Source organism: Homo sapiens, chromosome 7 (assembly GCF_000001405.40).
Source record: "Homo sapiens chromosome 7, GRCh38.p14 Primary Assembly".
NCBI lineage: Eukaryota > Metazoa > Chordata > Mammalia > Primates > Hominidae > Homo > Homo sapiens.
Window position 1 is genome coordinate 93,185,194 of NC_000007.14, and position 239,087 is coordinate 93,424,280.

General features: G+C 35.9%; 2 protein-coding genes across 13 annotated transcripts, besides 8 other annotated features; one reads left to right on the forward strand and one right to left on the reverse strand.

The window, feature by feature from the left end:
• On the reverse strand, window positions 3,341-47,092 carry HEPACAM2 (HEPACAM family member 2). Of its 6 annotated transcripts, NM_001288804.3 has the most exons (11): window positions 41,175-41,276; window positions 40,690-40,758; window positions 33,908-34,258; window positions 30,208-30,492; window positions 23,387-23,683; window positions 12,292-12,417; window positions 12,180-12,204; window positions 12,048-12,085; window positions 10,635-10,708; window positions 7,061-7,170; window positions 3,341-4,077 (listed from the first exon to the last, which is right to left on the reverse strand). In NM_001288804.3, the coding sequence occupies exons 1-11, from the start codon at window positions 41,251-41,253 to the stop codon at window positions 4,074-4,076; spliced, it is 1,458 nt and encodes a 485-aa protein (NP_001275733.1). In that variant the 5' UTR covers window positions 41,254-41,276; the 3' UTR covers window positions 3,341-4,073. The 6 variants fall into 6 exon arrangements, with proteins under 6 accessions (NP_001275733.1, XP_011514303.1, NP_001333571.1 ...); XM_011516001.3 differs by lacking the exons at window positions 40,690-40,758; window positions 41,175-41,276 and adding an exon at window positions 47,020-47,092; NM_001346642.2 differs by lacking the exons at window positions 40,690-40,758; window positions 41,175-41,276 and adding an exon at window positions 46,917-47,005.
• Window positions 46,874-46,943: an enhancer, noted in NCBI's record as "active region_26281". NCBI's record gives its function as "activates an Ori minimal core promoter by ATAC-STARR-seq in GM12878 lymphoblastoid cells {active_cell/tissue: GM12878}" and the evidence as "EXISTENCE:reporter gene assay evidence [ECO:0000049][PMID:35858748]".
• Window positions 47,084-47,253: an enhancer, noted in NCBI's record as "active region_26282". NCBI's record gives its function as "activates an Ori minimal core promoter by ATAC-STARR-seq in GM12878 lymphoblastoid cells {active_cell/tissue: GM12878}" and the evidence as "EXISTENCE:reporter gene assay evidence [ECO:0000049][PMID:35858748]".
• On the forward strand, window positions 47,173-175,930 carry VPS50 (VPS50 subunit of EARP/GARPII complex). 7 transcript variants are annotated; one of them, NM_001257998.2, is made up of 29 exons: window positions 47,173-47,307; window positions 54,673-54,741; window positions 60,909-60,936; window positions 67,460-67,582; window positions 68,667-68,738; window positions 71,316-71,369; window positions 72,201-72,271; window positions 72,966-73,083; window positions 73,164-73,199; window positions 74,357-74,439; window positions 86,027-86,069; window positions 87,442-87,540; window positions 90,972-91,112; window positions 106,510-106,642; window positions 109,352-109,443; window positions 111,549-111,643; window positions 111,952-112,050; window positions 118,267-118,357; window positions 120,635-120,811; window positions 123,631-123,749; window positions 125,973-126,079; window positions 138,418-138,539; window positions 148,924-149,004; window positions 156,234-156,382; window positions 163,518-163,614; window positions 164,682-164,840; window positions 168,447-168,568; window positions 170,698-170,887; window positions 173,124-175,930. In NM_001257998.2, the coding sequence occupies exons 3-29, from the start codon at window positions 60,925-60,927 to the stop codon at window positions 173,241-173,243; spliced, it is 2,805 nt and encodes a 934-aa protein (NP_001244927.1). In that variant the 5' UTR covers window positions 47,173-47,307; window positions 54,673-54,741; window positions 60,909-60,924; the 3' UTR covers window positions 173,244-175,930. The 7 variants fall into 7 exon arrangements, with proteins under 7 accessions (NP_001244927.1, NP_060137.2, XP_011514698.1 ...); NM_017667.4 differs by lacking the exon at window positions 60,909-60,936; XM_011516395.3 differs by lacking the exons at window positions 47,173-47,307; window positions 60,909-60,936 and having other exon boundaries at window positions 54,699-54,757.
• Window positions 47,344-47,393: an enhancer, noted in NCBI's record as "active region_26283". NCBI's record gives its function as "activates an Ori minimal core promoter by ATAC-STARR-seq in GM12878 lymphoblastoid cells {active_cell/tissue: GM12878}" and the evidence as "EXISTENCE:reporter gene assay evidence [ECO:0000049][PMID:35858748]".
• Window positions 47,634-47,693: an enhancer, noted in NCBI's record as "active region_26284". NCBI's record gives its function as "activates an Ori minimal core promoter by ATAC-STARR-seq in GM12878 lymphoblastoid cells {active_cell/tissue: GM12878}" and the evidence as "EXISTENCE:reporter gene assay evidence [ECO:0000049][PMID:35858748]".
• Window positions 75,836-76,337: an enhancer, noted in NCBI's record as "H3K4me1 hESC enhancer chr7:92890341-92890842 (GRCh37/hg19 assembly coordinates)". NCBI's record gives its function as "activates a minimal SCP1, AML or CMV promoter by ChIP-STARR-seq in naive H9 embryonic stem cells {active_cell/tissue: H9 hESC(naive)}" and the evidence as "EXISTENCE:reporter gene assay evidence [ECO:0000049][PMID:30033119]".
• Window positions 75,836-76,384: a biological region, named in NCBI's record as "H3K4me1 hESC enhancer GRCh37_chr7:92890341-92890842".
• Window positions 76,182-76,384: a silencer, noted in NCBI's record as "fragment chr7:92890687-92890889 (GRCh37/hg19 assembly coordinates)". NCBI's record gives its function as "represses an EF-1alpha promoter that drives an FKBP-Casp9 reporter gene in an ReSE screen in K562 erythroleukemia cells {active_cell/tissue: K562}" and the evidence as "EXISTENCE:reporter gene assay evidence [ECO:0000049][PMID:32094911]".
• Window positions 211,116-211,629: an enhancer, noted in NCBI's record as "H3K27ac-H3K4me1 hESC enhancer chr7:93025621-93026134 (GRCh37/hg19 assembly coordinates)". NCBI's record gives its function as "activates a minimal SCP1, AML or CMV promoter by ChIP-STARR-seq in naive H9 embryonic stem cells {active_cell/tissue: H9 hESC(naive)}" and the evidence as "EXISTENCE:reporter gene assay evidence [ECO:0000049][PMID:30033119]".

Genomic DNA, 239,087 nt, shown 5'->3' on the forward strand with positions numbered 1-239,087 from the left:
TATGCTGTAAGAAATCTATTGGATGCTGCCAAAAGGAATTAATCACTCCTTCTTCTGTGGCGTCTCTGCATTTTTACACACTTCTACTATTGCATTTAGAACACAGTATTATAATTAGCTCTTTACATGCTTGGTCCACAGTATAATTATAGTAGCATGATAAGGATTTCGATACAGGTGTAATGAGAGCATTGCAGAGGACCTGACCTGCCTGGAGAATGTCACTTTTGAGAAAATCAAAGCAGGGTGAAGGTTGCCTAGTTCAGCCTCTTCATGTTTTGATGAGGCAACTGAGGGCCTGAAAGTCTGAGTCAGTTTCCTCCTCTGTAAAATGTCTAGTTATCTGTGAACTGTGAGTCAGAAAATATGAATTATTTTACACATAATGAGAATCAAATTTTATGTAACCCCACCCTGTGACTCTCTAGTTTCTGAAGGACAAAGCATTTTGGTAGAGTTTCAGTGAAATGCAAGGAAAAATAGCTCCCAAAGTTATTTAAGTGCCTCTGGGAGATAAAAGAAACTTGGTTATTGAAAATACAGTAATTTATTTGCCTCCTATAGATGGTGTCTTTATTAAATATAAAGAGGGCAGGCAATTCAGCTCAGTACAATTCAAAAACCATGTATTGCCTGTGTTCTAAAGTGTGTGTGCTGGGATGAATGTGATGAGGCTCATTGATCCCCAAAGACTCAGAGGCTCAGAGAGCCTCTGTCATAAACCTAAGGTGGGATTCTGCTGGAGATTTTCCCAAGTGTGAAAACATTCTCCCATTTTATGCCCCATTGATGGCAAGCAGTTGAGCTGTCATCTTCCCCAAGAGCATATTCAAATGAGAAAATTCTTGGCCAAGAAACAACAAACAAGTAAATAAACTCTGCTGGGAGCTCAATAATACTTGAAACTAATGAAGTTCCCAAGGTAAGGCTGACAAGACACAGTTGTGTTTGCTCCTTTCCAGGATGCCATGCCCAGAGAAATTATTGGTGCATTGGAATAGACCTTGGACTTGGAGCCAGAGATGTAGTTCAAGAATCAGCTCTGCCATTCATTGGTTTGGTGACTTTAGGAAAGTCGTTCAACTCCCAGAGTTTTGGTTTCTCCATCTGTAAAGTGGGTATACTGGTTCTAGCTCACAGGGTTCTTGTGAAGATCAAAAGAAGTCATGGATGTGAAAGTTGAATAAACTTCAAGCTTAATATGGTAATCACGATAAACAGTGTATCTAGGAGATGAGAAGGAAGGGGAGTAACACTGTTAAATCCAAATGCTGTGTCTGATTTCTGTGTCGATGAGGAAGATAGTTTTGCTTTCCTACTGCTTTGTGAAACTAAAAGATCTATATTAATGTATATTTGAACACAAACTTTAGAGGACTATGTAAGAATGATATAGGAATATACATGCTTATATATAGCAATGTAGAAGCAGAAAATAAGAACTTTTAAAAAATAAGTTTAAGTAAAATATAGGGAAATAGCCACCTATATGCTAAGTAATGTGTTGTCACTCAATTTTTATTATTTTGAGAACACCTTTTCATGTACATGCTCTAGTGCAATTGAAGGATCATGGGGACCTTGATGTCTGAGACTATATTGCAGTTTAACTGAAATTGTCTTATTAACATGGAAGTACACATCAGAAAACCAAGGAAAACTATATTTTAATAGGTATTTTAATTTTTTGCATAAAAGTCTATCAGTAGAATATACTCTTTAAAAATAATAAGTGTCAAGAATTTGATTCTATTCCAAGTTAGAAGTGGTAATATAAAGTTAAAAACTAACACTAGCTACGATTCTGTTTAGTAATGAGAAAAGAACTTTAGGCTGGCTTTTAAAGATTAATTTGTTAATTAGGTGAACATCTGGGTTTTGGTTCATCACTTCCCTTGGAAACCTTGATTAATTTATGAAACTTTCATCCTCATTTACTAAAAAAGCATTGAGTCATCCGGTGTTACACACCAATGACAGCAAAAGTTAATTGGATTCTAGATCCTTTCACATTTCTGCTTTCAGCAATTCCTTGCCACTTTGAGTGGAACCATGCGCTAAGGGAGTCCATGTATTTTTGTGTGTGCGAGAGAGATAGAGAAATGAGAGGAATTACAAGTAATTGAAAAATGAGTTTGAGAAAATAAGAATATATATTTGTATTTTCTTTGGTTTATGGTGAGAAACTCTGGAGGTATACACAAAATAGCCAAACCAAACCCCAAAACTAACAAACACAGTTACCTCAGTGCGTGTTTTTTTAAAATAGAGTTTTGATTTGTGAACCATGTGAGTGTATTATTATCTTTTCAGAAAGGGCTGTTGAAGATTGTCTGTGGATTAAAGTGTTTCAGAGTTGGGTTTAGGAAGGGGAAGACAGAGATGTAGCTGCAGTTCATTGTAGTTAGTGTCTGGCCTCCAAATAAGAGATGCATTAGCAAAGAGAACACCCCCAAGGAAGGAGGGGGGCACAAGACTGAGAAAGAAAGGGAGAGGTGGATGGAGCTGGGGTGGATGGCTTACTTACTGACTTACTTTCTTCTGGCCCTGCAATTGGATTGCAACCTTTTTTTTGGCGCTGCTACTTACAAATTGCATTCAGCTTAGAAACCACTCTTAGGTATATACCTGTATATGGCATATGATCTTGGCCGTGTGAAACAATACTCACAGATGAAGGGGACTTCATCACACTGGTTCTTAATTTCTTTCTGCTTTTGCTTTGCCTCTCATTGTTCTTTCATCCTGTTTTCCTTATCAACTTTACTTTTTGGGCATATTTTATCTTGTGATATTATGCATTTATATGAGCTACCATGAATCTTTTCTGGAATTGGAAGGAGTATGAATAAATATGTACATAACTAATCTGGGGAAATGCTAACAGAGGAGTAAGATTACAAGTGATTTTAATTGTTTTATGGTGAGTCTTCTGCATTTCCAAGTACACATATATTTTTACAAGGGGCATGAATTTCTTTTCTAATCAGATACAGTAGTTTTTTTGCTAAATGTAGAAGAAAATACTTGTGGTAGAACTGATGGACTTTTCCAACAGAACAATATATAAGGGTAGTAGAGAGAGAGGACCAGAAAGGAGTCATGGGACTAAAGTCTTAATTTTCTTTTCACCATGTGCTTCTGTGAAAATGCAGGAAGGGCAATGTACCTACATTGGCTTGCTTGAAACTTTTAGAAAAGAAATTCTATTTTTAAGATTTCTTTTCTTCTATTTAAAATAATAGGCCATGAGAGAGCAAGATCTTTATTTTTATAATTCCCTATAATCTAGACTTGATTGCACATTGGGAAATAAGGATTAAAAAACCAACGTCTACAATCTGATTTTTATGTAATATTTTTACTCTACAAGACAAAGAATTAAGACCACATAAAAGCAAAAACAGAATAATTTATTTGAATCCATCTTTCCTTGAAAAAAATAAAAATAAGACTTTAATAGTCATTTCCTTAAGTGTTCACAAGTCTTCTCAAAAATACTACTGGTGATTGAAAAAAAAGAGAAGGCATAGTTTTGTTTTTGTGACAACCATCCTTATTACTTTGTTGTACAAATAACAAGATAGAAATTTGGAAATAAAATTGAAACATAAATTTAGCATTCTTAACACTAATAAAAATTTAATAAAACAAAGTCTGCTGAAAAATCGAACAATGTAAAGTTTCCACATTTGTAGGTGAGACAGGATAGTCTCAGTGTTGATGATAGTGAAAGTGTAGAGTAGAACTAATTGAGGTTTGTAGAGATATTTCATACAAAACTTATGAGGAAACCCCTGTCACTTTCGTTCTCCCCGTCAGCATGAGAACGACTCTCCACTGAGGAATATTTCCCCAACATGTTTTTCTGTTGCACAAGACATTGTGTATATGCTGAAAAACCTGCAGTTCAATTTGCATAAATGCCTCTATTCTGCATGTAAAGGAATAATGAGTAAGAGGTGTTGGTCTTGGTTTCTTCACTGATTCCAGATTAATATACTTTTCCACTGTTTTTCCTTAAAATGTTTCTTCAGAATTTCACTCGAATGTACTGTTTAGCCCATGAAAGTTCACCTAGTGAAGAGATATACAAAATATGTAAACAGTTCTATAGATTTTTCAGGTCTGCAGGTAAAAGAACTTTAAATTCTTTTATTGCTTTCCAGGGCTACAGATTAGAAGAATGTTTGGAGCTAGCTCAAGAAAATTACATTTATCAACAAATAAATATAAGAGTCAGCAATTATTAAATTTTGTAGATAATTTACTTTCGAAACTAAAGGTTTACTTAACTTGAAAGTCCTGTTTTCAATATACTAACGTCAGTCTTGGGTTCAATATAAACCCTACCAAGAGCATTTAATGAGGTCAATAGACAACATTGAAATACATCCAGCCATAAGTTCACTAAATAAATAATTGGGCTGAGTACTAGAATATGAACACAAACCAATTTACCAGTTTGTTAAACAGCAGTCCAATTAGGTAATAGACACATGAAGTAAAGAAAATAACACTGTTATTTTACAACAGTCTAAGAGCCAAAGAATAAAATTGTTTGGCTGTCTTTCCTACTCAGAAGTGACTGCCAAATAAAAGAAAGCAGAGAAGTTAGGATTCTTTCCCCAGAGCTGGCACATTCAAGTTGGGAATAGATGGGAGAGAGTCACCAACCACCTATAATAATGCATTACTCATGAAGTTGATCTTTGAATTTAATTGGACCTAGAGGAGAATAAAACCACAGATAATCAGGAAAGAAAAATGCTCTCTGCATCTATAGGTGGCATTTATTCTACTGAGAAATATTTATTTTACTAAGAATCACTAATCTTTAGTTAAAATAAGTAAACAGCAGCCCACTATACTAGGAAATCTTTAAAAGATCGAGTCTTATTTAACGTCTTGCTCTAGCGCATAGTAAATGTCCTGGAAATGTTTGTGAAGTGATTATAAGTAAAATAAGTGCAAAATAGTTTCTGATAAAGAAAAAGGAAGCATTTCACTTATTTATTAAAAAAATTTAGAATTAGTAACATAAATCTGAATTCAAATAAAATAACACTTTAGAAAATATTGGCTCCCCGTTTAGATAATGCTGGAAGACAGACAGAGGAGGAAAATTTTAAGAAGGATATTACGGATAAGGGAGACAGTTATGGAGAAGGAGAGGAAAAGAGAAGGGTAGACTCAGAAAATGAGGGATTCAAAGGATGAAGGTAAAAGAAGAGAGAGCCACTGGAAGACAAAGATCTACATAGATGAACTGACAAACACAAAAAAGATTGAGAAGACAGAAGAAGAAGGTGAGAAGAGAGAGGCTGTGGGAGGTGGAGATGTCACTCAGTTTGGGCTGGTAGCATGAGCTGGGGTTTTGAAGATGACTGCCTTTTGGAGGACCATGTCCCAATAGCGGTTTTGAATACTTTTTAAATAGCAGTTTTGAATGCCTGAAAAAGAACATTTCTGCTTTGTTTTCAATTCTCAAATCTTATTTATGAAATAAACTTTTATATTCTTAAGAAAGTCAAAAGATGTTGCTAGTGTCTAAAAGTCATCTAGTTTCAAAGGGTGTTTTTTTTTTAAGAATCAGTTTTTTGACACGCAAAACAACCCAATCAGTTTATTTTGTGTTCTTAAATTGTAGCTGCCATATTCACAATTTTGACTTAAAATTTATTTCGTTCTTAATAACCTTAAAAGATAAACCCCAAGTTGTCATTTGGTTTGTTTACATTCTAATGTGAAAAATTGATAGTTAGAAGAAAGGATACATAGAAAAACAAATGAACTTAAATAGGATAGAAATTTTAATTAGATTAAATCTTAGAAAGGAGACATAATCTCAAAATTCTTTCAATGCCTTATATTTAACAGCAAACAAACTTCCCCTAGTTTTCTATTATAGACAGTAAAGAGAATTAGGTATCATTTTAGAGTTTTTATTCTTAAAATATCATGTAATAATATCCTACTCTTGTGTTCTACTAGATTGATAATGCAATGCTTTACAACATTTTTTTTTCAAACTAGAAGTTCCTAACTCCAACAGTCTGTTCCTTATTTATGTGACTCTAGGTAAATTTTCTCTGATGAGGTTCTCTGAAGTATCTTGCCACTTATTTAGTCCTTAAATGACGCACAGTCCCCCCAGCACTAGGTTTCCTCACCATAAGATGATTTTTCCTGGATTTGTTCATTCCTAGCTGTTATTTTTGGTATTTACCCAGAAGTGTGCATGAATTACTTTGCTGAAACTGTTTATTTTGCCAGAGGGCAAGTTTCTGTATGTGGTTATTGATGTTCTTTTCAAAGTCAATAAGTGACAAAGAAATGATGGAAGATGATCTGTGGCAGTTATGACTGCAGGCAGCTATAGCCCACAAAAAAGAGAAGTTCATTTTATTATTTCAAAAGATTGTAGGCTTTATTTCTCCACGGCATGGAGGAAAGGGAGACTTCTTAGTGACAGCCTTGAGCTTAACTGGATAAATAGGTTCCCAGCTTTGTCCTCAGTACAGGTTTTGTCCTCTATGGGTGAGAGGCCAGTCCTCAATGGGGTTCCACTCAATTGGGAATAGGCTACTTTGAATAAGAGGATTGGCATTGGTGCTGACTGTGCTGTGGACCCTCTGTAGGCTTTTATTTTACTGGTCCTATTTTTAGTGACAAATCATCCATAAAACTTCCATAGCCACTGGAAAATCACTAAGTAATCATTAAGATGGCTACAGAATTAGCCTGAACATTCCTTTCATACCCAGATGTGGATTCCTTGGGGAAATATTGTGAGAAACTAATGTACACAAGAGAAAGTTGATTCTAGAGTTTTGTATCTAGTCCACTGGCCCAAGTGCATGGCCCTCGAAGATATTTGTGTGTTTGCCTGTTTTGTTTCTCAAAATTATGCTCAGGTGGGGAAGTGTGTTCAAATGTACAGAAGCTATAATTTCTTGTTTTGGTATTTTTCTTCTGTGCCTTTTAATCAGTTCTGGGGAAAGCAAAAGCTAAATGCTTAGCCTCTCCATAGCACCATCAAATGCAGATTCGTACTTACTCTGGATGGTCTTGCTGCTGGGCAGGGATGTGCTGAATAACTTCATACACTGTACTGTGCAAATCTTGCCCCGATACACAATCAGAGGCTGGAACAGACCTGCTTGGGATCTAGAAAATGTGATACATTAAAAATAAATTATCTCAAGACTAGTAAATAGTTTTTCCACTATGTTGCATAGTTGAAAACAACTGGCAGTAGTGATGATTAGAGAATTAGAACTATTTATCTTCCCTAGAAAGTTGACTTCCTCCTTGCTACACTTTTCTGCACTTACCCTATGGCAGTTTGTGCAGCAGCATAGCTATAAGGTCAGAAGAAGGATAGCTTGACAAAGCTATGGATTTTTTCTTCATTTAAGAAGAAAGCTGGCAGTACTGTAAAGGAAATATTATAGAAAGAAAAAATAGCAAAAGAGAAGATATCAGGATATCTTAGAATCAGATAGCATATATCATTATCTTTTCTATACCTCAGTTACCCTTTTGACACTATTTGCCAATTATGTGCGCAAGGGTGGCTTAAAAGAAAAGAACAATATACAGCCCAAATCCCTCATCATATTGCAAATAAGTAAAGACAGTACCAAGGAATGTGGAACACTCAAAGGAAAATGTTTTGGTTTAAATGTAGTAATGGACTGTAAAAACTAAATGCTTAGGTGAATGTGGAAAGGATAGTGTATTTATGGCTGGTAAAAACCAACAGGTATTTTTATTGAAAGTGGTATTTGTGTTTTATTAATTCCCATTCCTTATATTTCATAACTTCCTTCTTCCTATAAACACTCCCTCCCAATTATTTAGCCGAAGTCTAGTTTTCCTCCCCATCCCAAATGCTTCCTATTTTAATCCTACTTCTGTCCACTTTCAGTCCTTCATATTTATACACCTTCACCTCGAGGGCTCTTTGCTCTTGATAACTCTGAAGAGTTCACTATCTCATGTTAATTTGACCTGCTAGGTTTTAGTGGAACATCTTAGCTTTTTGTTTTTCTAGAAACCACTAATTTCCATTCCACTTGCTATAGCTCTCACATGAAGCCTTAGTATATGTGATTTCTTCTGTCATTTTTGTGTCAAGGAAATTTTGGTTTACGATCTATCCTTGAGATCAGCTCTTGATATTTGTTGTATGAAGGTATTCAGGAGCTACGGTAAAAGCAATCTATTGATGATCACTAACTTACCTAACCTAATATTAGAGCTGTTAAATAATAAACTTGCTCACTTAATGCAATTGTTTTCTGTCTAACTCCTGAAAGAGGTGCTAAATGGACAATGAAATGTGCAATTGGTAGAGACAGAAGTAATCCATTTGTGTACATACCACACAATATGCCAAGAGATTATTTTGATTATCTTTTTTTGAGTCAGGGTCTCGCTATGTTACTCAGGTTGGTCTTGAACTCCTGGGTTCAAGTGATCCTCCTAACTCAGCTTCCTGAACAGCTGGGACTACAGGTGCACACCGTGGCACCTAGCTTATTTTGATTTTTAAAAACTCAGAAAGTTAATAATTTAATTTATTTCCCTTCTCAAGTTCAGTTTTGAGATCTTGGTTTTATTATCACCTTTCCTTCTTTTCTAAAGGCCATTGCATTTGGCTGCTAATCTTCCATTACATAGCTACGTATACATAGCTGCCATTCTGGCTTCTCATGCAGATCCTCCTCCTCATGTCCCTGTCCTCATCCTCCTCCTTTGGTTGTTGGTCTTGATTTCTCACTTCTTCCCCAAAGCACCTGCAATGGCCAATTAAGAACCTCAGCAGATTCCTCAGGAGCTTGCAGCTTTGAAGATGGACATGGCTCCAAATCAAGTTATTCTGTTTCTGATAGAAATAAGCAGGGCTTCTACTATGTAATTAAAGCCCCTATTTCTCTGCTTAAGTTCTTCAGGGCTATAATATTTTGAGCCAATTGAGGTCCTCCCAGTAAAACTCCAAAATTGAGTAGTGATTAATCACATGGTAAGATTTAAAATTTCTTACATAAATCTCACTCCTTTCCAGTGAATTCCTAGGAATAAATGTTTGCATTATTTTAAATAAAAAAACTGAAACTCCTTATTCAAAAATTCAATTATAAGTCTTAGCTCTTCAGTTTCCTGCTCTCCAATTTGAAGCCACACCTCAGAGTGGTGCTTTCTACCATCGTGAGAAGCTGTTTGAAATAACTGATCCATCAAATATTTGTTTTTGTCTTTTGGTTGTGGAAGTGAAGGTGAGCCAATCCTGCCTGAGATTGAATAGGGTATTGCAAAGCCTTTGCACAGTAGTTCTTTGCTTCATCTGTGACTGTTACTGACTCACCCTTAGGGAGGATGAAATCCAATCAGTCCCTCTCCATTACTCACATGACATTTCTCAAATAAACTCTGTGGCGAGGAAGCTTACTAGATGAACCTTATACACTGATAGAATCCTCTGAACAAGAGAAGTCACGATTCCCTAATGGCAAATAGTCTTTTTAACAAATGGAAATGAGAATGCCTGGAAGCAAGTAATCTGTTTTTATGGTGCCCTTCCTCAAATGGACTCTCATAGCAGAATAAGGAAGCAGAGGAAAACTTGGTTCTATACAAATCTATAAAAATGTTAATAATCTGATTTGCTCACAGAAACATTCTGCATGTCTGTTAAGAAAAACTGATTACTTTAAAAGATCTTTTTTTTTTTTTTTTTTCCGGACTGAAATGACTTCAACTATATGAAAGCTCCTTTGCCATCTCATGCACCTTTAGGGCAATAATAAAGATGTATACTTGCATACTTTGGGCCTATATGGTAACTTCCTTCTGAAGCATGAGGTATCTTCAAGGGTGTGATCAATTGTCTTTGCAATGTTGTCAAAAGATATGAGGGGGCAATAAAGGGAAAACTGAGGAACAGAGAGAGTTTAGTAAAGTGATGGGTTGCAGTCACCCAAGTGATGCAGAATGACTTAAATTAGGGTCTCCTGATCCGCTGTTTATTCAGTATTTATTTATTTGAGACAGGGTCTTACTCTGCTGCCCAGGCTGGAGTGCGGTAGTGTGATCACGGCTCACTGTAGCCTTGAACTCCTGGGCTCAATGATCCTCCTGCCTCGGTCTCCCAAGAAGCTGGGACCAGAGGCATGCATAACCATGCTTGGCTAATTTTTAAATATTTGTTGGGATGGGGTCTTTGCCCAGGCTGATCTCAAACTCCTGGGCTCAAGTGATCTTTCCATCTCAGCCTCCCAAAGCCCTAGGAATACAGATGTGAGCCACCACGCCCAGCTTGTTTATTCAGTTCTCTTGACTTTCAACCTAGTTAGTTCTCTCTTCACTGAGATTACCAGGTAAAGACTATTTATGAATTAGCATAACTTCCTTATTTGTGTTAGCTTTACTTATAAAGGCGAAGTAAGATGCTTTAGCTTCCCAAATCTGGCAATGCCATTCATTACGGAGTAAGTCAACACTGCTTAATGCAGTAATGGGTAATGCAGCCATTTGACCACACTGCCCAGTGCTTAAACAAATGCTTTTTACACCTCTGGTGAAGCAGAATTCTACTTCTCGGTTAATCAGCCACTAGGAAAACCAACCCTGGAAACACCAGAAACATCTGGAAAAGCAACAAATTCATATATTCCGAAGTCATCCAGAGCATCTTCATGGCCTGAAATGTAAAACAAATACTGCTTACAAACCGAATGCCTTGATTTGCTGTTGTTTTTTAAACCTTTGTAAAACTTATCTTTATTGTCTGTTTTAAATGGTATAGGTACAAAATGAATTTAACATTTCCTAATTCCTATAGTCGTATTGCCATTAAGCAGTGTTGGAAATCACTCTTTCTGAAGCTGAGAATCGAAACTGAATTGGAACAATTATTCTTAAAGCCAGACGTGAGAATAGCCTGTTACATCTTTAAATACACACAGGTGGGCAACCTTGGCCTTTGTAACTTGCAGTTACCAGAGACTCATGGTCACCAGGGTTTAAGCCTGAAGGTCACACCAGTTCTTGATCCACCCGTAATATCTACTGCACCCTGTTAGATCTAACAGATCTAACAGATGTAACAGATCATCAGAACAAAAAGAGTAAATAGCTAACTGAAGCTTCCCATACATAAAAAGTAAAATACATTACACTATCAATCCACATAAACTATCATCTATAGAATGATGGCGGGGGAGGTGGTTAGGAGGAACCAGATAGCCTCTGGGGCCCTTGCCAGCTCTGACATTCTGTCACTTATAAGTCAGGAAGGGCTAGAAAAGAGGAAGAAGGCCCACATTTATTACACATCCAGGCATCATATCAGGCACTCCACCTATATCATTTTATTTAATTCTCATAGCAACCTTAAGGGGGAAGTTTTTATCCCTATTATATAGAAGAGGAAGTTGCGGTTAAGAAAAATAATTTTCCTAAGGTGACATGAGGGGAAATAAAACTGAAACTTGGCTCCCTGTGATTTTGTGGCCTGAGCCAAAACTTTGTTAACTTATAATAAGTCAGTACAGTCAATATTGATGATAATGAGGGTTACAGTGGGGACAAAGAAGCAATCCTGGCCCCTGCCAAATCTTCTTTTCCTCTTCTCTTTGGGATGGAGCTGCCAGCATGAAACCTACCTTAGGAATGAACAAAGTGATAGAACCCTTTGGCATTTTCAAAATAATAATAGGATCAATGAGTTAGCAGAACTAATTTCTTTGATCCTACTGACTGTGGACAAGTGACTTAATCTCCTTGATTATTAGTTCTCTTGACTGTAAAATGGAGTTAAGAGTGCTTCCAGGCCTGATATTACAGACTTGTGTGACTTATATAAAACCAATACAGAAGACAGCACTTTGTAAAGTGAAGGCACTAACTCAAAGGTAAGAGACTGTTATATTAATTTTAGCTCATATTAATTATATTACATTAATAATATATAATAATATTAACACAACTAATTAACATACATTAAAACTGATAATAGCCCTTTTCAGCTTGGCCATTACCTGAAAATGTTTGAGCTTTCCTGTATTCTGTTTCTGGCCTGAAAAGACAAAATAGGTATTTTTGTCAGGGATAATAATTGAGGAATAAGCATCTAAGGAAAACAACTATTTTCATAGAAACAGATGCATTACCTGCCTTCTAGTTTCTGTTTTATAACTAAAATCAAGAGAGAAGAAAAATGGTAAGGTTTTTTTTAGTACACATATATACAGCTTCAATTTTTTTTTTGTAATTTTAACCTACCTTTGTAGGGTTGATATTTTTTCCATAGGAAGAGAAGACACATGGATATAATCAAAAATAGTGATATTCCAGTTATACTTGCTAAAGGTGACAATGATTTTCCTTTCTGTGCAAGCTTCTCCAGTCCTAAATAAAAAGATAAACATATTTTTAGCAATAAATTGCTACAGTATATAACTTGACTTTTTAAATGCCGTATTTTAAATGAGACGCTATTGAAAAAAATATATAAACACGTATATTAGAGACACACAGAGAGAGAGAGAGACCAAATGGAAGGAATGCACTTATTTTAGAACACACACTAAACTCCCTAGGGATACCTGTGATTGGAAACGTGGTGCACTGCCCAAGTTAAAACTGACTGTGTTGTACTAGGTGTAGCCAATATCTCATGTCGTACTTCTCAGTGATGTTTGCCACCTTAGATCTGTTTCATCTCATTGTCTCTACATTCCTAAATGCTAAGTTGTTCTCTCATTTTCCTTCCATTTTGCTTTTTTAGCATAATTCAAGTATGTGAATTTTCTAGGGAGATGGTATGTGATTAAAGGTGCAAGAGGGGAGGTGTTCATTTCAAACACACTTTAGTAATTTTTGGCCAATAAAGAAATGTCTCTTACCATAAATGATGAAAAAAATTAAAAAGAAAAAAGAAATGTCAATTCTTAAAATAGGATGTATGTGTGATTTTTCAAAAAAATATTTAAAGTCCCACCTTTTGACTAGAATTCACTTTGTTTTATCAGTCATTCCCTTTATTAATATCACTATATAAAATACGGTGCTAATAACATCTGCTCTGTTCTAAGGGTGCATGATACATATTAACTCACTGAATCTTTACAACAATCCTACCAGGGAGAGATTATTTTATCATCCCTTCCAATAGATGAGGAAGCTGAGTCTTGCCCAAGGTCACTTGGGTTATAAGTGGTAGAATCCAGATGTTACCCCAGACTCTTAACACTTAATGATGCCTCCCTTTAATATAATTTTAACACAACTTATTAACTGTGGCTATGTTAACACCAGCTTCAGGTTATAATATGTTTAGTTATATAGTCAATCTATATAATAGGAAGTAGTTTTAACCTCCAACAAATGAAAGTAACAGATGTCTTCCATATTACCATGTGAATCAGATATGGGTGTGGAAATAAATCATGGCAGTTGCTTGTCTCTGTCCAGATTAATGTGTGAGTGAAAGTCATGTGATGCCATTTCCATTCAGCAATGGTGAACAGCCTGGAAAATCTGGGTGTGGTAAAGACCATGGTGGCTACACAGCTCTGCAATAAATATCCAGCCTGCACTGTGTCATCTTTCATCATAAAATCTCTGCTGAGATCTCCAACAGCCAAAATAAGGGAGGAAGCCTTAATCTTTTCTTTCTCTCAGTATGAACCTACATTAACTCTCTTGGCTTTTCCACTCAGAATACTTCCATTTCTTAATCTTACAGGAATCTTTTAATAAGGTAGTGTAGATCATATGTGCAAAAATCGAGTAAACACATCATGGAAATCGGTTATCTCTTCTAATTTCCCAATACAGCACCATTCACATATTTCCCTTAAGTCCTAAAGAGTTCGACAAGGTTGTTTTTCATTATCAAAAATCTTCACCATTTCTGATGGGGAGTTTATAAATTTCTGACATGCGTTCAGAGAACTGCATTCTTAAAATGTTATTCTATGGGATTATAATATCTGTGTCCTGCTTATTGCCTTTAAACAGATTTTAAATTAAACTCTTTCAAACCTTGGCTAGAAGAAATAAATGCAAGGCAGCTTCAAATGAACTAGAATGGCAATTTATTGATCCTAGATATAGACTAGAACATCATGAAGCTTTTTAGATTATTTTTGCCTCATAAAAAGTTGTAGAATAATTTATATTCTCCCACTGTTAGAAGGCTGACCTTTTAGTTTGGAACCACTTTGCACTTGGGTAGTCTCTTTGTGAGATCTTAGCCTTTTCTCAGATATTATTCTCTTGTGGGATTGTTCTCTCTAAAGAGCTGTGTAACTTTGGGTGAGCCCCTTGACTCTCAGGGTTTTGATTTTCACATTAGTATAATGAGGAGGCAAGAGTGAAAGAGTGACTGGCATTTAAGTTCTCTTCTTGCTCTGATACTCTATGACTTGGGGGAGCCAGAGAAGTTTACATGAAGTTATGTAAATAGGACCCTATATCTGTGGCATGCTAGTAACAAAGTCTTCAAAAAATTGCACATATATATGTTAACACACCTTATAAACACACACAATACACTTTTAAGTTTAATTTCCACTATTTTTTTCCCTCATTTCCTCAAGTGTAGGCAATGTAATTATAGAGCAACATTTTTCTGAGTTTTAAAACATAGTAATTTCATTATCATTAAGTCCAAAATGTTTTCTAATTTTCACTGCAATTTCTTATTTGACCTATGGGTTTAGAAGTCTGTTGCTTAATTTTCTTAAGTTTGGGAGTTTTCTAGTGGTGTTTCTATTATTGATTTTTGGTTTAATTTCATTCTTGTTAGAGGGCAATCCTTTGAAGTTTGTTGATTTTTTTTAATGACTATACAAATAGTCATATGAAAAGGGTGTATTCTGCTGTTGTTGTATGTAGTATTTATATTATTTCAACTAGGTGAGGCAGGTTTTCTCTATTCCTACTGAGTTTTTGTCTGTTTTATTAGTTACTGAAATAAATATGTTAAAATCTCCCACTTTGTGATTTTTTTCGGTCAATTTTTGCTATTTATTAGGTGCACTTCCTAATGCTTCTTGTCTTGAAGAATTTATCTAATTCATCTAATTTTTATGTACATTATCTTATACCAGTACGGTAAGTCCTCACTTAACATCAGCTGATTCTTGGAAACTGTGACTGAGCAAAACAACAAATAATGAAATCAATTTAACCATTGGCTAATTGATATAAACAAGAGCTAAGTCTCTACAACATATTTCTGGTCAGAAAAATATCAGAGTTCTACATAAAGATCCCAAACACTTCTAATATCAAACACTGAAATAAATTGAATGAATACATACATTGAATAAAGATTAATAAAACAAGTAAGATCGTTATTTACTCAATTTTTGGTGAATCTGTGAATGATGGCAGTGGTAGTGGTAATGGGTTAAATCAAGGAATAAATGTTTACAAAGTGAAAGTTGTAAAAAGCACCTCCTAGCATCATGCAGTTCAAAAACTAACATCACAAATCTGGTAGTCTTGCGGAGCACTTTCATATCACATCATTTATTGTCATGCATTTATATGATTATCCTAGTCTTTATAAATTTTTATTTGACAATCATTCGTATTCATTCATTCATTCTCCAACCTGCTTATTCTAGTTCAGGCTTGCAGGTGGCTAGAATCCTATCCTGGAAGCCCAGGACACAAGGCCGGAACTAGCCCTGGACAGGGTACCATCCCATTTCAGGGCACACTCACACACATACCCACACTAACTCAGACAGTGACTATGCAGATATGACAGTTCACTGAATGTGCACATCTTTGGGATGTGGGAGGAAGCTGGAATACCTGGAGAAAACCCATGTAGGTAGGGGGAGAAAGTGCAAACTGCACACACACAGTGGCCCCAGTGGGAATTGATATTTTTTCTCATCAATATTATAATGAAATGATGTTGAAATGAAATAACATTATTAGAAGACCTGCTATATAGCTATGCTAGCTTTCTTTTTTGTATGGTTTATCTGTTCATCTATTTAATTAAAACCTTTCAGTATCTTCATACATAAGGTGTGTATCCAGTTTGACATTTGTTTTTTACTTGGAATATTTAGCGCACTAAGACCTAGTATGATTAGTAATATATTTCAGTTTAGATCTGCAATCTTATTATTTTTTCTATATTTCCTACCTTTTTATTCCTTTGCTCTCTCCTTTCTTGTCCTAATTTAGATTAATCAGAATTTTATTTATCTTTTCTTCTCTATTTCCTTGTTAGTTATACATTTTTATTTGTCTTTTAGACTTTAGGGATTAAAAATTCTAATCAATAGTTATACCACTTACTGCTTCTATGATACAATAATTAGTTTCATATTACAGTTGGGAAATCTAAGACTCCAGGACTCAAATTTGAATTTAGCAATGTCTAACAACAATTCCATGCTCTTTCCACCACTCTTACCTAATCATTATAGAAGAAACAAAGTCCTTCTCCCAAATGAAGCCCAAATCTACTCAGTTCTACCAATTGAAGCAATGACAAATAAATCAAATCCTCTCTGTATATGATGTCATCTTAATTGTTTGGTGAAACTCACATCTCCCCCTGAGAATCCTCTTCTTCAGATTCAGCATCCCAAGATCATTTTGTTGTTCTTTACATAACTGGATTCCAGATTCTCTACCATCCTAGAGGTGCACTTTTGGAAGCCCAACAAAATTTAATTTCATTTCTAAGACATAAATTTAGAAGGACCCATACTTCACTGCGGTTGTCAATAAGATAAAGGCAAATAGAATGCTCTCTGAGACAGTGACAGTGATAAAAAAGCAAAAAAAAAAACCAAAAAAAAAAAAAAAAACCACAAAAACCAGAAAAACTGGTAAGAAATAAATAATAAAAAAGAAAGAATTGAAAAAAAATACCAAATAATAGAGTGGCAAGATTTAACATATATCGTATGATTTGGGCACCACTTTTAGCAAGTGAATTCTCTATTTCGTCATTTTAGATCTGACAATAAAATAAAAACTAGCTAAGGGAATTTTCAGATAATGCACAATTAAATATATATTAAATATTATATATACATAAAATCAAATGTACAATTTGTTTTCCATTTACAAAAGAAAATTCATACCATTTACAGTTACAGATAAAGAAAGAGTCTCAGAGAAACTAAAATATTTGCCATAGTCAGTAAGTCCTAGAATTGAGAGTAGACAGGTTTTTTTCTGACTGCAAGTTCAACTTTTTTTCTGTTAATCTGTGGTCAAAGATTGGTTTTTCCAATTAGTAGGTAGGCTCTTACATATCAGTTTTTCCTCTAACTTTTTCTGACATACGACTTCATGTGCTTCAAATCTTTCACTTCTTAATAGCCAGACTGCCATCACCAAAATTCTATAACCCCTGAAGACTCCTCAAAAAAGAATTCAATGCTAATTTATTCTATTCAAGTTTTTGCAATGTGCTTTACCATCAGCAAAACTGCTGAAAAACACTTGAGTAGTCTCGGCTGTTTTTTCCCTCTTAAACTTGAACATATGCTAATAATTACTATTTCCAAGCAGTTCCCGTTCTAATAGTGAAGCTTCACTCTGGCCGGCATCAGCTCTCTGCCAGACACTTCTGTGATTCTCCAGTCAGGCAGTAGGCTTAATATACAATGACTGGATGTCTTAGACTAGATAAGATACATATGTTCCCTTCTCCTTCATTTTTAACTTTTTGTCCCTTTTGATATGTATTTACTAAAATGACCTAATTTGCACACATTCTCTCCTACAGAGGATCCCACTGTTTCCTTCCTCCATTACTTCCTTATTTCTTTAGGCTCCTTCCTTATTGCCCTCTTGCCTCTTCCCTTGGCCTGTGTTTGCCCTACATCAGAGAGCTTTCCTGTAGTGACCAGTGCCTGTCAGCCCAAAACCACGGCTGTGGCAAAGGCCAAGAGTCTTCCCAATGGAGAATGAGGAATAGGGACAATCCTTTTCTCGGAAGAAATGATCTTTCCTGTTAGTCCTCTTCTCTAGAGCATTCTGGCTCTCTGCTCTCAACACTGCTCCTCTATCCCAGAACACACAAGATTTACTAGGTCCAGCATTTGAAATTTGTTCCTTTCACACACACAAAAAGTGCCAAATATGTAAAGGATCAAATCAAGGGGCACAGTTGTTGTGGTCTCAGCTGCAGGCAAGTGTTTTTGCAAAGATGAACTTCCAGAACCTGAACTTGAAAATAAGACAGCAGGAAATTCTGACCCTATTGCCATAGAGAATGTATAGGGATCACTTCTGCAGTTCTGGACACCTGCAGGAGCTTCCTTCTTTCTCCTTTCAGAGAGTTTATACTATTCTTTAGCACATAGCATGCCATTCTCCCCATTATTTAAACATGATGGACTCATGTGCCAAAGCCATAGTGCAAATGCTATTTGCCTCCTCCTTAGGCAAACAAATAAAATGGAATAACATGTTAAGTGCAAATATGGTCAAGAGGTGTGGTATCCATGGTATCGCAACCCTGCTGTTTGAGACTGCACTCAGTGGCAGGACAGCCATATGCTACCAGTCTGTGTATCCATTTCTACATCAAAATGAAGTCTTGAGATCTCTCTCATCCAATCTGTTCACTGATTATGGCAGCTGACTCATGTCCCTCCGGAGATGAAGGTGCCACGTTGAGGAGTGTGCCATTTCCACACTCCATCATAGGCCCACTGACAGACACAGTTGTTCAGTGCTGGATGCTCATGGAGACATCACCTTAGGTCTCAGGGTCTGAATGTCAGATTTGTAGTTCTATCTTAATTGTCATTTCCAAAGACCCAAAGTGAAATACATTTCCTAGACATCTTGACTTGAGAAATTTCCAGATAGAAAAAATTAGTAAATTCATTTTCCTGCCTTGAGTCTTTTTCCTGTTCTCTTCTTTAAGAAAAGTTGGGAAATATAAATAAATGTAAAAAATGGTAGCTTTCTCAGGATCACGTACAAATTGAAAACATTTCTATTATGGATAAATCTCAAACTATGCCCACATGGCCTTAGGGAATTCTATTTATACAATTGAATGCCTTCATTAAATGTGAACATTTGAATACTGATCAGATGATTACATTTCCATAAACATTCTCTATCTATCTATCTATCTATCTATCTATCTATCTATCTATCTATCTATCATCTCTCTGTCTGTCTGTCTATACATTGCATGTCACAATAGCAATTTTGGCTCAGTTAAAACTTTAAAGTAGGGACATCTGCATTCAAGGAAGTCCGTAATTAAGGTAATAAAATCTTGTTTTGCAAAACACAAAGCTAATTTATTATTTTAATAGCTATTCTTTTCTTGAAATGTTATCATAGACATTATTTTCAGTTACAAGTATTTCCTAACTTTGCATTAATATGAAATTATACACATTGTAGACAAACCAGAGTATCTCTACGTACATAGCATTAAATTAGATAGGTGATGAGAAAGTACACGTACATAGCATTAAATTGGATAGGTGATGAGAAAGTGACCCTATACCTACCTTTTAGAAAGACCATATGGTTTCACCAACATTCTCAGTTATATCAAAGGAGACAGTTTGTATAGTGGTTAAAAACAAGGGCTTTGGGTCAGGTGTGGTGGCTCACGCCTGTAATCCCTGCACTTTGGGAGGCCGAGGTGGGCAGATCAACTGAGATCAGGAGTTTGAGACAAGCCTGGCCAACATGGTGAAACCTCATCTCTACTAAAAATACAAAAATTAGCCAGGCATGGTGGCACGTGCCTTTAATCCCAGCTACTTGGGGGACTGAGGCAAGAGGATCACTTGAACCCAGGAGGCAGAGTTTGCAGTGAGCCGAGATTGTGCCACTGCACTTTGGCCTGAGCAACAAGAGTGAAACTTCATCTCAAAAAAAAAAAAAAAGGCTTTGAATTCAGATATTATTTATCACTTACTAGCTGTGTGAACTTGCCTGTTGTCTCTGTTTTCTTTAGGATATTTCCATGGAGATACAAAAAGGTCAATTAATATCTCAAATTAGATGTGAATCATAGTCCAAAGAGGGGAAAGTCACCATTTGCTGTAGTCTTAGAAAGAGAAAAACACAGAACTAATTGTTCTCTCCAGCCTTCCTCTCCCCACTGAAAATCCCCAATAAAACTTGATTATTTCCTGACCTTGTCATTTTCTTTCCATATCTGTGAACTTGGAGTCATCTCTGGCTCTGTTTTCCTTTGGCTTCCACGTTTTATTGCTAAAACTTTTTGGTCAGCCAAATGTTTTGCCTTATTAAGAAGTAAGAGGTTAATCTCTTACTTACAGCTTCACTGGCGACACCAAACACCAATTTGGTTCTGGAAACATCTCAAAAGCAGGTATTTTAACCTTTTAAATGATTTCAAATTCTCCACAGATCTCAAGAGTTTACTCCTCAGAGTGGATGGAGAGTAGGCTCAACTGATACTTGCAAGTGATGGTCATTTATAACTGTAGGTTGATGTATACTTAATCTGTCCTGCTGAGGTTCATTAACTTTGAAACTTAGAAAAAACAAATATTTAACAAAACACATCAATACTATTCATTTTCTTTGCCATCTTGTTGCTGTTTGAGTTAAAGCTCTGTGGACATTTGGGGGTTAGAAAATAGCTCTAAAAGCCACAAAGAGGTCACTAATATTGACAGCTCTGAATCCCTCTGAAAAATAAGCACCTGCTCTTCTTATTTACTATAATAACAAATGCTTGGTCTTTGTACAGGTCAAACAGGTTTTTTAGATTTTGCAAAAGGCAATTATCTGACGTTAAGACTGTAGCTGTCTTTAGACCTTGGTAATAAGATCTTAATCAAATATTGGGGGCTTCTGATATTATGAGAATATCTTAGCTAAATATTAATGCAGAAAGTTTAGGCAGTGGGAAAGCCTTACTGTAGTATACTTCTACCCATTACAGCCATGTTTTCACTTGCAGTGAGCATGAGAAACAAGCTGAAGATGATACCAGGATTGCTACTATTTTATGTGCTTAATTATGGCTTGCTGTACAATTATGTCTTGGTTTGCTACTGGGGTGAAAATCTGGTTAAGCCTATAAAAATTAATAAAATGGAAAGCAAAGGATGTACCTCAGCTGTTTATGTGTTTGCCACTCATGTTAGATTGTGAGCAGGAATTCTTATTAGGAGGAATTACCTTTCTCATATGTTATTCTTAGTGCGTACTCCAATATTTGGCCCATAGTGAGTGCTAAAAAATGAATGAATGGGTGCTTAATTTATAACACCCTAAAACACATATGCTTTTTGGGTCTACAAGAAATATATATTATTATCTACTGCCCAAATGAAGCAACTCAGGTAAAAATTCTAGAGCTGCATTGTCTGACATGGTAACCACTAAACATGTGGCTATTTACATTCAAATTAAAATTAATAAAGATGAAATAAAATTAAAAATTCAGTTTCTCAGTTGTGTTAAGCACATTGTGTTAAGTGCTCAATGTGTTAAGTGCTCAAAAGCCAAATGAGGTTAGTGGCTATCATAATGAACAGTGCATTTTCTTCATATGAAAAAACCCCCACCATGACAATATATACATCCCAAAATACCGAGGTGATTTTTCCTCCTGGTACCAAGGAGTACCTACGAGAAACCCATTCACTATACATTTATCAACCTGTAGGTTTGCGATAGTCTTATAATTCTTCATGGCTCTTTAGGAACTTTTTAGTAAATTCAAAACACTCTGGAGATAAAATATACTAAACAAGTGGTTGTCACACTTGTATGTGCTGAATATTCAGATTCTCCAGTGCTACCTGAAAGATCCTGATCCAATAGGTCTGAGGTGTCTTAATGAAGCTACATTTTTAGCGACCTCCCTAGGTGATCTTGATGCAGATGGCCCAAGGGCAACATACTGAAAAACTGAGCCTAAGGATTACAAGAAATTATATTGTTGCATCACTTATTCAACAAAACATATTGAGTTTCTCTGTATTATGGGTCTTTTTCTAGGTACCAGTGCTATAAAGGTGAAGAAAGAGAAGGCATCAATAGAAAAGATATTAATGAGTAGTAGCTTTTATAAACTTGTTCTTCCACCAGTCATAGGTACCTTAACCACCATGTCCTGTCCAAACCTGCTCCCAGATTTTGCCCAAGTGGCATTTGACTTGTGTGCAAAGGAGAGTCTGAGAAGGACTTAGCAGTAGTAGAAGTAGTCATAGAAGAGGAAGAAGAAAAAGGAAAAGGAGAAAGAGGAGTAGGGAGGGAAAGGGAAGGGGAGAGGGAGAAGGAGAAGAGAATACAAAGAAATAAGTAAAGAAAGGCAAAAGAAGGAGGAAGGAGAGAAGAAAATGTATCTGAGAAATAGGAAGGAAGGAAATGGACACAACTCGGTGACTGAATGTGGGACCAGGGAATAGGCAAGAGGAATGAGTCTGAGATGACATTTAGCTTTCTGTCTTAGGTTGGTAGTTAGTAGGGCCATTCACTTAAATAGGCAATACAGACAGAATAGCAATTTTGGGGGAAAGAAGATGGTTTAGTTTTGATATATCAGACCTGTATGGTGCTTCTGGCACTTCCAAGCAGAGACATCCAGAGGCAGCTGGGTGTACGGTTTTAGAGCTTTAAAGATATAGATTTGGGATGTACCAGTGTTACATGAAGACATGGAAATGAATGAAATCATACAGAAAATCATACAGGAGAATAAAACCATTCTGTAGAGAGAGAAGAGAAGGTGTAGAAGGATGAGAATTTGGTGGACATCAATATTTTAGGCCGTAATTCTTAATCTTTGCGGGTTGATGACATTTCTGAAAATCAGATGATTTCTAGAGAAAGCCAAATTTCACAGACTTACAGAATTTTGTAATTTCCAAGGTGTTGAGACTCCCCTTGTGAACTTCCATAGATTTCAGCTGTTTAAATGGTGGAAGAGGAAGGGGAGCCCATGAAAGACAGTGAGAAGGGGAATCAAATAGAAGTAGGAAAACCAGATTCCCAACTCATGGAGACTTATTCATCTGACCTAATGCAGTGGTAGATATAAACCCTCTAAATGAACAGCCTGTTTCTCTTATATTTTTGTTCATAAAACTAGGAAAGTAAGAGTGCACATTTAGAAGTAATTTGTGGAATTCCCTTTTTCTTCATAGCCCTTCACAATTGAATTGAATTTCTCCCCTATTTCATTTTGAATTTTTTTTCTTTGAGTCATAGAAACCATGGCTTAGTTAACTTTGGAAAGAGAGATTTTTAGAATATATGAATAATCCCACAATGATTTTCTTTTCTACCTAGGTATAAGATAGGGGAAGTGCAAGGCCAGCATGCATTCATGTTTTATTAGGATCCCTTCCTTGTATGTCACACATACCTACGGAAGTGATGATAACTGTGAAATGAGTTTCATCTTGCCTGCCGGTTATGTTGTTGTAAGCACAGCACACATAGTCCATTGTCTTCTGGGCTACTTTCTCAGATGCAACTTCTAAGCGAGGCCCATGCTTAATGATATATGTAGTATTGTCAGTCCTCCTAATCCAGGAGTAGGTGTTGGGGGGATGAGAATCAGCAGAACAATCAAATAGGATGGCCTCTCCAAGGTCAACAGTAAACACTTCCCCTACTTTTAGCCCTTTATCAGAATTCACTTGAAGTCCATAAGGTCCATCTGCATCAATATAAAAAAAAATAGATAAGTAACACAAGTAATCACAACATAGGTTTTGAGTTTGGGAGAGCTTAGTAGCATTTTACTGTTTTTGAAAATTTTCATCTTAGAATTGGACGAGCAGGTCCTTGCTTAGACTCCCAATAAATGATGAGGACCTAAATATGTTTTATTCTGATATCGATGAAAGTGAAAATTATTTGAGATTTGATTTGAAATAGTGATTTGAACTAATCTGAAATAGTAAAAGCCTGAAACTTCATATACAATTTTACAAATACTGTCATCATAATTGTGATGCTAAGGTTTTGAGTAATGTATTGATAAATCTGCCATCTTGTAGACAAATTCAATCTTGCTGTTTTTGTGTGACTAGCTTATTTTTATATGCTGATTTATTTTATTATTATTTTTAATTGAGACATGATAATCGTACGTATTTATGAGGTACAGTGTGATGTTTTGATCACATGTTTTGATACATGTATACAGTGTGTAATGATTAAATCAGTCTAATTAGTATCTCCATCACCTCAAACATTTATTATTTCCTTTTGTTGGGTACATTCAAAGTCTACCATTGTTGCTGTTTGAAAATACACCATAAATTGCCGTTAATTATAGTCACCCTCTAGTGCTATAGAACACAAGAACTTATTCCTCATATCTAGCTGTCCATTAACTATTTTTGTGTCTATTAACCAACTTTTGGCTACCCCCCACCACCCCACTCTTCCCCATCTCTAGTAACTACTATTCTACTCTCTATGTCTATTAGATCAACTTTTTAGCTTCTACACATTAATATTTCTGAAATAGTCATTGTACTTGAAAATATTTTTACAAGAGATTATGGCCACTATTTTCTCTTTAACAACCATACTTTCAGTATTATCTATTTTTCTTCTCAGTGCTAGGGTAGGCCATGTAAATATTTATAAAAGACATTGTTTCACATGGGACACTGTGCAAATAGACATAGGGGTGTTTGGTATTTTTACAACATTTTAACAGTTAAAGAATTTTTAAAATCCTCCCACCCACACCCCAGCTAAGATTAGGATTCCATTTGAAAAAAAAAGTTACATCTTCTTTATCATTAACTACTTAGCCCCTGGTGTTTTTTTCCACATTGCAGTACTCCTGTAGCATTGTACCATTTCTATGGTGTTAGGTTGCCAGTAGGTGAAGACACTTTTCCCATTGCTTTCTTCAGAGAATAAGGAAAATTTTAAAAAATTCTTCTCCTAGATAGGTTTTCTCATTCAGTCTAAATCCTGGCTTATAGTCTAAAAATCTTTGAGTTTTAGTGCTTATGTTCACCTTTCAGCTGATCATTACCAATATTTATTGGATATCTGCCATGAGAAGGCACTTTAAGTGCTTATGCAGATAACAACATTTAATATTTAGAGCAACCACCATGAGGTAGATGTTATTATTCTAATTTTAAGATGAGGAAAGAGATATTTAAACAATTTATTTGCCCATGGTCATATAGCTATTAAATAGCAGAGCTGGGTTTCTAAAATATATGCACTTAATCGTTCACATTACTTCTCTAAAAAGAAATAAAGTATAAGTGGTATAACTTTCTATATCATAATAGTTTGTTGTTGTCTAACTGTAGTACTAGTTCTACAATCAATTACTAATTATATATTAATATTAATTCTGTAATCATCCAATCAAGTAATAAATATTTATTTGAGAGATGATGCTAAGTATGAGATAATATATTTAGTATACGGGAGATAGAGGTATGAGACATTCATATTCTTAGGGAATTTACAAACTGGATATGGGTATGGATGGTTTGCTCAGTAATGGCCTAATCTTAAAGGTCCTGATTTTTTTAAAAGTATAAGCTATTTATCTCTCAACATATAGAAAAATAGAATGTAGTAACTAAACATTAGGGTAACTAATTTTTTCAATCACTAGCTAGGCATTCTTTAGAAGTCATTTGAATTTTTTGGGTCTCATTTTCCTCACCTTTTAATATAAAAAGACAGGTTAGAGGACTGATTGCCAAGATTCTTTCTAACCCCTTTGAAACACCAGGATTCTTGCCATGCCATTAAAAGTAAAGGCAAAAACAGTGATTACTTTTGCACCAACCTAGTAAAACCATTTTGGATATTGGCAAACCAATCCCAAGTTTGCAGATTCCCAGAGTGGTTCTCTATCATGTCAGCATTTTCTGACCAATCTGCCACAGAGGAGACAAATTTTCTAAGCTATAACAGAAAACGAATATACAAAACAATAGATTATCTTCAGCTAGAAAACAGACTAATCTATGTTTTCTTTCTAGAGAAAAAGACATATGGAGAAATGTGAAGGAACCATATGGGTTTTTATTAATAAACCTGCATGAGATAAGCCTGCTTTCAGAAAGCAAACAGAAGTTAGTACTTTCAATTTAAAGTAATCAGGAACTGAAGGTACAGGATTAAAATAAGGAGAAATTTCTGCCCCTTTCCTGTTACTGTATAAGAAGCCTGTTCTCTCATTTCAGGCTGTGACACAGTCTCAGGTGAAACCACTGTGATAAAAGGTTTAGAACAGTGTGCTGTCAAATGGAACTCTTTTGTTCTGAATTCCACTAAACAGTAAGTAGTGTAATGGGAACAAAAATTTGTTTTTGCTCACTCAACCGAAATCAATATTGAGATTACTTTGCACATGGTATGAGTCTAGGCATAGTGAAGACATCTGAGACGTTGACCACATACTATGTATGGCTATTATCTCAGGCCCTGTGGTTCAGAAGGGACCCTTCATGTTGTCAGCATTGATAGAACATTAGGGAAGGAAAGATCACCAAGCAGCGGGCAGTTATGGTGCACACCGAAGGAAACCAGCAGGAGGAATTTACCGTAGTTTGGGAGAGCAAGAGACCTGAGTCTATGTACAAAATCTAAAGTCTGAGGGTCTTTCTGAGAGTAGAGCAAGGCAGACTTGATAAAGAAGAAAAATGTGGTCACGAAAATACAGCCACTCAATTTAGGTCTTCGTCTTCCCCCTGGTTTTCAGGGTATAGAGAATGGGGCTATAAAAACAAACTGTCTAGTAATTTAATACACATAAAAATGAGTGTTACTCCTTTTCAAGCATGCTGACATTGCTCAAAACTTTTTGGGGAACTCCTCATTTGGAGTTGCCTTAGGACCCTGCAGCATAATGGAGTATTCTCACAAGCAGTAATTCTTCAATTTCAATTTCAGAGGGTAGGTTTAATTTGTAGAGGAAGCCCATAGTCATTTAGAGCCAAGGCTAGTAAATAAGGTCAATTACCTAATTTAATAAGTTCATTCTGGTTTAAAATAAAAATACCTTTAAAGAAAGTAATCTGATTATCTTATCTTCCTTAATCATGTGTATTTTGATTTCGTTACTTCCCCATTTATTGGGTTTCATGATTGGCATAATTTTTTCTCTTCTGTCTGTTTTATTTATATGCTATATTTGGCTCTTCAGAAGCAGCCTCACATCCCTCAAACTTCCTTGCCCCCACCTCAACACCTCTTCCGACTCTTGGAACCTAACACTTTGAAGCATTTCAGTTCCTTGCTTCTGATATGTTTCTTAAAAAGTAACATAGTTTATCTGTTTATATAAGAAATGCACGGTTTTTTTTTTGCAGAAAATCCTAAAATTCAGAGAAGCACAAAGATGAAAAGAAAGTCATTTGTAATTTTATTGCTCAGAGAACCAATATCCACATTTCAGTGGATAATTTTCAAGTCTTACTTTAATGCATCTTTTTCTCTCTCTCTTTATCACACATGCACACAAATTTAACTACATCTCACACTCTACATGTTGCTTACAATATACTTTCTTCTGACTCTACTATGATGTTATTTCCTTTATCATTAGAACTCCAGGCTGACCATCCCTCTACTTGGAGGGGCAGCCTAGTACATTATTCGAGTGAATGGGCAATCCAATTGGAGATATTTGGAGTGATTCAACTAGAGTGACCTCTGATACTGAAGATGAAAGCAGAAGGATAATTCCATTTTGACTTTGGATTATGGTTTACTTTCTTGCCTTTGGCAGAGAGCTCCCAATAGAAATGAACCCTTTGCCTTGGGGATGGCTGTTTACTAAATGACTTGTAAAATCACATATCATCTGTTCTCTTTAACAATTTATGGCTGTGTGGGAACAGTGCCTAAATTTACATCATGATGCTGTTTGCCGCCCTGCTTGGGAGCAGATGGTAAGTATTTACTGTGAATGACCTTTTTTCCCCTTTAATTTTTATCACTTAGAGCTCTCCACTGCAGCATTGCCATATGTTGCACACAAAATGCAGTGGTTACTGGGTTATTATTTACAACTGGAGCTTGAAGGCATATCATGAACTGCAAGTAGATACTTGTCTGAGTTATTGGCTTGACATTGTATTCCACCAAGGCCAATACCAGATTATGACATCACAACCTCATAAGTATATAGTCAATCTTAATAGATTTTATTATACTTTTTCTGCCAAAATAAAAAATAGTTCCTACTTTCATGAAAAAACCCTTCACAGAAACAGTGCCTTTAGAAAACAGAATACTTGATTTTGCTAAAGGTCAGGAAAAAAAAGTGCCAAAGCACTATAATGAAGAAGCTGTCACCTTATAATGAGAATTTAGCCTTTTTACAGCATCGTCAAGTAACACTGGAATCTAAAAGGGATATGAAGAAAGATAATCTGTTCCATTTTAGTTAAGTTCAAGAAACTTTATTGATTTCTTAATCTCTGTCAGCTATTGCCCTATGGATACAAAGATGAAGAATGCAGAACTCTGGTTTGGGTTTGGGGTGTTCACAAGAGTCAAGGAAAATATAAAGCAGTGAGGACCCGGAATGAGAGTGCCTAGGATGCTGAAGGAGCACAATGAACCTGTTAGTGACACTGAGGAGGTGAGATAAGTGGAGGCAGGTAAACCTTTCTGGAAAGGATGATGATGTCATGAGGCAAGAAGAAGGCAACCAGATGAAGAAAGAGAAGTGTGAATAACACCAACCAAGGCACATATTCCCAGCTTGCAGGGAATGATAAAGATTGTAAACATTTGGATGCCACATCCACAGATAGGATATACAACCAATCTTCAGATTACAGTATATATTTTATTTAATTTTTGTTACTCAAAAGCAACAAAACCAACCAACCAGAACAAAAACAGGGCTAAAATAGTGATAGCAAGAAAAATTATTAAATTAATGGGTCTGGGTTGTGTTTGTACATGTTATATGGTAGGTAGTAATTGTTTAGCACAAACAAGACCCTGATGTTTCATTTTTTAAAATCAAATAATCTATAAATGAATGAGTGCATAAATGAATAAGTAAGTGAATGAATGAATATCAATAAGATGAGATGTTGACCAAGTGAAGAATTCTGCATTTGAAAGTAAAAATAGTGAAGACAAAAATTAGTAATGCAATGTTCACAATTACCAATTAATGAGTCAAAATCTTTCTTAAGCCATGTAGATAATTCATCTTTACAATGTGTAAATGGAAGCCACATTTGTAAATTGTCTAAATGTTCTTCTTTCTATTATCTGTCGTTAGTCTTTGCATGTGATAGGTGTTTCTCTATGAGATTTTCATAGGTAATGTTTAAAATAATGTAAAGAAGAAAGTTCAGTCTGTCAGCAAAAGATAGATTCTGTAAAGTGTGAACTTACTCAAATTGGGGTATTCTCATTCTTTCAAATAACATCGTGAAGGAAAGAAGGCTTAGGAGCCTAAAGCATAATATTTAACATTTGCAGGTTTGATTATGGTTTTCTCTCCCATTTTTATATTTTCCACACTGTGTATCACAGCATATTCTGTGATAATAATGAGATTGGTGCATAGACTTGCACATGTTGAAAGAAAGATGTTATTTTCATTTTGCCAGATTAATATGAACTGTATAGCAAAACAAAAGTATATGTCAAAAATGATATTTGCATTTGCCTATAATTGCTTAAGTAAATTTCCCCAGGACTTTTTCATTTAAACCTATGGCTAGAGTTTAAAGACAGGCAGGTAGGGATGGGAAGACATACAGATAAAGAGCTAGAAGAAAGAATTGATGTAAAGAAAATATTTTACAAGAGAAGAATAAAGTATGTTAAATTCAGGAATGGTAATATTTGGAGAGGAAAAAAGTTCTCAAGATATTCTTTCAGTTTTTTTCATTGCAGCCTCTGCATTGTTCTGGGTTCTTGAAATTGAGAATCTTGCTTTCCGCTGGAAATGAGGTCGCACAATAGACTGAATCACGAAATACAACCTGAGTGGCCCCTGGCCAGTATTTCAACTTGATCTTTAAGAAATAGGATTGTGCTAGCAGACATATTTCATACAAGACAGTGCCTAGGAGGTGTGATTAGAACTATTGAACTACAATAATGGTAAAAAGCCAAATGACATCTGGTACTTATATTCTCTGTGACTATCCTGGGAGATATTCTCAGAAAACAACAAAAAACAACTCATGAGTTAAAAAAAAATAAACTTACAATATATGATGGGCATAATGATATCACTTTCCATTTCACTGACAGGGTTCCTCACCAGGCAGCTGTAATTCCCAATGTCTTCCTTGGTTACTGGAGCAATATGAAGGGTATTGTTTTGGGGAGAAAAGGAGTAGGTGGAGCTGGTGTGGACAGGTCTCCCATTTTTTAGCCATTGGTAAGCTAGCCGAGTGCCCCCTTCCACATGGCATGTCAGGGTCATGTTCCCCACATACTCCACAGCCCCAGAGGGAGGATGAATCTGCACCACTGGCTTTGTGACAGGATCTGCAATATTAAGAGAGATATGAATGATTTTTTCTTTTCATGGAAATATAATAAAACCCTATGAGGTCTTTCAAATATGAACTCCTGGAGAAATTATTCCAGCATTTTACACTGTAAATGTAGACAGCTCAGGTAATAACTAAAGAAGAGAAGAGAATAAAAAGCCAGGGAAAATGCAAAATGACAAAATATGAGAATATCATTTATAGTCAGAGATAATCAAATTCCAGAACTTACTTTTCAAGGATGGTCTAATGAAGCCCTTTACTTTATAGGTGGCTGAGAATGTCAGCTTCCTTATTTCCTGTTCATTGTGCTTTCACCAACACCATAAAGGTACACTTTCACAGGCAAAATTTTTATGGTTATTCCCCTCTATTGATTTGTCCTAATGTCCCAATAGCAGCTGGTTGGGATGGATGTGGTGAACTCAAATTTCTATCATCTGCAAAATATACAGCTAACATATATACTATACTTTTGGGAAACTGAGGGATAATTTTAGTGAATCACATATGTAAAACTATTCTTTCTATGTATGTCATGAAGCAATTATAAACTTTAATTGCTTTGCATTTGTGTTGTAACATTATGTTAGGCACTTTAACAAACCAAAACCTACATTTATTTCAACACTGACTCAGTCTGAAAATAGGATAAAATATATTCTTGGGCTTTTATCAAATTAGAGAAAAAAATACAAATCCGATAGAAATTCCTGTTGGAAAGTCAAGTCATAGGAAAATAGTCTTATTTCATCATCTGCCACACAGTAGGCTCTTAATAATATTTGTCAAAGCAAATTTCCAAAAATGAGTAAATATTTGCTCTCTGAATTTTAACTGTAAAGTTGATGGATTATATAAGCATGGTAGAATTATATAAGAATCCGCAACCATTTCTGGCAATTTTCTTTAATCATTGAAGTTCTTGACTTAATCGATAAAAACAGTGGCTTGCCCAGAGTTACACAGCAGTCAGTAGCAAAATGAAGAGGGCTTCACATCTGGCAATGTTTCTCTTCTGCATTTTGGAGAGAGGTGTATTTAATAATCTCCTTCTATGTATGACTACATGACACAGAGAGAATAGGATGATACATAAGTGAGAGATGATTGTGTCCAATGTTTAGACTTCAATTTCCTTTCAAGCTTTTAATTAGGGTCAATGCATCTTCCTCAGGTAGATTTATTTTGACTTGTGCTCATATTTTTCTACACTGGAAAATGTGCATTAGGGCACAAACTGACCAAATTCTCCATCCCAGAGAAGATAGAAGAAAGTGAAAGATAAGAGAAAGGAAGTCGAAAGGTAACTTATGGGGGAGTCGAGTAATTCTGAAGCTTATAGCACTTTTCAAGAAGGGTGTAATCAACTGGCTCATCTATTTAATTTAATCCTTCATCTTCCCTGGCAAGAACAAAAGACTGGGAAAGGCTTTATGTTTATGATATTATGATTTTAAAAGAAAAATAAATTGTGTACATTTAATATGCAGAAAAAGCTTATATTTCAAATGTACCTGTGTGTGGAACTGTAAGTGGTATGAGATAAATAGGTAACACATCAACAGTTTTGTATGAGAAGAACCAATCATTAGAATAGTCACTGGTATTGTGATCATACATTTGCTTAAAACAGTATAACTCAGATGAAGAAGTTTTTCTTCTGAGAAGAATTTTGGCATGGGGCCTAAAACCCTATTCAGGCTTTACTAAGTTTTTGGTTGCATTTTCCTAAGCAGATGCAACTTTACTACTGATTCACAAGAAAGGATTCTATTAGGAGGGAGACAGGACACCATATAGGAAATCTTCATGGAAATTCCCTTTAGATCTCTCTTTTCTTTTTCCCCACAGTTGCTCTCTAGGCATTTGCTTCTACCTTCTGCATCTTTACTCCTCTGAAGCCTCCCCAGTCTCCTCTGTGGCCACTCATTTATTCCACAGATAGTTGCTGAATCTACTAGTGGTCAGCAAAGGTTTTAAGCACTGAGGACAAAGCAGCAAATAATACAAAGTCCCTGCTCCTAGGGACCTCATATTCTAGGTAGGGAAGAGAAAGAATAAACAAATAAAAATCTATAATATGCCCAGGTAGTAATAAAAGCTATGAAAAAGAGAGAAGCAGAATTGGAGATAGAGAGTGACTCTCTCTCTCTCTCTTTCTATTTTCTCTGAGCATGTGTGTCTGTGTGTGTGTGTGTGTGTGTGTGTGTGTGTGTGTGTGTTGGAGAAGTGAGATTACATTTTATATAGGGTGGTCAGTAAAGGCTTCACAGATAAAGTGACATTTGAGCCAAGACCTAAAGGAAACGAGGGGAGCATGCTAGTATCTTGGAGAAAAGCTGTCTAGGTAGAGCAAACAGCAAGTACAAAGGCCCTGAGGAGGAGTGTGTTTTGGCCCGTTCCAGGAAAAGCATGAAGGCCAGCATGGCCAGAACCGAGTGAGTGAGGGGGATGCAGATAGGAAAATGGGGTCAGATAGGCGCTGGGTATGTGGGGCATTGCAGATTGTTAATAATTTGACTTTTACTCTGAGTGAGATAGAAGCAATGGGAGGATTTTAAGCTGAAGGAGGCAGGAATAGAAGCAGGGAGAGTAGGTGGCAAAGCTATTAGGACAGTTCAGGCCGCGGCTGATTGTGGTATTGAGTGGGGCAGTACTGGGGGTGGTAAGTGGTTGGATTTTGTCTATATTTTCAAGGTAAAGCCAATAGGCTTTCCCGTGGACTGGATGTGGGATGTGAGAAAAAGAGGAGGTCAACGGTGACTACAAGGTTTTGGCTAGAGCAATTGATAGAATGGAATTTGTATTTATTAAAATGGGGAATACTGTCAAATAAACAGGTGTAGAGATCAAAAATCAGAAGTTGGGCTTGGACATAGTATATTTTACATATGTCACTTATTTCAATAAGGAAAATAAGTGTCTGAAAGTTAGCTGACCCCACTCCTCCTCAGAGGACATTTCCAGGCATGTCCATTGTCCTTAAGTACCATTCTTGCACAAGTCTCATCCTCTTCCAAACAGTGTACTGAAACAAAAATCTTCATGACAAAAATAGGACTCTTCCCAGGGTACAGTCTATTGTTGAGAAAATAAGATTTTCTCCATCTCATCAAATTAGCAACATTATACTTGATAGTTCCCAGGCAAACAAACAATAAGTTATACTTAGTGCTTGATTACCTATTGCACTAGGTATATCTCTTATGTGCATGTCTTATTTAATCTTCAGAAAGCCTTGTGAGGTAGATAATGTCATTAGTGCCATGAGATATTGAGGCTTTGAGGATTAATTGATTTGTGCAAAGTTGTGAAGCCAAGATCTAAAGCCGAAGTAGTTTAGTCTCCTGAGCCTTTGCTAACTACCATGCTAGACTGCTGCCCTCGTACACTCACAGGGGACTCACCATCAACCGTGACTTGTATCTTCTGACTGGCAGATAGAGTTCCATTTCCCTGAATGTTGACCTTCACGATGTAATTGCCTTCATCAGGGAACTGCAGTGGGTTGATAAGCAGAGATGCATTGGGTGGCATCATGGTGAACTTGTGTTGGTATTCCAAGTCAGGAACCACAGACTTATTCACAGAGCCCAGTAAGTATTTGGGCATTGTGTGGGGTCTCTCAAATAGCCATATGATCTGGATGTCTGATGCTGGAGTGTGGAAGCCATAGTGGACGGGTAGGTAGAGGGCCTGACCTCTGACGCCATGGACAGTGTGTGATGGCACTGTCACCTTCAGCCCCGAGCAAGCACCTGTTGCAAAGGAAAGGAAAGTTGTGAAGACCTTGAGCCACATTTCACAATCTAAAGGGGCAAATGCAGAGAGAACCTGATCAGGTGATAATCCTTTTCAAAGAAGAGTGGCTTCTAGGTACTGACTATTCTAGTACTGGTTACATATAGAGGTAAATATTTGTCCCTGAAACCTTCTGCACTTAAAAAACTCCACCCAAAGACCGTGCTGGTTGCACAAGATAAAAAGGAAAAGCAGAAGTTATTTTCTACGATTGCTACGGAATAATGGGAAAAGGAGAACTAAGAAAGTTTACTACTTCTAAAGTCCAATGAAACCATTAAAACATTTGGAATTATGACTATATTAATGTCTGTCATATCATATCATAATCTAACTATGTGATTTGAGAAATACTAGAGGTTATTTCCTCCCAACAGTTTCCCTTAAAGCTGTCTGAAATGACTGAATATTCCATTATTGGAAGTTCTTCCTTTTAGCCAAATGCTTGCCAAATGCAAATATCCCAAGGAGAGTGGTATTAAACCATTATCAGTCATGACCAGTTATTTCCACCCAGAACAGGCATCTGGTTGGTGTATTTGAGAAACAGCAAGAGGCAGGTACAGATGGAGCACAGTGGAGGAGGAGGAGCATGATAAGATATGAGGTCAGTGAGGTGGCTGTGACAGACTGGCAGGACCTTAGGATCACGGGAAAAACTCTGGCAATTTTACTCTAAGATGGGGATGCAATAGGAGTTTCATGAACAGAAAAGGGCTATTTTTTTAAATGTTTTATTAGACCTAGTCTAGCTGCTGTGAGAATACACAGGAATAGGGCTAGAGCAGGAACAGGGAGAACACTTAGTTAGGAGGTGACTGCAATGTAATAGGCCAGAGACAACTGTGCTGGAAACTAGGGTGTTAGTAAAAGACGTTTTGGAAAAAGGCTGATTGTGACAAAAGGATTTGGTGACACTTTGAGGGTGTCAGAAACAAAGAGGATGCCAAGCTTCTTGACTCGGACCAACTGGAAGAAAGGAATTGCAGTAAATAAATTAATCATGGGGAAGACTGTGGGGAGAATAGTTTTTGTGGGGAAGACGAGGATTCAGTTTTGGGAGCGTTCATTTTGAGATGCCCATTAGACATCTAAGAGGCAATGTTGTGAAATCCTGATTAATGTGAATTTAAGAGAGAATGAGGGGCCTGAGAGGGCCTTGGGGCATGGAGCTCTGCCCAGTGGATAGCCCTGGGCAGTGCTGGGGATTTGTGGACCCATGCATTCACTGCTGTATCTTCATGTTTCTTCCCAGTTTCTGGCAACTGGAGATTTCCCCGTCTTACCTTAAGCCATGATATATTATTTTATTTTATTTAGCATTTCTATGTATTTGCAGGGGGAAGAGAGTCTTCCTTAGCTCAGGTTACCATGTTGCTGGAAGCTCTTTGCTTCAAAATCCTCATATTAAAAGGGGCAATATGATACCTACATCATAGGAACATTTGACGTAATAGAGGAGAGAGTGAGAGAAATTTAAATGTGGAATATTTTGAATGATGAGAGAAAAAATAGACAATGAAAAGAAACTGTAGACAATGAGTATAGACAACACTTTAGGGAAGTTTTGCTGTGAAGAGGACCAGAGAGATGGGACAGAAGCTGGAGAAGGATCAAAAATGTGAAATAAAGAGAGTTTTTTGCTATTGGGAATGTTTCACTGGAAAGGGAAATGTTGATGAGGCAGAATAGAGATGGGTGAAAGTGGAATAAAATCCTTAAGCAGGTGAGAAGAGATGGAAATTAGATATAAATAGAAGCATTTTACAATTTTAAATTTCTCAAGTACAAAATGTTCATCCTCTTTGATCGCTTCCACTTTTTCATTTTTTTCTACATTTTTTTGATTTCATTCTACTAGAAAGGGAGTCCTCAAGCTTCATCCAAGTCATGTCATGAAAGGCCATCAATTTTAAAAAGGGAAAGGTAGAAAGATCTGTTTGCCTTTTGTGATTATTTCCTTGGAAAAACTCAAAGATGTAGGCCTGTTCCTATGAGGAATCCAGTTCTACCAACAGTAAATTTATCTCCTTCCTTCCCAGAGTGGAGGTAGAAGCAAAGATTCCCACAGTTTGGGCCTTTGGCTAGCTATTAGTAGAGAGTGAGACTCTGGGGTTGGCAGAGAAGTTAGAGGAAAGAATCCAAGAGGAGAAAACACCAAAGAGGAAGATAGTTAGTTAGAGGGAGAAGAGACTCCTAGACTTGCAACTGAAACTTACCATATGGACTGAAAAGCAGATGACTGTAAAAGAAACATAAAGACATGTCTTATTGTCTCATTGGCCTCTGTGTGTTTTTGTGATTAACTTCTAAGAATTTTTTTTTCTTCTGATAATGGACCTACTTGCACACTTTGGTGATTGGTCCATAACAAAGCAGTTACAAAGATGAGAATTCCCTTCTGTATTCTTTTCTGCCAAGTGTAAGACTATTAAATCTGGAATTTTTCCTAATTTGAGTGATTAGAAAAAGAGAAAACTGGGTGCTGGGAATTCTAAAGAGGAGATAAAGTGGACTGCAGAAAAGAAGTAGTGGTTTTCGCAAGGAAATAGTAGGAGAGAGAAAGAAAGATGGGAGAGAGAAATCTATGTCTCAAAATTAGTGATGTCTAAGATATGTGAAGCAGAGGCTGACAGTCGGGGTGAAACTCTTAAAGTCATAGGTTTAGTAAGACATTGGGCCTTTGGATGGGAGATCAGCACAGGAAAAGATTCCTCTTTGTCTATCTGTTTTCTGTACAAAACAAAATGCATTTATATGTCTTTCATTGAAGTTGAAGATAGGCAGTTCCTGACAAGTTCCTGGTAAGCGACAACAAAAAAAAATAGGCTTAGTACCTGTTATTACTAACTTAAGATATGTAAATTGGACCTTTCACTGTATTAAGTGTATTGCTCCCTCCTTTTTTTTTACTTGTGTAAATATGAAAATATTTACAAGTGTTTCATGGCTCACTCCTGATCTTGGACTCCCATGTTCTATGTCCGCCATTGAGTCTTAAATTTATCACTTGCAAATAGCTCTAAAATAATGATTTTCAAGCACCTATTCTCTTAACTTGAAGATTACTGTGCTTGTTACTTTAATAAAGTTAAAGATCTACTGAAATATGAAGTCCTAGTAAAGGACACATACTTGGGGTAAAATGGTGATTGGTCAGTTATGTGACCTTAAATAAGTCATTTTAATTTTCAGACTCAGTTTTCTCATGTGTGAATAGGAGGTAATATCAGATAAGGTGTAAGGCCTTTCTCGACTCTCTTAATTTTATGTTATTGACAACCTGAGGTGCTTTTCTAAGGGTAGCAGCTACCTATATTTGAAGGTGAAGGGCCCAGAGAGTTTTGAGAGGACCCAAATTGAGAGAGGGCCTAAATAATTTTGAAGAATTGAGTCCCAGTTTTTGGTTCATATATTAAGTTGTCAATCCTTGGATATCCTTTAATAAAACAGCAATTCTGTGTTTTTTACAAAGAAATCAAGGGGAATGATGGAAGTCTGTATAATTGCCTTGGGAATGCACTGGAAAAAGCTGCATGGCTGCTAATAGGGAGCAGCTTTGTCATGGATGTGTTGGTTCACTTAGGACATTTCACAACTCAGCCTAGAAACCACCATTAGGCTGAGAAGGTCTGAATGGATTCTGACCCATTTTGTGCTTGTCATTTGGGAAAGCCATTGCAAAAGTCCTTCTCTGCTTTTTTTGTAATTGACTTCCTTTGTAGTTATATTTGAAAAGATTGAGATTTATTTAATATTCTGGAAATGGTTGGGAGGCACTATATTACTATGGGGTGACAATATTGCTGGAATAGAAATGTTGATGACTTTTGGATCTTGACCCAGAATGTTGAATCTTAAATATGAAAAGACTGGTTAGAGAGTCCATGACTAAAATTATAGGAGGAAAATTTTATTTAATGAAATATTAAATACAATACAAATATTGAAGCTCTGAGAAAAAATAACACTACATTAGTAGAAAAAGATATTTAATATAGCGTTTGTGATCATTATTTAGGGGAAAATTAGTTTTGGGGTCTATTTTAGACTGCATCATGTAATAATACCTTAAATAATATATTGCCATCAATATCTCTGAATAGGTTCAGTGCTTTCTTATTAAATGAAAAGTTTTTTTCAAATATGTATGCTTTTTCAAATGTTTGTGTGACAGTGAGAAATAGCACAGCTGTTACAGTAACTATTTGCTTAGAGATTGCCTATACAATTTTTTATCAGATAAATTATAGGTAGCAAGTTATAAGAATGTCAGCAGGGAATGAAATTTTCTTTATACAGTATCTTATCTCAGCCACGTAAAATCTCTTCATTGGACATGAACCTATCAATATGATACAATCTTTGCTTGTAGTGAAATTTGGGAATAAACAGATAATTGAATGCTTCCTCCACATTCTAGGAACACATACTCTCTTATCATTGATGTGTCACCCACTACAGATGTGATGAATTCATGCTGTCAAACACAGTAGTTTACTAATGTGAGAAAACTTAGCTTCATTTTGAGAAATTTTCAAGTGCTCTTTTCTAGTTGTATGAGAAAACCCAAAGGACTAAACCTATTGATTTTAGAAAATCATCCTCTGCATGAACAGATAAACTTCAAGAAAATAAATAATATAAAAAGGTTGGTTGTGGTGGCTAATGCCTGTAATCCCAGGCACTTTAGGGGACTGAGGTGGCAGATTGCTTGAGCCCAGGAGTTTAAGACCAGCTTGGGCAACACAGCGAGACCTCTGTCTCTATTTGAAAAAATACAAAAACAAAAATAATAAATAATATAAAAATTGATGAAATTTAAATTTATTTTTAGTAGTCCAAATATTTGGACTTAAACGGAAATTTAAATTCGATTTTATTATTATATTCACTATTACTTTCTGAGTATAACAAACAAAAACTCTTATAAATTATAGTTCTGTTAAAAAAATCTTGACTTTTTGCATATAAGGCATTACACAAATCTGGAGAAACATTTATAATACTAATCATAATCTGACATACAAAATTGCAGCAATGATCCCTCCTTTACAGACCCTCTTACATTGTATGACAATAGCACTATAAAAAAGTATCCAGTGTTAAGGTACACTTGAAGTCCTACTGTAGAATTTATCTATATTCCAGCAACAAAGGACTCCCTAGACCGGTTTCATTGTATTGAATATAAACATCAGATTTCACAAAGTGACCTCTGCTGTAGCTCAAAATAGCTGGCATTTACTTCCCTGTTATCATGTGTGGTATTAACAAGCATAACACAAGTATTGTTGACTGAAAATAAAATCTTGCATCTTTAGAGAAAATAGAAATTATGATGTGTTTTGAATAAACTGTACAAACTGTACATTTTAGGCTTCAAATTTTTAAAAATTTTTTAAAAAGAAGAAGCAAACAAAACTTCAATATTCCTAAAAGCAAAGATTGCCAAGTCATCTGTGGTCTTTACAACACACTGCCTATGGAGAAAAGCAAATTTGCAGAAGAGAGAAGGTCTTAAGGTATAAAAACTGCTTTAGCTATTTATGAACATGCTATTTTCCTAATGTACATTTGTTTTATTTTAGTTGAATTCCTTAACTAAATTGTCTCTAAGTTCTTCTTAACGCCAGTTTCAAAAACAACACTTATAAAATGATAGTAGTCCTACTGTTTTAAATATAAAAATAAGTGGGATGATGACCCAGGATACTTTCAAAAGGAAGACAAATGCACAAAGGTAGTGACAGTTATAATAATTATTTACTTTTTCAAAAAATTTTAGAAAACAAAAATCTATTATAGGCTTAAATTTGATAACATAAATACTGTGATAACTGGAACAATCACAACTCTGGGAAACTCAAAGACTTAAAAAAATTTACAAACTGTACATTTCAAATGTGTGAGATAGGTACAACAGTAGGTATGAATTTGAATAATAACATTTACAATGCAAACTTTAACAAAATATAGGAGTGAAAGTAAAGCTCTAAATAGCTGAAGAAGCCTAAAAGTTAAATTGCTTATTTTGCTAAGCTGTTCTTAATTTTTAAAAAATGTAGCCTTAATTGAACTCCTATCTGTTGAATATAAACAAAACAAGAAATTGATTTGACTTTTAAAACTGATAAATAGGAAGAATGGAAATGAGAACATCTGGTGAAAATAATGTTGACAGACAGCAGTTGGAATGCTGGAAAGAGACTCCTTTAAACTCAAAAGATAAAGAGGAGAATGAGGGAAAATATTAAGGTAGAAAAAAATTCTTAATAGGACTAGCCATTGGGCAAAGAGAAAAGCTAAAGGCATTTTGGAGTAACAATCTTTTCAAATACGTTCTCCCTTTTGTGTAGGAAATTTTTTTGTTAGTTTGGAATCTTACCTTTCTTCCATATTTCATAAGATGAGACAGATAACTTAAAACGAAGCAGTAAACAGTTTGCAACAATATCTTTAATTAAAAAGAAAACAATTTTCGTAAATTATTTGTAGTTTCACTCTAAGTGGTCACAATTTCATGGCCTATTAGAATATTTGCTGAAATAAATGCATTAAAGACTATTGAACCTATATGTAAACTCTAAAAGAAGAAATTCATTATCTTTTAAAAATATCTGAATTATCTTAATGAGTGCTATGACAATAATTGTTGTTCCAAGAAAACAATAACAATCTATTTATTGAAACTCATTTCTCTTAAATGTTCCTGCTTCTTTGCTGTAACAGTGTGTTATTGTTAAAAGGTTCTGACCTGCTCTTCAATTATCTGAATGCATCTACAGCCTAAAGCAAATATTTACCTTATGTCCACAATTAAAAAAAAAAAACCTAACAAACAGCTAAAACACAATTCACACAGGGCCTTACCGAAGAGAAGGAGGTATATTTTGCACTGAAAGACCCCAAGTGTGTCACCGAAGGGCTCCATGAAAGCATCCTGTCCCATGCATGCAGTGCCCTGTTCTCAGTGGTAACTTGGACCAGCAGCTGCTGGTTTATTTGCTAGGGAAATTAGCAGTGAGGTAACAGACCCTATCTTGCCTCTTGCTTCTGTGATTTGAATACAGAATGAATGTGTATACAAAGGACACAGGGAGTGGGAACACCTGTTATGTGCTTAGCAAGAATACAGGCTTATGGCTTTCAGAAGAGTTTCTTAGCAACTACCAGTAATTGTCTATATATTTCATAAATTATACTTAGTTATTAAAAAATCACATGAAGGAAAACATCCTTTTGCGTGACTTTACTGAAAAATGGCATGTTTTCATAATGAAAGAATATTGTGAGATTTCCTTAAAAACAAAAGCTGGTTTTCTATCATGCAGAACTATGCCATTATTATTTTAAAATTAAAAAAAATTATATGAAAATTGAAGTAGCTCATGTATCTGCTAAACAGTTATAAATCTTCATGAAGTCACTAACATGTAAAAATTCTACCAATGAATCAAAAGAGAGATCCAGAATATATTTAAAACGTATTTTTTCTATGCAGTGTTTCCTATTACAATGACTGATTTCATTTAATCTTTGAATTCATCTTATTTTTAAAAGCAAATCACAGGTGTGTTTCCAACTGGGACTGAGGCATGGACCATGCATAATTATAATGAAAAGTGCATGCCAGGAGATAGTATCTGAGGCCACATTTTCACAGCTGATGCATAGAGGAAGTGAACCAATGATCTAGAAAAGATCTTACCTCTACTGCAGTGTCCAGGTTACAGGTTTTCAACCTGGTCTCTCCATTGTCATGGCAGCAGATAGTCTAAGCATGTCCGCTTAATTTACTAAGTTATTAGTTAACCCCTATTTGCAAGAAGGCTCTGGTTCTAGCCTTGTTATATAAAATGTTAAGGATATATCCAAATCTGCATCAAATCATCAAATCAAGGAAAATTCCTTGCATGCATCAGTTTTAACAGTAAAGGCCCACTGAAGAAGTTCAATGATAAGAGGGGAAGGAAGACTATACCTCAAGCATAATTAAAGTAAAAAAGGAATGATAGTAACTTTGGAATCCAAGTTTGGAAACACTCTTTGCATTAGGGCTCTGAACTCTTCTAGAAGGACTTCTATAAGCAAAGAAAGTAAGTGACTATTGGGAAAACGAAGTCCTCTTCAGAGATCAGTCACTTTCAGATCCCTCCATGCTTCAGAAAAATGGCAAGAGCTCCTCATGCTTCCCCCACCTCCCTGCAAAATAATAACAATGCCACAACTTTCTCTGCACTGTCTCTAAATCTGGTACACACATCTATTGCAGCACTTATCTCCTTAATCTTTATTTTATTGGATGTTTATTTTCCCTCTGAGCTCTCGAATACAGAGAATAATCTTATTCATTCATGGATGTTGGGCACGTAGCATAATGCTTAACTGGTATTTTTGTTAAGTTGTTTCTCCAGAAAACAAAACTCTAAGTGCTCCTTGGCCCGTCTTACGATTCTCAGTTGATGCGTAAGAAATACAAATAAATTTTAATATTGGATTGCACAAAATACAATTTGGAAAGTAATATGGAAGTTCTACAGATATCACATAGGTTCCCCCAACATCTTTTAGATTGATATTAATCTCCAATTGCCGTTATCAAATTAGCTGTTTTCAGTGTTTTTCAATCTAGTGCTGGATTATAATGAAGTTTGTTGGGTCCCTGGCAAAAAGAGAAATAAAGACAATGTACTGTGTTTTTCCCTAGTGTTAAATATACTCAATATAAAGGAGTTTTTTATTCTGAGATTTTCTTTGTTGTATTTGAAAATATTCCCTGTTTCATGACATAAGGTGATAGTAGATGCTACATTAAAAAATAAATGCCATATGAATCTTACTTGTAATCTTTTTATTTCATGGCACATATTGAAATATAATACGGCACATCTAGGGAAAGGGCTACTGGGATAATCATGACAAAGCGCCCTCTAGTGGTAAACTGTAGATATAAACTCTTACCTGCTGGAGTAACTTCTGATTTCAACATGTTTACACAGGAAGTGAGAAAAAGAGTGCTCAAGCTTAACTTCAACAATTGTTAATTTTTACATGATTCTTAAAAATAGTTTGAAGGTTTTATAATTATAAGAATTTTCCTACCATCCATATCTCACATCACACCTGTAACCCACTGGGAAGTTCTGCTGTTATCATTCCAGTCAGGAAAAAAGGGCCTGTAGTGTTACTGTTTACCAATCTTAGTTATATTTGCATTTAAAATGAGAAGGCTGATTAACCTAAAACAATCTATATCCACGGTGATTAAACTGCAAGCAATGTAAGGAGCCACTGGGATAGAGTATGCGTGTGTGTGTCCACGTGCATTTACAATGGGATATGGACACATATACTCCTGTGCAGGAGGGTGTGTGTGTGTGTGTGTGTGTGTATGTGTGTGTATGTTTGTTGGGGGCAGGGATTTTTATTACCTCTCAAATCACACTACACAGTTTACAATCTAGTTTATTTAAATTGCAGACTGGTATTACTTCATACAGTAAATGTCTGCTGCATGCATTTCAAACATCCACATTTTTAATCACAAGTAGCTAGCACACGCATGTTTTGCAGTGGCAGAAACAATTAAGGAGAGGTGGTGAAATGCCAAGGTCAATGTAGATGCAGAACAGTGGGGAATAAGAACTGGGGAAAGAAATGTTTCTTATTGTTGTAATTAGTGGATTCTCTCCAGTTTACAGGGAGAGTTAGCTGCCAGAGGAGGCTATCACATATGCCTATGCCTGTGCTAGTGTTCACTTCTGTAAAGTCTACAAAGCTGCCTCGTGGAAGCCTTGATCTATCTTATATGGCTGCTAAATACTAAGCAGTAATGTCTTCTTCCTGGGCACCTCTTTAGGTCACTACTTTACCTTTGGCAAGTGTTCTGTTTTCTGTTATGGCCTGCTCAAGAAGTGTAGTCATATCATCTTGGAGGGGCTGCATCTCTCCACTGCTTTGGTATTTGTGGAGTGGTAAGAAATTTTATCTTTCTAATCAAACCAGGATCTCAGCTTTTATTTAAGCTTCCAGACATTCCTCCTGTTTTGGGCCATTAGTAATATGCCCTTATCCTACTTTACTACTAATCCTATTGTTCTGAATCAGATCAATTTACTTAACTCTTGGCTCTGCACTCCTTTACCAAGGAATTGGTATCCAGCCAACCTTCCCCAGGATTTGGTGGCAGACCATCTAAACTTTCCATTATTTTGCACTGGACTATCACTAACAACAGCTCTCAGGTAAATGTGAAAGTCCTGAATAAATCTTAAAAATAAATACCTTTTTGAAAATTGGAAAGGAAATAGCAGCATGTCCAACCTTTTAAAAAGTGTTTGTTAGGATGCCAAGTTTTTTGTTTTTTTGAGCGTAGACAGATAGAAATGAATAACGTAAGGTTCAATTATTTCATATAGTGTTAAGGTATGCTGAATTAGAAAATATAGTTTATTTAGACACCAGCGCTGATTTACTTTACAAGCTTTCAATATTATAGTTATAGCCTTAAAACATTTAGAAGACTGTATCCATTTTTATCCATTTCTCCAGTTTGTAGGAAATAAACTAAAATGTAGAGTTTTGGAGTAAAACAAAGTTTCAATACTTTCTTGCGTTTTCAGTGTCGAATAGATAGGGATAACACTCATTTTTCTGAATTTGGCCAATAGAAATACACATATTAGATAAAAAAAACTTTTTGGGGGGATCATCTTTAACTTTGTGTATTTGAGTATGTGAGGGAGAAAATTCCGGGGTTGAATCTGGGTTCTAGTCCTAGATCAAGCTCTCATGAAATATGTGGTCTCGAACCCTTATACAGATACGTTTTCTCATCTTTACAGCATGGATTTGACATGCTAGAGCTGGACTGCCTTTAAGAATCACTGAAGATTTTAAACAAACAAACATCCCCAAAGAAAACAACAATAATAACAGCACACACCTCAGGTGAATCTGAACAGTCAGGTTTGAGATCTACTGAACTCAGATCACCCCTAAGATATGCTTTTAAACCCAGTTGTGAACTCCTTGTGACCACAACCATAGATTATTAATCAAAGTGCTTATTTTAGTGTTGCCTTGAGCGCAACAATCAAGAAATGTTTATTGACTTGGGTTTTATTTTATAGGCTAATATGGCTGGCAGTTTTTGTTTCTTTTGATGCTTTCAGGGACTTCTAAATATTGCAGATTTTCACACACAAAGAACAGTCTGACAATTAAGATTAGAGAAGGTAAAGAATAAACTAAACTAGACTTGCCCTAAATGTGACCAGAATTTCTTGAAGGGGTTAGAAATAACAGAGTCAGAGAAGCATATAGGTAAACATATAATTTCAAAGGAATTGCTGAACGCAGTGATGATACAAGTATGCACAAGGTGGTTCTGTTGGAGTAGAGAACTGGGCAGAATCAAAACCAATAATACCTCATAATTGTATAGTGCTTTACAATTTATACATTTCATTCACCTACATCATCTCACTTATCCTTACAAAGCCCTATATAAAATATTAAAATATTACAACCTCATTTGTAAAAATTAATAAAACGAGGCTCTAAGGGGTGAGAAAATAGAATTTCAGAATCAGAAATAACCTCTGTTAGTGTCCCCCAAACTTCAGTCATTTGCAAATCACCTTTATTAGTTTTGCCATATCTGACTACCACCCATACTATTGTTTACCTAGTATTTTTTATTACGTTGACACACTTGAACTTTTTTTATTCTAAGAAATATTTTTGAAATTATGGGTCTGTGTCATACTTTTAGAAGTTAACATTATAATAAAATAAACTTAAAAAAATTGGTGCCATGCTTTAGAACTTTCTTCAGCACAATACATGAAAATCTTAACACATCTGATGACCGATTAATCCTTCAGTTTCTACTTGCACATCTGCAGTAATCTTAGGCAAGTTCCTTAATTTCGCCATACCTGCTTCGTCATCTTTAAAATGGGAACCCACAGGATTCTTGTGTGGATAAATGAAATCATATATTTAAAGCTATTAGCAGTTCCTGACAGGTACTCGGCTTTCGATAAGTGTTAGCTATCATTGTTAGCTTTAGGGCTGCTTTTTCTTCTTCTTCTCATATTCTCATAATTGTAAAGTCCTTTTAAAATTGTGTCCCCAAAGACACTTCTGTTCCTTTCCCCAATTTAACTAAACTGCCAAAAGTTGAAAAGAGGACTTTAAAGTGACAGGTATACTCGTTATTGTCGTATTTCCCGTCATCACTGCTTTAGAGTACGGAGGTAAAATAATAGGCGGGCGTCAAAATCCTTCGATTTTAGAGCTTTTGCAGGGGATACCAAGACTGAGGTAGAACAGCCCTAAACCTGGAGGGCCGCCTATTGGGCAACCTAGAGCACACCTTTCCTCAGGCCAAACCCAGCGCGCCCGGGGTAGTCTCGAGTTCTCAGGTTACCCCTCAGTGACAGCCCTTTCTTGAGTTCCTTCTCCTTCGCGTCAGTCTCTCGTTCTCCCACCCCGCCCCTCTAGACCAGGTGAGGTTTCCTCCCTCACACTCCTAGGGGACATCGCGTCAATCTGGCTTATATATTGTCTCCTCTGAGTTTGATCTTTCGCTCAACGCCTAGTCACCTGTGACTTAGGTTTCCGTCTCGCCGAAGAGTAGCTACTGCCTAGTGCAAGCACCTTTGTAAGACCGGCGATCGCAGTGGTCGCTCTGAGCAGTAATATTTACCGGCTTAACTGAAGCACCCGCTCTTTTGCTTGCTGGGAGATGTAGTCCCTGGGTTGGCCACTTTAGTTCATCGTTGCTACCGCCGGCGTCCAGAAGACTACAGTTCCCAGCAGGCCCAGGGAAAGACAGGATACCCTGGGTCGGCTCCTCCACGTGACCACCCACTATGGCTTCCTAGTGTCAGGGCCAGCTGTGTAGTGGCTCGGTGTGATTTGTTAGCTCTTTGAGGCAGGGTACCCTCCTCAGGATTTCGATATGCAAAAAATCAAATCTCTCATGACCCGACAGGTAAGTCGCGGCGGCTGAAGCAAAGGCTTCCTTCATCTCGGAAGTGAGAGGAGCCGAGATGTTCTGTCCCCAACCAGTGGCGGGCGGGGATCTAAGTTATGGGTGGTGGCAGGTGTCAGGGGGACTGGGAAGCCGGGGCATACCCTAGAAAACTCACCTGGGCCGCCTGGGTTGGAGCACTGCTCCAGCGGGTACCAGCCTCCCAGAAATATTCGTTTAAAAATAAGTCATTGAAGGAATCAGGGTATCTTTGTCTCCCCTCCTCCTCTTTTTGCCGTCTTTCCAGAACAGCCCGAGCTTCCTTGCAAGGTCTTCCGCATCCAGGCTGTCTGTCATATGCGAGCTGATAGCCTGGGTAGGGTGGTGTGGTCTGTGCAGTAGAGGTGACCTGGAAAGACTGAAAACGGATGATTTGAAGACAGAATTAGTAGCTTTTGGATTTTGGGCAAGTCCCCAAACTTTGTAGCTTACGTTTCTGGATGTGAAAATAATTATTTTTGTTCATTTTACTTCACAGTTCTGTTATGAGGGTCATCGATAAGCTAATATATGTGAAAACTCTTTGTGAAATTCTGCTTTAAAAAATTTATTTTTGTCATGGCAAAATACTGATCTTTTCTTTTTTTTCCCCAGAATGGAAATTCATGAATAAGAGCTTTGGCTATTTTGTAACCTGTCTCATAAATGTTAGGGACCTCGTAATAATGCCTCAGCTTCATTTAAGAAGTGCAGAAATTTTCTTTTATGTACTTATTGATTATGACTTTGTTTTAGCTGCCTTTATTTACTTCAGCTTTAATATTTCACTAGAATTGGTCATTTTATTATTTTAATATGAAAGATAGTTAAGATTAGAGTTTTAAATCAACATGGCTTTTAGAAGTTTGGAGAATGTGGAAGGTAATCGTTTAGTGAAAGGTATATTTGTGAGTTTTTTTCTTGTTGATTACAAAAATAACTCAAATTCCACATTCTTATTTGAGAATTCACAATTTGAGAGATATATAAACAGGATACAAATTGTGTATTTCTCTTGCACAATGCACAAATGACCCTTACATGATTATTTTAGTTATGTCAGAGCATTTTGTTAATGTTATGAAAATATAATCAAAATGTTCTGTGAATAATAAAAATATTTAAGTAAGTGGCTAGTAACATTTGTTAATTCCTCACATGTGTTGAGTACTGGTGTTGTGCGTCCTACTACTTCTTACTTGACGATGAGTTTGGGTCCTGCTGTATCCTGTGGCAGCTGTGTGACTTTCGGCAAGTTACATAACGTTTTTAAGCATCTATTTCCACATCTTTAAAATAGGAATAATGTGTGCCTTATGGAGTTAGCCTGATAGTGGTGTTTACATGATATAATGAAGTTAAAGAGTTTAAGGCGTTAACGGAGTTCCTGGGCATTATCAAGGAAGTGCTTGAACGCAGAGACCGTTAGTTACATTGGCTATGTTGATGGTGGGAAAGCAGGAAAATTGGAAGCAGGCTGTTGCAGTAATTCAAGCAATAGATAAGTTCATGCTGACTTCGGTACCTGTTTGATTTTTAAATCAATATATACTTTTGTACTTTATATCACTAATACCTCTAAACTGCCTTTGGAATGCTGAATTTGGACTTTTGTGCATCAGCTGTTTGATGCTGTCTCAAGTTTGTTGCCTGCCATACAGTTCAGTGTAGTTAACGTTGTCATAATTGTATGGTAGCTGTGGTTGGTTTAGTTTTTTTGACCTCATTTTGTAAAACTGAGGAGAGAAAAAAATTTCAGATAGCAGTGATAAGTGTATGTCTCCTAAATGTAATGCAATTGTGCTGAAAATGGTAACACTTAAGCCTTAGTCAGTTGCTTATTGAATTTCAGCAGGTCAAACCTGTGTTTAATTGAAATGGAAAAAAATACATTAAAGAACACATACAAAAAGCTGGAACCATACTGTGTACAAAGTGAGGTAAAATTAGGAGTTTTGCATACATATTTAAAGTTATCCTAATTATATATGTTATGGCTTGACTTTCACATATTTGATACTGATGCACAGTTCCTGAATCTATGAGGTATGAAATTAGTGTGCCTGCTATTTACATTGAGGGTTTGAATTAGTACAGTTTATTATTGGGTTAAATTTAATAGGATTACAAGTAAGTATACATGAAAGTATTTCTTTTTTTGAACCTATAGAATGTGCTAATAATATATATTGAGTTAATATGGAGAGATAGGAAATTAAGGTCTGTGAAATTTAAGCTTTGGGACATTTCAGCTGTCCTGGGATCTTTGTTTGCAAAATAATGGGAGGAAGGAAGGCTTTGTTAGCTCTCTTTATTTAGATGAGATCTGTTCTTCATCTTTCTCCATCATGCTCACCTCTGTTCTTTCAGTCCATTCAACAAATGTTTATTGAGCAATTTGTGCCAGGTACTATTCTAAGTAAAAAAAAAAAAATAGACAAGTGTTAAGGCAGACACGGTGATAAACACTGTAGAGGAAAAGAGGATAGAAAGTCCTGGGAATTGTTGGTGATTTGAGGTCACTTATAATTTTAGATAGGATGGCCACGGAAGGCCTCACAGAGAAGGTAATATAAAAAAACCTGAAGGGGGTGAGGAAGTGAACTCTGTGAGGTAGATATTTGGGAAGGAGCATTTCCAGTGGAAGGAAAGGCAAATGCAGAGGTCCTGAGGCAGGAGCTTGTTTGAGAAATTGCAAGTGGCCTGTGTGGGTGAAGTGAGTGAGGAGAAGAGTAGTGGGAGATGAGGTTAGGATGAGGTTAGATGACTGAAGGCAGGAAGCTAGATCATGTAGTACCTTATAGGTAATAGCAAGGTCATGGCTTTCATTCTGAGTGAAATGGCAAATAGAGGAATGATATAATTGGACATAACACTTCAGACAGACCATTTGGACCCATGTTTTAAGAACAGATTGAAGAGCGGAAAAGAGCAAAACCAGGGGAGGTGAATGATGAGGCTACTGTGGTAATCCAGGTGAGAGGGTGGGTGTAAGCCTTCCACCCTAGTGGTGGAAGTGTTGAAAGAGGTCAGACTGTGAATATGCTGTAAATGTAGAGGTGACAGAATTTCCTGACAGATTGGGTTTGGGCTGTGAGGGAAAGAGAAGCATCAAGGATGACTCAAAATAGTTTGGCCCTAGCAATTGGAAGAATGTAATTGCCATTTCCTCGGATGGATAAAACTGAGGGAGGAACAGATTGAGGGAAGGGACATGGTTTTTGGACTTGTTAATTTGAAAGCCTCTTAAATATTCAACTGGAGAGATACAGCAGGCAGTTGGCCAGATGAATCTGAATTTATGGGGCGAATCCAGGGTATAGCTGAAACTCTGGGAGTTACAAACATGTAGATTGCATATAAACTGGTTAAGATCACCAGTGGAATGAGTGTAGATATACAAAGAATCTAAGGTTGGAGCTTTTGAGAATCCAGTGTTAAAAACTCAGGGGGAAGTGGTGGATCTAGGAAAGCAGAATGAGAACATGCAGCTTGTGAGGTAAGAAGTCTTTAGCTTCCTGAATGGCACCTGGAATATAGCAGATGCTCAATAAATATTTGTTGCATGAATGTGGGATGAAGAGAACAACCAAGAAGACTGCCTTGAAGCCAAGTAAAGAATTTAAAAGAGTAAGGAGTGATTAGCTGTGTTAAATGCTGCAGATTGGTCAAGTAAGGTGAGAGTGAGAATGAGAAATGTGCTTTTGGATTGAGCAGCGTGGAGGTCCTTGGTGCCCCAACTACAGCAGTTTTCATGAAGTTGTGGGGAGGAAAGCCTGATTAGAGTGGGTTCAGGAGAAAATAGGGGGAGAGAAATTAGGGACTGGGTGTAAACACTCTTGAGTTTTGCCGAAAGGAGAAGGAAACACAAATCATCACAGATGCTTCTTTGGATGGATAAGACATAGTTGCTGGTTTCGTAAATGGAAAATGAGGATTAATGTAGACATAACTGAAGTAGTCTGAAGTGTTAATCTGATTTGGGTAAATGAAGAGGCGAGTGTTAATTTATGCTGAATTTTCTATATGTCTAAACTGGGGAATTATCAACACAAACATCAAATACAAAAGAAAATCAAATAGTGGTTAATGATAGCATCAAAGTGTTAATAAAGGCAGAGAACTGTAGTTAAAACCATGACTTCATGCTTTAGAGAGATGAAGATAAAATAAGAATGACTTCATTTGTTAGTAGAAGTTTATAAAACTGATAAAGTGTTAAAAATCTGTAATTCTAAAGTACAGTTGAATGTCAGATGTGCTTTGAGACATTTATGTAATTCTTCATTTCTGTTTTGATAAAAGGAAAGCATTTCTGTCATAATAAAAATATTAAGAATTATGGTTAATCATCACAGAATGCTTGAGATATATGAGACAGTATTTTTGGCTTCTCACATACATGACCTCTTTTACTTCTTTTTTTTTTTTTTTTTTTTTTTTTTTTTTTTCGAGACAGTCTCACTCTGTCGCCCAGGCTGGAGTGCAGTGGAGCGATCTCGGCTCACTGCAAGCTCCGCCTCCCGGGTTCATGCCATTCGCCTGCCTCAGCCTCTCAAGTAGCTGGGACTACAGACGCCCGCCACCACGCCCGGCTAATTTTTTTTTTTTGTATTTTTAGTAGAGACGGGGTTTCACTGTGTTAGCCAGGATAGTCTCCATCTCCTGACCTCGTGATCCGCCCGCCTCGGCCTCCCAAAGTGCTGGGATTACAGGCGTGAGCCACCACGCCCGGCCTGTTTTACTTCTTATAATAGCCTATGAATGATCATAGAATATAATGCACAGAAAGGATAGATAAGTTGTTCAAAACCACAGCAAGAAAGTCAGGATACAAACTCAAGTGGTCTGCTCCAGAGCCCATTGCTATAATCACTTCACTCTACATCCTCCTAACATGTACACGGGTTTTCAATTTGTATTACTTTTATTTTGTACATTTGGCAGAAATTTGCCGTGTATTGGTATTGAATTGTTGTGTGGTGACTACTTTTTCTAGATATTGGTATATATCACGTTTACATTTCAGGCATTGGTTTCTTTACGGACTAGCTCTGGGGAAAGAGAAATTAAATATGATATATTTCTTCAGGGATTTCTGTTAGATTAGTTAAGCAAATCTATACAGATGGTCCCCGATTTACTATGGTTTCACTTAATGAATTTTTGAGTTTATGATGGTTTTATTGAGATTATTAAATGTATTTTCCACTTATAATGGGTTTAAAAATTTTTTTTATTTTTAGTTCAAGGGTACCTATGCAAGTTTGTTCTATAGGTAAACTCGTGTCACAGGGGTTTGTTGTACAGATTATTTTGTCACCCAAGTATTAAGCCTGGTACCCAATAGTTATTTTCCTGATCCTCTCTCTCCTCCTACCCTCTACCCTCAGGCAGTCTCAGTGTCTGTTTTCTTCTGTATGTTTCCATATGTTCTCATATGATGGGTTTATTGGAACATAACCCAATTGTAAGTCGAGGAGCATGTGTACTTTGAAAAATGTTTGTTTAAAAGACATGGCAATTACATTTTAAAAATATATTTTAGGGGTGGTCATGATTTTGAATCAAATTGGGAAGTTTTACTTTCATGTGTGCATATATAATGTATATAGAAGTGTAGTTTGGTAACTCAGCCTTGCCTTCTTTACCAGTTTTGATGCTATTCCCTCATGACTGTTGGTGAGAATTCGAGACAGGGAAGAACAAACCGCCCAAGACTAGTAACATACTATTTTTCTCCCTCACTCATTGAAAGGCATATTAAACCTCCTTAGGCCTTTTTTTTTTTTCCAGCGAGCATTCCTAGAAATTTTTTTGCAGTCAATTACATGTTCCCATGGGAACAATGCGCTAATTTGTGGGAGATTGGAGCCTGACCAATGACTTCTACCTAATAATTTACTCATTTCTTTGTTGTTTACTCTGTTTCTGGAACTTTGCTAGCCACTGGGCTGCAGAGGCAAATAGGACTTTGTCTCTCCCTTTCCTTAGGACTTAAAGTTTGGAAGAGAAAGATATATTTAAAATTTAAAACTTTACTACTTTGGCTGAGGTATTGTCTTGGAAGATGTCTTACTGAGGTATTGTTTTGGGAAAATGCACATTCCTGGCCCAAATCTAGAAAAACCTATTCATTAGGTTTATTTTAGGGCCTAGGAATCTTACTTTTAACAAGTTCCCTGGGTGGTGTTGATGGACATGATCCAAGGGTTATACTGAGAAATACTGTGTTCTTTGGAGCATAGGGATTTAGGAAGACTTTGTAGAGGAGATAATTCTGAAAGTGATGTATTGCTTTCTCATTTCTTGGAGTGGTAAGTGTGCCTGAGAGAGGGAGACGGGGAGAGAAGGGTGGGTAGGTTAGATATTCTGGGGGTAATGGAAAACTTGCGGTTGAGGCAGAGCACTTTGTAATAAAAAATTTTAGATATGACTAGTGGTATTTTACAACAGGGAAGAGAAAATACACATCTCTGTAGTTTAAAGATAAGCAAGTTCTGCTCTGAGTCTCAAATAGTCAACATAAGCATACCATATATTTTGGTTACTAAGGATCCCCAATATAGGGCACCTAAAGGACAATTTGTATCATAAATCTCTCCTCAAATTAATAATAGCTAATTTTGCCTAAAAACTAATATTGCAGGGACATTAAATGTCTGCTTCGAATAGCCTATTTTTAAAAAGAGGATTTTAAAGAAAATGTAAATTGCTGATTTCTTTCTATTTTAATAATTTCCCCTGGTACAAATAAAGCTTTCAGAATCCCTCAGTTGATGTGAATATAGAAAGTACAGGGCACCAAAGAACTAAAGGACAGGTAAAAGACAGTGAGATATGAGACTTCAATCTTAATTTATGCAGCATGAATTGGATACATTGGTGGGAAATAATCAAGTAAAATGAAGGGATTACTTATATGTTAGCTTAGTTGGTTAGTATATTGTATCTGTGAATCATAATACTATTGCTTGGACTTTTTTCCTGATGGATTTAGTAATTATTATTGTATATACAAGTGGCTTTTATAGAATGCTTTTTGTTATGTAAGTTTCTTTACTTTTGGCTGTTTTCAAATCATAGATGGGTTGGACTTCTACCATTAGTTGTGAAGTTGCCGTATAATACTCTTTTATTTTAAAATACCAAAAGTACACCCTTCTCTGATTTAATAATAGTACTATATGTATTAAATGATGATTGCTTTTAGAATATATCTTCCATATTTTGAAGCAGGAAAATTTCTATTTTTAAAGTGGTCATTTCTGTTTCAGTAGGTGTATTCTATCCTTTTATAATTCTTCAGCATGATTAAAATTTTCCTCATCTTATTATTTTTTTAAGGGTCTGAAAAGCCCTCAAGAAAGCCTCAGTGATCTTGGTGCCATAGAGAGTCTCCGGGTCCCTGGAAAGGTATTGAGCTACACGTGTGAGCGTGACTTTTTACTTCCTTAAGAAAATATGATTGCCTCTGGATAGTAATTGATTCACAGAAGCTTTTCTTTCCCACAGGCAGATGGTTGTTAAGATAAGCTAGGTAAATTTTTATTGTATAGTAGGTGTAGGGCTTGTTTCATTACACGTTGGGATGCAGTATGTATGATGCATTATAGCAAAGCAAAAAATGCAAACTTGATAAATTTGGAATTTATTATATTAAATTCTTAGCCTGAAAGCAGTTGTATATATGTGTATGCACACACACACACACACACACACACACACACACTCTCTCTCTCTCTCTCTCTCATTGATTTATCTGCTGTAATTTGTAGAAATAAAGTGAAATAGTTGACTACTGACTTTTTATACTCCTAACATTCTGTGCCAAAAATCATGATTATATTTTTGTTGTGGAGCAGAGGTTTTTGAAAAAGCATCTAAACCATAGTATTTATACTGAATTGTATAACTTATCTCCTAGATTGTAGGTATTTTAGATTTTAATCCTCTGATATTCACGTGAATTTCTCAGTTTACAAATTTTATATAGGTTATTTGAAAGCTAGCTAGATTCCCCTTGGAATTATTAAGTATTGTTAAATCCCTGCTGTTTTTCTGGAGTGTTGCTGCTTGGAGCTGCCCATGTGAATAGCTGCTCCATCACAGATTAAGCTGGCACTTCTGAATGTCTGTTTTTGTATTTTTTAATTTGAGAGTGATACGTGAAAATACTGTTTGTTTTCTGCATCAGGCATTTGAATACACAGGGTGTGCTTCTCTTGATCAGCAGTTTAAGGCCTCTCCTTACACCTCGGTGTCAGCTCCTTAGGAGGATGATTTCTCATCTCTTTCAGGTGCCTTACCTGCTAAAGTGAATTTTGTATTTACTGCATTGTTTTTATTTTGGGTTAGGCTGAAACATATTCTCCAAATGCAATAAAATTATAACCAACCCTTTTGCATGAAATGGTTCAGACAAAAACTTAAGAAAAGCATTCCGTATAGTTTTATGTAATGTTATTAAAAATTAATGACTATGAAAAGGTTGGGAAACAAGAGATAGCCATAAATCCTAATTAATTGACAATAATTCTCTTTATTTCTTTGAGTTAAGAAAAAGATTATCATGCATTATGAACATACCTTGAATTAGATTGTATTACATATTGCAGAATCAATGTCAAATTGATGAGTGAGCCTCTTTAAAAAAATACATTACAGTCTTAACAAGAACTTTCTGTTGTGTTTCCACCATGAGCCATGATGTTTTCCCAGTACTGGTTGGTAGTGAATATGGTGATCTCATTACAAAGTCTTCTTATTAAATGTACACCCCTAGCTCCATCAGTGACCAGTGCTGTCTGTACTTTTAGGATAACTGGCCTTGGGTGGAGTGGCCAGTCTGGGATCACAAGGTCAGCAAATATAAATGGTTCAGGTGAAGAGTAAGCCTAAAGCACTGGTCTCTTTAGCACATACTAAGAAGCTAAGTTAGTTAAATAATAAAACAGTTAATAGTAAAAAATGTATTGATGCTATAAGCTTACATTTAACCTTACACTAAGAAATCCCTACAAGCTTCATCTGCCTGTTTGTTTTTTCTGTGTTCTCCTATAGCATAACAAATGATGGAGGGTGAGCAGAGCTTCTGCCTTCTTTCTGGGTGGTTCTGAGAACATGAGAGTTGCTGGGTCCAGAGAGTGGCAAAGCTCCAGTCAGTAAACTGAGTCTTTGGATGAGGTTTGAAGTCAGTACTGAGATCAGGAGTTAAGAAGACTCATATTCAGAAATTCCCTACACAGCATAGCTTGATGTAGCTTTAATGTTCAGTATTTTTTCACAATTTAGATAAGACTTTATACTTAGATCATAACACATATATTTTAATGATTTATTTTTGTATAATTGCTTTGAAATTAATGTTGTTGCTAGTTCTTGATGACCTGAAATTTGATGTAATTGAAGAAGATCTTTAAGATCTTTTAAAATTAAGATTAAAAGCATTTTAACAAAATGGAAAATGTTAATTCAAATGATTATTTTGAAATAACTTTTGCTTTAAATATAAAATTAATGTATGCTCTAAACAGAAAACATGGTAAACGGAAAAAGGTATCTTAAAAAAAAAATCACAAAAATCACCAACACTGTCAAGGTTAACATTGCCTACTGGTCTTTTCCCTATGCATATTCCACAAATTTATTGAGTTTCTATGTGCTAGAGATACTTTCTAGGGATTGGCAGTATAGCAGTGAAAAGACAAAAGTTCTCTCCAAAAGTCAAAACTTCCCTGCTGTCAGACAGCGAGCTTACATTCAAGCAGGGGTAAGGCGATTACAGATTATAATACTGTGAAGGAAACAGGGCGATGAGATAAACTCCTTGAAATTGGCAGTTATTTTACAGGAAGTAGTCAGTATAGCTTTTTATAATGGTATTATAAGTTATACAACCTTTTAAAAATGGTATCATACTCTAGAAATTATTTGGAAGCTTGGGTTTTTAACTTGGTGATATATATATATATATAACATAGAAAATTCTCACAGTATATTCTAGGTTTAAAAAGCAAGGTACCCATTAGTTTTGCTTAGGGGAGTACTCTTTGAACTTAACAATTTGTGCTATTTAAGTAGTCACTGTTAATTCTTATATGGAAAACTTATAAACATTAACTTCATTTAATAGCTCTGCCTCACTTATAACTGTAGGTACAACTTTTAAAAAACATATGCCTGGTCTTCAGGAATCGGCTCCTTTCTTTTCATAGTATCTTTCTAAGTTAGGACAGGGAATTGAGAGATTTCAGTGGCATTTTCAAGAAAGAAATAGGTTAGTTTGGGTTCTGTTACATGAAAAGGTTCCAGTATAAAGGATAAGTAGGAGAAAAATGTTAGGATAAATGATGGCTGTTTAAGTTTAAAATGGTCAAATATTGGCAAATTGTATGTGCTTCAACTTGCTAGAAAAAGGAGGGTAGTGAAGGAGAACTGAAGGGCACTAGGTGTGCTTGATAAGCCAGATGGTATTATTTATTTATTTATTTTAGAACTATATAAATTCAAAGTGGGAAGAAACTGTATAAACCATCTGGTACAATTTCTGCATTTTATAGACAATCTGATCCTGTGCCCGATTTTAAGAGCAGATGCAAGTCAAATGGTAATCTATATACTGGAAATTTGGAATTTGGGTGGATAAAATAGTATAGAAAAGTAGAAAACATTTAAGGTTCTTTTCAGAACTTGCTAGAGGAAAGGAAACTTTTAGACAGATTTCAGGAATTTTAGCTTAAATAGCTCAGAGCCAAGATCAGTGGTGCCCAAACTTTGCTGTACATTTAGAATCAACAGTCCCCAGGCCATGGCCAATTCCAATTAAATCACCGTTTTTGGGTGGAGGCAAGTGTCAGTAATATTTAGAGATTCCCTGGTAATTCCAGTGTAGAGCCAGGTTTGGGAACCAATGGCCAAGATGAGAATATTATCTCAAGAATGGAGCAACAGGAAATAGAGGAACTGTTCTAAAAAATTGTTTGGAAGTTTTACTGAGAATTTTTGTAGAATAAGATAGAATGACCTAAAATTTCATTCTTCGAAATGGATTCTGTTATGTTTCAAATTAGTGGGATTTTCATGCAGAGTTAAAGATATAAGAAATTAGGTAGTATTTTCTAAGTTTGTTAATCCATTTAAACATGAAAGGTATTTTACTTAATTGGTTACAAGAATTAAGAATACAACTAGTATTTGTTATAATATATGATAGTAGAGCCACAACGTTATTAGTTATAGAACTTATTTGGACTGTGTTTGAGAGTATTTGTTGAACCCTGATTAAAAAGTAAAAATACCAGTATTCAGAACCTTATAAAATCTACATCCAGCCTTTATTAATATACACTTTCCATAGTACTTCCACAGTGGCACAATGTGAACCTGAAAAAGAGTATTGATACTAATATTGTTTTACGAGTTTTTAGTGAAGCATTGCCTCCTCATAGTATTCTTTAATGATAAGGGGGTTTTTTTGGCCTCAATTTAATTAACTCATAAATAGTAATGGGATTCAGCTGTCTTTACTTTTACATGATTGGTTTACCTTTGATTTTTTTTCGTGAAAGAAAAATATAGGATGAGGTGACAAAATAAATGTCTGTTGCAGTCAACATTTGATAATATAATTGTTTAAGGATAAGAAATAATTTTTTTATACTTCATCCATTCAACAAATATTTATTGAGTACCTGCCTACTCTGAAGCATTTCTACTTATATAAATTCTAGGAATTTGAGCAGAATGTTTTCTAGAGTTTCTAGTACTTCTGTGAAATCAGATAAACCGATTTGACTTGACTTCTTAAAATCCATTAAAAGAATCCTAAAACCACCTGCTAACTGCAGAGCTTGGTTTACAGTTTTACCAAAATTTGTGGAGAGTGTGCTTGAATCACAGTCAAGAGACATAGGTTGAAGTATTGACTTAAACATACAGCTTGTTGAAAGGAAGTCATTTTAATGCTTTGTGCCTCAGTTTCTTCATTTGTGAAAAGATGCTATTGAACTAGACTTTTTTGGAATCCTTTTTGCTCGAATGTTTTATACTTTCTATATTGTAATTTTTGTAGGAGAAATATGACACAAGAAATATACATTCTAAATAATTTTTTGAGCAGTTTTTGTTAGAAGATTTGCATATTGGTGTCTGTATTAGAGAGGATTAGTATTGAGGTTTATGACTAGGTGAATTTATTTAGTGATCATGATAAAGACTTTCAATTTAGGATTATGTATCATTTAGGACAGGTGTCTTCTGCAGGTGGTACTAAGGGAGACTCTAACTATGGATCTGCAAAATCATTTAAGAGTTTTTCTTAGGTGCTCATGGCTAACAGTATTTAGTTGTGTTCTTTTTAACCATTAATGAAATTATGCTTCTCATAGCTTCAGATGCTTTGAGATTCTTAACCCTTCTTTCATAGCAAATCATATAAGTTCATTCATACAGTCCATTTGGCAAACACTTATGGAACCAGGCAGTTACTAATCATTGAAGATGCAGAGAGGTACAAGACTGTTCCTAACTCAACCTGAGTGGGGGAGACAAGCAAAAATAGATAATTGCAGAGGAGTAGAGGCACAACAGAGTTCAGCTAGGAGAGGATGTGGAGTAGGTAGAAATGTATTCAGGATCTTTTAGAGTTGGCGATTAATTTTTTTAAGAAAGATTACAGTTTTATGGGGTGAGTTGTTGAGTAGAGGTTGGGGACAAGGATACTGATTAAGAAGAAAACAGGAACATAAGGTATAGGAAATGGAGAAGGGTTGCATTGGAAGGACATTTAAAAAGCAGAATTTAAGATTGATGATTTTATTGGATTTGGAAGGTGGAAGAACCTGTGAAAGGCACTGGGATTGAAGGTGCTGTGATGTTGTCTTTTCTCAGAATAGACAGTATTGTTTTCTTTTAGAGAAAGTGTCTGATGAGATGTTCGAAAACAAAAGAAAAACAAAATTAAGATGTACACACTCGATTTTTCTCTGTATATCTTGATTTATGATGTGTCTTTTCTTCAGTGTTAGCCCCAGAAAGGACAGGCATGTGACACATATTAAAATACATCATCTTAATCACTTGATTGTGTTATAAAGCTGGATTAAAATGTGATCCAATAACCTTTTATTAAAATGTTCTATAAATCATTTTGCCCAAAACCTCTTTTTAAATTGTAACTTCAACAGTATTCCACTAGATGGCACTAAAAGCCTGAAGAAAAACAGGGTAGGCTTTAAAAGATAAGTTTATTTAAAATGCACACAGAAACTGATGAACCGGCTATCTTTGACGGATTATTATTGTTGTTCTAGTGGGATTTTAGGAGAACGTGCCATTTCCTCATGTAATCAGACATCTGGCCATTCATTATAAACTTACGTGGCATGTGGTTTTAGGGTATCTGTGATCTTGAAATAAGTTTTGAATCCTGTTTCATTTGGAAAGAGATAAAATCTATTTCTGTTCAGTGATTAATGACTTTTGTAATACTGACTGAATATTGAAAACTTCATGTTTTGTTCTTACTTCTAGCTCTGTTTAGATTTTGGTCACTAAACGCTTCTTTTTTTTTTTGCTTTCAGTTAGAGCCCTAACGTGATGTTAACTTTGGTAAGATTATAGCTTCCGTTTTCCCTATAACAGAATAGATTTTTTATGTTGACGAATGAAGAAATGCAAACAGTAAAAAAAAGTCTTTGATCAAAGATTTGCTGTGGCAAACCGCAAATCATGCTTGTAAAATTTCTCCACTTTCCTTCTCAACACACACACACACATACACTGCATTCTGCCATTGAGTTATATAATCAGCTATATAAGCACTATATTCTGCCACTGAGTTATATAATCAGGTGTATAATGTGGACTGGTCTAATGAGCTAAGTACAGAAAGAGGAGTTGGTGTGCATTTCATTTTTTATTCTATATATTTTTTTCAGAGTTTTGAAATCTGACCTGTGAAGTAAAGATTTGCATTCATATTTTTGTTTGAATAAAAACTAGTACTGAAGATTATGAGATTCCAAGCTGTTATGTGGGTTTAGAAATTAGGTTAAATTACTTTTCAAAATTGCAGAAAATATTGAGTTTAATAATGGTAAGGAAAACTGTTAAGCTGTCATAACTTTTTATAAAAGTGAATAGAATTAAGAGCCCTGAATTTGGATTAGTATTTTTAATTAGTGTGGTATTTTAGATAATTTAAAAGTAGTGATTAAATACAAAATTAGTAGTCTCTCTTTTTTTCCTCCTAAACTTGAATATATTCCCTTGAGTGATGAACTCTTAAGTGGAAAATTTTTTGGTAAAGTTATAGCCTAGTTCCTTAGAAACCACAAACATACTGGGAATGTATCATAATACCTTACATTTGAGGGCTCAAATTGTTTTACATAGCTGAATCCCCAATTCCCATAATACCTTTTTTGTTGTATTGAGAGGAAAAGTAGCTTTGCTAAATCAAAGATGTTGACTTAAATCTCTAATATGATTGTTTTTCTTCACTTTTCATAAAGTTATATTTCTGATGTACATTTATGTACATGTTCATGTAGCTTTATCTCAGACATGATCAAAATAGAAAAATAGACTAGGTGGTATTATATGCAACCTTATTGCATGTTGTGACTGCTGGAAAAACACAGCCTCTAAAACGTTGAATTCTGCTTGGTTTATTACATTAAGAAAATATTGAATATTTTTGCCTGTTTTTGATATAGCCTAACCTGAGGCAGTGATATGTGTTAAGATGTTTTACTTTTAGTGAAGAAAATATGGTTCTAATATACAAAAAATATGTTGAATTTAAACAAATCTCAGTTGTTGCATTTGTCTTTTGGCATACATGCAGACTCTCCCTTGTGACATTTTTCTATCCTGCGGAAGCCACCCTTTATTGCTTTAACCTGTTGTGCACTTTCTCGATTCAATATTTTTACTTTTGCTTTGCTTTATATTTGTAACCCTATTCTCCCAATTTCTAAATCTGAAATTCTACCTATTCTCTCATATTTTCCAAATGCCACCACTTCCATCAGATGTGAACCCACCGTCTGATGCCTTCATTCTGTTTGCATCACCCTCATGTTCTGCTGTGCATTGTCATTGCTTACTTATTCATCTGACCCCTCCTATTATTTTAACAACTGTTTGAGGGAAGAGCTATATTTTACTCATTTTCGTTCCTGTATGACCTAGTATGGGAAATTTTTACATAATGGGAATTTAAAAAATTGTTAAATGAAATTTGTTTTTTAGGGGAAGATAAGGTTATAGAGCTTTGAAAGTAGGCAGGTTAGTTTCTAATGATAGTATGGGAGAGAGATTTGATTTGTTCATTTTTTGCCTTTTATGCTTTTGTTTTCTCCTCTTTGTTATTCCAATTCATTACTTTAATTGTAGTTTTTTTCTCCAGCTTTAATTCTGGGGTAATGCTGATAATACTTTTTGCTTAGTTGATTACCATTGACAGCAAGTTGTGTGGCAGCACATTTGGTAGCCTGTAGTTGACAAATTATTTTTGGACTTTCAAGTTTTAGAGAGCATTTATATCACTATTAATGATACTATGTATTTATTAATTATTATGTGACATAAAATTTATTATAAAAATATTTTAAACATTTTTAAGACTGAAATATTTTATCCTAGACTTAGTTTGAATATCTAATATTATTATAATTTTTTTCTTAAATCATATGTTTAAGTATGGTGTAAGAAGTTCCATTTGGTATTCATTTCCCCCAATTTTGCCTTGTAATTTTTTTATAGGAAACTTTTTGTTCATTTTGTTTATGTAAAATTTGGGCTCACACCTATGTATTGGTTCTATTTTAGGTGAAGAATTATGTATTTTTGTACATCTCCCACCCTAGGGAATCAGTTTCTATTAAATTATGTAGTAATTGTGTTAAGAATAGGCAATCTGGTTGCTTCTGTTTATTTTTCTAATTTACATGTGTAAAATATTCCTAAATCAGTTCACATCGTTATCTCTAATTAAAAGAAAGAAATGTTTTACTAAGAGTTGGTGGAAAATTTTGACTATTGAAACAAGAGCATATTGTCTTTTCCTTTCCTTTTGTCTTATATTCATTTTTTGCAATTAACTGTAAATTAATTTTAGTTTGATCAGTGATTATCTATGGTGTGCCTTGGCACTGTGGAGCAGCGTGATGGAGAATGAAGAGAAATCTCAGTTCTCAAGAAGTGTACAGTCTGATTGAGCAGGCAGCCCTAACAGCGATGAAACATTTGGACAATGATTAGGTAGAAGCAGAGCTTTACAGACTGCTAGTTCAGTGGGACTAAAAAGAACACGGTGATCGGGATTCTAATCAGAAGGGGGTTTGAATAAGTTCCAGTTCAGATGTATATTTTCACATAGAAGTTATGAAATTGTTTTAAAGGAGAGGATATTTTATAGGGAAATAATATTACATAGGGGCATTTGTTTTAGATTTAATTCTATTTTGTATGCTACATTTCTTTTTCTGATTTTCTAGGTTTTATTCCTTTCCTTAGTCCAGGTTTCTTACACTTCAGAGTATCAGGTGTTCCATGTCAGTTCTTTGAAATTATATGGGGTTGTATGCTCTCTGTGATACTAATTGCTTAGTTCTTTAGGAAAGAATAGCATTTGACATACATATACAGATTGTACTCCTTTTACAGATTCATCATGTTTTTGAAATGTACACTTGTGAGATACTTATAAATTATGTTTTTTCTTTGGCATTCTTAATAACTTCGGATATTTGTTTCACTGTCATTTTGAGAGAGACACAGAGAGAGAGAGAGAGAAAGAGAGAGAGAGAATGCATGTTTGCCCTTTACAGGTGAAAAAAAAACTAGGCATGAAGAGACTAAGTTGCCGAGGGTTAATGATGGAATTGCAGCTAAAAATCCAAGTATCTTTACCTTCTTATCAATCAATTAGGTACTATATGGAGAACCTCAGCATGGTGTTATATGTCATTGACATTTATGCTTTTAAGATGAAAGTACTCAATTGTTGCAGTCTATTTGAATTTCTGGCTTGGCTCTATTTCTGATTTAAAAAAATCGTAGCAGTTTTTGTAATCTTCAAATATTTTGTCTTGAATGGTATCAACTGCATTTATTTGCTCATGTTGCTGCAGACTGCAGAATTCCTAGGGAGGCAGTGTTGCCATGTCCTCACTTGGGCCTCATTTCCTCCCCTCCCTCAGCTTACAGTATATGAAGCTGATATTTCAAATGCCTGTGGACTTTTAGGGAAAGAGATTTCCAGGAAGTGCAGACCTCCTCTTCCATTTCATTTCTGACTTTCATTTCATATTTCAATTGGATGCATGGAGGCTGCCTGTTGATAGGCTAGTTGGTAACCTTCCCTTCCACACGTGTGAGTTTTAACCAAGTCTGTGCGGCAGCACCACTGTCCAGGGTGCTAAATGGATTCCTGTGTTGTAGATAAACCCCTTCAGGAATGTAGTTCCCACTGTTGGGACCCTGGATTTCTTACTGCAATCATAGTAACTGATTGCACGCTGACTCAGTGATAGCTATGTCATTGACCTTTTTTTCTCGGTGTATTTTATGAGTTAGCACAGAAGAGGGATTTTCTTTTCCAAGCATATTTGATTATTCAGGTTTGATATTTATGAGTTTGCCTTCTCTTTTAAGTTTATTGGAACTTTACATTTAAACAGTCAACATTTTCTTGAGTTTTAGATTTGTTCTATTTTTTTGGCTTGAAATTACTAATAGGGAATAATTTTATAGTTAGTTTTACAAATACAAAATATAAGTTAAACTCTAAAAGATATCTGAGCAAGGCTCTTCTTACAAATAAAAAATATGCCCTGCAATAAAATAATCTAGAATGTCTCTATTTGAAAAATATACTGTTCTTTGATCTTTCACAAACCTGACAAAAACAAGCAATGGGGAAAGGAGTCCCTATTTAATAAATGGTGCTGGGAAAATTGGCTAGCCATATGCAGAAAGCTGGATCCCTTCTTTACACCTTATACAAAAGTTAACCCAAGATGGATTAAAGACTTAAATGTAAGACCTAAAACTATAAAAACCCTAGAAGAAAACCTAGGCAATACCATTCAGGACATAGGCATGGGCAAAGACTTCATGACTAAGATGCCAAAAGCAATGGCAACAAAAACCAAAATAGACAAATGGGATCTGATTAAACTAAAGAGCTTCTGCACAGCAAAAGAAATTACCATCAGAGTGAAAAGGCAACCTACAGAATGGGAGAAAATGTTTGCAATCTATCCATCTGACAAAGAGCTAATATCCAGAATCTACAAAGAAATTAAACAAATTTACAAGAAAAAAACAACCCCATCAAAAAGTGGGTGAGGGATATAAACAGACACTTCTCAAAAGAAGCCAACAAACATATGAAAAAAAGCTCATCATCCCTGGTCATTAGGGAAATCCAAATCAAAACCACAATGAGATACCATTTCACGCCAGTTAGAATGGCGATCATTAAAAAGTCAGGAAACAACAGATGCTGGAGAGGATGTGGAGAAATAAGAATGCTTTTACACTGTTGCTGGGAGTGTAAATTAGTTCAACCATTGTGGAAGACAGTGTGGCAATTCCTCAAGGATCTAGAACTAGAAATACCATTTGACCGAGCAGTCTCATTATTGGGTATATACCCAAAGGATTATAGATCATTCTATACAGATACATGCACACGCATGTTTATTGCGGCACTATTCACAATAGCAGAGACTTGGAAGCAACCCAAATGCCCATCAAGGATAGACTGTATAAAGAAAATGTGGCACATATATACCTTGTAATATATGCAGCCATAAAAAAGGATGAGTTCATGTCCTTTGCAAGTACATGGATGAAGCTGGAAAGCGTCATTCACAGCAAACTAACACAAGAATAGAAAACCAAACACTGCATGTTCTCACTTATAAGTGGGAGTTGAACAATGAGAACACATAGAGGGGAACGTCACACACTGGGGCTTATTGGGGGGTGGGGGGCTAGGGGAGGGATAGCATTAGGAGAAATACCTAATGTAGATGATGAGTTGATGGGTGCAGCAAACCACGATGGCATGTGTATACCTATGTAACAAACCTGCACATTCTGCACATGTACCCCAGAACTCAAAGTATCATAAAAAGTGAAAAAAGAAAAATATACTGTTCTTTAACTGACCAGATAATTTTTGTACATTTCCTTAGTATTTTTATTGTGTTATTTTAATTACTGAAAATGATTTAAAACAATAGTTCCTTTTTGTGTATATAAATGTATTTGAGGTTAATTTGAATTAAAAATCAAATGGCTAACTTGTGATATGTCTATAATGTCTTGATTAACTAGTGTGGCAGGGGAGTGGGTATCTGAATTGTAAAAATTTACTAGTTAACTGAAGCTTTATCTGATTATGCAGTGAAATTGCATAGGATAGGGATGCTGACATTGGGTTTAGGGATTTGTCTGTCATGCTGTTCTTCAAATCCACAGAACCTCCATTCTGTATCATTAGAAAGAAAGCATTTTATCATATAGAGAAGTTTAGCTTCATAATCAGATCATTAATTGTAACAGCAATCCACTTTGAAGGAAGCCTCATAGTATTACAGAACTAAATTTGTGAACCTTTTCTGGAGCCACTGTTTCTTAGCTGAGTACTGAGATTTTTTTAGCAGGGTTGATGTCTTCTATTCAGGACTCCAAAGTTGATTGTGACCCAGAAGTTATTGAGGTGTTCTTCCCTTATTATCTGTGGTGAGACAGATTTTAGAATATTATTAAATAGTAAAATTTATATATCTGTGATATGTATGTATGATATGTTTAGGTAGTCACTTTTTTTTCTTTTGTTGGACATTAAAATTTTTATCAACCTTGTTGATGTGCAAGGAATTGAGAATAAAATCTAAATATTCAAACTGGCTAGTTTTCTTCTGTAGTTGTTAGTGTTAATGGTCGGCTAGTTCCTAATTTCCTGTGAACTTTTCTGATTTCTGTTGGTTTGTATCCTTGGTCAGAATCGTTCCAGGTAGATGTGACTGTTAAGACAAATGATCATTTATTTCCATGCAGATATAATTTTAACAGCTACAATTACTATAATTGTGATTTTTTTTTCTTAAAGGAAGAATTCAGGGAACTTCGAGAACAGCCAAGTGACCCTCAAGCTGAACAAGAGCTTATTAATAGTATTGAACAAGTATATTTTTCTGTGGATTCATTTGATATTGTTAAATATGAGCTGGAGGTAAACAGAATTTCATTAAAACATAACTAAGGCCTGTTTTGTTCAGTGATTGGATTTATGAGATTTGAATACTTTTTTGAGGCATTTATGTATTTTTGGTACCAGAATAGGTCTGTGATTACCACATTGTGATTAAATCAACTGTCAGCATTGTTTGGCGATGAAATTATTATTTTTTGAATGTAACTTTAAATACAACCGTTCAGGGAAACATTTCTGTATTTTTGGTTTTCAATTGTTAGTATTTAATGTGTTAGTATGCTGTTTCTATCCTATTTTATAGTATCTATGTTTAGAGAAGCTCAGACTTTTAATTACAAAATATGTATTTACATAATTGTTTAGTGATGATAAAAATTCTTATGCCATAGTGTTTATAATACTGACATTTTAAATTTATAAGAACTTTAACGAAAGTCAGAATAGTGAAATTTAGTCTTAGATACAACCAAATGCTGTATGCATATATACTTTATATGCATTATTCACAGTCAGTCCCCAGCTCAGTTTGAAGTTTCATCAGTCAGTTGACTGAGATTGTTTCCCTGTATATGGTATGCATTTTTTGGTTAGTTTCCCATACTGTCCTCTGAAAGCTGATGTAATCCAGAATGTAGTCCAACAACTGTCACACAGTAGTACTTATGGTTTGTAATATTCCAGAGGAGAAATCTGTTTTGAGTTCTATCATAAACAAATAGAGATATATCTGTGGATGGTAGAGTTGGGGTTAGGTTAGTTACTGTCTCACATTCTCCTGTCACAGGCCGTGGCAGCAGTGTCTGTCGGCCTAGGGTCCAGAGTCCCCAGTGGTAGTGGGGTTTCTCAGAAGGCAGAGCAGCAGCAGTGGGGGTAACAAGGCTGAATGAGGGGTGGAACCAGAGGGCTGTGTACTAAAGATGTATAGGCTTTTGTGGTTGGAACCTAGGAGGGAGGTTGGGAGGACAGGTGGCATGGAGGGCAGTGGGATGTGACACTGTTTTGTATGCACAGTTTGTAGTTCACTAGTCAGAAGGGTCCAGGTAAATGAAACCAAATTAAACAATTTATTTTTTCCTCTTCTTTCATGAATTTTTTTCTGTAGAAGCTTCCACCTGTTCTCAATTTGCAAGAATTAGAGGCGTATAGAGACAAATTGAAACAACAGCAAGCTGCAGTAAGTAAAAAAAAAACACATTTCTTTCTGGCAAAACTCTAGATGAAACACAACAGAGAGGTATAATGTTTGCAGATTTATGGTTTTAACTAACAATTAACATAGAAACAAATCTTGTTATTTAACATGACTGATTCAAATGATGCATTTACATTAAAAATTTAATGCGTATGGTTTTCCTTATGTTACCTTGGTAGATTTACTTCTAGAACTTGGAATTTTCTCTCTGGAATCCTAAATGTGATCAAAGAACTTTGAACTTTGTTTTAGATTAGTAAGTACCTTTAGGCTCCTTGTCATAGACGTATGATTTCCCTACCCATAGTTTTGTAACTGAGTATTCCTTTTTGTTTTTTGAGACAGGGTCTTGCTCTGTTGCCCAGGCTAGAGTGCGATTGCACGATCATGGCTCACTGCAGCCTCTCCCTCCTGGACTCAAATAATCCTCTCACCTCAGCCTCCTGAGTAGTTGGGATTACAGGCATGTGCCACTAGTCTGGCTATTTTTTTAACGTTTTGTAGAGATGACATCTCACTGTTGCCCAGGCTGGTCTTGAACTCTGGGGCCCAAGCGATTCTCCTGTCTCAGCCTCCCAAAGCACTGGAATTAGAGCCGCAAGCCACTTTGCCTGGCCCTGTAATGGAGTATTCTCTCAGAATTAATGTCCCCCTGAGATTCAGAAAGTCTGAATTGTAGTCACTAATTATGATGTTGAGTAAATCATTTAACCTCAGTGACTCCCTTTTGTTTATCAGTAAAGTGATAGGCTTGCATTTTCTTTAATGCGGTAAAATTCTCTGATTGTATAATTTCTTTATGTTAGGCTAAACCCACTTTATGAAATTCAAACTCTACTGTAGGGATTAATTAATGGTAGCATGTGTATTAATTTTTTTCAACAAAAGGACCAGTAGTAATAAGTTTATCGGTTTGAATTTAAGATATGATTTTTAATAATGCAACTGTCAAACAAAGGAAGGTATACTTTTCTATTACACTCAGAAGTCTCAGTGGGTGCTAGGGTCTGCTTGGAGGTAGCAGTGGTGGTATAGGGCAGTCTTGGGCAGGAGAAGGGATTTGAGCTCTAGAGCAGTGGTTGCCAATTCTTTTGGCACCAGGGACCAGTTTTGTGGAAGACAATTTTTCTATGGACTGGCAGGGGTGGGGTAGGGATGGTTTCAGAATGATTCAAGTGCATTTCATTTATTGTGTATTTTATTTCTATTATGGTTACATCATAATATATAATGAAATAATTATACAACTCAGCATAATGTAGAATCAGTGGAATCCCTGAGCTTGTTTTCCTGCAGTTAGACGGTCCCATCTGATGGGAGACAGTGACAGATCATCAGGCATTAGAGTCTCATAAGGAGCACACAACCTAGATTCCTTGCATGTGCAGTTCACAGTAGGGATGGAGTTAGAGCTCTTATGAGAATCTAATGCCACCGCTGATCTGATGAGAGGTGGAGCTCAGGTTGTAATGCAAGTGATGGGGAGCGGCTGTAAATACAGATGAAGCTTCGCTTGCTCACCTGCCACTCACTTCCTGCTGTGTAGCCTGGTTCCCCACAGGCCACGGACCAGTACTCTCTATTAGTAGACAATCCTGTGGAACCTTTGGAATTCTTAAAATGATATTTAGGATTAACATTGATATTTCTTCATTAATTAAAGTCTAAAAGCCATTTAAAATTTGATTTTCTTAACCTTAATGGAATCCCTCTTTCTAGACAAAAACAATGAGTGTATCTAAAAATTAATGTACGTAATTTCAAAGATGCTTGAAGCAGATTAAGAAAATGTGAAAGGATTAATGCAGTAGTGTAGTGGGTGTTCAATGTTTTGTTCTCAGTTGGCCTGGGGAAGGGGAGCCAGTTGTGTTTCTGGAGCAAACTCCCTAAATACCTTCTGTGTGTCCTGCTTCATGCCTCATGTGCTATCTCTGTTAGTGAAGTTGGCAGAGACCCTGAAATGGTGGAATTAGAGCCTCATGTTCAAAAATCATTATACTTCTAACTTGCATACGTTAATATTATTCATAGAACAATACACACAACCTTAGATATCTTCATAGCGTTCCAAAAAACATGTTTTCAGCTTTTCAGAAGTGGAGGACCAAACTACTTGCTTGTCTTCTTAGGCAACATAAAGGATCTAAAGGATACAAGCAAGTTCTTTTTCCCAGATATTGTCGCCATAAATTCAGTTGATTAAAAATCTGCTTAACAATTTCATCTTTTTCAATCAAATCCTATTCCCTTAAAGATGGTTACACTTTTTGGTTAATGTTACTTAAATCAGATAATGATACACATATTATTAACAATAATAATGACCATTTATTGAGTTTCTGTTAAGGACCAGGACCTGTGCTATGTGCTTTATTATATTACCTCTTTTACTAATTTCATAGCCCAGGGAAATGTGTATGGCCATAGTATGCCAATATCTGCTCCCAAAGTTATTGGGGAGATCTATGGAATATTCTTTTAAAAATTCAAATATAAAATATCATAGAAAGCATGAAGTTTGTTCTTTTATTTCCTTTGTTTGATTACATCTTCTTATAGGTATCTAAAAAAGTGGCAGATTTAATCCTTGAAAAACAGCCTGCTTATGTAAAGGTAGGATAATATTTGTTATTTTTTGTAGTAGAATTTTTAAATGTTTGAGTGATTTACACTTGAAACTGTTAAAATATTGTATTTTTTGTCAATAATTCTGTAGCAGCATATTGACTGTTTTTGGGTGTGTTTGTGTATATGTATGTATGTATATTTTTCTTTTTCTTTTGGGGTAATTTACCAAACTGAAGAAGCGAAGGGTTTTTATATATGATTCTAAAGTGATCTCTTGGGTTTTTCAAACTTTAGAAGAGCCAGTGAAAATTGCTCCCATTAACATTTAAACAAATAGATTCACCAATATTGACCACTCATTGGCAATATAACAATCTGGCTTTAAAATATGATAAAATTGGTACTGTCTAACTGAATCTGTGTTTTCATCGGAAAATCAGAGCCTTCAAAATCCATTGAAATGTCTACCAATGTTCAGATGACGACTTTCATTGTCAAAGCATCTTAGTAAACAGAAATCATATTTGTCATATCCTTTAATTACCTTGTGAAGTTCTCTTGGGTAGGAATTTAAACAGATATATTACTGGTATTTGTTTATTCCTGTCTACAAGAAGTTGGGTCTAGATTTCCTTACAAGCAATACTGACTAAATATTTTGTCATCTGTCATTGTGAAAATCAGTTACAAGTAGTCATTTTAAATAATTTTGTGAAAAATATACTAATAGTTTTCAAGTTCAGGTATTTTTGTTGCTACTTTGTTTTTCAAGCAGGTTTTCTTTGCATCTGACTAGAGTTTTTGTTAGAGTACTATATAAATAAGAAAGAAAAATAAAATACCTCCAACAATAACCTGTACCTAATCTTCCCATAGGAACTTGAAAGAGTTACCTCATTGCAGACAGGTCTTCAATTAGCTGCTGTTATCTGTACAAATGGGAGAAGGTATTGCTTTTGATGATATTTTGTTCTTTAAGCTGAACAATATTTCAAGAATAACTATGGAATCTATAATTTATAATTGATTTTTTAAATTATGGATGTGGTTTCTAGAATATCATTCCTTAAGTGAACATATATCATGATCTAAAGACTACACTAAGAGGGTTTGTGGGAAATATCTCTAAGTGTACTTATGGGTTTTAAAAAATTACTATTTTTATATTATTTAGACTAGTGCTTCACAAACTGTTTGTCGTAAAGCACCTACTTTTTTCTTTCTAAAATTTCCAATCTGTTACAGGCTGTGATTTTTTAAAAATGCAGTAAAAACAAATTACTAGGCAAATGAAATAAAGAAGGAAAGACATAATACAGTCTTAATTTTTTTAATTATTAGAGTCACAAAGAATAATTATTCTGTCAGTTTTTGCACTGTGTTTTTAAGCGCTTATTCTCAGTTTCTGTAATTTTTTGTTATAGACCACTAGCAGGTTGTGAATTGGCACCAATCTTCTCGTGGTGTTCTGAGTAATGCTGGTTTAGACTGGCCATTGAGTACATTTGTCAAATAGTAGTTTAAATCCTTGGTTTTAATAGTAATCCATTTCACTGCTTCATTAGTTACCTAATTGTTCTGTGTGGATAGTATTCTTATTATAATAAAAAACTTTTAACTATTTATTGTTCACTTTTGCAGACACTTGAATATTGCAAAGGAAGGTTTTACTCAAGCTAGTTTAGGCCTTCTTGCAAATCAAAGGAAACGTCAGTTGCTGATTGGACTTCTGAAATCTCTGAGAACTATAAAAACATTGGTATATATGGGTCATTTAAAAAAATTAAAACTGAATTTTGTGGTTGAAACAGATTTTACCTTTGATTTTTGTTTTTTCAGCAAAGAACAGATGTACGGTTAAGTGAAATGCTGGAGGTAAGTTAACAAGTTTTGGAAATTTAGGGTCCTACTGATATATAGAAACAGTAAAGCAGACAAAATTCAGAAGTGCATTTTTCTCAAATGGGTTTATGATATAAAGAATATTTTTAGACATGTAAGATTTTTAGACGTCAAAGATTCTTGCTCTGGAGCCTTTTTCTATTGACATGATATTACTTCATTTAGAAAAGCAAATGTATTTGGGAAAACATTTATCTTCTGATAACATTGGAATGTTAACTTGTTTGTATTGCGTCCAAATAGCAATAAAAATTAACATCTTTTTCATCTAACATATAGTAGTAATTTAAGGAATGTGTGATACTTTAGTTTTGTTCAGTATCATGTATTAATTGCTTTTCTGAGTGAGCCATATGTTTTTTCTTTGATGCATTCTTAGCATTTTCTGTCTACTTCTGTCATAAGGTTCACCAAAGCATAATGTAATATGTGTGTCTCCTCATAATACTTGAGCTCCTTGGGGTAGGTACTTTGTCATTATCAGCATCACCAGTGGTTTGAATTGCATCTGTTGAATTTAGAATTGAGCATAGGGAAAAGTTTTTGTGGTTTTCTGTATAATTGTTTTATTACTTCTCAACTATTACTGCTAACTAGGGTTTCAGAAACCCATATGAAAAATTCATTGGGCATTAAATTACTGTTAGGTGATAAAAATACTCTGAGTTTATTAATTAGTGTTTTTTTTCTAAATTTATTTCTTTAGAACTATTTATTGATTTCTTGGTGGTAAATTGTTGACTATCAATTACAAATAGAATGCATACTATTTTGAAACATTTTATGTAGGCAGTACTGAAAGAAGATATGTTAACAGTTAAAGAAAACCTTTCCTGTGAAGCAGCTAATGATTTAATGTAGGATTTATCCATAAGTCATGGAAATGGTCTCAGGGGGCTGTTACTTTGAAGGAATAGAATATTTTAAATATTTCTTCTATGTATATATTTTAGGCCTGGAACTAGTTGCCTCTTATATTTTGTCACTTATCTATCATTGATATTCTAAGAGGAATTAAAGTTTTTTGATTCTGTAACTTTTGGTTAGAATATGAACAGAGATTTTTTTTTATCAGGGGCTTTAAGAAAAAATGTTTCTATTCCAATGACTCCTGTTGTTGTTACCTTAAGGAGGAAGATTATCCAGGAGCTATTCAGTTGTGCCTTGAATGTCAAAAAGCTGCCAGCACTTTTAAACATTACAGTTGTATAAGGTAAGGTCATGTAAATGTTTTAAAGCAGATTCTGTTGTCAGCTTCTTATGTAGCAGCTGTGTAAAAATGTTAATAAACATTGAAAATTAGTATAAAGTGTTGTGTTCTAGTTTAACATTCATATTTATATATGGGCAGTACAATAAAATTATAAATAATAGGCTTTAAGGTGTGAAAGATCAGATACTTTTCATTCCTGCTTTTTCTTGTCACCTCATTGAAACTCATTTTTCATATTTTTTCCAATCCAACTGATTCTATTTTTATAGAGTTGTAGACAAGAATAAATTATCTGTTCATATCTCCAATGCATCTCTTGGGAATTCTTCCTTAACTTTGCCCAGCTTATAAATATTGAGGATATTATTGCAGCTTGTTTTGGAGATCCAGATGGTTCAAGTGTTTGGCTCATCATGATAAAAAGTCTTTTGGAAAATTTAAGTATGGTTTCAATTTATATAATAATAATGTTTGTAATAGTTAAGTGATTATGTATTCAATGTGTTATGTCTTTTGTTTATTATTAAATATACAACAGAAAAATAGCCACTGCATATTTTGCTATTATCTCTAACTTTATTAATAGCATTTTGGTTTGCTTAAAATGAAGGATTTGCATTGCTTGTGACAGTCTTGGGGAAGCTCTAATCCCTAGGTGTAATTTCCAACATTCCTCTAGAGCCATCACAAATAAATGTACAATCTAAGTAAAATAGTGTGCTTGCCAAACAAATCTAGTTTCGAATTAAATTCATACCCATCCCAGATTGCATCCCCTTTGTCTCTCCTATATGGAAATTCTGACATTCAGTGAGCATGACTCACTGTTGTTGTAGATGTTGATTGCTAGTACCTGAAAACTAAAAGAATTATAATAGAGCAAAACATTAATATAAGTTTGAATTAATTTTTAAAAAATTATCTCATATTACAAGTCTTTGCTGGTTATAGGCTAAGGGCTAGATATTTTCCTCCCAGAAATGCTGTTTAAGTCTCTATGGTTTTTTTTTTTCTTTAAAATGTGCAGATTGAAGTTACATGTTTTTTTGTTTGTTTGTTTGTTTGTTTGTTTTTTATTTTAAAGATGGAGTCTCACTCTGTCGCCCAGGCTGGAGTGCAGTGGCGTGATCTTGGCTCACTGCAACCTCTGCCTCCTGGGTTCAAGCGATTCTCCTGCCTCATTCTCCAGAATAGCTGGGATTACAGGTGCACGCCACCATGCGCGGCTAATTTTTGTATTTTTAGTAGAGATGGGGTTTTGCCATGTCAGCCAGGCTGGTCTCTAACTCCACCGCGCCCAGCTTGAAGTTAACACATTTTTTATTTGGTTAGGATATAAATTGAGTAGTACCAGTGATACTTTCATTTTGTCCATTTTGAGAGTGATTAACTGTCATTAGTAGAAACTTGACGATGTCATTTACACTTATTAGGTTAAATAAATAGAGAATTAGTTTTAGTGTGTTGAATGTATTTAGAGATTTCCAACAAGCCATTCTGGGTCCTGAAAAAGCAAATCCATTTGAACCAAAGCATCCATTTAGTTCATTTTGTAGTGATAAATCTGTTATATAGTAACAGCTTATTGGGTGAAAATAATTCAGGCAGTTTACAGAGTGTTTATGCCAGGTACTTTGCTTTGAAATTGTCAGTATGGTGATAAACCACATACAGTGTAATCAGTATAATCCTTGGTTTCATAAAGAACATAATCTATCAAGAAGGACTTATATTAAAGTAGGCACCCATAAAATTAGGCTGTAGGCCGGGCGCGGTGGCTCACGCTTGTAATCCCAGCACATTGGGAGGCCGAGGCGGGCGGATCACGAGGTCAGGAGATCGAGACCATCCTGGCTAACACGGTGAAACCCCGTCTCTACTAAAAATACAAAAAAATTAGCCGGGCCTGGTGGCGGGCGCCTGTAGTCCCAGCTACTCGGGAGGCTGAGGCAGGAGAATGGCGTGAACCTGGGAGGCAGAGCTTGCAGTGAGCCGAGATTGCGCCACTGCACTCCCACCTGGGCCACAGAGCGAGACTCCGTCTCAAAAAAAAAAAAAAAAAAAAAAGAAATTAGGCTGTAGAGAGAAGGAAGTTGTGCATACAGTGGAAGCATTCGGATCTAACTCTCCTTCCGGGATCAAGACTAAGGAGGACCTGAACGAGGAGCAGGAAGACTTGAGGTAGGCCAGGATATGAGAGTTGTGAATAGGAAACTGTCTACACCAGAAATGAAATCTTTGTTGCGGAGTTACCAAGCAAAATGAAGACTGAAAATATGTATCTATTGGATTTATAGCAACAAAGAAGTCATAGTTGACCTTTTGGGGACAGATTTGGTGGGAGTTGGTTGAACTATCAAGTGTAAGGTGAGGAAATTTTGTGATGAGGACAGATGCAGAATTAAGAAGAGGAAACCTCAATATTGGAAAATTGGTAGGAGAGAGTGAGAAGCTGAAAATAAAATAGCATAATAATATACTAAGGCTTTGCAGGGATTATAGCAGAGATTGACTTTGAAAAGGTCACTGTCTGTTATAATAGGAAAGAATGAGCGTGGAATTTGGTGGCAGGAAATTGAGGGAGCAGGTGATGTGTTGAAACTTTTATATAATTAAAAATCTATTTTAGCTATGCTAAAGTAAATGTCTTACATGATGAGTGTTAACTGTAAAAAATGTCTTTGAAAGAAATTCTTATTTGGGCTTTTAAAAATTGATATCAAGTGGCTTCTCAGCACTTTTTAAATTAATGGATATACTGATATGTGGAGGAGGTGTGGCTACAGTTATCGAATGAGGTTAAAAGGTTGAAATGGAAAAGATTTAAATTAATAGTTATTTTAGGTAATACAGTGTATAAGAAGCATGCTATGTTTAGATATGTGAGTCATGCATGTGATAATAAGAAGAATTGGTCTTATTCTCTGCAAATAGGTAAAAGTACATCACACATACATTCAGATATCCCAAGAAATTCTTTGTAATGGGGTTTTACTTTAGGTATCTTAGGAAAACTTAGATAAAGTTGTGTTTTTAACTTGGTGATTTAGTGACAGTGTCAGGGTGACTCAGAGAGCAGGGCTATCAGTTGGAGCTGTCTGGTGGTGATGATAGCCCCTCCGCTAGCATTTCTTCTCCACCCCATACCAGCACAGTATCCTTTGCCAGCCACCATTCACCTGCCTAACACCATTCCCTCTTTCACTTCACCTGTTGTTTCACTCTTTTGTTTATATGGGAGAACATAATAAGTTTGTTCACTTCTTTTGTAGATGATATAATGTGGGATATAAGGATAGAGTTAGTTGACATGTGGGTCACGTTGAGTCCACAAAGATAAAAGACATTGTTATTCTAACATTCTTTTATTTTTGTCTTTATAAATTAGATACACCTCTTTTTTTTTGTTTTTTTTTCTGTGCGTTTTTCTTTCTTTTGCTCTGTTTCCTCTGGTCTTCCCAGTACAGTGTTGCACCTGTTCTTGAGCTCTCTAGTTGGGCCTACTCATACAGGATTCATCCACACTTTTAAAATGTATTTAATTGACTTGGGCTTGTGGAACTTAGCCGAAGGCAAGATTTAATCTTTGCTTGGACATGAGTGAATTAGAGTGAATAAGCATTTTACATTCTAGTAATCTTAGGAGCAGTAATTAACTTCCAACTGAATTTATATATTCTCAATTTTAAAAACATTTATATCTATTCTAATTCTTGTTGATAACTAGAGAATCATAAATGTTTTCCTTTTAGAAATGATTTTTGAGAGAATCACCCCATGATATAGAATATTTCTGAATTCTGATGTGATTTTTAAAAAATATTTTAAGCAAGTTTATATGCACAGTATACCTACTTGTCTACTTGTTAATTTTTTCTTGGCAGATTATGTGTTCCTCTTTTCTTTCCTAGTCACATCACTCCTTTATTGGAAATAAGGTTTTTGTTTTTGGTAGAGTGCAAACTCTCTAAGGAGAGTTACTTGGAATAGCTGAGATGGAAAAACTTAGGACTGACTCTTATGATTCTGAAAATAGGAAAAACAATTTACATATTTGCTTCTGCATAAAGAAATACTGACTCTATATCTTGTAAGTCTCAGATTATATGACTAGGTAGTTTAATACATGAAATGCCAAGTATAATCGGCTCTCTGTATCCATGTGTTCTGTGTCTCTGGATTCAACCAGCTGAAAATGGAAAATATTTGGAAAGAAAAAACAGCAACAAAAATAACAATACAACACAAAAATCACAATGCAATCATAAAAATAATAAAAATAAAAAATAATACAATATAACTGTTTACATACATTTGCATTGTATTAGACATTATAAGTAATCAAGATGATTTAAAGTATAAGGAGGATGCGGATAGGTTATATGCAAGTACTGTGCCATTTTATATAAAGAACTTGAGTATCCGTGGATTTTGATGTCTATGGAGGGTCTCAGAATAATCCCCCACATAGACTGAGGAATGATTATCATATAATGATGCACCCAGTTGGTTGAAAAATGAAACAGAAGTGGCACTTCCTCTGCACCTGTCTTCCTTAAGATGTGCCATGTTTCAGCATCTTTAATAAAAGATACAGTAATCCCAGTTTTGTTCACTTTTATAACTGAGAGAACATTTTTACATTGTTTGATATTTCCTGAGTTGATTGACAGAGAGTCATATAGTTGGGATTTATTGAGAATAAGAATCAGAATGTGTTTATGCTAAAGTGCATCTATGAATGAAGTACTTAATTTCTTTTTCACTTGAAATTTGTCTCAATTTGTTTCAAGGAAAGTTAATTTTAAAAGTCAAAACTGCTTTATTATTGTATTTCATTTGAAAGAAACTACTTGAGGGAGCCTGATAGCTTTTGTATTATGCACTGTAAGGTTTGCATACTGCTGAACTAGTTTCTTGAGTACTGTACTTTAACATAAACAGATGCATTAAATGTCTCATAATCTTTCAAGAATTCCTTCATTTTTTCTCAGAATATGATCTTGGTAGTTTAGTGAAAATTGTAGGTTGTAGAATGTCTTTACGTCATATGGCAAATGAACACAGCTGACAAATATAGCAATACTGGGAACTTTTCTTCCCCTATTGCATTAATTTCTTTATAGCAAGGTGTGCCTGCTTTCTTCCTCTAAGGTCAGGGACATAAGGAGCCCTGCCTTGAGTAATGTTTGAACATTGATTGTTTCTGCTAGGTTGCCAGGCCTTCTAGCTTGATCCATTGTCTAGATCCTGAGTGCTTGTTGGTTGGTCAGCTTGGACCAAGTTTTGATAACACCTGCACTCCTCATCTTCTATTTTAACTTGTTTTTCTCTGCCTCCCTCTGCCATGCTGTGCTGTTTTAAATAATGTAAAATAATAGTTTCACATGACAAAAATCCTAATAAACAAGAGGGTTTTAAATAAAAAGCAAACAGTTTTCTTTCTGCCCCATTCACCCGTCACTTTCCTAATCCCTGGAGTAAACCACTTTTACAGCTTACTAATTTTTTAAAAATAATTAAAAAATATATACATAATATATATATACAGACACATATACACACATATATCTCTTTCCTGTTTTAACTTTTATCAGTTCACCAACTAAAAGTTCTGCTGAACTCTAGCATGGGCTTGGCAAACTGTCTTTAAAAGGCCCGATAGTAAATATTTTAGGTTTTACATGCCATACGTCTCTGTTGCAACTATTCAACTCTGCCTTTGTAGTCTGAAAGTAGCTGTAGACAAAAAGTAAACAAACGGTTGTGGCTATGTTCTACTAAAACTTTATTTAGAAACACAGACTGCCAGCTGGATTTGGCCTGTGGGTTCCGATCTGTGATCTAGAATTACAGTTAATAAAGTTGGAGATGTTTTGAACATATTATTATTGGACTCTGAGCTTTGTGGTGATAGATTAGGTCAGGGATTTCTTTCTTTCTTTTTTTGGAGACAGAGTCTCACTGTGTCACCCAGGCTGGAGTGCAGTGGTACAATCTCGGTTCACTGCAACCTCTGCCTCCCTGATTCAAGTGATTCTCCTGCCTCAGCCTCCTGAGTAGCTGGGACTACAGGCACACGCCACTACACCCGGCTATTTTTTAAATATTTTTAGTAGAGATGGGGTTTCATCATGTTAGCCAGGCTGGTCTCAAACTCCTGACCTCAGATGATCCACCTGCCTCAGCCTCCCAAAGTGCTGGGATTACAAGCGTGAGCCACTGCGCCTGGGCAAGGTCAGGGATTTATTAACAGAGTTAAGTGAAGTTAAGTGAAGACAGACATCTAGTTAGATCCAAAGTGATCTTAGGAATTCTGTTATAGCCTGGTTATATATGGTTTGAAGGATCACATAGACACTTCATGGTACTTAAGAGTTGTTGGTTTAACTTTAGAATGTTGAAAAATCAGTTTCTCTGAGGTCTGCTGATAAATTCTCTGCTTCCTGTAAGTAGATTGAAAACCACTGGAATAGGCTCTGATTTAAACAGACTGGAACGTCAGTGTCTTAGGGCCATGGAGATACAGTATAAACTTGGAAGTACATTTACTTAAGCTCATTCTAAAAGTTTTATAACTTTACTGAACCATGTACAAATTGGGCAATTGAGTAACTCGTCTTCAGCATATAATAGAATCATGAAACATTAGAGCTGGAAGCAACCCTTTCTATCTGGCCCACCTTTATGTAGGAAACTGATGCCCAGAGATATTAAAGGACTTGACTTAAATCATATGGTTCATTAATAACAGACCAGGGAAAGATCATTAAGATATTATCGCTGTGCCATCTTGTCTTTTTGTATAGTCAGATTTGTTCAAAATCTTTATTTCTATGCAACCTTTCTAGGACTCATTCTTGTGAGTGTATGTGTGTCCTAGATTAGTTGTTTAAAGAACACTATTAATTGGTTCTTTATGGATAATTTATTCCTAATATTTCCTGTAGTGATGGTAAAAACCCTTTGCAGAATTGTTTGATTCGTTCCATTCAGCTTGCAGACCGCTTTTAAAGGCTTTTAGCCTTCCATCTTAGAACTGGTAATTTCTTGACCATAATGTTGCATTTATTTATCAAAGTGTTTATGAATAGATCCTTTTAACATACTTTAATTAATTGATCAAAATGGATTGAATTCATGTTTCTAAATGATGGCTAAGAGCTTCTTTAAAAGCTGTACAGTTAATGTCCACTATTTAATCACATAACTTTTATATATGTATTTTTAATTAGTAGTAAATTGTTGTCAAATTGCAGTTGTACATTTTGAAAGCATTTTTAATGAAAGCCAATTTTTGATTTATAGATTTTTATGTTTGTAGTCTTCCATATGCTGTTTACCTTACCACATTTGCATTAAATCTTAATAAATGGGATATAGAATTACTTACCTTTAATAACAGCCATAAAAACATCTAGGTTTATTATAATTTCATAAACCAACACTAAAGCCCATTTGTTTTGATAGAGAAGCTGAAGAAATCGTTGCTTTCACTTGTGAATGAATTCAGATATATTTCTTTTTCCTCCAGACTCAAAATATTCCCTAAAGGAAAATGTTTATCAGTTCTGAATTACTCATTATTCCACTTGTCCTTGCCTCTCTGCTTCTGTTACTCTAGGATCAGCCTTGGGTGAAATTTTGAACTCCATATGATAGAGGAACTGTCTTTAACTCTTACTCATCTCTCTTTTCTTGCTAAGGCTCCTGCAGACCAGAGTTCAGTGTGGTTCTTCTAAAACATTCTCTTCCCTTTCCTGCTGTCTCTGTAGTTTTATTTATTGAGGTAGAGAATAGGGGCTAATGGAATGATGGCAAAATTTTACCATTTTTCTTTCAATTACAAATTTGACTTAGAATATTTATTACCTGCTCTGAGTTAGGTAGTAAATTTAGTTCTGGGGAGTCACTGGTGAGTAAGCCACAGTGCCTTAAACACTTGTGCCTTGGAGACACAGCCACAGGTATTCCTTACTGTAGTACAGGAATTCGTAAACAGAGTATTATGAAGGTTGTGGGGGTAGTTACTTAGCAGGGAAGGACTTCCCAGAGAATATGGTATTCGAATTAAGCCTGGAAAGATAGATGGATGTTTGTGAGTGAGAAAGGAAGAAAGGATATTCAAGTTATTGTGAGCACTATGTACAAGAACTGAGGGTGTGAAAGTCTGGAGTTTGGTTCAGGTGCTGTGCACAGTACGTATGTCTAAAATATAGGCATTAAGAAGTCTATGTGAAGTTATTTTTTTCATGTCAGATTGTTAAAGGTCTTACATGCCATACTAATTTGGGGCTTTTCTCGTTAGTTTAATAGGGAGCCACCAAAAGATTTAAAGCAGGAGATTAATGTGGTTTTATTTTTGCTTTACTTAAGAGCTGCGCTCAGATGTCTTTAGGGACCAGGCAGGTCATATAAATGTGAGGCTGCCAGATGTAAGACCATAGGAAATGGTAGAGCCCACAGGACTAGATAGCACTTGCCTTGCATAAAGCCTTTTGACAACACTGTGTCTGCCAAATCATATAGAATATTGACCAAATCCAATGTGAAGTTAGACCCCTGCTCAGAGCTGTTTCTGACAGCTTTTTGAAGGATGTTGTACAATGTTTGGTTGATGGTGTTTGTCAAATAAATGGATAGATTGATTAAAATAGGTGTGTTACATATGCAGATTCATTAGGAAGCTATTTTTTTTTTCATTATTTTAAGTTCCGGGTACATGTGCAGGATGTGCATGTCTGTTACATAGGTAAATGTGTGCCATGGTGGTTTGCTGCACCTATCAACCTATCACCTAGGTATTAAATCTGGCATGCATTAGCTATTTTTCCTGATGCTCTTCTTCCCACCCATCCCCTGATAGGCCCCACTGTGTTGTTCCCCTCCCTGTGTCCATGTGTTCTCATTGTTCATCTCCCACTTATAAGTTAGAACATGTGGTGTTTGGTTTTCTATTCCTGTATTAGTTTGCTGGAGATAATGGCTTCCAGCTTCATCCATGTCCCTGCAAAGGACATGATCTCATTCCTTTTTATGACTGCATAGTATCCAATGGTGTATATGTACCACATTTTATTTATCCAGTCTGTCATTGATGGGCATTTGGGTTGACTCCATTTCTTTGCTATTCACATGTCTTTGCTATTCACATGTCTTTGTTATCGTGAATAGTGCTGCAGTGAGCATACACGTGCATGTATCTTTATAACAGAATGATTTATATTCCCTAAGCAAAAGGTGATAATGCTTGAATTAGGACATAGAATTGAGAAAAGATAATCACAGGTGGATATGGGAAATACTGAAATGAAATGGTAGAATCATCAGGATTTGATTACTAATTACATATAGAGAGGGAAGAATGCAAGATGACGCTGAGATTTTCAGCTTTATTTGAGTAGGTGGTGATGCTGTGAATTGAGACAGAGAACATGGGAGAAGGAACAGCTCTGAGGGAGAGAAGATACTGATTTGTTTTGTTTTGCTTTTCTTGTGGTTGGGTGAGGATTTATTTAATTATTTGAAAGTGTTAAGATACTGCCATAGCTATCCTTTTGGGGGAATTATTTTGGGGACAATAGTTTTCATTCTTCATTCACTTATTTATCCATTCATTATTTTTTTGGCAGGAGTTGTCCTAGAATTATTTTTTTAAGGAAATTTCAGTCCTACCTGCAAGTATTCCCTTAATCTATGTCTGATATTTCAGGCACAAATCCTGGTTAGAGATCTTAATTTTTCTAATAAGGTATCAGTCCTACACTGTTAATTGTCAAAGGATATAGTTTTGCTCACTTCCAGTTTTTACTAGAGAATATACTCTCCAGTCCTCAACTTCAGTTCAAAGTATGCTTATGATAAATACTATTTGCAGAAAATGATCTAATTCCTCTAGATGTTTGGACATTTATCATTGAGAGCATCAAAAACTGTGTGCTTGTATTACATTGGTTTTACTTTTCTGACAGATTGCTATCTATGTCTATCTATATCTCACTCTGGTATTATCTCTGTAGCTTGCCTTGAAAGGCTCTATAAGAAGCAAATGCAAGGAACCCATTATTGTATGTATTGTAAGGATATTGTCAGGGGGTTGTGCCTTTGGAGATCAAGACACTGGCAAAATTTTCTCTCAGAACTTAATGCAAACAAAAGTGATTTTTTATATTTTTGTTTTGATTTATTTTTCCCCTTTGAGCTACTGGTATGTTCTTCTGTTATAGACACTGGATTAAGTACTATGGCCCTCCCTATTTGCTTTGGCTGCTAGGAATTTGAGAGTCAAGTTTATTATCAGTAGATAGCAATTTTAAAAACCTTTGATTTTGGTGTGCTAAACGTCTTTCACTTGTTTGTACTATTTTAAGAACAATGAGGTTTTATTCTTTCTTGTTAAAATATGTTCTCTGTGATTGCATTTATTTTGTTAGACATCACATCCTTTTTAGTAGTGAGATAAAATTCAAATAATGTTAGTTCTATTGATTTTTTTTTTTTACTGACCTCGTAAGAATTAAAGGGGGAAAAATCTAGATTCAATCACGTGTCCTAAGTGTATGAGTATAACTCAGTAAGCTTTTATAAAGTAAACATAGTTATGTAATTACCACCTAGAAGTAGAAACAGAGTATTTCTGACACCCCACAAACTTCTCGCATGTCTCATCCCAGTCATTCTTCTAAGGTAAGCGCTGTTCTGGCTTCTGTCACCAAAATTAGTTTTGCTTGTTTAGAACTTTAAATAAATGGAAGCATACAGTATATACTATTTTTTACTGACTTCTTTTGCCAAACATATTTTTGTGGTTCACATAAATTTTAATTGCTATAGGATTTTATTTTATGAATGTATCACATTTTGCTTATCTAATTATTCTAGACAATTGTGTTGCCTCAGGTTTTTGCCTATTAAAAATAATGCTGCAAGGATTCTGTGTGCTTTTCTGTTCAGTATGTATCCAGGACTAGACCTGCTGGGAGGTAGAGTGTGTGTTGTTTCAGTAGATATTAGGGTTTTCCAAGAGGTTATATCAGTTTCCCCTTCCTCTAGCATCAGATGAGTGGTTCTGTTTGCTCAACGTCCTTGCCAACATTTGGTGGTGTCATTTTTAATTTTTTAAAAATATTTTTAGCCATTTTTTTCATTCGTTACAGTGTTTTTATAGTATTAATTTGCATTTCCTGAATGACCAATACACTTGGGACAGATAGAATAAAAATAAAGGGCAAAAGTCTTCAGATCACTGAGAAAGAGGATATTCAATTGGCTGTTAAACACACAAACATTGTTTATATAGACACACTGTTTATGTAAAAGTTACCAATTTTAATTCTTCAGTTTTTTTATTTTTATCTGTAGATTCTTTCTTTCTACTCACGCAATCCTGTTGCTGCTGCTAATGACTCTTATTCCCTTCTAATACTTTTTCTTATTGCATTGTCTATATGTAGAATTCAGCAGCATGTCTTACGATCTATACTCTTAATCTTTGAATTTATGGATTAATTATTCAGTTAGTATGTATTTATTTAGCACTTAGTTTGTCTCAGAAATAGAAAAAAACTGTTTTTTTTTTTTTTAATAGTGAACTGAATTCAAAGCTGCAAGATACTTTGGAACAGATTGAGGTAAGAAGTATTATATCCTAACCTTAATGAGTTTTTCTTTTCAGAAGTTTTTGAATAGCCTAGGTGCAACATTGTGTTTTGGCTTTTATGTTATTACCAATGTCTCTAGATCACTGTATTTCTTGATTTTCATTTGGAATATCTATTTATGGTCAAGTTAGTGTAAAAATTTACTTGTAAATTATGGGATCTCAAAACAGCATTTGAAAATATTGCCATTTCCAAGAAAAATTTCCAAACTATTAGTCATAGGTGTGTTCTCATATAAATTATATAATAGCCAAAATACTTTCTATGTATTAATTATATTTTAATTATCAGTTACTTTATTGTTTAGTATAGTGAGTTAATTTACCTGTAAGTAATTATTGGCTGATGAAAACCCTCCAAAATTCCTAAACCTCATAATGATACTCACATAGTTCATCAAAAACGTAGAAACTAAAAAGGAAGAGATATGTAATTATGAGCATGAAGCATGTTTTGCCTGTTACATATATTCAAAATTCATCTCTTTCCTTGACAATCTTTGCAAAGGAGGGTATTCATTTTAATAAATAAGAATTATTTGTATTTGGTTTCTTCTAGTCTTTTATTGTTTTCCTGATAAGAGTATTTATAAAAGTTGAGATTGGACTTTCAAATTACCTTTTGAGAAAGTAATTTTTGACCACAAATGCAATTATTTGCTATTAAATAATTGTGAGAATGACAGTTTATTTGATAGTCACAGAAACAACTGCTTTGAGTGGCTTAAGTTAACAATTCCCTGAATATTTTAATGAAGGCTTTCTTTTGAGAGCCCAGGATTTCTTCACTTTTAATAGATATTATTCTGTATTTATATTAAAAACTCTTATTTCAAAGTAAAATCATTGAAAAAGAAATCCATAAAGCATGGTAATTTAGATAAAAGAGCTTAAACCTTGAGGAATATACTTTTAAATTCAATGTAGTTTTGTTGAGAATTCCTTTTCGTTGATTAGAGAAAGATTGTTTTATTGTTCTCCAGTAGTCCCACAAATTCAGTTTATATAAGATTTTAGCAGATGCTTGAGGAAACATTAAGTAGTAGTAAGAGTAAGATTCATTACAAAACTATTATTTTGTTTCCTGTAAAACACTAGGCATGGGTTTTAAGGCATAGAAATTCACATGTTAATATCTTGGTAAACTTGATTATAGTTGCTAATAAATTTACAATTGCAATTTATAACTTTATTTAAATTTGTTTTTGACTTCTAAATCTGGTATGATAGTAAATGTATTTAAATGTTAACTAAAAGTGAGAAATTAGTCTTAATGTTTTCTTCTCATTGCCTTGAAAACATAATTCCTTAACCATGTCTTGCTTCTTCTTTTAATTATATAGGAACAGCTGGACGTAGCTCTTTCCAAAATCTGCAAGAATTTTGACATTAACCATTATACCAAGGTTCAACAAGCTTATCGACTTCTTGGAAAAACACAGGTTTGTTACAAAAGGATGTTTGGATTTTTCCTTAATCAGGAATTTGTTGTCCTTCATGATTAAGTCTGAATATTATTAATCTCATGTCCTTAAAAAGTTTTATTTAACGAAGTACATTTTTATTCTGAATTAACAGTGATAAAATGGTTGTTCTTGTAGACTCAGAGGGTATATAATGTGGTTAAAACATTACAGTAGTTTGTTTTGAACTATGAAGTACTTGTCAGGTTTAATATTTTCACAATTTTATGTAGATTTTCCAATAAGTATATTATAAGATAATTCAGTGGGAGACAACATGTAGTCTCTTTTAACTCAGCTCTTGGTTCTGAAACAGGACTTCCTAATTTGCAGCTTCACGTGTTGTTAGATAGCCAGCATGACTCCCTCAAAATGATATGTCAGCATTGTACATTTTGTACCTTTATCTGTAAAACAAGTCCATTTTATTTATCACATATTTCAGAGGGTCCTTTTATCCCCAAAATGTCATAACTTCTCTCATAATATATGGCTTTTCATACTCTTACTGTTCAAGGGCTTCCTTGAAAAGCTTGAAACAGGTGCCATGGTTTTGAAAGTTAATTGTATCTTTTGTTTGTATAGGATTATATGTTTACCTATACAACATTTAATGTGATAGATGTAAATGTTTTCTTCCCTTAAACGGTCCCCTCTTTTAGAAGGAAGTTTAAGATTTTGCTAAACAATTTAAACTCTACATTTTGAAATCTGAATAAAGAAATTTTACTGTTTATTGTAATTTAATTTTCATGTCTTAAGCTATACCCAAGAAAAAAATCTAAGAAGAAAGAACTTAGCAATTTTGAGGGATATGTTTAAACACCTTTGAAAATAGGATTATAACTTCTAATTTCCCTCATAAGATTAAGTCTTAAATTCCATAAATATTTTTGGTACCTCCTACGCACATTGCTTCAGGTGTCTGGATATAGGCTTTTATGTATCTTACCTTTTAGTGAGGGATACTGGCATACATCTTTTTATTACACTTCACTTTATTGTGCTTTTCAGATACTGTGTTATTTACAAATTAAAGGTTTATGACAAACCTGCATCAAGCAAGTCTGTCAGTGCCGTTTTTCCAACAGTATGCATGCATGTACTTCATGTCTGTGTGTCAGATTTTCATGATTCTTGCAGTATTTCCAACTTTTTCATCATTATTATATCTGGGATGGTGATCTGTGTTTAGTGAGCTTCATGTTAGTATTGTAATTGTTTTGTGGTCCATGGGACTGTGCCCATATAAAATGGTGAACTTAATTCACAAATGTGTGTGTTCTGACCGCTGTACCAACTGGCCATTCCCCCTTCTCTCCCTCTTTTTGGACCTTTCTATTCTCTGAGGTACAGCAGTATTGAAAATAGGCCAATTAATAAACCTACAGTGGCTTTATGTCTCTCACTTTAAATCAAAAGCTAGAAATGATTAAGCTTAGTGAAGATGGCTATGCTAAAGACAGATTTTCAGTGTACACGGAACAGCCTTCTATTGGAAGAAGATGCCACCTAGGATTTTCAGAGGTACAGAGAATAAGTCAATGCCTGGCTTCAAAGCATCAAAAGACAGGTTGACTCTCTTATTAGGGGCTAAGGCATGTGAAGACTTTAAGTTGAAGCCAGTGCTCATTTATGATTCTGAAAATCCTAGGACACTTAAGAATTATGCTAAATCTACTCTGCCTGTGCTCTGTAAGTGGAGTAACAAAGCCTGGATGATAGCACATCGATTACAACATGGCCTACTGAATGTGTTAAGCCCACTGTTGAGACCACCTGCTCAGAAAAAAAAATGTCCCTTTCAAAATATTTCTGTCTATTGACAATGTACCTAGTCCCCCATGACTTTGATGGAGATATACAAGAAGATGAATGTTGTTTTCATGCCTGATAACAGTCATTCTGCATCACATGGATCAAGGAGTAATTTTGGCTTTCAAGTCATACTACTTAAGAAATACATTTTATAAGGCTATAGGTACCATAGATAGTGATTATTCTGATGGATCTGGGGAGAGTAAATTGAAAAGCGTCTGGATTTACCATATGCCATTAAGAACATTTGTGATTCCTCTGCTGGATCTCAGGAAAGTCAATTGAAAACCTCCCATAAAGGATTCACCATTCTAGGTGCCATTAAGAACATTTGTGATTCATGAGAGGAGGTCAAAATAGCAACATTAGCAGGAGTTTGGAAGAAGTTGATTCCAACCTTCATGATGACTTTGAGGGGTTCAAAACTTCAGTGGAAGAAATCACTGCAGATGTGGTAGAAACAGCAACAGAAGTAGAATTAGAAGTGGAGCCTGAAGATGTGACTGAATTGCTACAATCTTATGATAAAACTTGAATGGATGTAAGAATTGCTTCTTATGGATGAGCAAAGACAGTGGTTTCTTGAGATGGAATCTACTAGTGAACATGCCATGAACATTGTTGAAATAACAAGAAATAATTTGGGATATTACATAAACTTAGTTGATAAAGCAGCAGCAGGGTCTGAGAGGATTGACTGTAGTTTTGAAAGAAGTTCTACTGTGGATAAAATGCTATCAAACAGCATCGCATGCTACAGAGAAATATTTTGTGAAAAGAAGAGTCAACTAATGCAGGAAACTTCACTGTTGTCTTTTCAGAAATTGCCATAGCCACTTCGGCCTTTAGCAACCAGCACCCTGATCAGTCAGCAGCCATCAACATTGAGACAAGACCCTCGACCAGAAAAAAGATCGACTCACTGAAGGCCCAGATGATTATTAGCATTTTTTTAAATTTTAGCAATTTTTTAAAATTAAGGTTTATATGTTGTTTTTTAAAGACATAATGCTATTACACACTTTAGACTATAGAACAGTGTAAATGTAACTTTTATATACACTGGGAAATAAAAAAATTTGCTTTGTGAGGTATGCCTGTAAATGAATATGATGTCAGGTAGTAACAAATGTTACAAAGAAATATAAATCAGAGTATGTGGATGCAGAGATAGAAAGTACTGATTCATATAGGCTAGTCATGGAAGGTTCCCTGAGAAGATTACCATTGAGAAGTGCACTGAATGATATAAAAGAAGGAATACATGCAGAATGATGCAGAGGGTAATTAGAGATATGGTTGTGTACAACATATTTAAGAAAGAGCAAGATGAATACCAGTTATAAATAAAGAACAACAGAGCAGTGTTCACGAGTCACATTTATTTTGAGTGCTCTGATAATCTGGTTATGTGAAGGATTATTTGCAAATAATATACCCAGTATAATTTTCCCAGTATAATTCTGGGAAAACTATTATCTTTGTGTTGTAACTATTATTTGAAAAGATGTTTCCCTGGGTTTTTTCAATTTGTTGAAATTTATTTATTTTAATAATGTGAAATTATGTTGTGCGTTTTTTTCTTTCCACAGACAGCAATGGATCAACTTCATATGCACTTCACCCAAGCCATTCACAACACCGTGTTTCAAGTTGTTCTTGGTTATGTGGAACTATGTGCAGGAAACACAGACACAAAATTCCAAAAGCTGCAATATAAGGATCTCTGTACAGTATGTAGTGACTTAATTACTATTCATATATCTCTCCTTTAGATTTTAAATTTATATTTCCTTTATCTTGGTACATACCTATTTGAAAATGCTACTAAAATAAAAATAAATCTTTGCCAAAAATTTTTTTTCTCCCAAGTTGTTCTTTTCCTTATAGAGAAGTTGGAGGACTCAGTCACACAAATGGTAAAGGTTACTGAGATTGGAGCATGATTGCTTCTCAATCGACTCTTTACCATTTCATAGCTTCTTTTACCCATCTCTCTCAGGCTCCAAATTATCTCTTATGAATGCATCCAGTAGGCTTCTAAGCAACCATCATTGCTGGTTTTCTGTACAGATTTTCAACCAGTTTTTTCATGTGTATGAATGCTGCCTTTGTCAGCATCTGTAACTGGTTTTTTCTTTTTCTTTTTAAAGAAACATAGGTCTTTAGGTAATATAACCCAGCAGGTGAGAAGTGGACTGACTTGGGTTCTGTTTTAGAAGTAGGTCCTGCTGAGGAGTTGATGTAGACTGTGAGGAAAAGAGAATGATGAATAATTGGGAGAATGGTAGTGCCATTTGCTTTTATAGGGAAGACTGGGAAGGAACAGGACTTTGGTGAAAAATCATGAGCTCTGTTTGGTATCTATTAAACATTCAAGTGGACTTGCTGAGGACGCAGTTGCATAGAAGAACCTAGAGTGATCAGGGCTGAGTTTGTAAATTTAGGAGTCATCAGCATCTACTTGTATTTAAAGCCCTGATACCAGGTAAGAAGATTGAGGTGAAAGGGTATAAATAAAGAAGACATGAGGGCCCTGGGTCTTGTGACATTCAGGGGTTAGATAGAGGAATGAGACTAGTAGAGTCTTAGAGCAACTAGCTGGGTAGGAGGAAAACTAGGAGATGGTGGTGTCACAACAGCATGAAGAAGGAAGCATTTCAAGAAGAATGGAACCTATGTCAGATGCTGCTGAGAGTCTGAATATGGTAATATTAAAGGATTGACCACTTGATTTAACCATGTGGAGGTACTGTTTACCATGATTTCTTCCTTTAGCCTAAGAATGCGCTATGTCTCTCACTGGAGACATCCTTGAGTTTTCTCTAATGTCAAGTCAGGAAATTATAACACTTCTAGTAAGTAGATATCTATTCTGCTTTGTAATTGTGTCCAGGAATTAGTGTAAAAATAAGTAATCTTCATCCTTCAATGAATTTCTTTGTCAAACCTGCTGGTTATATGTCTGTTGGGTACTACAGAAATTTTCTTACCTGAGCTACAATAAGTATCCTGGAAGGGTGTGATTATATATGATGTATTAAAGATTAAGTTAATAACGACAGTGGATGTATGTTAATACGGCTAAAAATATCTTTTTAAACTAATTGTAGAAACCATGAGGACTGTTTTACAGATTTTATGATTACTAACTTTAAGTGTGATGTAGTTGCATAATTTTGTCTTTAAATGTTCAGTTTTAGGTATAGCTATCATTTGGTAAATATTAATAATTTTGAAATGTTTTGTTTATTGTTATTTTTCTTATTCATATATGTTCTTACTTTGATAGTATATATTATAAAATTACCCAATCACCTTTTTTATTCTAATAAGTTTTATTAATTTTTTTATTGTAATGTTGCTATCACTAATAGATGGTAAAGCAATTTATTATGTTAGCAATTTTTTTCTATTAAAGCAGAAAAGAACTCTTAAAAATTAAACCAAACATTTTAAACAAATTAGAGTTTTGTCTTTTCATCTTTTTAAATTTGGTTAAATCTGTTGTGTGTGTTTGTGTATGTATATTTTGCTTTCTTTTATTGACCATTTTTATATGCTTTTAAAAAAGTCAAAGACATAAATTGTGCTCATGCTTCATGAGAAAGCCCCTCTGTGCATTTATATAACAAAAAGCTGAAAGATATACTTGGCTTACAAATTTTTATGAACAAAAATTTGTGCTCAAGGTGTTTACCATTATGTTTCTTCTGAGTTTCTTTCACTTTTTAAAGAAGCTGACTGTAGGCTGGGCATGGTGGCTTATGCCTGTAATCCCAGCACTTTGGGAGGCCAAGGAGGCCAGGGGTTCAAGACCAGCCTGGACAACATGCAAAACCCTGCCTCTACTAAAAATACAAAAAAAAAAAATATTAGCTGGGTGTAGTGGCGCATGCCTGTAATCCCTGCTACTGGGAAGGCTGAAGCAGGAGAATTGCTTGAACCAGGGAGGTGGAGGTTGCAGTGAGCTGAGATCACACCACTGCACTCCAGCCTGGGCGACAGACTCTGTCTCAAAAAAAAAAAAAAAAAAAAGCTGAGTGTAAAATAATCTTTTGAAGTAGTTGTGTATATATTTAAATTATAAGATAATAAATAGCTTATCCTTATCCTTAGTTTCATCTTTAGTAAATACTTGTTAAAATTATCCCCAAGAAACTTCTGGTACTTTATTATAAAATTATCCATATACGTGTGATAGTAGGTGATATATATATATATATGTACATATATATACACACACACGTATATGTATATCTATAAGGAAACCAATGATTTATTAATATTTTGAAGTGTAGTCATAGAAAACATAATAGCAGGCTCATATATTATTATTTGTCTAACACAGTTGTACTTTTTTGGTATTTATTCAAGCTGTGCTAAAACATTAGTTGAAGTAGCTTTGGTTCGAATTGGTGAGAATAATAGCAAATATTGGCGATGGCTTAATGGAGGAATTTCTTTTTAAGAAAGGAGTTAACATAATAAGGTGAAGATTGTGATGCATATCAAGGTAACCCATTTTCTTTGGCTATTCTCAATAAAAAAATTAAAGAAGTTTAGAAATCATCCCAGGCCTTCTAGAAATTACCCCCAAGGCTCCTGGTCAGTGCTGCTACAGGCAGATATGAGTGCAGAAACCTTTTTGTAACCTGTTAATTTATTTTATAATATTGAGTCATATTTGATGGTTAAATCAGGTAAGATTTGGAAGAAATTCTTTCTTTCTAGTTCTGCTTATTTATTACCTAGTTTGATGAAAAGTTGTTAACTTTTAGTAACTGAGTTCTATAAAATATAGTGGTTAGCTGAGGAGAGGAAAGATAGAGGAGCTGAATAAAGAAGGTGATGAAATCTAAGTACATTTTCCTGGTGAGAAAAAATATCAAGGCATAACTCAGGCAAGAGAGATAATTCATGAAGGAACTTTGTATTAGAATGTAAGCTGCTTATTTTTCAATATGTGGCAGTGGGGGATCATTTTAGCCTGTGATTAAAAATAACTGATAATAATTATCGAAGATATACTTGTGTGAGAGCAAATGTGGCAGTGGGGCATCAGGTGAGCAAGAAGCAGGAGAGTCCTCAAAACATGTGCAGGGTGTTGACTGACATGAAATGAGAAGAAAGAGTCTAGGCATTTTGGCAGTTTATATCCTCTGTACAGTAGCAATGTTTTGAAGGAAGTGTTTAGTCATACATAGAGCTTAAAAATAACATTGAAAATTAAGATGAATGCTACAGAGTAAGAGGCAGATTTGAGTTCCTGTGAACAGGGAATAATTGTGCTTCCTTTAAATGGAAAGAGAGTGGAAATGAAAAGAGATAATCATCTGCTTGCTTTATGCATAGTATCATTTTAAACTATTCTTAGATATCAGCCTAAATGAGCTACAGTGAAATTGAACTAATTAAAAAAAAAAGAAAAACCTCTTGGAAATCTGAGATGAAATTAGTGTTCCGTTTTTATTTACTCTGGTATACAGAACCTCAAGTTCTTAAGGCCAGCAGCATCCCTTCCCAATCAATTTTCTGCCATTTGTTTCTATTCACCATTGCTCTGAGTTTAAAAGTTTAGTTGGTTTTGAGCTTTTTGAAATCATTTTGCAGTTGAATGTACTTTTTTTTCTTTACTAAACATGTTTTTAGAGTGGTTTAATTAGATGCATAGTTTTTATTGGTTGTCTTTCAGTCTGTTTTCTCTGCTTTTCTTGAATGTATTGGTTTACTGCTTTTACACTAGCTGTTTAGGTTCTTTTTTTAAAAAAAGTAGGTACATTATTTTGAAACCCAAATAAATCGCTAAAACTTAGCAGCAAGATTTCCAAATGAAAATTCATCATACTTCATTTCTGGAAAGGGAAAATATAAAGGACTCATAGTAGTACTTTTATTTACTTAAAAAATTAGGCCTTGTTTGTGATTGCATTTACATTTTGATGTACCCTACATATTTACACCAATTTGTGGAGAGATTTATAGACAACATTTGGAAGCTTTTAATTTAACACCTTTGTAGAGAAACCCTTTGTGGTTTATTTGAAAGTTTATGAAGTATTCATAAGGATTTTTTTTTCCTTTTTAAAAATAACATTACTTTGGCAGGCTGATGGGTTTTCCTGGGGAGCTTATTTCAAGATGCTAATTAGGATGTTATTGATTAATTTTAGGACAATGGAGTTGGCTAGGCTGCCTGAAGTTTTCTCAACTATTTTTAAAATTGTTCATTTCCAAATCATCTTAATGAGCTTTGAGTTCTGTTTTTATGATGAATTTCATAATGTAGTAAAAATATATGCTATGTAAAAATATACTCTCTCTGTATATATATATATACATACATACATACACACTCATATATTATTTGGGGGAAAATAAAATGTTTCTGTTAGAAAAAACTTTTGAAATTATTTCATTATGTGTTTTCATAGTGTCTGGCACATTGGAGGTGTTTCCTTAGTAATTGGATTGCCATATTTGTCTCCAACTGGTGTGGTGTTGACACAATTAGAGTCTGTTTAGGTTAAGTGAGAGGGAAAGAAAACCAACACTGAGCACCTTCTCTGAGCCATGTACTTTTACAGGTGCTTTATATTAGTACATCATAGACAAACTATAATATTAATCTAATGTCCCATTCTTATAGGCTTTTAAAGTTTCATTCTTAAAAACAGTATTTTTTGATACTGAATTATAATCATGTCGATTTTTTGGGAGTCAACCAATATCTTTAGTAAAGTCCCTGTAGAAAATAACAGTTTATTTTGTTATTAGTATAAAACCCCAAAGACAGATTCTTCTTTTGAGTGAAAACATGTTTCTGTTCCTAAATCCTCAGGATTTTTGTTTAGAATTAATATTTTCTCTCATCAGATACTGTGAGAGTGTATTGACTCTCTTTACTATGGATAATAAGCTGCAGGAAATTAATGCTAAAGTTAATGTTCATGTTTAGTACCCATTTTGTTTTGGGTTCTCTATAGAATTAACTGCTGCCTCCTTACCCTTTTTCTGTTTTCCGACTTCTTAAACTGGTATGTTATTTATATGTCTTTATGTTACTCACAGTCTTTATAGGGCTAGACATAATATAAGTTATATAAATAGTGGCTCAAATTAAGCAATCATTAATATACATTCTCTTAAAAATATGCATATTTTAAATTATACAACTAAAACATTAATTGTAGGAAAAGACACAAGCAAAAAGAAGAAAGTAAAAATTGCATATGTCTGCATGCAAAGCTGGTTCTTTTAATGTGTATATAAGCTGATAGCTTTTAAAAGTAGCTGCACAAACTGTTTTATAACTTTTTTGCCACTTGCTACATTATAAACAATTTTTCCGGCTGGGCGCGGTGGCTCACGCCTGTAATCCCAGCACTTTGGGAGGCTGAGGCGGGTGGATCACGAGGTCAGGAGATCGAGACCATCCTGGCTAACACGGTGAAACCCTGTCTCTACTAAAAATACAAAAAATTAGCCGGGCGTGGTGGCGGGCGCTTGTAGTCCCAGCTACTCGGGAGGCTGAGGCAGGAGAATGACATGAACCCTGGAGGCGGAGCTTGCCGTGAGCTGAGATTGCGCCACTGCACTCCAGCCTGGGGGACAGAGCCAGACTCCGTCTCAAAAAAAAAAAAACAAAAAACAATTTTTCTATTTCAGTAAATATGCTACTTGCATAATTTTTAATGACCAAACGGTATTTCACTGTAAGTGATGCTGTGGATTAATTAACTGCTTTCCTGTTCTTGGATATTTATGTTATTTCCAGCTTTTGTCATTATGAACAGCACTGTAGTAAATATTCTTAAAGCTAAATCTTTGTGTACATCTTTATTTCTTTAGGATAAATCACGAGAAATGAAATTGCATTGTCTGTCAAAGCTTTACATTTTAAAGGCTTTTGGTTTGTCTTTCCTAAATTGCCCTATAAAAAATGGTATTTCAATTTACACTCCTGATCAGCAGAGTCTGCATTTATCCCTTTCCCTGAGCACATGAATGCTGATTATCTTTTATTTAATACCATAATTATCAGATGCCAGAGGTAGCATATCAAAAATAATTTGTGTTGCATATCAATCAGTCATGTTTGGGATGGTAAGGAGGTTAAACGACGTTTCATTGATTGTTGAGGTTAATTTGCTTGATGTGGTTGAATAGGTGAGTAGACCTTTCTTGCTGAATGCTACAAATTTGAATATTTGGTTGAAGAGAGAAACCTTTTCACTTCAAAGAATATTATCATTTACTTGGTTTGCTCAGGTCAGTTTCAGAATGAACTAAGAATTCAGCTGTCAGATTTATTCTTATCACATATATGGAGTGCCTAGCTAATTTTGTAGTATATAATTTTATGTAATGATTTCTAAATTAAGTAGGTTTTGATAATTTTTAAAATTAAAACTTAATGACCAAAAGGTAGGTAAGGAAAGTTTATTTGTTTCTTCCTTTTTTTTCTTGCCATTTTCTCTCTGGATCATCAAAAATTGTGAGGAGTCTGAAATTTTATTCTACTTGCAAATTAATAAGCTAGCCTGTTACTATTTCCTGGATGCTGGTAGAAGACACAGACTTCATATTCTTAGCACTATAACTTGTTAAGTGTAAACCAGTTCACTTGTCATTACTGAGCTTTTTTCTTTTTCTTTTCTTTTTTTTTTTTTTGAGGCGGAGTCTCCCTCTGTTGCCTGGGCTGGAGTTCAATGGCGTGATCTTGGCTCGTTGCAACCTCCACCTCCCGCGTTCAACAGGTTCAAGTGATCCTCCTGCCTCAGCTTCCCAAGTAGTTGGGATTACAGCTCCCACCACCACACCCGGCTAATTTTTGTATTTTGATTAGAGACGAGGTTTCACCATGTTGGTCAGGCTGGTCTCGAAATCCTGACTTCAGGTGATCCACCTGCCTTGGCTTCCCAAAGTGCTGGGATTATAGGTGTGAGCCACCGCGCCTGGCCTACTGAGCTTTTCTTACTCAGTCGTCAGTTTTCTTACTCAGTCATCAGTTCAGATCAGCAAGGACAAATAAGACTTTAAAGTAATAATCTAGTTAAGGTCACATTAATTATGATCAGAGGTAGAATAAGAAAAGGTCAAATGGCATAAAGTATCCAAGGAGTCAAAATATCTCTTTAAGGTTTGCAAGGGAGGAAAAAGTTGGGTCTTAGATTTCAACAGGCACAACAGGAACAGTGTGTGTCCAGGAATGGAAAGGAAATATCATGAGCAATGCCATGAGAGTAGGAAAGCACAGGGCAGGTGAAAGGAATAGTAGATTGTCTGGCTTGGTTTAACCGGATTTTTTAGTATGGTGGTTTGGTTGTTTCTAATGCACCCAGGGAATAATGAGTGCCTATGGAGCACATGCTTTGGGTAACCATTTATCTGAGTAACTAGTGTTAACTGTCTTGGCTGGAAGTGGAGGGGTGTTCCAGGTCTGGCAAGGCCTCTATATTGTTCATGTCTAAGAACTCTTAACATTATCAATGTAATTTAGACTGCTGGATGATTTTTTTAGGGAGGGGGATTGGATTGGAGATAAAAAAGAGCCAACCTATCTTTATATGGTGGCACACAGCTTCCAGCAGAAAGAAAAAATAATTTACTAGTGGGAAACCGTTTTTGGGCCACCTTGCCCAACAGGAAACCATTTTTGAAACCTCCCAAACACCTGATTATTTGATAGTGTTTTTATATTTAAATACTGCCTTTTTTTGTGTGATCTCAGGCAGCGTGAGGGTTAATAGCATCTTATAACTTGAAACTTTGAAAGATAATTATATATTCTGATTATACATACTTTGCTTGTTTTCTAATATTGAGCTGTCTATTTGATTAAGGCCATTTAACAGCAATTAGAATAACCTGCCAACTAAAGAAGAACTTTTTATTTCACAATTTAACGGGTGCTAGTTACTTAATTCCAAGTTGGGATTATTTATATCATACATATTACATGTCTTATGTGTATATACATATTTAGCATTAATGATAAAATGCCGTAGATGAGAATGAGTGTTTTTCTCCCCGATTATATTTGTTTTTAAATCATGAATGAATCCAGTGAGTTGCAAGGAAAGTTTTGCTAAAAGCATATGCATATTTTTGTCTATGGAGACTCATAGCTTTTAAAGCTTCAGAGGGACTCTAGGAGATTTGCTTTAACCCTTGGGGTTTAGATACATGAATTGCTATGCAGGAGTCATGATCAAGTAAGTGACAAAGTTGGGCTCCAAGCCCAAACATGTTTCATCTAGTTCAGTGCTCTTTCCACTATGCAGTACTACCTCTCTGGTTTCCAATGGCTGGAAACTTCTTAAGATAATCATATTTCATACAGCTAGGCCCTCACAGAAGTAATTAGATATTGGAGTAATTAAATATTAGATACTGGCTCAGACACTTCCATAGGTCCAGAGTTACCCCCAAAGATGTTTTCAACTCCCTGGGCCTGGTGCTGTTTTGACCAGCAGCATATTTTCAGAAGCCACTCAGATAAGCAGGATTCTCCCCAGCAGCTTCTGATGATGTGAGCTCATAGTACTAACAGCATTCATCTAAAGATACTGATAACCAACCCTTTGTTGTTTTTTGAAATCCATCTATCACTGTGTGTGTGTTTTGGGGGGTGGAGGCACTGGGAATTTTGGATCTCTGTGAGGATGCCAAAACATCTGTTCCCTTTATGTTTGTTAGGATGTGATTAGAGTGCTAAATCAAAACGTGGAATAAGAACAAAATAATTCATTACAACCATCCCTAAGACTTTTCATTTTGATGCTCTAATATAAAAAGCATTACTTTGAAATTTTTGTAGGGATTTAGTAATAGAGATTTCTTATAAGTATTAAAGTAAATTATAGAATAAAAAGCAAAAGACTAGCAGCTTTTCCTCCCGTATTTACTACTTTACTTTGCATTTAAATAACTTTCAGAAGATGACATTCTTTTATTGTGTGCTTCAAACTTATAAAGGCTGCTTATATTAATTTCTGGATTTACACTGTTCTTTGAAAATGGCCTCAACTTATATTTTATAATCAAGACTGAGATGTTGCTGGTTTTGATAAGCTAGTTTCATCATTTTTATTTTAACCAGGTAGGTTGGCTGAGGTGGTTAATAGAAGAAATGGAAGGTGCCAAGTGTTACTGTGAACTGACAGTGATAAGAGATGGGAAATCAGATTTGTGGATTTTGTGAAAGTGTTAATCAAAATTGGATTAAGGAATGAATTGTGGCGTTGGAATGTGAAGCATAGTGGAAATGCTGTGAGCTTCTTGCATGGAACATCCAGTTTCTTCATCTTCTCCAAATCCTTCCTCCTAGGATATTTGTTTACCTTTTATGATCGCCAAATTTATTAGACATGTATGTTGTCTCTGTTATAGAGTTTATGGATTTTTTTTAAATTAGGATGGTTAAAATTTCCTTTTTTTTCTGTGCATTTCTTGGGATATTTCCCAAAGATTATATGCCTATTTTATCTTTTCCCCTCACTTTACAGTCTTTGCTAAATAAATTGAAGCTAATAGCTTTAAGTGGAAGAGTAGCAGTGGAAAATAGTTTTAGAACACAGGGAAATATTTGGTAATTAAATTTCGATTTCTTATCTATTCTTAAAAAAATTTCAAGATATGTTATTTAGCTCTTGGGGATGTCTTACTATGTGAATATTTTGTAAATTGATTCAATCAATACTTTCATTGCTATTTTCCATATGTGATGTGAACATAGAACTGGGATTATAATATGGTGCTCCTCTGCTATGATATTCCTAGTATTATGCCAAATGAGTCTCCCCTTCACCTGAACTGAGTTTCAATGTTAGGTATTTAGTAATAAATGAATGACTTCAACCAGTGATGAAATAGGAAGATACAAGTATCTCTAACACGTTTATGAAAGGTGAAGCTGAGAACCAGAGTGGTTTATTATCTAAGGCATGCGACTGTAAGTTTGTGGAACTAGTGCCAGCTGGAATCCAGGGATTCCAATTCTTAATTTAGGTCTCTTTCCATTATGCTCTGCAGATGTGAAGAATTGATGCTTGGGTGGAACACTCAGGTTCCTCTTATTAGCCTGCCTTTTATTTTTTGATTACCTGTGTAATTATTTGCTTATTCTCTGGCTTCATTGAATCTCTCTGGTTATGATTCATTCATGTCTTTGTAATAAAATTCTCGATTTGAAATTTGGAGGTCATTTTTATAAAGTAGAAAATACTAGTTGCAAATAATTTTAGTTAAATGATGTTAAAAGCATGAGAAGCATTTGTCACTGTGACAATTGACACCAGTTGGTTGCATGGCATAATGGAAAGGGGCTCAATTTTAAAATGAAATAACTCTTTTAACTTATTGCCAGTATAACCTTCAGAGATTAACATAGCTGGGCTTAAATTTGTTGAAAACGTTGTTTTTTTTTTTTTTTTAAAAAAAAAACTACCCCACCTTGCCTTTTTTCCTTAAACTATTTATTGTATATGTATTTAATAAAATGGTCTTTACGTTTGTTCCTTTTTTAGAATATGAACTTAGGCAAGAATCATCTTGTTTGCTGGTGCTGCGTGTATCATAGTCTTATGTTTGTACATGTGAATATATTTGAAGATAATAAATTTGGGTCCTTTTGGGAGACATTTAGGTATGTGCAGTGGTTTAGCTAGATCTCTGGATTATTTACACTTGAATCAGTTCAGTGAGAAGAAAGCCTTGCTATAGCTTCACTAAGTAACTTTAACTTTTTATGAAAAAAAGATTCACATAAACATCTGTGTGTGTATATCTCATCCAAACCCATTAAATTTCAGCAAATCCTCAAGAGATAACATAATGAAGGACCTCTTTTTTTTTTTTTTCAAATAAATAGGCATATAATGAGCTGGACAGTGGTTGGGTGGAAAATAGAAGATAGTAGGTTTAAGTTTTAATTTTCTGGTTTGTTAAACTGTGACAAGTATAATAGAAATTAATTATAACACAATTATTTGTACAGTCATAATTTTTCTTTGGGAAAAAATATGACTAACATTGCCTTTTTCTTATCTACCAGAAAGAATGTTGAGCTATACTTAGATTAAATTTGTTTGCATAATATACACATTTATGCGAAGTTGGGCTAATAAAAGTTAGAACTACTGACTTGTAGAGGAGTACCTTTATTTGGGTATGATTGCTGAGTTGCAGCCCAGAACTTTTTGGGATTTTTGCTTTGCCTTGTTCTTGGAAAAGGTTTTTAGTCTTTTCTTGACCCTGTGCATTAGTATTGGCTTTCGTCATATGTGTATGGTGTAAGAGGTATGTCAGGTATAATTTTGTGCTAAAAATAAACCAAGTGTATTAGTCTGTTCTCACGCTGCTAATAAAGGCACATCCAAGACTGGGTCATTTATAAACGATAGAGGTTTAATTGACTCACAGTTCCACATGACTGGGGAGGCCTTACAGTCATGGCGGGAGGCAAATGAGGATTAACGTCTCATCTTACCTGTTGCTGGCAAGAGGGCTTGTGCAGAGGAACTCTCACTTACAAAACCATCAGATCTCATGAGACTTATTCACTATCATGAGAACAGTATGGGGAAAACCGCCCCGCCCTTGACACATGGGGATTATTACAACTCAAGGTGAGATTTGGGTGGGGACAGACACAACCAAACCATATCACTAAGGGAAAACATTAAGACTGGCTCATTGTAAGGGTAGCGATTATAGAAGTAAATGTGAGAGATTACCCAAAATTGTTTTTCACAGCTGCAAAGTACTCTTTTGTATGTATGAATAATGTTCTACCAATCTCCTGTGTTTGGACATTTAAATATATTTCAGTGTTTTGCAATTACAAATAATCCTTTAATAAATAACATGGTGCATATGTATTTTCACATTGTTTGAGGTATACCTTCAGTATAAATTCCTAGAAGTAGAATTGCTAGGTTGAAGAAAAAATACACACGTAGGTTTTGTTAGATCGTGACAAATTCCCCTCCTTGGGATTGTACTATTTTGCATCAGCAATGTATGAGAGTGCCTGTTTCATCACAGCCTTGCCAACAGAGCATATATGATGTCAAAGATAAAGCCAGATACTAAAGTGTTGAGGACAGGTTTTAATCAGAAGATATTATTGTAATAGGGAAAAGAGTCCAGTGTGAACTGATTCAACTTTGATTTATACAATGGTGACTGGGCATTTTTTAAAGGGAAAATGAGGGAAGGGGTTGAGCAGGGGCTTAGTGGAGTCAGAAAAGTGAACATTTACTAGTGAGAAGGGAGTCGGTCCACGTGAAACCCATTTGTGTTTGCTAACTGATGTTTATGGTGGTTAGTCTCCTACCCTCTCACAGAGACTGGGGGACAGGGGCCCTATCTTCAGATGTTGGAACAAACAGTACATTTTTTTTTTCAAGTACATTGGCAGCCTTGAGTTTTTTCAGGCCGGCATTGTAAGGTGGGGCTGAAGTCATCCTAGGGATGTGGCTTGAGCCATTAGAAACTCTGTTAGGTGTTTCATCCAAGTTTTTTTTAGGCCGTGGTTAAGAAGATAGCTCAGAGGAGCCTGACTAGAGTTTGGTTAAGGAGAGAATCTTTGTCAGTGGTCAACTTTAAGATTGAGATTGGTGAGAATCTTTGAGATTGGTGAGAATTTGCATCTTATTGTAGTTTTAACTTACATTTGTCCTATTACAAGTAAAACTACACATGCTTTTCTGTGTTGAAGGGCCATTTTTGTATCTCTGTTTATGAAGTGTGTTCATGTGCATTTTTTCTCATTTTTTTGATAGGAGTTTTAGTCTTTTTTTCCCCAAACTTTTAAGAATTCTATATAAATGTGGAATATCAGCTCTTTATTGTGAATATATGTTGTGAATATTTTACAGAGTTGTCATTTGTCTTTTGACCTCACATATGGTGTTTTTTGCTATACAAATTGTACTTATATTTTTATATAGTAAAATCAAATGTTACTTTTATTACTTGTAAATTTTGTGTTGTAATTAGAAAGTCTTTTTCTATATCAATGTTAGAGAGAAATTGATTCATGTTTTCTTCTAGTATAGTTTTATTTTTGACATTTAAATCTCTTATTCATTTGGAGTTTATTCTTACGTATTCTGGAGGAATATGTCTAATTTTATGTTTTTCCAGCTAACTATACAATTTTCCCAAAACTATTTGTAAAGAAAACACTATCTTCATCTAAGTGATGTGCGATGCCATCTTTATCATATACCAGATTTGTATATGAGACCAGATCTTTTTCTGTACTTTTTTATTGCTATCTCAGTAAATTTATAAATTAAGGAAAATTGACATCTTGATGATGTTGAGACATCCTAACCAAGAATAAGGGATTTCTTTCCATTTGTTCAAGTCTATTTTTATGTCTCTTGGGAGTGTTTCATGGTTTTCTTCTTGGTTTTCAATCATTTCTTATTAAATTCCTAAAAATTCTCTCTTGTTATTATAAATGAGGGTTTCTCATTCAGTGTCTCTTCTAAATGTTTATTTGTATACAAATGCCATTGGTTTGGGCATGTACATTTTACAACTTGCTACTTTGCTGAATTCTTTTATTGTTTGAATTAGTTTTATTATTGGTTCTCTAGGAATTTCTGGGCATATTTTTATGTCATTAGCGGATATAAATAGTTTCATTTTTTCTTGTCCTATTCTTTTGCCTCTGTTTTCTGTAATCTAATTGCATTAGCTTGTACTTCTGAATCATTGTTAAATACCAGCCCATATGCTGTGAATCAAACAAAGAAATTATTGAATTAGCAGGTGTTCTCATAAATAGCAGTGTAAACAGTTAAACAGTAGTGGAGATAATGGGCATCTTTTTTTTTTTTTTTTGTGACCACAGGGGTTGTGCCTTAGAGTTTTCTCATATTAAGGAAATACCTATTCATTCTTATTTCCTCATATGTTTTTGTTAGGAGTGGGTTTTGAATTTTCTTAAAGCCCACTTTGAGAAATTTTTTTTGATCAGCACCTATTGAGATAATCATTTGATTTTTCTCCTTAGACCTATTAATAGAGCAAATTATATTAATAGATTTTGTAAGATTAAGCCATTCTAGCATTCTTGGCATAAACCCCACAGTCTTAATTTCAAAGATTTGATATACTTACATGGAAGTGTAGTAAATCATGTAAGCTAGTATTTTTATTACTTGCCAAATGAATGTTTTGGTGAATGAGTTTAGAGGGAGAGATCATTATGGGAAGAAAAAGCCTTTTGAAAGAGCAAGGACCACTACCAACTGTGACATCATGAGCATCAACCACACACCATGGCAATACTTGCCATAGCTTATTTCTACTAGCTGTTTATCTTGGGGAGTTTACTTACACCAGAGTCTTCAACTTTCAATATTTCATCAGCATAAGTTGTAGTCGATTGATCACAAACTAAATAAATGCTAGAAAATCTCAAATGATGGAGCAATTGCTGCATTATGACAAATGGGAAGCCTGCAAAATAGAATAAAATAAAAGGGCAGAATGGCAAATTGGTTGTTTTTACAAAGGGAAGCAAAATTCATGCACTTCCATTAAGGAGAGTATTTGAGTTCATATATTGTTTCATAGCCTTGTTTATGTTAGAAGTTATTTTAAAATGTTATTGTCAGATATAGAATATCTATTCCATACGATTTTAAAAATTTAGAGATTGTCAAAGATGTTTACTTAATTTACACAAATGAAATGACAGAATTGTAAATCCAACCTTCTTTTTGCAAGAAGGCCTGAGGTCCAGGCTATGTAAAGCTGTATTTGCATGTTTAGGATCATGTCTTTCAAAAAATGCATTTGGGGATGTTTACACTGCTATTTATGGGACCAGTTGCTAATTCAGTAATTTCTTTATGGTTCTGTAACTACAGATTGATTCACAGCATATGGGCTGATATTCTTAATGTGTACGAAAAAGCCATGTTGAGATGGGAATTATTTAAAAATTTTTTTTCTCCCCATTGAATTTTCTCTTTAGATATGTCAGTTGAAGAAATTTTCTTGGTTATTTCTAATTTTTGAATATATTTGATTAATAACCTATTTTATTATAACTGTTAGAGTAAACATAATAATTTGAAAGTTGTCTCTTATCATTTTCTTTAGCATGTTACACCAGACAGCTATATTCCATGCCTTGCAGACCTGTGCAAAGCACTATGGGAAGTTATGCTCAGCTATTATAGGACTATGGAATGGCATGAAAAGCATGACAATGAGGATACTGCTTCAGCTTCTGGTAGGAAAATATTTTTATTTTATTTTAAAAATTGAACTATAAATATCCCACATTACTGGAGTAAGAAGAAAGGAAAGGGGCAGGAATGCCTTTGGGATTTCAAAGATTACAGTGACCATAGGCTAAATATTGAGCAAAGAAAGTGATTCAGCTACTTCAAATGTTCTATTACCTTTAGAGAGTAACTGGGCCAAAGGACTTTTTAAGTGGCACATAGTACTAGTTTCCAGAAGTGTGTGCTGATGGCTTTAGGACTGAATTTATAAATTTTTGTTGTTGTTAATATTATTAGTTGCAAACTAGATAAGACATTGGTCTGTCTAAGTTTACTGTGAAATTAATGCTAGATGGTCAATATTAATCTATTTAGCCAATTTTCAAGTTACAGTAATAAAGCTAGGTTCTAAGAATTAATTATATTGATACTTTCCTTCCTGAAAATGAAGCAAGACTAGAATTTCATTTTCAAAATGATGTTTTAAAATATTCATCTTTGAATGGAAAATATAACTTTAAATGACTGTGGTACAGTCAGCTAAATAATAAAGAATACGTCTTTGAAAAATTATTGTATTTATTAATCATTCTATTTAAATTGCTTCATTTGTATAATTATATATCTTAACTGATTATCCTTGAACAGTAGCTGAGATTGAATATTCAGAATACTTATAAAAACAGTAAATGATTTTATCAGCATTTTGTTTAATATGGATAAAATAAATTATACTGCACATCTTTTTTTTTGTATTATATACAATTTATTGTAGCTATTCAATCAAGTTACTTTAATAAACTTCCAGTTTCTGAGGGGCTTATTTTCTGTTGTTGGGTGAGTGGACAACACACCCAAATCTCACTGTTTGATTAAATGTTTTGGTAGTTTAGAAGGCATAGGTTTAATCTTTGTCTTGACTTACAAGAAGCTTGTAAATATAGAAAACAAAATAAGAGGAAAATTCCATGAATGGATTTTTATCCATTTGGAAATATTGTTGGGGAGAGTAAAGGAAGGGAGAGAAAGGCAGAGAGAAGGTTGGGCACACAGCCAGGATTCCAGGTCAGACTACTTTTACCCAAAACTTATACTTTTACCCTGTACTACCCCTGGGACCATGAGCTCTGCGATCTGAGAGGCCTGGCTTCAAGTTTTCACTTCTATTTACCAAAGGTGAGAACTTGAAGACACTGCTTATTTTTCCCATTCTTCAGTTTGCTCCTAAAATTGGTCAGTTAAAAAGCAAAGCAAAACCAAACCAAACCCTTAGAGTAGTAACGCATCTACCCTGCAGGGTTGTTGTAAAGTTTGGACAGCATGTAAGGTACTTATATTGGTGGTGGTTAATATGATGAAATGAAATGGATCAAGAGATAATATAATAATAGTGAAATACCTGGAGACTGTTAAGACATATTTGCTTTTCTAGTACATTATTTAAGGAGAAACCAAAGAAAACGTTTGGAATAGAATTAACACATATTTTAGATATCAGAATTTAGGTGACAGTTATGTATATATTCATCATGGTAAAGCTTGCTTTTTGCTTTAGGCCAATAGTTTACATTCGTTGGAATACTGAGTCAAAGTGAAAACTCTATCTGATCCTTATTACTCAACCCTCTTTGCCTAATCTGTATATTTTATGGATATTCAAGTGCTCAAGCTGTCAGCTGATAGTATCTAGGACTATAAAAAGTTACTTGTTCACCTGAAATTAATCCTTTTATATTCAGGAATAAAATTGTAGAAATTAGTAAATTGAAAATTACTTTTCATGGAACTTCATAAAACTGAAGAGGACTCTAGACTTTATCTGCTGTATCTCTTTAGTGATAATATTTGATACTGTTTGGTAACCTAATACTTTAACGTTCTAAGGTAAAGCTCTAAAGCTATAGTTCAGGTGCACTGCCTTAGGCTGCTGGATCCCTAACAGCCATACCATGGGTGTAATAATAAGGCTTACGTTTTAGGAGTGCTCAGAGGCAAACTTGTCATGCATCTGTGTATCTGAGGCCTGGCATTTCCAAGGACCTTTTACTGGTTATCAGTGGATAACTTCCCAACCTAAGACAAGATGATAACATACTCACTTAGTTGTTCTTCACAGGATATTCACACAAAAGTTTCATCTTTTTAATATAAATGTGTATGTGTCTTTTTCAGTTGTCTTTAGGGCGGAGATTGGAGGCAGATCACTGATCTTATCTATTAAACTAGACATTGTTAAATTATTTATCTGGAGTGGATAAAACTATTATTTATCATGAAAAATATAAAATATATGCATTATCACCTCACGCCTGAGTTTTAATGTAGACTATCCTCTTAGCACGCATATTAATTGATAATTCAGTTAATTGGTCCTGTAATGCCCTTCTCACAGCCTTTTACATGGTCTTGCAGTAGGCAGTATTGAGAACCTGGTCTCTGGGACCACACTGACTCAGGTAGAATCCCAACTCAGTCACATATGATCTCAGTGGTCTTAGGTATATTTAGCATTTCATAGTCTACGTTTATTTGTCTCACCAAATGGGTTTAAGTCTAATACCTATTGTTTGATATTGTTTTGATTGTATAAATATCAAACATATTTACTGTATCTTACATAGACTTACAATGTGTGAGAGGCCAAATAGAAATTATTTGGAAAACAAACACAAATTGGATTAAATCTAAAAATATATATTGTCTTTTATTTTCAGAAGGGAGTAATATGATAGGTACTGAAGAAACTAATTTTGATCGTGGCTACATAAAAAAGAAATTAGAACATGGACTTACACGAATATGGCAGGTTTGGTTTTTTTAAAATTATTTTTTTCACAGAAGCAATAGAAATGTCATGTCATAGTTTTAGAAATTCAGTTTTAAGTTTTCTATATATGTATTCTTTGCAGATTTAATCATATGTTTCTGTTTGGAATTAGGCTATCATTTAATTTCTGTAATGTATTTGGACTATAAGTGGCAGGAAAAAAGTTTTTTAATTTGAAAATCTCCACTGGAAATATTCATACATGTCTTGAGTACATCTTTTGTTTTAGAGGCCTAGCAAATTTCCACTATCATAGAGAAATGTATGCTTTCTCAGTGAGATGTTCTGTTTATTATTTCATTTATCTGTGTTTTCTTAATTTTTTTTTCTGTTAATTTTAGAAAAGGAGTAACTAAGTAGATAGCATACTTAGGTCAGATTATAGTTTAGAATGAATAATTCTTTTTTTCTCAGTCAATGATCTTTGTACCTTGAGGGAATCTTACATGCTTATTGGCTGAATATATCTGGTTTTAGTCCATTTGGGCTCCTATAACAAAATATTCTAGACTGCATAGTTTATAAACAGAGAAGTTTATTTCTTAGAATTCTAAAGGCTGGAAGTCAGAGATCAGGGTGCCAGCATTGTTGGGAGGGAGGGCCTGCTTCCTGGTTCATAGACATTGTCTTGCTGTATCCTCAAATAGTGGAAGGGATGAAGGAGCTCTCTGGGGTCCCTTCTATAGGGGAACTAATCTAATTAATGAGGGCTCTACCTTCACGATTTAATCATCTCACAAAGGCCCCACCTTCTAATATATTATCACCTTGGAGGTTAGAATTTCAGCTTCGGAATTTTGGGTAGACATGAACATTCAGACCATAGCAGTATCTTATTAAGTTTTTCTTTACAATTTAGTAACTCAGTTGTTGTAATCAGATAATTTGTTACTTCTTAGATCACAGTGTAATTTCTTTGAAGATAACTTACTCTTTTTGGACTTCTTTGAACCTTGGAAGACTATAGACCCTTTGGCCATGTTATGGTCTTTTAAAATGTATTTTTGATTTTTCTAATGAGGCTGATCTTTATTTTGACCATCTTTTTTTTTCTTTCTTTCTTTTGATTGATTGATTGATTGATTGAGACAGGGTCTCACTCTGTCACCCAGGCTGGAGTGTGGTGGCAGAGTCATGGCCCAGTGCAGCCTCGACCTCTTGGGCTCAGGTGATCCTTCTGCCTCAGCCTCCTGAGTAGCTGGGACCACAGATGTGCACCACCATGCCTAATTTTCTTAAATTATTATTGGTGGATATGGGGTCTTGCTATGTTGCCCAGACTGGTCTTGAACTCCTGGGCCCAAGTGATATTCCTGCCTTGGCCTCCCAAAGTGCTGGGATTACAGGCATCAGCCACCATGCCCAGCTTGACCATCTTTTATAGGATATGTTTTGAAAAAAATTGTTTAGGAAAATATATTTTGAAAACATAAATTTCTTCATGAATCAGTTAATATTTATAATTTAGTGCTCTTCTAATTTTTGATAATTTTGTATTCGATATGCTATTTGATTTTATGCTTTAGTATTTAAAATTTATTTTTGTGGTTGTAAGAGGTTTGACATATATTTTCTCATTTGTCTATATTAAACTCATAACCATATTAAACATTTATTAAAATTAAATATTTAATTTATCATTAATTGTGGATTTAGGCTGACTGTTTTCTGAGTATTATGCATAAAAAGAAAGGAAAATCTTATAGTTATTGAATATACACCCAGGATCAGATATGATTTGTTTCTGACTTAGTCTCCCAATAGGCCTTAAGTGTACTTTGGTAAAATTTTACAATCTATGATAGAATTTCTGGTAATTCAGTGTACTTTGAAATACTGACTTAGCACTTTATGTAGCTACTTTCCATTCAGTTTGGCAACCTGATGGCATTCCTGGTATAGGAAATGGGATTGTCTCTATTACATCCCTTAAGGATGTTGGCTATTGGCCTAAATAGATATTCGTTAACAAATTAGGAATATATTCCTGTCTCATTTTAATCTGGAACTATAGAGTAAATGCTTCTGATAACTTATTTTCTATATTTTGGGTTTGCTTGATTTTCTTTTTCTTTGCCTTACAGGATGTTCAGCTAAAAGTAAAAACCTACTTGCTTGGAACTGATTTGTCTATATTCAAATATGATGATTTCATCTTTGTTTTGGATATAATCAGCAGGTAGTATTTAAGATCTTGTCTTATTCTTTAGTTTGAGTCATTCAACCATGATAAATCATGAGCTAGTGAGTTATCATCTATAACTTCTTTATGGAAATGAAGATAATTTTTGCTGCTAAGTTTGTGAGTGTATTTAAATATTTCTGCCCTTTGGGTGTTTGTAAACCTTTATGGATTTGTGATCTTTAGAATTTTTTCACATGTCCAAATTTTAGTGATTTTTTTTATCTTTGAAGAAAGAGAAACCACACTTCTTTTTCTCTATAAGGCTGCTGCTGAAATTTACTGAAACCTTTTTATCCAACTAGGTTGATGCAAGTTGGAGAAGAATTTTGTGGTAGCAAGTCTGAAGTTTTACAGGAATCTATTAGAAAACAAAGTGTCAATTATTTCAAGAATTACCATAGGTAAGAACTCTAATAAGATATGAATCGACTTATTTAGGTAATGAGAATACTTTTGTCTAATACTTAATCTTATAGCATTAATTGATTTTAAACAATTACTTTTGAATTTGAATGTGTTGTAGCTTTTTTAAGATGGTTAAGGATTTTTTTAACCAAAATATGATGAAATGTTCTCATTACATATTCATTGTACATTTTAATATATTTTTGTCTTGAGGGGCTTAAAATATTGAACTGATTTTTTAATGAGTAAAACATGATTATTATATCAAGGTTCACAGAAAGAATTTGGCCACTGTTCCATACCTGCATACATATGGGTGTGCTTATAAGGAAGTTAAATCAGTAGAGGCAGTGCTCAGTGAGGGGGTGCTTGAGAGTATCTATCTTTTAAATGTAAGAAGGATTCTAGAGGAGAGGATGTGATATTCAGAATTCCCCTATAAATCCAAATTTGTATACTGCATTGCTTTGCAAAACAATCACTGCTAATATTTAAAAGAGTGACTAGGAATGGTTTGGGTAGTGGAGGAAGGTGGGAAAGAATGTTTATAATAGCAGTGTGATTATATCCTTACAGCAGCAATAAATTGAGGGAAGGGAGAGCTAACATGAGATTTCTCTTGATATAAGCTAGACCCCAAGTTGTATCCCTTTTGTCCTTTGAGTTGAGTTTCATCTTACTTTTTATTCTGAACTTTTACTTTTTACAATTGAATTTAAGTTTTGATTTCCTTGTTATTTGGTCCCAGAGAGAGTCATGATTTGAAATTCTGCTTTTTCTCCTTGTTCATAGTCAACACCTGCTCACAGTGATATATGCCATGTCAAAAGAGAGATGACTGAACACCAAACCATTGATTAATTAATTATTATATATATTTGAATACAAGTTATCTCTGTTAATTGTAAACAATGAAGTAAATTGTTTGAAAAAGATTTAAATTGAACTATACTAAAGCAGAGCCTTTGAGTTTCATGACTGAGAATGTTTAAAAATTTTTTAAAAATTTAATTGACTAAACCTCAGGGAAACAGTGGGAAGGGACCAACAGGAAGCCCTAACACTGCCTTTATTTATAAGTTCCTTGTCTGCTAAAACTTAAGCCCTGACTAAAACAAAAGGCTGGCCCTATAAACATTCCTGTATAGAAGTGGGAGGGGCCTGTTAATCATGGATGGGGAAATAAAATGGAAGCACAAAGGAGCCGGAAGCCTCACTTTCCCTGCAGTATGAAGGCATGCCAAATGTCTCTCTTCCCAGAGATTGCTTTGTATCCAACATGACAACTGGGAGAACTTTTGGTGTTCCTGGTGTCTAGGATGTGTGTACAATATAGAGACACTGATTTATTTAGTAGCTTCCATTCTGCATTCTGTTTTACTTATTGTCAAAAGGTGTCTGTCATCTGTAGCAACTAGCTAGGGGCATTTTGACCATGATGGAAATTCCTCACAGAGTTCACATTAATAAAATTAGAAAATACAGAAATGAATGACTTAAATCTTCCTCAAACACTCAACATTTTAAATAACTTCTCTTAGAAACATTTGTGAAACTTATTTCTCATTGATGTGGCTGTGCTATATTATTAGAAGGAAAGCTGGGTTGAGTAATAGTAGACTTGGGTTCTTGTCGCATTTTTTGCTGCTTACCAACTGTCTGGTATTGGCAAATCCTTTAACCTCTCTGGCCTGTGATTTTATGCATTGTAAAATGAAGTGGCCAGATTAAAAGGTCTCCATAAGTGTTGCCTAGACATCTTGACCCGTTTTTTTGCAGTATTGTATATTGTAAAAATTGGGGCAGGTTAAACAGCAAAAATTTAATTATTACTTAGTATTCTTCTTTTTCCCTAGTATTTAAACAAAAGTTTAAGGTAGTCTAGTTTCTATCCTGTCTGTAGTCATTTTCGCTCTGACAGTTGCCATCAGGAAAATTATAGTGGAAGTCATTTGGTAAAGTTGGTGCAAACCATCAATGTGTTCTAAGGTATATTTGTTTCTTTACAAAACAAGATAAACTTGAACAGAAACTTTAGAAATGATACTAGTGTCCATACATTGAATTGACTAAAGTCATTACATTAGCCAGTGATGAATCTAAATCTGCAAAATCCCAATTTAATATCCCCTTTGCCAGTCATTCTACATAAATACTGAAAAACTGTATGAAACATGGTGAAATATAGATCAAGTATGTTCTTATTTTGCTAATAGAAGTGTTTAAATGTGCATACAGTTTGGTTCATGGTCCTCTCCTGCCAAATATAGCTCTTGAGAATGAAGAAATTCTTGAACCAAATTATTCTGACTTTCAATCTATTTAAGCTATTGGTTTGAATTTATAGGGATAATAAAAAGGTAAAAATAGGAGCAGTTTTGTTTTGGTGGAACATCTACTTATGAAATGTATTAATGTTAGTTGTGGTAGTTGTATGAAAGTTTGCATTCCACTCTCTTTTTCTAGGATAAAACTGTATGAACACATGAGGGAACACAGCGTCTATTATTGATTGTTTCTACTTCTCAAAAGTATAAGTTTTATTTCCCATTTTTTAAAATATTCAGGTACTAAGTTTATATACACCCAAAGAACATCGTTCTGTCAGATGCTGGAGAACTTCTAAAAGCACAAATATTCTAATTTAAACAATAATGACATAAAAATTAGAGAGCAATATATAATTGTCAAAATATTGTTTAATAAGTACATTTTATTTTGTAATTGCTCTAGTAATCAAAGCTTATAAAATGTTTTCAAGGATCTTAAAGTGGCATTGACTGGTGTTAGAAGAGAGAAGTCACCTATCTTTTTAGAAGAAAATGCAACAAATTAGATGAAATAAACAAATTCCTTATAAAGCCAAACTTAATGAGCTGACAAAACAAAACATAGAAAATGTGAATTTTGAAGAAATTATATGTCTTTTGAAGAAATGTCTTTGAAGAAATTATATTTGGGCTTCAAAACATTTCCATTAAGAAATCTCCAGGCCTGCTGATGTCACTGGTAAATTCTACCAAACATTTAAGGAGAAAACAATACCAATACAACTCTTTCATAGAATAGAGAAACAGGGAATGTTTTATAACTTATTTTATGAGGCCAGCATAGCATTGATACCAAAACATAACAAGAGGACATTATAAAAGGAAAATGACAGACTAGTCATTTTCTCAAGAACATAGATGCAAAATCCTACACAAAATATTGGCAAATTTAATTCAGTGATACCTAAAAAGGATAATATGCTATGAACAGGTAGGATTTATTATAGGAGAGCCAGAGTTGGCTAAACATTAAGAAAAATTAAGAAATTTAATTTAGCAATTGACAGAATACAGGAAAATATCACGTTATTACTTTAATAGAGAAAATAATTTTGATAAAAATTCTACCCCAGCTCATGATTTTGAGAAATTGTGTTTTTGTGTAATTTTAACTTTCTTTCTAATTATGTTCTTATATTTAAAGTGTGCCCTTTGTTAACAGCTTATCAAGTTTGGTCTCGTTTTGCTGTTGTTGATGTTGTTTTACTAACTGAGAAAAATATATATAATATAAAAAGTAAAAATATATATGATTGATCAAAAAAATGCAGAAAGAGAAAATTTCTTTAAAATATTTAACATTTTTAGATATCACACAGCAATATGATGGGTTTAAACCTATTAATAATTATGCCAACAAATACATTAAATGTAAATGGAAAAACAGTTCTATCAAAACATAAAAATTGTCAGATAAGATTTTAAAACAACATTAGGGGCCGGGCACAATGGTTCACGCCTATAATCCCAGCACTTTGGGAGGCCAAGGTGAGTGGATCACGAGGTCAAGAGTTCAAGACCAGCCTGGCCAAGATAGTGAAACTCAGTCTCTACTAGAAATACAAAAAAATTACCCGGGCGTGGTGGCGGGTGCCTGTAATCCCAGCTACTCAGGAGGCCGAGGCAGGAGAATTACATGAACCTGTGCGGCAGAGGTTGCAGTGAGCCAAGATCGCGCCACTGCACTCCAGCCTGAGTGACAGAGTGAGACTCTGTCTTGAAAAAAAAAAAAAAAGAAATACGTTGTTGTAATGGTTACCACCAACATTTCAATATGCACTTATGTTCTACTGTAGTCTATTTTAGGTAGTATACTTCCAGAATAATGCAGGAACCAACTTTGTAACTGCGTTTACCTTCTCTTACCTTTTTGGTGTTGTCATATACTTTTACTTCATATATTATTTTCTATACATTTTTTATGCCTAGGGTTGACTGCGCTTCTTCAATCTGGTACCTTTTATCACTGTATTAGTTTTAAATTACTGTGTAATAAATACCACAAACCTGTCTGGAAGAGACAGGAAGCAGATTATCCCCTAGGGCCTCCAGAGAGTGGAGCTCTGCTAACACCTTGATTTCAACCCACTGATACTGATTTTCAGGCTCTGGCCTCTAGAACTGTGAGAGAATAAATTTTTGCTTGTTTAAGTCACCTAGTTTGTGGTAATTTGTTATAGCAGCCATAGGAAACTAATATAGAGTAGAATTACTGGATCCTATGGTAACGCTCTCTGTTTAACATTTTGAAGGAACTGTCACACTTTTTTCCAAAGTCATGATACATTTTACATTCCTACTAATACTGTATGAGGGTTCCAATTTCTCCAAAACCTTGTCAACACCTGTTGTTTTCTGTCTCTGATTATGGCTGTCCTAGTAGGCATGAAGTGGTATCTTATTATGTTTTGGGTTTGCATTTCCTTGATGACTAATGATGTTTAGCATCGTTTAAGGTGCTCATTGGCCTTTTGTGTTTCTTCTTTACAGAAATGTTTGTTCAAAGCTTTTGTCCATTTTGAATTGGGTTATTTGTTTTCTGTTGTTGAGTTGTCAAGTTTTCTACTTTTAGTTCTTACCTTAGGATTGTGATCCACTTGAGGTAATTTTTGTATGTGGTATGAGCTATGAGCACAGTCACTTTTGGGAATTCTTGGCCATTATGTCTTCAAATATTGCTTTTGCTTGTTCTCTGTCCTTTCTATCCAATTGCCTGCATAATAAATGTTTTGACTATCTCACATCTCTCTTATGATCTTTTCTGTTTCTTCCTTTTTTTTTTTCAAATTTTTGCTTCAGTTTAGATATTTTCTATTGATCTGTCTTTGAGTTCATGAATCCTGTCTTCAGCCACCTCTAGACTGCTGTTTTACTTATCCAATCATTTTTTAATTGGAAGTATATTTTTCAGTTCTCAAATGTCTATTTGATTCTTTTATTGTTTTTCTTATTGCAGTTATTTGAAATTCTCTTTTCTATCCATTTTATACATTTTTTTCTATTTTATTTAACTTATAATAATTATCTTAAAGTCCTTGTCTGTTAACTCTAGTATTTGGAGCAATTCCTGATTTTTACGGATTCATGTATTTATTGTCTCTTTATTTTGAACCTGTGGATTTTAAAAAATCTAGATTTTGTTTTTAGCATGGTAGTAACAACTTGTGGTAGAAAGAGGAAGAACAGGGTAGGCACTGGCCCTTTTGTCAACTGAAAATAAGGGTTTGTTTTTCTGGGACTGCCTATATCATGTGCTGATTACTCAGGATAGACAGTAAGAATAATAGCATTAAAGAAAGAAAAGAGATCAGTATGGTGTAAGTGATTAGTGTAATGTCAAGTATATACGTGTCTTAGCTGCTAATTTAATTTGTAAATGCTATATAGAGACAGGCACTGAGCTAAACATTTTCAGAAAGTGATAATTATCTTGCTATTGTGGCTTCACTAGGTATGGTTCAGACCTGTGCTGTTTAACATAATATGTTGGTATTTATGATCTCATATAATCTGTAAATTTTTTCTTGATGTTTTAGCATCAATATATAATCAGCTAAGGATATTTTAAGTATGTGAGTTGGAGACAAGCTTTTAATTTAGTCCTCTAATAAAACTGTCATTTCCTATGCATTACTTTTGCAATATAGTAAAAATACTTAGTTTAGTAAACATTTGAGAGAGTTTTTCTCTCAAGGATGATAAGATATTAACTAATAAAAGTAAACATTTCTGTTTACTGTGTTAATCAGAATGGGTTCTCAAAGTTGATTATGATCATGACAATAATCCTATAATTATTTGTATTGTACATTATTTCCTCAATTCTTGTGTGCGGTGTACTTTTCTTCTCACTTTTTGGAGTGTTCATTTTCTTTTTTTAAGAACACGGCTCGATGAACTGAGAATGTTCTTAGAGAATGAGACTTGGGAACTTTGTCCTGTTAAGTCAAATTTCAGCATCTTGCAACTTCATGTAAGTGTTTCTTAAGAACAAAGAAATCTGTCTTTTAGTAATGTATTTTACCCTTTTTTTTGAAAAAAAAAATCCAGAAATATATGAAAACATTTATAAAATAAATTAAGGAGCAGTTTCTTATCTTCCTTCCTTGAAAGTCATTAGTAGCCAGCCTCTTTTTAAAGGAATGATCCTTTTATGGTTGCGAAAAATCAGTCTTACAAAATTCAGTTTACATACTTTAGGAAATCTCTTTTGCCTAAAAAGAGTTACAGTTAAAATGATATTTTTTGTTTGTTTTGAATTCAGAAAAGGGTGACTGCTGTATTTAAGTTTTGCAGATAATCAATTAGCTATATTTTGGCATAGTTTAATACAAATGCTTATTTATATTTGTAGAATATTTTTCATTTCTTAAAGGGACTAGTAGGTTCCTAATTTGTGCTGCAATTCTTAAATTTGCCTGTAATGAAAAAATGCCTCAGAAATAAAAGAGGCACTTATAAAAAATACTCTTAACTAATTTGTATTAGTTAATCAATTCCTGGAATACTTACAGAATAAGCAGTCTTTGAAAAAGTCTTTAATTGGTTTGATTTTTCCCTTGGTTGAAACACATTGTAGATAAATATTCTTGTGTGAAAGATTGTGTTCTGGAAATATCAAGTGTCAAAATGCAGTGCATATAGTTAGATCCTTGTTCAGAAAGTATGGTGTGTTTAGTTTCTGCCTTTGGAAGGAGTGGCTTTCTAGAAAGCAATTTTCTTATTCTGGATAAATGTAAAGAATACATAATTACAAGTTTTTTTTTGATAGGGATTGTCTTTATGCTCATATTGTATAATAGCTTCTTATCCAGTTTTATTATATTGTTTTCCTATTATAGAAATATTAAAAACCCTGGAACATAGCAATTAATAAATGCTTTAAAGACAGCAAAATTAATGTTAATGTTAATTAGTATTAACATAAGCATTAACATTAAATTAACATAGGATTTAAGAATTCTCAAAGATTTAAGGTAATTCCTTAACATCATTTAGAATTCTAAGTTTAACATAAATTTTAGAATATCTATTAAATAATTTTATTTGAACTCCTTTTTAACCATCAGACTGTGTGTGTGTGCTGTCACGTTGTCAAACTTAGTATAATTGTAAGACATGTTTTTTAAAAAAGGCATGTTGAAGCATTCCCATCTAGGTGAACATTATCTCCTTTAAAGTAGTTACCTTGAAAACTATTCACAGCTTAGTGTTCACCTGACATGCATTCATGTGGATTTGATTTTCTAAAAATTAGTCTCATTGATGTATATTCACTCCTTATTTAGAATTATAAAAATAATGGCATGATTCTTAGGCATTATAATATATATGATTAAATGTATAGTTGAAATGCAAAAGGAAAATAAACACATATATCATTTAATACAACAAGCCAATGTACCTTTCAAGAATTTTAAGAATACCTTTGAAGAATATCATTGAAAATGAATAAATTTAAATTTGGGATTATTCTGTTTAGATAAAAGAAAAATGTTTGTTAAATTTTGTGATAAATCATTAAATCAAGATTTTTGTAATTCAAAGGAACTTTAGAGATTATTCCAACTTTTCCTCTAATTAGCTGTGTGATGTTGAACTTTGCACTGAATCCCTTCAGACTGCCTCAGTTTCCTCATGTGGTTAATGCATGACTTAGACTGGGTCTTACAACTCTTTAGCTTAGCTAGGAGTAGAAGACACATCATATGACTTTGGCATATATGTTTGTGTTGTCTGTTTCTTGGTATATAGCGAAAAGTAAATGAAAGTTTGTAGGCGTCAATGTAACACAGATATGTACTTCATACTTTATTTCTGATGTATTTGTACAGAATATCTTAAGTGGTGCAAGCATATGAAAAAGAGAAGTGTTTAACAATTAGTTTTCATAAATGACTTTATTGATTAGGATTTTTGCTGTTCTGTTAAAATTTTTAGAAGACATCATTCAGATTTCTTAAGCTATTTTAAAAAATGATCTCTGCAGTTTCTTAAAGGAAGCCAAAAGTAGCTTGATGCAGATGATACTGTTTTAAGTGATACCATTCACTGAGTTGTCTTTAGGAAAACCTTTAGATGTGTATTTCCAAGTTTGTGCTTTTAGATAACTTGAAAGATTTAAAAGTCAATAAACTGAAGATCAAGATGTTGTTTTTCTACTAACTCTACATGTATATTGAGGGATTCGGTTTATGTACTAGAATTTTATTGTTGCTAAAGGGTATCTGGCTCCTTTTTTAACATCTAGGAATTTAAATTCATGGAACAGTCTCGCTCCCCATCAGTTTCACCTAGTAAACAGCCAGTCTCAACTTCTTCAAAAACAGTGACCTTGTTTGAGCAGTACTGTAGTGGTGGGAATCCATTTGAAATTCAGGCCAACCACAAAGATGAAGAAACAGAAGATGTCTTAGCTTCTAATGGGGTATGTGGTGTATGTGAAACATAAGTGAGTTTTTTTTATTTAAAACTGTTCTACTCAATGAACAAGGCAATTCACTACATTTACGTATCCATTTACTACCACCCTGCCTGCCTGTATACTTAATGTACCTATGCTATTACATTTATAGATGATGACTTTACAATATGCTTTGTTGACCTTGTCCTCTTGAATAGTAAATTTTCCCTTTATGTTTGCTTTATGTTCTTATTACATGATGTTCTTATCAGGTTGCTAATCAAGTAGTAGTGTAATTTCTTCACTGAATATTTACGTGATATATTATGTGAATATTATGTGATATATTGTGAGATGACGGAATAGATATCATCTACCCTTTTTCTCGACACCCTTTATGGGTCACTGATTCATTTTGTTCCATGTCCCTTTATCTAAGAGAAAGTGGTAATGTCTTGCATAGTTGCCTGGCAGGGATATTTTTTGAGATTTAGAAGTACAATGTTTTAACAACACTTTGAGGACCTCAAAAACAATATTAACTAGACGTAGTGTGAGTTAGTGGAAAGGATTTGAAGGCAAATAATGAATATCATCTTTATTATTTATCAGCTGTGTGGCCCTTGGCAAATTATTTTAACTTTGTGACCCTCAGTTTCTCCATATTTACAGGGAGAGGAATGCTTGCTTCACAGTTCCTGCATGGTGTTTTCACAGTATTTTACTTGACTTAATATTTTGTTTGATGGTTTCTTCTGATCTTCATAATTTCCATAATGACCCAATATGATTTTTATTTTTGATTTGATGAAGCTAAAGTGAAAACCATTCAGATGTGACAAAATATGTTGAAGGATTTGTCTTTATATTTTATGTTAGTTTTAGAATTTATTTTTCATTTGGTGAAGACAAAATTCATTAAGTTTAAATTGTTTCATAGTAAGCCATATTTAAAATTATGATTCAGTGATTCTTTGTGACATTTTGCCTCTGTGAAGTTGGCTTAACCGAGAGGAATTTAAAGTCATTCCAATTATTTTGGAATAATATATCTCTCTATAAAAGTGATTCATTAATTAAAACTTAGATAGCATTTGATTCTCATTATTTGCAGCAGTGTGTTCTATAAAGTTGCTGTGAATACTAAATTAGCAAATACTGAACCATTACTCCCAGAGCAAATATAGGATTAGGTTCCTGTGAGCCTCGGGTTACGACATGTTTATCAGCCCATCAGTACATAATCTGAATTCATAGCCAACAACGCTGTAACTCTTGCCTAAATGAAGCTTATCAGACACACATATTTTGTTTCTCAGGCACATCACAGCCTTCTTGTACTTAGAAACACTAGACAGCACTTCAACGCAACACTTGCAGTGGCATTCTAAACAGTTAAATCACCAACAAAAAGCACAAAAATACAAAGCACTTGGCACTAAATAGGTCAAGAAAAGGAAACTTGTTTATAGTATGAGAGCCTAAGCAAGAAGGCAGAGCATGCCTTGTTTGTATTCAGCTGGGAACATGCATGTTGGATGACTCAAAGTTTTCACTGTTCTGCACGTTTATGACTGACTCCAAAAATATCAGAAGTATTGACTTTAGGGTTACAAATAAATTTCAGTGAGTAGGCAAATTTGCAAACATTGAATCCTCAAATAATGAGTATCTATGATACGGTGTGGTCACAAACCTCTGTTGTTGTAATCAGGACATCCTAGTTTATGTAGAATACCTTTCTGCATAGCATCAGGATCACATTGTGTATAAGTATAAAGGAGTACCTGTAAGGCTTGTTTGCAGTTATTAATGTGTGATCTGATCTTTCCAGGTGCAACTTATGTCCTTGAGAATCAGGGTCCACATTTAAATACGACCTTTCATAGTGCTTTTTATTAACAGACTCTCAAAAAATAGTTGTTGAATTAGGGGGCTAAATTCTTTCCATGTTGTTATCATACTGGTTTCCTCAACTGTCATGTGGAGATAAAACTTCCTCATAGAAGTGTCTGTATGATTAAATGAGATAATTCATGAAAGCACTTAGCATAATACTTGGTTAAAAACTCAGTGTTAGCTATTACTTAATGATATTAATGTTAGCCATTTAATCGTATTAATCTATGACATTAATAGATGATGATGATGATGATGATGATGATGATGATGATGAAAGTGCTGTCACTGCTTCCTTTACTGTGTGCATGAATTCCACTGTCTTTCCCATGCTGGCATTGGGCCATGGTGCCATAAAGATGATGAAAATGTTAGGAAGACACCCTTTGTCTCAAGAGTAAATCCACCATTTTTGTCCTCATTCTCAGCAGGTCCCTGTGTTCTAAGCTTAATTTTCTAAGCTGCCCTCGGAATTAAATTTTATAGTGAATTAGAACATCAGCATGTGTGTTGCATGTGTTTATTAAGCTGAAGTAATACTTCCAGAATGCCAGAATTGGATACTGAACCTCTTTTTAATGAGTTTTATTAGCAAATTGGAAATAAGTATGGTGAAACTTCTGAGAGACTTTAAGAAAAAAAAATGCGAATGTATACTCTTTAGGCCTAGTGGAATGTTTGTTAGGTTTTGGTTTATGGCGATTTGATTTTGTTGCACATTTTCAAGCTTTTATAGGTGTAATATTTTTCTTTTGTGCTGATTGAGGTAGAATGATGAAGACAATGGAAGAATAATTAGATTCTTGGTGACAACATTAAAGCTAAATTAAGAATTTTCTTGTATTTAGCTGTTTCTTATAAAACTGAGTACTTTCACTGTGTTGAGACACCCCACGAAAAGAGGCCCTTTATACTCATTTTTTAATAACCTGTGTTTTCTTCAGTATGAATCTGATGAACAAGAAAAGAGTGCCTATCAAGAGTATGACAGTGACAGTGATGTTCCTGAGGAACTCAAACGAGACTATGTGGATGAGCAGACAGGAGATGGTCCTGTGAAAAGGTGATTGTTCTTAAATTGTGTGGTATTTAGCATTTTATCTTGTGCTCTTAACATATAGGATTTCCTTTAAGGTTAAGAAGAAACAAAAATTATTTTTTTTGGTACTTATAATGTCACCTGACAGAAGTTAGTATGTTTTAAAAAATGATTCCTGGAAGGCTAAAAATGTGTTGTTCCTCTTAACATTTCATAACTGAATTTCAGGAAAACTAAAATAGTTATATGAAAAGTTCTGCCTTGCAAAACCTTTGCTGGTATCTCACAGATCAGTTCATCTAACTGTGAACTGGATTGTTAATGTGTCAAAAAAGAAATTGATTTAGCCATTTAAAAACTTTTAAGTGGCTAGTGTTAATGTAGCTTTCCTTTGAGTTATACAGTTTGTTTGACATTGCTTTTTGTAGCAAGATTCTAGTTCCTTTTTTATGGTATCACAAAGTTAGTGATTTGTTTAAATCTGTTAAAATTACTTTATTATCTTGTTGAAAATATTGGGCATAATCAAAGAGATTAGTTTTTGCAGAGGAAAAAGCCTTTAGATTTATAAAATCAATCCTGCCTTTGGTGGCCATTTATGCTTTACATAGATAAATAAAAATCCTCAAGGAGAAAATGGTCATTTGTTTTGTATGTGGAGTTCTTGCTTCAATCTTATAAACACAGAAAGTCGCCACTTATTTCCCCTATGTCATTTTTGTTCACTATTTGAACCTTCTATCAAGGTGTCCTATTAGTGGTTGAGTTTTGTTTTATGATAAACTGACCTCTTCAAAACTATGATAATTATAAGAGAATTTTTTCTTACCTTTTGCCAGTTAAATGGGCCTGATTCTGGAATGTTAAAATGACTTGATTTCATGACTATCATACATTTAGTGACTATAGATATACTTTTTGCTTAATGATAGATTTCTTAATGATAGATTCTTAATGATAAGTATATTCTTATCGTTTAACCCTAAGCTACCTATTTAATACTGTTTAACTTGAAATCTCGACTGAAATAATTCTGTTTTCAAAAGTGAGCAATTCACGTAGTTGTAGCTATTTTAATTGAAAAAATTTGTTCTATTGGTTTTTGCGTATGTATGATATTAAGTGTCAGCATGATCTACTGTGAACTGAATAGAACTATTTTGTTGGAATTCTTTATTAGATGTGTTTTGGGAATATTTTGGCCAAAAGGAAAGGTCTATTTGAATTGAAATGTACAAGTAAGATAGTGTCTGCCAGTACATGTGTATATACCTCCATTTTTGGTAGGGTTACTGGAGCCCCCTAAACTTTTTACCCTTAAGAAGTTTGAATTGAACAAATTAGTAACTGAAGCCAATAAATTAATAGATATTATCAGTTCTAACTTGTGTCTCTTGAATTGACCAATTTTTCTTGTATTTTACCACTACCATTCTAGTTTATGCCAAAGTTATCTCTGTGCCAGATTATTAAATCAACTCCTTTACCTTGGATTCTTGTCTCTAGGCTTGCCCCATTCCAAACAACTCTTAGATCTAAATTTAGGGGTTTTTTTTTTCATAGTTACAAATTTAATCATGCTGTTTTTCTGCTTAGCTTTTAGTGACTCACCACTGTGTTCAAGATAAGGTTCATATCCCTCAGGTTTGATTGCTTTCAGAGATATCTGGCCTTTACTTGCCTCCTTTCTTGTCACTTTTCCCTCTGTTCACTTCTTCTACATGCGAACGTGGTGAACTCCTTGTACTTTTCTGAGCGCACTCTGTTCTCTCTTATCTCTGACCCTATTTTATGCCGGCCCTTTTTTCTGTGCTGACCATATAGCTTTTACTTTTCTTTTGAACCTTATGCTGCCCCGTAACCCCAAATACTGCCATCAATATTCTGTACTTAATTCACGTTCTTAGGAGGGTATTTTTTCATAAGTTTCTGAAATCAAGAAACAGTACATTTGCACCTAGATGTATTATTATCCTGGAAAATCAGTTTTTTAAAGAGATGTAGCTTTTTTAGTGGTTGATAATGTTTTATAATCGAAGAAATGCATTATGGTACTTTATTTTTTTGCTTACTTATTTCCCTTATGGATTGTAAATTTTATAAGAAGTTAATTTCTATATCTTTACCTAATGCATAGTAAGATTTTCATTAAATAATTAGTTAATAAAGGCTAGGGACCTATCTGACTAACTTATTGGTTTATTACTTGACAACTCTAGCAACTCTGTTTTGTTTTTCCATATCAAGTGTTTCTCGGGAAACTCTAAAAAGCAGGAAGAAATCAGATTACAGTCTAAATAAAGTGAATGCACCTATCTTAACAAATACAACATTGAACGTCATAAGACTTGTTGGTAAGTAGCTACACCTTTAAAAAAAATTATAACAGTTAAATTAGTTTGTTACCGAATGACTTTTACTTGTGGTTTTTATTGTCTTGTATACTCCAGTGCTCTATGCAATGAGGGATTTAAGGTTATCATATGTCAATGCTTCTCATTTTAAATGTTCCAAATACTATAATACTAATAGTAATGCCAGTTTTTCTTTTTCAGTTACCTGTTTATTAAGTCTTTGTATCTTACAATTTTTCTAAAATATTTCAGTTAATTGAAATGCGATGAAAAATTCTCTAGGTAGGTTAGAGGTATGTGTAAGATAAGTTAGTACCAGTTTCACATTTATACAATATTTTTGTACTTAGTTGTTTCATAGGTCTTTACCATCTTCTGTCAGGCAGAGTGAATAGTGACTTTCTGGCATTTTCAGACACAAGGGATTTACAAGCTAAATGTTCAGATTATAGGAAATGTTGTTTTTGTAACAGATAAGACCTTTATTGATGATTTTGTAGAAGGCAAACAATATGAAGAAATGATATTTTAAATATTCAGGTTTTAGGATGATGTGGATTTTTTTAAAATCAGTATTTCAACATCTTGTATGCTTTTAGCCTTTGTATCTCACAAATAAGTCTATGTATTTGACAAATAAGTTATAGAGATGTCTTCTCCTATTAAACTTCATTGTTCCAAGCAGGAATTTTAGTGGTTTTCCATAAAAATCTCTATATTCTATCTATGGAGATGGTATTTACCTATTGCCTAGTTTGATTAACCTTAGCTCTGTTGAAATAGTCTGTGTTCTTTAAGATAATTCTTAAATTTAATTAATGAATAGGATAAAATGTACAGAATGCTTTTTAGGAGTCACGGTTTCTCTAGAAAGAGCAAAAAATATTACTGAATTGAGAAGAACAGAAAGGTATACCTTTTCATGATGCTCAGAAAAAAGGATAGATTCTAAAAAGCTATTCTGTGGCTAATTATTGCCAGGGAGCTAAGCTTTTCTTCTTCTTCCAAGAGAACTGACTGAACATAGTGTCAGAAATAACTCTCGAGAATTTGTAGAATCAGAATTGGGAGAGTGCTGAGTGGTCATTGGTGTAAGTTGCCATGAAGTCGGTTGTCTTTCTGTAATGTCTCTCATACATGGTAGCTGTCTAGCTTCTGTTTCATGACTCCCAGTCATTGGAAACACAGTGGTTTGCAAGACTACTCATTCTATCATTAGACTGATCTCATTAGTAGAAGTATCTTCCCTAAGGTAAACCAAAACCTGTCTCTCTGTGATTCTAGCCTTTGGTTTGTCCTTTTGGTCTAAGAGTTATGCCCTTAGAAGCAAGAAGAATAAGTTCGTGCATTTTTTTCTTCTATTTCTTCTATTCTTCTATTTCTTCTATCTTCTATTTCTTCTATTCTTCTATTTCCTCTATCTTCCATTTCTTCTAATTCTTCTATTCTTCCATGTGATCACTTTTCAGATATGTGGTGGTAGTTATCGTGCTTCCTTTTCTCATACCGACCACCCCACAATCCATTTTTCAGGCTCCATGGGCTCAGTTCCTTTATCTTGTCCTCACTGATAGAAATTCAGACCTTTCAGAATCATTGTCATCCTCCTTAGCCTTCTAGACTCAGCAGTTTTCAATGTCCGAACACATTCCTTGAGATGTAGTCAGCTTTTGCTAGATTATGTTGAAGTAACAAGCAACTGTTGGTGCATCAAGACGTTCAACCACAAAGTTTTATTTTTCACTCGTGATACGCATTGTCTCCTGTTTATATGCAGCTCTGCTCCGTGTGTCTCTTCATTCTAAGATGTAGGTTGAAAGAATAGTACCAACCAATCTGGAACATGGGGAGAAGAGCAAAAGCAAACTATGTTATGACTCCTGAAGCTTCTGCTTCCATGTGTCACCCTTGACTTCCTCTGACATGTCATGGCCAAAGCAAGTCAGGCTTGGCAAAGGGAGGGGAGAAGTATGCTTCTGCCGCAGGAAGCACTGCAAGTCAAGGGAAGTGGGCAGGGCTGTATATTGCTCTTACAGGGAATTGGGAAAAATAATATAATCAAACACATCTAAGCAGTTGTTTATATTTTTTACCTTACCTAGTTCAAAAGGGGCTGGAGGTAGTCATGTTGCTGTTTACGCTGAAGGCATATTTTCATTATAATCAAATAAAATAAAATACAAGGCTAAGACAAAGTTGAAGAGTGGGCACATCATGCTTTATCATATCATATTTAATGCAGACATCAAATACAATGCTTAACTTCTTGGTAGGCATAAGGGAATTGAAGAAACAATATATACCACTATCCTCGTTATCTGAGAAAAAGATACAGGCCTTTATAATAATGGTAGAAATATGTTCCTGGTGCTGAATTCAGATGTTAGTAACAACAAATTTTTGTATGAGGATTACTGATCAACATAGTGGGCCTTGCTTTTGAACAGTGGGTTTGTAGGAACTGAGAAAAGCCACATTCAAGACCCTTTAAAGTAAAGTAAAGTATGGCACAGTCCTGAATAAAGCCTTACTCTGTGAAGAGAATTTGACTATTGCAATTTCAGCTTTCTCCACTACCATATCTTTTACTGGACTTGCAATTAGGAAACAATGCCGAGTATGACAATTTAACTTTTATATCTTCTCATTTAGGACTGGGATTAGGTGCTGCCATTATCACCCCAGTTGGGATCCCCAGTAGACTTTTATGCCTATCATTTTCTCTCTCCCTGGGATGTTTTTATCTTCAGTTTTTAGATATATACAAAACAGAACTTTAAGGAAGCCACTGTCTCAGAGGCCTCTGACTAGCAAATGCACTATTCCATCCGCTGTTGTTATTGCATAGAAGTGCCTGAAGATTATAAACTGGCAGAGGTCATGCTTCTTCCTACAAAGGGAGAAGTACGGTTGTGTAAATAAGACAGATTAATTTTTGGTGCTTGAGAAGATGAAGGAACTAATTATTGAGTATTTGGGAAACCATATTAGAACATTAAAGGCATATTTAAAATGTCCTTTTCAAGTAGTATTTACTTGGCAGATAATTAGCAGAGCGTAAACAAAAGAGTGTTAATGGGGCTTCCTTACCCCAGGTGGTAACTAAATTTATTAGAAAGGCTCAGGGAGGCTTTGCACTAGTGGAGAGGACTGATCAGAACAGTTGCTTGTATTATATAAAGAGAAAATTCTGTCATCCTGATGGTTTCTTGCAGACAGTGAAAGAGAAATTTTAGGAAATGTGTCTCATCAGTGAAATAGCCTTGGTATTCACGGTTCTCTCTCCTGGAAGCAGCTTGTGAGCAGGTGTGATAGGTCTGAGGAGCAGGAGCTAGATTACCGAAGTCCATGCTTGTAAGAACTGCCGACAACAACAAAATTACCACTTTAGTAGCTAGAAAAAATATACCCTAGCACCCTAGCACATGCATCAGTATTTAAAATGAAACTAGGATATGTGCATCTAAGGGATATTTAGGTATAATGTGCCTGAGATGCAGCTTATGTGGTGGAGAGAACACAGGCATGGGAGACAAGAGATCCACTCCTTCATTAGGACATTCTTTTCATTGGGGGAAGGTCAAATACTAGATGACAGACTGCTGAAGTTTCTCAGCAGTTTAGTTTGCTGGCATATTCTTTATCATTGAGCATTTTAAATTGAAAGGTGATGCATAAAAATGGTTAAAAATTAAAATACCCCAAGGTATAAGCAGAGCCCCTGAGCTGCAAGTCTCCTTCCTCAGACAAAACGACTCAGTTTCTCCTGTTTTCTTCTGGAAACATTAGTGTTAGTACAAATATATTTAATACGTATATCTCCTCTCTCCTATTTTTTTTTGTTGTTGTTTTGTTTCAAAAATTGGATTACACTATTTATACTGTTTTTTATCTGGATTTTTTACTTAAAATATCTTAAGGTTACACTTAAAATATCTTAATGTATTACCTATCTTAGTATGTGTGGATTTCATTCTTTTTTCCTATTGTATAGATGTAATATTATAAGTGCCACAATTTATACATCTTCTACTTTTCAACATATAGGTTAAGTCATTTCATACTACAAACTGCCACAGCAAGTATCCTTGAAGAAATATCTTTGTGTATATACAGATAGAGCTATAGAACAAATTCCTATAAATACTTCCTCTCGCTGGATCAAAGAGTATATACATTTCCAGTTTTGATGGACATTCTCAATTTACCAATGAGGTTACTAACGAGCTTACTAAAAGAGTTCTGTTAAATTACTCATTCATTAGCAGTATTTGAGGGTAGCTCTTTTCTTAGTCTCAGCAACACTGTGTATCCTCCAGCTTTGGGTACTTGCTAGTCTGATAGGTTAAACATGGCATCTCATTCAAAAATGTATTTAATTATGAGTGAATTGAAGCATCTTTTCATATGCTTAAAAGACATTTCTATTTACTTGCGAACTACTTATTCATATCCACTGCTCATTTTTATATAATAAGGAAATTATAGGTTTTAATTTCAACATTAAGGAAATCAGTTCTTTTTTTGCCATGTATATTGCATTCATTAGTTTTAGTCCACCAGATTTTTTTTTTTTTTTTGAGTCACTACTTTGTTTCTGGCTAGCTGTTGGAGTTACAGTCATGAAGAAACCATAGTCTTTGTACTTTGTACTTAAGGAGTTCAACAAGGGAAATAAATACAAAATAAAAAAATTTACAGTGTGTTGTTATAAGCATAAATAAACAGAAAAGAGGCAAGAGAAAGAATGATGATTAATTTTCCTTTTTGGGTAGGAAGTGAAAGGACTGACTCACTATGGGGGCTGACACCCTAATTGAGTTTGAAAGATGAATAGGTTCTCATAGATGAAGTTGGTAAAGGCATTTTGGACAGAAAGAACATGTGCAAGACATGGTGTATTCAGAGACTCCAGTTGTCTAGTTTGCTGGAATGTAAGAAACATGACGGGGCCTGGAGGCAGAAGCAGAGGAGATGTGACGAGAAAGATGGGCAAGAACAGGATATGAGAAGGCCTCAAAGACTGTCCTATGCAGCTTGGACATAAGCTCCTTAAGGGATTTCTAACAGGGGAGAGACCCCAGCAGATTTGCTGTTTTTAAAAAAAGTGTAAATAAGGGATTGACTTTGGCTAAGGGGAAACTGGAGAAGGTCAAAGACTGGATGGCAGACTGTCGAAGTCTCCCAGGCAAGGGATGATGAGGACATAAGCCTGGATATGGATGGCAGTGGCCATTGTAATATAGAGAAGAAGATGGATTAGAGAGATTTTAGAAATACAACAGACAGAATTGGTGAATCAGTGATGAGCGATCACTCAGATTTTAGGTTTGTGTGATTAACCAGTTATAATGCCAGAAATGAAAAAGGGAAGATGAGAGGAAGACCAAGTTTTCCGAGCTGATGGTAGGGTAGACTTTGGACATATAGAGGTACCTCTGGGACATTTAAGTAGAAATAGTCTATAGGTAGTTACATAGATGGATGTGGAGGTCAGGAGAAAAAACATGATCAGGATACATAATTTGAGTCATTGTTTTAAAATGACTAGGAAGGACTAGGACTTCTGTCTGATTTTCTATGAACTCAAAAGGTTAGTGGATGAGTTTATCTTGGCAGAGGCTCTTAACAATTTGAGTTCATAGAAAACCAGACAGAAGCTCTACTATCCTTCCTACCCACTTAGTACACACAAAAACATGCAACACAAGATAGCTGAGTGGAAACCTAGGAAACAGCAGTGGATATGGATACACTGGAAGGGCAAACAGCAAGATCAGTCAGTGAAGAAGGTCATGAATCAACAGCAGAAAGGCAGGAGGAAAATTAGGAGGTGAAGCAGAGGTCTTGAAAACCAAGGCATGAGGGCCTATCAAGAAGAAAGAAGGACTGTGCTTTATTGCTTTATTCATCTTTTATGGTGATCTAGCCTTTGATTTTTAAATTTTGGCATGCGTCAGTATCACCTAGAGGGCTTGTTAAAACACAGATTGCTGGCCAGGTTTGGTGGCTCATACCTGTAATCCCAGCACTTTGGGAGGCCAAGACAGATGGATCACTTAAGGTCAGGAGTTCAAGAGCAGCCTGGCCAACATAGCAAAACCTTGTCTCTACTAAAAATACAAAAGTTAGCCAGATGTGGTGGGGCACTCCTGTAATCCCAGCTACTTGGGAGGCTGAGGCATGAGAACCCAGGAGGCAGAGGTTGCAGCAAGCCAAGGTTGCAGCAAGCTGAGATCGCACCACTGCATTCCAGCCTGGGTGACAGGGCAAGACTCTGTCTCAAATAAACAAACAAACAAAACACCGATTGCTGTCCCCCACTCCCAGAGTATCTGATTCAGTAGGTCTAGGGTATAACCTGAAAACGGGCACCTTTAACAAGTTTCCAGGTAATGTTGATGCAGCTTGTCTAGGGACCACACTTTGAGAACCATTGGTTCCTTTCTGTTATTTTCCTAATTGAAATGTAAAACAATGTGTATTTAACAGGAAAATTCTTGATTACATAACAGATAATTAAAATAGTAGCTTCTTTTGTTTTTTTGAATAAGTTGTTTTTAAAGTATCCTTGTTTCGGATACTTGGATAAAGTTATAGAGTTCATTGAAGTCATAAGTGCAGTCTTACAGAAGTATCACAATACTTTCTTATGTGTTTTGAAATTTTAAAACCATGTTTTATGATTAAGTTATCGTTTAAGAAAAAAATATTTTCATATGTAATGTTTAAGGAAAAAAAGTTTGTCATTCACTTTAAACTACATTCTAGTATTTCTGTTTATAATCATATAATAATGATATATTATATAATACATACTATATGTTATCTATATACTAATAGGATAATACTATGAGATAACATATATTTAGATATTATTTACATGAATTTATATTTTTAACATTTAAAAATATTTTCTGAGTTGCTAGCTTTATGTACAGCCTGATCTTTTGAGAGGATAATCCCAAAAGCACCATCCCTCAGTACATGTCACAAGAAAACAACATTGGAGATTTGGGGGGCTGAGATATAATATTTAAAAAATAAACCTGGTAGCCAGGCACTTAGGTAATGGACTTGTTGATTTTTTACTCTGGTCTTCACTTCATTATTCAGTACCTTTTTCTGAATTGCCCAAGCTGAACCAACTTTCCTTTACGCCTCTTTTATAGCTTTTCCAGTTTGTCTTATGTGCTATTATGGCTTTATATGCCATTTATATTCATTGATGGTGTCTCAAATTAGTGTACTGAAATAAAATAATGAATATTCTTCCAACTCAGAATCTATTCCTGCTTGTGTCCCATCAGATTATAAACCCCTATAGAAGAGAGCCTTAAATCATTTTTGTAGCATCTATATGTGGCACCTGGCCAAGTGCTTTTTACTTTTGTAGGAACCCAATAGATGTTGGACTGACAAACCTTAATTTTTAAAAATCTTCAATATAGGAGAAACTCATTTTCTCTCTTGTCATATCCACAATGGAAAAAATTTCTCCCCCATGTTTCCAGCATTTTTATGGAACTCCTACACTCTTTTACAAATGACACTGTACAAACAAACAACATCGGTTCTCTTTTCTAGGAGTTTCAATTTAAAATAATTTCTTTGAAAATGTGTAAGTTTAATAGAGTAAAATAAAATATATTTAAGAAAATATTTATTTTTATAAGCTTATTCATATATAGCAAAAGTAGAAAAGCAAGAGGAAAAATGATACACACAAGGTACGGCCCATTCCCCTGAATCCTAGCCCTGTGAAATCTTGGGTCAGAGGCCAAGAACATTTCTTTATCACTGTATCATTCAAGAGCTCAATATCCACAAGGTGCAAAGAACATATCTTTCTCATTCCTTTTTTTGGAAGATGCCAATATCCTATTCCTTTTCCTCTGAATATATAATCAGATATAGTCACAGAAAAAAAACACAGTAAATTAAACTTCTGCATTTACAAACTTGCTAATGTATTTGAAGGGTTCAAGTGTGGGAACCACACTTCTCTCTGTGTCTCCCACTGATGAATTGGCTAAGGCAGGCCCACTGTTCGTTCTCTTGTTTCTAGTTCTTGTCCATGCTGCTACTTGGTTTCTTGGCCAGTCCCTCTGTGTATCTCTTCCCTATGGTCTAGTTATTTCCCAGAAAAGGCTGATGAGAAGTAAATGTTTGAATTCGTGTCAGTCTGAAAATGTCTTTTTTTTTTCTCTTTCACTTGAATGACAATTTAGCTATGAATAGACTTGTAGATTAAAAATTATTTTCTTCAGAACTGGAACTTCTAGCATTCTATTCTGTTGCAGATGAATTTCTCTCTCTTTGAAAACTTTTAATATTTGTTTCCTTGATCCAGAATTTTATGTTGATGTGTCTAGCTATGATTTCATTTTCAATGTGTTTGATAGTATGTGGACTCTTTTGATCTGAAGGCTCCTGTGTTCCTCAACTATTACTGACACTAGTATTTCTTTGATAATTTCCACCTCTGTATTTTCTCTGTTCTCTCTTTTTAAAACAATTTCCTCCATTACTCAAATTGGTCCTTTATATCTATTTTCTCAAATGTTTCCCACAGTATTGTCTTTTGCTGTACCTTTTAGGAGACTTAATTTAACTTTTTATTTTAAATATTATATTTTTACTTTTAAGAAGTCTTTTATATTCTTTTTTGGATAATCTTTTATTACTGAGAAATTTAATTATTATATTTCTTTTTAGCTTGAATTATTCTGTTTCTTTTGGGATCAACTTTTCATTTTCACACTCTGAGTTTTCTTTGTGTGCCTGGTGATTTTTGATTAGCTATTTAGATTTAAAATAGAAGGCTTACAAGCCATTGTGGGTTTCTTGTGAGTAATTAGAACTATGTTCGAGCTGGCTCTTTCTCTTCAGTAGAAATTCGGACTCGGAACTTTGTGTGAAATATAGGAAAGGGCTTGGGTAGATTTACTGGCAGTCTTTATGGGGACTGATTCTCTAAATCCCAGAATAAGGTAGAAGCCTTAGCTTTTCAATTTTTTATTTTTTTTTAAGTTCGTTTGCCCCCCGTCTTTTTTTTTTTTCAGTTTATCATTTCTTTTTTTCTTTTTCTTTTTTTTTTTAGACGGAGTCTCACTCTGTTGCCTAGGCTGGAGTACAGTGGCGCATCTCCACTCACTGCAAGCTCCGCCTCCCGGGTTCAAGCCATTCTCCTGCCTCAGCCTCCCGCGTAGCTGGGACTACAGGCGCCCGCCACCACGCCCGGCTAATTTTTTGTATTTTCTTTTTTTTAGTAGAGACGGGGTTTCACCGTGTTAGCGGGGATGGTCTCTATCTATCTCCTGACCTCGTGATCCGCCCGCCTCGGCCTCCCAAAGTGCTGGGATTACAGGCATGAACCACCGCTCCCAGCTTATCATTTCTTTTAGAGAGGAACCTTAAGGGTTTCTATTTTGTTTTATGGGTAAATTCTAGCAGCCTACACCTCTAACTGCTGGAGAGGAGAGGGGAATGGTGGTGGTGGGGAATGCAGACTGTTACAGTTTGTCCCATATGTGAACCTGTAGCTTGATCGTTTTTCAGCCCCGTTTCTGACTCCTGCAGTTCCAGCTTGATTCTAAGTAGTTACTGTCCTAGTGAATAGCTTCCACCTCCTTTTTGGCCCTCTTATGGTTTTATTGGCTTATGTTTTTCCATCAACGTGTTCCCATCTACTGTCTGTCATCTACAACAGACGTTTTGAGATGTCAAATGTTTTGAGCTGCTGGCTGCTTGTTTTTGTAAATAAAGTTTTATTGGCACACCCATGCTCATTTGTTTGCATATTGTCTGTCTGTAGCTGCTTTTGTGCTACAGTGGCATAGTTGAGCAGTTGAAACAGAAGACAGCAGAGCAGAATTGTTGCCACAGAGACTGTGCGGTATGCAAAGCCTAAACTATCTACTCTTGGGTCCTTTACAGGAAAAGTTTGCCAACCTCTGGTCTAGAAATGTTTTGACATTTTTCATTTTCTTGTGCTCAAACCTACCAGCCTCGCCTTCTCACCCTCTTCTCTTCATAGATAAGGAATTAATTCATTGTAATGTTCTCTTTTAATTCAGTAAGATCTGAGGAGGCATATAAGCCTCCTCAAGCCTCCAAACGTCTGCTGTCTGCCTGTTCTGTCCTCTTGAACTGGAAAGACAGAGTCCTCATTCTTATACTCTGTAATATACTGATGATCTGCTTATTGATTATTGTCTTCCATGTATGACTTTTAAGGTGCAACAGCCGGGACTCTGTGTAATTCCTTGTTCCTTAATACAAGGCCAAGTATATAGTAAGCCTTCAAAACGCGTTTGTTGAATGAATAAATTAATATCCTTATGTTTGAATTTTCTTTTCAAGGTGGTGAGGAACAGCTATTTTTTTCTTCTGAATACACATTTAAAATCGCCTTTACCTATTAATAATCGATTTTTATATCCTTTTTCAAGATTAGGTATATAAACGATGGTTAATCTTTTCGGGAATGGAGAGGACCTCGTGTTCTAGATGCATGCCAGCCTACTTATTTGCATTCTACCTCATTCTACTTATTCATCTTTGTTTTTTTGTTTTTAACTGAGTAATGTAGTATATTATTTTTTCTTCACAGTGTTGCATTATTTTATATGTTAACAAGTAGTAGCTTAAGTAACCGTATGTTTTGTAGCTGAGGAAATACCTGCATAATGATCCAGAGTGTTTTAGGAGCAGTATATTTCAATTATTTTTCAAATGTGATTTTTCAAAAAAAGTCTGTGTGAAATAATTGCAAAGGATGATTGTGAAACAGAAGAATTTTAAAATAGGAATAAGAATAAATCTGAGTTGAGTAGTTTTTACTGTGTTTTGATGTATATTTGTATTTGTGTTTCTCTTCTTGACCATCTATTATTTAAAATCATTTCTCACATAAATTAAGAAAGACGTACTGAGTTCTTAAATGGTTTTGATAGTAGACATTTCCTTTGGAGTACATTTGTCATTTCTTGTACTGCAGTAAATGTGTTTTGAGTCATGATGTCTTTAATAGTACCAATTTAGGCCGGGCGCGGTGGCTCACGCCTGTAATCCCAGCACTTTGGGAGGCCGAGGCGGGCGGATCACGAGGTCAGGAGATCGAGACCATCCTGGCTAACACGGTGAAACCCCGTCTCTACTAAAAATACAAAAAAATTAGCCGGGCGTGGTAGCGGGCGCCTGTAGTCCCAGCTACTCGGGAGGCTGAGGCAGGAGAATGGCGTGAACCTGGGAGGCGGAGCTTGCAGTGAGCCGAGATCGCGCCACTGCACTCCAGCCTGGGCGACAGAGCGAGACTCCGTCTCAAAAAAAAAAAAAAAAAAAAAAATAGTACCAATTTAAAATTATAGCAGTTAAGATGAAGTAGAGCCAGCACCTGAATTATTGGCTTATTTGGAAATTAAGCAAATGGCCTGTTTTAAGATCTTCTGTAGAAGAAAGTATAGAGCATTTTTTAATAGATATGCTTCTTTTCCTCTTATTTCCCACAAAAAAGAGACAGAACTGGGGACTTGCAGTTATTTGTTATTTGATTCTTCCCATCCCTCTTGAACCCTTCCAATACATTAGCAAGTTTGTAAATGCAGAAGTTTAATTCATTGTGTTTTTTGTTTTTCTGTGAGTATATCTGATTATATATTTAGAGGAAAAGGAATGGGATATTGGCATCTTCCAAAAGAAGGAATGAGAAAGATATGTTCTTTGTACCCTGTGGATATTGAGCTCTTGAATGATACAGTGATAAAGAAATGTTCTTGGCCTCTGACCCAAGATTTCACAGGGCTAGGATTCAGGGCAATGGGCAGTATCTTGCATGTATCATTTTTCTTCTTGCTTTTCTACTTTTGCTATATATGTATAAGCTTATGAAAAATAAATATTTTCTTAAATATATTTTATTTTCCTCTATTAAACTTACACATTTTCAAAGAAATTATTTTAAATGGAAACTCCTAGAAAAGAGAACCAATGTTGTTTGTTTGTACAGTGTCAGTTGTAGAAGAGTGTAGGAGTTCCATAAAAATTTGGGAAACAGTAAAATGTAGTAAGAGGAAAATATCATTGTATTATTTATATTAGTACTCTCCAATATAACTTTCCAAGATGATAGAACTGTTCATAATCTGTGCTGTCCCATGCAATAGCCATTAGCCACATGAAACTACTGAGTACTTGAGACATGGCTACTGTGAGGGAGTGCAATGTTTCATTATATTTAAATATTTTAGTATAATAATTTTATTTTCTTTTTATAATTATAGACTAACAGATTTTAATTTTGTTCTGCTTAATTTTTTATTCTTTTTTCTTTTCAGGAAAATATATGCAGATGATGAACATTCTTAAGCCAATTGCCTTTGATGTTATTCATTTCATGTCTCAACTATTTGATTATTACTTGTATGCAATATATACCTTTTTTGGTCGGAATGATTCAGTAAGTCCACCTTTAGAGGGAAAAAAATCTTTCTTTTAAAATTTATTTTATAAATGTCAAAGTTTTTCATTCTCTCTATAGAAGATACACAAATAACATTATTTTGGGGATTATGCATCAAAAACAAAATTATTGATATCAGCCTTCTGTCTGCCTTATTGCCTTACTTTTATATTAATTTTAAGCTTTGGTATGATAAACACATTCAAATTTTTGGCAGAAAAAGTGCAACATCTGTTTCTAACCTTGACATATTTTGGCAATGAAAAATGTGCAGGTTGCTTTTTTTAAATCTGGCTCCATCTAAAATATAAAACAGTAAATGAGACATTTTAAATGCTGGCTAACAACCTTAGCAGTCACTAGTATATTTATAAGATAATGATGTATAAGAATGCTTGTGATTTTTGTACATTGATTTTGTATCCTGAGACTTTGCTTAAGGATATTTTGGGCTGAGACAATGGGGTTTTCTAGATATACAATCATGTCATCTGCAAACAGGGACAATTTGACTTGCTCTTTTCCTAATTGAATACCCTTTATTTCCTTCTCCTGCCTAATTGCCCTGGCCAGAACTTCCAACACTATGTTGAATAGGAGTGGTGAGAGAGGGCATCCCTATCTTGTGCCAGTTTTCAAAGGGAATGCTTCCAGTTTTTGCCCATTAAGTATGATATTGGCTGTGGGTTTGTCATAGATAGCTCTTATTATTTTGAGATACATCCCGTGAATACCTAATTTATTGAGAGTTTTTAGCATGAAGAGTTGTTGAATTTTGTCAAAGGCCTTTTCTGCATCTATTGAGATAATCGTGGTTTTTGTCTTTGGTTCTGTTTATATGCTGGATTACATTTATTGATTTGCGTATATTGAACCAGCCTTGCAAAATCACAAGCATTCTTATACACCAATAACAGTCAAACAGAGAGCCAAATCATGAGTGAACTCCCATTCACAATTGCTTCAAAGAGAATAAAATACCTAGGAATCCAACTTACAAGGGATGTGAAGGACCTCTTCAAGGAGAACTACAAACCACTGCTCAATGAAATAAAAGAGGATACAAAGAAATGGAAAAACATTCCATGCTCATGGGTAGGAAGAATCAATATCGTGAAAATGGCCATACTTCCCAAGGTGTAATTTATAGATTCAATGCCATCCCCATCAAGCTGCCAATGACTTTCTTCACAGAATTGGAAAAAACTACTTTAAAGTTCATATGGAACCAAAAAAGAGCCTGCATCGCCAAGTCAATCCTAAGCCAAAAGAACAAAGCTGGAGGCATCACACTACCTGACTTCAAACTATACTACAAGGCTACAGTAACCAAAACAGCATGGTACTGGTACCAAAACAGAGATATAGATCAATGGAACAGAACAGAGCCCACAGAAAAAACGCCGCATATCTACAACTATCTGATCTTTGACAAACCTGAGAAAAACAAGCAATGGGGAAAGGATTCCCTATTTAATAAATGGTGCTTGGAAAACTGGCTAGCCATATGTAGAAAGCTGAAACTGGATCCCTTCCTTACACCTTGTATATACAAAAATTAATTCAAGATGGATTAAAGACTTAAATGTTAGACCTAAAACCATAAAAACCCTAGAAGAAAACCTAGGCATTACCATTCAGGACATAGGCATGGGCAAGGACTTCATGTCTAAAACACCAAAAGCAATGGCAACAAAAGCCAAAGTTGACAAATGGGATCTAATTAAACTAAAGAGCTTCTGCACAGCAAAAGAAACTACCATCAGAGTGAACAGGCAACCTACAAAATGGGAGAAAATTTTCACAACCTACTCATCTGACAAAGGGCTAATATCCAGAATCTACAATGAACTCAAACAAGTTTGCAAGAAAAAAACAACCCCATCAAAAAGTGGGCAAAGGATATAAATAGACACTTCTCAAAAGAAGACATTTATGCAGCCAAAAAACACATGAAAAAATGCTCACCATCACTGGACATCAGAGAAATGCAAATCAAAACCACAATGAGATACCATCTCACACCAGTTAGAATGGCAATCATTAAAAAGTCAGGAAACAACAGGTGCTGGAGAGGATGTGGAGAAATAGGAACACTTTTACACTGTTGGTGGGACTGTAAACTAGTTCAACCCTTGTGGAAGTCAGTGTGGCGATTCCTCAGGGATCTAGAACTAGAAATACCATTTGACCCAGCCATCCCATTACTGGGTATATACCCAAAGGACTATAAATCATGCTGCTATAAAGACACATGCACACGTATGTTTATTGTGGCACTATTCACAATGGCAAAGACTTGGAACCAAGCCAAATGTCCAACAATGATAGACTGGATCAAGAAAATGTGGCACATATACACCATAGAATACTATGCAGCCATAAAAAATGATGAGTTCATGTCCTTTGTAGGGACATGGATGAAATTGGAAATCATCATTCTCAGTAAACTATCACAAGGACAAAAAACCAAACACTGCATATTCTCACTCATAGGTGGGAATTGAACAATGAGAACACATGGACACAGGAAGGGGAACATCACACTCTGGGGACTGTTGTGGGGTGGGGGGAGGGGGGAGGGATAGCATTAGGAGATATACCTAATGCTAAATGACGAGTTAATGGGTGCAGCACACCAGCATGGCACATGTATACATATGTAACTAACCTGCACATTATGCACATGTACCCTAAAACTTAAAGTATAATAATAATAAAAAAAAAATAAAATAAAATAAAATAATACAGTATTGAAACCCAGAAAAAAAAATAAAAAATAATGAAAAATATTTATTAAAATAATTGAAAATCTGAACTGAGCCATCTACCTGCCGTAGAATTAATGTTTTTCTGCACCTCCTTTCTGTGTTTCCAAAGCTCTTATTGAGTATATCTTTTTCTGCTACTCACAGAAAATAACACAATATTAGGCAGGTAACTAATTTGATACTTTAAAATTAATTATGTGGTTTGCATAGATGTTTGACAGTTTTCTGTGTAAAAACATTCCATTGAGTCCTATGAATATAATACTACTTATGTTTCATATCTTTTTAAAAATGTAAATTTCAATGTATAACTACATTCATTATATAAATATTTATATCCTTGCTGTGATCACAAGTATGTCAAAGACATAATCATTTTATATAGGACCTGAATTTCCTGGGTTCTTAATTCTGAAAAATATTACTTAGAAAGAATGCTAATATGACCAGTGACAAAATGTTGCTACAGAATTTATATACTATAAAGTATGTATTAATTCATCACCCTGAATTTGGAAACTCACTAAATAAATATTGAGGAAGACATTGTAGAGTTTTAGCTAATTGTCAGAATGTTTTAGTCTTGTAGGTGAGCCTTACTTTGTCTTTTGGGCCATGCCTCTAGACCAGTCCTAAGAAATTTCACAATAGTGGAAACGTTCTATATTAGCAATGTCTGGTATGGTAACCACTAGCCACACATGGCTGTTGAGCGCTTGAAATATGTATGACTAATGACTTAGGAACTGTATTCTTAATTGTATCCAATTTTAGTTAATTTAATCTTTAAATATAAATAGCCACGTGTGACTACTATCATATGGGACAGAACAGTTCCAGACCACATTATTGATAAGATGTGTTAAAATAAATAAGATCTTTCTGAAACTTTTGGGAACCAAATGGTTTTGGGCATGATTTCCCAGCTCATTATATACTGACACAGAATTTTTTCAGAATGGCATTTACTAGTACCCCAGAAATTTAGCAAAGTATAGTTAGGTACTTATTGTAAAATATATTGCATATTTGATTTAAGGTTTGTTATGAACACACTAATCTGATATTTTATATTTAAACCATTTTCAATTCTGTAAGACTCAGTAAGAGCTATTTAATTATACTGAAACAAAGAAAATCTATAAATAAATAGCACAAATAGGCACATGCGGGTGTATAATACTGAAGTGGTAGTTTTTAATTTCCGAAGAGAATAAGCTTTTCAGGCCCATTAGAAATCACAGAATTTTTCATACTCATAAAAATAAATAAATACTCCAAATTTACCCCATTAGCTGTTGAATGTTTGTTAGTGGTACCGGGGAGGGGGAATCAGGTAATGTGTAGAATGGGAAGAACAGGTTATGTGGTGGTATCTGCTTTTCTGTCAGAAGAAAGGGACTTGTGTGAGAGAATTTAGATGGATGCTTCTTGTGGAAAAATAAGTATCTTTTTCTCAGGGGTTCTGGCTTCTAGAAATCATTGGTTGGGGACACAGTATATACATTAGTTCAAAGGATTACTCCTATTAATACTATTCCCTCCAGAAACTCCTGCTATTCACTGAACTGGTTATAACCTACTACCTCATGCTCTATTTTATATCTGATCCATTGGATTCTATTATAATAATGCTACTCATGGTATTGCTTTATCTTGCCTTGTCCCCAGCTTTCCATTGTTCACCTCTTAAATTATGTTTTCTTTGGTCTTTCTGGTTCACATTTTTTTGTGAAGACCATTCTGTAACTTACTTAAAACAGTAGTAAACACATAGCAGACACTCATGGCATATGGATTGATCTAATTATTTGCCATCCCAGTAAATCTTACGAAGGTTCTTACTTGACAACAGTTTGTGAGCCTCATTTAAGGTTACCTTTCATTAGTAAAACGGTTTCTTTGTAGAGAGCCTATATAAATAGGTATCTATATATTTAAAAAATGAATTAACTTCCAATTCCGGGTATGACAGACTAAACCCTTTCTAGATAAGATTTCCTGCAGAAAACAACTATAAAATCTGAATACTATAGAAAAGGCAACTATTTGAAGACGCTGGAGAGTAAACAGAAGCAGCAAATAGACTGTGGTGGGGGGTCCATGCTAGTCTGCAGATGGGAGAAAGGGGAGCTATGAAAATAAACTTTATCCCTGTGGCTTTTAGTTCAGTTCTAAGTGCAGTCCATGCGGCCCACGGTGGGGAACAAGCACAAGAAAACCTGAAGTTTTTATGGACTGGAGAATCAGAAAAGTGGAGCTAGAAAACTGGAAACACTGAAAATAGTGGAGGACGCTCAGAAGAAAAAAATCCAGAGAGAGGATTTCCAAATTCAGTCCACCTATATCTCGGACTGTGAGATATGTGATTCCATGATCCATGATTATATGGAACAAACTGACTGCAGCCCAGTGAAAGAAAAAAAATATAAACGGAGACCAAAGCTGCTGCACAAGAGACAGTTTATAGTTAAAGCCCAGCCAAGAAACTTATGTACTGAAAACAAAGGAAATGGTATTTATGGGAGAAAAATGACTAGTATCCAGAATCTCCAGAATGAAATTGGTGATGTAATCCAACTTTACCTAACAGACACAGCACCAAATCAATCTAGTTTAACTCTAAGATATTGGAACCAAGGAATAAGGATTTTAAATGGGCTTTTATCCTTGTCTTCAATGAATTAAAACAAAATATATTTTAAATGCATGAACATCTCAGCAGAGAAATAGTAAATTCTGGTAGTGACAATAATAAAAAACCAAAGGGAAATCCTAGAAATGAAAAATACAATTTCAAAAAACAACAAAAAATTTACTCAATATACTTAACAGCCAAATGGACATGACAGAAGAAAGAATATGTGAACTTAAAGATAAATCAAAGTTATACAAAGTGAAGAGCGTAAAAAAGGATTAAAAGGAAAAAAGTCTCACAAACATGTTCGATTATATCACATGGTAAAACATACATGTAATTGGAATACTAGATGGAGAAGAAGAGAGAGAGAATGGGTCAGAAAAAATATTTGAAAAAACACTGGCCAAAATTTTGCAGACACAAGATGCTAAATGAACAGCAAGAAGAGGAAGCATAAAGAAATGTACAGCAGAGTACCTATGATGAAACTTTTTCTTGAAAACCATAGTAGATGTATTATATAAAAGGGACCAATAATCTGATTAACAGCTGACTTCCCATTAAAAAGCTATGGGGATGAGAAGAGAGTTAACACCTTGAAGGTACAAAAGAAAAAGAAATAATGTCTATTCAGAATTTTATATCCAGTAAAAACGTCATTCGAGAATGAAAGTGAAATTAAGATACTTTTAGATAAAAAGAACAAAAATACTAAGAGAATTTGTCACAAGGGACATATAAGAATTCCTAAAGGAAGTTATTAAACTGAAGGGGAATGATAACACATGAAAACCTAGATCCTCAGAAAAGAGTAAAGAGCCTTGGTAATGGAATCTACCTGTGGAAATTCAAAAGATAATTTTTTTCTTTTTCCACTTTCTTTATAAACCATAGAGCTGTTTAACACTGAAATCATAGCATAGTCTTCCTGGAGTTCATAATATATGTAGATGTATTACATATAAAAACTGCAACAAAGTATGTGGGGGGTTATGATGTATAAGATTGCAAGATTTCTGTATATTAGTAAAGCAGTGATGAGTATTGTAATCCATAGGACAACCATGAAACATACTACAAATAACTTTAACTTTTAGCCAACAGGAATATTAAAGTAGAAATCTAAAAATATATAATTACAAGAGGCAGGAAAGGAAGAACCAAGGAGGGAAAATAGAGAGAAAATATAACAGTAGGTGCAAACTCAACTAATCATTACATTAGATGATAATGGACTAAACTCTCAAATGGCAGATTGTCAGAATGGATTAAAAACAAAGTCCACACTAAAAAACAAAAAGACATACTTTAAATATAAAAAATAGGCTAGGCATGATGGTTCAGACTTGTAATCCCAGCACTTTGGGAGGCTGAGGTGGAAGGGTCACTTGAGCCCAGAAGTTCGAGACCGGACTGGAAAATATGGTGAAACCCAGTCCCTACTAAAAATACAAAAATTAGCCAAGTGTGGTGGCTTGCTCCTGTAGTCCCAGTTACTCGGGATGCTGAGGCAGGAGGATCGCTTGAGCCCTGGAGGTCGAGGCTGCAGTGAGCTGTGATTGCGCCACTGCATTCCAGCCTGGGCAACTGGGCAACAGAGCGAGACCCTGTCTCAAAAAAAAAAAAAAAAAAAAACCCAAACAATTGTGCTGGAGATCCTAGTCTTTGTCATAAGATAAGAAATATAAGGCATATGGATTGGAAAAGAAGTTAGGTTGTCCTTAATTGCAGATGACATGGGAAACCCTAAGGAATCCACAAATAAGCTTCTAGAACTAATAAGTACATTTAGCAAACTCCTAGAATATAAAGTCAGTATACAAAAATCAATAATAATCAAGTTTGAAAATAAAAAATTTTTAAAAGCTTTACTTACAATAACATCAAAATTTTTTAGAAATGTAACAGATAACTTGATAGGCTTGTACCCTGAAAATACTAAAGCATTAGAAATGGAATTAAAGACTATGTAAATAAATAATGAGATACACCATGTGCATATATTAGAAAACTCAATATTGTAAAGGTGGCAGTCTTCCCCAAATCTATAGGTTCAGTACAATCCCAATCAAAACTGTAACAAGGTTTTTTTTTTTTTTTTGAAGAAATTTAGAAGTTTATTTTAAAATTGATACAAAAAGCAAAAGATTCATAATGGCCAAAACATTTTTGAAGACCAGAGTTAGAGGATTTTTATACCTGATTTCACAAAGACTTACTCCAGAGCTACAGTAGTTGATAAAATGTGGTACTGGCCTAACGGTAGATAAGTGCAACAGAAATAGACACACTTACATGGTCAACTGATTTTTGAAAAGAGCACTAAGGCAGTTCATTAGAGAAAATAGTTTTTTTAGCAAGTGGTGTGGGTACACTTGGATATAAGTATGAAAAGAAAAAAAAAGCCTCAACCCCTTCATACCATACACAAGAATATAAATAAACATTGTTTGTAAGACCTAAAGAAGTTCCAAAACTATGAAACTTCTAGAAAAAACTAGGAGAAAATCTTTGTGACATTTGGGTTAGGCATATGCTTCTTTGAAAAGACACAAAAAGCATGAAGCATAAAAGAAAATATTGATAAAATGGGCTTCCTCATGGTTAACAACGTTTGCTAAAGAGGTAGAAATACGAAAAGGCAAGTCAGACCAGGAGAAAATTTTGCAAACCATATTGAGAAAGGGCATGTTTACACAAAGTGTAAACAACTCTTATAACTCAATAAGAAAACAACCCACGTAAAAAATGGGAAGAGATTTTATCAGGTATCTGCACTGCAAAAGAAGATATGAGAATGGCTAATTAGCACATGAGAAGATGTTTGACATCACTGTCATCAGAGAAGTGCATGTTAAAAGCACATTGCAATACTTCTGTGCAACCACTAGAATGGCTAGTTAAAAGGCCTGACAGTATTAAGAATTGGCAAGTTTGTGGAGCCTTAGTCTGCTCCAACTTCCATAGCAGAATAGCATAGACTCGGCTGCTAAAGAACAGAAATTTATTTCTCACAGTTCTGGAGGCTAGAAAGTCCAAGATCAAGGTGGTGGCCAATTCATTTTCTGATGGAAGCACCCTTTCTGGCTAGCAGATGGTTGCTTTCTGCCTGTGTCTTCACATGGCCTTTCCTTTGATCATGTGGAAGGAGATAGTAAGCTCTCTAGTGTCTCTTCTTATAATGGCACTAATCCCATCATACCAGGGACCCACCCTCATGACCTCAGCTAAAGCTGATTTTATCTCCCAAAAGCCCCACCTCCAAATGCTATCACATTAAGGGTTAGGGTGTCAACATGCATTTTGAGGGAAAACACAAACGTTTAGTCCATGACATGGAACAAATAGAATTCACATACATTGTGTGAAGAAATGAAAACAGTACAGCTACTTTAGAAAACAACGTGGAAGTACCTTATAAGGTTAAAAACATATTTAGTATATGAATTAGAATATCGATTTCTAGTTATTTACCCAAGATAAGTGAAAATAATATATGTCCCGACAAGGACACACACATGAATGTTCATGGTGACATTATTCAAATAGCCCAAAACTGGAACCCAAATGTTAATTGACCGAATCAGTAAACTGAACAAGTAAAGAGATTGTACTGTATCCATACTACTAAATACAATAAAGCAATAAAACACTACAAAATACCACCAGACTCAACACGGATGAATCTCAAAAGCATTCTGAGTAAAACACATCAAACACAAAAGATTATATACTATGTGATTCCATTTATATGAAATTTTAGAAAAGGCAAAAACTACAGTGAGAGAAAGCAGGTCAGGGGTTAAGGGTGAGGGAAGGGGATAAGGGCAAAAGGTATGAGGACATTTTTAAGGGGGAGGGAACTCTATTATGGTGCTGGTTGCGAGATTGTATGCTATTACCAAATTCATCAAACTGTATACTTAAAAGGACTGAATGTAATTTATATATAAATAATACCTTAATGAAAATAGAAGAAAAATGGATTAATGAAGTTTATAAAACCTGGAGAAAATAAAATGTATTAAATATTATAAAATTAGTTCATGTTTTATTGCACAGTGTTATGGCACAACTATTTTCACGTAAGACTCTCTGACACGTGTAAATAATTTCTCATTCTTGTATCTCAAATGGGAGAGGAAGAGGAATAATAAATGTTCATGTATGCTTGTGTGTGTGTATAGTCACACTCATACATACATAATTTCTATGACTATGTTAATGACATACATTTTATAGCTTACTCTTAATAATGTTTTAAATTTATTGGCTCACAGAGAACATTGTAACATTTTTCCAAATGCCTTTAACTATGTATGATTACCTCTAAATTAAATTTATTTTCATCAATGGAATCATCACACAAGGAGCTGACTAACTGGCTTTTCATGTCTTATTCTTACCCTTCTCATTTATGCTCTTGTGTGAAGGTTTTTATAAATGCTTTGGCTTTGTTGTAGTGAATAGATTTCTATCTATACTGTGAAATGTTTACTAAGCCTAATAGAAAATCGTATTGATTTTTGAATGAGGAGTTAAGCTATCGCTAATTTGTATAAGAAAAATAACCAAAAAATATAAATAACTTTATGTTGTTATGCTGCCACATGAACACAGCACAGCATACCTTACATACAACAGAGTGTAATATGTTTATCTAAAATCTCAAGTTTTGCAACTAAAAATAATGACTCGCGAGAAAGAAATTCTGGAGAACTCTCTCCTGATAATTCTTAAGATTGATAGATGTTAGTGTGTCCTATAAATGCACACAGGTAAATGTTTCTTTGGTTCCCTTGAGATTTGACTCCTTTGTTTGATGTGCTAGAATTTGTAAATGCAATTTGGAAACCCTCTGAAGGCTAAGTATCTGAGTGAAAACTCATCAAATATCTTGGTTAATTTGAAGATGTAACATTTGCAAGATGATCTTTAGAACGATATAACAAGCCTTTTTCTTTTTCAGTTGGAATCAACTGGACTCGGCCTTAGTAGTAGTAGACTAAGAACAACTCTAAACAGAATACAAGAAAGCCTTATTGATCTAGTAAGTAACGAATTGGAATAAATTCTTTTGGATTATATAAAATGGAAATTAGCTATTCAATCAATTTCATATAAATGTGTGTCTATATGTATTGAGTAGCTGAGTCCTCAGAATTAAATGAGTGCATATAGGAAGTAAAACAGAGGTTGCTTATAGTCTGATCAGAGAGAAACTAGTATACATAAAAGAATATGATATTGGGCTTATATCTAGCACAAGTTCAAAGAAGAGAAAGGTTTATGTGAAAAACTAATATCAGAGGAGGACTAAAGGAAGAAGTAACACTTGTGCTAGGCTTCGAAGACCAGGCATAGGATTAATGGGAGAGAGAAAAGTCTTTAAATTAAGGTACACAGGGTGAGCAAGGGCCTTGAGGTGGGTGCAGCCCGAAGTTTGACAGATCTTATGATTGGGACACTGGTATATGCTGCCGAGTTAGGTTGCAGAGAGTGTCTGGGACACTTTATAAACGGCTTTGAAATTCAAGGAGAAAGTTTGGGTTTAGTTTGCTGTGTAGTAGGGAGCCTGGTTCTTGACTGTTGTCACAGGATGAAATACATGTTTTAAGAAGATAGGTTAGATAGCAACACAGGGTTGACCTCCTGTACTGTTTCAGCTAACATAAGCATTTAAAATGAGAAAATCTTTTTTTCTTGTGGTTGGTCACTGTAGCCGGAAATTTATGTTATTCAGACGTTTCTCCACATCTACTTTAACCCCAGGCTTCTCTGACTTTTCCTTTATTCCTTCAACCTAACACAAACAAGCAATCATTTTCCTCCTTTTTCATAAGCTCTATATTATGTGCTTACCTCTGTTATTGAAGCTTTTTATAAAGCCATGATTATTAATTCTTTTAAGAAATACTGTTGCAACAATTGTTATATGCCAGGCATTGTTAAAGAGCTGGGAATTCATCAGTGCACAGAAGAGATATTTCCTGTCTTGGAACTTGTATTTTTTTGGAGCAGAGAGACAAACAAATGTGTAACATAGTGTCAGATACTCATGAGTACTAAGATGAAACTGAAGCGGTGATAGGATGGGGATCTTGAGCAGAGATGTGAATAATGTGAGTGAGGCATGTACTGATATCTCAGGTGAGCGCTGTTTGGGCAGAAGAAATAAATGGTATCCTTCTCTCTTAACATTTGGAGATCCTTTTACCCAACACATTTTTAAAAATATAGTCATATCACTTACCTTGGCACATAACATTGCTTCAGTAAATGTTCATAGAGTAGGTGAATATACCCCAGTCGCTGAGTTTCTTGTTTCTTGGCATAACTTGGCTTGTTTTTTTGGTTTTGATATTTGTTTAATCCTTGATCTTCAATTTCAGAGTCAAGGCTCCTTATTTGATCCACCCTTTTTGTTTCTCTTTTTTCTTTTCTTTTTTGTTTTTAGTCTTTGTTTTGTAAAATCCATTGGTCTCAGCCCCACTTGCAGTTTTCTGTGTTTCGATTTTGATTCTTCTTATTTGATACTTAAGTATAACCTTGAGCATCAAATCTTATTCTCCAGATCTTAGTCCACAGCTAAAGTTTTTCTTGGTTCTTACTGAAAGTCCCAAGATTGATGGGCCAGATTTTACCACTAGGGCCATTCACCCTGGCATTTCTGTGTCATCCCTGCTAGCTACTATCTTGTGATCATCAAACTCCAGTTCTAGATTTGACCCTTAAGATGTGGATTTCTGCCTCAGATTTTACCACATAGTGTATAATGAATTATTACTCATACTGATAAACATTGGTTTGTTATTTTAGAAAATATATTTGTCATTTACTAGAACTTGCTTGATCTCAGGATTTTTTAAGCTGGTATGTATTAATTTTCTTCACTTCATTAATTTGCATTTACAATGGCAGAGTACATTAATTGATTTCTTGCTACTCAATACATTCTTTGGCTACTAAAATAATTTATAGCTTAATCAATCTGAAACCAACTAGATGGAAGTAATATTTTTCCTTATATTTCTCTTGCACGTCAGTTAAAATCTTAATAAATACTTTTTTGGTAATTTTATTTTCTCCATATAGATATTCTAAGTTTTACTTCTCTTTAAGCTGTAAAAGGCAAAATAGAATCATTGTGGTCTTAAAAGTGCCACCCGAAATAATTTATCATGTAAATTCAATGTAAACTAAGAAAATTTGTTTGTCACATCAAATAAAAATTTAAGAAAAGTTGTCTAATAGGAAAAGTAAGAAAGGAAGCTGGTATAGGCGATAGTGACAGCAGAAAGTTGAATTTTTAGTTATCCATTTGGTTATGCTAACTAAATTGTTTGCTTTAAGACCTTTAGCCAACTTATTTATTTATTTGCTTATGAGACAGTCTCACTATGTCACCCAGGCTGGAGTGCAGTGGTAAGATCTTGTCTCACTGCAACCTCCACCTCCCAGGTTCAAGCAATTCTCCTGCCTCAGCCTCCCGAGTAGCTGGAATTACAGGCTGTCACCACCACGCCCGGCTAGTTTTTGTATTTTTAGTAGAGACAGGTTTGCCATGTTGGCCAGGCTGGTCTTGAACTCCTGACCTCAGGTGATCCTTCTGCCTCAGCCTCCCAAAGTGCTGGGATTACAGGCATGAGCCACTGCACCTGGGCCTTTAGCCAACTTTAAATCTTTGATAATAAAAAGTATTTTAAATTTGTCCAGAAAAATTCATAAATATGAATTCTCTTTGTAGTAGTACATTGGTGGTAGGAAAGGCTAAAAAATGTGACTCTCACTGTGAAAATAAAGGTGGTTAAGGTTTCATTTTTCAATCTTTAAAGGGTTATATCCTTTACTTATTGTACTCCTATAAACTGAAACAGCCAGTTTAGGAGCTTTTTATTTAAGTGTGCAGTAAGCACATACCATTTATTTATGTCAGCTTGACATTTTCGTGACTCTCTTGCTCTCTTCAAGCGTATTTTCCTAAATATAAACACAGAACTTTAGTCTTTAAGCAAATAATTATCATAAATTTTATGCCTCAAATGCCAGGCTTACAACTGGGAACAAAGGAAGGTATTTTAATGAAAGCCTTTTGAAGTGGGGGCAACAATTCCAGTGATCTTCTAAAGAATGCTTTTGTGAAAGAGCTCCCTGAGTAGAAGGGAACTCAGTGCATTTGTGTTGGAGGCACTAAGGAGGTAGTTAGGTAAATGCTTTTGGCTCCTCTTGTCATATGGAAGATAACTGTATTCTCTCAGACTATAGATATACCCTCTCCTTGACTTCCATTATTTTCTAGAGCCACCTCCCTGTTCTATCCCTAATTAACTAGTTAGTACCTAAATTCAAAGAAACTTTTAGTTTTATAAATATATTGTGTATATGATATCTAATCCAAAAGAATGAAATTTAAAAGTAACTGCTATTATAAGTATGTGGTATTCATGGGGATCCTTGAGCTATTTTGAGTTTGAGATTGTACAATATTGTCAGAAAATTCATATCAGATTTAGCTTAATTATACAATATTTTAAAAGCAGAAGTGTTTGATGCTTAGAGTTTTGTTATACTATTGGAGTATAATCTTCCAAGTTTTTACTCATAGAAGGAAACTTATCTGTGCTCACTTAACCTGTACAGCATTCATACATACCTAGTAACTGTCAGCTTCTGCTTGAACATCTCCAGTGATGTTTTTCTGGGAACTCATAACCACCCAAAGCAGCCCTGCTTGCCTTAAGTTTGCCTGATAGAATGTGCTTTGTTATGATGTAACCAAATATGCTTCTCTCTTGAACTATTTTCTGTTATTTATATTTCTACCTCTTTTGGACCACTTTGAGTAGCCACCCATTTTGCCCAAGTAAGTCATTTCTTCTACCAGTTCCTTTATTCATTTTTCATGTTTCAGAGTTTTAGGTCTCCTCACCATTCTTTGACTTGTTCTGAAATAGGTATTTACAACTCTGAACTAAGAAGAAAGTTGAGAGCACTCTAAGAGGTATTGGAAGCAGACAGAAAACGAGCTATGTGATGAGGGTGCAGGATGAGATACAAGATAGTTGGATAGCTATCTTTATTACTAATTCATTCCACAATACATATTGCATGCCTAGGTACTTTGTGGTAGACTGATGGTCCCCGGAGTGGAGGAGGCAGTTAAGGAATAAATGAAGATCTAATTTAACATCAGATTGTGTTGAAAGCAATGAAGAAATTAGGTGAGAAGGACAGAGAGAGAAAGGGTGTAATTTTATTTGGGCAGTTAGAGAAGATCCCTCTGGAAAGGAACATTGAAGAAGATCCCTAAAGGAAATAGGAGAGTGAGCCACCCTTATTCAACAAATGTTTATATAGTATCTGTTTGTTGAACACTATATATGGTGCCAAGCACTGTTCTAGGAATTAAGAATACAATTGTAGGGGAAGGTGGGGAAGCCAAACAAAACTCCCTACCCATGTAGAGTTTATTTTCTAGTAGGGGGAAGATATTTTGGGGAACAGTGTTTTAGGCTAGAGTCAGTTGTAAACAGGTAATAGCATGGTAACATGTTTATAGACTTTTTCCTGGAAGGGTTGGATTGAGGCTTTAAAACCAGGGAGTGTTATGATCACATCTCTATTTGAGAAAGTTCACATCAGTATTGTAGAAAAATCAATCAGTTAACTGTGTGGAAACTGGCATAGAAATAGGAGATGCTAGAGACAGAGCTCTCTATTCATGGGCTTTTAGAATAGTCCAGTCAAGACTGCTAAGGAGCCTGTGACCTGTTTAAATAGTAACATCCGGAAGGAACAAACAAGAGAGGTGTCTGTTTAGGCATGTTTTAGTGATTGATTGGATGTGGAAGGTGAGGAAGAAGGGGAGTCATGAATGACTGTAAGGTTCCTTACTTGTTTCTTATCAATAACTACCAGAATTAAATAGCATAGACAACCAATTGGTGCCAAACAGTATTTAATTTTGTGAATTTTTATTCTCCTTTTTTTTTTCTGCTGGAGTAGGGTTATTTCCTTTTTAGAGGGAAATGAATGATGGAGATACGACATTAATTAACTTGCATGGATCCATGATCCTGCTTCTCCCTAGAGGAAGCACAGTTATTCCCCAACTAACTTTTAAATGCTAATTGAGTAATTAGAGATTGAAAAGAGACACTGTCTTTAGGAGAAGATAGGAAATAAAAAAAAAAAAAACAGAACTAAAGAATTAAACCACTTTCTAACTTGAAAAGTTTTATAATTTTTATTTGCATTTTGCTAAATTTATAGGAGTAAATTATATGTATGCATTTGATGTCTCATTTATTCATATGGAAAATAATTGGAGATTTGTTACTATCAAGTTGCTGTAAAAAGTAATCTAGCTTTATATTTTGTACACTATTAGATGCGTTTACATCCAATTTTTGTGCTAAATTTTCTTTGAGGGTTTTTTAAAGCTATTTTATTTGCATTTAAACATTTAGTTTTGCTATCTGCCTACTCATATGTTCTCACCTTTAAACTCCATAATAGAGATAACCATGGAGTGTTTTCCATACTGAAAGTAGTACATAAACTGCAGGGGTTGTATTATATAATGTTTAGCATCTCTTCTAACTCTGTCATTCTATGATTCAATCAACATTTTAAAACTTTGAGTGGGGGCAGGGGTTAACTTGTATTCAGATTAACTTTAAAAAAGATAATAGCATTTTTGTACTATGAGCTATTGCTTAACTTACATAGCTTTTATTCTATTTTTTTTCTTTTTGTAAATTTCTCTTATGGAATTTTTTAAAAAATGTAATGAATGGAATTCATTGCCATGTCAGTACTGTAAAACTCTATAGTTAAACTAAAAGTATAATGACCATTTGTAATTCAAGCTCATTGTTATTAGAAATATATTTGGTTATAAAAGTTCTTAATGGCCTTCACAGTGAAGTGACCCTGGATTATACTGTCATCAGTGATGTTAAGATTCCTGCAGTGTCACTACCTTGACCTCTCTCCTTCGTGCCCCAGAAAACAATAATTAAAAGTCTCTTTCTCTGAGGTGTAATGCAGCAACTATTCAAATAACTGTTATGATGATGCCAGTATTCTAAACAGCCTTCTTTCATGTTTGCTGTACAAAGGGAAACTTAGTCACCAAAATAAGTTTATATTAAGTTAAATATTGAAATATTTGGAGTGATTGGTAACTCTTGAGCTGGCAGTCTTCTGGTACTCTGTCAGCTACTCCGAGTAGCCAGCCTTGTGCATCTTTACCCATGATCTCAAGATATTCCCATCCTCCTGGCAAAAAAAGGTGGCCAGTGTGCCTGGGAGTTGAAATGTGTTTTTGTTTTTTTAACTGTTTGCTAAGAGCTTAGTAAAAAATGAGTCCCTTGCTATGTATTGAGAAGTTGAGTAAGTGTATCTTTGAAACTCTTCCTTTGCCAACCTGTTTGTTTATAACATAGGATATGTTTATATGAAGTCCAAGAATGTACATAAACTCATATCCAAGGCATTCGTTGCCTGGCATCAGAATACCTAGAAAGGTAAATTAGTAATGAGAAGATTTCTAATGAGTATATCATCAGATGAAAGTAAAACTGAGAAATTTGAAGTCCGATGAGTTTTCCCGACCACAAATTAGACTGCATCACTCCTGTTGACTACATGGCTGTGTAACTGAATCAGTGGTTCTCTCCTGGATGGTGCTGAAGAGCCTGGCACACCCTGCTTCCTGGGTATCCCTTTCCTTTGTTCACATTGACCATCTTCCTTCTTATCAGCAGTCTGTCCCCAGACATATACAATACAGTTGGCTCTGTTCTAGTTTATAACTTCATTCTAGTCCTGCCTTCTTGAGATTATATACCAGGGTAACCTTCATTAAAATTTGGGTGTGAGATGGTTAATCAAAAAATAATTTTGGATTTTATCAGCATGGTTCTCAAGGGGTAATCATATTTCTCTCATTTACAAGTTCTTGAGGGCCATCTCACTGTTGTCACTGTGAAACATCTGTCAATTCATAAAGAGTCCTTGTGTTGACAGACTTTAGGTCATGTACAGATGGTAGCATGTAGAGTTGGATGATATTATGTAGGCTCATTCTCATTTAGGATTAAAAAGAAGGTTCCAATAGTTACAAACATGAAAGCAGGATAAAAAGAACTGAACCTAAATGTAATTAACGTGTGCCCCAAGAGTATTTTAATTTTAATTCTAATTTTGTCAAAATCACGTGGTTTATTACTGTTAGATTTGTTATTCCAGGTTGTATATCTATTGTATTTTCAGGAAGTTTCAGCTGATCCTACTGCCACACTCACAGCAGCAGAAGAAAGAAAGGAGAAGGTGCCAAGTCCACACCTCAGTCACCTAGTGGTTTTGACATCTGGGGATACGCTGTATGGGTTGGCAGAAAGAGTGGTAGCCACGGAATCCTTGTAAGTTGTTCAAAACAGTTGCGTTGCCATTAAATATTTAAGAAACTTTATAAAAGAAGCATTGTTTAATTAGACTTCTAGTTAGCTGCATACATCTACCACTTCTAAATATCACTTATATGTTTCTGAGAAGTATATTCTAACACAGATTACCAATTGATTTTTTAAACTGCATGGTTGGTTTTTCAGTTATAGAAATGGAAAGAAGGAAATCTTTTAATTTTCAGCCTTTAACAACATGATCCATGCTTTAAGTACAACTTTAAAAAGCATTATACTATGCTTCATATTTTCCTATTGATGACTTATGATCTCAGGAGAAGCTGTAGTTGCATTGTCAATTTAGTGTTAAGTATAGTTGATCCTTGACATCAATAAGAATGCTTCCTGGGGAGAAGCCAAGATGGCCGAATAGGAACAGCTCCAGTCTGCAGCTCCCAGCGTGAACGACACAGAAGACGGGTGATTTCTGCATTTCCATCTGAGGTACCGGGTTCATCTCACTAGGGAGTGCCAGACAGTGGGCGCAGGTCAGTGGGTGCGCGCACTGTGCATGAGCCGAAGCAGGGCGAGGCATTGCCTCACTAGGGAAGCACAAGGGGTCAGGGAGTTCCCTTTCCTAGTCAAAGAAAGTGGTGACAGACGGCACCTGCAAATCTGGGTCACTCCCACCCGAATACTGTGCTTTTCCGACGGGCTTAAAAAACGGTGCATCAGGAGATTATATCCCGCACCTGGCTCGGAGGGTCCCATGCCCACGAAGTCTCGCTGATTGCTAGCACAGCAGTCTGAGATCAAACTGCAAGGCGGCAGTGACGCTGGGGGAGGGGCACCCGCCATTGCCCAGGCTTGCTTAGGTAAACAAAGCAGCCTGGAAGCTCGAACTAGGTGGAGCCCACCACAGCCCAAGGAGGCCTGCCTGCCTCTGTAGGCTCCACCTCTGGGGGCAGGGCACAGACAAACAAAAAGACAGCAGTAACCTCTGCAGACTTAAATGTCCCTGTCTGACAGCTTTGAAGAGAGCAGTGGTTCTCCCAGCACGCAGCTGGAGATCTGAGAACGGGCAGACTGCCTCAAGTGGGTCCCTGACCACTGACCCCTGATCCCCGAGCAGCCGAACTGGGAGGCACCCCCCAGCAGGGGCACACTGACACCTCACACGACTGGGTACTCCAACAGACCTGCAGCTGAGGGTCTTGTCTGTTAGAAGGAAAACTAACAAACAGAAAGGACATCCACACCAAAAACCCATCTGTACATCACCATCATCAAAGACCAAAAGTAGATAAAACCACAAAGATGGGGAAAAAAACAGAGCAGAAAACCTGGAAACTCTAAAAAGCACAGCACCTCTCCTCCTCCAAAGGAACACAGTTCCTCACCAGCAACGGAACAAAGCTGGACGGAGAATGACTTTGACGAGCTGAGAGAAGAAGGCTTCAGATGATCAAATTACTCCGAGCTACGGGAGGACATTCAAACCAAAGGCAAAGAAGTAGAAAACTTTGAAAAAAATTTAGACGAATGTATAAGTAGAATAACCAATACAGAGAAGTGCTTAAAGGAGCTGATGGAGCTGAAAACCAAGGCTCGAGAACTACGTGAAGAATGCAGAAGCCTCAGGAGCCGATGCGATCAACTGGAAGAAAGGGTATCAGCGATGGAAGATGAAATGAATGAAATGAAGCGAGAAGGGAAGTTTAGAGAAAAGAGAATAAAAAGAAATGAACAAAGCCTCCAAGAAATATGGGACTATGTGAAAAGACCAAATCTACGTCTGATTGGTGTACCTGAAAGTGACGGGGAGAATGGAACCAAGTTGGAAGACACTCTGCAGGATATTATCCAGGAGAACTTCCCCAATCTAGCAAGGCAGGCCAACGTTCAGATTCAGGAAATACAGAGAATGCCACAAAGATACTCCTCGAGAAGAGCAACACCAAGACACATAATTGTCAGATTCACCAAAGTTGAAATGAAGGAAAAAATGTTAAGGGCAGCCAGAGAGAAAGGTCGGGTTACCCTCAAAGGGAAGCCCATCAGACTAACAGCAGATCTCTCGGCAGAAACTCTACAAGCCAGAAGAGAGTAGGGGCCAATATTCAACATTCTTAAAAGAATTTCCAACCCAGAATTTCATATCCAGCCAAACTAAGCTTCATAAGTGAAGGAGAAATAAAATACTTTACAGACAAGCAAATGCTGAGAGATTTTGTCACCACCAGGCCTGCCCTAAAAGAGCTCCTGAAGGAAGCGCTAAACCTGGAAAGGAACAACCGGTACCAGCCGCTGCAAAATCATGCCAAAATGTAAAGACCATCCAGACTAGGAAGAAACTGCATCAACTAACGAGCAAAATAACCAGCTAACATCATAATGACAGGATCAAATTCACACATAACCATATTAACTTTAAATGTAAATGGACTAAATGCTCCAATTAAAAGACACAGACTGGCAAATTGGATAAAGAGTCAAGACCCATCAGTGTGCTGTATTCAGGAAACCCATCTCACGGGCAGAGACACACATAGGCTCAAAATAAAAGGATGGAGGAAGATCTACCAAGCAAATCGAAAACAAAAAAAGGCAGGGGTTGCAATCCTAGTCTCTGATAAAACAGACTTTAAACCAACAAAGATCAAAAGAGACAAAGAAGGCCATTACTTAATGATAAAGGGATCAATTCAACAAGAAAAGCTAACTATCCTAAATATATATGCACCCCAATACAGGAGCACCCAGATGCATAAAGCAAGTCCTGAGTGACCTACAAAGAGACTTAGACTCCCACACATTAATAATGGGAGACTTTAACACCCCACTGTCAACATTAGACAGATCAACGAGACAGAAAGTTAACAAGGATACCCAGGAATTGAACTCAGCTCTGCATCAAGCAGACCTAATAGACATCTACAGAACTCTCCACCACAAATCAACAGAACATACATTTTTTGCAGCACCACACCACACCTATTCCAAAATTGACCACATACTTGGAAGTAAAGCTCTCCTCAGCAAATGTAAAAGAACAGAAATTATAACAAACTATCTCTCAGACCACAGTGCAATCAAACTAGAACTCAGGATTAAGAATCTCACTCAAAACCGCTCAACTACATGGAAACTGAACCTGCTCCTGAATAACTACTGGGTACATAACGAAATGAAGGCAGAAATAAAGATGTTCTTTGAAACCAACAAGAACAAAGACACAACATACCAGAATCTCTGGGACACATTCAAAGCAGTGTGTAGAGGGAAATTTATAGCACTAAATGCCCACAAGAGAAAGCAGGAAAGATCCAAAATTGACACCCTAACATCACAATTAAAACAACTAGAAAAGCAAGAGCAAACACATTCAAAAGCTAGCAGAAGGCAAGAAATAACTAAAATCAGAGGAGAACTGAAGGAAATAGAGACACAAAAAACCCTTCACAAAATTAACGAATCCAGGAGCTGGTTTTTTGAAAGGATCAACAAAATTGATAGACTGCTAGCAAGACTAATAAAGAAAAAAAGAGAGAAGAATCAAATAGATGCAATAATAAATGATAAAGGGGATATCACCACCGATCCCACAGAAATACAAACTACCTTCAGAGAATACTACAAACACCTCTACGCAAATAAACTAGAAAATCTAGAAGAAATGGATAAATTCCTCGACACATACACTCTCCCAAGACTAAACCAGGAAGAAGTTGAGTCTCTGAATAGACCAATAACAGGAGCTGAAATTGTGGCAATAATCAATAGCTTACCAACGAAAAAGAGTCCAGGACCAGATGGATTCACAGCCAAATTCTACCAGAGGTACAAGGAGGAACTGGTACCATTCCTTCTGAAACTATTCCAATCAATAGAAAAAGAGGGAATCCTCCCTAACTCATTTTGAGGCCAGCATCATCCTGATACCAAAGCCGGGCAGAGACACAACCAAAAAAGAGAATTTTAGACCAATATCCTTGATGAACATTGATGCAAAAATCCTTAATAAAATACTGGCAAACCGAATCCAGCAGCACATCAAAAAGCTTATCCACCATGATCAAGTGGGCTTCATCCCTGGGATGCAAGGCTGGTTCAATATACACAAATCAATAAATGTAATCCAGCATATAAACAGAAGCAAAGACGAAAACCACATGATTATCTCAATAGATGCAGAAAAGGCCTTTGACAAAATTCAACAACCCTTCATGCAAAAAACTCTCAATAAATTAGGTATTGATGGGATGTATCGCAAAATAATAAGAGCTATCTATGACAAACCCACAGCCAATATCATACTGAATGGGCAAAAACTGGAAGCATTCCCTTTGAAAACTGGCACAAGACAGGGATGCCCTCTCTTACCAATCCTATTCAACACAGTGTTGGAAGTTCTGGCCAGGGCAATTAGTCAGGAGAAGGAAATAAAGGGTATTCAATTAGGAAAAGAGGAAGTCAAATTGTCCCTGTTTGCAGACGACATGATTGTATATCTACAAAACCCCATTGTCTCAGCCCAAAATCTCCTTAAGCTGATAAGCAACTTCAGCAAAATCTCAGGATATAAAATCAATGTACAAAAATCACAAGCATTCTTATACACCAACAACAGACAGAGAGCCAAATCATGAGTGAACTCCCATTCACAATTGCTTCAAAGAGAATAAAATACCTAGGAATCCAACTTACAAGGGATGTGAAGGACCTCTTCAAGGAGAACTACAGACCACTGCTCAAAGAAATAAAAGAGGATACAAACAAATGGAAGAACATTCCATGCTCATGGGTAGGAAGAATCAATATAATGAAAATGGCCATACTGCCCAAGGTAATTTACAGATTCAATGCCATCCCCATCAAGCTACCAATGACTTTCTTCACAGAATTGGAAAAAGCTACTTTAAAGTTCATATGGAACCAAAAAAGAGCCTGCATCGCCAAGTCCATCCTGAGCCAAAAGAACAAAGCTGGAGGCATCACACTACCTGACTTCAAACTATACTACAAGGCTACAGTAACCAAAACAGCATGGTACTGGTACCAAAACAGAGATATAGATCAATGGAACAGAACAGAGCCCACAGAAATAACACCACATATCTACAACTATCTGATCTTTGACAAACCTGAGAAAAACAAGCAATGGGGAAAGGATTCCCTATTTAATAAATGGTGCTTGGAAAACTGGCTAGCCATATGTAGAAAGCTGAAACTGGATCCCTTCCTTACACCTTATACAAAAATCAATTCAAGATGGATTAAAGACTTAAACGTTAGACCTAAAACCATAAAAACCCTAGAAGAAAACCTAGGCATTACCATTCAGGACATAGGCATGGGCAAGGACTTCATGTCTAAAACACCAAAAGCAATGGCAACAAAAGCCAAAATTGACAAATGGGATCTAATTAAACTAAAGAGCTTCTGCACAGCAAAAGAAACTACCATCAGAGTGAGCAGGCAACCTACAAAATGGGAGAAAATTTTCGCAACCTACTCATCTGACAAAGGGCTAATATCCAGAATCTACAATGAACTCAAACAAGTTTGCAAGAAAAAAACAAACAACCCCATCAAAAAGTGGGCAAAGGATATAAATAGACACTTCTCAAAAGAAGACATTTATGCAGCCAAAAAACACATGAAAAAATGCTCACCATCACTGGCCATCAGAGAAATGCAAATCAAAACCACAATGAGATACCATCTCACACCAGTTAGAATGGCAATCATTAAAAAGTCAGGAAACAACAGGTGCTGGAGAGGATGTGGAGAAATAGGAACACTTTTACACTGTTGGTGGGACTGTAAACTAGTTCAACCCTTGTGGAAGTCAGTGTGGCGATTCCTCAGGGATCTAGAACTAGAAATACCATTTGACCCAGCCATCCCATTACTGGGTATATACCCAAAGGACTATAAATCATGCTGCTATAAAGACACATGCACACGTATGTTTATTGTGGCACTATTCACAATGGCAAAGACTTGGAACCAACCCAAATGTCCAACAATGATAGACTCGATTAAGAAAATGTGGCACATATACAGCATGGAATACTATGCAGCCATAAAAAATGATGAGTTCATGTCCTTTGTAGGGACATGGATGAAATTGGAAATCATCATTCGCAGTAAACTATCGCAAGAACAAAAAACCAAACACTGCATATTCTCACTCATAGGTGGGAATTGAACAATGAGAACACACGGACACAGGAAGGGAAACATCACACTCTGGGGACTGTTGTGGGGTGGGGGGAGGGGGGAGGGATAGCACTGGGAGATATACCTAATGCTAGATGACGAGTTAATGGGTGCAGCGCACCAGCATGGCACATGTATACCTATGTAAGTAACCTGCACATTGTGCACATGTACCCTAAAAAAGTATTATAATAATAATAATTAAAAAAAAGAAAAAAAAAAGAATGCTTCCTGACCTTTATAAATCCCTAAAGTTAGTAATACAATTAACGCATATAACTTCTTTGGCATTTCTATAAAATGTAGTCCAATATAACATAAGAGTTTTTGCATTAGTAAGAAAAAGCAGAAAAAGACAGTGCCTGGATGCAGTGCAACTGCAGGCAGTAGTCCAGGCTCCTTCACCAGCCCACTGACTCCCATTCCTGTACCCAGCCTCTGGCACCTGTCATTCATCTGTGATACTCAGCCAAGTTACAGTCTGCTGCCTATTAGGAATGTTGGGGTTACTTCTGAAAAGTGTCAGATATTGAATCTGAGATTTCAAGAGTCTGTTGTGTATAACTGAATGAGATCTTTAAAAGAAATCCTTTAAAAAAATACCCTTGTGTTCTTTTTTCAACCTGCTACTCTGGGCTCACATCTTACATTTGAAGCACATGACTACACCTCATCATAAGCTGCTTGGCTCCTTTGAAGTTGTTCTTCTTTCACCTCAACTTCCATTCAGTCATAAACTCAGCATTATTTATTGTGTAGATTATAAATGAACATGTCAAGTGGTAGTACAGGTTCGTCCACTAAAGTGGAAAGTAATTTTTATTGTTAAAGTTTTGCTCAGAAATGTTAAAAAATACTTATACGAAAGCATGACAGGCTCTAAATCCTACACAATTTGTTTACACAGTGGGTTATTTATTCCCTTTAGGGTATTCTTGGCTGAACAGTTTGAGTTCCTTCAGCCACATCTGGATGCTGTGATGCCTGCAGTCAAAAAGCCCTTTCTTCAGCAGTTCTATTCTCAGGTCAGACATGGTCTTGTATGTCATTTCAACTGTGAGGAAGATAGGACTGTCACAGATTATTTAGATTTTTTGTTGTTTTTTTTAACTGGAAGTCAGTCTTGAAACCCCAGGAGAGCCAGATAAAATATTCATTTATTCACTCATGAATTCCTACATTAAATACATACTATCGAGCACCTCATGTAACTTTTAGACTAGTGAGAGAGAGAGCATCAGTTAAAACTGTTAAAATAAAGCATGATAAGTACTGTGGTAAGGGGAAAGTGCCATGAGTGTATTTAACCCAGACTGGAGAAGGGGAGAGGCTTTGGGTGGGAGAAGGTCATCTAGAAAGGCTATCTAGAGGAAGTAATGTTTAAACTGGACCAGCAGGGTAGAGAGGGTGAATGAGGGATGGATTCTAGACAAAGGGAATGGCATGTCTGAAGACCTGCAGGTGAGAAAGAGCATGGTGCATGCAAACAGCTGAGGAAAGCTTGTTAGAGTTGGGAGGAGGTCTGGGGATGAGAAAGATGGCTGGGGCAATCAGCAGGAACCACTGGCATGTAAAGCACCCTGCTTCAGGAGTTGGACTTTATTTGGAGGGCATGGAAGCTCCTGGAGGGTTTGAAACAGGTGAGTGGCATGGTTGGGTTTGTGTTTTAGTTTTCTGGGGGCATTGTGGAAGAAAGGACTGTAGACAGTCCTAGAGACAGGGAAACTAATTTGAAGGCTGCTGCAGTATTGCAGGGGAGAGATGGTGGAATCCTGACATCATGTAGTGGGAGTGGAAATGGAGAGAAGTGGAAGAATTTGAGAAGTAATTGCTAGGCTACATGAAGAGCTCTAGTTCTTTGACAGTTGCAGTGTCAATGGCTTCAAGTTTATTGAATGTCTCAAAATTATGTTTTGAGTAAGGCCTTTGCCTTCACTCAAATATTCAAATTATTTTCATCATAATTTAAATCTCCAAATATATAGTGTTTTATTTTCAGATATGATATATACTGGAAACAGGGGCAAGTATTCTTTATCAATATGATACTTTTAGAAAATAATTGTTTTCATTTTTGTGAAATTTATTTCAGACAGTCTCAACCGCCAGTGAACTACGGAAACCAATTTACTGGATTGTAGCTGGTAAAGCCCTTGATTATGAACAGATGCTGCTTCTCATGGCTAATGTGAAATGGGATGTAAAAGAAATTATGTCACAGCACAACATATATGTAGATGCACTATTAAAGGCAAGTGTTCTGGGAAGCACCTGTGCTAAAGATCAATCTACTAAGAGAAGTGTTCCTTTATTGCAGTGGCTCTAAAATAGTAAGATTATAGTTATTACCACATTTCTAGCATTGTGGTATTAAAGCCCCTGAATTGAAATAGGCTTACTTTCTGAATTTGTCTTCTATTAGCTCTAAGAATACGTCGTAGATTTTTTAGCTTTGTTCACTAATTTCCCATTTTGAGTTGTTGTATGTCGTGGCTGACTTTCATATTATGTAATCTCAGTAGCCATCACTATAATGACAAGAAGATATTTCTGTTTAATTAGAAATTATTTCTGTAGTTTAGCATAATATTCATTAGCAAGAGACCATGCCTCTGATTATTCGGGGTAAAAATCACACTACTTTTGCAGTGTGTCATACAAACACCTCTTTGGAGCCAATGACCTGTGTTTATATGTTTCCTGGAAAGAATTGTGGTTTTTTTTCATTGATGCATGAATAAGATATCTGTAGATCACCTGATATGTGTCACACGCTGATAGAAGTGCTGGCAGTATAGCTGTGAATTCAGGAACTTATGTGCCCTCAAGGAATTTACATGCCAGGGCAGAGATAGCAGTAAACAGGTAAATTGAGATATAATATCAGATGATGAATAATGCTGTGAAAAAAAAAGCAAAATCATCTGAAGAGAGATAGAGAATGACAGGATGTGAGTGGAAGAGGAAGACCATGTATTGTCATGCTCAGAGAAGGACCCTGATAAGGTGAGACTGGAGATGAGGCCTGAGGGAAGTAAGGAAATAAAGTGTGGAAAGAGCATCTGAGAAAATGAAAGTAACTTTCAGGAAAAATGTGTTTTCATTTTTGTAAATGAAAAGAAAATTGTCCCTTCTTAACCTCCTTACTTTAATCTCATTTACACAATCATTCTTACCTGCTTAGACCAAGTCAACAAATAAGAGCCTAGGACAGCTGAGAACCAATGAACAGAGCCATAGATTTAAAATAGAGATGGTAATGGAGTTCCTTCAGTCACCCAACTCCCAGCAATTTATGGTCCCCTTTGGAGGCCTAGGTTGAAGACTGTGAGGCTGTCTCCAGACTCCGGGACTAATTGTGCCAACATCAGTAACCAATTGCTAGGAGTTTCCATAGAGATCTTAGCGGGGAATGACACCAAGGGTGCTCTATATTTGCCACTCTGGAATTCAGAGACCATTGACCTTGAAAGAGAATCAAAGAAATAACTTGGTTTCTAGAGCACCCAGGAGATTTCAATTGCAAATTTTCATTTGGAATGTAAAAGATGAATGTAATTTATAAATAATGATACCCCTTCTTTTTTTTTTAACAATTCTGTTTTTGAAAAAATGGTTCTATTTTTTATGACATGCTGTCTTAGTCCTTTAGGATACTACAACAAAGTTCCACAGACTAGGTGGCTTATAAGCAGAGCAGTTATTTCTCACCGTTCTGGAGGCTGAGAAGTTCAAGATCAAGATCAAGGCTCAGGCAGATTTGGTGTCTAGTGAAGGTTTGATTTCTCATAGATGTCACCTTGCTGTACCCTAACATGGTAAAAAAGGCAAGGCAGCTCTCTGGGGCTCTTTTATAAGGGTGTTAATTCCCTTGGTGAGAGCTTGGCCCTCATGACCTAATCACTTTTAAAAAGCCCCACCTCCCAATACCATCACCCTGGGATTAGGATTTCAACATATGAATTTAGGGAGGATACAACATTCAGACCATAGAACATACTAACCATGATCCTTATAGGGTGCAAGAAAAAAAGATTTCTGTGCTCAACAGATACACATGCTGTGAGGAGGCTGCTTGTTTCAGTTATTTGTTATTCCAGTTATAAGAAAGAACTCGTGTTACTCAGAGTATTAACCTGAGCCCAATTTTTAGCAGCTTAAGGCCTTCTTTAAGCATAAAGGTTAATTATCTGTGATAACTTTTGTTCTTTCTGTTACTTTTCTAAGTCTAAGCATCTAAATCTAAACAATCTGCTTATATTGCCCCAAAAGAATCATAAGAAAAATGAAATGTTTGTATGATTCATTTTATAACAAGCATTTTTGAGCATTTAATTTAGCAATAAGTAGAATGTTATTTTGTACACAAAGCATTTTATACATATAGCTTTATCTTTTAAATAAAATATTGATGAAAAATATTGAATTATGACTCTTGAAATCCAAAGCAGTTTAAGGAATGCATAAATAAATACAGTAACAAATACTACTACTCTCCTAGATCCATGAAATGAAACAACAGACAAAGAGCAATTATTTGTATAGTTTTGATTTTCAAAGGTAAATTTTGTGAATTGACAATCCACTTCTTTTTAATAATTAAAAGCAACGAATTGTTAAAAATAAATTAGCAAGAAAAATTGTGATTTAGGAAGTAGCAAAAGAGCAGAGGATAACACAGTTGTCATTAGCCTGAGTGGTGATCAGATTAGATTTTTTCTCCTGTGTATTATTAGAAAAGTTGAACACGTCAGTCTTGTTAAACATTGTGTAGCTTCTCTATTCAGGTAACTAAAGAAAAATGTCATTTTAAGTCTTCTTATATTTGAAATATATTGCCAGGGAACAGTCAACAGCATTTACTTCTGTAAATGAGTATATTTAAATAGCAGTAGTCCAAAGAGACCAAAAACACATCCATTGAAGGCTAAACCTTCTGCTCTTTCCGTCTAATTATTGGAGTTGTCTAAATCAGGTATATGTATTTATATTTTTAGTATGATCATGTCATAAAAGACAATAAAAATATTCAGTTTTTCTGTAGGTAATAGAAACTATGTTTTATTGTTTCCGTTGTACTAAAAATTTGCAGCTAGAGTATGATTTTTTAATCATTTGGTATACAGGTTGAGCATCCCAAATTCGAAAATCCAGTATTTCAAATAATCCAGAATCTAAAACTTCTTGAGTGCCAGCATGACACTCAGAGGAACTGGTCATTGGAGCATTTCAGAATTCTGGTTTGAGATTTTCAGATTTGGGATTCTCAACCAGTAGGTATAATGCAAATATTCCAAAACTGGAAAAAATCCAGAGTCCAAAAATGCTTCTGGCCCCAAGCATTTTAGATAAGGCATCCTCAACCCATATCATTATTTATTTTTAAAAAGTGTTTAGGAAAAGTGATAATTTATTAGATTGCACTCTGAAGAGTATAGATACAAATCACAAATAGTTCTGAACTGAACGCATGTCAAACCATGTTTTTAAACCTGGGTTTCTTGAAGATATTTTTAAAGCCAAATTAGGTCATTCAGCTCTATTCATCTGTACTGACAACCATAGAAAATTTTGAGATATTGGACATTGTTAACATTGTTTAATCAGTTAATGACACTTACTCCTTTTGCGATAAAATGTAGTGTACTCTGTACTATAACATAATCTATTTAAACTAGTGCATATATGTTTTTAAGGCCTTCATACTAAGTCCAAATTATCTTTGGCATTATCTTTTTTGATTTTACTTGGTTTGATTCTGAGTCTTTCTAAATCTTTTTTATTTAAACAATTTTTATGGGAAAGCATTGTGGCATTTTAATGATATTCACAAACAGCTACCTATTTGTCTTCTTAGGAATTTGAGCAGTTTAACAGGAGGCTAAATGAAGTTTCTAAGAGAGTTCGCATACCCTTGCCTGTGTCTAATATACTTTGGGAACATTGTATACGATTGGCTAATCGAACTATTGTAGAAGGGTAAGTTTTTCATGAAAGCATTATTTGTTTCTTTAATGACAAATTGTAATATATGAATAACATACGGTATTAATGGTTGGAGAGAATAAGTAGAAATAATAACAACTAGCAGACAAGTTTGGGATATAATTAGAGAAGAAACCTTAGACCCCACTGTGTCTGTCTCTGTCTCTGCTTTCTTTTCTTGCTAGTGGCATAGAACCAGCTAGTAGATGAGTGAGGAATGCAGAATCTAATGGTTATCTGAAAGTTAAACTAACATTATTACTTAATAATAAAATTATGATGGTGATGATTGTTATACCTAACCTTTTTTGAGCATTAACTATGTGTTATTTACCAAACCAAACATTTCACAGGATTATGTCACCAAACCTGAAATAAACTCTCTTTGGTAGGTACTATGATTCTGTTTTATCAATGAGAAAACCTAGTCTCAGAAAACCGAGACTTAAAGAGGTTAGGTAACTTATCTAAGTTCACACAGTTTTTAAAGGCATATGTACCCCTGATTTCTTTTTTTCTTTTCTTTTCTTTCTTTTTTTTTTTTTTGAGACAGTCTTGTTTTGTTGCCCAGGCTGGAGTGCAGTGGTGCAATCTGGGCTCACTGCAGCCTCTCCCTCCTGGGCTCAAGCAATTCTTGTGCCTCAGCCTCCTGAGCAGCTGAAACTACAGGTGTGTGCCACCATGCCCACTAATTTTTTGTATTTTTAGTAGAGATGGGGTTTCACCATGTTGGCCAAGCTGTTCTTGATCTCCTGGCCTCAAGTTGATCCGCCCACCTAAGCCTCCCAAAGTACTGGGATTACAGGCGTGAGCCACCATGCCTGGTTATACTCCTGATTTCTGGTGGTAAAATCAGCCCTCGTAACCCTTATATCATCATTAATAATAATCACCATCATATCACTGTAAACTCTATAAATCTTTCATGTGTTGAAGTTATGGATCTATTAATAGTAATTTTCCCACTTACTCAGAGACCATGCTTACTCTGCCCATAACATCTAGGATACAAATAAGGATCAGTAATACATCTGAAATATCCCTGAGAAGCGAACAGCTATTTCAAAGACCCTGTACAGTGCTCTAGAATTGCACATCAGTTGAATATTCACACTATCATTTGTCTGATTTTTCTTTTGTTCTCATTTGTTATACAAAATAATGTATTAGAAAGTGGGAAGATGACAGTGACAAGCTGACAACAGTCGTGGCACTCTGTATTGAAACCAGCAGTGCTATAAATTATAAAAAGGCTGTGTCAGCAATCACGAATGAAGAGTATTTTAAATAAATTTGTTTAAGTCGAAATGTGAATAATATATGTAATACTTCTGTATAAAATACTCTTTTTTAAAAAAAAAAAAAAAAGCTTGGTCATTTTAAATAAAATAAGCTTTTATTTTCTTGCAACTTTCCTTAAGGTAAGTACCTCATTCCCACAGTTGAATTTTCCATGTTCTGTATGATTGATTGAAGAAATGAAACATTGACTTAATGAGCAATAAAGTGTTGTATTGTTAGGGTTTGTATATTTGTCTTTATTACTTAGTCCACCTTAAAACACACTGTTTCAGTAGTGTAGAATATCAGAATAGGTCTATAAGCTTTTTATCATGAAAAATATATATATACTTTCTATGCTTACATGCTTACACATTTCTTTATGTTTTCAGAGTGTTCATGGGAGAATTATTTCATTTGTTTCTTTTGCATTGCATTGAATATTGAACAGTTTTATAAAACTAAGATTACTTTGAAGTATTCAAAGCTTAGTTTTTATAAAGTAACTCTTGGCAGCCAGATTAACTGGAATACCAGTTTAACTTTCTTACAGACAATTATGTTGATTGAATACAGAGATCCGTGGTCTGTAGAACAACAAAGAGACTTGAACTCATTGGATCTCTTTGCAAATGAGAAAACTGAGGCCCGCATAGGTAAAATGACAGAGCACAAACACAACCCAGTCTTTCTGACTCAAGGCTTATGTTCTCTATTTCCTATAACCCTCTCATTTCTGGGGAATCTGTCCAAATATAGGTTAGAGAAAACTTCAAATACCTGACAGTTTTTTGTTTCTAATTATCCTATAATGTATTTTTTTTTATTGTTTTGCATCTTAGATATGCCAATGTCAAGAAATGCAGTAATGAGGGTCGTGCCCTGATGCAATTGGATTTTCAACAGTTTTTAATGAAACTTGAAAAACTAACAGATATTAGACCCATTCCTGATAAAGAATTTGTAGAAACTTATATTAAAGCTTATTACCTAACTGAGAATGACATGGAACGGTGGATCAAAGAGCACAGGGTGAGAGCTGGAAAATAGTTAATTAAGTTTTTATTCCTTTTTCTTTGTGCTGTTCTTGTTGGGTGTGTTATTTAATTCAAAATCATGAGAGTGAAATATAAAGAAACATTTGCTTTTTTAATACAAACTACTTAGGTCAATTCTTTGCCTTATTCAGATTAAGGGCACCGTATCTAAGCAGTGCCCTTTGACTCATCAAATCTTTTTCAGCCCTTTGTGAACTGTTACTGTAATGATCTAGAAATACAGCCAAAGCCAAGACATTAGCTATATTTTTCCTGCAACTGTGTTATAGGAAAAGGCTGAAGTTGATAAATACTGAGACAGATTGAATACAGAAACAATGAAATGATTCATAAGCCATAATCGATTATGTAACTTAAACCTTCTCATACAAACCTTCTCGTACTCCTCAACGATGAAATGGTAACATCCTACACACTGACACGTATTAGTGATGAGTGAAGACATTAATATTTAAATGGCTAAACTTAACTTACATCTTACATTAGATTTTACCTTTAATATAGATTTGATTATTTTTCTTTTGTATGACTATATAGATAACGAAAAATACTATTGTTACGTAGGATGCCGAATTTTTGACACAGTTCAACTCAGTGAGCTTGGTATGGGAAGCTTTTCTGTATATGGCATGTGTTAAAATTATCACCAAATCCTCATTGCTTTGATAACTCTAGGATTTACATTTTCTTAACCTATGAATGTCATGGGTAAAAGCTAAGTCAAGTTTTATTTCATTTGGGTAAGAAAATAATTATTTGTATATACCTGCTCAGACTCATCCTTTCTGGCCTTAACACTGTAAAGAGATAAAATGCATTAGCCTAGAACATTCACATTGGCGTGAATCTTGTGTGAATGTCCCCACTCTTACTCAGTTTCGGATCTTTAGAAGCAAAGTAGGAATGTATGTGTTATTTTTAATGAGTTCGACCAGTAAAGCCAGATTGAGAAAAACTTCACCACGTTTAGCCCCACTGACATTTGATAACCAAAATGTTAAACCTAGATGCAGATAGACTGCTTAATGTTGCTAGAATCCATTTAGTAAAGTAAGCTGTAAACACTTCTGGGTTGGTACTGAGGAAAGGGTTTTGGGAAAGAATACAAAGTAGCCAAGGAGGAAAGGCACAGCTCTATTCGATGCAAGAATGATGCCCGTTTTTTGAATTTCCTCTTTTAATATAGTAGACTGATTTTTTTTTAACTTAGTACTTTGAAAGAGCTTTAACTGATTGATATTTGTAATTCAGTGACATTTCCCCAGCAGCAGCAGGGACTCTTTTCTGTCTTTGAAGGAAACTTCCCACAATGATGAGTCCAGCGATCACTGACGATGGATCCTCACTGAATGCTGAGTGGTTAAATGAGATTACTTACCAGGCGGGGACAGGTGCTCTCAGAGATCAGATACACAAGCTGAGCAGTTTGCCAAGTTTTTAAAATCAATTCTTTCTCCTATTTTGAAATTGTACTATATTTAGTGGTTACCTTCAATAAAGACACATTTTCTTTTCTTATTAGATAATAGTACACAGCTGTCTTTCCCTATCTGAACTCTTGCTATTCAACCTCCAGTACCAAGTCAATCTGCAGAAATTTCTGATGAATCCCTGTTTATTCTCATCCTAGCAATTCAGTATCTAAAATTCAGGAACCAGATGGATTTGGATTGCGAAAGATACTCGTAGTCTTAATTTTATTTGCAGCTCCCTGACTTTGTGATCCTTGTTACCTTATTCATTTGTTGTATCTTAGAAGAGTTGTTCTTCTGTTGTTGGAGATTTTTTTTTTAACTAAAGTGTTTACAAAATGTAGAGGGCCAGAAAAATACTTCATCAGTAGCATTTAAAAAATTTGAAATGTCAGTGTATTTTGATGACTCAATAACAAAGACTATTACAGAAACAAGTGTAAAGTGTGTGATCATCAAAGCAGTAAGAAGCATACGCATGTCAGATTGCTTTGCCATATTAAAACAGATTCTAGTGCTTACTGTTTCAAATGTGTACTATAGTATTCTTATTCTCTCCTATTACAGCTCAGTAAACAATTTGCCTTCCATGTCCCAACTGTAATTTCCACTGTTTTTCACTGGTTTATAATGCTCAGTAACTATCCACTGCACCTGAATATCCGCCTGTTCTTTTGTTGCACTGATCAGATACATTCCTTTTAGGGTACTAAATTTGGATCTTTCTTCTTTGAGCAGGAATATTCAACGAAGCAGCTGACCAATCTGGTGAATGTTTGCCTGGGATCCCATATCAATAAGAAAGCAAGACAAAAACTTCTAGCAGCTATAGATGATATAGACAGACCTAAAAGATAATGAACACAGCTCTCTTTCCTCAATGGCATTGATCCTCACTCAACATATATGACCTGAAAGCCAGTTTTTTTATGCACTTCTGACAACTATCTGCTAAGAAAACTTTGTGCATGTTTTTTTGACTGGAAAGTGGAAAATATTGAAATGTGTGTGGTGTTCTCATGACTTTTATATGCTGTGGTCTCTTCAACTTTTGGTCTCATTTGTTGTAATCTGAAATGATGTTGCCGCCTTGTCATAACAATGGTTATGTGACTACAGTTATACATTTTACAGAAGAATGTACCATAAGTATATAATTAGAAGAACAGTGGCTTAATATATGTATGGGAAGTTTATGGAAAATGAAGTTGGCACTTTTCTACCCTCTGAGCTTGGTTCTTAATAAGCATAATGTGAGGGTGAATATGTAGTATCTCCTAATTATGAGCACTGCATGAGAATTAAAAAACACATGTAAGTAAAATAGTTGAAAAATCAGTATGTTCTCTGTTTTTAAAATGTCAAAGTTTATGTCAGGGTTAATTTAGTTATAACAAAGTGATCATAATGGTGAAATTTAATAAATATACTCTAGTATGATCAGCCTATGTGAGACTACATTTTGATTTTTTGTGTGGCATGCAGATGTCATGAACTATAGTGCAGCTTTTAGTGTGTTCTAATTTTAATTGTTTTATATCCTGAAACCAATGGTGAAAAGTAATTTCATTGAGGGTACCTTTTCAATGCCTGAGTAGCATACAGAATCATGATTATGAGACTTTCTTTTATCTTTCTTTATAAAAATATGTGGTTTTTTTGTTGAAAGTTTTGGTCTCTTTAAATTCAGATTTTGTCTTAGGACAGTAAAACCCAGGTTGACTGACTCAGGAAACAGTTGTCTGCTAGTCACTCATAAATGTACGGTCATATGTTCACTCTTCTTAAATATCCACCTTTTATAACACAAATGTAAAATAGTATCAGTCTAGCCAATGATGAACTCTGGAATCCACTTAGTCTTCAGTAAGTATGTGCTGTTCCTCTAAACTTTGCCCTGAAGCCAGGGATCTTCTCCTAATGTATGTGACATAAAAATCCATTTTCCATGTACTCTTGCCAACTGTCTGATAAGGAATTTTGTGTGTGTTCTTTCTGACTGGAGAGTGGAGGACATCTAAGCTTGTGTGGCATTGGTCCAATGATTGCCATGCATGACCTGTAACATCAACAGCTCACAGAATCCTAAGGAATCATGTGAGAAACAGGCCTTGGGTCTTATGAGTCTTCTGGGACCTAAGGTGATAAAATGGATGGCACAGAATGGCATGTGATCAAGCATGGAGGTGATAAGGAAACAATTGCTACTCTGTGTCCATCAGTCCCTGCGATGTCTGTAAATGCACAGTGTAATGTGAAGCACTTTCAGAATATGTTTGTGTGTGTCTGTATGCTGAGTGTTTTCTTTTCATCCTCTCATGTCGGAGTTCATTTACTGTCAATTTAAAACTTTCCTCTTGTAAAAAGGTATGAGTTTGGTGCCATTATGATTTGGTTGTGGCTAGATTATATACTTGTGAAGTAGATTCTGCCTGTAGCCATTATTTATATGCAGCCACTTGAAGAAAACAAACATGAGATAAGCTTGGTCCTTGAGTTTAAATGGCATATTTAGCTGGGCACATAAAGAGCTAATCAATCTTTTAAAATTTGCAGTTGATGAAGAGCTGCTTATTTTTCTCTTCTACATGGATTTTATAGTTGGTTTCCTTTAATTTCTACTTTAGTTGGCCCTAGATAATATGAACAGGAATCACCTGCCTGGTAGAGCCCAGTGTTTTCCAAGGTAATAGGAATTGATACAAAAGAATTACTTATCTTGTTAGAGACTCGACCATGCAATCTGACAGACCTTTTAACCTACCCTTACTTTGCTTTCTCCATCTTCAAAATGAAATGGTGGATCTTTTTAATGCTTTTTGAAAAAGGTTTTTTTTTTTTTTTTTTTTCATTAAAAGGTAGCTTAATAAGTGCTAGCTAGCATCAAAACAGTAACAGGAGGTTTGAGTCATGAAGTTACCTAATCACAAGAGAGTTACCAGACATTTCTCAAATACTTTATACAGTAATATTGAGTTATAACCATGTAACATTTTATGAAACTAATTTTCAGATAAATACAATTGAAAAGCTGAGAATGTAAATGGAATTATACGTGTTCCAAAAACTATCATTACCAAAAATTTATTATTTTTGAGTCTAAACTTTCCTTAACTTTGACATTTTCCATGAAAGTTTCCTGTAGAATTTACCATGGGAGCATGGTAAATTAGCATTCCCTGAGAAAGAATGATCATTTCTACAAATACATTGTCTTGCATTTAAAAATGCTAGGGGGGCACATAGCAATTCAAATGAACTAGTTTGCTTTGGTTTATAAAACCAACAGAGATTTTGTAAGTTCACTTTAACTAATAAACTCATTTACACAACTTATTAAATGAATTTCTCTTGAAACCAGGGCCATATGGTATTTTATCATATCTTTAAATAAAATTTCGAAATTTCTATTTAGCTGAGTGCTAAAGTGAAACTTTGTTAGATTAAATAGCTTTTTCTTAACTCACCAAAAAGTAGTAAAAGGCTTGTAATTCAATTCACCTTGTAAGCATAGTTGTCTTTTGTAATAAAAAACTAGATCTGAAGATGAATTGATGAATACAAGTTGTGCTCAAAGCACATAGAAGTACAGGGTGGGGGGGATTTCCATATATATACATATATATATATTATATATATATTTCTTTTTGGAATAATTTTGATTCGGATTAGTGGTTAACAAAATGATATTTAGCTTCTGACAATGATTAATGATGAGAATTATTAATAGTCTGGTATAATCTTTGTAAATGTTAAGACTGGTGCAGCTTTCTACAGATTTTTTCTTATTGTGGAAAATATTTGCTCAATTCCTATCATCCACAGCTTTGTAAAGGCTATGAAAAAGTTTAAGCAGCACAGCTCTCACAAGGACAAAACTGTTAGATTTATACAAGAGAACTGTTAGCTGTTTCAAAATGAATGGAGAAAAATAATTCATTTGCTTTGATGTGCTTTTCTTGATTGACATATCCTTTTTGAATATTGCTAAGTATACTTAGATCATTTTTTCAATATGAAAACAAAACCACAGCTAAATATTCTCGTTCACTTAGAAGGATCCCTCTGGAATTTTAGTACTTTATTGATATGATTAATATAGAACTCTTTTTGGTGTTTTTGATAACCATTTTTATAAGTTAATTTAGACATCACTTTTTGATCCCAAGACTGAGAAGACCTGGCCCTGGTGAGGATTTCCAAATTTGCCCTGTAGGTATTTTTTCACACTGAGCTAAGCCTTTCCATCCAGGAAAGGGATTTTCTTCATCAGTAGTTTTTGTTTTACTCTGTTCCTTCCCAGTCCTAGGTACCAAAAGGATTTCTGCTTTAAAGAAAAGGCATTTCCACAATGTGGGCATTTTAATCCAGCTACACCAAATAGCAAGCATGCTAATCTTTGCCCAAAAAGAAAGGACTTTGTAGTCAGGGTGTCCATTTTGACACCACTCAGTACTAGAGCCTACGCTAAAGTGTAGTGACACCATCAGGTAACCACTGGGAGACCATTTTTGCTGGCTACCTGCTATCTGCCTTACCTTACTTCTGTTATCCCTGCTTTCCTAATCACAATCCCACCTTTAAGCACCCAAGCAAGATGCTATCCTTTCCATGAAACTTATCCTTCCCAAGGAGAGATGTTGTGGAGAAAAATCAATAGGGAGTGGTGGTGGTCACAATGGTAGTATAACTTAAACAAGGATGGTGGCAGAAGGCCTCCCTTGAGAGGAAGGGAAGAGGCTTGCCATGCAGATGTCTGAGTGAGTGTAGCAGGCTGAGAGAATGTCAAGTGCAAAGGCCCCAGGGTGGAGGCTGCTGTCAGAGAACAGCAAGGAGGGCAGTGTGGATGGCATAGTAAGCAGAAGAAAGTAAAAGCAGAGAGGATGTGGCAGGAGGGGACACATACGGGGAAGGACTTTGGATTTCACCTTCAGATGGAAGCATTTGAGGGGCTGTGAACCAAGTGATGACCTGATTTGTGACTTAGGGTTTACCAAAACCACTCTGTGTATTTGAGAAAGAGCTAGAGAGGGACAAAAAGCAAAGCAAGGAAACAAGCTAGGAAACTAATTTGGTAAACCATGCGAGGCTAGGATTGCAGTAGCATTGCGGGATATGGTGAGGGGTGGTCAGACGCTGGACATATGTTGAAGGTAGAAACAAAATGATTGGTATTTGAGGAAAGAGTGTGCTTAAAGACTTTCTGGAGGAAGTAGAAGTCTTTGGGAAGACTGGGTTTGTGAACAAGATCAAGAAAACAGTTTTGGACAGGGAAGTTTGAGATACTTGGAGATAAATTATTGGATGTGTAGGAGAGGGTAGCGGCATGCAAGTCTGGAGTTCAGAGAAGAGGTCAGAGCTATAGATGTCAATGTGGGAGTCATCAGAATATAACGTAAAGCCAAGATTTCTTTAGGAGGCAGAAAACTTACAGGCATAGGAAAGTAAAAAAATTTAAAAAGGCACTACTCCCCCATCCCCTTGCCATTGTTTCCATGAAAGGTGAGACAGGACCAGGATACTGTGCTGGAGGGACAGTTTTCTAGAGCAAATATAAGAACATCTTGCCACCTAGGGACCTACCAGGACCTTTGGACATTGTAACTCCTTTAACTGGGAAGCCATCACTCTTGTCGGAAGATACACTCTGGTGCAGCTTGTCATCTGGGGGACTGAGTGAGTTCCAGGGTCATGTTGTCTCAGAGTGTCTTCCTCCATCAGGCACTGGCTAAGCATTAAGAATGCTCTAGTGGACAGGACAGATGACGTGTGCCCTCAAGGAGCTGAAATCTAGCAGGATAAATAGATGTAAGACAAACCTTTCATTACATATTGGTGAGTATTCCAAAGGAAAATGCTGGGGTAGGGTTCAAGAAAAGACTCCCATGAGGAAGACATTCAAGTGGAGACAAGATGAGTAGGAGTTGAGTGAGGAGGCTGAGGGAAGAGCATGTTTGAGGATCAGAAAGGGTAGCGTTTGGCCTATAAAAGGGAGGGAGAAAGGCACAAGAGGTGGAGGAGGAGCTGCAAACGTAGATGTCTTCAAGCAAGAAACACACAAGTAAAGCAGCAAATGTTATTCAATAACAAGTGACCAATGTTTTGAGAAGTGGACAGTGTGGGCCAGGCTGTACCTCCAGGCACTTGAATTATAATTTTAAACTGCATCCAAATGAACTAATCACTCCTGCTGGCCTACTAGTTGAGGGGAAGAAGAGAGTCTGTAGAGAAGAGAGACCCAGAACTTCATCTGTGTGTTCTGCTGTGCATCCTTGACAGCACCTGGCACAGAATCTCAGCTAAGATGGATGAAATGCAAGTACTCAGGCCCTTTGAACTAGAATTTTTGCCTAAACTGAAAGAGTTGGTGAGTTCCTTTGGGGCAGCACTGTCACATATATACTCCTTACACTCCAAAGCTCTCTGTCCTGGATCGAACATATAATATTGACTTTTCAATATTGTTGAAAGAAGATTAATTACTCAGTGATTGTTGAGATGTGCATTGGCATTTGAAGCTAAAATATTAGTGGTTTAAAAAGAAGCAAAACTTGCCTCAATTCCTTTTTTTTTTTTTTAAACATTTGCAGGCTGTGTAAGTTGACACTTGCCTTGTTGTATTAGACTTCCCTAGACCCCTGGTTCTAAAAATGTGGTTCCCAGTAGCCTCAGCATTCATTACCTGGGAACTTGTCAGACAGGCAGATTCTCGGGTCCCCCCACCCTGCCCCTAGACATGCAGAATCAGAAACTCGGGATGAAGCTCAGTGATGGGCATTTAAACAAGCAATGATGCACACTAAAGTTTGGGAACCATTGCCTTGCACTTGTTCACACACACACACACACACACACACACAGAGAGAATGAAAGTGATCCAGAGAAGTTCACCTGTAACTTTCCCCTAATTAATAAAAACTACAGTATAGCTATTCCAAACAGACTGATGAGAAGGCCTTGTTTCAGTTTTTAGAAAATTATTTATCTTTTATCCACTTAATAATTGTTACTATTCTTCAAGATAAATCTTAAACACAGAGCATTATTACCTTTCCTGTAGGAGCCTCTGAGTGACTGGTGTTTGAACAGGCCAGCAAGCATGTTGCATCTCCTTCACACTGACTTGAGGTGATTAACAAAGATTCTCCCAGGAGATTTTTAATTGGTGCATGAGTCATGAGCAGTGAGACAAGTGGAACTGCAAGAATAATGTATCTTACAGTGATTTGGTCTTTGATTTTCTTAGCAGTTAATTGAATCAGGTGGAGAGAGAAGCCAGTTCATGATTTGGTAAGGGAAGCTAGCCATTCAGATGGCTATTGTATGTGAATCAGCTTGTAAAATTTCACTTTGCTGAGTCCCCCAAATCTAAGAAGTGCTAAAACATCTGAGAATTGGTTAATGTGCAACTTTGTCTTTGCAAATACGGAAGGATTTGTAGAGGCACCTGTTTCTACTACAAAGCCACAGCTGGACTCTGAACAGGTGGTGTTCAAGAACATCTCTTTTAGCTTTTAAGATGAAAATATGGAGTTATTAAGCTGGAGTTATTCTGAAATTTCCACAAAGCTCAACACAAAAAAGGCTATTATAATTCTTTTCCTAATAGAATGCATCAGGATGATTGAATTCATCAGTCAGAATTACTAGGGGAGGAGATGGTTGGAAAAGTGACTTAAAAACAGGCACAGGGCACAACTTTTTTTTTTTTATGTTCCTTATAAAGCAAATTCTAAGAACTACACTTTCTGAGAACTTTCAAAGATCTATCCTTTCTCAAAAGAATATGTGTCCAATTTAATTTTGTCTTGCAGACAGCCTACAAAGCAAGCCTGCTCCCATGACCTGTCCCCTCTGTATGGATGCCATCTGCCAGCTCCTCCCAGCAGTTCTTTGCTGCCACTACCTCTTTAATGGCCTCCGTTTCTCTATCCACATTCACCCAGGAATCTTCTCAGTGATGGCTTCCTGCCAGCAGCATCAATTCCCCAGCCTACCACTTATACCACATTCCAAGCTCTTCATGCTATGTTATCTTGGATATATTACCTTGGCTTGTCTCCTGTGCAAGGGGCTATCCACCACATTTATGTGTCTCCCACAACACTCAAGTCAGCACTGAACAATTAGTCACAATAAACTTAGTGTATAACATTCACCAAGTATGCCTTAAATGATTTACCTTTATACATTTAATTCTAACAAATCTGTATAGTAGCCAGCATTATTATTACCCCTACTCTCTACAAATGAGGAAATTATATAATCCATTTAATTTCTGTGTAACTCAGTAAGTGAAGGAGGTGGATTTGACTCAGCCAACAATCTACCATGGTTCCATAGCCTGTGTATTTATCTATTACCCTAGAAGTCATCTGAAGCAAATAATCTTTGTTTGATTAATTTAGGAAAGACATGTCTTATTCTAGATAGAGTTAATGTAACATTCCTCTCCTGTTTGTTTCCATGTCAGACTTACCACAAGCCTGACATGAGTTGATGGCTGGGGCTCTATTGAGTTCATTTGTTTCCTTGCCTAGTCTCCAGTTACCCTTCTGTGCCATTTCCTTTTCTCCAAGATGAGAATAATCATAGTATCTACTTCCTAGGGCTATTGTAAGAATAAAAGAATGAAAAAATTCTCAGAACAGTGTTTTGTATATAGTTCAGTAAATGGTAGTCATTATTATTAACCTTGTTCTGTGGAGGAGGTGACTGCGGCTCAAGATTATTAGGCAATTTTCCCAAAACCACAGTGCAAGGGGTAGAACCAGATCTTGAATCCAGTGCTCTTCCCGTCACTGCTTCCAGCAGCCATGTGATCCAGGTATGGCCACTGATGGACCTCATCACATTTCTTCCGGTCACTAGTCTGCTAGAATTGCATCCCAGTATCAATTCCGTAGCTGTGTATTTCACTCGTTCCCAAAGCGTTAGTTAGCATACTGCAGAACGTATGCTGGTCCTAAGTGGGACTCCTTCAATTTTTAGTGCCTGCAGATTTCAAATCAGGGCCTATTGCTAGTAGTGAGTAATGTAATCTGCTTTGGAGAGGTAAGAATCAATGGTTATTCCATGTATAGGTGAATGCTTTAAAGCCTCTTCCTTCATGCGTTCTTTTGATAAACCACCTAAGAGACACTCTTCTGACTGCTAAGAAATTCATGTGACAATGGTACTGTTTGTGCTACCACACAAGCTCCTAAGGAAATTCCAACTGTTATGTTCACTTCTACTTCAATTGTGGGGAAAGTTTTCCCTTTATCCTTCTCCCCATACAAGGTATACAGCTCTCCCATCCTGTGTTCATGGGGCTTAAGTTTGGAGTTGCTGAAAGCTAGGGATCCCACAGGTATTAGAAACATCCACACTCAGGGCAGCCCAGCACTGAGTCCCTTCTACTCCATTCCTTTACCCACACAGGAAGTGATCTGCAAGTGGGCATATTTTAGTTCACGCTTAGATCAGCAGTTTCTTAGACTCCTTTTCAGTTTGTTTGAGGGTTGAAGGAGCAAAAATGACATTTGGATGCTAGTGAGATGCAAAGAAAACAGAAATACTCAGAAAACCAACAGAGGCATTAATAGGGAAATAACTCTGCCGTTGACCAATATCTTATTAATAAGATTGTTGGGAGAGTACTCTCATTTCTTTTAGAATAATTCTTTGTAGTTTGGATATTTATAAATACAAAAACCTAATATTTTCATCTCCAAGCTCATATGTACACACATGCGCACACATGTGCACACACACACACACACATTTTCTCCTGCCCTAACATCACTGACTAAACAAATCTACTGCCTGGTATGTATTTCTTTAGATAATGGGATGGTTATTTTAAAATCTATTTAAGCTGAGGTCCAGCAGTTACCACTGCTGAGTCATTAATCTTTGAGACAAGGCTTGTTGCAAGCAAACTAACTGCAGTTTTGTCCCTGAGAGTTAAGTGTGTGTCAATAATAAAATTCTAAGTCGAATTATAATTAGTGCACATCCAGGGACTGAGATTTGTCAGTGCTTGATACTTGGTAAGTACTTTGTCTTTAAAAGCTCACTTGTTGGAAACTGGTTTAAATGCTTTTTAAACCATCTTGGAGATGGTTAAAACTGGGAGACTATTGGGAAGGTACAATTGCATTTTGCCATGTGAGAAGAGCATGAGCTTCTGGGATCCAGGAGTGGAATAATACAGTTTGGATGTTTGTTCCCTCAAAATCTCATGTTGAAAGGTAATCCTCAATGTTGGACATGGGGCCTGGTGAGAAGTTTTGGGTCATGGGGGCAGATCCCTCATGAATGGCTTGGTGCCCTGCCCATGGTAATGAGTTCACATGTGATTTGGTTTTTTTTAAAAAGCCTGGCACTCCCACCTCTCTCTTGCCCCCTTTCTTACCATGTGATATACCTGCTCCCCCTTTGCCTTCTGCTGTGAGTGGAAGCTTATTGAGGCCCTCACCAGAAACAGATGCTGGCACTATGCTTTTTTTTTTTTTTTTTTTTTTTAACAGTCTGTAGAACTGTAAGCCAAATAGACCTATTTCCATTATAAATGAAAAAAAATTTCATAAGGCTATAGCTGCCACAGATAATGATTTCTCTTAGGGCTGAGCAAAGTAAATTGAATACCTTCTAAAAAGGATTCTACCATTTCTAGATGCTGTTAAAACATTCATGAATCATGAAATAAGTTTAAAATATAATTGACAGGAGTATAGAAGAAGTTGATTTCAACCATCAGGGATGACTTTGACGTGTTCGAGACTTCAGTGGAGGAAGTCACTGCAGAGATGGTGAAAATAGCAAGAGAACTAGAGTTAGAAGTGAAGCCTAAAAATGTGACTGAGTTGCTGCAATCTCACAATAAAACTTGAACAGATGAGGAGTTGCTTCTGATGGATGAGCGAAGAAAATGGTTTATTGAGATGAAATCTAACGCTGGGGAAGATGCTTTGAACATTGTTAAAATGACAGCAAAGGACTTAGAATACTACATCAACTAACTTGATAAAGTGGCATCAGCATTTGAGAAGATTGACTCCAGTCTTGAAAGAAGTTGCACTGTGGTAAAGTGCTACCAAACAGCATCACATTTCTAAAGAGAAATCTTTTGTGAAAGTGTGACGTGGCACACTTTTATTGTTGTCTTATTTTAAGAAATGGTATATAAAAATGTACATGCTATAAAAGCCAACCCAACCTTCAGCAATCACTATTCTGATTAGTCAGCAGCCATCAACATCAAGCCAAGACCCTTCACCAGCAAAAAGATTATGACTTGCTTAAGGCTTGGATGATCATTAGTATTTTCCAGCAATAAAGTATTTTAAATTAAGGCATGTACATTTTTTAGACATAATGCTATTACACATTTAATAGAGTACAGTGCAGTGTAAACATTACCTTTATATGCACTGGGAAACCAAAACATTTTTGTGACTCACTTTATTGCAATATTTGCTTCATTATGGTGGTCTGAAATTGCACCCACAATATCTCTGGGGTATGCCTGTATTTATCTAAAGACAACAAAATCAGTATGTTGTAGAGATATTTGCACTCCCATTATTATTGCAGCACTATTCACAATAGCCAACATAGAGAATCAAACTAAGTGCCCATCAGCAGATCAATGAATAAATAAAATGTGGTTTATATACACAATGGAATACTATTCAGCCATTTAAAAAGAATGAAATCCTATCATTTACAGCAACATAGATAGACCTAGAGGACATTATGTTAAGTTGAATAAGCCAGGCACAGAAAGATAAATATTACATGATGCATTAGTCCATTTTCATGCTGCTGTTAAAGAAATACCTGAGACTGGGCGATTTACAAACGAAAGAGGCTTATAATGGACTTACCATTCCACGTGGCTGGGGAAGCTTCACAATCATGGTGGAAGGCAAGGAGGAGCAGGTCATGTCTTACATGGATGGCAGCAGGCAAAAAGAGAATGAGGAAGACACTGCAGATGACATGATTATATATCTAGAAAACCCCATTGTCTCAGCCCAAAATCTCCTTAAGCTGATAAGCAATTTCAGCAAAGTCTCAGGATACAAAATCAATGTACAAAAATCACAAGCATTCTTATACACCAATAACAGTCAAACAGAGAGCCAAATCATGAGTGAACTCCCATTCACAATTGCTTCAAAGAGAATAAAATACCTAGGAATCCAACTTACAAGGGACGTGAAGGACCTCTTCAAGGAGAACTACAAACCACTGCTCAATGAAATAAAAGAGGATACAAACAAATGGAAGAACATTCCATGCTCATGGGTAGGAAAAATCAATATCGTGAAAATGGCCATACTTCCCAAGGTAATTTATAGATTCAATGCCATCCCCATCAAGCTACCAATGACTTTCTTCACAGAATTGGAAAAAACTACTTTAAAGTTCATATGGAACCAAAAAAGAGCCCGCATCGCCAAGTCAATCCTAAGCCAAAAGAACAAAGCTGGAGGCATCACGCTACCTGACTTCAAACTATACTACAAGGCTACAGTAACCAAAACAGCATGGTACTGGTACCAAAACAGAGATATAGATCAATGGAACAGAACAGAGCCCTCAGAAATAACACCACATATCTACAACTATCTGATCTTTGACAAACCTGAGAAAAACAAGCAATGGGGAAAGGATTCCCTATTTAATAAATGGTGCTGGGAAAACTGGCTAGCCATATGTAGAAAGCTGAAACTGGATTCCTTCCTTACACCTTATACAAAAATCAATTCAAGATGGATTAAAGACTTAAACGTTAGACCTCAAACCATAAAAACCCTAGAAGAAAACCTAGGCATTACCATTCAGGACATAGGCATGGGCAAGGACTTCATGTCTAAAACACCAAAAGCAATGGCAACAAAAGCCAAAATTGACACATGGGATCTAATTAAACTAAAGAGCTTCTGCACAGCAAAAGAAACTACCATCAGAGTGAGCAGGCAACCTACAAAATGGGAGAATATTTTTGCACCCTACTCATCTGACAAAGGGCTAATATCCAGAATCTACAATTAAGTCAAACACATTTACAAGAAAAAAACAAAGAATCCCATCAAAAAGTGGGCAAAGGACATGAACAGACACTTCTCAAAAGAAGACATTTATGCAGCCAAAAAACACATGAAAAAGTGCTCATCATCACTGGCTATCAGAGAAATGCAAATCAAAACCACAATGAGATACCATCTCACACCAGTTAGAATGGCAATCATTAAAAAGTCAGGAAACAACAGGTGCTGGAGAGGATGTGGAGAAATAGGAACACTTTTACACTGTTGGTGGGACTGTAAACTAGTTCAACCCTTGTGGAAGTCAGTGTGGTGATTCCTCAGGGATCTAGAACTAGAAATACCATTTGACCCAGCCATCCCATTACTGGGTATATACCCAAAGGACTATAAATCATGCTGCATAAAGACACATGCACATGTATGTTTATTGCGGCACTATTCACAATAGCAAAGACTTGGAACCAACCTAAATGTCCAACAATGATAGACCAGATTAAGAAAATGTTGCACATATACAGCATGGAATACTATGCAGCCATAAAAAAGGATGAGTTCATGTCCTTTTTAGGGACATGGATGAAATTGGAAATCATCATTCTCAGTAAACTATCGCAAGGACAAAAAACCAAACACTGCATGTTCTCACTCATAGGTGGGAATTGAACAATGAGAACACACGGACACAGGAAGGGGAACATCACACTCTGGGGACTGTTGTGGGGTGGGGGAAGGGAGGAGGGCTATCATTAGGAGATATACCTAATGCTAGATGACGAGTTAATGGGTGCAGCACACCAGCATGGCACATGTATACATATGTAACTAACCTGCACATTGTGCACATGTACCCTAAAACTTAAAGTATAATAATAATAAAATAAAAAAAGAGAGAATGAGGAAGACACAAAAGTGGAAATCCCTTAAAAAACCCATCGGATTTTGTGAGACTTATTCACTGCTATTAGAACGTATGGGGGAAACCACCTCCATGATTCAGATATCTCCCATCAGGTCCCTCCCACAACACATGGGAATTATGGGAGTACAATTCAAGATGAGATTTGGGTGGGGGCACAGCCAAACCATGTCATTCCACCCCTGGCCCCTGCCAAATCTCATGTTTTCACATTTTACAACCAATCATGCCTTCCCAACCGTTCCTCCAAAAGTCTTAACTCATTCCAACATTAACTCAAAAGTCCACAGTCCAAAGTCTCATCTAAGACAAGGCAAGTCCCTTCTGCCTATAAGCCTGTAAAATCAAAAGCAAGCTAATTATTTCCTAGATACAATGGGGATACAGACATTGGGTAGATACAACCATTACAAATGAGAGAAATTTGACAAAACAAAGGGGCCACAGGGCCCATGCAAGTCTGAAATCCAGTGGGGTGGTCAAATCTTAAAGCTCCAAGATGATCTCCTTTGACTCCGTGTCTCACATCCAGGTCATACTGATGCAAGAGGTAGGTTCCCACAGTCTTGGGCAGCTCTGCCCCTGTGGCTCTGCAGGGTACAGCCTCCCTCCTGGCTGCTTTCATGGCCTGGTGTTGAGTGTCTGCAGCTTTTCCAGGGGCACAATGCGAGCTGTTGGTGGATCTACCATTCCGGGGTCTGGGGGATGGTGGCCCTCTTCTCACAGCTCCACTATGTGGTGCCCCAGTAGGGACTCTGTGTAGGGGCTCTGACCTCACATTTCCCTTCTGCACTGCCCTAGCAGAGGTTCTCCATGAGATCCCTGCTGCTGCAGCAAACTTCTGCCTGGGCATCCAGGCATTTCCATACATCTTCTAAAATCTAGGTGGAGGTTCCCAAACCTCAAGTCTTGACTTTTGTGCACCCACAGGCTTAACACTATGTGGAAGCTGCCAAGGCTTGGGGCTTGCACCATCTGAAGCCACGGCCTGAGCTCTATGTTGGCTCCTTTCAGCCATGGCTAGAGCGGCTGGGACACAAAGCACCAAGTCCCTAGGCTGCACACAGCTCAGGGACCCTGGGCCCAGCCCATGAACCCACTTTTTCCTCCTAGGCCTCCAGGCCTGAGATGGGAGGGGCTGCCAAGAAGACCTCTGACATGCCCTGGAGACATTTTCCCTATTGTCTTGGGGATTAATATTCAGCTTCTCATTACTTATGCAAATTTCTGCAGCCAGCTTGAATTTCTTCTCAGAAAATGAGATTTTCTTTTCTATTGCATTGTCAGGCTGCAAATTTTCCCAACTTTTATGCACTATTTTCATTTAAAAACTGAATGCCTTTAGCAGTACTTGAGTCACCTCCTGAATGTTTTGCTGCTTAGAAATTTCTTCCACCAGATACCCTAAATCGTCTCTCTCAAGTTCGAAGTTCCACAAATCTCTAGGTTAGGGGCAAAATGCCACCAGTCTTTTTGCTAAAACATAACAAGATTCACCTTTACTCCAGTTCCCAATAAGTTCCCCATCTCCATCTGAGACCACCTCAGCCTGGATTTCATTGTCCATATCATTATCAGCATTTTGGGCAAAGCCATTCAACAAGTCTCTAGGGAGTTCCACACTTTCCCACATTTTCCTGTATTCTTCTGAGCCCTCTAAACTGTTCCAACCTCTGCCTGTTACCCAGTTCCAAAGTCGTTCCCACATTTTCAGGTATCTTTTCAGCAACAACCCACTCTACTGTTACCAATTTACTGTATTAGTTCATTTTCACACTGCTGATAAAGACATACCTGAGACTGGGCAATTTACAAAAGAAGAGGTTTATAATGGACTTTACAGTTCCATATGGCTGGGGAAGCCTCACAATCATGGCGGAAAGCAAGGAGGAGAAAGTCACATCTTACGTGGTTGGCAGCAGGCAAAAAGAATGGGGAAGATACAAAAGTGGAGACCACTGATAAAACCATCAGGTCTAGTGAGACTTATTCATTACCATGAGAAGAGTATGGGGGAAACTGCCCCCATGATTCAATTATCTCTCACTGGGTCCCTCCCACAATATGTGGGAATTATGAGAGTACAATTCAAGATGAGATTTGGATGGGAACACAGAGCCAAACCATATCACATGATGTCATTCATTTGTGGAATCTTAAAAAGATGATATTACAGAAGTGGAAAAGTAATTACCAGAGGCTGGGGACTGTAGTGGGAAGGAGGATAGGGATGGATTATGCAATAGGTACAAAATTACAGTTAGATAGGAGAAATAATTTCTGCTGTTCTATAGCACAGTAGGGTTGACAATACTGTTATAACTAGAACAAATAACTAGAAGAGAGGATTCTGAAAGTTCTTACCACAAAGAGATGATAAGTGATGTGATGGATATACTAAATAACCTTATTTGGTCATTATACAATGTATACATGTATGGCAACAACACATTTTACCTCAAAAATATGTACAATAATTGTGTCAATTAAAAAGCAAATAAACTTACAAAAATAAAATAAAAAGGGACGTGCAATCTCAAAACTTACAAAGATAAGTATATAAACTCAAATTAAGTTTTAGTGAATCCTAAATATTTACAAAGTTTTCAAATGATTCAGCCTTTTAAAAATCTGGAAGAGTTTTTCTTCTTTCCTAGTAAGAATCTAAAAGAAGGAAAGTCACATTTATATTTTATCTTATTCTTTGAATCACTATTTACCACCTACAAGAGAAAAAAGCAACATAATAAACTAGGACTATGAACCATGAAAAAAGAATTCAGATGTTTGAAAATTGTTCTTCCAGAACAATGGTAAAACTAAAAGCAATTTTTGATTTCACGAACATTTGCAACTTTAGTTACACTAATTACTAGTTGACAGGATTTTAAGGAATGCATTTAACTTAATAATACCCTCAAACAGAAAAACATTTTGCAAACGGTAATTTCAGTCTATTAGCTATTTACGGCAAGTCTTATCCAGCTTGGCAAATATTTGAGTGCCTACTAATGGTTCAAAAGTGGTACTGCACCATAAAGCCTCATCTGGTCTAAAGCTGGGGAAATTGAAGGGTCCTGTGTACTTGATTTAGAGTCTACAATAACCAACCAACTCTCTGTTTTCTGTCTTTAAAAAACTGAATCACTTGGGGAAAATAGGAAAATAAAATTTAGTAGGTATTATTTTAAAAAATACAACTTACAAATACCATTTCCGTTTTCTTGAAAACAAAGCTTCCTTTCTGCAAGAAACAATGACAGGTAAATGTGAAGTGAGCTGAAGTATGCTGTAAGGACCGTGGATATGGAGACAAAACACCAGTGTTCTCATCCTAATACTGTCACATTCTATGTGTTGGTTTCCACATCTAAAATGAGGGTTTTTCTGGCTTTAAAATTATGACCATAGAAAAATTTCCTCAGTCAGTAATGATTAAACTTCCAAAAATATAAATAAAGTGATTGTTTTCATTTTGCAGCATTTTATAACAGAAATTATAGCTAACAAAAGTTAACAGAGGACTTGACTATTTGTGGATTTTTATTTTCTTCTTTAAATTCTTGGTTTTGTTCTGAACTTTCATAGTAGGCATAGATTACTCTTACATTCATAAAATGGGTTTCTTTTTCAAGTTTGAAAAAGAAATAAGTGAACCATAGTTCTTTCAGTAGTATAGGTTACATGGTATATGTTAAAATTTTCCTCCCCATTCAATCCCAGCAATAAAGTACATATACTAGTAATAGTCATTTAGGCCATCACAGAGATATGTTGCATTTTTAATGTGGTTGATTGGTGTTTCTTTTAATAAGAATAAATTTAAAATGGAACTTTTTTTTTTTTTTCATTTCAAAGCATCTTGATATAACAGGAAGAGAATGGGTTTTTCCATCCCTGTATATCTAGTCAAGAATCCCATCCCTTCTGCTTCCCAACTGTGACTTTGGGCAAGTTGGCCAACATTTCTGAAGATGAGTAGGGCTACTGTATGGGATTACTGGCAAATGGTCTCTCTTCTGTATTCCATTCTGGGGTGGTGAGTCTGAGGCTCTGGAAACTTCATGTCCTAGGTTTCCTTGCCAGCTGGATTCCAGTATGGTTTCATCAATGGGAGCCATTGGCTGGTGATTGGCAGGTTTCTAGATTCTTTCAGCATCTGCCTAGTTGCAAATGACAACTCCAGCTCCAGCTCCAGTTTCCAGTTTCTCTAAGTACTCTCAGTCCCAGCTGCACTAAGTTCAGAATAGCAGCTAGCTGTTCTGCATCAATTGGTCCAAGCACTCCACAGTGTGGGCCCCAGAGGTATCAGCATCAGCCACACTGCACATCTCCTGCTCTATGTTCTCCCTCAAAAAGCCAAGCACTATAGGGCTGGGCCTTCACCTGAGGGGTTCAAGCATCAGTTCTGGAAATGGAGGAGGGGGTCTCTCCTTTGATCCCCTGGGTTCTAACAATTTAATTGTGCCCTTCTTTTACCCAGTGTGAATGCCTACTAGTCTAACCATATAGCTAAGAAACCCCTTTCTTCATTTATCCTTGCAGTGGTTTTGTATCAAATTTGTGCCTTAGCAAACCACCTATTTTAACCCTTTGGGTTGCTTAGGAGTTGTCCAAATGGTGCATTTTAAAGTCGACCATGTCATGGATCTATTGTATTTCTTAAAACTGTTAATAAAAGATCAGTCAATAAACCTGATTACATCTGCACATCTGCAAAGAGTGTTTCAAAGTCTGAAAATTCCTTTATCCTCTGTAAAGGCAATTTAACCCCAGGAAGTTCCACGTCCTAAGCAGGTAAGTTTCCAGTTGATCAAAGAACTGATTTCTCCCAAATAAAATTTTAGTCTTTCCTCCAAACCACTCACTTTTGACTCCTTACACCTTCATTCCATTTTTTTCTTTTGGGTGGAGGTGGGGAAGCAAATAAACTGTAGTAATACAAATTGTTACTTTAAAAAAGACCTCTACTTTAAAGTTCCCTACAGTCCCTTAAAATTTTTTCAGTCAGTAGGTACTCTCTCCAAGATAATGCTCAAAGTACTAAGTCTTTTTATTCATACATTCAACTTTTAGTTGTGACATGGCATTATCACTGATGTGATATATACATGACATATACAACTTCTCTCTCTAGGTAAGAAAAAGAATACAACATATTTCTAGCATTTCCTGACAGATTCAATAATCAGCAAGTAAAAGAAATCCCATCAACCCATAAGTTTGTTATTAGTCAATATAGGCTTTTGATGGATGAAGTCATTTTGGGAAATTTCCTAAATTCTAAGGTGTACAGAAGGAGGATAACTGGATCTCAGTTGTCCTCTGAGTCCTATGCTTCTCTGGATCAATTTTAGAGAACACAAAGTTTTAGTGTCTTTTTCCACTTCGATCACTTTAAATCAGAAGGAGTACCTGGATGAAACAAAAATGAGTTTTCCCAACTTCCATATTGACTACATGTGCTCCGGCAGTATCACAAGTGTTGAGCTTCTTTGTCACACAAAAGTTTCAGGATTACCTTGTCATGCTCATTTAAATGTATGATGGATTGATTTGTCTCGCTTCACTTTTCTCTCCTACTGTTTGAGGTTCCTGGGAGGAGTTGTTTGGAGTGAAGGGAGAAGGGGATGGTCTGAAAAGCTTTGAGGTCTATCTGGAAACAACTTTAGATGTGTAAATTCTGCAGAGCTTAAGGCTTCTCATGCCTTATGATAGAGACAGTTCTCTCAACACATCATGATTGGTCCTGGCTGGCCCTAGAGGAAATGCAGTCCTTTCAGGGTGTGTAGGATGAGGTGCTATTGCTGGGGCAACGCATTGGAGTCTAATTGCAGGAGTTAAATTACTACCTGGAAACCGGAGGAGAGCTGTGAAAGGAAATTGTGGTGGCATCTGATCCTGAACCAGCTAAGTTTTGAGGCTTTAAGAGGAGGTAGTTTTCAAGCAGAAAGTGAAAAAACCATTTTCAAAAGAGACTTGGTGAGACTCAGAGCACAAGAGGTAATGCTCATGTCCAGGTACAAAGTTATGCTGAGAGTGGGAAGACAATCACCTTGACACAAACCACAGAGTAGCTCAGGTACAGTGAGGATTGAAGGGATAAAGCACTGTTTTGTGCTTAACCCTAAGGTTTTGCCATTTTAGCAATTGAAGGTGATTATACTTTGGGCTGTTTCTGAAGACAATATCCAGGAGGATCCACCATGGGGATGTGACCAAACACAGGGGATGACTACATAGCTGGGCGAATGACCAGAGGACAAGGCAGCATGGCCCATGCTGAGAGAGAAGCAGCACCCTGTTTAGGGTGTAAGTCATTCCTGGGGGACAAGTGTGCTGGGAGCTAGTGCTTTCCAATTAGACACATGAAGGCTACCAAATATATACCCACAGACTGATTGAAAGTGGACATTTTCAGATTACACCTTACTTATATATTTAACTTTATATTACTATTATATGTTAAACCTCACATGTATCCCTAAAATGAAGTTACCAAATGTTTGACTTGCAAAATATTTTCCAATCTAAAAGCCATAGTTTTCATTGTTTCATCAAGACCATTGTTCTTGGGATACCTAGTTAAAATGTCTTAATTCAGTCTTCTTATCTTTGTGGTTTTCCAATGCTACCAAACTAAGACTCCAGATAAAAACCATTTTCCTTTGCAATGACTAAAGTCAAACATCTTAGATTTTTCTATCCAAATCATTACCCTATTTACCATCACATTTCAGTTCTGGATATGTCTGAAAGTAAAAATAAAAATGTTTTCTATATCACAAGAAAGCATATTTGAATAGGAACTTCCGGTTAACCACAGTTTCTATTCTACTTCTATTAAAAGAAATAAGCAAATGCAGGAAGAAAGACTTCTAAAGAAATATTTTAGATCTCCTCTGGCACTTTGTATCTTGATGAATTGCGCATTTACTCCAATTGGGCTTTTCTGCTTGGTTTTGCTGTGTGCATTTTGATGGCGAAATCTAAAACCGTGTGGCTGCTGCACTAACGTGGTTTACTGCCAAGCAGCTGGACCATTATAACGGAAACTCTGAGCTTGTGAGACACAACCACTTTTTAAAAAAAATTTAATTTACCTTTAGAATCATGTCTTATTTTTCAGCAAGAAGTTGTCTTTATATTTCCCACTAATTTCAGAGGAAACACTGACAAGTTAAATTTTAGCAATTTTAATTAATTAATCAAAACAAATAAGGTGATTGTATAGTTGGTTCTATTTGGCTTTCAGCTGTCCATAGAGATGATTAAACGTTTTGGCAAAAGTACAAAAGCTCAGCAGAATTTGATAGACCAACTCTTTTCTCCACTAATGGACATGGATGATACATAGTCTGGGAAAGGAGAAAGATAAACTGTTTTTGACAGTGGATTAAGGGCAGACCTCTGCCATGACCTAGAAAAGACAGTGCTAAGATGAACTCTCCCTTAAGTTTTTGAAGGGAACTTAATCCTACCTCTTTCCAGAATGACTATTTTATCTTCTTTATTTCTGCCTGGCTGGGCTTAGTGTTCCATTGACCTTACTCTTCCTGTTGGATGTGCAGAACTTCCTCCAGCATTCAGAAAAGTGGGGATGTGGCTCTGGAAGAATGTGAGGGTAACACTATGGTATAGTAAGTAATGCAGGCCCAAGAACAGGTAATTTAAAGGCAATCCTGTTTTAAAATTACTCCAGATGACAGAATGTGTACCTAGGGTCTGCAAGGAAATTCATCAAACCTCAGGGACAGAAGGACTATATCTTTAACCCAAAGAGGATGTTATCTGAGCCATCTCAGTAAGAAAAAAACCCAAATCTTTCATTAGAAGACTGCCAGAGAAGGCAAGCCATGTCTACCTCATTCTAGTACCCTGGAAATACACCACTCTGTCAGCTATGATGGTGTCCCTGAGTACTTTCTCCAGTTTTCTAGCCAAACCACTCTTAAGCTCACCAAATCTCATCCTCACTTTACTACTGTTGACATTTCTAGGGCCTAGCAAACAGTAGAATATTTCAAGTTACAGAATGTTCTTTGCCAAGAGCAAGCAAGAATTCTGAACTGCTCATATATCAGCAGTCAGCACTTTCCAAAATTGAAACAACTGTTTTTTTTGATTGATAATGGGCTACACTTTTCCCTCAAAAAATAGAAAATAAAATACGTATCATAAAATGACTGTAATTGCTTGTAACTACTCATTTTTAATTCAAATACTATCTCAACTTGAAGATCCTCCCTCTTACCTACCATCATTTGGATTGGTAACTTCAATTTATAGTTACACTCTTACTTTATAGAACATCACAGTTAGAGATGTTATTCTTTTAGGAAATAATTTCACAGCACTGTTTCTCACATTCTACAAGTTTTTAGTCAACAGTGGCATTATACTCTCTATAGCTACAGAGAAAAAAATTAATCCTTAAAGAGCTAACAAATTTTCATTCCAAGCTAATTGAGTCCCTCTTTTCAGGCACCTAAAAGTCCCTCACAGACTAGAACAACTCTAGCTCCCCATAAAGGGAATCTTATGCTCTATGCTCTACTTGCTCTTGACTACAACATTTTAATGACAATCTTCTATGAAAGTGAAAACACTTTTCTGAATGTATGCGTGTCCCAGGGTTCAGATGACCCATTCTAAAATCCCACCTTCCTATTTTTGGAGAAACTGAAAAAGTACAAAATAACTGAAGATGAAGAAAATAACTCAATTCAGAACATGTTGCTAAATCCCTTGTCATTGATGGTGTAGACAAGGACAATGGCTTGAGATTATCTCCTTCCAACATCCTATTCAGATGTACACATTTACACTCTAGCAAGCACCTGGAGTAATTTCTAAATAATTTTATCATATCTTAAATAAACTTTCTATTTAATCTAAATATGGTTATTATTTTGAAGGTTTGCCAGTGATAAACACTGTAGAAATAAACACATAGAGACTAAAGTTAAACAGAGTTATTTTACCAGAGCTGAAGAGGAATGCTTAGGTAGACTAACATTATCCTTCCAAAGATGTTCGTATGTAAAGAATGAATACTTTACATATCGGTAGCCAGTTTTCCCAACATCATTTATTAAATAGGGAATTATTTCCCCATTTCTTGTTTTTGTCAGGTTTATCAAATATCAGATGGTTGTAGATGTGTGGTATTATTTCTGAGGGCTCTGTTCTGTTCCATTGGTCTATATCTCTGTTTTGATACCAGTACCATGCTGTTTTGGTTACTGTAGCCTTGTAGTATAGTTTGAAGTCAGGTAGCGTGATGTAGAAAGCTGAAACTGGATCCCTTCCTTACACCTTATACAAAAATTAATTCAAGATGGATTAAAGATTTACATGTTAGACCTAAAACCATAAAAACCCTAGAAGAAAACCTAGGCAATACCATTCAGGACATAGGCATGGGCAAGGACTTCATGTCTAAAACACCAAAAGCAATGGCAACAAAAGCCAAAATTGACAAATGGGATCTAATTAAACTAAAGAGCTTCTGCACAGCAAAAGAAACTACCATCAGAGTGAACAGGCAACCTACAGAATGGGAGAAAATTTTTGTAAGCTACTCATCTGACAAAGGGCTAATATCCAGAATCTACAATGAACTCAAACAAATTTACAAGAAAAAACCAAACAACCCCATCAAAAAGTGGGCAAAGAATATGAACAGACACTTCTCAAAAGAAGACATTTATGCAGCCAACAGATACATGAAAAAATGCTCATCATCACTGGCCATCAGAGAAATGCAAATCAAAACCACAATGAGATACCATCTCACACCAGTTAGAATGGTGATCATTAAAAAGTCAGGAAACAAAGGTGCTGGAGAGGATGTGGAGAAATAGGAAGACTTTTACACTGTTGGTGGGACTGTAAACTAGTTCAACCATTGTGGAAGACAGTGTGGCGATTCCTCAAGGATGTAGAACTAGAAATACCATTTGACCCAGCCATCCCATTACTGGGTATATACCCAAAGGATTATAAATCATGCTGCTATAAAGACACATGCACACGTATGTTTATTGTGGCACTATTCACAATAGCAAAGGCTCGGAACCAACCCAAATGCCCATCAATGATAGACTGGATTAAGAAAATGTGGCACATATACACCATGGAATACTATGCAGCCATAAAAAAGGATGAGTTCATGTCCTTTGTAGGGATATGGACGCAGCTGGAAACCATCATTCTCAGCAAACTATCGTACGAACAAAAAAACAAACACTGCAGGTTCTCACTCATAGGTGGGAATTGAACAATGAGAACGCTTGGACACAGGAAGGGGAACATCACACACCGGGGCCTGTTGTGAGGTGGGGGGAGGGAAAGCATTAGGAGATATACCCAATGTAAATGATGAGTTAATGGGTGCAGCACAACAACATGGCACATGTATACATAAGTAAGAAACCTGCACATTGTGCACATATACCCTAGAACTTAAAGTACAATAAAAAAATAAAAATAAATAAAAATAAAAAAATATAGAAGTGAAACATATAGTCAGTAGGAGGCTTCTATGGGCTTCTCCCTTGCTGGAGGAAGCCAAAATAATAAACAGTTTTACATTCCTAGTGCCAGGACCTGTGTCGGGTCAACAAAATCTGAGACAAGTCAAGGTAACAGAGGCAGCTGTTTGAATAGATTCACTGGAGAGTCTAAGGCAGCTCTCCAGACCAAGCTGTATAGGAGATAAGATAGAAATAATCACTCCGGTACCACTGTAGGCAGGACTTGAATGTACTGGGGCCCTTTTAATCAGACTTAGCAAGCATTTTTTGCCTCTGATCTTCTAGTTGGAAGAAAATTAGTTACCAATAGACTTAGGCAAATGCTATGCTGTAGGCACATAGCCCCAATCTATATAAGGACTAAGAAAATTTTAACACTTTGAGTTGGTCTGGTGGAATTACTTCTGGCCTCCTCACTGTATCCAGTTACAGTAATAAATTCCCCTCTTCCTAGTTTGTCTGCTTCTCATTATTGGGACTTGAGAAAACGCAGCCAGACCCGGCTTCGTTCCAGGAACACTAGTAGGAATGTAAAATGGTATAACCACTCTGAAAAACAATTTGACAGGTTCTTAAACAGTTACACAAACACTACCATATGATCCAGCCATTCTATTCCTAGGTATTTTACCAAGGGAAAAGAAAGCATATGTCTACACAAACACTGTACATTGATGTTCATAACAAATTAATTTATGATAATCAAAAGCTGCAAACAACCCAGCTGTCCATCAACAGGTGAATGAATAAACAAACTAGTATATCTGCACAATGGAATTCTCCTCAAAAAGAAAAAAAACAAAAAGAATGAATACACTCCTGAGCTATCTGTCTTTGCATTATTGCTAATTTATGAAAAGAAAAAATAAATTGTCATAATTTATAGCCCCATTTCCATTCTCACAAGGTTCTAGCTTCCACCACATGATTTACAGCCCTTTATCCATAGTGTGATCAATCAAGTACTACCAAGACCAAATTTCCTTTCCCAGGTATCTATTTAGTCACTTCTCTGGCTCTTACTCTAATTAACATGTTTCTAGATTGACTTTTCAATGGTTCACAACTTGCCACTTAATATTTATGGGCTATGGCTTCTCATTTTAGAAAAATATATTCCCTCTTTAACAATTCCCTCTTAAACAAGTAACAAGCTTACTGGTGTGAGCAATCACCTGCCCTTGTAGGGTGGGGCCTCTCCATAGGCTTTACCATTGCCAGTTGGCTTTTTTTCTGGGTTCTGCATATGTTTTACAGAGTAAGACTCTGGTGCTAATTCTGAATAACTGAGAACCTTATTCACCTCTCCAATTCTATGATCCAAATGCTTCCATTTCCGTCTACAGTCTAGTCCACAACCTCTTCTCAATGAGGACTGTGTCTGTCTCCTGTCTCGCAGCAGGGCTCCAGTATGAACCATGCTGTATAGAATGCATGAAACAGCAGCCTGTGGAGCAACTGAGAGCTGTCTCTCTCCTCCTTACATTTGCCGTTACAGAGCACATGAGTAGTAGCTGCATTAAAGCAGTGGGAAAATCCCTGACCCACTTTCCCACCTTTCCCTTACTTCTACATCACACAGCCGGAAACAAAGTTCGGGGAGAAGAGAGCATGAGGAATGTACTTCAAAAGCATGTCCACATCACACTTGCACAGCTTCTCTCCACATCTGTGCTTCTTCTGCTCTATTTTTTGATACGATAAGGAATGTACCATCAGCAGAAAATGGTGGGTGGTTTTAAATCTATCATCACCTTTTCACATAGGAGAGAACCAAGGTGCAAATGGCATTATACACATTGTCCCTAAGTTTGGGAAACTGGTGAGCAATAAAGTTGGATTAAGTAAATGAATGATTGGGTTGTGTCAACACCAAGCCCATGATTCTACTGTTCCTCAAGGAATGCTTCAGACCCTATGTTCACTCAAAAGTGGCATGTGTATTGAAGTTTAGCTTTTCTCCTTTTCTTCAGCAACCAACTAGACCCTCCCAATCAGCCCTGCCCCAGGTCAGGACATAGGACATGCAGGGGCATTTAGAGGGTATTAGAAAAAAGAATAATGATATTGGAAGTATGGGGAGGCTGATGAAGGGAAAATGAGTATAACATGTTTCTAGTACATTCTTCTTTCTCTTTTACCATATGCTCTTTCCTGCCACATAGTTCAGAAGGGTAGGATTTGCACGGAAACTGTCAAAAGTTGCTTCTGATTTGAGCCTAAGTGTTAAGGTCTATTTTGCCATTTCTAGCATAAACCAAACAGAGGTTTTAAAATGGCATGCTTGGGAAACCGTGGGCTTCTATGGTTGTATTGAAGGATCAATACAAGAGACTCAAATGCAATGCAAATAATTTCACAGCATTAAAGAAGGACAATGGCACAATGGATGAAAATTGGTAAATATCAGAAACCTGTACTCAAGTTAGAGAATATTTTATTAATTCAAGCAAGAGATACTAAGAACTTGGAATCAGCCAACGGTAATGTCAATGAAAAGGAAATAGCAAGTATGACAGGAACTTTGTGGGCAGAACCAACTAGAATTAGTATTTCATAAGTTGTGGAAGATTAAGGAAAATGAGGAGTTGGAAATGGCTTCAAGATTTCCAGCCAGGAGACTAGAAGGATGTTTATGGCATTAACTAAGAGAGGAGCTTGGTGAAAAGGAAAAGATGTGAAGAAATAATATTGTAGGTGGAGAAAATGTTGGGTTGGATTTATAATATGTTTCAAGTATAAATAAAAGCATGAACAAACGAACAATATGCTCCAAGTTTGTCAAGAAACTTAAAGATTGTCATTTTAATCTTTTTCTTGCTGAAATTTATAGTCTTACCAAAACCCAGTTCTTATTGGGAGATTAATGACTAAATATATATTAAACTTTCTTTCTCTAAAACTCTGTTCCTCTCTGTGGGAGATAACAACCAGCAAATTATGACCATGAATCAAGAAACCTGTAATCAAATAGTTCATAACTATGAACAGTTCATAAACAAATCACGGCTTCTTTGAAGCAGACTGTAGATTCACACTTCTCTAATAGCCTCTAATTTTGAGCAAATAAGTTAGTATGTATAATTTTCCACATTATTCAATAAACTTGTAATGATAAACCATTAGAATAATTATGTTCACCATTTTCATACCAACAAAATGTCCAAAAGATTAGGGCAGACACACTTGGAGAAGGAAGAATATTCCTTATATCATGTTCATATTTAAATTTCCTTTAAAAACTTACTTGTTGTACTCAAAATATATAACTTTACAAGATTGTATAATCTTTAAAAGTAAAATCCAGCATATTTTAGTGATCTGAAGCCATAGTCAATTTCAGACTTTCGCAACAATGATTATTCTGCTTTTGGATAAAGTGAGCAAGTATTTTCCTAATAAGCTAAAGTGACAGTTTAAGTGCTCCTCTTAGTAAGCTTCATGTTTAATTCCCATGAAAGGTTTATGGAAGGTTCTCCCCTATAAAACTAGTATATTATATTTAAATTTCAATTATATGACAAGTTACACTCATTTAACCTTTCATGCAAGATTTCTGCTCTCTGAGTTATAGTTTTTCTGCTTCTTCCAAGTGATAATAATTTCTTGTAAGCTTAAAGGCAAAAATCACTATTCACCCAAAGCCAAAAGAAAGAAAGGTAAAAGACCTGTAAAAGGCCTTTTTATTTCATAACCTAGATCAATCCATCATTCATGTATTCATTTATGTATTTGTGTACCAAGTATCTATTGAGTATCTCCATGTACAATTACTGTGACAGATAATTGCATTTACAAAGTTGACCAACATAGGCCCTCTCTTAAAGTTTAGTAAGGGATGTAGACATGTAAACTAACAAATATTGAATGATCACAGCAATGATGGAATGACTTACCAGGTGATGTGGAAACACAGAGGATGGAGGGCGATCTATACCAGAATGGAGGAAGTCAGAGAAAACTTTCAAAAAGGCTAAGCCTCAGGTGAGTCTTGAAGGATGAATGAAGCCCTTGTCTCTTTAACAACTATGCTTGAATAAAATATAAAGATGCCAAATGCTATGATTGAAAGGGCCCTGGAGACCCTTCCTTATAAACATAATCCCTGCTAACATGCCTCCTTGTAAGTCATTTTATATTAAGTCTCTGCCTGAGGAAGACCATTGTCAGATGAAAATTCTTTAACTAGAAAGGTTAACACAGGAATAAACAGCCATCCATATATTTACACATATACTTCATCTATTTCTCAGCAATGGGCTAGATGAAGAAATGGGATTCTAAGTAGAGATATTTGGCAGCAGGGAGCAAGAAGAGCCAAAATCCCATAGAATTCTATGAAGGGCAGATCCCAGTGGGGGTACAGCCATGGGGTTCAACAGACACTAGATTCTTGGCAGAGTTGTGACTACAGGTGGATGAGGAATAGAGCAGCCCTCAAGAGAAGAAGAGGGAGAAGTGGACCAACTCACTCATAATTTCTCCTCATGTTAAATCTTCCATTTCCCAGGGAGGGAGCAGAAAACACTTGATAGTTTAGATCTCCTCAAATTAGAAGGAAGCCAATCCAGTGAGCAAAAGCCAAAAGGCAAAGCTTGGGCTTCAGTTTTTGTTTGTAATTGAAAAGGCACCAAAAAATAGCCACTGAGCTGTCAAAAGGAATGTGAAGGTCAGAATCATGTTTAACTGCAAATACAAATCAAATATACAGAGTTGACTCCAAGCTGGCTGAGAAGATAGGAAACTGACACCTATTCAGCCCACATACATTGAAAAGCAAGCAGTGGTAGCCTTGCCTATAACAAAGATACTGTAAGAAATCCTGGCTTTTTAAAAAATTTTATTATTATTTTATTTTTTTAAAAAAACATGCTGAGAACCTGCACTCCCAGGAAAATGAAGTATATGTAAATTTCTCTATTCCTCCCTGGAATAAAACCCTGGAGATGATACACGGACAGATGATAGATAGATAAGAACTCTGAAAGATGCGGGGAAGAAGACAGACTAGCTAGAGACCTCAGGACCTCCTGGCAAAAAAACGGTGGTAAATCCCTTGAGTTTTCTTTTTGCTTCATATATCCCAGAGTAGAAGTTGAAGAAGCCAGCAACACAGAAAAAACAATGGGCACAGATCAGAATGAGCCCCAGGAAAAGCCTACTCTCTCTAACCAAAGGACCAGGAAAGAAGCTGTGATGGTTAACACTGAGTGTCAACTTGATTGGATTGAAGGATGCAATATTGATCCTGGGTGTCTGTTAGGGCGTTGCCAAAGGAGATTAACATTTGAGTCAGTGGGCTGGGGAAGGCAGATCCACCCTTAATCAGGTGGGCACCATCTAATCAGCCGCCAGTAAATACAAAGCTGGCAGAAAAACGTGAAGTGATGATACGGTCCTAGCCTCCCAATCTACATGTTTCTCCCATGCTGGATGCTTCCTGCCCTCGAACATCAGACTCCAAGTTCTTCAGTTTTGGGACTCGGACTGGCTCTCCTTGCTCCTCAGCTTGCAGACAGCATATTGTGGGACCTTGTGATTGTGTAAGTTCGTACTTAATGAATACTTAATAAACATGAATATATATAAAATAAACATTTATACATATATATACATATATATGTGTGTGTGTGTACATATATATATGTACGTATAGTCCGTACTGACTAATACGGAAGCCTAGCAAAAAGAAAATCTTTTAGAAAAAATTACCCCACTGCTCAAACACCCCAAATAAAATGGTGGACCCACCCTCATCCAGGCCAGCAAAGGCTAAATGAGGAGCCTATGCTTCCACCACCACCAAGCTATAAGGAGGCATCCCAACCTACCCCGACTCTCATCAGGGTGTTGTCAGGGAGAGCTGAATAAAGAGGCAGAACTTTTATCCCCACAGGGCAGTGCCAAGATTCACTCCCCATCATCACACCTGCTCACTCCCACCTTACCCTACTCTCTGTACTTTCCTCCTGATGAGGAGCAGCAACCAGCAGGGAAACCTAAATTTCTACCTCTTCTCAGCAGCATTACAAGGAGTAAAGACAGCAGACACAAATTACCAATATCATGAATGAAACAGAGGATGTCACTATAGACTCTAAAGACAACAAAAGGGTTAGGAGGGTATACTACAGATGACTCTACACACATACATTTGAAAGCTTAGATAAAATGAACAATTCCTCAAAAAACAGAAACAATCACATCTCACCCAGCATGAAATAGATAATTTGAGTAATTCTATGGTTATTAAAGAATTTAAATTTGTAAGTTAAAATTTTCCAGAGGGGCTGAGAGCAGTGGCTCACACCTGTAATCCCAGCATTTTGGAGGGCCAAGGCTGGTGGATCACTTGAGGCCAGGAGTTCACGACTAGCCTGGCCATCATGGTGAAACCCCATCTCTACTAAAAATACAAAAATTAGCTGGGTGTGGTGGCAGGCACCCATAATCCCAGCTACTCAGGAGACTGAGGCAATAGACTCGCTAGGAGGCAGATGTTGCAGTGAGCCGAGATCGCACCATTGAACTCCAGCCTGGGCAACAGAGTGAGATTTCAAAAAAAAAAAAAAAAAAATCCAAAAGAAAAAATAAAACCAAATCTATGTAATCTCTCCCAGAGAAGGGAAGCAAAGAGAATGCTTCCTAATTCATTTTATGAAGCTGGTATTACCCTGATACCAAAATCAGACAAAAACATTAAAAAAGAGAGAAAACTACTGACCAATATTCCTCATAAATATTGATGCAAACATTATTAGGAAAATATTAGCCGATGGATTTTGGCCATATACAATGAGAATTATATACCATGACCAGGGAGTTTATTCCAGGAAAGCAAGGTTGGCTCACTAGTTGAAAATCAAAGTAACCACCATCTTAACAGATTAAAGAAGGAAATCACGTTTGTGTCAAGAAATACAGAAAAATTATTTAACAAAATTCAGCACACATTCATGAGAAAAACCCAGAAAAACTGTAATAGAGGAGAACTTTCTCAGCTTCATAAAGAGTATCTTCAAACAACCTACAGCTAACATTATACTGAATGCTTTCATTCTAAAATCAGCAACAAGGCTAAGATGTCCACTCTCTTCTTATTCAGTATAGCACTGGAAGTTCTAGCAAGAAAAGAAAGAACAAATAAAAGGAGTAGAAATAAAAGTCCTATAGATAGGAAAGGAGGAAGTCCAACTGCCCCTATTTGCAGGTAACATGAATATCTGCATGAAAGTTCCAAGGAATATATAAAAATACTTTTAGAACTAATAAAGTGAGTTCAGCAGGGTCCCACAATACAAGATAAAATATAAAAATCAGACTTTATATATTAAAAAACCACATAATGAACCATAGACTTAAATGTAAAACTATAAAAATGTTAGAAAAACACAGGAGACAATCTTTGAGATCTAGGGCTAAGCAAAGAGTGTTTAGATTTAACACCAAAAGCATGGTCCATTAAAAAAAACTGATAAACTGTACTTGATCAAAATGAAAAACTTTTTTTTCTGCAAAAACCTCTCTTAAGGTGATTAAAAAACAAGCTTCAAGCTGAAAGAAAAATTGCAAACCACATATCTAGCAAGATACTAGTATCTAGAATAGATAAAGATTTCTCAAATCTCAATAGTAAAAAAAAAAATCCATTAAAAATTGGGCAAAACACAGAAGAGATTTGACCAGAAAGGATATACAGATACAAATAAGCACATGAAAAGATGTCAAAACCATTAGCCATTAAGGAAATTAAAATTGCACTGAAATATCATTACATAACTATCAGAATGGCTAAAATAAAAAATAGTGACAACACAAAATTCAGAAAAGATAGAGAAACTGAATGACTCATTGCTGGCAGGAATGTAAAGTGGTACAATCACTCTAGAAAACAGTTTTGTAGTTTCTAAAAAACTAAAAATGTAATTTTCATATGATCCAGTAATTTCACTCCTAAGCATTTATTCCAGATAAATAAAAACTTAAGTTCACATGAAAACCCACACATGAACATTCATAACAGCTGTATCCATGATAGCCAAAATTGGAAGCAATCTAGATGTCCTTCAACAAATGAATGGTTGAAAAACTGTGGTATATTCATACGAAGGAAAACTATTCAGATACATTCAACAACCTGAATAAATTTCTAGATACTTATGCTGAGTGAAAAAGCCAATTCTAAGGTTATAATCAGTTTAATTCCATTTATATAGGATTTTTGACAGGACAAAATTATAGACATGAAAACAAATTAGTGATTGCCAGGAGGTAAGGAGGAGGTGAGAGTGAGAGGGAAGTGAGCATGTCTGTAAAAGAGCAATAGGAGGGATCCTTGTGGTGATGAAGACATCCTGTATCTTGACTATATCAATGTCAATCTCATGCCTGTGGTACTATAGTTTTGCAAGATGTTGCCATTGGGGAAAACTGGGTAAAGGCTAAAGATGATCCCTCTGTATTATTTCTTACAACTTCGTGCTAATCTACAATTATCTCAAAATAGAAAATTTAATTAAAAAGTCAAAACAAAAGTGTGCTGTTTCTCTGCCTAAGGGGACTGGAGAAATTACACGGGGGCCCAGAAAATAAGAAAGCAAGAGCCCACTCAATCCTGGCTAAGGAATTAGAAACAAAGAAGAAACTAGGAAGCAAGACAAGATTTCCTTCTTATGACTCGGTAGAGCTGACAGTTGAGCCCGACGTGGAAGGTTAGGTGGTTGGGTTATGGTCAACTGCCATTTGCCATATGCTCACTGTATTAGTCAGGGTTTTGTACAAAACCAGCAAGATGTGTACATAGACAGAGACATTTATTTTAAGGAGGTGTGTGTGTGTGTGTGTGTGTGTGTGTGTGCATTCAAGCAAGTCAAGTTTTAAAAACTAGGAAAAAAAACCATGACTCACCTGGTGGGAAAAGATAGTTATAACCATCAGACAAGGCATCCTATGCTTCCATGCTGTCTTTAACACTAGCAGAAAAAGTAACTTAAAAACTCTGCTGCAAGATGACTGGCTGTTTTCTAAACTATCTGAAGTTCTCTCAGGCCATCTGTGGGATAACTCCATTTTATTTTCTCTTCTATAAATATTTTAGGTGTAATCTCACATGCCACAATTTGTTTGTCACATGTGTCACCTGGGTATGATGGTTTGATTCATAAATTTCTCTTATTCTCTGCTAATTTTCCTCTCTCTCCTGTTCACCCCCAAATCTCAAGCTTCTCTTTTAACTCATAAGACATTTTAAAGATCCATGATCTAAGCCAGAGAGGCTGGTCTAATTGAACAGCATTGTCAAAAAAAGGGCTAATATTATATCTCCAAAAAATTACATAGTTTTTATTATTAGAATGCTTTTCTCCATATGATACTTTAAAATCAGAGTTGTTTACATTTTCTTATATATTTACATATTTTAACACTTCAAGACTTTAAAAAGTTTGAGCTTAGAATGGACTCACTTGAAATGCTTCTGTAAATTAAACACAATATGAAATAAATACACCCTGAAATGTCATGATGGCTTTGTTCACCTTTGCATTTGGTTGAAGAGACTGAACACAAAAATCTGAAGCAGAGCATTGCTTTTGGAACATAGCTTACTTGGTCCAAATTGCCAGGAGTGCACCAACACGTACAAGACTCTTAATGCAAACCAGGAACAGATGGCCTATCCTGACAGAAAAATTACACACAGAGGCCCCTTCCTCTGCACGGCCTCTTGGAGCTGGAAGTAACTTGTAGGTGTTGGTCCTGGAGGAAAGGAAGATTTTCCATTTTTGAGGGCTGAATGGGTGGTAGGATGCAGCAAATCTTTCACTACTTCTTGAGAAAAAAGTCACATACGCTAGACCCTTAAATATTCTGGTCCAGTACACTTTGAAGTTTCTCACCCAGCATCACATATCATCATCCTGAACATGTCCTTGTTAGTTTCTCTATCCAGTTTTACATGCTCATTTTGGTCCTTTCCACCGCACCCCCCTTCCGAAATAGTTCTTCCACACTTATCATGGTTCTACTACACTTATCATGGTGCTACTTCTTCATGTGGTGTTATCCCCTCCCTGTGTGCTCAGCTTTGCCAGTCTTTCTAAGCTGTCTATTGGCCTTTTCTGTATCTTTCCCTGTGGGTTAGATTTTCAAGGCCATTGGTCATGTCTGCTACTTATCTCTGAACTCCTTCCATTTTGCCTACACTTCTCAGGTAGTGAGCTGCTCACCAGAGTATAACAGAAGGAACACACAGTCTCCCAAGATTATGATGGAATTCTTGGGGTATGCTATTTAGTAATTTTAAAAAATTAATTTCCCATTTAAGATTTGAATATAATTTTATGTCTATGAATAACTTTAGTTGTATTTCTTCTCCCTGGATCTATCTTTCTAGTTCAAGAAGTTATTCGTGAAAGTATTTCTCCAACTGTATTAGCTTTAGTTTTTAGAAAGTGTCCTATTATTTGTATCATTTACTTTTTTTCTTTTTTCTTTTTTTTTTTTTTTTGAGGCAGAGTCTCACTCTGTCACCCAGGCTGGAGTGCAGTCATGCAATCTTGGCTCACTGCAACCTCCGCCTCTTAGGCTTAAGCCATCCTCCCACCTCAGCCTCCTGAGTAGCTGGGAATACAGGTGGGTGCCATCAGGCCTGGCTAATGTTTGTATTTTTAGTAGAGATGGAGTTTTGCCATGTTGCCCAGGCTGGTCTCAAATTCCTGAGCTCAAGTGGTCTGCTTGCCTGGGCCTCCCAAAGTGCTAGGATTACAGGCATGAACCACCGTGCCTGTAAAATTAAAATTTTTTAAAATTATCTTTTAAAGGTAATTTTTGTCCTAATTCAAGATTGATAAATATCATGTTCAATATCCTAAAATGAACAATTTACAATTTTTTGTAAAAACATGTAAAGATGTAAAAATACATCTTTAAAAAGATGTATTTTTCAACCTGAACCTGACCAAAAATTTTGCATAAATGAAAATTAAAAAGTACTTTTTAAAATGCAAAATCTTTCAAGTACCCTATTAGAAATCTGTTTAGAGAATGCCAAACTAAATCTATTTACATAACAAATCCCTACAAATTGCTTTTTAAAAGCAGGATTAAGGTGCATTATAATTAACCTTTTGCTTTAACACAGCATCAAAATAACAAAGTACTTTGCAAATTACGTAGTTTTCTAGTTTGTCAGGGGAAAAATGTTCTCAAGTGTGTCTTATATAAGAATGATTATTCCAGACTATTTGAATTATAGAAGTACATATAATTTTAGAATTTTTAGGAAATGTGAAGTAAGCAATAAAAAGAATCTTCAAATAATATTATTAATTCAAATGTATATATTCATAGCAATTTTTTTTTTAAGAATAAGACATATCACTCTATGTGAGGTAGTAAATACCAAAACAAACAAAATTCACTGGTTTTGTCAAAGAACAAAATAAAACCAATCAAAACAAAACTCTTCTTGTCCATCCAGGCCGCTGAGGAAGGCAGGAAGGCAGGTAAGGTCAGTTCACTGAAAATCAAATGTTTTACCAAAAGCAAAGAACCATTTATTAAAAAAAGTCTTGTGACCACCAAAAGAACTACCATAAACAAGAAGCTGTCATGGCCACGTGTGCCTGTAATCCTAGCACTTTGGGAGGCCAAGGTGGGCAGATAACTAGAGCTGAGGAGTTCAAGGGCACCCTGGGCAACATGGGGAGGATTATGCCATGTTGTGTGTGTGTGTGTGTGTGTGTGTGTGTGTGTGTGTGTGTGTCTCGAGCAGATTCTGGCTGCCCCAGACTCACTAATGCTGCCTCCTGGTTGTATGTTCTCCAGGAGATAGTTTTGGATCCTTCATCTATTATAAAATGCATTTTGTGTGATTTTCTTCCTTTTGCATTATATTGCATGTTATCAATTTAAGGAAATAATCCTTTGGAATTGTTAAAAAAACAAATAGGAAGCTGTGATGTGACAATGAAAAATTGCTGGGTCTTAAAACATTTGTAAATTGTGGATTTTAGGATATTGAACATGATATTTATCAACCTTGAATAAGGACAAAAATTATTCATAGAAGAGAGAATACACTAAACAAATGTTGTCTACTTGTATCTGACAGGAAAGGTTTTCCTCTTTTTAAAAAGATAAATCATAGGTCCAGCCCTGCCAAAGAGCAACACTGAATCATTGCACGTAACTGAAGCATTGACTTGTTTTTCACCTGAAAGTTTTCAGAATATGCTATGTTTATTACCAAATGGTAGAGCAGGTATAATAAAAATAGACACCAACCATCCTCCTAGGAAAGACTTGAGTAGAAAGTAATGTGATTCTCAATGCCTTTCACACAAAAGACACATATGGTAATTAGTTTATTCTCCTCATGTACGGTGTAAATAGCAAAATGTGACTGAGTGGTTATTGTAGGCACTCTTTCCTTAGAAAGAGTTTCATTAGAGTTTGAAAGTATTTCTGGGAAAACATCAAGCAAAATATTCCATGTTGCTAACTGTAATGTATGTAAATGGGGTTTTCCACCTTTTGGTGACTCATCTTGACTTGATCCTTAATCAGAATTAGAAAATTCCTAAATTTATATGTGGAGGAAAGATGCTTTGGGGCTCCCCTCCCCAGTAAACTAATACTTAATGTAATCCCGACTTCAGAATTGTTATCAACCAGGGGTCTTAGTTGGTCCTGAAAGATCTAACTTGTGTTGTAATAGGACTGGGACTATGAGGAATAAGATGTAGGATCCAGAAAAGGAAGATTTTCTGGACTGACATAAATATCTAAAATACCTGAATGTTGTACTTCAAAAGTAACTTGAAGCAATTTTTAGTGAAACATACCGACATATTTAAAAAATAAATCAGACATATATGAGGAGGGAAAAAACTCTACCAGGTTTCATTTCCCAGAGAATTACTGATATAATACAAAAGCATTTGTCTAATCTTCCTGGCAGCTGAAGAGGAAAGGCAAATAGGGCATGTTATTTCCACACCCCGACCTCGTATTTCTGCGCCCCGACCCCTTCTCTGCTTTTCTGGAGGGCAAGAACCCCCCACCCCTTCTCCATGTCTCTACTCTTTTCTCTGGGCTTGCCTCCTTCACTATGGGCAAGCTTCCACCTTCCATTCCTCCTTCTTCTCCCTTAGCCTGTGTTCTTAAGAACTTAAAACCTCTTCAACTCTCACCTGACCTAAAATCTAAGCGTCTTATTTTCTTCTGCAATGCCCCTTGACCCCAGTACAAACTCGACAGTAGTTCTAAATAGCCAGAAAACAGCACTTTCAATTTTTCCATCCTACAAGATCTAAATAATTCTTGTCGTAAAATGGGCAAATGGTCTGAGGTGCCTGACGTCCAGGCATTCTTTTACACATTGGTCTCTCCCTAGTCTCTGTGCCCAGTGGGACTCGTCCCAAATCTTCCTTCTTTCCCTCCCGCCTGTCCCCTCAGTCCTAACCCCAAGCGTCGCTGAGTCTTTCTAATCTTCCTTTTCTACAGACCCACCTGACCTCTCCCCTCCTCCCCAGGCTGCTCCTCGCCAGGCCGAGCTAGGTTCCAATTCTTCCTCAGCCTGTCTCCACCCTATAATCTTTTTATCACCTCCCCTCCTCACACCTGGTCCGGCTTACAGTTTCGTTCCGTGACTAGCCCTCCCCTACCTGCCCAGCAATTTACTCTTAAAAAGGTGGCTGGAGCTAAAGGCATAGTCAAGGTTAATGCTCCTTTTTCTTTATCCCAAATCAGAAGCGTTTAGGCTCTTTTTCATCAAATATAAAAATCCAGCCCAGTTCATGACTCGTTTGGCAGCAACCCTGAGACACTTTACAGCCCTAGACCCTAAAAGGTCAAAAGGCCGTCTTATTCTTAAAATACATTTTATTATCCAATCTGCTCCTGACATTAAATGAAACTCCAAAAATTAAATTCTGGCCCTCAAACCCCACAACAGGATTTAATTAACCTCACCTTCAAGGTTACAATAATAGAAAAAAGTTGCAATTTCTTGCCTCCACTATGAGACAAACCCCAGCCACATCTCCAGCACATAAGAACTTCCAAACGCCTGAACCGCAGTGGCCAGGCATTCCTCCAGAACCTCCTCCCCCAGGAGCTTGCTGCAAGTGCCAGAAATCTGACCACTGGGCCAAGGAATGCCCGCAGCCCAGGATTCCTCCTAAGCCGTGACCCATCTGTGTGGGACCCCACTGAAAATTGGACTGTTCAACTCACCTGGCAGCCACTTCTAGAGCCCCTGGAACTCCGGCCCAAGGCTCTCTGACTGACTCCTTCCCAGATCGTCTTGGCTTAGCGGCTGAAGACTGACGCTGCCCAATCGCCTCAGAAGCCCCCTAGACCATCACGGACGCCGAGCTTTGGGTAACTCTCACAGTGGAGGGTAAGTCTGTCCCCGTCTTAATCAATACCGAGGCTACTCACTCCACATTACCTTATTTTAAACGGCCTGTTTCCCTTGCCTCCATAACTGCTGTGGGTATTGACGGCCAGGCTTCTAAACCTCTTAAAACTCCCCAACTCCGGTGCTAACTTAGACAATACTCTTTTAAGCACTCCTTTTTAGTTATCCCCACCTGCCCAGTTCCCTTATTAGGCTGAGACACTTTAACTAAATTATCTGCTTCCCTGACTATTCCTGGATTACAGCTGCATCTCATTGCTGCCCTTCTTCCCAATCCAAAGCCTCCTTTGCGTCCTCCTCTTGTATTCCCCCACCTTAACCCACAAGTATAAAATACCTCTACTCCCTCCTTGGCGATCGATCATGCACCCCTTACCATCTCATTAAAACCTAATCACCTTTACCCCACTCAATGCCAATATCCCATCCCACAGCATGCTTTGAAAGGATGAAAGCCTGTTATCACTCGCCTGCTATAGCATGGCCTTCTAAAACCTATAAACTCCCTTTACGATGTCCCCATTTCACCTGTTCTAAAACCAGACAAGGCTTACAGGTTAGTTCAACATCTGCGCCTTAGCAACCAAATTGTTTTGCCTATCCACCCTGTGGTGCCAAACCCATATACTCTCCTATCCTCAATAACTCCCTCCACAATCCATTATTCTGTTCTAGATCTCAAACATGCTTTTTTTACTATTCCTTTGCACCCTTCATCCCAGCCTCTCTCTGCTTTCACTTGGACTGACCCTGACACCCATCAGGCTCAGCAAATTACCTGGGCTGTACTGCTGCAAGTCTTCACAGACAGCCCCCATTACTTCAGTCAAGCCCAAATTTCTTCCTTATCTGTTACCTATCTCGGCATAATTCTCATAAAAACACATGTGCTCTCCCTGCTGATTGTGTCCGATTAATCTCCCAAACCTCAATCCCTTACAAAACAACAACTCCTTTCCTTCCTAGGCATGGTTAGTGTGGTCAGAATTCTTACACAAGAGGCAGGACTGCACCCTGTAGCCTTTCTGTCCAAACAACTTGACCTTACTGTTTTAGCCTAGCCATCATGTCTCCGTGCAGTGGCTGCTGCCGCTCTAATACTTTTAGAGGCCCTCAAAATCACAAACTATGCTCAATTCACTCTCCACATTTCTCATAACTTCCAAAATCTATTTTCTTTCTCATACCTGATGCATATGCTTTCTGCTCCCCGGCTCCTTCAGCTGTACTCACTCTTTGTTAAGTCCCACAATTACCGTTGTTCCTGGCCCATACTTCAATCCGGCCTCCCACATTATTCCTGATACCACACCTGACCTCCATGACTGTATATCTCTGATCCACCTGACATTCACCCCATTTCCCCATATTTCCTTCTTTCCTGTTCCTCACCCTGATCACGCTTGATTTATTGATGGCAGTTCCACCAGGCCTAATTGCCACACACCAGCAAAGGCAGGCTATGCCAGGCACAAGCCACTAGCCCACCTCTTAGAACCTCTCATTTTCTTTCCATCGTGGAAATCTATCCTCAAGGAAATAACTTCTCAGTGTTCCATCTGCTATTCTACTACTCCTCAGGGATTATTCAGGCCCTCTCCCTTCCCTACACTTCAAGCTCGAGGATTTGCCCCCACCCAGGACTGGCAAATAAGCTTTACTCAACATGCCCTGAGTCAGATAACTAAAATACCTCTTAGTCTAGGTAGACACTTTCACTGGATAGGTACAGGCCTTTCCTACAGGGTCTGAGAAGGCCACCGCAGTCATTTCTTCCCTTCTGTCAGGCATAATTCCTCAGTTTAGCCTTCCCACCTCTATACAGTCTGATAGCAGACCAGCCTTTATTAGTCAAATCAGCCAAGCAGTTTTTCAGGCTCTTAGTATTCAGTGAAACCTTTATATCCCTTACGGTCCTCCGTCTTCAAGAAAAGTAGAACGGACTAAAGGTCTTTTAAAAACACACCTCACCAAGCTCAGCCACCAACTTAAAAAGGACTGGACAATACTTACCACTTTCACTTCTCAGAATTCAGGTCTGTCCTCGGAATGCTACAAGGTACAGCCCATTTGAGCTCCTTTTAATTAGGCCCCAGTCTCATTCCAGACATCAGACCAACTTGGACTGTGCCCCAGAAAACTTGTCATCCCTACTATCTTCTGTCTAGTCATACTCCTATTCACCATTCTCAACTACTCATACATGCCCTGCTCTTGTTTACACTGACAGTTTACACTGTTTCTCCAAGCCAGCACAGCTGATATCTCCTGGTGCTATCCCCAAACTGCCACTCTTAACTCTTGAAGTAAATAAATAATCTTTGTTGGCAGGACTATGCTGAATCTCCTTAGGCACTCTCTAATCAGATGTCCTGAGTTGTCCCAATTCTTAGACCTTTTATACCTGTTTTTCTCCTTCTCTTATTCCATTTAGTTTTTCAATTCATACAAAATTGTATCCAGGCCATCACCAATAATTCTAAATGACAAATGTTTCTTCTAACAACCCCACAATATCACCCCTTACCACAAAATCTTCCTTCAGCTTAATCTCTCCCACTCTAGGTTCCCACGCCGCCCCAATCCCGCTAAAAGCAGCCCTGAGAAACATCGCCCATTATCTCTCCATAGCACCCCCAAAAAATTTTTCACCATCCCAACACTTTACCACTATTTCATTTTATTTTTCTTATTAATATAAGAAGACAGGAATGTCAGGCCTCTGAGCCCAAGCTAAGCCATCATATCCCCTGTGACCTGCACGTACACATCCAGATGGCCGGTTCCTGCCTTAACTGATGACATTCCACCACAAAAAGAAGTGAAAATGGCCTGTTTCTGCCTTAACTGATGACATTGTCTTGTGAAATTCCTTCTCCTGGCTCATCCTGGCTCAAAAGCTCCCCCACTGAGTACCTTGTGACCCCCACTCCTGCCCGCCAGAGAACAACCCCCCTTTGACTGTAATTTTCCTATACCTACCCAAATCCTATAAAATGGCCCCACCCCTATCTCCCCTTGCTGACTCTCTTTTCGGACTCAGCCCGCCTGCACCCAGGTGAAATAAACAGCCATGTTGCTGACAAAAAGCCTGTTTGGTGGTCTCTTCACACGGACGCGAGTGAAAGTAAGAATTCTTTATTAAAATACAGTCATCACAGGACATCCATATGTCTCTGTCTCAGTCTGCCTGTCTGTCTGTCTGTCTAATCTATTTATCTTATTTGTCTATCTTTCTATGAATCTAATCTATCTATTCTATCATCTATCATCTCTCTATCATCTATCATCTATCCACGTGTTTATCCTATCTATCTCTATCTATCTATCTATCTATCTATCTATCTATCTATCTATCTATTATCTCTCTCTCTCTCTCTCCTATATCTGCTTTCAGAGGTATTGTGGGTATATTTATAGGGACTAAAATAGAAAAGACCCATATAGTATACTGTGATGCAAATCAAGTTATTCTCAGCATATAGTGTTCGGTTTGCCCTGCCTTCTTTTGGGAATTGTATCTCTCGTCTTCTGGGAACCATTCTTTCCACCACTGCAGCCATAACAGAGCTCTCATGGTTTTATCCAAAGTTGTCATTTCCCGGCTACAAAAATTAGTCCAAGGATGTCACTACTTCAGGCTGAGCCAGTCATAACCCTTCCCCAGGATTTTAAAAACTGAGCCCAGAGAGCACAAGCTCAGTACCCTTTCATGGGTGAAGCTGAGACTAGAGATATTAGGAGCTGTAGATACCTATGTTTCCAGCATGGCAGAGTCCAGACTGAGAGAATGAGCCTGGCACACAGGACTAGCACAGACTTGAAGAGAGAGACAGTCCTGGCAGTGTCTGAGTTCTTGAAGCCCAGCCTGCTCTTGTGCCTTCCCAATGGTTTGATTTTGTGAACCAAAAATTTCTTTTCATTGTTTAAGTTACAGTTGGTGGTGTCGTTGCATGTGGTCAAAGGGTCCTGACTACTTTTGATAGGTATTTGTAGGTTTTACTAGCCCATCATCTTTTTCTTCTGTTTCTAGTGACAGCACTTTGATTTTCTTTTTGTGAAGCACCTCTCTTCATTCTGGTAAATTGGATCACACAGACTCTCATATACCCACTTCTGGCTGCAAGCATGGACGTATAATCCAGACATGGCTAATAAGACTTATTCTCAATTTTAATTGGAGCTAGGGGAAAAGAGAAGCTAGAAATGTCTGGGATTATTAATTATTATTAATCAAAGAAGCTTAAGAAATAGATCCATGGCTCAGTGTAAGCTACTTTGCCTCAAGAATACATATGTGTCAAGTTTTGATATACAAAACTTTACAACTAAACTCTCTGTTCAACAAAAGGTAAGAAGAAAGGAAAAGTGATTTCTTACCTAATGAGAACCTTAAATTCACAGTTAAACTTCACAGTTTGCAAAGGAACTTGGTGAGGCTGTCAGTGTCAGGGCTGTTGCCATTAGTATCCCTTGTTGTCATCTGCAAAAAACAACATGTAGAGAGGCCAGTGATTCATCTAAGGCCAGAAACCCTGGTCTTGGACCCATGCTCTGTCTGACCCCAGAGGTCCTTCCACAACCACACTCAGCATTCCTCCAACAGGCTCTGAGGGGCTGCCCCAGTGCCCTGGGAAGACTGTGCTCTTTTTCTGAGATTTGTCATTATCTTAATGAAGAGATTCTCATAAATCATGATTCTTTCTGATGCTAAAAGTCCTCTGCCAAGCAAACACAAGTGCTTGCAACAGTGAAATCTTCAAAGTGTTGGTTCTTACAAAGACCACGAAAAAGGGTTCTCTTTCAGCTTAAACCTCCCTATACTATCTATTAAAATATAGTGAGGATTACAGAATCACATTTCAACATATAAAGTCACCTAGAAAAGTGTTTTCCCAAGACTGTTCTCCCAAGATATTCCCTGAACAAAATATATCCATTGTTTTATTAGTTTTCTACGGCAGCTGTGTAACAAATTACCACAAACTGGGTAACTTAAAACAACAGAAATTTATTCTTTCACAGCTCTGGGGGCCAGAAGTCTGAAATCAAGGTATTGGCAGTGTTGGCTCTTTCTGAGGGCTCTAAGTGACAATCTGTTTCATGCCTGTCCTCTTCTATCTACCAGTGACAGCCAGCAATCTTTGACATTCCTTGGCTTTGAGGTACATCATTCCAATCTCTGCCTCCTTCTTCCCATGGCTGTCCTCTCTGTGTGTGTCTCTTTCTTCTTATAAGGACACCAGTCATATTGGATTAAGAACCTGTCCTACTCCATATGACCTTATCTTAACAAATTACTTCTACAGTGACACCATTTCCAAGTAAGATTACATTCTGAGGTACTGGGAGTTAGGCTTCAACACATATTTTTTTAGGGGGAAACAATTCAACCCATACACTGGTCAAATATGGTTGAGAAATATTGCACACTATACAATCCTCTTTGCAAATGTGTATTAGCATATTAAAGGTTTTGAAGCCAATGAATCTGTTTGATTTTCTTTTAACCTAGCATTTCCAAAATGTGTGCAACCACACATTATTTTATTCACTTAATATCAATTAACATCCTGAGACTCAATGTTCTGAGAGGCACACCATTTGAAATGTTCATCAGGATGACCTTCAGCATATCAGAGACACTCCCCCACTTCCTAGTTGTTAATGAGAACCTCTGTGGCTGGCATGCTCAGTAGTTGGTCAGTAATGACAATATGGTTGGAAACACAGCAAAACTCTTTCCATGATGCTATAAAACCAGCATCTGTGCAGCTTCTTATAATTGACTCACTTGGCAATATGGCAAATTCATCCCAAAAAAGATGTGGGTGAGAACTTGTACTTAGGTAAATGTAAAGCCTTAAAGCCTTATCCATTGCTGGGAAAAGATAACTGGAAGAACATATCCTGTGGCTATTAGGTAAGAAGCACTATGAAACTTTTTTTCTAGTTAGAAAAGTGTGTGTGTGTGTGTCTGTGTGTGTGAGTGTGTGTGTGTATTCATCGAGGGCTGTGGTGGAGGCAGAGTGTGGGACTGAACAGTGGAGGACTATGCATTCAAACTAGGGAAACTTATTGTATTAGGATTCCCCAGAAAAACTAAACCAATAGGAGATGTGTGTGTGTGTGTGTGTGTGTGTGTGTGCGCGCGCGCGCGCACGCACGTGCACGTGCGCATGCTCGTGTGTGATTTAGATCTTTAAACTGATTAGATGAGGCCCACCCACATTAGGGATGGCAATCTACATTCCTCAGTCTACTGATTTCAATGCTAGTCTCATCCAAAAATAACCTCACAGACACATCTAGATGGAGGACTATCTCCATTTACTGACCACAGCATGACTGTGTGAAGATCTGTCTCAAGCACTTTCACACACATTGTCTTACGTTGACCTCATGTCAACCCTTAGATGTAATTTCCATTTTACAGATGAAAGAACTATGGTTAGGAGCATTTATAAAAGTAAAATTCCGTCACAAATCGAGCAGTGAAGTCAAGTTAAACTCAGGCTGGAGATCCACTGTAGCATTCTACCATCTTTCCTTGAGAGGCAAGATAGAGCAACGTGGTGAACCTCAAATCTGAGACTACCTTCTATAAGGCTTATTCTGCTAAAGGAAGCTTATTCTGCTGAGGAATTGTTGCCTTGCTTTCCTGATGGTTTCATCATTCAGGAAGTAGTGGAATGAACAAGGGACAGTGAACATTTTTAAGAGGTATTTGTTCTACTGCAGTTGATATGAATATTGCCTGCCACCCCCGGAGTTGTGCAGTATACGGCATGCAGCCCTGGGATCAGCTACTTTATTTTTTTTAATTTTTAATATAACTTATATTTTAGGTTCAGAAGTACACGTGCAGACTTGTTATATAGGTAAACACGTGTCACAGGGGTTTGAGATACAGATTATTTAGTCTCCCAGGTACTAAGCCTAATACCTAACAGTTATTTTTCCTATTCCTCTCCCTCTTCCCACCTTCCACCCTCTGGCAGGCCCCAGTGTCTGTTGGAACAGCTACTTTAAACATCATTCTTCAAATAGTAAACTAACAAATAAGGTAAAGATGATGAGAACCTTGGTAGAATAGAATCAGATTCTTAGGATTCATAGTAGCATGGTCAAAAATGGTCCCTAGACCATAATAATAACTTAATATTTACCCAGTAATGGGATTGCTGGATAATATGGTAGTTCTATTTTTAATTTTTTGAGAAAACTCCATACTGTTCTCCACAGTGGTTGTACTAATTTACATGCCATCAACAGTGTATAAGGATTTCCATTTCTCCACCTCCATGCCAGCATTTGTTACTTTTGGTCGTTTTGATAATAGCCATTGTAATTGGGGTGAGATAATTGGGGTGAGATGGTATCTCATTGTGGCTTTGATTTGCATTTCTGTGATGATTAGCGATATTGAGCATGTTTTTTCATATGATTGTTGGCTACTTGTAAGACTTTTGAGAAATTCCTATTCAGGTCTTTTGTCCATTTTAAAATCAGATTGTTTTTTGCTATTGTTTGAGGTCCTTACATCATTTGTATATTAACTCTGTGTCAGATGCATGGCTTGCAAATATTTTCTCCCACTCAGTAGTTTGTGTCTTCACTCTGTTGATTGTTTCCTTTGCTGTGCAGAAGCTTTTAATTTTGATGTAATCTCATTTGTTGATTTTTTATTTCGTTGCCTGTGCAAGAAAAAATCCTTCTCCAGACCATGAAGCATTTATGCTATCTTTCAGGTCATACATTCAAGTCTTAATCCATTTTGAGTTTTTTTTTTATAAGGTGAAAGATACTGTTCTAGTTTCATTCTTCTGTGTATGAATACTCAGTCTTCCCAGCACAACTTATTGAAAATACTCTTTCCCCAGTGTATGTTCTTGGTGTCTTTGTTGGAAATCAGTTGGCTCCGTGTGGGTTTATTTCTGTATTCTCTATTATGTTCCATTGGTCTGTATGTCTGTTTTTATGCCACTACCATGCTGTTTAGGTTATATAGCTTTGTTGTATATTTTGAAGTCAGGTAGTGATGCCTTCAGGTTTGTTCTTTTTGCCTAAGGTTACTTTAGCTATTCGGGGTCTTTTGTGGTTCCATAAGAATTTTAGGATTGTGTTTTCTATTTCTGTGAAGAATGCCATTGGTATTTTGATAGTGTTTCTATCAAATCTGTAGCTTGCTTTGGGTAGTATGGAAATTTTAACAATATTAATTCTTCTAATCCATGAATGTAGAATATATTTCCATTTCTTTGTGTCTTCTTCAATTTTGTTCATCAATGTTTTATAATTTTAATTGTAGTGTTCTTTCACCTCCTTGATTACATTTCTTCATAGGTGTTTTATTATTTTTATACCTATCGTAAACAGAATTGCTTGTCTGATTTTTTTCCCGGATAGTTTGTTATTGGCATATAGAAACACTACTGAATTGTGTGAGCTGATTTTGTATTCTGCAACTTTACTGAATTTGTTTATTAGTTCTAACAGTTTTTTTTTTGTATGAGTGGAGTCTTTAGGGTTTTCTGTATATAAGATCATGTAATCTGCAAAGAGGAGCAATTTGACTTCCTCCTCACCAATTTAGATTCCCTTTCTTTCTTTAAACTAGTTGCTCTGGCTAGGACTTTCAATACTATGTTAAATAAAAATGGTGAAAGTGGGCATCCTTATCTTCTTCCAGATATTAGAGGAAAAGCTTTCAACTTTTCCCATTTCACTATGATGTTAGCTGTGAGTTTGTTATATATGGCCTTTATTGTGTTGAAGTGTGCTTCTTTTATGCCCCATTTGTTGAGTTTTTAATCATGAAGGGATGTTTTCTCAAATGATTTTTCTGTGCTTATAGAAATGATCATATGGGTTTTGTCTTGTTTACTTTTGTGGTTTTGTGGATTTTTATAGTGCTAAGCTTTGATTCCTTTCTCTTTCTCATTTGTGACTCTGCTGCATTTTTTTCATGATTGCCCTGAGGCTTACATTAATAAATATTATAGTTATAGATGACTATTTTAATCTAATAACAACTTAATTTTGGTAGCATATAAATATTCTAGACTTTTACCCTCCCAGCCACACTGGTAATTTTTTTTTGCTTTAATTTACATATTTTTATATTGTGTAATCCTTAACAACTAATTTTAGGTATGGTTATTGTAGACCATTTTGACTTTCACCTTCATACTAGAGATTTAAAGATTATATCTCATCATTAAAGTAATAGAGTATTCTGAATTTGATTATGCGTTTACCTCTACCAGTGAGTTTTACACTTTTGTGTGATTTCATGGTAGAAATTAACATCTTTTTGTTTCTAACTGAAGCACTCCCTTAAGCATTTCTTGTAGGGCTAGCATAGAGGTGATGAATTCTCTCAGCTTTGGCGTGTCTGGGAAAGACTTTTTTCCTCCTTCATTTCAAAATGATAGCTTTACTGGGTATAGTATTCTAGGATGGAAGTTTCTTTTTCTCCTTCAGCACTTTTAATGTATTATTCCATTCATTCTTTCTTGGCCTGCAAGGTTTCTGCTGAGAAATCTGCTAATAATCCAATGGGAATTCCCTTATATGTGAGTTGACACTTTCTTTTGATGCTTTGAAAACTCTCGTTGTGTTTGATTCTGACAGTTGATTATAATATGCCTTAGAGGGGACCTATTTGGGTTGAATATAATTGGGATCCTTTGGGCTTCATAGATCTGGATATCCGTATTTCTCTAAAGACATGGGACATTTCCAGCTATTATTTTGTTAAATAAACTTTCTGTGCCTTTCTCTATCTGTTTTCTTCATGAAAATCCCATGATGTAAATTTTTGTTTGCTTAATGGTTTCTCGTAAGTCTTGCAGGATTCTTTTTGTTATTTTTCATTCTTTTTTCTTATTTCAAAACTGACTTATTTCAAAAACCCTGTTGTAAGTTAAAAAATTCTTTCTTCTGCTTGATCTAGTCTGCTGTTGAAGTTACCAACTGTATTTTTAATTTTTTATTGAAGTCTTCAGTCCCAAGATTTGTTTTTTAAATTGATATTTATCTCTGTTAAATGTCTCATTCAGATAATAAATTGTTTTTCTGATTTGTTGAATTGTCTATCTGTGTCCTCTTGTATCTTGCTGAGTTTCCTTAAGTTCATTATTTTTAATTTATAAACTACGATTTCTTTGGGGTCAGTTACTAGAGAATTACTGTGTTTCTTTGATAAAATCATGTCTCATTGATTTTTCATGTTTCTTGTATCCCTGCATTGATAATATCTGTGTGTCTGGTGGAACAATCACCTCTTCCAATTTTATAGGGTAGCTATCATAGAAAAAAATTTTTGCTTGTTGTCTTGTCCTAGGGTGTTGGTTGGGTAAGGTGCATTGTCTTTGGTTCCTGGTGTGTGTAGTGTAACACCTGTGCAGTTTCTTCAGCAGTATTAAATGTCAGTGATGCCTGTGAGTGCCTCAGTGGCCTAGGCTGGAGGAGTTTGTGCAGCTGCTCTGCTGAGTCAAGCCTGGCTCTCCCACTGGGGTTAGGGGTGCTGGCTGTTCTCTGTGATAAGTGTGCAGGGGATGCTCTGCTTGGTCAGGTGTTGTCTCCCAACTGGGGACAGGAGTGCCAGGCTATTCCTCATGCCAAGGGTACATGGGAGCTGTTTTGCTGGATTGGACACAAGTCTCCATACTGGGGAGAACTGCTTGTTTTCTAGGGGACAGGACATTACATGAGCTTAGGTGCCAGAATTATGACTGTTCAGCTGGACTTAGGCTCTGAGTAGCTGGGTTTGGGGTACTGCAGCCATTAGGATGGGGAAGATGGAGTGCCTCCTAGGTAGTTTATTCCCAGTGTGTATGAAGCTGTAACTACTCCACTGGGGAATAGTGTTACCATGTATATCTACCATGTGGTGGCAACAGAGCCTCAGAGATGGAAAGATGCACTACCTACTGGCCCCTAGAGCAAAATCTGCTTTGGAAGTGGCTCTGGTTTCACAATGGGGCTTGAATCATGTGAGAGAGGAGAAGGGGAACAACATGAACGTCTTTTTTGGAGTAATGCATCCACGTGAACTCCAGACGGCTTACTAGACTGGTCTCAGGGCCTACGAGGACTACAGGGTTTTCGAGCAGTGAAGATTGTAGGTGTCTGCAGCTTTAATGGGGACAGTTGGAGGTCCCCTGCTTACCCTTTTCTCACAGGGAGAGTATCTCCTGGTCCCAAGCTGATCCCAACTGGGAAGACAGAGTGGCAAAGGCAGAGTGGGCTTTTTTTCCCCCTTTTAATGTGGGCATCCTGAATCTCTGCTCCCCAGAGTGTCTGCCACTCGCCTGCTGTACTCTAACCCTCTCCTTCAGATACTCTAGTCAAAACGTGGTTGTTTATTAATTGTTTTGGGTCCATTTTGTGTAAGGGGATGAATGTTAGGCACCTTTAGTAGGCCACATTGTTGACATCACTCCAGAATATTCTGTATCCCTTATAAGACTAATGTGATATAAAGTTTGATTCATGAGCACTCAAAAATCCACAAACATTATGAATTAATAAATCAATCAGAATTTCATCATAAAAGTTTCCATTGATAAGAATAATAATTTTTTCTTCAGTAAATGAGGTATGGCATGGGCTTACCTCACCCGGGGTCTGTTCCAGAAGTCTAAGAATTTGAATACTTTGTTTAGTCTTTTATTTCTTCACATTCATTTTGGGAAAAATTCCCTGAACTATAATTTTTAAAAAGTGAGAGGTGGGCTTGTCTTTTTAGACTATAGTCCTGGTTTAGATTTCCTCGATTTAGATGATTTTAAAAACCTTAACTGGAAAAATGTAAAGCTGTTCTCTCCTAGTTGAGTGTCTCTTATCACATAATGGTTATGTGACGTTGAGCAGGTTAGCTGGCTGAGCCTTAGTTTTGTGATCCATAAAATGAGAATATTACCTTTGTGGATACGATGTTTCAGGCAATTAAATGAGATGATGTAAGTAAAGTGCTTAGCATAGCATATAACCAAAGTGAAACCTCATTTATTCTCATTGAAGAAACTCTCCTGATTTGTCAGGTGAAGCCATGTTGTTTCTTCCCTTTTTAAAACATACTAGTGGGTGCCCAGGGCATGCTGAATGCTCATGATTAGAAGTTGCTCAAGATGGTGTGGTCAAGGACCAACAGCAGTTGGCATCACCTCCACGATCATCTGGTGATAGTAACCCAAACTCAGACCTGCTAAATAGGAGTCTGCATTTTAACAATCTCCAGGTGATTCATAATCACTAAAGTTTAAGTGATTCATAATCACTATTACAAGTATACCTGCATAACAAGTACTTGTTCTCAAGTCATTTGATACTAGTTACTCTTGCTTTTGTAATTACATAATTTAACTAAATATCACATGAAGCTAATAAGAGTGTGAAAAGAGAGTTGTGTTTTTCTGAGAAAATTAAGTTAAATTCTTTGGAACAACAATGATGAGTGAGTTACAAAAATTGTTGTTGAATTAAGGATGAGTGAGACAACTTTAAAGATTGGAAAATGCTAAAAATATATATGAATATTACTCTTTAAGTTCTTCTCTTGCATGTTTTGCTTCTGGACTTTAACTTAAAGAAATTTAATAACATTTAGTCATTGGCTGGTGCCACCTTGAGAAGAGTGTACACTCAGCTTAAAAAATGGGTACTGAGTAGCCAGTACTTTCTGAGAGGGGTAAGAAAATGACACTCTCCATGTCTGTCAAAACCCCAGTCTGTGTTCTTTTAAATATGTAAACCTGGGGATACAAGCTTGGTATAAATAAACAAGCCTAGGAGACCAATGTCTCACTGACTTTGTTGGATGAAAACCGCTGCCAGTGCAAAGACTTTGAACATCCTGGGTGCAAAAATGATTTATAAATTTTAATGATGGTGCTTGGAACTTGGCAAACAATCAATTATGCACAGCAATCTCTATAAATATAGTCATCAACAGTCATCCCCAGAGCTGTGAATTAGTTCCTATTTTCAAATTATTGTGAATTTGCTAACTAATCAAAATTCTGAACACAAACGGGCTTATTGCAGATACATGATGCATACTAAGCCACCAGGGAAGTATCTGAGTGGGCTTAGTAATATGTCTTCCACCACTTGTATTAAATTTTACAAACTAAAAACAGCCAATAAAGAGAAATGTTTTTCTGAAGCATCTATGTATATCTCAAGCTTTGGCACGTAAAGACAAGCTGACTTGGCAAAAGAAGTGAGATTTAGAGTCTGAAAGCCTGTGTTTGAGGCTGGCCTCTGTCATTTAGTTCCTGACTTAATGTCATTAGGAAATTGGTAATGACCATATTATCTGCTGGAAGCTTGGGAAGGAAAAGGGAAGTTGATTTGCTGATTTCTTACAATGAGTCAGTGATGTTATTATATTTACATATGACTAATTTAATTCTCAAAAATGCTGAGAAAATTAGACATTATCTTCATTTAACAGATGGGGAATATGATATGCAGTTACTAATGGCAGAGGTAAATTTGAACCAAATTCTATTCAATAATAGAAGCTGTGTTCATTTCATTATACGAAACTGCCTACAAATAAGAAGTTTGTGAAACTCATATACATGTAAGTTAGTATTATAAATAGAATGTCAAAATGTGTCCCATTTTTAACTGAGACTACAATGGCCAAGAACAATATGTTAGGTGTCTAATATCCCTACAGAATGTCCTAAAGCAAGGTGTTAGCCCACATTGGAAGTCCCAAAGTATTGTAAATATGTTTTCCCAATACTGTTGTATCATGCACTTTGAAGCACTTAAAGGATTGAAGTAAAGAGGCCTGAAGCGAAAGGATTTCTTTGGAGAGTTGTAAATATTCAACAATCCCCAACTTCCCCTTTTCTCCACCAATGGCATAAGGAAGGCGATGTCTTCCTCTTCATCATAAACCAGAGTAGAAGTGCTGAAAAGAGGCTCTTTGAGAGGAGAGAAGCTGATATGCTGAAAGAAGCGTGAGAAAACAGAGATCAGATGTCTACCACAGAGCCCGTAATTGTGAGACAGGTTGAAGCTGCCCTGCCTTAATGGCAGGTAGAGAGGGTTTCTGGGCTTGCATTCAGTGGGGCAAAGATGAATGCTCTCCAGGGATCAAATGTGAACTTAGTGAAGGGAAGCCAGCCTGGAATGAAGAGGTGACCTTACCAGAGGACCTACCAGAAACTGTAGGTCCTATACATCCAGAATGAATAAAGACAGATCACAGATATAACTACCATGTAAGACTACTTTTTTCTCTCCTAATACTGCCATCCCTACGCCTAACTCTGGAGGAGTCAGAAACATCAGCTAGAGTGTGGGGAAGAAAAACTGACCAGCCCTATCTCCCCTATCTCCACTGTAGTTTTCTCTGCTGGAGTCTAAAGGGGGAAAAGGTTTTAGGTTGAAAGAATTTCGGAGTTACGTGCTAATTACACTCTCTTAAACATTTTAATTCCAGAAATGAGATTGTTCTTGTGAATGCAAAGGTGCCTTCCCCAGACATTATCAGGCAGTGTGGAAGAACCAGTTTACAAAATGAGTTTAAAGGAAATGATGAGAATGAATGAAAGTGCTTGTGATTTCTCCCTCAAGAGGTGAGATCATTCACACACCAGCTTTACAATTATCCAAAGTGTGGACTTGCCAATGGTCCTCATTCACACTCACTAGGTTGTGGTTGATGTTAAAGGTCAGGTGGTTGAGGTTTCTTGGTGTGGAATTAGAGATCTGGAAGAAATCTTTATGATCTTTCAATATCTAGCACCCAGCACACTGCCCCACATCTTACAATATCAAATGTTCCATCAACACTTGTTGAATTGAATGTAGTCCAAAAATCTTCATTTTACAGATTCAGAAAGTGATGTTCAGAAAGGTGAGGTGGCTTGACTAAGGTTGGATAACTAGTCAGAAACATAATTGAGACTGTCTTTCAGGCCATGATCCCCTTATTACATCTCCATTCTAGTGTAAGCTGCTTCAAAAAACCCAGTTATGAGTCTGAGTAGGCTAGGTTATATTGCTGTAACAAATTAGCTTACAAAATATGGATTTAACACAATAAAGTTCTTATTTTCTTGCATGTCCCACATGGCTGATGCTGGCTAGGTGAGGGCTCTGCTGCAGGGAAGCCAGGTTGTCAGAGGCTCTTCTGCCATCTTACGTTGCTGTGACTTCTATAGTTGCTACAGCAGAGAGAGCAATGAATAAAGCACACTTTTTACACTCTCTGGAACTAGAAGTGACACACATCATTTTCTACACTCAGGCCATTGGCCAGAATAAGCACATAGTGCCATTACTTGCAAGGAAGCTGGGAAATCTTCCCATGTGCCCATGACAGAAAGAATAACTGGATATAACGAAGCTGGTACTGCTATCACACGCAGAAATTAAAACTCATTTTAACCTTTGTTTTCTTGTTTATTGACCCAAACTCAGAAATGGTCTCTGTCAATCGTAAGGTCACATAGGAGGACTGCTGATGGATGGTCAAGCCAAAATATCTCTTTAAAAGCTTTTGGTATGCCATGTATAAACTCATACTTGCTTAAGAAATTTCTGCAAAACAGATATTGCAGCCACATATTAGAGCAATCTGGTAAAGCAGTCTGTAGTGCTGACATGGTAAAAGAAAGTCCTGTGATGAGATATTTTGTTAACAGGTGTTATGTGTTTTTTGAAATGAGGATTTTCCAATAAAAAACAAGCCCCATATTCCCAATAACTGAATTATCTCCTAGCAGGAAGATCACACTGCTTTCATAAATAACATATCCTCACAATGAATAGTTTCATATAAAAAATGTCAAATACTCAAGTTCAGAGAAAGAGTGGAGCTTGGTGGCATATGTTGGTCACATGGCTTCTCAAACTAGTTCTCAAAAATCCATGTTTTTGTCACCATCCCTAGATATTCTAATTCCAGAGACTTGGAATGGGGTCTAAGAATCTGTATGTTTCATAAGCACATCAGCGATTGTGCTGCATGTGGTCCTCGGCGTCCACTGAGAAACACTGGTATATAAAGAGCACAGGTTATGGAGTCAGACTTAGAATTTTGGCTCCACCACTCACAACCAGTGTGACTTCATGTTTCTATATTTGTACAACCACTTATAGGTTCTTGTAAAGATTAAATGAAATAATATATGTACAATGACTGGCACACAGTAGGCCCTTGAAAAATGCTAATTCTCACACACAATAAAAAATATATACCTGTTTAGCTCACCTTTGTTGCCATTTGGGAGAGTAATTATGTCTTATCCCCTCAGTATAGGAAACTCAGCACCACCTGAAAAACTGCCTAAGTCTTCTTTTTCCTTTTGTGACTAGTTATATTTTCCCACAAAAATGCTAATGTGAAATTAACTTTTATATTTGCTAAAACTACTAGAAACTAGAAATAAATCCTTAAAAAGTCAAGATATACTTTATGTTCCTCCAAAGTATAGGGGCATTTTTTAGCCTACCAGGTTTCAACTATTAATATTAACTTTCATCAGACTTTTTCCCCTACAGGAATATTGAATGCAAGGTTCAATATGCCTTTGAGAACCATGTTTACATGTTGAAAATACTATTCAGAAGTTTATTTGATTTTAAAACTAATATTCAACTCATTAAAGTTATAAATTTAAAAGTCCAGTTTTTCTTTGTGCATTTAACTTCAGTTTAAAAATCTCATTATTCTATTCTTATGTCTACCAAATTTTAACAACTAATTTTAGAGGGCTTTATATAATGTTTGATCTCATTTATAACCTTAAACAACCTCAATATTTTAAACTGCACATATAAAATAAATGTATTCGATTTCTCTTTTATCTGACTCATCTAAGCAAATCTATTATGGAGCAATTTAGCTTATAAATGTAGTTATTCTAAATTTCCCTAAACATTTATACAGTATATATCAACTCAGCAAGACTTCCACTAACAAGTTCAAGTCTAAATCAGTTAGTACAAACTTTGAATTGAAATCACAAGGTTAACCTGTCACTTAAAAATATTTATTTTATTGTAGTAAGAATGCTTAACATGGGTAGATCTCTACCCTCTTAATATATTTTTAAAGTACACAATACAGTATTATTAACTATAGGTACTATGTTGTACAGCAGACCTATAGAACTTACTTACCTTCTATAACTGAAACTTTATGCCTGTTGATTGGCAACTCCCATTTCCCCTTCCCCTCAACTTCTGGTAACCACTATTCTACTCTCCGACTCCATGAGTTTGATTATTTTAGATACTTCATATAAGTGCAATCATGAGCTACTTGTCCTTCTGTCACTGGCTTATTTCACTTAGCATAAAGTTTTCAAATTTCATCCCTGTTGCTAAATGTTGCAAAATTTCTTCCTTTTTTAAGGCTGAATATTATTCCTCTGTATTATTAATAATTAATGCTACATTTCTTCATCCAGTCATCCACTAATGGACATTTAGGTTGTTTCCACAACTTTGGGTATTGTGAATAGTGCTGCAATTAATATAAAACTGCTAATAGCTCTTTGAAATCCTTATTTTCATATTTTAATTTTAAATTTTTTATTCATTTTAATTGACAAATACAAATTGTGTATATTTATCATGTACAACATGATATTTGAAATATGCATATATTTTAGAGTGGCTAAATTGAGCTAATTAATATAGACATCTCACATCCTTTTTTAAAGTGGTGAGAACACTTAAAATCTACTGTCTTAGCAATTTTCATGTTTTGAAATACATGTATTTTTATGCCTTGAAATACAATATATTGTTATTAACTATAGTCACCATGTTGTGCCACAGATCTCTTGAAATTATTCCTCCTGTCTAACTAAACTTTGGTATCATTTAACCAACATCTCCCCAACAGCCTCCCCCAACCGTTACCATTCTACTCTCTTTAAGATCAACTTTTTTGGATTCCACATATCAGTGAGATCATGTGGTATTTGCCTGGCTTATTTCATTTAACCTAATGTCCTCCATGTTCATTCATGTTGTTGCAAATGACAGGAATTTCCTTTTTTAAAAAGGCTGAATAGTATTCCATTGTGTATATATACCACATTTTCTTCACCTGTTCATCCTTGGCTATTGTGAATAATGCTTCACTGAACATAGATGTGCAGATATCTCTTTGACATACTGACTCCATTTCCTTTGGTAGTACCCACTAATGCTTTTGCTGAGTCATATGGTAGTTCTATTTTTAATTTCTTTAAGAACCTCCATACTAGTTTCCCTAATAGCTGTACTAATTTACATTCCAATAGTATGCAAGGGTTCCCTTTTCATCATCCTTGCCAATGTTTACCTTTCATCTTTTTGATAATAGCCCTTCTCACAGGTGTAAATTCATAGCTCATTGTGGTTTTATTTGCATTTCTCTGATGATTCATGATGTTAAGCAATTTTATCTGCTTGCCATTTGTATGTCCTCTTTTAAGAAATTTCTATTCGGGTCATTTGCCCATTTTTAATCAGATTATTTGTTTTCTTGCTATCAAATTGTTTGAGTTCCTCATATATTTTGGATATTAATCCCTTGTCAGATATATGATTTGCAAGTATTTTTTTTCCCACTCCATAAGTTGTCTCTCCTGTGTGTTGACTTTCTTTTTCTGTGCAAAAGCTTTTTAGTTTGATGCAACCCCAACTGTTCAGGTTGCTTTTGTGTTAATATCCAAACAGAAAAATCATTGCCCAGATCAATGTCATAGGGTTTTTCCCTATGCTTCCTTCTAGTAGTTTTACAGTTTCAGATTGCACATTTAAAACTTTAATCTATTTTGAGTTGATTATTGTATACAGTGTGAGATAGGATCAAATTTACAATAACTACAAAAAATATTCAGGAATGAATGTAACCAAGGAGGTGAAAGACCTGTACACTGAAAACTTAATAGTTTTCAAAAATAATTTCATGAAAAGTAATTTCATGAAAAATAATTTCATTTAAAAATTAAAGAAGACACAAATAAATGGAAAGATAACCCATGTCTATGAATTGGAAAAGATAATATTGTTAAAATTTACATATTTCCCAAGGCAATCTACAGATTCAAACCAATCCTTGTCAAAATTCTAATGACACATTTTCATAGAAATAAAAAAAAATCCTAAAATACGTATGAAACCCCCCAAAACCCCAAATAACCAAAGCGATCCTAAGCAAAAAGAACAAAGCTAGAAACATCACACTATCTAATTTCAAGATATACTGAAAAGTTAAAGTAATCAAAACAGTATTGTACCAGCCTAAAAACAGACATATACACTGATGGAACAGACCAGAGAACACAGAAATAAATCCACTCATTTATGGCCAATTAATTTTGACAAAGATGCCAAGAACACACAATGCAGAAAGAACAGTCTCTTTAACAAATAGTGATGGAAAAACTTGATATGCACACGCAGAGGATTGAAATTATACCCTAATTTCACTTCTTTTGGATAAATACTGAGAAGTGTGTTTACTGGATCATATGGTAGTTCTATTTTTAATTTTTTGAGAAACCTTCATACGGTCATAGAGACTATACTATTTTGCATTCCCACCAACAGTATACAAGGACTGCAATTTCTTCATGTTTTTGCCCATACTTATCTTTTTTTTTTTTGATAATAGTCATCCTAAGAGATGTGAGGTGACATCTAATTATGGTTTTGATTTGCATTTACCTGATGATTAGTGATGGACATTTTTTCATATACCTGTGTTGCCCATTTGTATGCCTTCTTTGGAGAAATGTCTATTGAAGTTTTTAGCCCATTTTTAAACTGGATTAGTTTTTTTTTTTGTTATTGAGTTGTAGGAGTTCCTTATATATTTTGGGTATTTATGCCTTCTCAGATATATAGTTTACAAATATTTTCTTCCATTTCATAAGTTGCCTTTTGCTCTGTTGATTATTTCCTTTGCTGTGCAGAAACTTTTTAGACTGATGTAATTACATTTGTCTGTTTTTTCTTTTGTTGCTGTGCTATTGGTGTCATATTTATAATCCTTGTCAATACCAATGTCATGAAGCTTTTCTCCAACATTTTCTTCTATTAGTTTTACAGTATCAGTTCTTACGTTTAAGTCTTTAATCCATTTTGAGTTGATTTTTGTTTATGGTGTAAGCTAAGGGTCCAATTTCAGTCTTTTGTAGGTGGATACTCAGTGTTCCCAACACCATTTGTTGAAGAGGCTATCCTTTCCACATTGTGTTTTCTTCACATCCTTGTTGAAATTCAATTGGTCATATATGCATGGATTTATTTCTGGGCTCCCTATTCTGTTTCATTTGTCTATCTACTTGTCTTTATGCCAGTACTATTCTGGTTTAATTATTTTAGTTTTGTAATACATTTCAAAATCAGAAGGTGTGATGCCTCCAGCTTTGTTCTTTTTTCTCAAGGTTAATTTGGCTTTTCAGAGTCTTTTGTGGTTCCACAGGAATTTCAGAATTGCTTTTTCTATTTCTGCTAGAAAATTCCATTGAGATTTTGGTAGCAATTGCATTGAATCTGTCTATAACTTTGGGTAGTATAGAAATTTTAACAATATTAAATCTTCCAATTCATGAACACAGAATTTCTTTCCATTTTTGTGTGTATTTTAAAATATATTTTATCAATATTTTCTCATTCTTAGTGTTAAAATATTTCCCCTCTTTAGTTAAGGTTATTTCTAAGATTTTCTTTTTGGTGTTATGTTATTTTAAACCAAATTATATTCCTAATTTCCTTGTCAGTGAGTTTTCTATGTATAAGATTATGTCCTCTGCAAACTGGGACAATTTACATCTTAATTTAGATTTTTTTAAAGATTTTTTCTTCTTTTTATTGTGGGCATTTAGTGTTATAAACTTCTCTTTTATTACTGCTTTTGCAGCATCACATAAGTTTTCGTATGCGGTGTTTTCATTTTTGTCTCAACATATTTTCAAATTGCTCTTTTGATATTTTTCTTTGACCTAGTGTTTGACATTACTGTTAAACAATCTTATGTTGGAAGCAAGAAATGTTTCTAAATAACTCTTACTTTTTAAAGAATATTAAGAATTATAGAATGGTGCCTCAGTGTCAGGTTAGTTTTAACTAATATGGTTAATTTTGTTAGTTTTGGTTTTGTTGGTTTTCTCTCTTGCTCTTTCTCTCTCTCATTCCTTATTTCACTGATTTCTATTTGAAACACTTGTCCCTTTGTGATATGTGTTTGATGAGTTATTTTAGAACATTCGATTCTGCTATAGAACGTGGAAAGTGAAAAAGAAGTATGAATAACAAGTAGTTAGTAAACTGTGAGATATATTAGACATAGAATGAGTTGAATACAGCAGATGTGTGTTTAACATAGACTTAAATCTTCTACCCCTGGTGACACCTATTCTACTTCTTGTGTCCTTTGCCCAAGAAGTGCAGATAAAACCCATAGTTGATAATAATTAGAAAGCTCAACAGTAGCCACAAGTACTTGTCCCTGCAACTCCTTGATAGAGTAAGTACCATATGTTGGCTCTAGTCACCTTTCATACCCTGTATCCCATTGCTCAGACCTCAACTCTGGTTTCTCACATCCACATCTTCAGCAGGGAATACGTGATTAGAGAGGACATGTGAACACTGTACCCAAGGATTCACGTACTGTGGCTATACCATCATGCTAATGCCCTATCCTAAGTGTGCTAACCTACCTCATCTCCTTCCCAAAGCTTCCCACTAAGTGTTTTCAATTGCTTAAGTAAACTGTGTGACTTGAGCATCTTAATTTAGTCTGTGAGCCTTTCTAGGATAGCTTGCTTGAAAATATACTTGGAGGTTATTTTTACATGAAGGTAATGTCTCATACGACATTACCCTTCTCGTGTTTTTGCTTTTACTCTGTTGCTCACTTTCTGATTTCTTCTTAAAGGTATCTAAAGTTTAAGCTTCCTTCTAGGAACTGCTCTAGGCATGTTCCATAAATTTAGAGATGTAATGGTTTCTTTATTGAAGTAGTATTAATACAGTTGGCCCTCCATAGTTGTGGATTCCACACCTGCAGATTGAACCAACTATGGATGAAAAATATGTTTAAAAGACAGTACAATTAACAATATGATTGAAAAAATACAAATGAAAAATATATTATAATAACTATTTATGTATTATTTATGCTGTATTAGGTATTATAAGTAATCTAGAGATAATTTAAAGTATATGAAAGGATGTATGTAGATTGTATGCAAATACAGCTCCATTTTATATAAGGAACTTTAGCATCCTTGGATTTTGGTATGAGGGAGGGGTTCTAGAACCAATCTCCTGGTGGACATCCAGGGACAACTGTAGGTAAAACTAATATGTTGCTGGTATAAGATCGGTACCATTCTCTAATTCTTACTATCCTATTAAAAGCAAGGATTATTTAGATATGTTTATTGCCTCCAACATCGGATTGCTTAGGCTGCAATTTTGCTATTAATTTCTATTTTTTTGCATTATGATCAGAGATCTTTGGCATGGTATTCATTCTTTTCTTTTTTGTTTTTTAATTTTATGTTTATTGTGGCACTATTCACAACAGCAAAGACTTGGAACCAACCCAAATGTCCAACAATGATAGACTGGTATTAATTCTTTAGAATTAATGGAGATTGTCTTTAGGATCTTAAACATGGCTTTTTAGTAAACATTCTCTGCATATTTAAAAGAATGCATGTTTCATGTTTGTTGAGTATAGTGTTTGGTATATTTTTAATTGCTTGAGATTGAATGTTGTATTTTTCAGGTATTTTACCATACTGCTAATATTTTATTTGTTTGATCTAGCATATGTGTTAAAGTCCTCAATTACAACTGATAAATCATCTGTAGGGTCTGAATGTTTGTGTTCTCTGAAAATTCATATGTTAAAACTTAATCCCCAATGTGACAGTATTAAGAGGTGGGGCCTTTCGGGGAGTGATTAAGTCATGAGTGTGCCTCCCTCATGAATGGAATTTGTGCTCTTTTTTTTTTAATTTTTTTATTATACTTTAAGGTTTAGGGTACATGTGCACATTGTGCAGGTTAGTTACATATGTATACATGTGCCATGCTGGTGCGCTGCACCCGAATTTGTGCTCTTATAAAAGAGGCCTGAGATCCCAGCTACTCAGGAGGCTGCAGCAGGAGAATCACTTGAACCCAGGAGGCGGAGGTTGCAGGAGCCAAGATCACACCACTGCACTCCAGCCTGGGAGACACAGCAAGACTTCATCTCAATAAATAAATAAACAAATAACTAGGCCTGACGAAGCTCCCTTACCTTCTTCCACCATGGGAAGACAAATAGAATGTACCTTCTTTGAGGAACAGGCCCTCACCAGACACCAAATCTGCTGGTGCCTTTGTCTTGGACATGCCAGCCTCTGGAACTGTGGGCAATCAACTTCTGTCTAAATTACCCAGTCTAAGGTTTGTTGTTACAGCAGCCTGAATGTATCAATATGCTACTCTTTATGATATTTTTTTGTCTTAAATTCTATTTAGGGCCAGCGCGGTGGCTCACTCCTGTAATTCCAGCACTTTGGGAGGCCGAGGAGGGTGGATCACCTGAGGTCGGGAGTTCGAGACCAGCCTGACCAACATGGAGAAACCCCATCTGTACTAAAAATACAAAAAAATTAGCCAGGTGTGGTGGTGCATGCATGTAATCCCAGCTACTCAGGAGGCTGAGGCAGGAGAATCGCTTGAACTGGGAGGTGGAGGTTGCCGTGAGCCAAAATCGCGCCAATGCACTCCAGCCTGGGCAATAAGAGTGAAACTCCATCTCAACAACAAAAAAATTCTATTTAGTCAGATATTAAGAGAGAACTTCCAATTTATTTTGGTTCATATTTCCCCAGCATAACTTTTCCCATTCATTTTTAATCTTTTGTTTTCCTTTTGTCTTACATATATCTCTTATTGCCTGTTGTGCTTTGTGTCTTATGTGCATCTCTTGTTGTCTGTGGGGTTTTGCTTTTTTTTTTCCCATTAAGAGAATCTCTGTTTCTAATTGGCGACTATGATCACCTTATTATAAATGTTATATGAAGACTTATTTCACACATCTTAAGACCCATACTCATTAACTTACCCATATTGCTTTTTAATTACCAAACCTCTGTCTTTCTCCTAAAAAAGAGAATCTTTATCCTGCTCTCAGATCATGATTTCTTCTTGCCCTAATCTTGTCAACATTAACAAAATTTTAGCTTGGGGCATTTATTTGGCCATTTTGGAGTTATTGCTAGTTGAGGTCTTTTGTCTTTAACCATACAGAGTGTTAAAACATATTTCTGTGAATATGTCCCCTTCTCCATTTTCTTTTGTGTCTTTCTGATACTCCTACTGTTGATATTGGTAATTCCATTTCTATATCTCTTGGTTTTTCTTTTCTGCTTTCTATGTCTTTATTCTTTCCTGTTTCCTCTGAGATTTCCAATCTAGTTTTTAACTCACTAATTAATTTTTAAGTGGTGTCTAAATTATCACGTGTTACTTATTTCAACTATTCTGTATAGTGTTACTTCAGGTATTGCATTTTTATAACCAGTAGTCCCACTGGCTTCCTTTTTTCTGTTGTTTCTTTTTAAATTAATTACTAATTATTGACATGCATGTGTCCTCTCTGCTTCTATAGTTTGTCCAAGGTTGGTAACCAGAGAGGGAACTAGCACCCTAACCAGTTTGCTATCTTGGCTGTCCCTCATGTTCCTCAGTGTCTCTTCTTTCTTGTCTCTCTGCCTTTTTTCATCATCTGGTGCATAGTTGAATGGGTGAATGATATTCATAATCTTCATTATCCTACCTATTCAGACCCCAGTTCTCGAAACTGATAAGTGGAAATCCTGCTAGCAACAGTATTAAGTGCAGCCCTGACTACTTATATGTAGCTTTTTTGCAGGCCTGAAATTAGGACTGGTGTGTCCATTGAGAAACCATGGAAAGTTTCCCAAAACATGTTTTGTCTCTTAAATATCTGCACAAAGACGACATTCAAAGTATAGAAGCTGCAAACTAGTGTTGTGTTTGAAAAACTCTCTGGCTAAAAATAAAAATCACCACTATGGAAAGAAACTCTTGAAACTACAGAAAAATAAATTTCATCTGAAGATCCCTTTTGGTTGAAGGAATCTATGGACATTCAATTAAGTTAATTTTGGACCAAAAAGATACATGTTGTGAATTATCTCTCTTCTCTTAACCTATGAGAACTTACTATGTAATATTTTTTAGAGCTAAAAAACGGGAACAGCCTTACCCGTGAGAGGCTGGCTGGTACAGTAGGACCACCAAGATGGCAATTTAAAAAGCAGAGCCTTTGGGTATCCTTGATTCAAATCCTAGCTCAGCTACTTACTAACTGTGTGATCGTGGTAGACAATTTATTCAATTTCTCTTCCATGTAATTTTCTCATCACTCAAATGGGCATAAAGAGAGGATTCATAATGTTATAAAGAGTAGGTGAGCTAATGTCTATTGGTCTATTATATTGAGTACGGTGTTTTAATGATTAATGTTTATCTCTTTCTCTTTCTTCTTAAATTATCTCTCTATTAAAGGGATGCTCTCAACATCTTTAAGCTCACAATATTCCTCTCCTGAGGAGAGCATATAGAAGTTGCAATGCATGAGTGCAGTGAAGAAGGGACTACATCCTGAGAAATGCTTGCTGCACAGAGACTAGCCACCGATTCTGCTGTGCAGAGATTTCAGGAGTTTACAGCTGGTTCTATGTTTAGTTGTATGGCCTCTGTATGAGAGACCAGTGTGCTAGCTTTAATCAGCCAGTCTGGCAGGTTTGGATGGAGACAGATTTCTCAATCTTTTCTGATTTTTTTTTCATTAAAGACATCTCAACTGGTTGTATTGAATTTCTATTAGGCACTTCACCTGCAAGACTCTGAGATTTTATTGGAGGCAAAATTCTCCAAATTAAAATAACAGGTCTCTTAAGCAAAAGAGACTGTAGTGACATGAGGTGACATTGCTGGTCAATAGGTGAAGAGGGATGGCATAGCTTGTGTCTCATTGGAAGGATTTCTGGGAAAACTAGATAGAAGGCATTGAATTTCTGTAAATGGAAAATGGGCATTGATTAGTGACTTAAGAGACTGGCTGACCAATGCTTCAGATAATAGAAAATCTCTGAAAATTGTCAGAGATGCTTGCTAATCTGAATGGAGGAAGATATGATATTAGAAAATCTTCCTGTTCTTTTTTGGTTACAGTTTCAATGACTGTGTTTTCTTTCCTTCAATGCTTCATATTATTCAGAGATATTAAAAAATGTTAATTTCACGTCCAGAAGAAAAAAAATCAGAAATAGTTAGTTCTTAATTTGCAAATGTTGCTTCTCTATCTTCCTTTGCCCTCACATGCACATATTATCATCCTTTTCTGCATGTTTCCAGTTATTGTTTCCTGTAACCTCCTGCTTGATACGAGTTATTAGTTCAGTAAATCAACTTTCATAAGCTTAAGTTAGGAATGTCATCTTGTTTACTCTGTCAAAATAGCAAATAGAATTTCCTGCTTTTACTTGATTGCTCTTCTAAATATGGATTCTGATCTACCCTCTTCATAAATAATTTCATTTTAAACCCAAAAGTGTTAACTCCTGTGATAACTAGTTAAGCTGTAATCTAACCAATGAAAGAACCACCATTGTAGACCTTGTTGTCAAGAAAGTGAATCCTGCTTGAGACTTTGTCCTGAGATCTTGTTCTGAGAATGTTTCTTACAACTAGAGCTCTTATGTCCAGTGTTAATGAGGAGGGAAGATCACACTCAGCTACCACCTCCAGCCACATGTGTCACTTTGCTCTTCCACCCCCAAGATATCAGTGGTTATGGTTTTAGGGTAATGGTTCACTTAGCAGGTTTTGATTTTTACCCCTGCACCAAAAAGAAGCAGTCCCTACTGTAAAGAACGTTTGCCTTGATAACTACCATTAATAAATATTTGTTATATAGCAGGATGGAAGGCATATGAAACATCTGTTGAATCGATGTTTAATGAACGAAGTAATGAATGAGAATGATTGTAGCTCAAGGATGATAGCATTTTTGTCATGTTTTTTCCAACATTTTCCCCTGCAGTAACTGTAATATTCATTTGCACCTAAAGGCCTGTTTTGGATCAAAAAATAGGAGTCAAAGCAAAAGGGAAGCTGACCGTCTGAGTACAAACTTATCTCTTGAGGAATCATGTTTTATGGTATGATGCGAAATATTGTTTTTGTTCCTCAAGATCACAATGATAATATCTATCGGTATTCCCCGTGGAATGTAAGGGAAAGATGTAATCCTTACATATCCTTTTGGAAGAAGTTTCCCAGATCTCATGAGGCCACAATTTTGGATGTTCTCACGTAATGAGAAGAATCTACAAATTGCGCCTCTTCCCCTTTTTAGTCCATCAGAGTTCTCATTTAATCCTCATTTTTTCCATTTCATGCTTTCCAGATCTGAAAATCCTTCCAATGGTGGGCTTTATGCATTCTAATGATAGTTAATTGGTTGCCTTTCGTCTAGCCTTAGTCTCTCTTCCAAACTATATTAAAAGCCAATGATTGATTGTAACAATTCTAAGGATCTGATGTGATATTGGACAGATCAAGTCTGGTCCCAGAATAATGAATAAAAAAACAAGAACAATAAAAGGATATAATACTTTCTTACACTTGATTTCTTTGCTGTGCTTCCTAAACCTATGCAATATTGATTGACACTGGTGTGTGGTTTTGTGTTATCAAGGGCAT

Bases quoted from the DNA above. Each gene is read 5' to 3' on its own strand.
- HEPACAM2 (NM_001288804.3), bottom strand. From the start codon at position 41,253: ATGGGACAGGATGCTTTCATGGAGCCCTTCGGTGACACACTTGGGGTC. The intron at 40,759-41,174 runs GTAAGGCCCTGT...TTTTAATTAAAG, and splicing joins AATATACCTCCTTCTCTTCG to ATATTGTTGCAAACTGTTTA. The intron at 12,205-12,291 runs GTAGGTTAAAAT...TCTTGATTTTAG, and splicing joins AAAATATCAACCCTACAAAG to TTATAAAACAGAAACTAGAA.
- VPS50 (NM_017667.4), top strand. From the start codon at position 47,275: ATGCAAAAAATCAAATCTCTCATGACCCGACAG. The intron at 73,084-73,163 runs GTATATATGGGT...TTGTTTTTTCAG, and splicing joins TGAGAACTATAAAAACATTG to CAAAGAACAGATGTACGGTT. The intron at 112,051-118,266 runs GTAAGAACTCTA...TCTTTTTTTAAG, and splicing joins TATTTCAAGAATTACCATAG to AACACGGCTCGATGAACTGA.